The sequence below is a fragment of the Lonchura striata genome, chromosome 30 (genome assembly GCF_050655825.1).
Source record: "Lonchura striata isolate lonStrDom1 chromosome 30, ASM5065582v1, whole genome shotgun sequence".
Lineage (NCBI taxonomy): Eukaryota > Metazoa > Chordata > Aves > Passeriformes > Estrildidae > Lonchura > Lonchura striata.
This window is the reverse complement of record NC_140732.1, coordinates 6,916,555-7,160,039: the sequence shown is the minus strand read 5'-3', so window position 1 is coordinate 7,160,039 and position 243,485 is coordinate 6,916,555. Positions and strand designations below refer to the sequence as shown.

The 243,485-nt window shown below is 62.1% G+C and overlaps 12 protein-coding genes, 1 long non-coding RNA gene and 2 pseudogenes across 49 annotated transcripts; 5 read left to right on the top strand and 10 right to left on the bottom strand.

Moving 5' to 3' along the window:
• Positions 1-2,256: 2,256 nt before the first annotated feature.
• TECR (trans-2,3-enoyl-CoA reductase) lies at positions 2,257-17,160 on the top strand. Of its 5 annotated transcripts, none has more exons than XM_085563283.1 (13): positions 2,257-2,321; positions 3,558-3,608; positions 4,695-4,746; positions 5,421-5,465; positions 6,378-6,481; positions 7,743-7,810; positions 9,407-9,512; positions 10,152-10,224; positions 11,008-11,051; positions 12,685-12,742; positions 13,970-14,058; positions 15,173-15,218; positions 17,021-17,160. In XM_085563283.1, exons 1-13 carry the CDS (start codon positions 2,307-2,309, stop codon positions 17,146-17,148), a joined length of 879 nt encoding a protein of 292 aa, XP_085419409.1. In that variant the 5' UTR covers positions 2,257-2,306; the 3' UTR covers positions 17,149-17,160. The 5 variants fall into 5 exon arrangements, with proteins under 5 accessions (XP_085419409.1, XP_085419407.1, XP_085419406.1 ...); XM_085563281.1 differs by having other exon boundaries at positions 7,743-7,858; XM_085563280.1 differs by having other exon boundaries at positions 5,367-5,465.
• A 1,062-nt stretch (positions 17,161-18,222) lies between these two features.
• NDUFB7 (NADH:ubiquinone oxidoreductase subunit B7) lies at positions 18,223-22,221 on the bottom strand. 4 transcript variants are annotated; one of them, XR_014950464.1, is made up of 4 exons: positions 22,104-22,221; positions 20,434-20,602; positions 19,405-19,586; positions 18,223-19,360 (listed from the first exon to the last, which is right to left on the bottom strand). XR_014950464.1 is itself a non-coding variant. In XM_085563298.1 (3 exons), the coding sequence occupies exons 1-3, from the start codon at positions 22,213-22,215 to the stop codon at positions 19,487-19,489; spliced, it is 381 nt and encodes a 126-aa protein (XP_085419424.1). In that variant the 5' UTR covers positions 22,216-22,221; the 3' UTR covers positions 18,223-19,486. The 4 variants fall into 4 exon arrangements, 2 of the variants coding, with proteins under 2 accessions (XP_085419424.1, XP_085419423.1); XR_014950465.1 differs by having other exon boundaries at positions 18,223-19,201; XM_085563298.1 differs by having other exon boundaries at positions 18,223-19,586.
• Positions 22,222-23,834: 1,613 nt separating this feature from the next.
• On the bottom strand, positions 23,835-28,188 carry TRAPPC5 (trafficking protein particle complex subunit 5). Of its 2 annotated transcripts, XM_085563296.1 has the most exons (3): positions 28,106-28,188; positions 25,228-25,785; positions 23,835-25,164 (listed from the first exon to the last, which is right to left on the bottom strand). In XM_085563296.1, exons 2-3 carry the CDS (start codon positions 25,777-25,779, stop codon positions 25,150-25,152), a joined length of 567 nt encoding a protein of 188 aa, XP_085419422.1. In that variant the 5' UTR covers positions 25,780-25,785; positions 28,106-28,188; the 3' UTR covers positions 23,835-25,149. The 2 variants fall into 2 exon arrangements, with proteins under 2 accessions (XP_085419422.1, XP_085419421.1); XM_085563295.1 differs by having other exon boundaries at positions 23,835-25,785; positions 28,106-28,187.
• A 10,992-nt stretch (positions 28,189-39,180) lies between these two features.
• Positions 39,181-42,687, bottom strand: PET100 (PET100 cytochrome c oxidase chaperone). 3 transcript variants are annotated; one of them, XM_085563167.1, is made up of 5 exons: positions 42,543-42,687; positions 41,410-41,496; positions 41,052-41,084; positions 40,353-40,456; positions 39,181-40,295 (listed from the first exon to the last, which is right to left on the bottom strand). In XM_085563167.1, exons 1-4 carry the CDS (start codon positions 42,654-42,656, stop codon positions 40,397-40,399), a joined length of 294 nt encoding a protein of 97 aa, XP_085419293.1. In that variant the 5' UTR covers positions 42,657-42,687; the 3' UTR covers positions 39,181-40,295; positions 40,353-40,396. The 3 variants fall into 3 exon arrangements, with proteins under 3 accessions (XP_085419293.1, XP_085419294.1, XP_085419292.1); XM_085563168.1 differs by having other exon boundaries at positions 39,181-40,290; positions 40,386-40,456; XM_085563166.1 differs by having other exon boundaries at positions 39,181-40,456.
• Positions 42,688-42,749: 62 nt separating this feature from the next.
• On the top strand, positions 42,750-70,523 carry XAB2 (XPA binding protein 2). Of its 4 annotated transcripts, none has more exons than XM_085563153.1 (19): positions 42,752-43,002; positions 44,157-44,305; positions 45,503-45,626; positions 46,873-47,070; positions 49,048-49,182; positions 50,202-50,747; positions 52,020-52,164; positions 53,967-54,118; positions 56,094-56,213; positions 58,172-58,303; positions 59,041-59,172; positions 60,296-60,409; positions 61,377-61,539; positions 63,288-63,478; positions 65,261-65,383; positions 66,686-66,857; positions 68,188-68,314; positions 70,019-70,110; positions 70,410-70,523. In XM_085563153.1, exons 1-19 carry the CDS (start codon positions 42,793-42,795, stop codon positions 70,469-70,471), a joined length of 3,087 nt encoding a protein of 1,028 aa, XP_085419279.1. In that variant the 5' UTR covers positions 42,752-42,792; the 3' UTR covers positions 70,472-70,523. The 4 variants fall into 4 exon arrangements, with proteins under 4 accessions (XP_085419281.1, XP_085419282.1, XP_085419279.1 ...); XM_085563154.1 differs by having other exon boundaries at positions 42,754-43,002; positions 50,583-50,747; XM_085563155.1 differs by lacking the exons at positions 66,686-66,857; positions 68,188-68,314; positions 70,019-70,110; positions 70,410-70,523 and adding an exon at positions 66,405-66,489 and having other exon boundaries at positions 42,750-43,002.
• Positions 70,524-70,532: 9 nt separating this feature from the next.
• LOC116184785 (interferon regulatory factor 9-like) lies at positions 70,533-78,670 on the bottom strand. The gene is made up of 7 exons (XM_085563165.1): positions 76,709-78,670; positions 75,693-75,867; positions 74,307-74,429; positions 74,157-74,228; positions 72,797-73,204; positions 71,928-72,025; positions 70,533-70,760 (listed from the first exon to the last, which is right to left on the bottom strand). The coding sequence occupies exons 1-7, from the start codon at positions 76,877-76,879 to the stop codon at positions 70,641-70,643; spliced, it is 1,167 nt and encodes a 388-aa protein (XP_085419291.1). The 5' UTR covers positions 76,880-78,670; the 3' UTR covers positions 70,533-70,640.
• Positions 78,671-78,826: 156 nt separating this feature from the next.
• Positions 78,827-87,912, bottom strand: EMC10 (ER membrane protein complex subunit 10). 5 transcript variants are annotated; one of them, XM_085563160.1, is made up of 7 exons: positions 87,768-87,912; positions 85,965-86,022; positions 84,510-84,622; positions 83,859-83,963; positions 81,913-82,094; positions 80,540-80,660; positions 78,827-79,012 (listed from the first exon to the last, which is right to left on the bottom strand). In XM_085563160.1, the coding sequence occupies exons 1-7, from the start codon at positions 87,876-87,878 to the stop codon at positions 78,902-78,904; spliced, it is 801 nt and encodes a 266-aa protein (XP_085419286.1). In that variant the 5' UTR covers positions 87,879-87,912; the 3' UTR covers positions 78,827-78,901. The 5 variants fall into 5 exon arrangements, with proteins under 5 accessions (XP_085419286.1, XP_085419287.1, XP_085419284.1 ...); XM_085563161.1 differs by having other exon boundaries at positions 80,540-80,633; XM_085563158.1 differs by lacking the exon at positions 78,827-79,012 and adding an exon at positions 79,019-79,891 and having other exon boundaries at positions 79,975-80,660.
• Positions 87,913-89,235: 1,323 nt separating this feature from the next.
• LOC110484685 (uncharacterized) lies at positions 89,236-115,664 on the bottom strand. Of its 14 annotated transcripts, none has more exons than XM_085563148.1 (23): positions 115,354-115,437; positions 114,454-114,521; positions 113,717-113,744; positions 112,132-112,173; positions 111,954-112,003; positions 110,825-110,963; positions 108,344-108,455; positions 108,163-108,251; positions 107,000-107,090; positions 105,688-106,554; positions 103,264-103,310; positions 102,554-102,591; positions 102,028-102,414; positions 101,848-101,918; positions 100,937-101,109; positions 99,857-99,975; positions 98,305-98,427; positions 96,794-96,967; positions 96,532-96,708; positions 94,520-94,657; positions 92,766-92,853; positions 91,148-91,368; positions 89,236-89,423 (listed from the first exon to the last, which is right to left on the bottom strand). In XM_085563148.1, exons 1-23 carry the CDS (start codon positions 115,382-115,384, stop codon positions 89,364-89,366), a joined length of 3,333 nt encoding a protein of 1,110 aa, XP_085419274.1. In that variant the 5' UTR covers positions 115,385-115,437; the 3' UTR covers positions 89,236-89,363. The 14 variants fall into 14 exon arrangements, with proteins under 14 accessions (XP_085419274.1, XP_085419278.1, XP_085419270.1 ...); XM_085563152.1 differs by having other exon boundaries at positions 100,937-101,037; XM_085563144.1 differs by lacking the exon at positions 113,717-113,744 and having other exon boundaries at positions 115,354-115,664.
• UBL5 (ubiquitin like 5) lies at positions 115,639-121,370 on the bottom strand. 5 transcript variants are annotated; one of them, XR_014950456.1, is made up of 7 exons: positions 121,265-121,369; positions 119,743-119,800; positions 117,882-117,965; positions 116,683-116,720; positions 116,223-116,277; positions 116,070-116,152; positions 115,639-115,833 (listed from the first exon to the last, which is right to left on the bottom strand). XR_014950456.1 is itself a non-coding variant. In XM_085563171.1 (6 exons), exons 2-5 carry the CDS (start codon positions 119,796-119,798, stop codon positions 116,234-116,236), a joined length of 222 nt encoding a protein of 73 aa, XP_085419297.1. In that variant the 5' UTR covers positions 119,799-119,800; positions 121,265-121,370; the 3' UTR covers positions 115,639-116,170; positions 116,231-116,233. The 5 variants fall into 5 exon arrangements, 3 of the variants coding, with proteins under 3 accessions (XP_085419297.1, XP_085419295.1, XP_085419296.1); XR_014950455.1 differs by having other exon boundaries at positions 115,639-116,122; positions 116,153-116,277; positions 121,265-121,366; XM_085563171.1 differs by having other exon boundaries at positions 115,639-116,170; positions 116,231-116,277; positions 121,265-121,370.
• Positions 121,371-124,277: 2,907 nt separating this feature from the next.
• On the bottom strand, positions 124,278-194,122 carry ADGRL1 (adhesion G protein-coupled receptor L1). Of its 2 annotated transcripts, XR_014950454.1 has the most exons (24): positions 194,043-194,122; positions 191,879-192,072; positions 185,911-186,124; positions 184,107-184,216; positions 162,655-163,455; positions 160,485-160,925; positions 158,942-159,045; positions 157,305-157,490; positions 155,041-155,079; positions 152,678-152,861; positions 150,420-150,542; positions 148,133-148,338; positions 144,864-145,034; positions 143,477-143,686; positions 142,325-142,545; positions 140,454-140,520; positions 139,314-139,405; positions 137,495-137,663; positions 135,750-135,878; positions 132,180-132,276; positions 131,278-131,397; positions 129,512-129,529; positions 124,403-128,628; positions 124,278-124,364 (listed from the first exon to the last, which is right to left on the bottom strand). XR_014950454.1 is itself a non-coding variant. In XM_085563137.1 (23 exons), exons 2-23 carry the CDS (start codon positions 192,021-192,023, stop codon positions 128,087-128,089), a joined length of 4,389 nt encoding a protein of 1,462 aa, XP_085419263.1. In that variant the 5' UTR covers positions 192,024-192,072; positions 194,043-194,122; the 3' UTR covers positions 124,278-128,086. The 2 variants fall into 2 exon arrangements, 1 of the variants encoding a protein (XP_085419263.1); XM_085563137.1 differs by having other exon boundaries at positions 124,278-128,628.
• LOC146764975 (uncharacterized) lies at positions 163,847-164,984 on the bottom strand (annotated as a pseudogene).
• On the bottom strand, positions 173,311-183,857 carry LOC146764974 (uncharacterized; annotated as a pseudogene).
• A 5,127-nt stretch (positions 194,123-199,249) lies between the features above and the next one.
• SAMD1 (sterile alpha motif domain containing 1) lies at positions 199,250-204,726 on the top strand. The gene is made up of 5 exons (XM_085563164.1): positions 199,250-199,805; positions 201,622-201,904; positions 202,237-202,330; positions 203,331-203,442; positions 203,722-204,726. The coding sequence occupies exons 1-5, from the start codon at positions 199,275-199,277 to the stop codon at positions 203,884-203,886; spliced, it is 1,185 nt and encodes a 394-aa protein (XP_085419290.1). The 5' UTR covers positions 199,250-199,274; the 3' UTR covers positions 203,887-204,726.
• Positions 204,727-206,470: 1,744 nt separating this feature from the next.
• On the top strand, positions 206,471-226,571 carry MAP2K7 (mitogen-activated protein kinase kinase 7). 2 transcript variants are annotated; one of them, XM_085563162.1, is made up of 12 exons: positions 206,471-206,636; positions 209,291-209,338; positions 214,356-214,491; positions 215,620-215,686; positions 216,458-216,571; positions 216,688-216,807; positions 218,501-218,608; positions 219,294-219,473; positions 221,054-221,134; positions 222,412-222,554; positions 223,446-223,491; positions 224,282-226,571. In XM_085563162.1, the coding sequence occupies exons 1-12, from the start codon at positions 206,513-206,515 to the stop codon at positions 224,414-224,416; spliced, it is 1,302 nt and encodes a 433-aa protein (XP_085419288.1). In that variant the 5' UTR covers positions 206,471-206,512; the 3' UTR covers positions 224,417-226,571. The 2 variants fall into 2 exon arrangements, with proteins under 2 accessions (XP_085419288.1, XP_077643901.1); XM_077787775.2 differs by lacking the exon at positions 209,291-209,338 and having other exon boundaries at positions 206,472-206,636.
• An 8,429-nt stretch (positions 226,572-235,000) lies between these two features.
• LOC146764973 (uncharacterized) lies at positions 235,001-238,283 on the top strand. Its single transcript, XR_014950476.1, has 2 exons — positions 235,001-237,991; positions 238,183-238,283. It is a non-coding gene; the product is annotated as an uncharacterized LOC146764973 (long non-coding RNA).
• The last annotated feature ends 5,202 nt before the right edge of the window (positions 238,284-243,485 follow it).

Below are 243,485 nucleotides of genomic sequence, written 5' to 3'. Positions count from 1 at the left end.
GGGATGGAACGGGAGAGAGCTGGACAGGGGCTGGACCGGGGATAGAGCGGCGAGGAACCGTGATGGGAACGGGGATGGACGGAGATGGATCGGGGAGGGACCGGGAATGGACCGAGAGATGGAGGAGAACCGGGGATGGACCGAAGGATGGATCGGGAGAGAGCTGGACCGGGAATGGACCGAGGGATGGAGCGGGAGAGAGCTGGACCGGGGAGGGACCGGGAATGGACCGGGAATGGACCGGGAATGGAAGTGAACCGGAGGAGGGACCGGGGATGGGTCGAGGAGGGGCTGGACCGGAGACGGGACCGGGGAAGGAGCGGGGGGGACGAGGAGGGGTCGGGAAAGGGGCGGGAGACGGAGCGGGGAGAGATCGGCGGAGGAACCGGGAGAGGGACCGGGGGAGGTGCCGGGAGGGACCGGGACGGGAACGGGAACGGGGATGGGGATGGGAACGGGGATGGGAACGGGGATGGGAACGGGGAGGACATGGGGACATGGGGACATTGGGGACACTGGGGACAGGGACACGGGAACATTGGGGACACTGGGGACATTGGTAAATTGGGGACACTGGGGACACTGGGGACAGTGGGGACATTGGGACATGGGGACACTGGGGACACTGGGGACAGTGGGGACATTGGGACATGGGGACACTGGGGACACTGGGGACAGTGGGGACACTGGGGACACTGGGGACATTGGGGACACTGGGGACATTGGGGACAGTGGGGACACTGGGGACATTGGGGACAATGGGGACAGTGGGGACACTGGGGACATTGGGGGACACTGGGGACACTGGGGACATTGGGGACATTGTGGACAGTGGGGACATTGGGGACATTTGGGACACTGGGGACAGTGGGGACACTGGGGACATTGGTACATTGTGGACAGTGGGGACATTTGGGGACATTGGGGACACTGGGGACAGTGGGGACATTGGTAAATTGGGGACACTGGGGACACTGGGGGACATTGGGGACACTGGGGACATTGGTACATTGTGGACAGTGGGGACATTTGGGGACATTGGGGACACTGGGGACAGTGGGGACATTGGTAAATTGGGGACACTGGGGACATTGGGGACACTGGGGACATTGAGGACACTGGGGACACTGGGGACACTGGGGACACTGGGGACAGGGACACGGGCACACGGGGACACAGGGAGGGACAGGCCCCTCCACGCCATTGTCCCCGTGGCCCCGCGGTCACCGTGTCCCAGAGTGTCCCCGCGTGTCCCCACGGTGTCCCCACGGTGTCCCCACGGTGTCCCCGCGTGTCCTCGGGACCCCCCAGCCTGCCACGACCACCCCAGCTCCCCCAGCCCCCCTGTGACCCTTCGGACCCCTGGAACCCCCCAGACCCCTCAGACCCCCCAAAACCCGCAGCCCCCCAGTCTCTGAGACCCCCCCAGTCCTTGTGACCCCCCAGTTCCTGTGACCCCCCCAGACCCCCCCAAACCTCTCGGACCCCCCCAAGCCCCGCAGCCCCCCAGTCCCTGTGAACCCCCAGTCCCCGTGACCCCCCCAGAACCCCCATGGCCCCCCAGACCCTTCAGGCCTCCCAGCCCCCCCAAACCTCTCAGATCTCCCAGATCCCCCCAGTCCCTGTGACCCTTCCCCTCCCCATGGCCCCCCAGACCCCCCAAAATCTCTCGGACCCCGCCAAACCTCTCGGACCCCCCCAAACCCCGCAGCCCCCCAGTCCCTGAGACCCCCCCAGTCCCTGTGACCCCCCCAGCCCCTCTGACCCCTCCATTCCCCATGGCCACCCTGACCCCCCATGACCCCCCAGACCCCCCAAAACCTCTCGGACTCCCCAAACCCCCCAGACCCCCTCAGTCCCGTTGACCCCCCAGTCCCTGTGACCCCTCTCCTCCCCATGACCCCCCAGACCCCCCATGACCCCCCAGACCCCTCTAGACCCGCCCCCATGCCCTGCTTGCCCCTCCCACTCCCCGCCCCTCCCGCGAGCCCATTGGCCGAGCAGGCCATCACTCCACCCCTCAGCCCCGCCCCCTCCGCGATCCCATTGGCTGCCGCGGCCGTCACTCCACGCCCCGCCCTCGCCTCCCATTGGCGGAGTCCCCCTCGGGCGTTCGCGTCGCCCCGGCAACCGCCGAGGCGGGAAGGGGCGAGCGCGCGGGCGGAGCCGCTGCCTCCTGATTGGCCGCGCCGAGCCACGCGAACGCCGCCGATTGGCCGAGCCGCGGGCCCCGCCCCCGCCGCCGGCGTGAGGGGCGGGTCACGTGGGGGCGGCGGGGGCGGCGGGAGCGGCGGAGCGCAGCGGCCATGAAGCACTACGAGGTGAGGCGGCCGCGCCGCCCGCGGCCCGGCCCGGACACCGCCACCGGAGCGGCCCCCAGCGCCGCCGCCGCCGGCCCCGCACGGCGCCAACGCGGCGGCGCCGCGGAACCCGCGCGTTCCACCCCGGGGCGCCCGGGACGCGCTGCGCGCATGTGCCGGGGGGCGTCGCGCTGTGCGCATGCGCGGCGGGGAGGCGAGCTGGCTATGGGCGGGGCTATGAAGGGGGCGTGGCTGTTGTGGAAAGGGGGCGTGGTCACAAAGGGTCGTGTCTGTTGAGGGGGCGTGGTCATGGAGGGGGCGTGGCTTGCGCTCCCGCGACTCCCGGTGGTCCCGGAGGGTCCCGGTGGTCCCGGAGGGTCCCGGAAGGTTCTGGAAGGTCCCAGAGGGTCCCGGGCAGGTGCAGAGCCCGGAGGGGCCGCGGTGACCCCGGGACGGGTCCCGCTGTTCCCCCTCACCGAGCGCCACCGGCGCTGTCACCGTCACCGCTCCGGTGGCTCCTCCAGGGCTACCCCAGGGCCACCCCGGGACCACCTCATGGCCACCTCCAGGACCACCCTGGGGTCACCTGGGAGCCACCTCCAGGGCCACCTCCAGGGACACCTCGGGGCCACCTCCAGGGCTACCCCAGGGCCACCTCGGGACCACCACGGGGCCACCTCGTGGCCAGCCCGGGGCCACCTCCAGGGCCACCTCCAGGGCCACCTTGGGGCCATCTCCAGGGCCACCTTGGAGCTACCTTGGGGCCACCTCCAGGGCCACCTCGGGGCCACCTCCAGGGCCACCACAGGGTCACCTCGGGGCCAGCCCGGGGCCATTTCCAGGGCCACCTCAGAGCCAATTCCAGGGCCACCTCGGGACCACCTCGGGGCCACCTCCAGGGCCACCCTGGGGCCACCTCATGGCCACCTCCAGGGCCACCCCGGGGCCACCTCGGGGCCGGCCCGGGGCCATTTCCAGGGCCACCTCAGAGCCAATTCCAGAGCCACCTCGGGACCACCACAGGGCCACCACGGGGCCACCTCCAGGGCCACCTCGGAGCAAATTCCAGGGCCACCTCGTGGCCACCTCGGGCCACCTTGGGGCCACCAAGGGGGGGCGGGTTATATTTAGCGCTGGCGGGGCCGCTCGGGTTTCGGTGGCATGGAGGTGGCGGTGGCACCCGAGGGTGGCCCGGCGCTGTGGCCGGCAGTGGCCCCCGGCAAGCGGCCCAAGAAATCGGCCGTGCTCTTCTTCGAGGTGGAGATCCTGGACGCCCGCAGCCGGGAGAAGCTCTGCTTCCTCGACAAGGTGAGGGGACAGCGGGGACAGGGGGACATGGGGACATGGGGGGACAGAGGGACATGGGGGGATATTGGGGACATGGGGGGACACGGAGGGACAGGAGGACATGGGGACATGGGGGGATACTGGGGACATGGGGGGACATTGGGACATGAGGGGACACAGGAACATGGGGGAACATGGGGATATGGGGACACGAGGAGACATTGGGACAGGAGGGGACATGGGGGGACAGGGGGACACAGGGACATGGGGGGACACGGAGGGACAAGGGGACATGAGGGATTATGAGGGGACAGGGGGACATGGGGGGATATGGGGGGACAGGAGGACAGGGGGACATAGGGGGACACAGGGACAGGGGGACATGGAGGGACAGGGGGAAATGGGAGGATACGGAGGGACAGGAGGACATGGGGACATGAGGGGACATGGGGACATGAGCGGGTATGGGGGGACAGGGGGATGTGGGGGGACAGGGGGACATGGGGACACAGGGGGATGTGGGGACATGGGGACATGGAGGGACATGGGGGGACAGGAGGACATGGGGGGACATTGGGACATGAGGAGGTATAGGGGGACAGGAGGACAGGGGGACAGGAGGGGACATGGGGGAACATGAGGGGACATGGGACATGAGGGGACAGGGGGACATGGGGGGGCAGGAGGACATGGGGACATGAGGACAGCATGGGGGGACATGGGGACATGAGGAGATGTGGGGACAAGGGGGTGCAGAAGGACATGGGGACATGGGGGGACAGAGGGACATGGGGGGATGTGGAGAGGTTCGGGGACACGGGGGGACATGGGGACATGGGGTGACACGCAGCAACATTGGGACATGAGGGGACGGGGGGGATATGGGGGGACATGAGGACAGGGGGACATGGGGACACGGGGGGCAGGGGGACAGGGATATGGAAACAGGGGGACATGAGGGGACATGGGGACACGGGGACAGTGTGTGAGGGGACAGGGGTGGCCTGGGAGGGAACACGGGGACAGGGTGGCCTGGGAGGGGACACAGGGACAGGGGGGTGGCCTGGCGCTGTCCCCGTGTCCCCTGACCGCCCTCGCTGTCCCCAGGTGGAGCCTCAGGCCACGGTGGCCGACATCAAAAACCTGTTCAGCAAAAGCCGTGAGTGGGGACAGGGACATGGGGACATTTGGGGACATTGGGGACACTGGGGACACTGGGGACATTGGGGACATTGAGGACACTGGGGACATTGGGGACACTGGGGACACTGGGGACATTGGGGACATTGGGGACACTGGGGACATTGGGGACATTGGGGGGACACTGGGGACACTGGGGACATTGGGGACATGGGGACATTGAGGACATTGGGGACATTGGGGACATTGGGGACAGGGACAGAGAGGACAAGGGAGGGACAGGGGTGGGGACTCTCCATGGGGCCTAGGGGACCTTCATGTGGCTGGCACGTGTCACCAAGCCATGGGGACGTGTCCCCGCAGTGCCACCACCACCGTCCCCACAGTGTCACTGTCACTGTCCCCACAGTGCCACCACCACCGTCCCCACAATGCCACTGTCCCTGTCCCCTCAGTGCCACCGTCCCTGTCCTGGCAGTGCCACCACCGCTGTCCCCACAGTGCCACCGTCCCTGTCCCCACAGTGCCACTGTCCCTGTCCCCTCAGTGCCACCACCACCGTCCCCACAGTGTCACTGTCACTGTCCCCACAGTGCCACCACCACCGTCCCCACAATGCCACTGTCACTGTCCCCACAGTGCCACTACCTCTGTCCTGGCAGTGCCACCACCTCTGTCCCCTCTGTCCCACAGATCCCCAGTGGTACCCGGCGAGGCAGTCCCTGCGCCTGGACCCCAGTGAGTGCCACCGCTGTCCCCAATGTCCCCAAGGTGTCCCAGCTGTCCCCAGGTGTCCCCAGGTGTCCCCGGGGTGTCCCCAAGGTGTCCCCAGCTGTCCCCAGGTGTCCCCAGGTGTCCCCAGGGTGTCCCCAGCTGTCCCCAGGTGTCCCCAGGGTGTCCCCAGGTGTCCCCGGGGTGTCCCCAGGTGTCCCCGGGGTGTCCCCAAGGTGTCCCCAGGTGTCCCCAGGTGTCCCCGGGGTGTCCCCGGGGTGTCCCCAGGGTGTCCCCAGGTGTCCCCAACTGTCCCCAGGTGTCCCCGGGGTGTCCCCAACTGTCCCCAGGTGTCCCCAGGGTGTCCCCAGCTGTCCCCAGGTGTCCCCAGGTGTCCCCGGGGTGTCCCCAAGGTGTCCCCAGGGATGTCCCCAGGTACCCCCCAGCTGTGCCAGCTGTGTGCTGGCTGTGCCAGGTGTGTGTCAGGTGTGCCCAGATACCCCCCTAGGTGTGTGCCAGCTGTGTGCCAGCTGTGTGCCAGGTGTGTGTGAGCCGTGCCAGGTGTGTGTGAGCTGTGCCAGCTGTGTGCCAGCTGTGTGTGAGCCATGCCAGCTGTGTGTGAGCTGTGCCAGCTGTGTGCCAGGTGTGTGTGAGCTGTGCCAGCTGTGTGTGAGCTGTGCCAGCTGTGTGCCAGGTGTGTGTGAGCTGTGCCAGGTGTGTGTGAGCCGTGCCAGGTGTGTGTGAGCTGTGCCAGGTGTGTGTGAGCCGTGCCAGGTCTGTGCCAGGTGTGTGTGAGCTGTGCCAGGTGTGTGTGAGCCGTGCCAGGTGTGTGCCACATGATTCCAGGTATGCCCAGGTGTGTGCCAGGTGTGTGTGAGCATGTGCCAGGCGTGTGCCAGGCGTGTGCCAGGCGTGTGCCAGGCGTGCCGCTGCCCGCAGAGGGGCGCTCGCTGCGGGACGAGGACGCGCTGCAGGCGCTGCCCGTGGGCACCACGGCCACGCTCTACTTCCGGGACCTGGGGGCGCAGATCAGCTGGGTCACGGTGAGGGCACGCGTGTGTCATGCGTGTGTGTCACGCGTGTGTCACCTGTGTGTCACCTGTGTCATTCCTGTGCCACCTGTGTCACCTGTGTGTCATCTGTGTGTCACCTGTGTGTCACCTTTGTGTTATACGAATGTCATATGTGTGTCACCTGTGCCACCTGTGTCACCTGTGTGTCACCTGTGTCATTCCTGTGTCATCCATTATGTCACTGGTGTGTCATGTGTGTCACACGTGTGTCATTCCTGTGTCACCTGTCATACGTGTGTCCATATGTGTGTCATGTGTGTGTCACGTGTGTGTCACCTGTGTCATCCATTGTGTCATGCGTGTGTGTCACGCGTGTGTCACCTGTGTGTCACCTGTGTGTCACCTGTGCCACCTGTGTCACCTGTGTGTCATCTGTGTCATTCCTGTGTCACCTGTGTCAGGTGTCTCATACGTGTGTCATGTGTGTCATTCCTGTGTTACCTGTGTCACCTGTGTCAGGTGTGTCATGGGTGTGTCACGTGTGTGTCATCTGTGTCATTCCTGTGTCACACCTGTGTCACCTGTGTCACCTCTGTGTCACATGTGTGTCACCTGTGTCAGGTGTGTCATACGTGTGTCATACATGTGTCATGTGTGTCGTGTGTCACCGGTGTCAGGTGTGTCATATGTGTGTCACATGTGTGTCTCCTGTGTCATCTGTGTCACCTGTGTGTCATACACGTGTCATACATGTGCCACCTGTGTCACCTGTGTGTCACCTGTCCCTGCTGTGTCTCTCCCATGTCCCTGACGTGTCGCTGGCGTGTCCCTGTCCCGTGTCCCTGTCCCATGTCTCTCCCGTGTCCCTGACGTGTCCTTGGCGTGTTCCTGGCGTGTTGCAGGTGTTCCTGACGGAATACGCGGGGCCCTGCCTTGTCCCTGTCCCGTATCCCTGTCCCGTGTCCCTGTCCCATGTCTCTCCCATGTCCCTGACGTGTCGCTGGCGTGTCCCTGTCCCGTGTCTCTCCCGTGTCCCTCCCATGTCCCTGACGTGTTCTTGGCGTGTTCCTGGCGTGTTGCAGGTGTTCCTGACGGAGTACGCGGGGCCCTGCCATGTCCCTGCCATGTCCCTGCCGTGTCTCTCCCATGTCCCTGACATGTCGCTGGCGTGTCCCTGTCCCATGTCTCTCCCATGTCCCTGACGTGTCGCTGGCGTGTCCCTGTCCCGTGTCTCTCCCGTGTCCCTCCCATGTCCCTGACATGTCCCTGGCGTGTTCCTGGCGTGTTGCAGGTGTTCCTGACGGAGTACGCGGGGCCCCTGCTCATTTACCTGCTCTTCTACTTCCGGGTTCCCTTCCTGTACGGGCCCCGCTACGACTTCACGGCGAGCCGGCACCGCGTGGTGCAGTGAGAACACGGGACGGGGAACACGGGACACGGGACACGGGACATGGGAGAGGGGACACGGGATACGGGACACGGGACACGGGAGAGGGGACATGGGAGAGGGGAGAGGGACATGGGACATGGGATACGGGACAGGGACACGGGACACGGGAGAGGGACACGGGACATGGGACATGGGATATGGGAGAGGGACATGGGACACGGGAGAGGGACATGGGATATGGGACACGGGACATGGGATATGGGAGAGGGACACTGGACAAGGGAGAGGGACACGGGAGAGGGACACGGAACATGGGAGAGGGACACGGGACAGGGACACAGGACATGGGACATGGGAGAGGGGAGAGGGACATGGGACACGGGACAGGGACATGAGATATGGGAGAGGGGACATGGGAGAGGGACACAGGACATGGGACATGAGAGAGGGACATGGGACATGAGAGAAGGACACGGGACATGGGATATGGGAGAGGGGACACGGGACAGGGACATGGGAGAGGGACATGGAACATGGGACACAGACACGGGACAGGGACGCGGGACAGGGACACAGACACGGACACGGGACATGGGACATGGGAGAGGGACACGGGAGAGGGACACAGACACGGGACAGGGACACGGACGCGGGAGAGGGACACGGGAGAGGGGACACGGGACATGGGAGAGGGGAGAGGGACATGGGAGGGGGACATGGGACATGGGACAGGGACACGGAACATGGGACATGGGAGAGGGACATGGACACGGGACACCGGAGAGGGGACACGGACACGGGACACGGGACATGGGACACAGGAGAGGGGACATGGGACACGGGACACGGGACATGGGACATGGGAGAGGGACACGGAACACAGGACAGGGACATGGGACACGGACACGGGACATGGGACACTGGGGGACATTGGGGGGATTGGGGACATGGGGGACAACGGTGGGGGAGGTGTCCCCACCGCCGTCCCCGTGTCCCCATGTCCCCATGTCCCTCTCCCATGTCCCCGTGTCACCAATGATGTCCCCGTGTCCCCCCCGTGTCCCCGTGTCCCTCTCCCATGTCCCATGTCCCCAATGATGTCCCCATGTCCCCGTGTCCCCGTGTCCCCAATGATGTCCCCATGTCCCTGTGTCCCCGTGTCCGTCTCCCATGTCCCCGTGTCCCCATGTCCCCGTGTCCCCAATGATGTCCCCGTGTCCCCGTGTCCCCGTGTCCCTCTCCCATGTCCCCATGTCCCCGTGTCCCCAATGATGTCCCCGTGTCCCCGTGTCCCCAATGGTGTCCCCATGTCCCCGTGTCCCCGTGTCCCCGTGTCCCCGTGTCCCCAATGGTGTCCCCATGTCCTGTGTACCCATGTCCCCATGTCCCCGTGTCCCTCTCCCATGTCCCCGTGTCCCCATGTCCCCAATGATGTCCCCATGTCCCCGTGTCCCCAATGATGTCCCCATGTCCCCGTGTCCCCGTGTCCCTCTCCCATGTCCCCATGTCCCCGTGTCCCCAATGATGTCCCCATGTCCCCGTGTCCCGTGTCCCCGTGTCCCCAGCCTGGCGTGCTGCTGTCACTCGTTCCACTACGTCAAGCGCCTGCTGGAGACGCTCTTCGTGCACCGCTTCTCACATGGCACCATGCCCCTGCGCAACATCTTCAAGGTGACACTGCCACCTGTGCCACCACCCTGTCACCTGGGTGCCACCTGTGCCACCTGTGTCACCTGTGCCACCTCTGCACCGCCCCAGTGCTCCAGGCACCGCCCTGTCCCCTCCTGTCCCCTCCTGTCCCCTCCTGTCCCCTCCCCTTCTCGCACGGCACCGTGCCGCTGCGCAACATCTTCAAGGTGACACTGCCACCTGTGCCACCACCCTGTCACCTGGGTGCCACCTGTGCCACCTGAGTGTCACCTGTGTCACCTCTGCACCGCCCTGGCACCGGTGTCACTGCCCTGTCCCTCCCTGTCCCCTCCCTGTCCCCTCCCTGGCAGCGGCCGCACACCCGGCTGTCCCCAGGTGTCCCCTGCCGGCCACTGCTGCGTCCCCAACGCGTCCCCAGTGTCCCCAACTGTCCCCAAATGTCCCCAGTGTCCCCAATGTCCCCAGTGTCCCCAACTGTCCCCAATGTCCCCAGTGTCCCCAATGTCCCCAGTGTCCCCAATGTCCCCAACTGTCCCCAAATGTCCCCAGTGTCCCCAGTGTCGCAAATGTCCCCATGTCCCCAATGGCCCCAGTGTCCCCAAAGTGTCCCCAGTGTCCCCAGTGTCCCCAACTGTCCCCAACTGTCCCCAATGTCCCCAGAACTGCACCTACTACTGGGGCTTCGCTGCCTGGATGGCGTACTACATCAACCACCCGCTGTACACCCCACCAGGTGAGTGTCACCGTCACTGTCACTGTGTCACTGTCACTGTGTTACTGTCACTGTCTTTGTCACTGTGTCACTGTCACTGTGTCACTGTCACTGTGTCGCTGTCACTGTGTCGCTGTCACTGTGGCACTGTCACTGTGTCACTGTCACTGTGTCGCTGTCACTGTGTCGCTGTCACTGTGTCACTGTCACTGTCACTGTCACTGTGTCACTGTCACTGTGTCGCTGTCACTGTGTCGCTGTCACTGTGGCACTGTCACTGTGTCCCTGTCCCTGTGTCCCCCTGATGTCCCTGTCCCCATCCTTGTCCCCTCTGCTGGGGACACTGGGGCTGTCCCTGTCCCTGTCCCCATCCCTGTCCCCTCTGTCCCCCTGTCCCTCCTCCCTGTCCCCCTGTCCCTGTCCCCATGTCCCCTTGTCCCCAATGTCCCATCCCTGTCCCTGTCCCTGTCCCTGTCCCCATGTCCCCAATGTCCCCCCACTGTCCCCAGTGTCCCCAGTGTCCCCTCACTGTCCCCATGTCCCCAGTGTCCCCAGTGTCCCCAGTGTCCCCAGTGTCCCCAGTGTCCCCATGTCCCCAATGTCCCCAATGTCCCCAATGTCCCCAGTGTCCCCAGTGTCCCCAGTGTCCCCAATGTCCCCAATGTCCCCAGTGTCCCCAATGTCCCCCCAGTGTCCCCAATGTCCCCAATGTCCCCAGTGTCCCCAGTGTCCCCAGTGTCCCCATGTCCCCATGTCCCCATGTCCCTGTCCCTGTCCCCGTCCCTGACCCCAGTGTCCCCCCAGCCTACGGTGACGAGCAGGTGAAGCTGGCGCTGGCCGTGTTCCTGGTGGGTGCCCACGGGGGGGTTTGGGGGGTTTGGGGGGAGGGAATGGGGGAATTGGGGGGATTTGTGGGGTCCATGGGGGTTTGGGGGGCTGGGATGGGGGGTTTGGGGGGATTTGGGAGGGGTCTTGGGGGGGTTTGGGGGTGTCCCAGTGGGGGCTGGGGGTGTTTGGGGGGCTGGGATGGGGGGCTTGGGGGGTTTGGGGGGGTCTTGAGGGGGTTTGGGGGGGTTTGGGGGGCTGGGATGGGGGGTTTGGGGGGATTTGGGAGGGTCTAGGGGGTTTGGGGGGAGGGAATGGGGGAATTGGGGGGGTTTGGGGGGTTTGGGGGGAAGGAATGGGGGAATTGGGGGGGTTTGGGGGGATTTGGGGGGTTTGGGGGGAAGGAATGGGGGAATTGGGGGGGTTTGGGGGGATTTGGGGGGTTTGAGGGGGGGTCTTGAGGGGATCTTGGGGGGATTGGGGGGGTCCATGGGGGTTTGGGGGGCTGGGATGGGGTGACTGGGGGATTTGGGAGGGGTCTTGGGGGGGTTTGGGGGTGTCCCAGTGGGGGCTGGGGGTGTTTGGGGGGGCTGGGGGGATGGGGTTGGGGGCATCATCGGGGGGTTTGGGGGGGTCTTGGGGGTTTTGGGGGGGTGGGATGGGGGGATCGGGGGGGTTTGGGGGGGTCTTGAGGGGGTCTGGGGGGGTTTGGGGGGCTGGGATGGGGGTTTGGGGGGATTTGGGGGGTTTGGGGGGCCCGTGGGGGATATTGGGGGGATTGGGGGGGTCTTGAGGTGGTTTGGGGGGGGTCCCAGTGGGGGCTGGGGGGGTTTGAGGGGACTAGAATGGGGGGATCGGGGGGACTTGGGGGGCCATGGGGGGATTTGGGGGGGTCTTGGGAGGGTTTGGGGGGCTGGAATGGGGGGTTTGGGGGGATTTGAGAGGGTTTGGGGGGGTCTTGGGGGGGTCTTGGGGGGTTTGGGGGGGTCTTGGGGGGTTTGGGGGGATTTGGGGGGTTTGGGGGGGTCTTGAGGGGGGTTTGGGGGGGTGGGATGGGGGTTTGGGGGGATTTGGGAGGGTTTGGGGGGGTCTTGAAGGGGGTCTTGGGGGGTTTGGGGGGATTTGGGGAGTTTGGGGGGGTCTTGAGGGGGTCTTGGGGGGATTTGGGAGGTTTGGGGGGGTCTTGAAGGGGGTCTTGGGGGGTTTGGGAGGTTTGGGGGGGTCTTGAAGGGGGTCTTGGGGGGTTTGGGGGGATCCCAGTGGGGGTTTCGGGGGGGGGCTGGGGTGGGGAATTTGGGGGGGGTTGAGAAATTTTTGGGGGGTCTTTGGGGGAATTTGGGGGGTCCCAGTGGGGGCTGAGGGGGTTTGAGGAGGTTTGGGGGGCTGGGGGGGGCTGGGGAAATTTGGGGGGTCCCGGGGGGGGTCTGGGGGGTGTCCCTGTGGGGGCTTGGAGGGGTTTGGGGGAATTTGGGAGGTCCTGGGGGGGGTTTGGGGGAATTTGGGGGTCCCTGGTGGGGCTGGAGGGGTTGGAGGAGGTTTGGGGGGGTTTGGGGGAATTTGGGGGGTCCCGGGGGGGGTTTGAGGAGGTTTGGGGGGCTGGGGGAGGTTTGGGGGGTCCCTGGGGGTCCCTGTGACCCCTCCCCCCCTCCCCCCCAGTTCTGCCAGCTCGGGAACTTCTCCATCCACGTGGCCCTGAGGAACCTGCGGCCAGCGGGTGAGGGACAGGGGACAGAGATGGGGACAGCGGGGACACGGGGACATGGGGGACAGTGGGGGGATTGGGGGGACTGGGGACACTGGGGACACTGGGGACACTGGGGACATTGGGACAGTTGGGGACATTGGGGACACTGGGGACAGGAGGGTGGCACCTGTCCGGGGGGTGGCCTGGGGGGTGACGCGTGTCCTGAGGGTGTCACCGGTGTGTGAGCCGTGTCACCCGTGTGTCCCCATGTGTCCCCATGTCCTCCCATGTGTCCTGGTGTGTCCCCATGTGTCCCTGTGTGTCAGCGTGTCCTGCTGTGTCACTGTGTCACCGTGTGTGTCCCCGTGTGTCCCTCCATGTCACTGCGTGTGGTGTCCTGGTGTGTCCTGGTGTGTCCCCGTGTGTCAGCGTGTCCTGGTGTGTCACTGTGTGTGTCCCCGTGCGTCACCGTGTCCCCGTGTGTGTCCTGGTGTCCCCGTGTGTCCCCGTGTGTCCCCATGTCCCCGTGTCTCCCTGTGTGTCACTGTGTGTCCCCGCGTGTCTGTGGTGTGTCCCGTGTGTCCTGGTGTCCCTGTGTGTCAGCGCGTGCGGTGTCTCTTCTGTCCCCATGTCCTGTGTGTCACCGTGTCCCCACATGTCCCCGTGTGTCCCCACATGTCCCCGTGTGTCCCCGTGTGTCCCTGTGTGTCCCTGTGTGTCCTTGTGTGTTCCTGTGTGTGCTGGTGTGTCCTGGTGTCCCCGTGTGTCACCATGTGTCCCTGTGTCCCCATGTCCCCGTGTGTCACCATGTCACTGGGTGTCACCGTGTGTTCCTGTGTCCCCGTGTGTCCCTGTGTGTCCTTGTGTGTTCCTGTGTGTCCTGGTGTGTCCCTGTGTCCTGGTGTCCCTTTGTGTCCCCACGTCCTGTGTGTCCCCGTGTCCCCACATGTCCCCGTGTGTCCCTGTGTGTTCCTGTGTGTCCTTGTGTGTTCCTGTGTGTCCTGGTGTGTCCCCATGGGTCCTGGTGTCCCCGCGTGTCCCCGTGTGTCAGCGCATGCGGTGTCCCTGTGTGTCACCGTGTCCCCGCGTGTCCCTGTGTGTGTCCCTGTGTCCTGTGTCCCTGTATCCCGTGTCCTGGTGTCCCCGTGTGTCCCACGTGTCCCGGTGTCGTGCATGTCCCTGTGTCCCATGTCCCCGTGTGTCCCCGTGGTGTGTCACACGTGTCCCATGTCCCGGTGTCACGCGTGTTGCCCGCAGGCTCGAAGGCGCGCAAGATCCCGTACCCGACACGGAACCCGTTCACCTGGCTGTTCCTGCTGGTGTCCTGCCCCAACTACACCTACGAGGTCACCGGGACATGGGGACACCGGGGACACCGGGGACAGTGGGGACACTGGGGACATTGGGGACACTGGGGACATGGGGGACACTGGGGACACTGGGGACAGTGGGGACACTGGGGACACTGGGGACACTGGGGACACTGGGGACAGTGGGGACACTGGGGACACTTTGGGGACACTTTGGGGACATTGGGGACACTGGGGACACTGGGGACACTGGGGACACTGGGGACAGTGGGGACACTGGGGACACTGGGGACACTGGGGACACTGGGGACAGTGGGGACACTGGGGACACTTTGGGGACACTTTGGGGACACTGGGGACACTGGGGACACTGGGGACACTGGGGACACTGGGGACATTGGGGACATTGGGGACACTGGGGACACTGGGGACACTGGGGACACCGGGGACACTGGGGACATTGGGGACAGTGGGGACATTGGGGACATTGGGGACATTGGGGGGACATTGGGGACATTGGGGACATTGGGGACACTGGGGACATTGGGGGTGTTGGGGACATTGGGGACACTGGGGACATCATTGGGGACATTGGGGACACTGGGGACACTGGGGACACTGGGGACACTGGGGACATTGGGGGGACACCGGGGACATTGGGGACATTGGGGACACTGGGGACATTGGGGACACTGGGGACACTGGGGACATTGGGGACACTGGGGACACTGGGGACAGTGGGGACACTGGGGACACCCTGGGGACACCTGGGGACACTTTGGGGACACTTTGGGGACACTCTGGGGACAGTTGGGGACACTGAGGCCGTGCCAGCCCTGGGGACACCGGGAGGGGGGTGGGCACCTGTGGGGGGAGGGGACAGGAGGGGACATCTCCCAGCCGGGTGTCACCGCAGGGGAGGAGGGCGGCACCCATGGGTGACACCCCCAAAGTGACACCCCATGGTGACACCCTCATCGGTGTCACCCCAAATGTGACACCCCATTGTGACACCCTCATCGATGATCCCCCAAAAGTGACACCCCAAATGTGACACCCCCAAAGTGACACCTCCATGGCTGACACCCCCATGGTGACACCCCAGAAGTGGCACCCATGGGTGACACCCCTGTCCCCGTCTGCCCCCCAGGTCGGCTCCTGGATCGGTTTCACCATCATGACCCAGTGCCTGCCCGGTGAGGGGACACGGGGACATTGGGGACATTGGGGACACCGGATTTTGGGGGGATTTGGATGGATTTGGGGTGGATTTGGGATGGATTTTGGTTGGATTTTCTGGGGATTTGGGGTGGATTTTGGGGTGATTTGGGTGAATTTTGGGGGGATTTGGGTGGATTTTGGGTAGATTTGGGGTGGATTTTGGGATTTGGGTGGAATTTGGGGGGATTTCAGGTGGTTTAGGTGGATTTGGGGTGAATTTAGGAGTAATTTGGGTGGATTTTGGGAGGAGTTCACTTGGATTTGGGGTGGATTTTGGGGGGATTTGGGTGGATTTTGGGTGACTTGGGGGGATTTTAGGGGGATTTTGGGGAGATTTGGGGTGGACTTTGGGGGGATTTGGATGGATTTGGGGGGGATTTGGGGGGATTTGGGGTGGATTTTGGGGCTATTTTGGGGAGATTTGGGGTGGATTTCGGGGTGATTTGGGTGGATTTTGGGGGGATTTGGGTGGATTTTGGGTGGATTTTGGGGGGATTTCAAGTAGAGTTTTGGGGATTCAGGTGGATTTGGGGTGGATTTTAGGAGAAATTAGGGGTGATTTAGAATGGATTTTGGGGTCATTTGGGGTGGATTTGGGTGGATTCGGGGTCGTTTTGGGGGGATTTGGGGTGGATTTTGGGGGATTTCGGGTGGATTTGGGATGGATTTTGGAGTTGATTTTGGGGGGATTTGGGTGAATTTAGGGGTGATTTGGGGTGAATTTTAGGGGGATTTTTGGTCTCCCTGCCGTGTCCCTGCTGTCCCTGTTGTGTCCCCACTGTCCCCGCTGTCCCCTGAGTGCCACCGTGTCCCGCAGTGGCTCTGTCCCCATTTTGTCCCCGCTGTCCCCTGAGTGCCACCCTGTCCCGCAGTGGCACTGTCCCTGCCGTGTCCCCATTTTGTCCCCACTGTCCTGAGTGCCACCGTGTCCCGCAGTGGCACTGTCCCCATTTTGTCCCCGCTGTCCCCTGAGTGCCACCGTGTCCCACAGTGGCACTGTCCCCATTTTGTCCCTGCTGTCCCCTGAGTGCCACCCTGTCCCGCAGTGGCACTGTCCCCGCTGTGTCCCCGCTGTCCCCTGAGTGCCACCGTGTCCCGCAGTGGCACTGTCCCCATTTTGTCCCCGCTGTCCCCTGAGTGCCACCGTGTCCCACAGTGGCACTGTCCCCGCTGTGTCCCCGCTGTCCCCTGAGTGCCACCGTGTCCCGCAGTGGCTCTGTCCCCATTTTGTCCCCGCTGTCCCCTGAGTGCCACCGTGTCCCGCAGTGGCACTGTCCCCATTTTGTCCCCGCTGTCCCCTGAGTGCCACCGTGTCCCGCAGTGGCACTGTCCCCATTTTGTCCCCGCTGTCCCGAGTGCCACCGTGTCCCACAGTGGCACTGTCCCCGCTGTGTCCCCATTTTGTCCCCGTTGTCCCCTGAGTGCCACCCTGTCCCGCAGTGGCACTGTCCCCATTTTGTCCCCGCTGTCCCCTGAGTGCCACCGTGTCCCGCAGTGGCACTGTCCCCGTTTTGTCCCCGCTGTCCCCTGAGTGCCACCCTGTCCCGCAGTGGCACTGTCCCCATTTTGTCCCCGCTGTCCCGAGTGCCACCCTGTCCCGCAGTGGCACTGTCCCCGCTGTGTCCCCGCTGTCCCCTGAGTGCCACCGTGTCCCGCAGTGGCACTGTCCCCGCTGTGTCCCCGCTGTCCCCTGAGTGCCACCGTGTCCCGCAATGGCACTGTCCCCGCTGTCCCCGTCGTGTCCTCGCTGTCCCCTGAGTGCCACCGTGTCCCGCAGTGGCGCTCTTCTCGCTGGTGGGCTTCGTGCAGATGGCGATCTGGGCCCAGGGCAAGCACCGCAGTTACCTGCGCGAGTTCCGCGACTACCCGCCGCTGCGCTCGCCCATCGTGCCCTTCCTGCTGTGACACCCTGGGGACATCCCTGGGACACCCCCCAGTGTCCCCTTCCTGCTGGGACACCCTGGGGACATCCCTGGGACACCCCCCAGTGTCCCCTTCCTGCTGGGACACCCTGGGGACACCGTGGGGACATCCCTTGGTGTCCCCTTCCTGCTGGGACACCCTGGGGACATCCCTGGGACATCCCTGGGACATCCCCCGGTGTCCCCTTCCTGCTGCGACACCCTGGGGACACCCCTGGAACACCCCCCAGTGTCCCCTTCCTGCTGGGACACCCTGGGGACACCCCCCCGGTGTCACCTTCCTGCTGTGACACCGCGGGGACACCGTGGGGACATCCCCCAGTGTCCCCTTCCTGCTGTGACACCCTGGGGACATCCCTGGGACATCCCCTGGTGTCCCCTTCCTGCTGGGACACCCTGGGGACATCCCCCCGGTATCACCTTCCTGCTGTGACACCCTGGGGACACCCCTGGGACACCCCCCAGTGTCCCCTTCCTGCTGGGACACCCTGGGGACATCCCTGGGACATCCCGGGGACATCCCCTGGGACACCCCCCAGTGTCCCCTTCCTGCTGTGACACCCTGGGGACACCCCCCGGTGTCACCTTCCTGCTGGGACACCGCGGGGACATCCCTGGACACAGCCATCCCCGGTGTCCCCTCCCCGCTGGCAGTGTCCCCTCCCTGGTGGCAGTGTCACCTCCACGGTGGCAGTGTCACCTGCAGGGTGCCATCCCCGGTGTCCCCTCCACAACAGCAGTGTCACCTCCCCTGTGCCATCCCCGGTGTCCCCTCTGTGGTGGCAGTGTCACCTCCAGGGTGTCACCCCCGGTGGCAGTGTCACCTCCAGGTGCCATCCCCGGTGTCCCCTCCCCGCCGGCAGTGTCCCCAGCAGCGCTGTCACCGCGGTGCCACCCCTCGCCCTGTCCCCGCGGGTGACAATAAATGCCATCCCCACCCCGCGCGTGGCCTGTCCTTGTCCCCTCGCGGGGACACCGGGCGTCACTCACAGCCACCCCTGGGGACAATCCCGGTGGCATCGCGACGTCCCCAGGAGCAGTGACGGGCCAGCGCCGCTCGTGTCACTCGGGGCTTTATTGAGCGGGGGGCTCGTGTCACTGTCACCGCGGTGTCACTCGGGGGTCCTCGTGTCACCGTCGCCGCGGTGTCACCGGGTGTCACTCGGGGCTTTATTGAGCGGGGAGCTCGTGTCACCGTCACCACGGTGTCACTCGGGGGTCCTCGTGTCACCGTCGCTGCGGTGTCACCGGGTGTCACTCGGTGTCACCGGTGTCACTCGGGGCTTTATTGAGCAGGGGGGCTCGTGTCAGTGTCACCAGTGTCACTCGGGGGTCCTCGTGTCACCGTCACCATGGTGTCACCGGTGTCACTTGGGGCTTTATAGTGCGGGGGTCTTGTGTCACCATCACTGCGGTGTCACCTGTGTCACCAGGTGTCACCTGAGGACTTTATTGAGCGGGGGGCTCGTGTCACCGTCACCGCGGTGTCACTGGTGTCACTTGATGTCACTCTGTGTCACTGGTGTCACTTGGGGCTTTATTGTGCGGGGGTCCTTGTGTCACCGTCACTGCGGTGTCACCGGGTGTCACTTGATGTCACTCTGTCACTGGGTGTCACTCAGGAGCTTTACTGAGCGGGGGTCCTTGTGTCACCGTCACCGCGGTGTCACTCGGTGTCACCACAGTGTCCCCAGTGTCACTCGGGGTCACCAGGTGTCACTCGGGGGCTTAATTGTGCGGGGGTCCTCATGTCACCGTCACAGTGGTGTCACCAGGTGTCCTTGGTGTCACTCCGGTGTCACTCAGTGTCACCACGGTGTCCCCAGTGTCACTCAGTGTTCCTGGGTGTCACCGCGGTGTCCTCAGTGTCACTCAGGTGTCACCGTGGTGTTCTGGGTGTCACCCAGTGTCACCCAGTGTTGCTGGGTGTCACCCAGTGTCACTCGCTGTTCCTGCAGTGTCACTGGGTGTCACTGGGTGTCACCGGGTGTCACTTGCTGTCCCCGTCGCTGTCCCCATGGTGTCACCGGGTGTCCCTCGCTGTCACTCGCTGTCCCTGTCACCATCCCCGTGGTGCCACCGGGTGTCACTGGGTGTCACCGGGTGTCCCTTGCTGTCCCCGTCACTGTCCCCGTGGTGTCACCGGGTGTCACTCGCTGTCCCCGTCACCGTCCCCGTGGTGTCACCGGGTGTCCCTTGCTGTCCCCGTCACTGTCCCCATGGTGCCACCGGGTGTCACTCGCTGTCCCCGTCACTGTCCCCATGGTGTCACCGGGTGTCACTCGCTGTCCCCGTCACTGTCCCCATGGTGTCACCGGGTGTCACTCGCTGTCCCCGTCACCATCCCCGCGCCGTCTCAGCCGTTGCTGCCGCAGCCGCAGGCGCCGCTCACGCTCAAACTCCTTCATGCGCATCACGTAGCTGGGGACACACGGAACACGTGTGTCACCGTGTGTCACCACCATGGGACACCACGTCACCACTGTGTCCCTGTGTCACCGTGTAGCACCACCGTGTGTCACCGTGTGTCACCACCGTGTGACACTGTGGGACACCACTGTGTCCCTGTGCCACTCATTGTGTCACCGTGTGTCACCACGTCACCACTGTGTCCCTGTGTCACCGTGTGTCACCACCGTGTGACATCATGGGACACCACTGTGTCCCTGTGCCACTCATTGTGTCACCGTGTATCACCACCGTGTCCCTGTGTCACCGTGTGTCACCACAGTGCTCCTGTGCCACTCATTGTCACCACATCTCACCGTGTGTCACCACCGTGTCACCACGTGTCACTGTGTCACCCTGCCACGGTGTCGCTGTGTGTCACAATGTCACCGTGTCACCATGTCATTGTCACCGTGTGTCAACGTGTCATTGTCACCACAGCCACCAGGGTGTCACAGGCGGGTGGGGGTGGCACCGCGGTGGCCGTGGTGTCCCCGTCACCCCCCGGCACGTCCCCAGTGTCCCTGTGTCCCCCCCTGATGTCCCCACGATGTCCCCAGTGTCCCCAACACCCCAATATCCCCAATGCCCCCAATCTCCCCAGTGTCCCCAATGTCCCCAGTGTCCCCAGTGTCCCCAATCCCCCCAATGTCCCCAGTGTCCCCAATGTCCCCAATGTCCCCAGTGTCCCCAGTGTCCCCATCCCCCCCCAGTGTCCCCAATGTCCCCAGTGTCCCCAGTGTCCCCAGTGTCCCCATCCCCCCCCAGTGTCCCCAATCCCCCCAATCCCCCCAGTGTCCCCATGTCCCCGTGTCCTCACTCCTCGTGCTGGCAGCCGTCCCAGGCGTGGCGCAGCGCGTGGCACCGCCATGGCACGGGGAAGTTGTCGCGCTGGCAGCGCAGCAGCCGCAGCAGGTGGTGCCCACAGAAGTCGCGCTGCTCCAGCGGCACGCGGGCCTGTGCCAGCTGCGCCGCCGAGGCCACCATGGCTGTGACAGGGGACAAAAAGGGACAGAGGGGACACTCAGGGACACTAAGGGACAGAGGGGACACAGGCCTGCACCGGCTGTGCCGCCGAGGCCACCATGGCTGTGACAGGGGACAGAAAGGGACAGAGGGGACAGAGGGGACAGAGGTGACACGTGGGCCTGCGCCGGCTGCGCCGCCGAGGCCACCATGGCTGTGACAGGGGACAAAAAGGGACAGAGGGGACACTCAGGGACAGAGGGGACACCCAGGGACACTCAGGGACACTCGGGGACAGAGGGGACACGGGCCTGCACCAGCTGCGCCGCCGAGGCCACCATGGCTGTCACCAAAAGGGACAAAAAGGGACAGAGGGGACAATCAGGGACACTCAGGGACAGAGGGGACAAAGGGACAGTGAAGGACAGAGGGGACACTTGAGAGAAGGGACAGAGAGGACACAGACATTTGGGGACACTCAGGGACACGCGGCCCTGCACCAGCTGCGCCGCCGAGGCCACCATGGCTGTCACCAAAAGGGACAAAAAGGGACAGAGGGGACAGTCAGGGACACTCAGGGACAGAGGGGACACAGGCCTGCGCCAGCTGCGCCGCCGAGGCCACCATGGCTGTGACAGGGGACAAAAAGGGACAGAGGGGACACCCAGGGACACCCAGAGACACTCAGGGACAGAGGGGACACAGGCCTGCGCCAGCTGCGCCGCCGAGGCCACCATGGCTGTCACCAAAAGGGACAAAAAGGGACAGAGGGGACAGTCAGGATCAAAAAGGGACACTCAGGGACAGAGGAGACACTCAAGGACACTTGGGGACTCCCAGGGACACTCGGGGACAGAGGGGACACTTGGGGACCCCCAGGGACACTCGGGGACACTCGGGGACACTTGGGGACACTCAAGGACACTTGGGGACACTCGGGGTGGCAAGTGCAGGGCCAGCGACACACGGGTGGCACCTGGGGACACGCGGCGGGGGAGGGGACACGGGGAGGGGACACGGGGGTGGCACCGGCGGGGGGGGGAGGGGCGCTGCGGGAGGTCACCGGGGTCACGCGAGGGCGGGGACGCCCCAAAGGCACCGCGCCACCATCCCCGTGTCCCCTCCGGTGTCCCCTCCCCGTGTCCCCGTGTCCCTCCCGTGTCCCCTCCAGGTGTCCCCGTGTCCCCTTCCATGTCCCCGTGTCCCTCCCGTGTCCCCGTGTCCCTCCCGTGTCCCCGTGTCCCCTCCCGTGTCCCTCCCGGTGTCCCGGTGTCCCTCCCGTGTCCCCTCCCGTGTCCTCGTGTCCCCTCCCGTGTCCCCTCCAGGTGTCCCCGTGTCCCTCCCGTGTCCCCGTGTCCCCTCCCGTGTCCCGGTGTCCCCGTGTCCCCGTGTCCCCTCCGGTGTCCCGGTGTCCCCCGCGCTGTCCCGGTGTCCCGGTGTCCCCCGCGCTGTCCCGGTGTCCCGTGTCCCCTCCCGTGTCCCCGTGTCCCCTCGCGGTGTCCCCGGCGCTGTCCCCGCACTGACCGCGCGGCCGGCGGCGCGGCAGGCCGAGCCGGGCGGGGAAGGACGGCATGCGCAGCGGGTCGGGCTCGGCCTCGGCGTCCCACAGGTAACGGCGGCTCAGGTGAGCGCCCATGGCGGCGGCGGGACGGGGGCGCCGGAAGCGGAAGTGGCGGAGCGCCGGAAGCGGAAGTGGCTGAGGAGCTGCGGAGGGTGGGGGGGGCTGTCACAGCGCCCCCTGGCGGAGGGGAGGAGCAGAAAGGAGCGCCACGAAAACGCAAAAAATGGAAAAAAAAGAAAATAAAAATAAAAGCAGCCAAAAACTCCTCAAACAAACAAAGACAAACAAAATACCAAATTTAAAAAATTAAATTAAAAAAAAAAAACACAAAAAAACCCGCCATCAAAAAACCCTAAAAAAGTCCCCAAAAACAACAAACATCTCAAGCAACCAAAACTCATCCAAAAATACCCCAGAAAACCCTAAAAAAAGCCCCAAAAACAACAAAGAAACATCAGAATCAATAAAAACTCATCCAAAAATACCCCAAAAAACCCTAAAAAAAGCCCCAAAAACAACAAAGAAACATCAGAATCAACAAAAACTCATCCAAAAATACCCCAGAAAACCCTAAAAAAAGCCCCAAAAACAACAAAGAAAGATCAGAATCAACAAAAACTCATCCAAAAATACCCCAAAAAACCCTAAAAAAAGCCCCGAAAACAACAAAGAAACATCTCAAGCAACCAAAACTCATCCAAAAATACCCCAGAAAACCCTAAAAAAAGCCCCGAAAACAACAATAAAAACCACCCCAAGCCAATCAACCAAAATACACCCAAAAATATCCCAAAAAACCCCCAAAAAAGCCTAAAAAAGCCCCAAAAATAACAATAAAAACCACCTCAATCAACCAAAACTCATCCAAAATTACCCCAAAAAACTCCCCAAAAACCCTAAAAAAAGCCCCAAAAATAATAAAAACCACCTCAAACAATCAACCAAAACTCATCCAAAATTACCCAAAAAACCCGAAAAATATCCCAAAAAAAGCCCCAAAAACAACAACAAAAAAAACCACCCCAAACCAATCAACCAAAACATATTCAAAAATACCCCAAAAAAGCCTAAAAAAGCCCCAAAACCCAACCAACCAACCAAAAACATCAAAAAAACCCTAAAAAACCCCAAAACAAAATAGCCCCCCAAAAAACCCAAATAAAACCCAAAAAACCCCAAAAAAGCACAAAAATCCCACAAAAAAACCTAAACAACGAAATAAAACCCAAAAAACAAACAAAAAGAAAACTAAAAAAGAACAAAAAACCACCAAAACCCCCTAAAAAAACAAATAAAAACCAGAAAAAAACAAAAAAGAGAATCTGTAAAAAAGGACAAAAAACCCACCAAAAAAACCTCACAAAAACCAAATAAAAAAACCTAAAAAAGAAGAAAAAACCCTTAAAAAAACCCCCAAAAAACCAAATCAAACCCAAAAAACACCCATAAAAAGAACAAAAAAACCCTAAAAACCCCAATAAAACCCCAAAAATCCCCAAAAAAAAACCAAAAAAAGAACAAAAAACACACAAAACCCCAAAAAAAACCCCGAAAAACAAACAACCATAAAAAGAACAAAAAGCCCACCAAGAAAAACCAAAAAAACCCAAACAAAACCCAAAAAAAACCCGAAGGCCAGCCCGATGTCCCCAAGGCCACCCCAAAATGTCCCCAAGGCGAAGAAGAGCCGAGGCCACGGGAGGGACAAAGACGTTTATGGTGACACCGATGTCCCCAAGGCCACCATGGGACAGTGAGGGACACGGGGCTGGGATGTCCCCAAGGCCACCATGGGACGTGAGGGACACGGGGCTGGGATGTCCCCAAGGCCACCATGGGACAGTGAGGGACACGGGGCTGGGATGTCCCCAAGGCCACCATGGGACAGTGAGGGACACGGGGCTGGGATGTCCCCAAGTTCAGTGAGGGACACGGATCTGTGATGTCCCCAAGGCCACCCTGGGGACAGTGAGGGACACGGGGCTGGGATGTCCCCAAGGCCACCCTGGGGACAGTGAGGGACACGGGGCTGGGATGTCCCCAAGGCCACCCTGGGGACAGTGAGGGACACGGGGCTGGGATGTCCCCAAGGCCACCCTGTCACATGTGGCGACACCGGACGTGGCCCTGAGGGAGGTGACAATGTCCTCTGGTGGCCTCGTCACACACGGTGACACCGAGCAGGGACAGGGAGGACATCCCACGAGGGATGGTGAGTGACACACGGCCAGGCTGTCCCCATCCCTGTCCCTGTCCCCATGTCCCCATGTCCCTGTCCCCATGTCCCCATCCCTGTCCCTGTCCCTGTCCCCGTGTCCCTATCCCTGTCCCATGTCCCTGTCCCTGTCCCCATGTCCCCGTGTCCCTGTCCCATGTCCCTGTCCCCATGTCCCCATCCCTGTCCCTGTCCCGTGTCCCTGTCCCATGTCCCTGTCCCATGTCCCCGTGTGACACGGCCAAGCTGTCCCTGTCCCTGTCCAGGCTGTCCCCAACCCCTGTCCCCATGTCCCCACGTCTCATCACCCCTCCAGGCTCTTGTCCCCATGTCCCCACCCTTTTCCAGCCTGTCCCCACCCCGTGTCCCCATGTCCCCACGTCTCATCACCCCTCCAGGCTCTTGTCCCCATGTCCCCACCCTTTTCCAGCCTGTCCCCATGTCCCCGTGTCCCTCCAGCCTGTCCCCACCCTTTTCCAGGCTGTCCCCAGCCTGTGACCCCATGTCCCCACCAGTTTCCAGGCTTCGTCTCAATGCCCCTCCAGGCTCTTGTCCCTGTGTCCCCGTGTCCCCACCCCGTGTCCCCATGTCCCCCCGCGCCTCATCGCCCCTCCAGGCTCTTGTCCCCGTGTCCCCACCCTCTTCCAGTCTGTCCCCACCCCGTGTCCCCATGTCCCCACGTCTCATCATTCCTCCAGGCTCTTGTCCCCGTGTCCCCATGTCCCCACGCCCTGTCCCCGTGTCCCCACCCTTTTCCAGCCCGTCCCCACCCCGTGTCCCCTTCTCCCAGCGCCTCATCGCCCCTCCAGGCTCTTGTCCCCGTGTCCCCATGTCCCCACCCCATGTCCCCCCGCGCCTCATCGCCCCTCCAGGCTCTTGTCGCGGGCGATGACGGCCTCGTCGAACTTGATCATGAGGGTGGTGCCCTTGTGCCAGTGGGCGCTGACGCGGGCGGGGAAGCCGGCGGCGCCCAGCACGGCCTCCAGCAGGCCGGCGGCGAAGGCGGCGCAGTTCAGGGAGCTGTTCTCGCGCGGCACCGACACGAAGGTGTTCACCAGCGGCTCCCGCTCGATCACGTAGAACGTGCGCTCGTCGTCGTTGGCCTGCTCCAGCTTGTCGGCCTCGCGCCCGAACAGCGCCCGCCACAGCGGCCCCTTGACGAACAGCAGCACCCCCAGCACCTTGGTCTCGCGCCTCCCGGGCCTCTCGCGGGCCACCAGAGCGTCCAGGGCCCGCAGCCCCACGTGCTGGCCCAGCTGGGCCAGCCGGGCCTGCAGCTCGGCCACCGAGGCCACGCGGCGCTGGCAGTACTGCACCAGCTCCGAGAAGAGCAGCGCGAAGGCGGCCAGGGAGAGCTCGGAGCGCGGCCGGCCCAGCGCCCGCTCCAGCACCGGCGACTTGCCGCGGGTGAAACGGGAGTCCATGGCGGCCTGGGGGGACATGGGGGGACACGGGGGTCAGGGGGACACAGGGGACATGGATTGGACACGGGGGATTTTGGGGATTTTGGGGATTTTGGGCAGGGAGAGCTCGGAGCGCGGCCGGCCCAGCGCCCGCTCCAGCACCGGCGACTTGCCGCGGGTGAAACGGGAGTCCATGGTGGCCTGGGGGGGACAGGAGGGGACACGGGGGTCAGGGGGACACAGGGGACACGGGGGGACATTGGGGGACATCAAGGATTTTGGGCCGGCCCAGCGCCCGCTCCAGCACCGGCGACTTGCCGCGGGTGAAACGGGAGTCCATGGCGGCCTGGGGGGACATGGGGGGAGGTTTGAGGGGGATTGAAGGAGCTGAGGGGGTTTTGGGAGGGTCTGAGGGGGTTTTGAGAGGGTCTGAGGGGGTTTGAGAGAGTTTAGAGAGGGTTTTGGGAGGGTCTGAGGGGGTTTAGGGAGGGTCTGAGGGGTTTGAGAGAGTTTAGAGAGGGTTTTGGGAGGATCTGAGGGGGTTTAGGAAGGGTCTGAGGATGTTTAAGGAGGGTCTGGGGGAATCTGGGGGGGTTTTGGGAGGGTCTGAGGGGGTTTTGGGAGGGTCCGAGAGGGATTTGAGGGGGTTTTGAGAGGGTCTCAAGGGTTTAAGGCATGTCTGCAGGGATCTGAGGGAATTTTGGGGAGGCGTGTGGGGGTTTAGGAAGGGTCTCAGGGGGTTTAAGGAGGGTTTTGGGGGGTCTGGGGGAGTTCTGGTGAGGCCTGAGGGGTTTAGGAAAGGTCTGAGACAGCTTAAGGAGGGTCTGGGGGTTTAGGCAGGGTCTGGGGGGGATTTGGGGAGGGTCTGAGGGGGTTTTGCGAGGGTCTGAGGGGGTTTGGGGAAGGTCTGGGGGGGTCCCTGAGGTGTCCCGGGTATTTGGGGGGGGTCTCTGAGGGGTCCCGGGTATTTGGGGGGGGTCTCTGAGGGGTCCCGGGTATTTGGGGGGGGGTCTCTGAGGGGTCCCGGGTATTTGGGGGGGTCTCTGAGGGGTCCCGGGTATTTGGGGGGGGTCTCTGAGGGGTCCCGGTATTTGTGGGGATCTCTGAGGGGTCCCGGGTATTTGGGGGGGGTCTCTGAGTGGTCCCGGGTATTGGGGGGGTCCCGGGGGGTCTCTGAGGGGTCCCGGGTATTTGGGGGGGTCTCTGAGGGGTCCCGGGTATTTGGGGGGGGTCTCTGAGGGGTCCCGGGTATTTGGGGGGGGTCTCTGAGGGGTCCCGGGTATTTGGGGGGGTCTCTGAGGGGTCCCGGGTATTTGGGGGGGGTCTCTGAGGGGTCCCGGGTATTTGGGGGGGGTCTCTGAGGGGTCCCGGGTATTTGGGGGGGTCTCTGAGGGGTCCCGGGTATTTGGGGGGGGTCTCTGAGGGGTCCCGGGTATTTGGGGGGGTCTCTGAGGGGTCCCGGGTATTTGGGGGGGGTCTCTGAGGGGTCCCGGGGGGTCTCTGAGGGGTCCCGGTATTTGGGGGGGGTCTCTGAGGGGTCCCGGGTATTTGGGGGGGTCTCTGAGGGGTCCCGGTATTTGGGGGGGGTCTCTGAGGGGTCCCGGGTATTTGGGGGGGTCTCTGAGGAGTCCCGGGGGGTCTCTGAGGGGTCCCGGGTATTTGGGGGGGTCTCTGAGGGGTCCCGGGGGGTCTCTGAGGGGTCCCGGTATTTGGGGGGGTCTCTGAGGGGTCCCGGGTATTTGGGGGGGTCTCTGAGGAGTCCCGGGGGGTCTCTGAGGGGTCCCGGGTATTTGGGGGGGTCTCTGAGGGGTCCCGGGGGGTCTCTGAGGGGTCCCGGTATTTGGGGGGGGTCTCTGAGGGGTCCCGGGGGGTCTCTGAGGGGTCCCGGGTATTTGGGGGGGTCTCTGAGGAGTCCCGGGGGGTCTCTGAGGGGTCCCGGGTATTTGGGGGGGTCTCTGAGGGGTCCCGGGTATTTGGGGGGGTCTCTGAGGAGTCCCGGGGGGTCTCTGAGGGGTCCCGGGTATTTGGGGGGGTCTCTGAGGGGTCCCGGGGGGTCTCTGAGGGGTCCCGGTATTTGGGGGGGGTCTCTGAGGGGTCCCGGGTATTTGGGGGGGTCCCGGGGGGTCCCTGAGGGGTCCCGGGTATTTGGGGGGGTCCCGGGGGGTCTCTGAGGGGTCCCGGCCCCTCCGCAGCGCTGGGGCCGCGCGGGCCCGCGGCAGCGCCCTGAGGAGCAGCGGGAGGCGGCGGGACGGGCCCGGGAGCACAGAGGGAGGGACGGGAGACCCCAAGAGACCCCAAAACCCCCCCGGGATCCCCCCCGGGACCCCCCGGGACCCCCGGGACCGACCTGGCAGCCACCGGCCCGCTCTGCCGTAAAGCGCCGCCGGACGCCGCAAAGCGCCGCGAGGCGGCCGCAAAGCGCGGGGGGGGGGGCGGGGCCTGGGTGGCTGGGGGCGGGGCTGGGGTAGGGCCACGCCCCTTCCATGGCAGGCCACGCCCATCTCGTCTAGGCCACGCCCCCCGCGAGCTTCTAGATGGGGATACGCCCCCGGGACACGGGGGGGACATTGGGGGGGACACGGGGGGATATTTGGGGACATTGGGGACACTGGGACATTGGGGACACTGGGGACATTGGGGACACTGGGGACATTGGGGACATTGGGGACACTGGGGACACTGGGGACACTGGGGACACTGGGGACTTTGGGGACAGTGGGGACACTGGGGACATTGGGGACATTGGGGGATTGGGGACACTGGGGACACTGGGGACACTGGAGACAGTGGGGACACTGGGGACATTGGGGGACATTGGGGACACTGGGACATTGGGGACATTGGGGACACTGGGGACATTGGGGACATTGGGGACACTGGGGACATTGGGGACACTGGGGACACTGGGGACAGGGACAGGGTGGGACATTGGGGACACTGGGGACATTGGGGACATTGGGGACATGGGGACACTGGGGACATGGGGACACTGGGGACAGTGAGGGGACATCGGGGACACTGGGGACATTGGGGACATTGGGGGATTGGGGACACTGGGGACATTGGGGACATAGGGGACACTGGGGACATTGGGGACATTGGGGACATTGGGGACACTGGGGACACTGGGGACATTGGGGACACTGGGGACATTGGGGACATTGGGGACATTGGGGACATTGGGGGACACTGGGGACATCGGGGACATTGGGGACACTGGGGACATTGGGGGACATTGGGGACATTTGGGGACATTTGGGGACACGGGGGGACATTTGGGGACATCTGGTGGCACCAGGGCCCCCCGCCCCTCCCCCCCCCGGGGCCAGCTGGGCTGGGGGAGGGGCGCGCGCCAGCGGTGACGTCACGGTCGTCGCTGACGTCACTGCCGTGCCACCCCCCCCCCTTCCCAGGGGGACACCCGGGACAAGGGGGGGGGACAGAGGGACAGAGCCACCCGTGATGTCCCCCAGTGTCCCCCCAGTGTCCCCAATGTCCCTCAGTGTCCCCCAGTGTCCCCCCAGTGTCCCCAATGTCCCCAATGTCCCTCAGTGTCCCCCAGTGTCCCCCAGTGCCACCCCAGTGTCCCCCAATGTCCCACCATTGTCCCCAACTGCCCAGTGTCCCCAGTGTCCCCAGTGTCCCCTCAGTGTCCCTCAGTGTCCCCCAGTGCCACCCCAGTGTCCCCAGTGCCACCCCAGTACCACCGAGTGTCCCTCCAATGTCCCCAACTGTCCCCCCAGTGCCACCCCAATGTCCCCCAGTGTCCCCTCAGTGTCACCCAGTGCCACCCAGTGCCACCCCAATGTCCCCCAGTGTCCCCTCAGTGTCACCCAGTGCCACCCCAGTGTCCCCCAGTGTCCCTCCAATGTCCCCAGAGTCCCCCAGTGTCACCCAATGCCACCGCAGTGCCACCCCAATGTCCCCCAGTGTCCCCCCAGTGTCACCCAGTGTCACCCAATGCCACCGCAGTGCCACCCCAATGTCCCCCAGTGTCCCCCCAGTGTCACCCAGTGTCACCCAATGCCACCGCAGTGCCACCCCAATGTCCCTCAGTGTCCCCCAGTGTCACCCAGTGCCACCCCAGTGTCCCCAGTGTCCCCTCAGTGTCCCCTCAGTGTCACCCAGTGCCACCCCAGTGTCCCCAGTGTCCCCTCAGTGTCCCAAGTGTCCCCTCAGTGTCCCCCAGTGCCACCCCAGTGTCCCCAGTGCCACCCCAGTACCACCCAGTGTCCCTCCAATGTCCCCAACTGTCCCCCCAGTGCCACCCCAGTGTCCCCCAGTGTCCCCTCAGTGCCACCCCAGTGCCACCCCAGTGTCCCCAATGTCCCCCAGTGTCCCCCAGTGTCACCCAGTGCCACCCCAATGTCCCCCAGTGCCACCCCAGTGCCACCCCAATGTCCCCCAGTGTCCCCCCAGTGTCCCCTCAGTGTCACCCAGTGCCACCCCAAAGTCCCCCAGTGTCACCCAGTGTCACCCAGTGCCACCCCAGTGTCCTTCTCAATTTCCCCCCGATGTCCCCAATGTCCCCGCGGGGCGGGGGGGGGTTGATGGGTGTAATTAATTAAGAGCCATGGTGGATGGGTGCAATTAATTAACGGCCGCGGTGGATGGGTGTAATTAATTAAGAGCTACCGTTGATGGGTGCAATTCGTTAATGGGCACCGCTGACGCGTGTAATTCATTAAGCGCCATTTCGTTAATTGCGCGCGGCTGCCAGGGGGGATTGGGGACACGGGGGGGGGACACGGGGGGGACACGGGGGGACACGGGGGGACACGGGGGGACACTGGGGACACGGGGGGACACTGGGGACACGGGGGGACACGGGTGGGGACATTGGGGACACGGGGGGGGGACACGGCGATCCCACAGCACCCACGGGAACCTCGTGGAGACCCTACAGCACCCACGGGAACCCCACAGCACCCACGGGAACCCCACAGCACCCACAGCACCCACGGGAACCTCATAGCACCCACGGGGACCCCACAGCACCCACGGGAACCCCATAGCACCCACAGCACCCACGGGAACCTCATAGCACCCATGGTGACCCCACAGCACCCACGGGAACCCCATAGCACCCACAGCACCCACGGGAACCTCATAGCACCCATGGTGACCCCACAGCACCCACGGGAACCCCATAGCACCCACGGGGTCCCTATAGCACCCACAGCACCCACGGGAACCTCATAGCACCCACGGGGACCCCACAGCACCCACGGGGTCCCTATAGCACCCACAGCACCCACGGGAACCTCATAGCACCCACGGGAACCCCATAGCACCCACGGGGTCCCTATAGCACCCACAGCACCCACGGGAACCTCATAGCACCCACGGGGACCCCACAGCACCCACGGGAACCCCATAGCACCCACGGCGACCCCACAGCACCCATGGTGACCCTACAGCACCCACGGGAACCTCGTGGAGACCCTACAGAACCCACAGCACCCACGGAACCCCACAGCACCCACCGTGTCCCTATAGCACCCACAGCACCCACGGGAACCTCATAGCACCTACGGAGACCCCACAGCACCCACAGGAACCCTACAGCACCCACGAGAACACCACAGCACCCACGGGAACCCTACAGCACCCACAGCAACCATGGTGACCCCACAGCACCCATGGGAACCCCATGGAGACCCCAAGCACCCACGGGGACCCCACAGCACCCACGGAACCTCACAGCACCCACGGAACCCCACAGCACCCATGGTGATCCCACAGCACCCACGGGAACCTTGTGGAGACCCCACAGCACCCACGGGAACCCCATAGCACCCATGGTGACCCCACAGCACCCACGGGAACCTCACAGAACCCACAGCACCCACGGAACCCCACAGCACCCACGGGAACCGTACAGCACCCACAGCACCCATGGAGACCTCACAGCACCCACGGGAAGCTCACAGCCCCTGTGGAGACCCCACAGCACCCACGGGGTCCCTACAGCACCCACAGCACCCACGGGAACCTCATAGCACCCATGGTGACCCCACAGCACCCACGGGAACCCCATAGCACCCATGGTGACCCCACAGCACCCACGGGGTCCCTATAGCACCCACAGCACCCACGGGGACCCCACAGCACCCACGGAACCCCACAGCACCCCCCCCAGCACTCAGCACCCACGGGAACCTCACAGAACCCACAGCACCCACGGAACCCCACAGCATCCATGGTGACCCCACAGCACCCACGGGAGCCCCACAGCACCCACGGGGACCCCACAGCACCCATGGTGACCCCACAGCACCCACGGGAACCTCATAGCACCCACGGGGACCCCACAGCACCCACGGGAACCCCATAGCACCCACGGGGACCCCACAGCACCCACGGGAACCCCACAGCACCCACGGGGACCCCACAGCACCCACGGGGTCCCCATGGTGACCCCACAGCACCCACGGGAACCTCACAGAACCCACAGCACCCACGGAACCCCACAGCACCCACGGGAACCCCATAGCACCCACGGGGACCCCACAGCACCCATGGTGACCCCACAGCACCCACGGGAACCCCACAGCACCCACAGCCCCCATGGTGACCCCACAGCACCCATGGTGACCCCACAGCACCCACGGGAACCCCACAGCATCCACAGCCCCTATGGAGACCCCACAGCACCCACGGGGACCCTAGAGCACCCACAGCACCCGCCGAACCCCACAGCACCCACGGGAACACCACGGGCACCCCACAGCACCCACAGCCCCCATGGTGACCCCACAGCACCCACGGGGACCCCACAGCACCCACGGGAGCCTCATGGACACCACACAGCACCCACGGAACCCCCCCCCTCCCCGGCCGCTGTTGCACACACGCAGCACCCATGGGTGCCCTCCCCGCGCTCCCATCGTCCCTCGTGTCCCCACCCGTGTCCCCTCCCCAAAATCCCCCGGCCCCGTGTCCCCCCCGTGTCACCGAATGTCCATTTCGTGTCCCCCCGTGTCCCCGTGTCCATCCCCACTGTCCCCACCCGTGTCCCCCCGTGTCACCGAATGTCCATTTCGTGTCCCCCCTGTCCCCGTGTCCATCCCCACTGTCCCCACCCGTGTCCCCCCGTGTCCCCCCGTGTCACCGAATGTCCATTTCGTGTCCCCCCGTGTCCCCGTGTCCATCCCCACTGTCCCCACCCGTGTCCCCTCGTGTCCCTCACGTGTCCCTCCCGTGTCCCCCCCGCCCACCCGTGTCCCCCCCGTGTCCATGTCCCCTCCCGTGTCCCCCACCGTGTCTCTCCCGTGTCCCCCCCGTGTCCCCCCGCCCACCCGTGTCCCACCCCGTGTCCCCTCCCCAAAACCCCCCCGTGTCCCCGTGTCCATGTCCCCTCCCGTGTCCCCCCCCGTGTCTCCCCGTGTCCCCCCCCGTGTCCCCCTGTGTCCCCCCCGCCCACCCGTGTCCTCCCCCGCTGTCCCCTCCCCAAAACCCCCCCGTGTCCCCCCCGTGTCCATGTCCCCCCCCGTGTCCCTCCGTGTCTCTCCCGTGTCCCCCCCCGTGTCCCCGTGTCCCCCCCCGTCCACCCGTGTCCCCCTCCGTGTCCCCCTGTGTCCCCCCACCCACCCGTGTCCCCCCCGTGTCCCCCGTGTCCCCCCCGTGTCACCGTGTCCCTCCGTGCCCCCCCGCCCACCCGTGTCCATCCCCGTGTCCCCTCCCCGTGTCCCCCTCCAACATCCCCCGTGACCCCTCCTCCAAACTCCCGTCCCCGTGTCCCCCGTGTCCCCTCCCGTGTCCCCCGTGTCCCCCGTGTCCCCTCCCGTGTCCCCCGTGTCCCCCGTGTCCCCCCCGTGTCCCCGTGTCCTCCCCCGCTGTCCCCTCCCCAAACCCCCCCGTGTCCCCGTGTCCCCCCGTGTCCATGTCCCCCCCCGTGTCTCTCCCGTGCCCCCCCGTGTCCCCGTGTCCCCCCGCCCACCCGTGTCCTCCCCCGCTGTCCCCTCCCCAAACCCCCCCGTGTCCCCGTGTCCCCCCGTGTCCGTGTCCCCGCCGGGATAAGAAGCCCCGCGTGGCCGCTGCCCCCACCCGCCATGGCGGCCCCGGGGGGCACCGAGCCCGAGCGCGCCGCGGTGAGGGGGGACACGGGTGGGGCGCGGGGGCACCCACGGGTGGGGCACGGGGACCACGGGGGGACCCCGGGGTGGGGTTTGGGGGGTCTGGGGGACCCACGGGTGGGGCACGGGGAACACAGGGGGAGCCCCGGGTGGGGTTTGGGGGGTCTGGGGGACCCACGGGTGGGGTTTGCGGGGTCTGGGGGACCCACGGGTGGGGTTTGGGGGGTCCGGGGGGCACAGGGGGACCCACGGGTGGGGTTTGGGGGGGCACAGGGGGGCACAGGGGGACCCACGGGTGGGGTTTGGGAGTTCGGGGGGGACCCCTGGGTGGGGTTTGGGGGTTCCGGGGGGACCCACGGGTGGGGTTTGGGGGGTCTGGGGGACCCACGGGTGGGGTTTGGGTGATCCGGGGGGACCCCTGGGTGGGGTTTGGGGGGTCCGGGGGGACCCCGGGTGGGGATTTGGGAGTTCGGGGGCACCCCTGGGTGGGGTTTGGGGTCTGGGGTACCCGTGGGGGCGTTTTGGGGGTCCGGAGGGGGGGAACAGGGGGACCCACGGGTGGGGTTTGGGGGGCACAGGGTGACTCACGGGTGGGGTTTAGGGGGGCTGGGGGACCCACGGGTGGGGTTTGGGGGGTCCGGGGATACAGGGGGACCCACGGGTGGGATTTGGGGGGTCCGGGGGGACCCCGGGTGGGGATTTGGGAGTTCGGGGGGGACCCCTGGGTGGGGATTTGGGGTCTGGGGTACCCGTGGGGGCGTTTTGGGGGTCCGGGGGGGGGCACAGGGGGACCCCTGGGTGGGGTTTGGGGGGCACAGGGGGACCCACGGGTGGAGTCTAGGGGATCCGGGGGGCACAGGGGGGTCCGAGGGCACCCCCGGGTGGGGTTTGGGAGTTCGGGGGCACCCCTGGGTGGGGTTTGGGGTTTGAAGTACCCGTGGGGGCGTTTTGGGGGTTCGGGGGGGGGCACAGGGGGGACCCCGGGTGGGGTTTGGGGGGTCTGGGGGTACCCCTGGGGGGGTTTGGGGGGCTCGGGGGGACCCACGGGGGCTTTTTGGGGTATCCCGGGGGGGTTTTGGGGGTCCTGGAGAGGTTTTGGGGTACCCTGGAGAGGTTTTGGTGTCGGGGGGGTTTTGGGGGTTCGGGGGTATCCCGGGGGGCTTTTGGAGTATCTCGGGGGATTTTGGGGGTGCAGGGGTATCCCGGGGGGATTTTTGGGGTATCCCCGCGGGGTTTTCGGGGTGCACGGGGGGTCCTTGGTGGGGGGGTCCCCCGAACAGGAGGGGTTCCCCGTTTTTGGGGGGGATTCTCAGTTTTGGAGTTCCCTGTTTTGGGGTTCCCCGTTTTGGGGTTCCCCGTTTTTGGGGGGTTCTCAGTTTCGGGGGTTTCTCAGTTTCGGGGGTTTCTCTGTTTCGGGGTTCCCCGTTTTTGGGGTCCCTGACCCCGTGTCCCGCAGGGGTGGTCCCCAGAGGGGGGGTCCCCCGAACAGGAGGGGTTCCCCGTTTTTGGGGTTCCCCGTTTTGGGGGGTTCTCAGTTTTGGGGTCCCCGTTTTTGGGGTCCCTGTTTTTGGGGGTCCCTGACCCCGTGTCCCGCAGGGGGGGTCCCCTGAAGGGGGGTCCCCAGAGGGGGGGTCCCCCGAACAGGAAGGGTTCCCCGTTTTGGGGTTCCCCGTTTTTGGGGTGTCCCTGACCCTGTGTCCCGCAGGGGCGGTCCCTCGAACAGGAGGGGTTCTCAGTTTTGGGGTTCCCCGTTTTTGGGGGGGTTCCCCGTTTTGGGGTTCCCCGTTTTTGGAGTTCCCCGTTTTGGGGGGTTTCTCAGTTTCGGGGGTTTCTCAGTTTCGGGGTTCCCCGTTTTTGGGGTCCCTGTTTTTGGGGGGTCCCTGACCCCGTGTCCCGCAGGGGGGGTCCCCAGAGGGGGGGTCCCCACAGGGGGGGTCCCCCGAACAGGGGGGGTCCCCCGAACAGGAGGGGTTCTTCTCGCTGCTGAGCTCCGTGCAGGGCACGCGCATGGACGAGCAGCGCTGCAGCCTCGGCGGGGGCGGCGGTGAGCGGCACCGGGACCCCGGGACACCGGGACACCGGGACACCGGGACACCGGGACAGCGGGAAACCGGGGGACAGCGGGACACCGGGACACCGGGACAGCGGGGGGACACCGGGACACCGGGACACCGGGGGGACACCGAGGGGACACCGGGACAGCGGGGGGACACCGGGGGACACCGGGACCCCGGGACAGCGGGGGGACACCGGGACACCGGGACCCCGGGACACCGGGGGGACACCGGGGGACAGCGGGACACCGGGACAGCGGGGGGACACCGGGACACCGGGGGGACAGCGGGACAGGGGGACAGGGGGACAGCGGGACACCGGGACACCAGGACACCGGGGGGACACCGAGGGGACACCGGGACAGCGGGGGGACACGGGGGGACACCGGGACAGCGGGACAGCGGGACAGCGGGACACCGGGGGGACACCGGGACACCGGGGGGACAGCGGGACACCGGGGGGACACCGGGGGGACAGCGGGACACGGGGGGACAGCGGGACACCGGGGGGACACGGGGGGACAGCGGGACACCGGGACAGCGGGGGGACACCGGGGGGACACGGGGGAGACAGCGGGACACCGGGAGACAGGGGGACAGCGGGGGGGACACCGGGGGGACACCGGGACACTGGGACACCGGGACACCGGGACAGCGGGGGGACACCGGGACACGGGGGGACATGGGGACACCGGGGGGACACCGGGGGACATGAGTGGGACACCGGGACAGCGGGGACACACCGGGGCACGGGGGGGACAGCCGGACACCGGGGGGCGGCACGGGTGAGGGACACGGGGGGGACACGAGGCACGGGTGGCACGGGTGGCACGGGTGGCACGGGTGACACGAGTCTGGGGACACGAGGGGGGCGGGGCAGGGGCTGGGTGGGTGCTGGGGACGCCCCCGGTGACCCTCGGTGCTCCCGGTACCCCCGGCGCCCATGGGTGCCCCCGGCACCCTGGTGCCCCCCGGCACCCCAATGCCCCTGTCACCTCCGTCAGCCCCGGTGCCCCCGGCGCCCATGGGTGCCCCCAGTGCCCCGGTATCCCCTGTCACCCCCGGTTACCCCGGAGCCCATGGGTGCCCCTGTCACCCCCGATGCCCCTGTCACCCCTGGCACCCCCGGTGCCCCCAGCGCCCGTCACCCCCGGTACCCCCGGTGCCCATGGGTGCTCCCAGTGCCCCTGTCACCCCGGTGCCCCCGTCACCCCCGTCACCCCCGGTGCCCCCGGGTGCCCCGTCACCCCCGGTGCCCCCGGTGCCCATGGGTGCCCCGTCACCCCCGGTGCCCCCGGTGACGGCGGTGCCCGCAGGCGCGGGGGGCACGGTGCCACCCCCCGAGCTGGCCTCGCTGCTGGACATGGTGGCCAGCTCGCAGGGCCGCAGGATGGACGAGCAGCGGCTGCCGGTGCCCCGCCTGCCCGGCTTCGGCTCGGGGGGCACGCAGGTGGGCACCGGGCACCGGGGGGTACCGGGGGTACTGGGGGGTACCGGGCACCGGGGGGGTACCGGGCACCGGGGGCACCGGGGTATCGGGGGGGTACTGGGCACCGGGGGCACCGGGGGTACCGGGGGGTACAGGAAAACTGGGGGGCTTCGGCTCGGGGGGCACGCAGGTGGGCACGGGGGGCACCGGGGGCACCGGGGGTACTGGGGGGTACCGGGCACCGGGGGCACCGGGGGTACCGGGGCGTACCGGGGGGTACCGGGGGTACCAGAGGGGCTTCAGCTCGGGGGAAACGCAGGTGGGCACCGGGCACCGGGGGTACAGGGACACCGGGGGGGTACCGGGCACCGGGGGCACCGGGGGTACTGGGGGGTACCGGGGGATACAGGGGGCACCAGGGGGCTTCGGCTCAGGGGCGCGCAGGTGGGCACCGGGCACCGGGGGTACCGGGGGTACCAGGGGGGTACTGGGCACCGGGGGTACCGGGGTACCGGGGGGGTACCGGGCACCGGGGGTACCGGGGGGCTTCAGCTCGGGGGGCACGCAGGTGGGCACGGGGCACCAGGGTACTGGGGGGGCTTCGGCTTCGGGATTGGGCAGGTGGGCACCGGGGGTACCGGGCGGTACAAGGGGTACCCAGGGGGCTTTGGCTCGGGGGCACGCAGGTGGGCACCGGGAAGGTACCGGGGGTTACTGGGGGGCACCGGGCGGGTACCGGGGGGGTTTTGGGTCGGGGGGCACCGGGCACTGGGGGGCACCGGGAGGGCACTGGGGGCGTTTTGACTTGGGGGTTGTGCAGGTGGGCAACGGGAGGGCACGGGGCTGGGCACGGGGATGGGCACCGGGTGCTCTGTGAGACACCCAGGAATTTGGGGAGGGGGCTCAGGGGGGCACCCAGGGTGGGCACCGGGGGCACCCCCAGGGCTGGGGGCACCCCGCGAGTGCCCCTCCCCGCTCTGCCCGCAGGACTGAAAGCCCCGGGACCACCCTGGACCCCCTGGCACACCCCCAGGACTCCTGGCACTCCCCAGGACCCCTGGCACCCCCCGGGACCCCCTGGCACCCCCAAATACATCCCAGACCCCCTGGCACACTCCCGGGACCCCCAAATACCCCCCGGACCCCCTGGCACCCCCCGGGACCCCCTGGCACCCCCAAATACCCCCCGGACCCCCTGGCACCCTCCCGGACCCCCCTGGCACCCCGTGCCCACCCCTCGCCCGCTGTGTCCCCAATAAACCCCGAGCAATGGGCCTGGCACAGCGCGGGGACACGGGGGGGCACCAGGGGGGACCTTGGGGACACGGAGGTGGCACTGAGGGTGGCACCGGGCAGGGGAGGTGGCACCGGCACCTCTGGGGGTGGCACCAAGGGTGGCACTGGGCAGGGGAGGTGGCACTGACACCTCTGGGGTGGCACTGAGGGTGGCACCAGGCAGGAGGTGGCACCGGGGGTGGCACCAACACCTCTGGGGGTGGCATTAGGGGGCACCTCTGGGGACCCTGGGGACACGGGGGTGGCACTGGGCAGGGGGTGACACTGGGGATGGCACCAGGGTGACACTGACACCTCTGGGGGTGGCACCTCTGGGGACCCTGGGGACACGGGGGTGGCACTGGGTGACACTGGGGATGGCACCAGGGTGACACTGACACCTCTGGGGGTGGCACTGAGGGTGGCACCGGGCAGGGGGGGTGGCACCGACACCTCTGGGGGTGGCATTAGGGGGCATTGGGGACATGGGGGTGGCACTGAGGGTGGCACTGGGCAGGGGAGGTGACACCGACACCTCCGGGGGTGGCACTGAGGGTGGCACCGAGAGACGCTGGCAGCACTCAGGTGACATTAAGGGACACTGGACGCCCGTGGGGGTGGCACCAGGGGACACCGAGGGACACAAGGGTGGCACTGAGGGGTGGCAGTGCCACCCTGGGGACACCCCGGGAACACTTTGGGGACACCTTGGGGACACCCCGTGGGCGGTGCCAGCGCTGTTTATTGGGGTGGGGACAGCCGGGAGTGCCACGTGTCCCCTGGCACGTCACACACGTGTCACACACGTGTCACCGACGGTCACAGCGGTGACACCAGGACTGTCACTGTCACCAAAGTCACAGCGGTGACACCGGTGCTGTCACCGTCACCAACAATCACAGCGGTGACACTGGGGCTGCACTGTCACCAACAATCACAGCGGTGACACCGGGGCTGTCACTGTCACCAACAATCACAGCGGTGACACCAGGGCTGTCCCTGTCACCAAAGTCACAGCAGTGACACCAGGGCTGTCACCGTCACCGAGGTCACAGCGGTGACACCAGGGCTGTCACTGCCACCAACAATCACAGCGGTGACACCGGGGCTGCACTGTCACCAACAATCACAGCAGAGACACCAGGGCTGCACTGTCACCAACAATCACAGCGGTGACACCGGGGCTGCACTGTCACCAACAATCACAGCGGTGACACCGGGGCTGTCCCTGTCCCCTCTGTCACCAGCGCGTGCCTGGCACCGGTGTCACCGTGTGCCCACGGTGACAGGGCAGTGCCAGGCGTGTCCCGTGTCACCGCCACGGCGCCGGTGTCACAGCAATGCCACGTCCCTGCTGTCACCGCCGTGTCCTTGCTGCCACCGCCATGTCCTCAGTGTCACCGCTGTGTCCTTGGTGTCACCGCCGTGTCCCTGTTGTCACCGCTGTGTCCTCGTTGTCACCATGTCCCCGCTGCCACCACCGTGTCCTTGTTGTCACTGCCATGTCCTCACTGTCACCACCGTGTCCTTGCTGTCACCGTGTCCCTGTTGCCACCGCCGTGTCCTCGCTGCCACCGTGTCCTCGCTGTCACTGCTGCATCCTGCAGGTGGCCGTGTGTCCTGCAGGTGGCCGTGTGTCCCCGCTGTCACCGTGTCCCCGTTGTCACCGCCGTGTCCCGCGGGTGGCCGTGTGTCCTGGAGGTGGCCATGTGTCCCGCGGGTGGCCGTGTGTCCCACGGGTAGCCGTGTGTCCTGGAGGTGGCCGTGTGTCCCGTGGGTGGCCGTGTGTCCCCTCTGTCCCCTCACGCCTGTGTCCCCCTCCTCTCCTGCAGCCGCTGCTTCAGCTCAGCCATGGCCTGGCGCTGAGGGGACAGGGACAGGGAGGGGACACTGAGGGGACGGGGACGGGGACAGTGAGGGGACAGGGACACTGAGGGGACAGGGACAGGGAGGGGACAGGGAGGGGACAGGGACACTGAGGGGACAGGGACAGGGAGGGGACAGGGAGGGGACAGGGACACTGAGGGGACAGGGACAGGGAGGGGACAGGGACAGGGACACTGAGGGGACAGGGACAGGGAGGGGACAGGGAGGGGACAGGGACAGGGAGGGGACAGGGACACTGAGGGGACAGGGACACTGAGGGGACAGGGACAGGAACAGGGAGGGGACAGGGACAGGGAGGGGACAGGGACAGTGAGGGGAAAGGGACAGTGAGGGGAAAGGGACAGGGAGGGGACAGGGACAGGGAGGGGACAGGGACAGGGAGGGGACAGGGAGGGGAAAGGGACAGTGTGGGACAGGGAGAGTGAGGGAACGGGGACAGGGAGGGGACACTGAGGGGACAGAGACACTGAGGGAACAGGGACAGTGAGGGACAGGGACAGGGACACTGAGTGGGACATTGGGGACACTGACAGGGACATTTGGGGACATTTGGGGACGCTGTGCTCTCACCCGTTCCGGCGTGTCCGGCGGGAAAATCTCCCTCTGCAAAGACAGCGGCTCAGGGGAGGGGACAGCGAGGACAGCGGGGACAGGTGTGCCCAGGTGTGTCCCCAGCTGTCCTCAGGTGTGTCCCCAGGTGTCCCCAGCTGTCCCCAGGTGACCCAGGTGTGTCCCAGCTGTCCCCAGGTGTGTCCCAGCTGTCCCCAGGTGACCCAGGTGTGTCCCAGTTGTACCCAGGTGTGTCCCCAGCTGTCCCCAGGTGTGTCCCAGCTGTCCCCAGGTGTGTCCCAGCTGTCCCCAGCTGTCCCCAGGTGTGTCCCAGTTGTACCCAGGTGTGTCCCAGGTGTCCCCAGGGGTCCGTGCCCACCTTCCTGTCGATCACGTGCCGCTGGAAGAGCTCGGCCTGGTTGGAGACCCAGAACACGGCGACGGGGAAGGACAGGTACACGCACATCTGGGGGAGCACAGCTGGGTCACCCGAGTGTCACCTGTGTCACCTGTGTCACCTGTTCCTATTCCCATATTCCTGTTCCCATTCCCATCCCCATCCCCATCCCCATTCCCATTTTCCCATTCCCATCCCCATTTTCCCATCCCCACCCCCATCCCCATTCCCATTTTCCCATCCCCATTCCCATTTTCCCATCCCCATTCCCATTCCCATTTTCCCATTCCCATCCCCATCCCCATTCCCATTTTCCCATCCCCATTCCCATTTTCCCATTCCCATTCCCATTTTCCCATCCCCACCCCCATTCCCATTCCCATTTTCCCATCCCCATCCCCATTCCCATTTTCCCATCCCCATTCCCATTCCCATTTTCCCATTCCCATTCCCATTTTCCCATTCCCATTCCCATTTTCCCATCCCCACCCCCATCCCCATTCCCATTTTCCCATCCCCATTCCCATTTTCCCATCCCCATCCCCATTCCCATCCCCATTTTCCCATCCCCATCCCCATTTTCCCATCCCCATCCCCATTTTCCCATTCCCATCCCCATTCCCATCCCCATCCCCATCCCCCATCCCCATTTTCCCATCCCCATTTTCCCATCCCCATCCCCATTTTCCCATTCCCATTTTCCCATCCCCATCCCCATTTTCCCATCCCCATCCCCATCCCCATCCCCATTTTCCCATCCCCATCCCCATTTTCCCATCCCCATCCCCATCCCCCATCCCCATTTTCCCATCCCCATCCCCATTTTCCCATCCCCATCCCCATCCCCATCCCCCATCCCCATTTTCCCATCCCCCATCCCCATTTTCCCATCCCCATTTTCCCATCCCCATCCCCATTTTCCCATTCCCCATCCCCATTTTCCCATCCCCATCCCCATTTTCCCATCCCCATCCCCATCCCCCATCCCCATTTTCCCATCCCCATCCCCATCCCCCATCCCCATTTTCCCATCCCCATCCCCATTTTCCCATTCCCATCCCCATTTTCCCATCCCCATTCCCGTTTCCCATCCCCATTTTCCCCTCCCCCCTCACCCTCAGGATCTCCAGCTTCACCCCCATGACTCCTCCAGGCCCCCCGCGCTTCCGGCTCCGCCAACCCCGCAACACCGCTGACACCCATTGGCCACACCTCCAGCACCGCCGCATTCTATTGGCTGACAGCGCCGCTGCGAGGGGCGGACCCAAAGCGAGTCGCACCAATCAGAAGGGAGGGCGGGAAGGAGTGCGGCAGAGCCGCCGGAAGTGAGGGCGGCGCGCCGGAAGTGAGGCAGCGCGCGGGAAGATGGCGGCGGCTGAGGCGGAGATGGCGGCGCGGGAGGAGCCGCCGGGAGAGGCGGCGGGAGAGACACCGGGAGAGAGACCGGGAGCGGGGCCCGGCCCGGAGCAGCCGCCGGCAGCGCTGGAGGAAGCGGCAGCGCTGGAAGAAGCGGGGCCCGCAGCGATGGCGGATCCCGGAGCGGGGCCGGGCCCGGCGCGGCCCGAGTTGTGCTTCGTGAGTGCGGGGCTGTCCCCTGGTGTCCCCTGGTGTCGCCTGGTGTCCCCTGGTGTCCCCTGGTGTCCCCTGCTGTCCCCTGCTGTCCCCTGGTGTCACCTGCTGTCCCCTGCTGTCCCCTCCTGTCCCCCTCTGTCTTTTTCTGTCCCTTTCTGTCGCCGCGTGTCCCCTCCAGTTCCCATCCCTGTCCCCTCCTGTCCCCTCCTGTCCCTTGCTGTCCCTTGCTGTCCCTTTTTGTCCCCTCCTGTCCCTTTCTGTCCCCGCGTGTCCCCTCCACTTCCCATCCCTGTCCCGAACTCTGTCCCTGTGTCCCCTCAGGAGGAGCCGGAGCTGTCCTCTGTCCCCTGAGAGTCCCCTCAGTGTCCCCAGTGTCCCCTCAGGAGGAAGAGGAGGAGAAGGAACTCCTCAGGAACCCGTTCTGGGTGTCCCCAATGTCCCCTCAGGAGGAAGAGGAGGAGGAGGAGCTCCTCAGGAACCCGTTCTGGGTGTCCCCAATGTCCCCAATGTCCTCTCAGGAGGAAGAGGAGGTCCAGCACGAGGAGGAACTCCTCAGGAACCCGTTCTGGGTGTCCCCAATGTCCCCAATGTCCCCTCAGGAGGAAGAGGAGGTCCAGCACGAGGAGGAACTCCTCAGGAACCCGTTCTGGGTGTCCCCAATGTCCCCTCAGGAGGAAGAGGAGGAGGAGGAACTCCTCAGGAACCCGTCCTGGGTGTCCCCAATGTCCCCAATGTCCCCTCAGGAGGAAGAGGAGGAGGAGGAGCTCCTCAGGAACCCGTTCTGGGTGTCCCCAATGTCCCCTCAGGAGGAAGAGGAGGAGGAGGAACTCCTCAGGAACCCGTCCTGGGTGTCCCCAATGTCCCCAATGTCCCCTCAGGAGGAAGAGGAGGAGGAGGAACTCCTCAGGAACCCGTTCTGGGTGTCCCCAATGTCCCCAATGTCCCCTCAGGAGGAAGAGGAGGTCCAGCACGAGGAGGAGCTCCTCAGGAAGCCGTTCTGGGTGTCCCCAGTGTCCTCTCAGGAGGAAGAGGAGGAGGAGGAACTCCTCAGGAACCCGTTCTGGGTGTCCCCAATGTCCCCTCAGGAGGAAGAGGAGGAGGAGGAACTCCTCAGGAACCCGTCCTGGGTGTCCCCAATGTCCCCAATGTCCCCTCAGGAGGAAGAGGAGGTCCAGCACGAGGAGGAGCTCCTCAGGAACCCGTTCTCCGTGCGGGGCTGGCTCCGCTATGCCCAGGCCCGGCAGCGCGGGCCCCGCGCCCGCCTCAACCAGATCTACGAGAGAGCCCTGAGGGAGCTGCCCGGCAGGTATGGGCACCTGGGGGGCACCTGAGGGGAGCTGGGGGGCACCTGAGGGCACCTGAGGGGAGCTGGGGGCACCTGAGGGGAGCTGGGGGCACCTGAGGGCACCTGAGGGGAGCTGGGGGCACCTGAGGGCACCTGAGGGGAGCTGGGGGCACCTGAGGGCACCTGAGGGGAGCTGGGGGCACCTGAGGGCACCTGAGGGGAGCTGGGGGCACCTGGGGGCACCTGGGGGGAGCTGGGGGGCACCTGAGGGGAGCTGGGGGGCACCTGTGGGACACCTGAAGCACCTGGGGGAAGCCAGGGGCACCTGGGGGACACCTGAGGGCACCTGGAGGGCACCTGGGTGGGGCTGGGGGTACCAGGGATACACCTGAGGGCACCTGGGGTACACCTGGGGGCATCTGGGGGGAGCTGGGGGCACCTGGGGGGCACCTGAGGGGAGCTGGGGGCACCTGAGGGCATCTGGGGTGCTTGGGGGTGGGGCTAGGTGGCTCAGGTGGCAGGAGCAACATGGGTGGCACAGGTGCCAGCTGTGCCAGCTGTGCCAGCTGTGCCCTCTCCCCAGCTACAAGCTGTGGTACCAGTACCTGTGCCAGGTGTCACAGGTGTGTCAGGGGTGTCAGGTGACACAGGTGCCAGCTGTGCCAGCTGTGCCCTCTCCCCAGCTACAAGCTGTGGTACCAGTACCTGTGCCAGGTTTCACAGGTGTGTCAGGGGTGTCAGGTGACCCAGGTGCCAGGTGTGCCAGGTGTGTTAGGAGTGTCGGGGGTGGCAGCTGTGCCAGCTGTGCCAGCTGTGCCAGCTGTGCCCTCTCCCCAGCTACAAGCTGTGGTACCAGTACCTGTGCCAGGTGTCACAGGGGTGCCAGGTGACCCTGGTGCCAGGTGTGCCAGGTGTGTTAGGAGTGTCGGGGGTGCCAGCTGTGCCAGCTGTGCCAGCTGTGCCCTCTCCCCAGCTACAAGCTGTGGTACCAGTACCTGTGCCAGGTGTCACAGGGGTGCCGGGTGACCCAGGTGCCAGGTGTGCCAGGTGTGTTAGGAGTGCCAGCTGTGCCAGCTGTGCCAGCTGTGCCAGCTGTGCCAGCTGTGCCCTCTCCCCAGCTACAAGCTGTGGTACCAGTACCTGCGGCAGGTGTCACAGGTGTGTCAGGGGTGTCAGGTGACACAGGTGCCAGCTGTGCCAGCTGTGCCCTCTCCCCAGCTACAAGCTGTGGTACCAGTACCTGCGGCAGCGGCGGGCACAGGTCAAAGGTCGCTGCCCCTCGGACCCGGCCTTCGAGGAGGCCAACGCCGTCCACGAGAGGGCGCTGGTGTTCATGCACAAGGTGAGAGGGGACACCTGGGGACATTGGGGACACCTGGGGACATTGGGGACATTGGGGACACCTGGGGACACCTGGGGACATTGGGGACAGCTGGGACATTGGGGACAGCTGGGACATTGGGGACATGGGGACAGATGGGGACACCTGGGGACACCTGGGGACACCTGGGGACATTGGGGACACCTGGGGACATGGGGGACATGGGGACACCTGGGACATTGGGGACACCTGGGGACATTGGGGACAGCTGGGGACACCTGGGGACATTGGGGACAGCTGGGGACACCTGGGGACACCTGGGGACATGGGGGACATGGGGACACCTGGGGACATGGGGACAGATGGGGACACCTGGGGACATTGGGGACACCTGGGGGACACCTGGGGACATGGGGACAGATGGGGACACCGGGGACAGCTGGGGACAGTTGGGACAGATGGGGAAACACCTGGGGACACCTGGGACATGGGGACACCTGGGGACACAGCTGGGGACATGGGTCCCCAATCTGCCCAATGTCCCCAATGTCCCCAATGTCCCCATTGTCCCCCATGTCCTCAGCTGTCCCTCCATGTCCCCATGTCCCCCATGTCCCCAATGTCCCCAATGTCCTCACTGTCCCCAGTGTCCCCAATCACCCCAGTGTCCCCAGTGTCCCCAGTGTCCCCAGTGTCCCCAATGTCCCAGTGTCCCCAGTGTCCCCAGTGTCCCCAGTGTCCCCAGTGTCCCCAATCCCCCCGATGTCCCCGATGTCCCCTCACTGTCCCCACGTCCCCTGTGCAGATGCCGCGGATCTGGCTGGATTACTGCCACTTCCTGTCCCCAATGTCCCCAGTGTCCCCAGTGTCCCCAGTGTCCCCAATGTCCCCAATGTCCCCAGTGTCCCCAGTGTCCCCAATGTCCCCCATGTCCCCAATGTCCCCAATCCCCCCGATGTCCCCTCACTGTCCCCACGTCCCCTGTCCAGATGCCGCGGATCTGGCTGGATTACTGCCACTTCCTGTCCCCAATGATGTCCCCACTGTCCCAAATGTCCCCAATGTCCCCAATCCCCCCAGTGTCCCCAATCCCCCAATGTCCCCAATGTCCCCCAATGTCCCCAACGTCCCCAGTGTCCCCATGTCCCCAATCCCCCCAATGTCCCCAATCCCCCCAATCCCCCCAATCTCCCCGATGTCCCCCCACTGTCCCCAATGTCCCCAATCCCCCCGGTGTCCCCTCACTGTCCCCACGTCCCCTGTGCAGATGCCGCGGATCTGGCTGGATTACTGCCACTTCCTGGCCGAGCAGGGCCGGGTGACGCGGACGCGCCGCGCCTTCGACCGGGCGCTGCGGGCGCTGCCCGTGACGCAGCACCGGCGCCTCTGGCCGCCCTACCTGAGCTTCGTGCGGCGGCACCCGCTGCCCGAGACCGCCGTGCGCGTCTTCCGCCGCTTCCTCAAGGTACCCGGGCACACCTGGGCACAGCTGGGCACACCTGGGCACGGCTGGGGGCACCTGGGTACAGCTGAGGGCACTTGGGGGCACGTGGGATACACCTGGGCACAAACACACACACACACAGCCGCTGCCCGAGACCGCCGTGCGCGTCTTCCACCGCTTCCTCAAGGTACCCGGGCACACCTGGGCACACCTGGGCACAGCTGGGCACACCTGGGCACACCTGGGATACACCTGGGTACTCACACACACACACACAGCCGCTGCCCGAGACCGCCGTGCGCGTCTTCCGCCGCTTCCTCAAGGTATGGCGCACACCTGGGCATGGCTGGGCACACCTGGGCACAGCTGGGCACACCTGGGGACACCTGGGCACACCTGGGTACTCACACGCACACACACAGACACACACACACACACAGCCGCTGCCCGAGACCGCCGTGTGTGTCTTCCACCGCTTCCTCAAGGTACCTGGGCACACCTGAGCACACCTGGGCACAGCTGGGCGCACCTGGGGGCAGAAGGGCACACCTGGGATACACCTGGGTACTCACACGCACACACACAGACACACACACACACACACAGCCGCTGCCCGAGACCGCCATGCGCGTCTTCTGCCGCTTCCTCAAGGTATGGCACACACCTGGGCACGGCTGGGCACACCTGGGCACAGCTGGGCACACCTGGGTACAGCTGAGGGCACTTGGGGGCACGTGGGATACACCTGGGCACAAACACACACACACAGCCGCTGCCCGAGACCGCCGTGCGCGTCTTCCGCCGCTTCCTCAAGGTACCCGGGCACACCTGGGCACAGCTGGGCACAGCTGGGGGCACCTGGGCTCACCTGGGGGCACCTGGGCACGCCTGGGCACGGCTGGGCACACCTGGGATACACCTGGGCACACCTGGGACACAGCTCTTACACACCTAGCACACACCTGGGCACTTCTGGGCACAGCTGGGCACTCCTGGGGCACACCTGGCACTGAAGTGACACAGGTGACGCTGAGATGACAGAGGTGACACAGGTGACATGCACGTGACTCACGCGTGTGCAGCTGTGTCCCGAGGAGGCCGAGCAGCGTGGGGGGGGTTCAGTGACACATGTAACACACATGACACACGCGTGTGCAGCTGTGTCCCGAGGAGGCCGAGCAGCGTGGGGGGGTTCAGTGACACACGTAACACACATGACACACGCGTGTGCAGCTGTGTCCCGAGGAGGCCGAGCGGTGCGGGGGGGTTCCAATGACACATGTAACACACGTGACACACGCGTGTGCAGCTGTGTCCCGAGGAGGCCGAGCAGCGCGGGGGGGTTCAATGACACACGTAACACACGTGACACACGCGTGTGCAGCTGTGTCCCGAGGAGGCCGAGCAGCGCGGGGGGGTTCAATGACACATGTAACACGCGTGACGCACGCGTGTGCAGCTGTGTCCCGAGGAGGCCGAGCAGCGCGGGGCGGGGTTCTGTGACACATGTAACACACATGACACACGCGTGTGCAGCTGTGTCCCGAGGAGGCCGAGCAGCGCGGGGGGGTTCAGTGACACACATGTAACACACATGATACACGCGTGTGCAGCTGTGTCCCGAGGAGGCCGAGCAGCGCAGGGGGGGGTTCAGTGACACACATGTAACACACATGACACACGCGTGTGCAGCTGTGTCCCGAGGAGGCCGAGCAGCATGGGGGGGGTTCTGTGACACACATGTAACACACGTGACGCACGCGTGTGCAGCTGTGTCCCGAGGAGGCCGAGCAGCGCGGGGGGGTTCAGTGACACATGTAACACGCGTGACACACGCGTGTGCAGCTGTGTCCCGAGGAGGCCGAGCGGTGCGGGGGGGCTCAGGTGACACATACGTGTTATACATGACACACGCGTGTGCAGCTGTGTCCCGAGGAGGCCGAGCAGCGCGGGGGGGTTCAATGACACATGTAACACGCGTGACACACGCGTGTGCAGCTGTGTCCCGAGGAGGCCGAGCAGTTCGTGGCGTACCTGCGCTCCGTCGGCCGCCTGGACGAGGCCGCCCAGCTCCTCGCCCGCCTGGTCAACGACGAGCGCTTCGTGTCCCGCCACGGCAAGTCCAACTACCAGGTGAGGGCACCTGGGACAGGTGAGGGCACCTGGGGACAGGGGAGGGCACATGGGGACAGGTGAGAGCACCTGGGGACAGGTGAGGGCACCTGGGGACAGGTGAGAGCACCTGGGGCACCTGGAGGGTACCTGGGCACAGGTGAGGGCACCTGGGGATAGGTAGGGGCACCTGGGGACAGGTGAGGGCACCTGGGGACAGGTGAGAGCACCTGGGGCACCTGGAGGGTACCTGGGCACAGGTGAGGGCACCTGGGGATAGGTAGGGGCACCTGGGGACAGGTGAGGGCACCTGGGGACAGGTGAGAGCACCTGGGGCACCTGGAGGGTACCTGGGGACAGGTGAGGGCACCTGGGGCACCCGGGGGCACCTGGGGGCACCTGGAGGGTACCTGGGGGCACCTGAGGACAGGTGAGGGCATCTGGGCACAGGTGAGGGCACCTGGGGGCACCTGGAGGGTACCTGGGGGCACCTGAGGACAGGTGAGGGCATCTGGGCACAGGTGACGGCACCTGGGGGCACCTGGGGGTACCTGGGGACAGGTGAGAGCACCTGGGGGCAGGTGAGAGCACCTGGGGGCACCTGGGGGTACCTGGGGACAGGTGAGGGCACCTGGGGGCAGGTGAGGGCACCTGGGGCACCTGGGAACCACCTGGAGGGTACCTGGGGATAGGTGAGGGCACCTGGAGGGTACCTGGGTACAGGTGAGAGCACCTGGGGACAGGTGAGGGCACCTGGAGGCACCTGAAGGTGGCCCAGGGCACCTGGGGACACCTGAGAAGGGCAGAGGGCACCTGGGGACAGGGGAGGGCACCTGGGACACCTGAGGAGGCACCTGGGCACAGGTGAGGGCACCTGGGAACCACCTGAGCGCACCTGAGGGGGGCACAGGGCACCCACGGACAGGTGAGGGCACCCTGGGGTGATTCGGGATGGATTTTGGGTGGATTTGGGGTGGATTTTGGGTGGATTTTGGGTGGATTTTGGGCGGTTTTGGGGTCTCTCACCCCGTTTTTCCCAGCTCTGGCAGGAGCTGTGCGAGCTGCTGTCCCAGCACCCCGGGGTGATTCGGGATGGATTTTGGGTGGATTTTGGGCAGTTTTGGGGTCTCTCACACCCATTTTTCCCAGCTCTGGCAGGAGCTGTGCGAGCTGCTGTCCCAGCACCCCGGGGTGATTCGGGATGGATTTTGGGTGGATTTTGGGTGGATTTTGGGTGGATTTTGGGCAGTTTTGGGGTCTCTAACCCCATTTTTTGGCAGCTCTGGCAGGAGCTGTGCGAGCTGCTGTCCCAGCACCCCGGGGTGATTCGGGATGGATTTTGGGTGGATTTTGGGTGGATTTTGGGTGGATTTTGGGTGGATTTTGGCCGGTTTTGGGGTCTCTCACCCCGTTTTTCCCAGCTCTGGCAGGAGCTGTGCGAGCTGCTGTCCCAGCACCCCGAGCGCGTGCGCTCGCTGGACGCCGGCGGGATCATCCGCGGGGGCCTGACGCGCTTCACGGACCAGCGGGGCCGGCTCTGGGGCGCCCTGGCCGACTGCTACGTGCGCTGCGGGCACCTGGAGAAGGTGACACACCTGGGCACGGCCGGGACTGACTGACACACCTGGGATTGACTGACACACCTGGGACAGACTGACTGACACACCTGGGCACGGCTGGGGGCACGGCTGGGACTGACTGACACACCTGAGCACAGCTGGGGGCACCTGGGCACACCTGGGACAGACAGACTGACACACCTGGGCACGGCTGGGACAGACTGACTGACACACCTGGACTGACTGATACAGCTGGGACGGACTGACTGACACACCTGGACTGACTGACACACCTGGGAGGGATTGACACCTGGGACAGACAGACTGACACACCTGGTCTGACTGACACACCTGGGCACACCTGGACTGAGTGACTGACACACCTGGGAGGGATTGACACCTGGGACAGACTGACTGACACACCTGGGACAGACTGACTGACACACCTGGGACTGACTGACACACCTGGACTGATTGACACACCTGGGACTGACTGACACACCTGGACTGACTGACACACCTGGGACAGACTGACTGACACACCTGGGCACTGCTGGGGGCACGGCTGGGACTGACTGACACACCTGGGCACAGCTGGGACTGACTGACACACCTGGGGACTGACTGATACAGCTGGGCACAGCTGGGGCACCTGGGACAGACTGACTGACACACCTGGACACACCTGGGACAGACTGACACACCTGGGACAGACTGACACACCTGGGACTGACTGACACACCTGGGCACAGCTGGGTGCACCTGGGGAGGGACTGACTGACACACCTGGACACACCTGGGACAGACTGACACACCTGGGACAGACTGACTGACAAACCTGGGCACACCTGGGAGGGACTGACACAGCTGGGACAGACTGACTGACACACCTGGGGACTGACTGACACACCTGGGACACAGCTGGGGGCACCTGGGACAGATTGACACACCTGGGCACACCTGGAACACAGCTCGGCACAGCTGGGACTGACTGACACACCTGGACTGACTGACACACCTGGACTGGGTTTATCCTGTTCCAGGCCCGGGATGTGTATGAAGAAGCCGTGCAGACGGTGCTGACCGTGCTGGTTAACCCGGTTAACCCGGTTTATCCCGTTCCAGGCCCGGGATGTGTATGAAGAAGCCGTGCAGACCGTGCTGACCGTGCTGGTTAACCCGGTTAAATTAACCCGGTTTATCCCGTTCCAGGCCCGGGATGTGTACGAGGAGGCCGTGCAGACCGTGCTGACCGTGCTGGTTAACCCGGTTAAATTAACCCGGTTTATCCCGTTCCAGGCCCGGGATGTGTATGAAGAAGCCGTGCAGACCGTGATGACCGTGCGGGATTTCACGCAGGTCTTCGACAGCTACGCGCGCTTCGAGGAGAGCGTCATCGCCGCGCTGCTCGACACGCAGGCCCAGCTCGGCCGCGGCCACGACGGTCAGGGGACCCCGAAATCGGGCAGGGGGACCCCGAAATCGGGCAGGGGGACCCCGAAAATGGGCAGGGGGACCCCGAAAATGGGGAGGGGACCCCGAAAATGGGCAGGGGACCCCAAAAATGGGCAGGGGGACCCTGAAAATGGGCAGGGGGACCCCGAAAATGGGCAGGGGACCCCGAAAATGGGGAGGGGACCCCGAAAATGGGCAGGGGGACCCCGAAAATGGGCAGGGGGACCCCGAAATCGGGCAGGGGACCCTGAAAATGGGCAGGGGACCCCAGAAATGGGCAGGGGGACCCTGAAAATGGGCAGGGGGACCCCGAAAATGGGCAGGGGGACCCCGAAAATGGGCAGGGGGACCCTGAAAATGGGCAGGGGACCCCAAAAATGGGCAGGGGGACCCCGAAATCGGGCAGGGGGATCCCGAAAATGGGCAGGGGGACCCCGAAAATGGGCAGGGGGACCCCGAAATCGGGCAGGGGGACCCCGAAATCGGGCAGGGGGACCCCGAAAATGGGCAGGGGGACCCCGAAATCAGGCAGGGGGACCCCGAAATGGGGAGGGGGACCCTGAAAATGGGCAGGGGGACCCCAAAAATGGGCAGGGGGACCCCGAAAATGGGCAGGGGGACCCCGAAATGGGGAGGGGACCCTGAAAATGGGGAGGGGGACCCTGAAAATGGGCAGGGGGACCCCAGAAATGGGCAGGGGGACCCCGAAAATGGGCAGGGGGACCCCGAAAATGGGCAGGGGGACCCCGAAATGGGGAGGGGGACCCTGAAAATGGGCAGGGGGACCCCGAAAATGGGCAGGGGACCCCGAAAATGGGCAGGGGGACCCTGAAAATGGGCAGGGGACCCCGAAATCGGGCAGGGGGACCCTGAAAATGGGCAGGGGGACCCCAGAAATGGGCAGGGGACCCCAGAAATGGGCAGGGCACCCCCGAAATGGGGAGGGGACCCCGAAAATGGGCAGGGGGACCCCGAAATCGGGCAGGGGGACCCCGAAAATGGGCAGAGGACCCCGAAAATGTGGAGGGGGATGCCAAAAATGGGGAGGGGACTCCGAAAATGGGGAGGGGGACCCCGAAAATTGGGAGAGATCCCAAAAATGGGCAGGGGACCCCGAAAATGGAGGGGGAACCCAAAAATGGGCAGGGGACCCCGAAAATGGGGAGAGATCCCAAAAATGGGCAGGGCACTGTCACCCCGTGTCACGCTGTGTCACCCCGTGTCACCCCGTGTCACCCTGTGACCCTGAGTGTCCCCTGTGTCACCCATGTCACCCTATGTCATCCTGTGTGTCCTGTGTCACTCGTGTCACCCTGTGTCACCCTGTTTGATCCCTGTGTCACCCTTGTCACCCTGTGTCACCCTGCGTCACCCGTGTCAGCCCTGGGTCACCCTGTGTGTCCTGTGTCACTCTTGTCACTCTTGTCACCGCGTCAGCCTGCGTCACCCTGTGTGACCCTGTGTGTCCCCTGTGTCGCCCTTGGCTCACCCGTGTGTTTTGTGTCACTTGTGTCACCCTGTGTGTCCTGTGTCACCCCGTGTGTCACCTGTGTCACCCGTGTGTCACCCGTGTCACTGTGTCACCCGTGTCCGTGTGTCCCCGCAGGGGAGGTGGAGCTGGAGCTGCGCCTGGCGCGCTTCGAGCGGCTGATGGCGCTGTGCCCGCGGTGTCACCCGTGTCACTGTGTGTCACCGTGTCCCTGTGTCACTGTGTGTCACCCCATGTGTCACCCGTGTCACCCCGTGTGTCACCCGTGTCACCGTGTCACCCGTGTCCGTGTGTCCCCGCAGGGGAGGTGGAGCTGGAGCTGCGCCTGGCGCGTTTCGAGCGGCTGATGGCGCGGCGGCCGCTGCTGCTCAACAGCGTCCTGCTGCGCCAGAACCCCCACAACGTGCACGAGTGGCACAAGCGCGTGGCCCTGCACCAGGGACAGCCCGACAAGGTCCGGGGACAGTGGGGACAGTGGGACAGTGGGGACAGTGGGGACAGTGGGGACACTGGGGACACGGGGGACACTGGGGACATTGGGGACACTGGGGACACTGGGGACACTGGGGACATTGGGGACATTGGGGACACTGGGAGCATTGGGGACACTGGGGACACTGGGGATACTGGGGACACTGGGGACATTGGGGACACTGGGGACATGGGGGACATTGGGGGACACTGGGGACACTGGGGACACGGGGGACATTGGGGACATTGGGGACATTGGGGACACTGGGGACACTGGGGACATTGGGGGACACTGGGGACAGGGACACTGGGGACACTGGGGACACTGGGGACATTGGGGACACTGGGGACACTGGGGACACTGGGACATTGGGGACACTGGGGACACTGGGGGGATTGGGGACACTGGGGGGATTGGGGACAGTGGGGACACTGGGGACACTGGGGACATTGGGGACATTGGGGACACTGGGGGACACTGGGGACATTGGGGACATTGGGGACACTGGGGACACTGGGGACATTGGGGACATTGGGGACACTGGGGGACACTGGGGACATTGGGGACATTGGGGACACTGGGGACATGGGGGACATTGGGGACACTGGGGACATTGGGGGACACTGGGGACATTGGGGACATTGGGGACACTGGGGACATTGGGGGACACTGGGGACACTGGGGACACTGGGGACATTGGGGACACTGGGGACATTGGGGACATTGGGGACATTGGGGACACTGGGGACACTGGGGACATTGGGGACACTGGGGACACTGGGGACAGTGGGGACGTGGCTGTTGGTGCCGGGTGCGCCCGGGGGTTGTGGCTGGGATGGTTTGGGGGGTTGGGTGGCGGCTGTGCTGTCCCCGTGTCCCTGTGTCCCCATGTCCCCAATGTCCTCCTGTGTCCCTGCTGTCCCTCTGTGCCGTGTCCCCTCTGTCCCCATGTCCCCCATGTCCCCAACGTCCCCAACATCCTCCACGTCTCCCCGATGTCCCCTCTGTCCCCTGTGTCCCCAATGTCCCCTCTGTCCCTCTGTCCCAATGTCCCTGATGTCCCCTTGTCCCTCTGTGCTGTGTCCCCTGTCCCCAGTGTTCCCTCTGTCCCCCTGTCCCTCTGTCCCATGTCCCCAGCGTCCCGTCTGTCCCCGTGTCCCCAACATCCCTATGTCCCCAGTGTCCCCAATGTCCCCTGATGTCCCCATGTCCCTCTGTGCCATGTCCCTCTGTCCCAGTGTCCCTGTGTCCCCTCTGTCCCTCTGTCCCGTGTCCTTGTGTCCCCATGTCCCTCTGTGCCATGTCCCCAACATTCCCCGATGTCCCCCGATGTCCCCTGATGTCCCCCGATGTCCCCCGATGTCCCCGATGTCCCCGTGTCCCCTGATGTCCCCTGATGTCCCCGAATTCCCCCGATGTCCCCGATGTCCCCGATGTCCCCGTGTCCCCTGATGTCCCCGTGTCCCCCGATGTCCCCTGATGTCCCCGAATTCCCCCGATGTCCCCGATGTCCCTGATGTCCCCGTGTCCCCGATGTCCCCCGATGTCCCCCGATGTCCCCTGATGTCCCCCGATGTCCCCTGATGTCCCCTGATGTCCCCAACATCCCCCGATGTCCCCGTGTCCCCTGATGTCCCCTGATGTCCCCGATGTCCCCCGATGTCCCCCGATGTCCCCGTGTCCCCCGATGTCCCCGTGTCCCCTGATGTCCCCTGATGTCCCCGAATTCCCCCGATGTCCCTGATGTCCCCAACATCCCCCGATGTCCCCGATGTCCCTGATGTCCCCGTGTCCCCGATGTCCCCGTGTCCCCCAATGTCCCCCGATGTCCCCATGTCCCCCAATGTCCCCCGATGTCCCTGATGTCCCCGTGTCCCCGATGTCCCCGTGTCCCCTGATGTCCCTGATGTCCCCCAATGTCCCCGATGTCCCTGATGTCCCCGTGTCCCCGTCCCAGATCATCCAGACCTTCACGGAGGCCGTGCGCACGGTGGATCCCCAGCGCGCCACCGGCCGCCCCCACGAGCTCTGGGTGGCCTTCGCCCGCTTCTACGAGGACAACGGGCAGCTGGACGACGTGAGGGGCACCCCGAAACTGGGCACCCCGAAACTGGGCACCCTGAAACTGGGGCACCCCGAAACCCTGGGGGGCACCCCGAAACTGGGACACCCCGAAACTGGGGCACCCCGAAACCTGGGGTGCACCCCGAAACTGGGGCACCCCGAAACTGGGCACCCTGAAACTGGGGCACCCCGAAACTGGGACACCCCGAAACTGGGCACCCCGAAACTGGGCACCCCGAAACTGGGACACCCCGAAACCCTGAGGGACGCCCCAAAACCGGGGCACCCCGAAACTGGGACACCCTGAAACCCTGGGGGGCACCTGAAACCCTGAGGGGCACTCCGAAACTGGGACACCCCGAAACTGGGGCACCCCAAAACCCTGAGGGGCACCTGAAACCCTGAGGGGCACCCCGAAACCCGCGGGACACCCCGAAACCCTGCGGGGCACCCCGAAACCCGGGGGGACACCCTGAAACCCTGAGGGACACCCCGAAACTGGGACACCCCGAAACCCGGGACACCCCGAAACTGGGACACCCCGAAACCCGGGGGGCACCCCGAAACTGGGGCACCCCGAAACTGGGGCACCCCGAAACCCTGGGGAGCACCCCGAAACCCGGGCAACCCGAAACTGGGGCACCCCGAAACCTGGGCACCCCGAAACCCTGAGGGACACCCTGAAACCGGGGCACCCCGAAACTGGGGCACCCCGAAAACCTGAGGGGCACCCCGAAACCTGGGGGACACCCCGAAACCCTGAGGGGCACCTCGAAACTGGGGCACCCCGAAACTGGGGCACCCCAAAACCCTGAGGGGCACCTGAAACCCTGAGGGGCACCCCAAAACCCGGGGGGGCACCCTGAAACCCGGGCACCCCGAAACAGGGCCACCCCGAAACCCTGAGGGGCACCCCGAAACCTGGGGGACACCCCGAAACCCTGCGGGGCACCCCGAAACCCTGGGGGCACCCTGAAACCCGGGGGGCACCCCGAAACCCGGGGGGCACCCCGAAACAGGGACACCCCAAAACTGGGGCACCCCGAAACCCTGGGGGACACCCTGAAACCCTGAGGGGCGCTCCGAAACCCTGGGGGGCACCCCGAAACCCGGGACACCCCAAAACTGGGGCACCCCGAAACCCAGGGGGCACCCCAAAACCCTGAGGGGCACCCCGAAACTGGGGCACCCTGAAACCCTGAGGGACACCCCATAACCATGAGGGACACCCCGAAACTGGGGCACCCCGAAACCGGGACACCCCAAAACCTGCAGGCACTGCAAACCTGCCTGGGATACCGAAACCTGTCTGGGCCCCCAAAACCTGTCCCAGTGTCCCCGGTGTCACCAACTGTCCCCAACATCCCCAATGTCCCCTCAGTGTCCCCAGTGTCCCCAGTGTCCCCAATGTCCCCAATGTCACCAACTGTCCCCAACTGTCCCCAATGTCCCCTCAGTGTCCCCAGTGTCCCCCAATGTCCCCAGTGTCCCCAGTGTCCCCAGTGTCCCGTGTCCCCAATGCTCCCAGTGTCCCCAATGTCACCAACTGTCCCCAACTGTCCCCAGTGTCCCCAATCCCCCCAATGTCCCCAGTGTCCCCAATGTCCCCCCAGTGTCCCCAATGTCCCCAGTGTCCCCAATGTCCCCGATGTCCCCAATGTCCCCAATGTCCCCAGTGTCCCAGTGTCCCCAGTGTCCCAATCCCTGCAGTGTCCCAATGTCCCCAGTGTCCCCAGTGTCCCCAGTGTCCCCGATGTCCCCAGTGTCCCCAGTGTCCCCAGTGTCCCCAGTGTCCCCAGTGTCCCCGATGTCCCCAGTGTCCCAGTGTCCCCACTGTCCCCAGTGTCCCCAATGTCCCCAATGTCCCCAGTGTCCCAATCCCCCCAATGTCCCCGATGTCCCCGATGTCCCCAATGTCCCCAGTGTCCCCAGTGTCCCCAGTGTCCCCAGTGATGTCCCCTGTGTCCCCAGGCCCGCTCCATCCTGTCCCGTGCCACGCGGGTTCGGTTCCGCCGCGTGGAGGATCTGGCGGCGATCTGGTGCGAGTTCGGGGAGCTGGAGCTGCGCCACCAGCGGCACCAGGAGGCGCTGAGCGTGCTGCGGGTGAGGGGGCACCCCAAAAACGGGACCCCAAAAACGGGACCCCAAAATGGGACCCCAAAAATGGGCACCACAAAATGGGGCCCCGAAATGGGACCCCAAAAATGGGACCGCAAAAATGGGCACCCCAAAAACGGGATCCCAGATGGGACCCCAAAAACGGGACACCGAAACGGGACCCCAAAAATGGGCACCACAAAATGGGGCCCCGAAATGGGACCCCAAAAATGGGACCCCGAAACGGGACCCCAAAAACGGGACCCCAAAAACGGGACCCCGAAACGGGACACCCCAAAAACGGGATCCCAAAAACGGGACCCTGAAATGGGACCCCAAAATGGGCATCACAAAATGGGGCCCCGAAATGGTACCCCAAAAACAGGACCCTGAAACGGGACCCCAAAAACGGGGCCCCAAAAATGGGACCCCAGACGGGACCCCAAAAACGGGACCCTGAAACGGGACACCCCAAAAACGGGACCCCAAAATGGGCACCACAAAATGGGACCCCAAAAATGGAACCCTGATATGGGAACCCAAAAATGGGACCCCGTCCCCACTCCTGTTTTCCCCCGTTTTCCCCATTCCCACTCCCATTTTTCCCCGTTTTCCCCGTTCCCACTCCCGTTTTTTCCCGTTTTCCCCGTTCCCACTCCCGTTTTTCCCCGTTTTTTCCCGTTTTCCCCATTCCCACTCCCGTTTTTCCCCGTTTTTCCCGTTTTCCCGCGGTTTCTCCCCAGAGAGCCACGGCGCTGCCGGCGCGCCGGGCCGAGTTCTTCGACAGCTCGGAGCCGGTGCAGAACCGGCTCTACAAATCCCTGCGCGTCTGGGCCATGCTGGCCGACCTGGAGGAGAGCCTGGGCACCTTCCAGGTGGGCACTGGGCACACCTGGGCACACCTGGGCACACCTGGGGCACACCTGGGTGGCATGGACACCTTCCTGGTGGGCACTGGGCACATCTGGGCACACCTGGGCACACCTGGGGGGCACGGACACCTTCCTGGTGGGCACCGGGCACATCTGGGCACACCTGGGCACACCTGGGGGGCACGGACACCTTCCTGGTGGGCACTGGGCACACCTGGGTACACCTGGGCACACCTGGGTACACCTGGGCACACCTGGGGGACATGGACACCTTCCTGGTGGGCACCAGGCCCACCGGGGTACACCTGGGGCACACCTGGGGGGCATGGGCACACCTGGGCACAGCTGGGGACAGCGCTGTGTCCCTGTGCCCGGGGTGTGCTGGACCTGCCTGTGACCCTGCTGTCCCCCTGTCCCTGTGTCCCCTGTCCGTGTCCCCATGTGCTCATCCTTGTGTCCCTGTCCCCTTGTCCCTGTCCCCCATGTCCCTGTCCCTCTCCCTGTCCCCATCCCATGTCCCCGTGTCCCCTGTCCCGTGTCCCCATGTCCCCATCCCGTGTCCCCATCCCCATGTCCCTGTCCCCCATCCCATGTCCCCATCCCGTGTCCCCGTCCCGTGTCCCCATGTCCCCTTGTTCCCCATCCCCCTGTCCCCATCCCTGTCCCATGTCCCCATCCATGTCCCCTGTCCCCGTGTCCCCATCCTGTGTCCCCATCTCGTGTCCCATGTCCCTATCCCGTATCCCATGTCCCCGTGTTCCTGTGTCCCATGTCCCCATCCCATGTCCCCTGTCCCCTGTCCCCATCCCGTGTCCCCATCCCATGTCCCCATGTCCCCATGCCCTGTCCCCATCCCCGTGTCCCATGTCCCCATCCATGTCCCCATCCCGTGTCCCTTGTCCCCATGTTCCCATCCCATGTCTCCATGTCCCCATGGCCTGTCCCCCTGTCCCCTGTCCCCATGCCCTGTCCCCATGCCCTGTCCCCATCCTGTGTCCCATGTCCCGTGTCCCGTGTCCCCATCCTGTGTCCCGTGTCCCGTGTCCCGTGTCCCCATCCCGTGTCCGTGTCCGTGTCCGTGTCCCGTGTCTGTGTCCGTGTCCGTGTCCGTGTCGGTGTCCCGCAGTCGACGCGGGCGGTGTACGAGCGCATCCTGGACCTGCGCATCGCCACGCCCCAGATCGTCATCAACTACGCGCTGCTGCTGGAGGAGCACGGCCGCTTCGAGGACAGCTTCAAGGTGACACGGGATGGGGACAGGGGACACTGGGGACAGCTTCAAGGTGACACGGGATGGGGACAGGGGACACTGGGGACAGCTTCAAGGTGACACGGGACAGGGGACAGGGGACACTGGGGACAGCTTCAAGGTGACACGGGATGGGGACAGGGGGACACTGGGGACAGCTTCAAGGTGACACGGGGCCTGGGGACAGGGACACTGGAGACAGATGGGGACACAGGGGGACAGTTGGGGACAGCTGGGACACTGTGGGGACAGTGCAGCACAGGGCTGGGGTCACCCAGAGAGGTTGGGGACATCCAGAGGGGTGTTGGGGACACCCAGACGGGTTGGGGACATCCAGAGAGGGGTTGGGGACAGCCAGAGGGGTTGGGGACACCCCAGGAGGGTGTTGGGGACACCCCAGTCACCCTGTGGCTCACATGGGTGTCCCCGTGGGTGCACATGAGCGGTGTCCTGCTGTCCCGGTGGTGGCACTGTGTCCCCATGCCAATGTCCCCAGTGTCCCCAGTGTCCCCAGTCCCCCCACTGTCCCCCAATCCCCCCAGTGTCCCCAGTGTCCCCAACACCCCAGTGTCCCCACTGTCCCCAATGTCCCCAGTGTCCCCAATATCCCCAAATGTCCCCAGTGTCCCCAGTCCCCCCAATGTCCTCAATCCCTGCAATGTCCCCACTGTCCCCAGTGTCCCCAAAGTGTCCCCAATGTCCCCAATGTCCCCAGTGTCCCCAGTCCCCCCAATGTCCCCAGTGTCCCCAATGTCCCCAATGTCCCCAATGTCCCCACTGTCCCCACTGTCCCCAGTGTCCCCAATGTCCCCAGTGTCCCCAATCCCCCCAGTGTCCCCAATGTCCCCAATCCCCCCAGTGTCCCCAGTCCCCCCAATGTCCCCAGTGTCCCCAGTGTCCCCAATCCCCCCAGTATCCCCAGTGTCCCCAGTGTCCCCAATGTCCCCGTGTCCCGCAGGCCTACGAGCGTGGCATCGCGCTGTTCCGCTGGCCGCACGTCGGGGACCTGTGGCTCACGTACCTCTCCAAGTTCGTGGCTCGTTACGGCGGCCGGAAGCTGGAGCGGGCCCGGGACCTCTTCGAGCAGGCGCTGGACGGGTGTCCCCCACAGCACGCCAAGAGTAGGGACAGGGACATGGGGACATGGGGACATGGGGACACTGGGGACATTGGAGACACGGGGGATATTGGGACATTGGGGACACTGGGGATTTTGCGGGGACACTGGGGACATTGGGGACATTGGGGACACTGGGGACATTGGGGACATTGGGGACAGTGGGGACATTGGGGACATGGGGGACATTGGGGGGGCATTTGGGACATTGGGGACATTGGGGACATGGGGACACTGGGGATTTTGGGGGGACATTGGGGACACGGGATGGGGGGACACTGGGGACATTGGGGGCACTGGGGGGATTGGGGACATTGGGGACACTGGGGACAATGGGGACATTGGGGACATTGGGGGGATTGGGGACACTGGGGACAGTGGGGACACTGGGGACATTGGGGACATTGGGGACATTGGGGGGATTGGGGACACTGGGGACATTGGGGACACTGGGGACATTGGGGACACTGGGGGGACACTGGGGACATTGGGGACACTGGGGACATTGGGGGATTGGGGACATTGGTGGCATTGGGGACATGGCAGGTAGAGGGGAGCGGGGGGTGCCAGGACAGGTGTCCCTGTCTCTGTCCCCTCACTGTCCCCATGTGTCCCCTCCCTGTCCCTCCATGTCCCCGTGTCTCCTTGTCTCCCCCCCATGTCCCCATGTGTCTCCCCATGTCCCCGTGTGTCTCCCCTGTGTCCCCTGCATGTCCCCTTGTCCCCTCACTGTCCCTGTCCATGTCCCCTCCGTGTCCCCTTGTGTCCTCTCCTTGTCCTTGTGTGTCCCCCCATGTTCCTGTGTGTCCCCCCCGTGTCCCCACATGTCCCCATATCTGTCGTCATGTCTCCCCTGTGTCCCCATGTCCCCTGTCCCCATGTCCATGTCCCCGTGTCCCCCACATGTCCCCTCATGTCCCCATGTCCTCCCATGTCCCTGTGTCCCCCCGTGTCCCTCACCTCTCTGTGTCTTCACATGTCCCCGTGTCCCCCCATGTCCTCCCATGTCCCTGTGTCCCCTCCATGTCCCCACATGTCCCCATGTCCCTCACGTGCCGTGTCCTCCCGTGTCCCCGTGTCCCCCCGCGTATCCCCGTGTCCCTCACATCCCCATGTCCCCGTGTCCCTCACATGCCATGTCCTCCCGCATGTCCCCGTGTCCCTCACGTCCCCATGTCCTCCTGTGTGTCCCCGTGTCCCTCACGTGCCGTGTCCCCCCGTGTCCCGTGTCCCCCCCCGTGTCCTGTGTCCTCCCGTGTCCCCGTGTCCCCGTGTCCCTCACGTCCCCATGTCCTCCTGTGTGTCCCCGTGTCCCTCACGTGCCGTGTCCCCCCGTGTCCCGTGTCCCCCCCCGTGTCCTGTGTCCTCCCGTGTCCCCGTGTCCCCGTGTCCCTCACATCCCCATGTCTCCGTGTCCCTCACGTCTCTGTGTCCCCCCGTGTCCCCGTGTCCCCCCATGTGTCCCCGTGTGCCCCCGCGTGTCCCCGTGTCCCTCACGTGCCGTGTCCCCCCGTGTCCCGTGTCCCCCCGCATGTCCCCGTGTCCCCCCGTGTCCCGTGTCCCCCCCCGTGTCCCGTGTCCCCCCGTGTCCCGTGTCCCGTGTCCTCCTGTGTCCCCGTGTCCCCGTGTCCCTCACATCCCCATGTCTCCGTGTCCCTCACGTGCTGTGTCCCCCCGTGTCCCCGTGTGTCCCCCCGTGTCCCGTGTCCCCCCGTGTCCCGTGTCCCGTGTCCCGTGTCCCCGTGCCCGCAGCCATCTTCCTGCTGTACGCGCGGCTGGAGGAGCGCTTCGGGCTGGCGCGCCGGGCCATGGCGGTGTACGAGCGCGGCACGCGGGCGGTGCCGCCAGCGCAGCAGGCCGACATGTTCCACATCTACATCCGCCGCGCCGCCGAGCTCTTCGGCGTCACCCACACGCGCCCCATCTACCAGAGAGCCATCGAGGTGGGCACCTGGGCACACCTGGGGCACCTGGGGCACCTGGGCACACCTGGCACACCTGGGGGCACCTGGCACACCTGGGCACACCTGGGGGCACCTGGGCACACCTGGGGCCATGGGGGTACCTGGGGACTGGGCACACCTGGGGGCCTGGGGGCACTGAGGGGTCACCCACATGCGCCCCATCTACCAGAGAGCCATCGAGGTGGGCACCTGGGCACACCTGGGGGCACCTGGCACACCTGGGCGCACCTGGGCACACCTGGCACACCTGGGGGGCCTGGAACACCTGGGGGCTGGGCACACCTCGGGCACTGAGGGGTCACCCACATGCGCCCCATCTACCAGAGAGCCATCGAGGTGGGCACACCTGGCACACCTGGGGGCACCTGGGGCACCTGGGGCACCTGGGCACACCTGGGGGCTGGGCACCCTGGGGCTATGGGGCACTGAGGGGTACCCAGAGCTCTTCGGCGTCGCCCACACGCACCCCATCTACCAGAGAGCCATCGAGGTGGGCACCTGGGGGCACCTGGCACACCTGGGCGCACCTGGGCACACCTGGGGGCCTGGGGGCACTGAGGGGTCACCCACATGCGCCCCATCTACCAGAGAACCATCGAGGTGGGCACCTGGGCACACCTGGCACACCTGGGCACACCTGGCACACCTGGCACACCTGGGCACACCTGGGACACATCTGGACCACCTGGGGGCACTCTGGGGCTGGGCACAGCTGCCCACACCTGGGGGGCTGGGGACACTGAGATGGGGACAGGTGGGCACTGGGAGACACGGGTGGCACAGGTGGGCACAGGTGGCAGAGGTGGCACAGGTGGGCATAGCTGGGCACAGGTGCCCCAGGTGTCACTGGTGGGTACAGGTGTCCCGGGTGTTCCAGGTGGGCACAGGTGGCACAGGCGTCTCAGGTGGGCACAGGTGTCCTGGGTGGGCACAGGTGGCACAGGTGTCCCTGGTGGGCCCAGGTGGGTACAGGTGTCCCAGGTGTCCTGGGTGGGCACAGGTGGGCCCAGGTGTTACAGGTGGGCCCAGGTGACACAGGCGTCTCAGGTGGGCACAGGCATCCTGGGTGGGCACAGGTGGGCACAGGTGGGCCCAGGTGGCACAGGTGTCCTGGGTGGGCACAGGTGTCCCAGGTGTTACAGGTGGGCCCAGGTGACACAGGCATCTCAGGTGGGCCCAGGTGGCACAGGTGTCCTGGGTGGGCACAGCTGGGCTCAGGTGGGCCCAGGTGGCACAGGTGTCCTGGGTGGGCACAGCTGGGCACAGCGGGGCCCAGGTGGCACAGGTGTCCTGGGTGGGCACAGGCGTCCTGGGTGTTCCAGGTGGGCACAGGTGACACAGGCGTCTCAGGTGGGCACAGGCATCCTGGGTGGGCACAGGTGGGCACAGGTGGGCCCAGGTGGCACAGGTGTCCCGGGTGGGCACAGCTGGGCACAGCGGGGCCCAGGTGGCACAGGTGTCCTGGGTGGGCACAGGTGGGCCCAGGTGGCACAGGTGTCCTGGGTGGGCACAGGTGGGCACAGGTGTCCCAGCTGTCCCGGGTGGGCACAGGTGTCCCGCATGGGCACAGGTGTCCCGGGTGGGCACAGGTGGGCCCAGGTGGCACAGGCATCCCGGGTGGGCACAGATGTCCCAGGTGGGCACAGCTGGGCACAGGTGGGCCCAGGTGGCACAGGCGTCCCGGGTGGGCCCAGCTGTGCCCAGGTGTGCCAGCTGTGCCAGGTGTGGCAGGCGTGGCAGCGTCCCGGCCGCCCGCGGCAGGTGCTGGGCGACGAGGCGGCGCGGGAGCTGTGCCTGCGCTTCGCCGACATGGAGTGCAAGCTGGGCGAGGTGGATCGGGCACGCGCCATCTACACCTACTGCTCCCAGATCTGCGACCCGCGGGTGAGCGGGCACGGGGCTGGGGGACTGGGGGGACTGGGGAGACTGGGAGGGACTGGGGGGGACTGGGGGGACTGGGAGGGACTGGGATGGAACTGGGGGGGACTGGGAGGGACTGGGAGGGACTGGGATGGGACTGGGGGGACTGGGGGGGATTGGGAGGGATTGGGAGGGACTGGGGGGACTGGGGGGAACTGGGAGGGACTGGGAGGGGAGTGGGAGGGAACTGGGAGGGACTGGGGGGGATTGGGAGGGATTGGGAGGGACTGGGGGGACTGGTGGGACTGGGGGGAACTGGGAGGGACTGGGAGGGGATTGGGATGGGATTGGGGGGACTGGGATGGGATTGGGGGGACTGGGATGGGATTGGGAGGGGACTGGGAGGGAACTGGGGGGACTGGGGGGGACTTGGGGGGACTGGGATGGGATTGGGAGGGACTGGGATGGGATTGGGGGGGATTGGGAGGGACTGGGAGGGACTGGGATGGACTGGGAGGGACTGGGGGGCACTGGGGGGACTGGGAGGGACTGGGAGGGACTGGGGGGGACTGGGATGGGATTGGGAGGGACTGGGAGGGGACTGGGAGGGAACTGGGGGGGACTGGGATGGACTGGGATGGACTGGGGGACACTGGCGGCACCCTCTGCTCCCAGATCTGCGACCCACGGGTGAGGTGGCACCCGGCCAGGAGTGTCCCCAGGCTGTCCCTGACAGTGTCCCTGCATTGTCCCCATGTCCCTGATGATGTCCCCATGTCCATGTCCCAGATCACAGGCAGCTTCTGGCAGACGTGGAAGGAGTTTGAGATGTGACAGTGTCCCCATGTCCCTCATGATGTCCCCATGTCCCTGTTCCCATATCACGGGCAGCTTCTGGCAGACATGGAAGGAGTTTGAGATATGACAGTGTCCCCGTGTCCCCGTGTCCCCGTGTTCCCAGATCACAGGCAGCTTCTGGCAGACGTGGAAGGAGTTTGAGATGTGACCCTGTCCCCATGTCCCTCATGATGTCCCCATGTCCCAGATCACGGGCAGCTTCTGGCAGACGTGGAAGGAGTTTGAGATGTGACCCTGTCCCCATGTCCCCATGTCCCTGATGATGTCCCCATGTCCATGTCCCAGATCACGGTCAGCTTCTGGCAGACGTGGAAGGAGTTTGAGATGTGACCTTGTCCCCGTGTCCCTGTGTCCCTCATGATGTCCCCATGTCCATGTCCCAGATCACGGGCAGCTTCTGGCAGACGTGGAAGGAGTTTGAGATGTGACCCTGTCCCCGTGTCCCTCATGATGTCCCCATGTCCCCAGATCACAGGCAGCTTCTGGCAGACGTGGAAGGAGTTTGAGATCCGCCACGGCAACGAGGACACCATCCGGGAGATGCTGCGCATCAAGCGCAGCGTCCAGGCCACCTACAACACCCAGGTGAACTTCATGGCCTCGCAGATGCTCAAAGTGTCCGGCAGCGCCACCGGAACGGGTACGGCACCGGGACCCGGGCACGGGGGGCACGGGGGGTACGGGCGTGGCACCGGGGGCACGGGTACGGCACCGGGCATGGGGGCACGGGGAGCGTGGGGGGGTCCCGGATGTCCCGGGGGGTCCTGGGGGGTCCCTGGAGGTGTCCCAGGGGGTCCATGGGGGGTCCTGGATGTCCCGGGGGGTCCTGGGGGATCCCTGGAGGTGTCCCAGGGGGCCCATGGGGGGTCCTGGATGTCCTGGGGGTCCTGGGGGGTCCCGGGGCATCCATGGGGGGGTCCTGGGGGGTCCCTGGGGGATACCCAGGGGGTCCATGGGGGGGATCCATGGGGGTCCATGGTGGTCCATGGGGGGGTCCTGGGGGATCCCTGGAGGGTCCATGGGGGTCCTGGGGGTCCCAGGGGATCCCCAGGGGATCCATGGGGTGTCCATGGGGGCTTCATGGGGGGGTCCCTGGGACCCCAGGGGTTCCATGGGGGGGTCCATGGGGGTCACAGAGTGCCATGGGGAGACCCAAGCTACCATGCGGGATCCTGGGGGATCCCTGGGGGGGTCCATGGGGGTGCTCCAGGGGGTCCCTGGGGGTGCCCCGGGGGTCCTGGTGCCCACACTGACGGTGCTGTGGGCAGTGTCGGACCTGGAACTGGGGGGTCCATGGGGGTTCCCTGGGGGTGGCCTGGGGGGGGTCCCGGGGGGTCCCAGGGGTGCCCGGGGGTCCCGGTGCCCACGCTGACCCCGGGGGGTCCCTGGGGTGGGTCCCGGTGCCCACGCTGATCCTGGGGGGTCCCGGGGGGTCCCTGGGGTGGGTCCCGGTGCCCACGCTGACCCTGGGGGGTCCCTGGGGTGCCTGGGGGTGCCCGGGGGTCCTGGTGCCCACGCTGACCCTGGGGGGTCCCTGGGGTGCCGGGGGTCCCGGCGCCCACGCTGACGGTGCTGTGGGCAGTGTCGGACCTGGCGCTGGGGGGTCCCGGGGGGTCCCGGGGGTCCCTGGGGTGCCGGGGGTCCCGGCGCCCACGCTGACGGGGCTGTGGGCAGTGTCGGACCTGGCACCGGGGGGTCCCGGGGGGTCCCGGGGGGTCCCGGGGGGTCCCTGGGGTGCCCGGGGTGCCGGTGCCCACGCTGACGGTGCTGTGGGCAGTGTCAGACCTGGCGCCGGGGGGTCCCGGGGGGTCCCGGGGGTCCCGGGGTGCCCGGGGTGCCGGCGCCCATGCTGACGGTGCTGTGGGCAGTGTCAGACCTGGCGCCGGGGGGTCCCGGGGGGTCCCGGGGGTCCCGGGGTGCCCGGGGGGTCCCTGGGGTGCCGGCGCCCACGCTGACGGGGCTGTGGGCAGTGTCGGACCTGGCGCCGGGGCAGAGCGGGCTGGACGAGATGAAGCTGCTGGAGCAGCGCGCCGAGGCGCTGGCGGCCGAGGCCCAGCGGGACGCGCCGCGCCCGCCCCAGCGCCTGCTCTTCGTCAGGTGAGCCCGCGGCGCCGGCCCTGGCACGCACACCCAACCCTGGCACGGCCCTGGCACGCCCCTGACACGCACACCCAACCCTGGCACACCCCTGGCACGCCCACCCAACCCTGGCACGGCCCTGGCACACCCAATGAACCCTGACACGCCCCTGACACACCCCTGACACACCCACGGAACCCTGACACGCCCACCCAACCCTGACACGCCCCTGGCACGCCCAATGAACCCTGGCACGCCCCTGACACACCCACAGAACCCTGACACGCCCACAGAACCCTGGCACGCCCCTGACACACCCACAGAACCCTGACACGCCCACGGAACCCTGACACGCCCCTGACACGCCCACGGAACCCTGACACGCCCCTGACACGCCCACCCAACCCTGACACGCCCCTGACACGCCCAATGAACCCTGACACGCCCCTGGCACGCCCACGGAACCCTGACACACCCACCCAACTGTGCCACTCCCACCTGTGCCACACCCACCTGACTCTGCCACGCCCACCTGGCACTGCCACACCCACCTGTGCCACGCCCACCCACCTGTGTTACACCCACCTAACCGTGCCACGGCCACCTGACACTGCCACGCCCATTCACCTGTGCCATGCCCACCTAAAACATGCCACGCCCACCCGTCACTCCCACCTAACAGTGCCACGCCCACCTAAACCTGCCACGCCCACCCACCTGTGCCACGCCCACCTGACCCTGTCACACCCACCTGGCACTGCCACGCCCACCCAAATGTGCCACGCCCACCTAAACCTGCCACACCCACCTAAGTGCCACACCCACCTGACCCTGCCACGCCCACCCAAACATGCCACGCCCACCCAACTGTGCCACACCCACCCGATGCTGCCACGCCCACTGCCACACCCACGGCCTCCCCCAGCTCCCCTGTGGGTGCAGAGTTTGGGCTCTCGGTGCCATTTTGGGTCTCTGGGTGCCGTTTTTGGGGTCCCCCTGGGTTCCAATGGGTTTTGGGGTCCCAATCCTGATTTTGGGGTCTCCCCTGCCAACAGGTTTTGGGGATACCTGGTGCCAACTCGGGGTCCCCAGGTGCCGATTTTGGGGTGCCCCGGGGTCGTGATGGATTCTGGGGGCTCTGGGTGTCAATTCTGGGGTGCCCCTGGGTAAAAACGGGTTTTGGGGTCCTGATGTCAATTTTGGGGTCCCGGTGCCGATTTTGGGGTGTCCCGAGGTCGCGATGGACTTTGGGAGCTCTGGGTGCTGATTTTGGGGTCCCCCCGGGTTCTGATGGATTTTGGGGTCCTGATGCCGATTTTGGGGTTCTAGTGCTGATTTTGGGGTGCCCCGGGGTCGTGATGCATTTTGGGGTGCCCCGGGGTCGTGATGGATTTTGGGGTGCCGGTGCCGGTTTTGGGGTTCTAGTGCCGGTTTTGGGGTGCCCCGGGGGGTCGCGATGGATTTTGGGGTGCCGGTGCCGATTTTGGGGTGCCCCGGGGGGGTCGCGATGGATTTTGGGGTGCCGGTGCCGGTTTTGGGGTGCCCCGGGGGGTCGCGATGGGTTTTGGGGTGCCGGTGCCGGTTTTGGGGCGCCCCGGGGGATCGCGATGGATTTTGGGGTGCCGGTGCCGGTTTTGGGGCGCCCCGGGGGGTCCGCGATGGATTTTGGGGTGCCGGTGCCGGTTTTGGGGCGCCCCCGGTGCTGACGTGGGGTCGGGGCAGGGCCGAGGCCCCCCCGGGGGCTGAGCCCCCCCTGTCCCTGCAGGGGAACCCCGAGGAGATCGAGCTGGACGAGGAGGGGGAGGAGCCCGACGGTACCGGGGGAGGGGCTGGGGAGGGGGAGGGGCTGGGGAGAGGGGGTGGGGAGAAGGGGGAGGGGTGGGGGAAGGGGGAGGGGCTAGGGGGAGGGGCTGGGGGAGGGGCACAGAGGGAGGGGGAGGGGCCCGATTGTATCGGGGGAGGGGCTGGGGGGAGGGGCCTGACAATACCGTGGGGGGGAGGGACAGTGAGATTTTTTTGGGGGGGAGGGGTCCTGGGCGCGGCCCTGGTGGGGGATGGGTGAGCGCCCCTCCCCCACCCTGACCCTCCCCTCCCCTCCCCTCCCCTCCCCCAGAGGTGCAGCTGGAGCAGCGCCAGGTCCCGGCCTCGGTTTTTGGGGGGCTCAAGGACGACTGAGACCCCCGGGGGCGCCCCTCCCCCCCCAAATAAAAACCCCCTTTGGACACGGCCCGGCTGCTCTCGTTTTGGGGGTCCCCCTCCGGTTTTGGGGTCCCCTCCCCCTCCCCGAGTGACAGAGACCCCTGAGGGTGGGGGAGGGGCAGGGCTGCCCCCCCCACTTCAGCTTTTATTGCCCCGGGGAGGTTTTGGGGGGCCCGGGGGGGTTTTGGGGGTCCCCGGGGGGGGTTTGGGGGTCCCCGGGGGTCCCGAGGCTGTCCAGGAGCCGCTGGGCGAAGGCCTGCTCCATCTGGGGGGAGGGGAAAGGGGGGAGACCCCTGAGAGACCCCCCCAAAATCCCCTCCCTCCACTGAGGGACCCCAGACCCAAAACCCCAGAGCCTGGGGGACCCCACAAAATCCCCCAGGGCCCCCCAAAACCCCTCAGGGACCCCCCCCAACATCCCCAGGATCCCCCCAGAGCCCCCCAAGACGTCCTCAGGGACCCCCAACACCCCCCAGGAGCCCCCAAAACACCCAAGGACCCCCCAAGATCCCTTAAGTACCCCCCAAAACCCCCCAGGGACCACCCAAGGACCCCTCAGGGACCCCCAAAACCCCCCAGGACCCCTTAGGGATCCCCCAGCACTCTCAGGGACCCCCCCAGGACACCCAAAAGCCCACCCAGGACTCCCCCAGAACCCCTCAGGAGCCCTCCAAGGGCTCCCCCAAAATCTCCCAGCACCCCTAAAACCCCTCAGGAGCCCCCTAAGGGCTCCCCGGAACCCCCAACCCCTCATGACCTTCCCAGGACCCCCCCAAACCCCTCAGGGACCCCCCAGCATCCCCAGGGACCCCCCCCAGGACCCCCAAAACCCCCCAGGACTCCTTAGGGACCCCCAACATCCCCAGGGACCCCCCCAGGATGTCCCAAACCCTACAGGGACTCCACCTACGACCCCCAAAACCCCCCAGGATCCTTTAGGGACCCCTTAGGGACCCCCCAACATTCCCAGGGACCCCCCCAGGACCCCCAAAACCACCCAGGACCCTTTAGGGACCCCTTTGGGACCCCCAAAACCCCCCAGGGACCACCCCCAGGACCCATTAAGGACCCCCAACATCCCCAGGGACCCCCCCAGGATGTCCCAAACCCTCCAGGGACTCCCCCCAGGACCCCCAAAACCCCCCGGGACCCCTTAGGGACCCCCAGCATCCCCAGGGACCCCCCCCAGGACACCCCAACATCCCCCAGGACCCCTTAGGGACCCCCAACATCCCCCAGGACCCCCCCCCAGGACCCCTTAGGGGCCCCCAACATCCCCAGGGACCCCCCCAGGACCCCCAAAACCTCCCAGGACCCCTTAGGGACCCCCAACATCCCCAGGACCCCCCCAGGACCCCCAAAACCCCTTAGGGACCCCCCAACATCCCCAGGGACCCCCCGGACCCCTTCGGGACCCCCGGCCCTCGCCCACCTCCAGCCGCAGCCCCTCCCCGCCGGGGCCGCCGCGCAGCTCCAGCGTCACCCGGTGCGGGGGGCGGGGCCCGAGCCCGGCCCGGTGCCGCGCCAGCTCTGGGGGGGGAGGGGGATGGGGGCGGGGCCGGGCGGGCCCCTCCCCCACCCCGCGCCTCGGGCCCCCTCCCCATCCCGGAAGTGCCCATCTTCGCATCCCGGAAGTGCCCTTACCCATCCCGGAAGTGCCCTTACCCATCCCGGAAGTCCTCTTATCCATCCCGGAAGTCCTCTTATCCATCCCGGAAATGCCCTTACCCATCCCGGAAGTGCCCATCTTCGCATCCCGGAAGTGCCCCTCCCCATCCCGGAAGTGCCCTTACCCATCCCGGAAGTGTCCATCTTCGCATCCCGGAAGTGCCCATACCCATCCCGGAAGTGCCCTTACCCATCCCGGAAGTCCTCTTATCCATCCCGGAAATGCCCTTACCCATCCCGGAAGTGCCCTTATCCATCCCGGAAATGCCCTTACCCATCCCGGAAGTGCCCCTCCCCATCCTGGAAAGTGCCCTTACCCATCCCGGAAGTCCTCTTTTCCATCCCGGAAGCGCCCCTCCCACATCCCGGAAGTTCCCCATCCCAATCCCGGAAGTCCCCTTATCCATCCCGGAAGTCCCCTCCTCAATCCCGGAAGTCCCCTTATCCATCCCGGAAGTCCCCTCCTCCATGCCGGAAGTCCCCTTCCCAATCCCGGAAGTTCCCTCCCCAATCCCGGAAGCGCCCCTCCCCCCCCGGAAGCGCCCCTCCCCCCCCCGGAACTCCCCTCCCCCCACCGGAAGCGCCCCTCCCCCCCCCGGAAGCGCCCCTCCCCCCAGCGGAAGCGCCCCTCACCCTCCCGGAAGCGGCGCGCGTCGAAGGGCTGCAGCAGCTCCCCCGGGGGGAGGGGCCCGTGGGGGGCGTGGGGGGCGCGGAGGGCGCCGGGGCCGGGCCCGGGGCCGGGCCGGAGGCGCAGGAAGAGCCCGCGGGGGGCGCTGCTGAGCAGCAGCTCCGGGCCCGTCCCCCCCGGCAGCCGCAGGCGTGGCAGCGGCGGAGGAAGCGCCCCCTGGCGGCCGGGAGGACTCAGCAGGTATTCCCCCGCGGGCAGCGCCCCCTGGCGGCCCGGAGGACTCAGCAGGTATTCCCCCGCGGGCAGCGCCCCCTGGCGGCCGGGAGGACTCAGCAGGTATTCCCCCGCGGGCAGCGCCCCCTGCCAGGCCACGGCCCGGCCCCGGCGCAGCCGCAGCAGCAGCGCCGCGTCCCCTGCGGGGGAGGGTCAATGGGGGCGGGGCCCAAGGAAGGGGGAGGAGCCACGATTGGGCGGGGTCAGGGTTGGGGGCGTGGCTCAGTTTGGGGGAGGAGCCACGATTGTGTGGGGTTAGGGTTGGGGGCGTGGCTCAGTTTGGGGGAGGAGCCATGATTGTGTGGGGTTAGGGTTGGGGGCGTGGCTCAGTTTGGGGGAGGAGCCAGGATTGGGTGGGGTCAGTGTTGGGGGCGTGGCTCAGTTTGGGGGAGGAGCCAGGACGGGGTGGGGTCAGTGTTGGGGGCGTGGTTCAGTTTTGGGGAAGGAGCCATGATTGGGCGGGTTTAGGTTTGGGGGCGTGGCTCAGTTTGGGGGAGGAGCCACGATTGGGCAGGATAAGGGTTGGGGGCGTTTCTCATTTTGGGGGAGGAGCCAGGACGGGGTGGGGTCAATGGGGGTGTGACTCCGTTTTTGGGTAGAGCCACGACTGGGTGGGGTCAATTCTGGGGGCATCACTCAGTTTTTGGATGGAGCCAGGACTGGGTGGGGTCAACGCTGGGGGCGGGGCTGTTTTTGGGTGGGGCCAGGACTGGGTGGGGTCAGTGTTGGGGGCGGGGCTCAGATTTGGGGAGGAGCCACGATTGGGTGGGGCCAATTTTGGGGACAGGGCTCAGTTTTGGGGGAGGAGCCAGGGCAGGGCGGGGTCAGCTCTGTGGGCGGGGCCAAAAACTGGGGGCGGGACGGTGATTGGGCGGGGTCAGCGCTGGGGGCGTGGCTCAGTTTTGGGGGAGGAGCCACGATTGGGCGGGGTCAGCGCTGGGGGCGTGGCTCAGTTTTGGGGGAGGAGCCACGATTGGGCGGGGTCAGTGTGGGGGCGTGGCTCAGTTTGGGGGAGGAGCCAGCACAGGGCGGGGGTGTTGCCGCGCTGTGATTGGCCAGGCTTGGCTCCTCCCCCTTGTGGGCGTGGCTTACCGGTCGCCGGGGGGAGGGGCTCGGCGCTCTCCACCTCGATCCGCAGCGGCGCTTCCGGGGGCGGGGCCTCGGCTGAAGGGGCGGGGTCAGGCGGCGGCCACGCCCCCCGCCCCACCCCCATGTCCACCCCAGCCCCTCCCCCGTTCTCACCGGGCTTCTCGTCGTCCTCCGGGGCTCCGTCCCGGCTCTCGGGGGGCGGCGTCGGGGGGAGGGGCTCGGTGGGGCTCAGCCCCGCCTCCCCCCGGCCCTGCCGCCCCTTGGGGGCTTTGGGCTCTGGGTGGGGGGGGGCACCGGGTCGGTCAATCCGGCCCCGGCCCCGTTCGGCTCCTCCCTTTGGCCTCCCCCGCCTCAGGACCCTCCCCCACCCACCCCCCTCCTGATTTGGGGGTTCCCCACCCTGCCCCGGGCCCACCCCGGTGCCGGTGTGTCCCCCCCAAGTTCCATCCCCGGTGTCCCCCCCAGATTCCATCCCCTCACCCCATTTCCAGTGTGTCCCCCCCAAATTCCATCCTCTTTCCCCTTTTCCGGTGTGTCCCCTGTGTTTAGTTCCTATTCCCTATGTGACCCCCCCCCCATACTCTGCACCCATTTCCCGTGTGCACCCCCATATTCCGTCCCCCCACCCCCCATTTCCCGTGTCCCCCCAATCTCCCTCTCCGCCTCGCTGTGCGTCCCATTCCTGCTGCCCCGGCTCGGTTCCCGGTTCCCGGTCCCTGTTCCCGGTTCCCCGTTCCCAGTTCCTGTTCCCCATTCCCGGTTCCTGGTTCCTGTTCCCTGTTCCCAGTGCCCCGGCTTGGTTCCCAGTTCCTCGTTCCCGGTTCCTGGTTCCCCGTTCCCATTCCCTGTTCCTGTTCCCATTCTTGGTTCCCGTTCCCATTCCCATTCCCGTCCCCGTTTCCATTTCCCCATTCCCAGTTCCCCATTTCCTATTCCCATTCCTGGTGCCCAGTTCCCATTCCCGTTCCCGTCCCCGTCCCCGTTTCCCATTCCCGTTTCCCTGTTCCCGTCCCAGTTCCTAGTTCCCAGTTCCCATTCCCATTCCCATTCCCATTCCCCGTTCCCATTGCCCATTCCCGTTCCCATTCCCATTCCCATTCCCATTCCCATTCCCATTCCCCTTCCCATTCCCCGTTCCCCGTCCCCGTCTCACCGCGGGCGGGCAGCAGCCGGTACACGCGGTAGGGCCGGGCTCCGTTTCCCATTCCCGTTCCCATTCCCATTCCCATTCCCGTCCCCATTCCCATTCCCGTTCCGTTTCCCGGTGCCCGTCTCACCGCGGGCGGGCAGCAGCCGGTACACGCGGTAGGGCCGGGCTCCGTTTCCCATTCCCATTCCTGTCCCCATTCCCGTTCCCATTCCCATTCCCATTCCCATTCCCATTCCCCATTCCCATTCCCATTCCCGTTCCATTCCCCATCCCCGTCTCACCGCGGGCGGGCAGCAGCCGGTACACGCGGTAGGGCCGGGCTCCGTTTCCCATTCCCATTCCCCATTCCCCATTCCCATTCCCATTCCCGTTCCCCGTTCCCGTCTCACCGCGGGCGGGCAGCAGCCGGTACACGCGGTAGGGCCGGGCTCCGTCGGCGTGGCCGCGCCCGGGCAGCGCCTGGAACTCGGGGCTGCGGTTCAGGGCGCAGCGCAGCCGCGTCTTCCAGCCCGCAGGGTCCGGGGGGTCCCCGGGCCGCAGCCGCCCCTTGAACTCTGCCCACGCCTGCCGACACGCCCACCTCATTAGCATAGCGCGGACACGCCCACCTCATTAGCATAGCGCGGACATGCCCACCTCATTAGCATAGCCCCGCCCATACGACCCCGCTCGGCCCCGCCCCCTGCTCGGAGCCCCACCCGCAGTTTCCTGGCCACGCCCCTCTTGGCCCCGCCCCCTCACAAAGCCCCGCCCCCTATTGGCTCCTCCCCAAGAGGGGGCGTGGCCCAAACAGCTCCTCCTCCCCTATGGCTCCGCCCCCTCTTTGGCCCCTCCCACTTTCTCGGCCCCGCCTCTCAAGCAGGCCCCGCCCATTGGCGCGCAGAGTCCCGCCCCTCCCATAGCCCTGCCCTCGGTGCAGCCAATCACCTTTCAGAGCCGCCCCAGGCCCCGCCCCTCATCTGGCCGGATCCCCTTGGCCCCGCCCCTCACCCTGCAGGCCCCGCCCCTTTCTCAGCCCCTCACCCTTCAGACCCCGCCCCTCACCCTTCAGGCCCCGCCCCTGTCTCAGACCCCGCCCCTCACCCTTCAGACCCCGCCCCTCACCCTTCAGGCCCCGCCCCTGTCTCAGACCCCGCCCCTCACCCTGCAGGCCCCGCCCCTGACCCCGCAGGCCCCGCCCCTTTCTCAGCCCCCGCCCCTTTCTCAGGCCCCTCACCCTTCAGGCCCCGCCCCTCCCCAGCCCCCTCAGCCCCTCACCCTGCAGACCCCGCCCCTCTCTCAGCCCCTCACCCTTCAGGCCCCGCCCCTCTCTCAGCCCCTCACCCTGCAGGCCCCGCCCCTCCCCAGCCCCCTCAGCCCCTCACCCTTCAGACCCCGCCCCTCCCCAGCCCCCTCAGCCCCTCACCCTGCAGAGCGCCGCCCCCGGCCCGTCGCGGGCCCCGCTGCGGCCGCCGTGGGCCCAGGGGATCCTGAGCGCCGTGCGGGCCGCGTCGTCCCACTGCAGCCCCGGGAAGCGGCCGCTCTGCAGCTGCGCCAGCAGCCACGGCCGCAGCCGCCGCGGGCCGCCCTCCGCCATGCCCGGGGCCGCCCGGGGGCTCCGCGGGTCCCGCGGGGCGATCCCGGGCTCGCGGCGACGCTTCCGGGAACCCACGTCACCGCGGCGGCCACGTGATCTCCGCCGCCAATCAGCGGGCGGCCGCGCGGCGCCGCCGCACGTGCGTGAAGGGGCGTGTCAAGGCTGCGCGGGTATTTGCATAAAGGGGCGGGGTTAGAGCGCACAGCACATCCCGTTATTTGCATAAAGGGGCGGGGTCACGGCTTACGGTACCGACTGTATTTGCATAAAGGGGCGGGGTCGCGGCTTACGGTACCGACTGTATTTGCATAAAGGGGCGGGGTTAGAGCGCACAGCACATCCCGTTATTTGCATAAGGGGCGGGGTTGCGGCTTACGGTACCGACTTTATTTGCATAAAGGGGCGGGCTCACGGCTTACGGTACCGACTGTATTTGCATAAAGGGGCGGGGTCAGGGCCTACGCTACCGACTCTGTATTTGCATAAAGGGGCGGGGTTATGTCTTACGGCACCGACTCTATTTGCATAAAGGGGCGGGGTCACGGCTTACGGCACCGACTCTATTTGCATAAAGGGGCGGGGTCTGGGCGTACGCTACCGACTCTGTATTTGCATAAAGGGGCGGGGTTACGGCTTACGGCACCGACTCTATTTGCATAAAGGGGCGGGGTTACTGCTTACGGTACCGACTCTATTTGCATAAAGGGGCGGGGTCACGGCTTACGGTGTTGACTCTATTTGCATAAAGAGGCGGGGTTACGGCTTACGGTACCGACTCTATTTGCATAAAGGGGCGGGGTTACAGAGCACAGCACTTCCCAGTTATTTGCATAAAGGGGCGTGGTTAGCACACACAGCACGTCGTTATTTGCATAAAATGGGTATTGGTCGCGGTGTCCACTCTATTTGCATAAAGGGGCGTGGTCGCAGCTCACAGCACCGCCCTGTATTTGCATAAAGGGGCGTGGTCGTACCACGCGGCACCGTTCTGGTATTTGCATAAAGCAGTGTTATCTCCTATTTGCATAAATGGGCGTGGCCTTTCCTACAAGCCCCGCCCCCCATTCCCTGCCCCCCCCGGGCAGAGCCGAGGTTTTGGGGTCACCCTGGAGCCCCAGGAGGTCCCCCCAGACTGGGCCTGCTCCCCGCCTGGGGTCTCACCCACATTTGGGGTCACACCCACATTTGGGGTCTCACCCGGATTTGGGGTCACAGAAATTTGGGGTCTTACAGCTTTGGGGTCTCACCGACATTTGGGGTTCTCACCCGGATTTGGGGTCTCAACCGGATTTGGGGTCTCACCCACATTTGGGGTCTCACTGGGATTTGGGGTCTCACACAGATTTGTGGTCACAGAAGTTTGGGGTCTCACCCAGATTTGGGGTCTCACCCAGATTTGGGGTCTCACCTGGATTTGGGGTCTCACTGGGATTTGGGGTCACAGAAATTTGGGGTCTCACAGCTTTGGGGTCTCACCTGGATTTGGGGTCTCACCCGGATTTGGGGTCTCACAGCTTTGGGGTCTCACCGACATTTGGGGTCACACCTGGATTTGGGGTCTCACCCAGATTTGGGGTCACAGAAATTCGTGGTCTCACAGTTTTGGGGTCTCACCTGGATTTGGGGTCTCACCGGGATTTGGGGTCTCACCCAGATTTGGGGTCACAGAAATTTGGGGTCTCACAGTTTTGGGGTCTCACCTGGATTTGGGGTCTCACCTGGATTTGGGGTCACACCCACATTTGGGGTCACAGCCGGATTTGAGGTCACACCTGGATTTGGGGTCTCACCCACATTTGGGGTCTCACACAGATTTGGGGTCACAGAAGTTTGGGGTCACACCCGGATTTGGGGTCACAGAAATTCGTGGTCTCACAGCTTTGGGGTCTCACCCACATTTGGGGTCTCACCCGGATTTGGGGTCACAGAAGTTTGGGGTCTCACAGCTTTGGGGTCTCACCCAGCTTTATTGCCCACCCCTCATGTGGGGCTCAGGGGGTCGGGGGGTGATTTTGGGGGGTCTCACCTGACCCCCGCCCCTCCCCCGCCCCCCGTGCCCCCCCCCTGCGCCCCCCCGGCGTCGGGGGCTCCGGACATCATGAGGAAGAGCACGATGGGGATGATGTACATCCACTGCGGGGAGAGGAGGGGTCACCCCAAAATCCACCCCAAAATCCAGCCCAAATCACCCCAAAATCCAATCCAAATCCACCCCAAATCCACCCCAAAATCCATCTCAAAATCACCCCAAAATCCATCTCAAAATCACCCCAAAATCCGGCCCAAAATCACCCCCAAATCCACACCAAAATCCATTCCAAATCACAAAATCACCCCCAAATCACTACAAAATCCACCCAAAATCACCCCCAAATCCACCCCAAAATCACCCCAAAATGCACCCCAAAATGCACCCCAAAATCCATCAAAAATCACCCCAAAATCCATCTCAAAATCACCCCAAAATCCGGCCCAAAATCACCCCCAAATCCACACCAAAATCCATTCCAAATCACAAAATCACCCCCAAATCACTACAAAATCCACCCAAAATCACCCCCAAATCCACCCCAAAATCACCCCAAAATGCACCCCAAAATCCATCAAAAATCACCCCAAAATCCATCTCAAAATCACCCCAAAATCCATCCCAAATCACCCCCAAATCCACCCCAAAATCCATCTCAAAATCACCCCAAAATCCATCCAAAATCACCCCAAACCACCCCAAAATCAGCCCCAAATCCCCCCAAAATCCATCCCAAATGGGAAATGGGGGTGGGTCACCCCAAAATCCCAATCCTGGGAGGTGCAGGGAGCCTTTGGGTGCTCAGGAGGGGTTTGGGGGGGGGTCACAGGATTTTGGGTGTCACAGGTAGTTTTTGGGGTGTCCCAGGTGGTTTTGGGGTGTCCCAGATGATTTTTGAGGTGTTCTGAATTATTTTTGGCGTGTCCCAGTTAATTTTTGGGGTGTCCTGGATGATTTTTGGGTTGTCCAAGTTAATTTTTGGGGTGTCCCAGTTAATTTTGAGATGTCCGCGTTAATTTTTGGGGTGTCCCAGTTGATTTTTGGGGTGTCCCAGTTAATTTTTGAGGTGTCCCAGTTAATTTTTGGGGTGTCCCAGTTAATTTTTGGGATGTCCCAGGGGGTTTTGGGCTGTCCCAGGTGATTTTTCGAGTGTCCTGGATGATTTTTGGGGTATCCCAGTTAATTTTTGGGCTGTGCCAGATGATTTTTGGGGTGTCCCAGTTAATTTTTGGGCTGTCCCATATAATTTTTGGGATGTCCCAGTTAATTTTTGGGGTATCCCAGATGATTTTTGGGGTGTCCCAGCAGGTTTTGGGATGTCCCAGATTATTTTTGGGGTGTCTCAGCAGTTTTTGGGGTGTCCTGGATGATTTTGGGGGGGTCCTGAGAGGTTTTGGGGGGTCCCGAGAGGTTTTGGGGTGTCCCAGATGATTTTGGGGTGTCCCAGTTAATTTTTGAGGTGTCCCAGCTGTTTTTGGGGTGTCCCGGGTGATTTTTGGCGTGTCCCGGTTAATTTTTGAGGTGTCGCAGTTAATTTTTGGGGTGTCCCAGTTAATTTTTGGGGGGTCCTGGGGGATTTTGGGGGGTCCCGGATTATTTTGGGGGTCCCGGGGTTTTTGGGGGTCCCTCACGTATTTGGCAAAGAAGGATTTCTGCTCTTGCGGGTTCCGGGCGCGCTGGGCCTGCTCCTGCTCCAGGTGCCGGATGAAGGCGGCGGTCTCAGGGCTGGGGACAGTGGGGACAGTGGGGACACTGGGGACACTGGGGACAGTGGGACATTGGGGACACTGGGGACACTGGGGACACTGGGGGGATTGGGGACACTGGGGACACTGGGGACACTGGGGACAGTGGGACATTGGGGACACTGGGGACAGTGGGGACATTGGGGACATTGGGGACATTTGGGGACAGTGGGGACATTGGGGACACTGGGGACAATGGGGACATCCAGGGGACAGTGGGGACACTGGGGACACTGGGCCATTGGGGACAGTGGGGACAGTGGGGACATCGGGGACATCGGGGACATCGGGGACACTGGGGACATTGGGGACATTGGGGACACTGGGGACATTGGGGACACGGGGGGGGTCACGGCCTCCCCAAAACTTCCCCTTCTGCCCCCACAGGTAACCCCCAAAACTGAACCAGCCCCTAAATCCCACCAGTGTCCCCAGTGTCCCCAGTGTCCCCAGTGTCCCCAGTGTCCCCAATGTCCCCAGTGTCCCCATTCCCCATATCCCCTGGTCCCAATGTCCCCATGTCCCCCCCATCCCCATGTCCCCATATCCAATGTCCCCTGTTCCTGTCCCCATGTCCCCCCCACGTCCCCATGTCCCTGCTGTGTCCCCATGTCCCCACACCCCTCTCCATGTCCCCATGTCTCATTGTCCCTGTCCCTGTCCCCATGTCCCCAGTGTCCCTCACGTGGCAGCAGGCAGTGGCTGTCTCAGTGTCCCTGTCCCTGTCCCTGTCCCCGTGTCCCTGTCCCTGTCCCCGTGTCCCTGTCTCCATGTCCCAGTGCCCGTGTCCCTGTCCCCGTGTCCCTCTCCCTGTCCCCATGTCCCCATGTCCCCATGTCCCTGTCCCTGTCCCTGTCCCCATGTCCCCAGTGTCCCTCATGTGGCAGCGGGCAGTGGCTGTCTCAGTGTCCCTGTCCCTGTCCCCGTGTCCCCAGTGTCCCTCATGTGGCAGCGGGCAGTGGCTGTCTCAGTGTCCCTGTCCCTGTCCCCGTGTCCCCAGTGTCCCTCACGTGGCAGCGGGCAGTGGCTGTCTCAGTGTCCCTGTCCCTGTCCCTGTCCCCATGTCCCTGTCCCTGTCCCTGTCCCTGTCCCAGTCCCCGTGTCCCCAGTGTCCCTCACGTGGCAGCGGGCAGTGGCTGTCTCAGTGTCCCTGTCCCTGTTCCCGTGTCCCCCCATGTCCCCAGTGTCCCTCACGTGGCAGCGGGCAGTGGCTGTCTCAGTGTCCCTGTCCCTGTCCCCGTGTCCCCAGTGTCCCTCACGTGGCAGCGGGCAGTGGCTGTCTCAGTGCCACCGAGGTGTTGAAGAGCTCCAGGTGCCCGTCGGGCACGGCGCTGCCCCGGCAGGTGCCCGGCGCTGCCACCACCCCCAGGGCCACCACGTGCCCGGCCACGTCCAGGTGCAGGGACAGCTGGTCCGACAGGTGAGACTCCAGCAGGGCACACTGCGGGGACACAGGGACAGGGGACACGTCAGGGGACACGTCAGGGGACACGGGGACACGTCAGGGGACATGGGGACACGTCAGGGGACAGCTGGTCCAACAGGTGAGACTCCAGGAGGGCACACTGTGGGGACACGGACACGTCAGGGGACACGGGGACACGTCAGGGGACACGTCAGGGGACATGGGGACACGTCAGGGGACAACTGATCCGACAGGTGAGACTCCAGCAGGGCACACTGCGGGGACACAGGGACAGGGGACACGTCAGGGGACATGGGGACACGTCAGGGGACAGCTGGTCCGACAGGTGAGACTCCAGCAGGGCACACTGCGGGGACATGGACACGTCAGGGGACACGGGGACACGTCAGGGGACAGCTGGTCCGACAGGTGAGACTCCAGCAGGGCACACTGCGGGGACATGGACACGTCAGGGGACACGGGGACACGTCAGGGGACACGTCAGGGGACATGGGGACACGTCAGGGGACAGCTGGTCCGACAGGTGAGACTCCAGCAGGGCACACTGCGGGGACACAGGGACAGAGGACACGTCAGGGGACACAGGGACACGTCAGGGGACACGTCAGGGGACATGGGGACACGTCAGGGGACAGCTGGTCCGACAGGTGAGACTCCAGCAGGGCACACTGCGGGGACACAGGGACAGGGGACACGTCAGGGGACACGGGGACACGTCAGGGGACATGGGGACACGTCAGGAGACAGCTGGTCTGACAGGTGAGACTCCAGCAGGGCACACTGTGGGGACATGGACACGTCAGGGGACACGGGGACACGTCAGGGGACACGTCAGGGGACATGGGGACACGTCAGGGGACAGCTGATCCGACAGGTGAGACTCCAGCAGGGCACACTGCGGGGACACGTCAGGGGACACGTCAGGGGACACGGGGACACGTCAGGGGACATGGGGACATGTGAGGGGACAGGGACATGGGGACAAGAGATGGGACATGAGGGGACATGTGAGATGACATGAGGGGACATGAGCGGAGAGGGACACAGGGACATGTGAGGGGACATGTAAGGGGACAGGGACACGGGGACATGGGGACGCATGAGGGGACAAGGACACAGGACATGGGGTGTCCCAAGACGTCCCAGGATGTCCCCAAGTGTCCCAGGGGTGCCCCCAGGATGTCCCAGGGGTGTCACAGAGGTGTCCCAGGATGTCCCCAGAGTGTCCCAGGGTGTCCCAGAGGGTCCCAGGGGTGTCCCAGGGCTGTCCCCAGGTGTCCCAGAGGTGTCCCCAGGGGTGTCCCACAGTGTCCCAGGGTGTCCCAGAGTGTCCCAGAGGGTCCCAGGGGTGTCCCAGGGGTGTCACAGAGGTGTCCCAGGATGTCCCCAAGTGTCCCAGGGATGTCCCAGGATGTCCCAGGGGTGTCACAGAGATGTCCCAGGATGTCCCCAGAGTGTCCCAGGGGTGTCCCCAGGTGTCCCAGGGGTGTCCCCAGAGTGTTCCAGGATGTCACAGGGTGTCACAGGGGTGTCACAGAGGTGTCCCAAATGTCCCCAGGGGTGTCCCCAGGGTGTTCCAGGATGTCCCAGGGGTGTCCCCAGGGTGTCCCAGGGGTGTCCCCAGAGTGTTCCAGGATGTCCCCGGGGTGTCCTGAGTGTCCCCAGGTGTCCCAGGGGTGTCCCCAGGATCTCCTGGGGTGTCCCCAGGGTGTCCCCAGGATGTCCCCAGGATGTCCCCAGGTGTCCCCGGGGTGTCCCTGGGGTGTCCCTGTCACTCACCGCCCTCACGAAGGAGGTGACGAACTCAGAGCCGCCCTCCTCGCCCGGGCCCAGGGGCCTGCGGGGGACCCGCACCCGGTACAGCCCGTCCCGCGCTGCCACCTCCTGTGGGGACACCCGTGTCACCCAGTGTCACCCAGTGTCACCCTGACCTGCACCCGGTACAGCCCGTCCCGCGCTGCCACCTCCTGTGGGGACACCCGTGTCACCCAGTGTCACCCAGTGTCACCCTGACCCGCACCCGGTACAGCCCGTCCCGCGCTGCCACCTCCTGTGGGGACACCCGTGTCACCCAGTGTCACCTCAATGTCACCCAGTGTCACCTCACTGTCACACCTCAATGCCACCCAGGGTCACCTCAGTCACCTGGTGCCATCCAGTGTCACCTGGTATCATGTCAGAGTCACCCAGTGTCACCCAGTGACATCTCAGTGTCACCCCATTGTCACCCAGTGTCACCTCAGTCACCCGGTGTCACCCCAGTGTCCCCCCAATGCCACCCTGCTGTCCCTCAGTGCCCCCCATGTCCCCGTGTCCTCCCCGTGTCCCCATGTCCCTTCCATGTCCCGCTGTCCCCCAATGTCCCCGCTGTCCCCCCCGTGTCCCCGGTGTCCCCCGTGTCCCTGCTGTCCCCCGGTGTCCCCGGCTGACCCGGAGCCGGGCCCGTTCCTCGTCCCCCAGCGGTTTCTGGGCCAGCGCCAGCGCGGGCTCGGGGCCCCAGCTCAGCGACAGCGTCCCCCGGCGGCGGAACCGCGGCGCCCCGTCTGCGGGACGGGGACAGGGACAGGGACACGGGGACACGGGGACAGGGAGAGGGATGGGACAGGGACAGGGACACGGGGACAGGGACAGGGATGAGACAGGGATGGGGACAGGGACAGGGACATGGGGACATGGGGACAGGGACAGGGACGGGGATGGGACAGGGACGGGGACATGGGGACAGAGGGACAGAGGGGACAGGGACAGGGACACGGGGACACGGGGACACAGGGAGACGGATGGGGACAGGGACACAGGGACATGGGGACAGGGATAGGGACAGAAACAGGTGGACATGGGGACACGGGGACAGGGACAGGGACATGGGGACACGGGGACAGGGACATGGGGACAGAGGGACAGAGGGGACAGGGACAGGGACGGGGACAGGGACACGGATGGGGACAGGGACACAGGGACATGGGGACAGGGATAGGGACAGGGACACGGGGACATGGGGACACGGGGACAATGGGACAATGAGACATGGGGACAGGGGACATGAGGAAATGGGCACATGGGGACACAGTGCTGGCACTGGGGACAGCCTGGTCCCCGTGCCCCCAGTGCCACCCCATGCCCCCAGTGCCACCTCCAGCCCCGTGTCCCCAGTGCCACCCTTGTGTCCCCAGTGCCACCCCCACCTGACATCCCCAGTGCCACCTCCAGCCCCGTGTCCCCAGTGCCACCCCCACCTGACATCCCCAGTGCCACCCCTGTCCCCATGTCTCAGTGCCACCCCATCTGTGTCCCCAGTGCCACCCCTGTCCCCTGTGCCACCCTTGTGTCCCCAGTGCCACCCCCACCCGACATCCCCAGTGCCACCCCTGTCCTCGTGTCCCCAGTGCCACTCCATCTCTGTGTCCCCAGTGCCACCCCTGTCCCCTGTGCCACCCTTGTGTCCCCAGTGCCACCCCATCCCTATCCCCAATGCCACCCCCACCTGGTGTCCCCAGTGCCACCCGTCCCCCTGTCCCCAGTGCCACCTCCATGTACCCATCCCGTCACCCAGCTCAGCATCCCCATGTCCCATGTCCCCAAATGTCCCCAGTGTCCCCAGTGTCCCCCTATCCCAGTGCCCCCACTGCCCCCAGTGTCCCCAATGTCCCCAATGTCCACATTGTCCCCAGTGTCCCCAATGTCCCCAGTGTCCCCAGTGTCCCCAGTGTCCCTGATGTCCCCAATGTCCCCAGTGTCCCCAATCCCCCCAGTGTCCCCAGTGTCCCCAATGTCCCCAATCCCCCCAGTGTCCCTGATGTCCCCAATGTCCCCAGTGTCCCCAATGTCCCCGATGTCCCCAGTGTCCCCAGTGTCCCCAGTGTCCCCAGTGCCCCTGTCCCTCACCCAGCTCGAAGGAGTGCTCCAGGCTCAGGCTCACCCGGCAGCTCTCGGTGTCACCGGCCTGGGGGGACACAGGGGGACATCAGGGTGACACGGGGGTGACAGCATTGTGACACTGGGGTGGCACCAGGACAGGGACACCAGGAGGTGACACCAGGGGGACACAGGGGTGACACAGGGGTGACACTGGGGTGACACCAGGGGGACACAGGGGTGACACAGGGGTGACACTGGGGTGACACCAGGGGGACACAGGGGTGACACAGGCGACACAGGGGTGACACAGGGGTGGCACCAGGACAGGGACACCAGGAGGTGACACCTGGGGGACACAGGGGTGACACGGGCGACACAGGGGTGGCACCAGGACAGGGACACCAGGAGGTGACACCAGGGGGACACAGGGGTGACACGGGGGTGACACGGGCGACACAGGGGTGACACAGGGGTGACACGGGGGTGGCACCAGGACAGGGACACCAGGAGGTGACACCTGGCTGGGGCCACCCCCAGAGGGGTGGGGGCACCCCGCCGGCCTCATGAATATTAATGACCAGCCCCACACCCTCATTCATGCTAATGAGGTTCTGCAGCCTCAACTCCCTCATGAATATTAATCACCTGGAGGGAGCCAGACCCACCCGTCATTAGCATTAATGAGGTGGAGCAGGCGCATTACTTTCAACCACATTAATTAATATTAATGAGGGCAGCGAAAGGCCACGCCCCTCATACCTACAGGCAGTTTATAAACCCTTAATTAATATTAATGAAGGCAGCACACGGTATCGGTTGGTACATCCCTAATTAATATTAATGAGTGCAGCCCGCAGCCCTACCCCTCGCAGCAACTGCCTCTATTAGTTTATACACCCCTAATTAATATTAATGAGGGCAGCACACGGTATCGGTTGGTACACCCCTAATTAATATTAATGAGACAGTCACAAGGTCCCGCCCCTTGGGCTCCTGACAATTTACGCTCCCCCTAATTAATATTAATGAGGGCGGTGCGCGGGGTCCCTGGGCTCTATGGTCAGACAGCCACGCCCCCTCATTAATATTAATGAGCCCCCATCCTGCACGGGGCCTCCCGAACACCGGGAACCGAATACTGAGAACCGAACACCGGTACCGGGAACCCCATGCCGGTACCGGAGCCTCTCCCATCCCGGTACCGGGAGCCCCATCCCGGTTCCCGGTTCTCCCCCATCCCGGTTCTCCCGCTCTCTCCCGTCCCGGTTCCCGGTTCTCCCGCTCTCTCCCATCCCGGTTCCCGGTTCTCTCCCGTCCCGGTTCCCGGTTCTCCCGCTCTCCCCCATCCCGGTTCTCCCGCTCTCCCCCATCCCGGTTCCCGGTTCTCCCGCTCTCTCCCGTCCCGGTTCCCGGTTCTCTCCCGTCCCGGTTCCCGGTTCTCCCGCTCTCTCCCGTCCCGGTACCGGGGCTCTCTCCCATCCCGGTTCTCTCCCGCTCTCTCCCGTCCCGGTTCCCGGTTCTCTCCCATGCCGGTTCCCGGTTCTCCCGCTCTCTCCCATCCCGGTTCCCGGTTCTCTCCCATCCCGGTTCCCGGTTCTCTCCCGTCCCGGTTCCCGGTTCTCCCGCTCTCTCCCATCCCGGTTCCCGGTTTCCGGTTCTCTCCCATCCCGGTTCCCGGTTCTCCCGCTCTCTCCCGTGCCGGTTTCCGGTTCTCTCCCGTCCCGGTTTCCGGTTCTCTCCCATCCCGGTTCCCGGTTCTCTCCCGTCCCGGTTCCCGGTTCTCTCGCTCTCTCCCGTGCCGGTTCCCGGTTCCCCGCCCCTCGGGCTCACCCGGGGCCCGGTGCCGGTGCCGGAGCCCCCCCGGCAGAGCGCCCCGGCCCGGCCCAGCGCCGCCCCCGCCGCCAGCAGCGCCAGCAGCGGCAGCGGCCACGGCGCCGCCATCTTGGAGCGCGGGGCACGGCGGGAACGGGGCGGGGCCAGGCCGAGGGGGCGGGGCCAGGGCGGAGGGGGCGTGGCCAATCGGGAACGAGGCGGGGAACGGCGGGAACGAGGCGGGGGCAGGGCGGAGGGGGCGTGGCCAATCGGGAACGAGGCGGGGCCAAGGCGGGAACGGGACGGGGCCAGACCGAGGGGGCGGGGCCAAGGCGGAGGGGGCGGGGCCAAGGCGGGAACGAGGCGGGGCCAAGGCCGGAACGGGGCGGGGCCAGGCCGAGGGGGCGTGGCCAATCGGGAACGAGGCGGGGGCAGGGCGGCATGGGCGGGGCCAGGCGGGATGGGCGGAGCGTAAGCGGAGGGGGCGTGGCCATGGCGAGAAAGGGGCGTGGTCAAGAGGGGCGGGCCATGGCGGAGGGGGCGTGGCCAATCGGGAACGAGGCGGGACCAGGCGGGATGGGCGGAGCTTAAGCGGAGGGGGCGTGGTCATGGCGGGAAAGGGGCGTGGTCAAGAGGGCGGGGCCTCGCGAGGGGGCGGGGCCAACAACGCTCCCCATTGGGTGTCCCCCCTCCCCCACCCGAAATCCAGCTCGGGAACCCCCGGATGGACAGAGGGACCCCCCAGTGACCCCCCAGTGACCCCCGGGACCCCCCAGTGACCCCCGGGACCCCCCCAGTAATCCCTGGGACCCCCCCAGTGACCCCTGGGACCCCCCAGTGACCCCCCAGTGACCCCTGGGACCCCCGGGACCCCCCCAGTGACCCCTGGGACCCCCCAGTAATCCCTGGGACCCCCCCAGTGACCCCAGGGACCCCCCAGTGACCCCCGGGACCCCCCAGTGACCCCCCAGTGACCCCTGGGACCCCCCAGTGACCCCAGGGACCCCCCAGTGACCCCCGGGACCCCCCAGTGACCCCTGGGACCCCCCCCAGTGACCCCCGGGACCCCCCAGTGACCCCTGGGACCCTCCCAGTGACCCCTGGGACCCCCCAGTGAGCCCTGGGACCCCCCAGTGAGCCCCGGGACCCTCCAGTGACCCCTGGGATCCCCCAGTGACCCCTGGGACCCCCCAGTAACCCCTGGGACCCCCCAGTGACCCCCGGGACCCCCCCAGTGACCCCCGGGACCCCCCAGTGACCCCCCAGTAACACCCGGGACCCCCCAGTGACCCCTGGGACCCCCCCAGTGACCCCCGGGACCCCCCAGTGACCCCCGGGACCCCCCAGTGACCCCTGGGACCCCCCCCAGTGACCCCTGAGTGCTCCCAGTAATCCCCAGGACTTTTCTTTTTTAAAAAGAAAAATTTTTTATTTGTACAAAAATACATTTTTCCATTTTTAAACGGGGGTAGGTTCTCAGCAGAGAATTTATTTTTTTATTTTTATTTTTATTTTTATTTTTATTAAAATGCATTTTTTTTTCTTTGCAGGCTCTCAGCAGGGAATGTTTTAATTTTAATTTTAATTTTATTTTTTTCCAAATCCAGGGTTCTCTCAGGGTCCCTTTTTCAGGCTCTCCAGGAAGAGCCGCTCGCCCGCCAGGAAATCGTGGTCCTGGGGAGGGGGATGGGCTGAGCCCCTTCCAGAAGCTTCCGAGGCCCGGCCCAGCCCAGCTCCCAGAAAATCCCAAACCCATCCCAGAAAATCCCAAACCCATCCCAGAAAATCCCAAACCCATCCCAGAGAATCCCAAACCCATCCCAGAGATCCCAAACCCATCCCAGAGAATCCCAAACCCATCCCAGAAAATCCCAAACCCATCCAGAAAATCCCAAACCCATCCCAGAAAATCCCAAACCCTTCCAGAAAATCCCAAACCCATCCCAGAAAATCCCAAACCCTTCCAGAGAATCCCAAACCCTTCCAGAGAATCCCAAACCCATCCCAGAGATCCCAAACCCTTCCAGAAAATCCCAAACCCTTCCCAGAGAATCCCAAACCCATCCCAGAGAATCCCAAACCCTTCCCAGAGAATCCCAAACCCATCCCAGAGAATCCCAAACCCATCCCAGAAAATCCCAAACCCATCCCAGAGAATCCCAAACCCTCCCAGAGATCCCAAACCCTTTCCCACAATCCCAAACCCATCCCAGAGATCCCAAACCCATCCAGAGAATCCCAAACCCATCCCAGAGAATCCCAAACCCATCCCAGAGATCCCAAACCCTTCCAGACAATCCCAAACCCATCCCAGAGAATCCCAAACCCATCCCAGAGATCCCAAACCCTTTCCCACAATCCCAAACCCTTTCCCAGCCCAGTGTCCACTTTCCATTCCCAAGCCCATTTCCATTCCCACCATTCCCAAACCCATCCCAGTTCCCAGTTCCCATTTCCATTCCCAGTTTCCCCATTCCCAGTTCCCAATTCCCCCCAATCCATTCCCAGTTCCCCCAGCCCATTCCCAGTTCCCCCAGTCCATTCCCATCCCGTTCCCAGTTCCCCCCAGTCAATTCCCAGTCCCCCCAGTCCATTCCCAGCCCATTCCCAGTTCCCCCAGTCCATTCCCGTCCTGCTCCCAGTCCCCCCAGTCCATTCCCATCCCGCTCCCAGTTCCCCCAATTCCCCCAGTCCATTCCCAGCCCGCTCCCAGTCCCCCCAGTCCATTCCCAGCCCGCTCCCAGTCCCCCCAGTCCATTCCCGTCCTGCTCCCAGTCCCCCAGTCCATTCCCAGCCCGCTCCCAGTTCCCCCAGTCCATTTCCATCCCGTTCCCAGTCCCCCCAGTCCATTCCCATCCCACTCCCAGTTCCCCCAGTCCATTCCCATCCCGTTCCCAGTTCCCCCAGTTCCCCCAGTCCATTCCCATCCCGCTCCCAGTCCCCCAGTCCATTCCCATACCGCTCCCAGTCCCCCAGTCCATTCCCATCCCGTTCCCAGTTCCCCCAGTCTATTCCCATCCCGCTCCCAGTTCCCCCAGTCCATTCCCATCCCGCTCCCAGTCCCCCAGTCCATTCCCATCCCATTCCCAGTTCCCCTCAGTCAATTCCCAGTTCCCCCAGCCCATTCCCAGTCCCCCCAGTCCATTCCCATCCCGCTCCCAGTTCCCCAGTCCATTCCCATCCCGTTCCCAGTTCCCCAGTCCATTCCCATCCCGTTCCCAGTTCCCCTCAGTCAATTCCCAGTTCCCCCATCCCACTCCCAGTCCCCCCAGTCCATTCCCATCCCGTTCCCAGTCCCCCCAGTCCATTCCCAGTTCCCCCAGTTCCCCCAGTCCATTCCCATCCCGCTCCCAGTTCCCCCAGTCCATTCCCAGTTCTCCCAGTTCCCCCAGTCCCACCCTGCGTGCGCGCTCCTTCAGCAGCAGGACGTGTCCGTAGAGTGCGGCCGCGCCCGCCCGGGCCCTGCTGTCCCCGAGGAGCGCCGCCAGCCCCGGCAGCAGCCCCGGGGCCACCGGGGACACCGGGGACACCGGGGCCACCGGAGCTGCTGGGGACACCGGGGACACTGGGGACACCGGGGACACTGGAGCCGCTGGGGACACCAGGGACACCGGAGGGGCTGCAGGAGGGAACACCGGAGTGTCCCTGTCACCGCTGCCAGCGCCCCCCACCCTAAAACACCCACCCACCCCAGCCAGGCCAGGAGCGCTGGGATCCCAAAAACGGGAAACTAAAAACGGGATCCGAGAACGGGATCGGAGAATGGGATCCGAAAAAGGGAAACTAAAAACGGGATCAAAAAATGGGATCCAAAAACGGGACCCAAAAACAGGATCTGAGAATGGGATCCGAAAAAGGGAAACTAAAAACGGGATCCAAAAACGGGATCCAAAAACGGGATCCAAAAACAGGATCCAAAAACGGGACCCTAAAAACGGGATCCAAAAACAGGATTCAAAAACGGGACCCTAAAAACGATATCCAAAAACGGGATCTGAGAATGGGATCCAAAATGGGATCCAAAAATGGGATCCTAAAAACAGGATCCAAAAACAGGATCCAAAAAAGGGAAACTAAAAACGGGATCCAACAACGGGATCTGAAAACGGGATCCAAAAACGGGATCCAAAAACGGGATCCAAAAACAGGATCCAAAAACGGGACCCTAAAAACGGGATCCAAAAACAGGATTCAAAAACGGGACCCTAAAAACGATATCCAAAAACGGGATCTGAGAATGGGATCCAAAATGGGATCCAAAAATGGGATCCTAAAAACAGGATCCAAAAACAGGATCCAAAAAAGGGAAACTAAAAACGGGATCCAACAACGGGATCTGAAAACGGGATCCTAAAAACGGGATCCAAAAACGGGATCCAAAAATGGGATCCAAAAACAGGATCCTAAAAACGGGATCCTAAAAACGGGATCCTAAAAACGGGATCCGAAAACGGGATCCGAAAACGGGATCCAAAAACGGGATCCTAAAAATGGGATTCTAAAAACGGGATCCAAAAACAGGGGATCCCAAAAATGGGGGATCCCAAAACCAGGATCCTAACCAGTGTCCCTGTCCCCTCCCTGTCCCTGTCCCTGTCCCCAGTAGTGTCCCCTCAGTGTCCCCATACCCGGCTGTGTCCCCTCAGTGTCCCCTCAATGTCCCCTCAGTGTCCCTCACTGTCCCCTCATTGTCCCTCACTGTCCCTCAGTGTCCCTTCAGTGTCCCTCACTGTCCCGTCAGTGTCCCCTCAGTGTCCCTCCCTGTCCCTCCCTGTCCCTCGGTGTCCCCTCCCTGTCCCTCTGTGTCCCCTCAGTGTCCCTCCCTGTCCCTCCCTGTCCCTCGGTGTCCCTCACCCGGCCGTGTCCCTGTCCCTCCCTGTCCCCTCGGTGTCCCCTCCCTGTCCCTCTGTGTCCCCTCGGTGTCCCTCGGTGTCCCTCACCCGGCCGTGTCCCTGTCCCCTCCCTGTCCCCTCCCTGTCCCCTCATTGTCCCTCCCTGTCCCCTCGGTGTCCTCACCCGGCCGTGTCCCCGTCCCCAGGCCGGGGCCCGGCTCCTGCCGCCGCTCCCGGAGCTGCTCCCGCTGCCGCTCCAGGCTCCGCCGCTCCTGCGGGAACGGCACATCCCGCCAGAAATTCCCATCAATAACTACATTCATGTTCATAATTCAGCATTAATAACAGGTCTGTTAATAACAATCACTAAGGATTCATTATTCATATTATTATAATTACAGTTTTATCATATTAGAATTGTTATAATCACTATCATTCTATTATCAATGTAATTATATTATAAATATCATTCTATTAAAAACGATATTATTAATTATTAATTATTAATTATTAATTATTAATTATTAAGTATTAAGTATTAATTATTAAGTATTAAGTATTAAGTATTAATAAATATTACTAAGATGGTGAAGGGTTTATAATGGAAGGGTGTGTATGGAGCAAGATGAGAAATAGGTAAAAGTAAAAAGAAAATTAAGAAAAAGCAAAATACGCCTTGTGGAAAGCGTCCTTTCAATTAGGAACTTAAATAATATTATACAATAATAAATATTAATATTATAATATTGTACATGTTACATATTATAGTTTTTGATGTAATAAGTAATTATATGTATGTAATATATAATTATATATATGTAATATATAATTACATATATATATGTAATATATAATTATGTATAATATGTAACAATAATATAAAGTATTATGCAATCTAATATAAATATATATAGCATATAATTATAATATATATAATATATAAGTTAAAATATTACACCTATCATAATCTATATTATATATACATATATAGATTATAATACATAACATATGTAAGATAAATATATATATAAAAAACACTATATAATATATAAGCTATATATCATATATATTATACATAATATATGATAAAATAACTATGCATAATGAATATAATGCAAATATAGTAAACATACAATAAATATATAATATATAACATACATCTAAAGTATCTGTTATATATTTAATATCTATTGAAACATATTTTTATATATAAATAATATATATTTATCTTATATATATATAAAATAAAATAATATATAGAAAAACTTATAATTAGATATTATTAGATATTAGATATTACTATTAGATATTATTATTTGATTTTCCGGGGGGATTTTTTGGGGGTTTTTCCGGGGGATTTCCCGGGGGGATTTTCTGGGGGATTTTCTGGGGGATTTTCCGGGAGGATTTTTTGGGAGGATTTTCCGGGGGGATTTTCTTGGGGATTTTCCGGGGCATTTTCCGGGGGATTTTCTGTGGGGATTTCCCGGGGGGATTTTCCGGGGGATTTTCCGGGGCATTTTCCGGGGGGATTTTCCGGGGGATTTTCCGGGGCATTTTCCGGGGGATTTTCCGGGGCATTTTCCGGGGGATTTCCCGGGGGATTTCCCGGGGGATTTTCCGGGGGATTTCCCGAGGGGATTTTCCAGGGCATTTTCCGGGGGATTTTCCAGGGGTTTTCCAGGGGTTTTCCGGGGCATTTTCCGGGGGATTTTCCAGGGGTTTTCCAGGGGTTTTCCGGGGCATTTTCCGGGGGATTTCCCGGGGATTTTCCAGGGGTTTTCCAGGGGTTTTCCGGGGGATTTCCCGGGGATTTTCCGGGGGATTTTCCAGGGGTTTTCCAGGGGATTTTCCGTGGGATTTTCCGGGGGGATTTTTTGGGGGTTTTCTGGGGGATTTCCCGGTGGTTTTCCCGGGTGGTTTTCCCGGGGGATTTACCCGCTGCAGGCGCTGCTCCTGCAGCCGCAGCCGCTCCCGCTGCTCCTGCAGCCGCTGCAGCCGCCGCCGCTGCTCCTCCTGCGCCCGGCGCGCCTCCCGCAGCGCCCGCTGGCCGGCCTGCTGCTGCTGCGCCGCGCGCTGCGGGAACGGAACGGGAACGGAACGGGGATGGGAATGGGGATGGGGATGGGAACGGGAACGGGGATGGGAATGGGATGGGAATGGAACGGGAATGGGAACGGGAACGGGAATGGAACGGGAATGGAACGGGAACGGGGATGGGGATGGGAACGGGGATGGGAACGGGAACGGGAACGGGAATGGGACGGAGATGGGGATGGGAACGGGAACGGGAACGGGGATGGGAATGGGGATGGGGATGGGGATGGGAACGAGAACGGGGATGGAATGGGAACGGGAACGGGGATGGAATGGGAACGGGGATGGGGACGGGAATGGGGATGGGGATGGAATGGGGATGGAATGGGGATGGGAATGGGAATGGGGATGGGGATGGGAATGGAACGGGGATGGGGATGGGAACGGGGATGGGAATGGGAATGGGGATGGGAATGGGGAATGGGAAATGGGAATGGGAATGGGAATGGGGACGGGGATGGGAATGGGGAATGGGGATGGGAATGGGGAATGGGGATGGGAATGGGGATGGAATGGGGATGGAATGGGGATGGAATGGGAATGAGGACAGGAATGGGGAATGGGGATGGGAACGGGAATGGGGATGGGAATGGGGATGGAATGGGGACGGGAATGGGGAATGGGGAATGGGGATGGGAATGGGGAATGGGGATGGGAACGGGAATGGGAACGGGAATGGGAACGGGAATGGGAATGGGGATGGAATGGGGATGGGAATGGGGAATGGGAAATGGGAATGGGAATGGGAATGGGAATGGGGATGGGAATGGGGATGGGAATGGGAATGGGGATGGGGAGTGGGGACGGGGACAGGAATGGGAACAGGAATGGGGAATGGGAATTGGGTTGGGATTGGGATTGGGATTGGGAATGGGGATGGGGAATGGGAACGGGAATGGGATTGATGTGGGGGGGATGATATCAGGGAATGCCAATGGGACTGGGAATGGCATTGGGACAGGGGAATGGGACTGGGACAGGGAATGGTACCGGGATGGGGAATGGGATCGGGATGAGGAATGGGACTGGGACTGAAACGGGGAACGGCACCGGGATGGGGAAAGGAACTGGGACAGGGAACGGTGCTGGGACTGGGAAGGCGACCAGGACTGGGAGAGGGATTGGGGAACAGCACTGGGGCTGGGACTGGGAACAGCACCAGGATGCGGGAACGGCACCGGGACTGGAATGACACCGGGCATGGCTCTGGGGGACGGGGAGCCCCAGCTCGGGGGAATGTGGAGCCCCAGCTCAGGGGGATGAGGAGCCCTAGCTCGGGGGGATGTGGAGCCCCAAGGGAATGTGGAGCCCCAGCTCAGGGGGATGTGGAGCCCCAGCTCAGGGGGATGAGGAGCCCCAGCTCGGGGGGATGAGGAGCCCCAGCTCTGAGGGATGAGGAGCCCCAGCTCTGAGGGATGTGGAGCCCCAGCTCAGGGGGATGTGGAGCCCCAAGGGAATGTGGAGCCCCAGCTCAGGGGGATGAGGAGCCCCAGCTCAGGGGGATGAGGAGCCCCAGCTCAGGGGGATGAGGAGCCCCAAGGGAATGTGGAGCCCCAGCTCAGGGGGATGAGGAGCCCCAGCTCAGGGGGATGAGGAGCCCCAGCTCAGGGGGATGAGGAGCCCCAGCTCAGGGGGATGTGGAGCCCCAGCTCAGGGGGATGAGGAGCCCCAGCTCTGAGGGATGTGGAGCCCCAGCTCGGGGGGATGTGGAGCCCCAGCTCAGGGGGATGTGGAGCCCCAGCTCTGAGGGATGTGGAGCCCCAGCTCAGGGGGATGTGGAGCCCCAGCTCTGAGGGATGTGGAGCCCCAGCCTTGCTCCCGGCTGAGAATTCCCGCCTGGATGCTCCGTTTACCTCGGCCAGGTCACGAATCTCCTCCTCCCGCTCCTGCAGGCGCTGCTCGGCACGGAGAACCTTCTCCTTCTCCAGCCTCAGCTCCCGCCAGGCCTCGTCCAGCTCCTCCCTGTCTCTGACCAGCTGCTCCTCCTTGGATCTCAGCTCCCGGCTCCGGAACTTCAGCTCTGCCTGATCCTGGCCCGGGCACAGCGAGCGTCACCTGCCCGGTCCTTTGGAGCAGGGGGAGGTGGTTTGGGAGCCCGGGCAGCGCATCGGGGACCTTGGCCAGGCTCCTCAGCGCCGACTCCACGCCCAGGGCGCGCTCCTTGTCCTGCTCCTCCCGCTCCCGGCTCAGGCGCTCCCGGCTGCGGAACTCGGCCCAGGCGGCCGCCAGCCGCCGCCGCTCCTCGGAGCGATCCCGCAGCTCCGCCCGCTGCTCCTCCAGCCACGCGTCCTGCGGGGCCCGGGGACAGCTCCGGGCGCCGCTTCCCGCAGGATTGGCCTCCTTCAGCCCGGCCCTGCCGCTTCCAGAGGCAACTTCCAGAGGCTGATGCCAGCCGGGGAGCTCCGGCTCCGTGTGGGCACCCAGCGGGCTCCTGAGCCCCTCCAGCCCCGAGCCCTGCTCCCATCCTGGCTGGTCCTGAGCCCCCTCCAGCCCCGAGCCCTGCTCCCATCCTGGCTGGTCCTGAGCCCCCTCCAGCCCCGAGCCCTGCTCCCATCCTGGATGATCCTGAGCTCCTTCCAGCCCCGAGCCCTGCTCCCATCCTGGCTGGTCCTGAGCCCCCTCCAGCCCCGAGCCCTGCTCCCATCCTGGCTGGTCCTGAGCCCCCTCCAGCCCCGAGCCCTGCTCCCATCCTGGATGATCCTGAGCTCCTTCCAGCCCCGAGCCCTGCTCCCATCCTGGATGATCCTGAGCCCCCTCCAGCCCCGAGCCCTGCTCCCATCCTGGATGATCCTGAGCTCCTTCCAGCCCCGAGCCCTGCTCCCATCCTGGCTGGTCCTGAGCCCCCTCCAGCCCCGAGCCCGGCTCCCATCCTGGATGATCCTGAGCCCCCTCCAGCCCCGAGCCCTGCTCCCATCCTGGATGATCCTGAGCCCCCTCCAGCCCCGAGCCCTGCTCCCATCCTGGATGATCCTGAGCCCCCTCCAGCCCCGAGCCCGGCTCCCATCCTGGATGATCCTGAGCCCCCTCCAGCCCCGAGCCCTGCTCCCATCCTGGATGATCCTGAGCCCCCTCCAGCCCCGAGCCCTGCTCCCATCCTGGATGATCCTGAGCTCCTTCCAGCCCCGAGCCCTGCTCCCATCCTGGCTGGTCCTGAGCCCCTTCCAGCCCCAAGCCCGGCTCCCATCCTGGATGATCCTGAGCCCCTTCCAGCCCCGAGCCCGGCTCCCATCCTGGATGATCCTGAGCCCCTTCCAGCCCCGAGCCCTGCTCCCATCCTGGATGATCCTGAGCTCCTTCCAGCCCCGAGCCCTGCTCCCATCCTGGCTGGTTCCTCACCCATTTCCCATTCCCACTCCCACCCTGGCTGGTTCCCAGCCCTTTCCCAGTCCCACTCCCACTCTGGCTTGTTCCCAGCCCCTTTCCCATTCCCACTCCCACCCTGGCTGGTTCCCAGCCCCGTTCCCATCCCAGTTCCCAAGCCCAGCCAGCTCCCAGCCCCATCCCAGTCACTCCCAGAGCGGCTCCAGGCCCTGCTCCGGCATTCCCCAGCGGATCCCCGGGGAAGCCGCAGCCCCTCCCTGCTCCGGGCTCACCTGGGGCTCACCTGGGGCCGCGTCCCCGCTCACCTTGGCCTCGTCCAGCGCCGCCCTGTCCATGGCCCGCAGCTGGGCCGAGAGCCGCCGCTGCTCCTCCAGCGCCTCCCGCAGCGAATCCGCCCGGCCGCGCTCGGCGGCGGCGCGGCGGCGCTCCTGCAGCGGCAGCGGGATCGGGAGCGGCCGGCACGGACCGGGCATGGACAGGGATGGGGATGGAGACCGAGACAGGGATGGGGATGGGGACAGGGATGGGGATGGGGACAGGGATGGGGACAGGGATGGGGACAGGGATGGGGATGGGGATGGAGACCGAGACAGGGATGGGGATGGGGACAGGGATGGGGATGGGGACAGGGATGGGGACAGGGATGGGGACAGGGATGGGGATGGGGACAGGGATGGGGACAGGGATGGGGATGGGGACAGGGTGGGGACAGGGATGGGGATGGGGACAGGGATGGGGACAGGGATGGGGACAGGGATGGGGACAGGGACAGGGATGGGGATGGAGACCGAGACAGGGATGGGGATGGGGACAGGGATGGGGATGGGGACAGGGATGGGGACAGGGATGGGGACAGGGATGGGGATGGGGACAGGGACAGGGATGGGGACAGGGACAGGGACAGGGATGGGGACAGGGACAGGGACAGGGACAGGGACAGGGATGGGGATGGGGACAGGGACAGGGACAGGGACAGGGACAGGGACAGGGACAGGGATGGGGACAGGGACAGGGACAGGGATGGGGACAGGGACAGGGACAGGGACAGGGACAGGGATGGGGATGGGGACAGGGACAGGGACAGGGACAGGGACAGGGACAGGGATGGGGATGGGGACAGGGACAGGGACAGGGATGGGGATGGGGACAGGGACAGGGATGGGGACAGGGACAGGGACAGGGATGGGGACAGGGATAGGGATGGGGATGGGGACAGGGATGGGGACAGGGATGGGGATGGGGACAAGGACATGGACAGGGACAGGGTGGGAACACGGACAGGGATGGGGATGGGGACATGGACAGGGATGGGGACGGGGATGGGGACAGGGACACGGACAGGGATGGGGACAGGGACAGGGACATGGATGGGGACATGGACAGGGATGGGGATGGGGATGGTGACAGGGTGGGGACAGGGATGGGGATGGGGACATGGACAGGGACATGGACAGGGATGGGGACAGGGGATAAGGGACACGGACAAGGACAGGGGACGGGGACACCGGACAGGTACACAGGACATGGGACATAGACAGGGACAGAGGGACAAGGACAGAGGGATAGGCAGATAGGGACAGAGACAAGGACAGGGGACAGGAAAAAGGGGACAAGGACACGGGACACAGGGACAGGGATGAGGACAGAGACAGAGGGACATGGCACGGGGACATGGACACAGCTCCAGGAGGGGTCCCAGCAGGAAGCTCCTCCAGCCAGGCACAGACAGGGACACGGACACAGGACACGGGACACGGACACAGGACACGGGCAGGGACACAGGACACGGGACACGGACACAGGACACGGGCAGGGACGCAGCTTCAGGACAGCCACAGCTCTAGGATGGGGCCTCACCTGCTCCAGGAGCTGCTCCTGCTCTCCCAGCCTGGTCTCCAAGTCGGCCACGGCATCCTGGAGCCGGCTCTGCTCCCGCTCCGCGTCCTGCTGCTGCTGGCACAGCCTGGCCTGGAGCGCTGCGAGGGGCACGGGGCAGCCCGGTGGGATGCAGGAGGTGGGATCCACCCCCCATCCACAGGGAGATCCCACATGGAAATCCCCAAGCTCATGCTCCATCTCCCATCCCATCCCATCCCATCCCATCCCATCCCATCCCATCCCATCCCATCCCATCCCATCCCAGGGAGATCCCACAGCGGGATCTGCCCACGGGGGGCAGGACTCTGCCAACCTCAGCTCCTGGGGTCTGGCTCGCCAGGGACAACTTGAATTATGTGAATTTAGTTAATTCTCTGAATTCCGTGAATTCTGAGAATTATGTAAATTCTGTGAATTTGGAGAATTCTGTGAATCCTGTGAGTTTGGAGAATTCTGTGAATGTCCCGAATTCCATGAATTCTGAGAATTCTGCAAATTCGGTGAATTTTATTAATTCGGGGAATTCTAATGAATTTCATTAATTCCGCAAATTCTGAGAAATCCGTGAATTTCGCAAATTCCGTTAATTTGGAGAATTCTGTGAATATCCTGAATTCCATGAATTCTGAGAATTCTGCAAATTCTGCGAATTCTATGAATTTGGAGAATTCCGCGAATTCCGTGAATTCCACGGATTCTGTGAATTCCCTCAATTCCATGAGTTCTGCGAACCCTGTGAACTTCTGCAAATCCTGTGAATCCGGAAAATTCAGTGGATTCCACGAATTCTGTGAGTTCCGTGAATTCCGTGAACTCCTCCCATTTCCCGAGGATCCGGTGGGATCCCGGACGGAGCAGCCCCTGTTCGAGCGCCGCTGGAGCAGCAGAGCCTCTGGCCAGGAATCCCCAGGAGGGCTGGGACAGGGATCTCCAGGCCCAGGGATCCCCCCAGGACTCCAGGACTTGTCCCGGGACCGCCTGGATTCTGTGGGATCGGCTCCGAGCCGTTGGGATGGAGCAGAGGGTCCCACTGGAACGATGCACTTGGAGGGAATTTACCTGCGAGCTGCTCGTGCTGCTCCTGGGATCCGGGGTGATCCAGGGATCTGGGGTGATCATAGGATGTGGGGTGATCCCGGGATCCAGGGTGATCCAGGGATCTGGGGTGATCATAGGATGTGGGGTGATCCCGGGATCCAGGGTGATCCAGGGATCTGGGGTGATCCTGGGGTCTGAGGTTATCATAGGATCTGGGGTGATCCCGGGATCCGGGGTGATCCAGGGATTTGGGGTGATCCAGGGGTCTGGGGTGGTCCAGGGGTCTGGGGTGGTCCTGGGATCTGGGATGATCATGGGATGTGGGGTGATCCTGTGCCCCAGGGTGATCCCAGGATCTGGGGTGATCCCGTGCCCCAGGGTGATCCCGTGCCCCAGGGTGATCCCGGGATCTGGGGTGATCCCGGGTGATCCCGCGGCCCAGGATGATCCCAGGATCTGGGGTGATCCCGGGTGATCCCACGCCCCAGGGTGATCCCGTGCCCCAGGGTGATCCCGGGATCTGGGGTGATCCCGGGTGATCCCGTGCCCCAGAGTGATCCCACGCCCCAGGGTGATCCTGTGCCCCAGGATGATCCCAGGATCTGGGGTGATCCCATGCCCCAGGGTGATCCCACGCCCCAGGGTGATCCCAGGATCTGGGGTGATCCCGGGTGATCCCGTGCCCCAGGGTGATCCTGGGATGTGGGGTGATCCCAGGATCTGGGGTGATCCCATGCCCCAGGGTGATCCCAGGATCTGGGGTGATCCCAGGATCTGGGGTGATCCCATGCCCCAGGGTGATCCCAGGATCTGGGGTGATCCCATGCCCCAGGGTGATCCCAGGATGTGGGCTGATCCCGGGTGATCCCGCGCCCCAGGGTGATCCCGGGGCCCGGAGCAGGGATCGGGGAGCCCAGGTGAGTCCCCGTTACCTGCAGCCGCTCTCCGGGAGGCGCCGCAGGACCGGGCCCCGCCCGTCCCGCTCCGGCTCCGGCGTCCGCACCTGCGGGAGCGGCACGGGCTCCAGGTGCCACCCTGCCGTGGCCCTGCCCCCGGGTGACCCCCCAGGTGACCCCCCAGGTGACCCCCCAGGTGACCCCCTCAGCCCCCACCTGCTTTTCCAGCTCCTCCAGCCGGGCCTGGAGGCTGCGCAGGGCAATCCCACAGCCGGGATGCTCCCGGCACGGGTGGGATTGGAGAGTTTGGGAATCCTGGTGGGACGGGAGAGCTCCCAAATCCTCCTGGTGGGGCTGGGATGGGAGAGGTCCCAAATCCTCCTGGTGGGGCTGGGATGGGAGAGGTCCCAAATCCTCCTGGTGGGGCTGGGATGGGAGAGCTCCTGGAGCCTCCTGGCGCCTCCGGGCCGGGAGAGCCGCGGGATGCTCCGGGAGAGCCGCGGGATGCTCCGGGAGAGCCGCGGGATGCTCTGGGCAGAGCCAGGACGGGAGAGCTCGGGGGTTCTCCGGGCGGGGTGGGGCTGGAGGAGCTGCTGGATCCTCCTGTGGGGACACAGGGATGCTCCAGGAGAGGCCTGGGAAGGGCAGCTCTGCTCTCCTGGGAATGCCGATCCATGGCCAGCCCCCCCCAGATCCCAGGGGATCCCCAGGGATCCTTTCCCGCTCCTGCCCCAGCACCCACCTGAGTGGGCGTGGCAGGACCCGGCACCTCCTGCACGGCTGGGGTGGAAAATGGGACAAATCCATCACTGGGACACATGGAAGGGAGGGAACCGTCCCCCATCCCATGGATCCCATAGATCCCATCCCATCCCATCCCATCCCATCCCATCCCATTGATCCCATGGATTCCCTTGATCCCATGGATCCCATCCCATCCCATTCTGTGGATCCCATCCCATGGATCCCATTATCCCATCCCATCCCATGGATCCCATGATCCCATCCCAGAGATCCCATCCCATCCCATCCCATCGATCCCATGGATTCCCTTGATCCCATGGATCCCATCCCATCCCAATCCCATCCCATTCTGTGGATCCCATCCCATGGATCCCATTATCCCATCCCATGGATCCCTTCCAATCCCATTGATCCCACCCCATCCGATGGATCCAATCCCACCCCATTATCCCATCCCATGGATCCTATCCCATCCAGCCCCATCCTGTTATCCCATTATCCCGTTATCCCACTATCCCGTTATCCCGATATCCCGTTATCCCGTTATCCCACTATCCCGTTATCCCGATATCCTGTTATCCCGTTATCCCACTATCCCGTTATCCCGATATCCCACACCCCGTTCCCCCCGTCCCCCCCCCCCGCCCCGGCTCCCCCAGGTGTGCCAGGCCAGGCCAGGTGAGCTCGGGGACACCTGGGGGGCCTCACCTGCCGCCCGCTGCCCGCGGGGCCAGGTCCCGCCGGGAGCCGCCGGCCTGGAGCGGGAACAGATCCCAGTGGGAATGAGCGGGAATGAGCGGGAACAGATCCCAGCGGGAATGAGCGGGAACAGATCCCAGCGGGAATGAGCGGGAATGAGCGGGAACAGATCCCAGCGGGAATGAGCGGGAACAGATCCCAGCGGGAATGAGCGGGAACAGATCCCAGCGGGAATGAGCGGGAACAGATCCCAGCGGGAATGAGCGGGAACAGATCCCAGCGGGAATGAGCGGGAATGAGCGGGAACAGATCCCAGCGGGAATGAGTGGGAACAGATCCCAGCGGGAATGAGCGGGAATGAGCGGGAACAGATCCCAGCGGGAATGAGCGGGAATGAGCAGGAATGAGCGGGAACAGATCCCAGCGGGAATGAGCGGGAATGAGCGGGAATGAGCGGGAACAGATCCCAGCGGGAATGAGCGGGAATGAGCGGGAACAGATCCCAGCGGGAATGAGCGGGAACAGATCCCAGCGGGAATGAGCGGGAACAGATCCCAGCGGGAATGAGCGGGAACAGATCCCAGCGGGAATGAGCGGGAATGAGCGGGAACAGATCCCAGCGGGAATGAGCGGGAACAGATCCCAGCGGGAATGAGCGGGAATGAGCGGGAACAGATCCCAGCGGGAATGAGCGGGAACAGATCCCAGCGGGAATGAGTGGGAACAGATCCCAGTGGGAATGAGCGGGAACAGATCCCAGCGGGAATGAGCGGGAATGAGCGGGAATGAGCGGGAACAGATCCCAGCGGGAATGAGCAGGAACAGATCCCAGCCGGAATGAGCGGGAACAGATCCCAGCGGGAATGAGCGGGAATGAGCGGGAACAGATCCCAGCCGGAATGAGCGGGAATGAGTGGGAATGAGCGGGAACAGATCCCAGCGGGAATGAGCGGGAACAGATCCCAGCGGGAATGAGCGGGAGAGGGGCAGGGCCCACCCCGCCCGGGCCACCTGCGCCTCGGTGCCGCCTCACCTGTGCCACCTGAGCCACCTGTGCCACCTGTGTCACCTCACCTGTGCTACCTGTGCCACCTGGGCCACCTGTGCCTTGTCACCTGGGCCACCTGTGTCACCTGTGCTACCTGTGTCACCTGAGCCACCTCACCTGTGCCACCTGTGCCTTGTCACCTGTGTCACCTGAGCTACCTGTGCCATGGTGCCACCTCACCTGAGCCACCTGTGCTACCTGAGTCACCTGAGCCACCTGTGCCATGTCACCTGTGTCACCTGAGTCACCTGTGCCACCTGAGTCACCTGCGCCTCGGTGTCGCCTCACCTGTGCTACCTGTGCCACCTGAGTCACCTGCGTCACCTGTGCCACCTGAGTCACCTGTGCCATTTTTGCCACCTGAGTCACCTGTGTCACCTGAGCCACCTGACCTGTGCCACTTGTGTCACCTGTGCCTTGTCACCTGTGACATCTGTGCCATGTCACCTGTGTCACCTGAGTCACCTGTGCCATGTCACCTGTGCTACCTGTGCCACCTGTGCCACAGTACCACGTCACCTGTGTCACCTGTGCCATTTTTGCCACCTGAGTCACCTGTGCCATGTCACCTCTGCCACCTGTGCCCCCTCTGTCACCTGTGCCACCTGGGTAATCTCTGTCACCTGTGCCACCTGTGCCATCTCCCCTGTGTCACCTGTGCCATATCACCTGTATTGTGTCACCTGTGCCACCTCTTATCACCTGTGTCACCCGTGCCACCTGTCACCTGTGCCCTCCCAGGTGTGACACCTGAGTCCCAGGTGACACCTGAGCCCTCCCAGGTGACACCTGTGTCCTCCCAGGTGACACTGAGCCCGCCCAGGTGACACCTGTGTCCTCCCAGGTGACACCTGTGTCCCAGGTGAGCTGAGCCAGGGGAGCCTCGGCCGGGAGGGGGGAGGAGCTCAGGTGGGGGAATTCCAGGATAGGGACATTCCCGGGGACACCTGGAGGACACCTGGGACAGGGACAGCCCCTGGGACAGGGACATCCCCTGGGACACCTGGAGGACACCTGGGACAGGGACAGCCCCTGGGACAGGGACATCACCTGGGAGAGGGACATCACCTGGCACACCTGGGACAGGGACATCACCTGGGACAGGGACATCACCTGGGACAGGGACATCACCTGGCACACCTGGAGGACACCTGGGACAGGGACATCACCTGGGACAGGGACATCACCTGGGACACCTGGGACAGGGACATCCCCTGGCACACCTGGGACAGGGACATCACCTGGCACACCTGGAGGACACCTGGGACAGGGACATCCCCTGGCACACCTGGGCACAGCTGGGCCATCCCTGGGCACACCTGGGCTGGGATCCCGGGCCCGGGAATCTCCTGGATGCCGGGGCAGTTCCCGGGAGCTGCCGTTACCTGCCGGGCTCGGGGAGCTCCGGAGGCTCCGCCGGGCTCCGCTTCGGGACCGGGGCAGCCCCGTCCTTCCGGGGATCCGAGGATCCCGGGAAACCCTCGTTCTTCCATCCCGATCCCGGGAAACCCTCGTTCTTCCATCCCGATCCCGGGGGATCCTCGTTCTTCCATCCCGATCCCGGGGGATCCTTGTTCTTCCATCCCGATCCCGGGAAATCCTCGTTCTTCCATCCCGATCCCGGGAAATCCTCGTTCTTCCATCCCGATCCCGGGAAATCCTCGTTCTTCGATCCTGATCCTGGGAATCCCTCGTTCTTCCATCCCAATCCCGGGGGATCCTCGTTCTTCCATCCCAATCCCGGGGGATCCTTGTTCTTTGATCCCGATCCCGGAAAATCCTCGTTCTTCCATCCCAATCCTGGGAAATCCTTGTTCTTTGATCCCGATCCCGGGGGATCCTTGTTCTTTGATCCCGATCCCGGGGGATCCTTGTTCTTTGATCCCGATCCTGGGGGATCCTCATGCTCCGATTCCAATCCTGGGAAATCCTTGTTCTTCGATCCCAGCCCTGGAGGATCTTTGCTCTTCAATCCCAGAAAATCCTTGTCCTTCTGTCCCAATCCCGGGAAATCCTTGTCCTTCTGTCCCAATCCCGGGAAATCCGTGTCCTTTGATCCCAAACCCGGGAAATCCGTGTCCTTTGATCCCAATCCCGGGAAATCCGTGTCCTTTGATCCCAATCCCGGGAAACCCTCATTCTTCGATCCCAATCCCGGGAAATCCTCGTCCCCTAATTCCAGGAAATCCTCATCCTTCAGCCCCAGCCAGGTGGCCCCGGAGGGACGTCGGGAGCTGCTCCCAGCCGGACACCTGGGGGGGAGAGGGACACTGGGGGGACACTGAGGGGATTGGGGACATTGGGGACACTGGGGACACTGGGGACACTGGGGACACTGGGGACATTGGGGACATTGGGGACATTGGGGACACTAGGGACATTGGGGACATTGGGGACATTGGGGACACTGGGGACACTAGGGACATTGGGGACATTGGGGACATTGGGGGACATTGGGGACATTGGGGACATTTGGGGACATTTGGGGACAGTGGGGACATTGGGGGGACTTTGGGGACACTTTGGGGACATTTGGGGACAGTGGGGACATTGGGGACACTTTGGGGACACTGGGGACACTGGGGACATTGGGGGACTTGGGGGACACTGGGGACACTTTGGGGACACTTTGGGGACATTTGGACACTTTGGGGACATTTGGGGACACGTCTGGCTGGGGATGTCCCCCCCCGGTACCTCCGTTCCCGTCTCCGCGCTGTCCCTGAGGCCACCGAGGGCTCGTAGGATCCAAAGGGAAAACCCGGCTGGATCCGGGCCCCGCCCGGCCCTGCGGACACGGAATTCCCGGAATTCCCAAAATTCCCGACGGGATTGGCCTTGGAAAACCCCTGTGCTGCTCCTCCCGGAATTCCCAATGGGATTGGGCTTGGAAAACCCCTGTGCTGCTCCTCCCGGAATTCCCAGTGGGATTAAACCTCTGGAAAACCCCTGTGCTGCTCCTCCCTGGAATTCCCAATGGGAATTTTGTCCCTCTGGAAAACCCCTGTGCTGCTCCTCCCGGAATTCCCAGTGGGAATTTTGTCCCTCTGGAAAACCCCTGTGCTGCTCCTCCCGGAATTCCCAACGGGATGAAACCTCTGGAAAACCCCTGTGCTGCTCCTCCCGGAATTCCCAATGGGAATTTTGACCCTCTGGAAAACCCCTGTGCTGCCCCATCCCAGAATTCCCAGTGGGATTAAACCTCTGGAAAACCCCTGTGCTGCCCCATCCCGGAATTCCCAGTGGGAATTTTGTCCCTCTGGAAAACCCCTGTGCTGCCCCATCCCGGAATTCCCAATGGGATTGGGTTTGGAAAACCGCTGTGCTGCTCCTCCCGGAATTCCCAGTGGGATTAAACCTCTGGAAAACCCCTGTGCTGCTCCTCCCGGAATTCCCAATGGGATTTTGTCCCTCTGGAAAACCCCTGTGCTGCCCCATCCCAGAATTCCCAACAGGATTAAACCTCTGGAAAACCCCTGTGCTGCTCCTCCCGGAATTCCCAATGGGATTGACCCTCTGGAAAACCCCTGTGCTGCTCCTCCCGGAATTCCCAATGGGATTGGGCATGGAAAACCCCTGTGCTGCCCCTTCCCGGAATTCCCAATGGGAATTTTGACCCTCTGGAAAACCCCTGTGCTGCTCCTCCCGGAATTCCCAACGGGATTGGGTTTGGAAAACCCCTGTGCTGCTCCTCCTGGAATTCCCAGTGGGATTGGGCTTGGAAAACCCCTGTGCTGCTCCTTCCCGGAATTCCCAGTGGGATTAAACCTCTGGAAAACCCCTGTGCTGCTCCTCCCGGAATTCCCAGTGGGAATTTTGTCCCTCCGGAGCCCCTTCCCACGGCTCCCGGCCCGGCTCACCTGGCCGCTCCTGCCCCTTGGGCTCCGGCCGGAATTCCGCCTTTCCCGGCTGCTCCCGGATCCCGGCGCGGCCCTTCCGGAGCCCCTGGCTGGGCACAGGCCGGGTGGCACCGGGGTGGCACCGGGGTGGCACCGGGGTGGCACCGGGACCGTCCCCGTGCCCGTCCCGTTGTCCCCTCACCCTCCCGGCGTTCCCGGCGCGCTCCCGGCTCCGTCGGCGCCGCTGCCGAGTCCCGGGGAATCCATCACGGCGTCGGCGTCGTCCCCAGAGGTGACACCGGGACGGGGCGGCGCTGGGGGGTGGCACCGATGGCACCGGGGACGTCTCAGGGACATCCCTGGTGCCACCAGCGCTGGGACATCCCTGGGTGTCACCAGTGCGGGGACATCTCAGGGACAGCCCTGGTGCCACCAGCGCTGGGACATCTCCAGTGTGACCAACGCTGGGACATCCCTGGGCGTCACCAGCTCTGGGACATCTCAGGGACATCCCTGGTGCCACCAGCACCGGGACATCTCAGGGACATCCCTGGTGCCACCAGCGCTGGGACATCTCAGGGACATCCCTGGTGCCACCAGCGCTGGGACATCCCTGGTGCCACCAGCGCTGGGACATCTCAGGGACATCCCCGGTGCCACCAGCACTGGGACATCCCTGGGTGTCACCAGTGCGGGGACATCTCAGGGACATCCCTGGTGCCACCACCACTGGGACAGCCCTGGTGCCATCACCACTGGGACATCTCAGGGACATCCCTGGTGCCACCAGCGCTGGGACATCTCCAGTGTGACCAATGCAGGGACAGCCCTGGTGCCACCACCACTGGGACATCTCAGGGACATCCCCGGTGCCACCAGCGCTGGGACAGCCCGGGTGCCACCGGCGCGGGGACATCTCGGGGACATCCCTGGTGCCACCAGCACTGGGACATTCCTGGGTGTCACCAGCACTGGGACATCTCCAGTGTCACCAGCACCGGGACATCCCTGGGTGTCTCCAGCTCTGGGTGTTCCCATGTCCCCTCCCTGTCCCCCCGTGTCCGTGTGTTCCTGTCCCACAGCATTGGGATCCCATGGATGGGGTTTGATCCATGGATGGGGTTTGATCCATGGATGGGGTTTGATCCATGGATGGGGTTTGATCCATTGGGATGGGGTTTGATCCATTGGGATGGGGTTTGATCCATGGATGGGGTTTGATCCATGGATGGGGTTTGATCCATTGGGATGGGGTTTGATCCATTGGGATGGGGTTTGATCCATGGATGGGGTTTGATCCATTGGGATGGGGTTTGATCCATGGATGGGGTTTGATCCATGGATGGGGTTTGATCCATGGATGGGGTTTGATCCATTGGGATGGGGTTTGATCCATGGATGGGGTTTGATCCATTGGGATGGGGTTTGATCCAGGGATGGGGTTTGATCCATGGATGGGGTTTGATCCATGGATGGGGTTTGATCCATTGGAATGGGATTTGATCCAATGGGATGGGGTTTGATCCATTGGAATGGGATTTGATCCATTGGGATGGGGTTTGATCCATTGGGATGAGGTTTGATCCATGGATGGGGTTTGATCCATTGGGATGGGGTTTGATCCATGGATGGGGTTTGATCCATGGATTGGGTTTGATCCATTGGGATGGGGTTTGATCCATTGGGATGAGGTTTGATCCATGGATGGGGTTTGATCCATGGATGGGGTTTGATCCATGGATGGGGTTTGATCCATGGATGGGGTTTGATCCATTGGGATGGGGTTTGATCCATGGATGGGGTTTGATCCATTGGGATGAGGTTTGATCCATTGGGATGGGGTTTGATCCATTGGGATGGAGTTTGATCCAGGGATGGGGTTTGATCCATTGGGATGGGGTTTGATCCATGGATGGGGTTTGATCCATGGATTGGGTTTGATCCATTGGGATGGGGTTTGATCCATTGGGATGGGGTTTGATCCATTGGGATGAGGTTTGATCCATGGATGGGGTTTGATCCATGGATTGGGTTTGATCCATTGGGATGGGGTTTGATCCATTGGGATGGGGTTTGATCCATTGGGATGGGGTTTGATCCATGGATGGGGTTTGATCCATTGGGATGGGGTTTGATCCATTGGGATGGGGTTTGATCCATGGATGGGGTTTGATCCATGGATGGGGTTTGATCCATTGGGATGAGGTTTGATCCATGGATGGGGTTTGATCCATGGATGGGGTTTGATCCATTGGGATGGGGTTTGATCCATTGGGATGAGGTTTGATCCATGGATGGGGTTTGCTCCATGGATGGGGTTTGATCCATGGATGGGGTTTGATCCATTGGGATGGGGTTTGATCCATGGATGGGGTTTGATCCATGGATGGGGTTTGATCCATGGATGGGGTTTGATCCATGGATGGGGTTTGATCCATTGGGATGGGGTTTGATCCATTGGGATGGGGTTTGATCCATGGATGGGGTTTTATCCATGGATGGGGTTTGATCCATGGATGGGGTTTGATCCATGGATGGGGTTTGATCCATGGATGGGGTTTGATCCATTGGGATGAGGTTTGATCCATTGGGATGGGATTTGATCCCTTGGGAACGGGGTCGATCCCACAGGGATGGAGTCGATCCCACAGGGATGGAGTTGATCCCACGGAATTCCCGGTACCTGTTTCGGGATCCGGCCCCTTCCCGCGTTTCCCCGGCCTGGACCCGGCTCCGACCATTCCCAGGATTTCTGCATCCAGCGCGTCCAGCTCATCCAGGTGATCCACGGGATCCCGGTGATCCCGGTGATCCGGCTCCTGCTGGGATCCCAAATCCTTTGGGAATTCTGCCCCGCCCACCTTCGCCCCTTCCACCTTCCCACTGGGAATTTCCCCTTCTTTGAGAATTTTCAGTTTTTCGGGAATTTCCCATTCCCCGCTGGGAATTCTCCCTTCTTTGAGAATTTTCAGTTTTTCGGGAATTTTTCATTCCCCACTGGGAATTTCCCCTTCTTTGAGAATTTTCATTTTTTTGGGAATTTCCCATTCCCCGCTGGGAATTTCCCGTTCTTTGAGAATTTTCAGTTTTTCGGGAATTTCCCATTCCCCGCTGGGAATTTCCCGTTCTTTGAGAATTTTCGGTTTTTTGGGAATTTTTCATTCCCCGCTGGGAATTTCCTGTTCTTTGAGAATTTTCAGTTTTTCGGGAATTTCCCATTCTCCGCTGGGAATTTCCCGTTCTTTGAGAATTTTCGGTTTTTCGGGAATTTTTCATTCCCCGCTGGGAATTTCCCCTTCTTTGAGAATTTTCAGTTTTTCGGGAATTTCCCATTCCCCGCTGGGAATTTCCCGTTCTTTGAGAATTTTCATTTTTTTGGGAATTTCCCGTTCTTTGAGAATTTTCATTTTTTTGGGAATTTCCCATTCCCTGTTCTTCGGGAATTTCCTGTTCCCCATTGGGAATTTCCCATTTTTTGGGATTTTCCCTCCACAATCCCAATCCCAGCCCCCTCCAGGCACAGCCCAGGTGAGGGGGGGCGGGGCCCCAGGTGCTCCCAGGTGGGCCCAGCAGGGAGGGGCTCACCTGGAGCTCACCTGGACCCACCTGGGCTCACCTGGACCCACCTGGGCTTACCTGGAGCTCACCTGGAGCTCACCTGGACCCACCTGGGCTTACCTGGAGCTCACCTGGACCCACCTGGAACTCACCTGAGCCCACCTGAGCTCACCTGGACCCACCTGAGCTCACCTGGAGCTCACCTGGACCCACCTGGAACTCACCTGAGCCCACCTGAGCTCACCTGGGCTCACCTGTGGGAAGGCGGCGCGGGAACCTCGGCAGGGCGGAGCCGGGACGTCCTCTGGGAACAAGGGAGGGGTCAGGGATGGAGCCGGAGCCAGGTGGGAACGGGGAGGGCGGGGCAGCCCCAGGTGAGCCCAGGGGTTCCCAGGTGAGCCCAGGTGAGCCCGCCGGGAGCTCTCCCTTTACCATCGGATCCCAGGAGCTCCCCGAGCACGTCCTCGACAGGATCTGGAACAGGACAGAGCCCAGGTGAGCCCAGGTGAGCCCAGGTGAGCCCAGGTGGGTCCAGGTGGGTCCAGGTGAGCTCAGGTGAGCCCAGGTGGGCCCAGGTGGGTCCAGGTGGGTCCAGGTGAGCTCAGGTGAGCCCAGGTGGGCCCAGGTGGGTCCAGGTGAGCTCAGGTGGGCCCAGGTGGGTTCCCTGTACCAAGCAGATGGGAAAAGCTCCTGGAACATCTCACCTGTCCCATCCCACCTGTCCATCCCACCTGTCCATATCCCACCTGTCCATCTCACCTGTCCCATCCCACCTGTCCCATCTCACCTGTCCATATCTCACCTGTCCCATCCCACCTGTCCATATCTCACCTGTCCATATCTCACCTGTCTATATCCCACCTGTCCATATCCCACCTGTCCCATCTCACCTGTCCCATCTCACCTGTCCATCCCACCTGTCCATCCCACCTGTCCATCTCACCTGTCCCATCTCACCTGTCCCATCTCACCTGTCCATATCCCACCTGTCCCATCACCTGTCCCATCTCACCTGTCCATATCCCACCTGTCCCATCACCTGTCCCATCTCACCTGTCCCATCCCACCTGTCCCATCCTATCTGTCCATATCTCACCTCTCCATGTCCCACCTGTCCCATCTCACCTGTCCATGTCCCACCTGTCCCATCTCACCTGTCCCCTGGGACATTCCCACCCCTCTCCATCCCAGCATTCCCAGGAACCCAAATCCCCTGGAGAGCAGGTGAGGACAGGTGAGGACAGGTGGGACAGGTGAGGAGGACAAGGACAGGTGAGGTGAATGAGAACAGGTGAGGACAGGTGAGGACAGGTGAGGGGGACAAGGACAGGTGAGGTGAATGAGAACAGGTGAGGACAGGTGGGACAGGTGAGGAGGACAAGGACAGGTGAGGTGAATGAGAACAGGTGAGGACAGGTGAGAGCAGATGAGGGGAACAAGGACAGGTGGGACAGGTGGGACAGGTGAGGACAGGTGAGGACAGGTGGGACAGGTGAGGAGAACAAGGACAGGTGGGACAGGTGAGGACAGGTGAGGACAGGTGGGACAGGTGGGACAGGTGGGACAGGTGAGGACAGGTGAGGACAGGTGAGGAGAACAAGGACAGGTGAGGACAGGTGGGACAGGTGAGGACAGGTGGGACAGGTGAGGACAGGTGAGGACAGGTGGGACAGGTGAGGAGAACAAGGACAGGTGGGACAGGTGAGGACAGGTGAGGACAGGTGGGACAGGTGGGACAGGTGAGGACAGGTGAGGACAGGTGAGGAGAACAAGGACAGGTGAGGACAGGTGGGACAGGTGAGGACAGGTGGGACAGGTGAGGACAGGTGGGACAGGTGAGGAGAACAAGGACAGGTGGGACAGGTGAGGACAGGTGGGACAGGTGAGGACAGGTGAGGACAGGTGGGACAGGTGAGGAGAACAAGGACAGGTGAGGACAGGTGGGACAGGTGAGGACAGGTGGGACAGGTGAGGAGAACAAGGACAGGTGGGACAGGTGGGACAGGTGAGCGCTCACCTGGTGACCTGCTCCGGGCCCCGGCAGCCTGAGGAGAGACAAAATCCCCTTGGGAGAGACGGAAGAGCCGGAACGGCCCCAAAGGTGAGGCAGGAGGGGATCACAGCTGGATTCCAGCTGGATCCCACAGCTGGATCCCACAGCTGGATCCCACAGCTGGATCCCACAGCTGGATCACACCTGGATCCCACAGCTGGATCCCACAGCTGGATCCCAGCTGGATCACACCTGGATCCCCCACCTGGATCCCAGCTGGATCACACCTGGATCCCACAGCTGGATCCCAGCTGGATCCCCCACCTGGATCACATCTGGATCACACCTGGATCCCACACCTGGATCCCAGCTGGATCCCACAGCTGGATCCCACACCTGGATCACAGCTGGATCCCTCACCTGGATCCCCCACCTGGATTACACCTGGATCCCCCACCTGGATCCCAGCTGGATCCTACAGCTGGATCCCACAGCTGGATCCCAGCTGGATCCCACAGCTGGATCACAGCTGGATCCCACAGCTGGACTGCACACCTGGATCCCACAGCTGGATTCCACAGCTGGACTGCACACCTGGATCCCACAGCTGGATTCCACAGCTGGACTGCACAGCTGGATCCCCCAGCTGGATCCCCCCCGGGTCCCTCACCTGGATCCCACACCTGGATCCCACACCTGGATCCCACCTGGATCCCTCACCTGGATCCCCCCGGATCCCGGCCCCGTCTCCCGTCACTCACCCGGGCCCGTTCCGGTCTCTCCGCCATTCCCGGCCGATCCCGGCTCCACCCGCCCGGCCCCGGCGGCCCTGAGGGGACGGGAGGCGGCTCGGGGCCGTTCCTGTTTTCCCGTTCCCGTTTTCCCGTTCCCGTTTCCATTCCTGTTTTCCCGTTCCTTTCCCGTTCCCTATTCCCGCTCCCATTCCCCATTCCCGTTTTCCCGTTCCCATTCCCATTTTCCCGTTCCTTTCCCGTTCCCTATTCCCACTCCCATTTCCCATTCCCATTTTCCCGTTCCTTTCCCGTTCCCCATTCCCGTTCCTATTCCCGTTTTCCCGTTCCCCATTCCTGTTCCCCATTCCCGCTCCCGTTCCTATTCCCGTTTTCCCGTTCCTATTCCCGCTCCTATTCCCATTTTCCCATTCCCCATTCCCCTTTTCCTGTTCCCGTTCCCCATTCCCGTTCCTATTCCCGTTTTCCCGTTCCCCATTCCCGCTCCAGTTCCTATTCCTGTTCCCCATTCCCGGTCCAGTTCCCGTTCGCTTTCCTGGTTCCCCTTCCCGGTTCCTGTTCCGGTTCCCGCTCCTGCTCCCCGTCCCCATTCCATCCCCATTCCATTCCCATTCCTCATTCCCAGTCCCGTTCCCGTTAACACTCCAGGTTCCCTTTCCCGGTTCCCATCCCCATTCCATTCCCATCCCCATTCCATTCCCATCCCCATTCCATTCCCATCCCCATTCCCATCCCCATTCCCATCCCCATTTCCCATTCCCCATTCCCATTCCATCCCCATCTCCATCCCCATCTCCATTCCCATCCCCATTCCCATCCCCATCCCTATTCCCATTCCCATTCCCATTTCCCATTCCCGTTTCCCGTTTCCCGTTTCCCGTTTCCCGTTTCCCGTTCCCGTTCCCTCACCCGCTCCCGCGCTCTCCCTGGGCGCCGCCATTTCGCGCGCCGCGTCCCCGCCAGGCCCCCGCTGCCATGGCGACGGGGCTGCCCCGCGCCGCGCCTGATTGGAACCCGCGCTGAGCGCGGCGCGCCGGCCCCGGGAAGGCCCCCCCGTTACCGTGGCGACGGGGCTGCCCCGCGCCGCGCCTGACCCCGGCCCCCGTCGCGGGTTTCTCCCGGTCGGGACATGGAATATCGCGACATGGCGACACGAGCCCCGGGGCGCCGCCGTGAAACCACAAAGATCGCCCGGAGGCCTCAAAGTCGCGTTTATTCATCAACAAACGGGGCGGAAATGGGGGAAAACGGGGCAGGGGCGCTGGGATGGACTGGGAGCGCTGGGATGGCTGAACTGGGAGCACTGGGATGGCTGAACTGGGAGCACTGGGATGGACTGGGAGCACTGGGATGGACTGGGAGCGCTGGGATGAACTGGGCTGGCTGAAACTGGGAGCACTGGGATGGTTCAACTGGGATGTACTGGGAGCACTGGGATGGTTGAACTGGGCTGGACTGGGAGCACTGGAATGGCTGAACTGGGAGCACTGGGATGGCTGAACTGGGCTGAACTGGGATGGCTGAACTGGGATGTACTGGGATGGCTGAACTGGGAACACTGGGATGGCTGAACTGGGAGCACTGGGATGGCTGAACTGGGCTGAACTGGGAGCACTGGGATGAACTGGGCTGGCTGAACTGGGGTGGCTGTACTGGTCAGTACTGGTCCATACTGGTCCGTACTGGTCAGTACCGGTCCATACTGGTCAGTACTGGTCCGTACTGGTCCGTACTGGTCAGTACCGGTCCATACTGGTCAGTACTGGTCCGTACTGGTCCGTACTGGGCTCTATTGGTAGTACAGCTCCAGGTTCATCCCGTCGTGGATCTCATCTGAGCCGGAGTCAAGGAAAACAAATCTGGGGTTTGGGGGTTGGGGTGTTTGGGGAGGGTCTCTGGGGGTTTTTGGGGTGTTGGGGTCGGGTTTTTGGGGTTTTTTGGGGTTCTGGGGTGCTGGGGTCAGGTTTTTGGGGTTCCGGGGAGGGTCTCTGGGGGTTTTTGGGGTTCCAGGGTGTTTGGGTCGGGTTTTTGGGGGTTTTTAGGGTTCTGGGGTGTTGGGGTCGGATTTTTGGGGTTCTGGGGTGTTGGGGGTCAGATTTTTGGGGTGTTTGGGTTGGGTTTTTGGGGTGTTTGGGTTGGGTTTTTGGGGTTCCGGGGAGGGTCTCTGGGGGTTTTTGGGGTTCCAGGGTGTTTGGGTCAGGTTTTTGGGGTGTTGGGGTCAGTTTTTTGGGTGGATACAGTCCCCGAGCGTGACGTGGTCCTTGAAGATGGTGTACCTGGGGGGAGGGGAGGGGGCGAGGGCGTCACCCCCTCCCCAAAACCCCAGGGGAGGAGGCGCCGCCCCCAGGGGCCCCCAAAACCCCGGGGCTCCCTCCTGACACCCAAAAACACCCCAAAACCCCGGGGCTCCCTCCTGACACCCCAAAACCCATCCAAAACACCCCAAAAACCCCCGAGGCTCCCTCCTGACACCCCAAAAACCCCCGGGGCTCCCTCCTGACACCCCAAAACCCCCCAAAAACACCCCAAAAACCCCGGGGCTCCCTCCTGACACCCCAAAACCCATCCAAAACCTCGGGGCTTCCTCCTGACCCCTACCCCAAACCCCCCTGGGCCACCTCAGACCCTCCCCAAACCCCCTCAGGTGCCCCAAAAACCCCTCAGGTGCCCCCAAACCCCTCCCCAGCCCCCCCAAATCTCCCCAGGGGCCCCCCAAACCCCTCCCCAGCCCCCCCAAACCCCTCCCCAGCCCCCCAAACCCCTCCCCAGCCCCCCAAACCCCTCCCCAGCCCCCCAAACCCCTCCCCAGCTCCCCCAAACCCCCCCAGGGGCCCCCCAAACCCCTCCAGATGCCCCCAAACCCCTCCCCAGCCCCCCCAAAACCCCTCCCCAGCCCCCCAAACCCTTCCCCAGCCCCCCCAAACACCTCCCCAGCACCCCCAAACCCCCCCTGACCCCCCAAACCCCTCCCCAGCCTCCCCAAACCCCCCCAGCCCCCCCAGCCCCCTCCCCAGCCTCCCCAAACCCCACCAGGTGCCCCCCAAACCCCTCCCCAGCCCCCCCAGCCCCCTCCCCAGCCCCCCAAACCCCTCCCCATCCCCCCAAACCCCTCCCCAGCCCCCCCAAACCCCTCCCCAGCTCCCCCAGACCCCTCCCCAGCCTCCCCAAACCCCCCCAGGTGCCCCCGAAACCTGTCCCCAGCCCCCCAAACCCCTCCCCTGACCCCCCAAACCCCGCCAGGTCCCCCCAAACCCCTCCCCAGCCCCCCATGCCCCCTCCCCAGCCCCCCCAAACCCTTCCCCAGCCCCCCCAAACCCCTCCCCAGTCCCCCAGCCCCCTCCCCAGCCCCCCCAAACCCCTCCCCAGCCCCCCCAAACCCCCCCAGGTCCCCCCAAACCCCTCCCCAGCCCCCCAAACCCCTCCCCAGCCCCCCAGACCATTTTTTGAGGACGATCTTGTCCCAGCGGGTGCCGGTCTGGGCCGCGATCAGCTTCTTCAGGTCGCGGATCGAGTCCTCGGGGCTGCCCCGCCGTCAAGGAAACGGGGCCACGGGCACCCAGACACCCCAAAACCGCCCCCAAAACTGCTCCAAAGACACCCCAAAATTGCCCCAAAACCACCCCAAACACACCCCAACCCCGCCCCGGAAACTGCTCCAAACACACCCAAAGAAACCCCCAAACCGCCCCAGAAACACCCCAAACACAGCCCAAAACTGCCCCAAAGCAACCCTGGAAATACCCAAAAACTGCCCCAAAACTGTTCCAAATACACCCCAAAACCGCCCTGGAAACAGCCCAAACACACCCAAAAACTGCCCCAAACACACCCCAAAACCACCCCGGAAACACCCAAAAACTGCCCCAAACACACCCCAAATACCCTCCAAAACTGCCCCAAAAACTGCCCCAAAAGCACCCCAAAAACGCCCCAAATACACCCAAAAACCACACCAAAACCGCCCCAAAAACTGCCCCAAACTCATCCCAAAACTGCCCCAAAACTACCCCAAAACACTTCCCAAAACTGCCCCAAACACACCCCAAAAAACTGCCCCAGAAACATCCCAAAACCACCCCGGAAACACCCAAAAACTGCCCCAAATACACCTCAAATACACCCCAAAACCACCCCGGAAACACCTCAAATATATCCTAAAACTGCCCCAATACCTGCCTTAAAAACACCCCAAAACCACCCCAGAAACACCCAAAAACTGCTCCAAACACACCCCAAATACACCCCAAAACCACCCCAAAAACTGCCCCAAAACTACCCCAAAACACTTCCCAAAACTACCCCAAATACACCCCAAAAACACCCTAAATACTCCCCAAAACCTGCCCCAAACACACCCCAAAACTGCCCCCAAAACCTGCCCCAAATACACCCCAAAACCGCCCCAAACCACCCCAAAACTGCCCCCAAACCACCCCCAAAACTGCCCCAAAACCACCCCAAAAACCGCCCCAAAAACTGCCCCAAAAACAACCAAAAACACCCCGAAACTGCCTCAAAACTGCCCCAAAAACACCCCCAAAACCTGCCCCAAACCCACAAAAAACTGCCCCAGAAACACCCCAAAACCACTCCAAAACTGCCCCAAATACACCCCAAAAACAATCTTAAAAACACCCCAAAACCGCCCAAACACACCCCAAAACCTGCCCCAAATACACCCAAAAACCTGCCCCAAAAACACCCCAAATACACCCAAAACTGCCCCAAAAACACCCCAAAACTGCCCCAAAAACACCCCAAATATACCCAAAAACCTGCCCCCAAAACACCCCAAATACACCCAAAAACCTGCCCCAAACACACCCCAAATACACCCAAAAACCTGCCCCCAAAACACCCCAAATACACCCAAAACTGCCCCAAAAACACCCCAAAACTGCCCCAAAAACACCCCAAATACACCCAAAAACCTGCCCCCAAAACACCCCAAAACTGCCCCAAAAACACCCCAAAACTGCCCCACAAAAACACCCAAAACCTGTCCCAAATACATCCAAAAACCTGCCCCAAAAAAAACCCGAAACTGCCCCAAAACCACCCCAAAACTCCCCCAAAAATACCCCAAAACCGCCCCAAAAAATCAGTTCCAAATACCCCAAACCTCACCAAAACAACCCCAAAAACCCCCAAAACTGCCCCAAAACGCCCCAAAACACCCTGAAATATCCCCCAAATCCCCCAGACACACCCCAAAACCTGCCAAATTCCCCCCAAAAATCCCCAAAACCCCCAAAATTCCCCAAAATCCCCCAAAATTCCCCAAACCAGGAAGGATATTTGCATTTCACCCGGACCTTCTTCCCCAGGCGGTCGTTGCAGACGACCTCGATCATGGCTGGGAACAGAAAATGGGCAAAAAAGGGGGAAAATGGGAAAAATGGAGAAAAAAGGAAAAAGGGAAATGGGGGGAAAATGGGGAAAATGGGGAAAAATGGGGGGGAAGTGGGAAAAGGGGGAAATGGGGAAAAAATGGGAAAATGGGGGAAAATGGGGGGGAAATGGGGAAAAAAAGGCAAATGGGAAAAAAGGGGGAAAATGGGGAAAAAAGGGGGAAAATGGGAAAAATGGGGGGGAAATGGAAAAAGGGGGAAAAGGGGAAAAAAGGGAAATGGGAATGGGGAAAAAAGTGGAAAATTAGGAAAGGGGAAATGAGAAATAGGGGAAAAGGGAAAAAAGGAAAAAAGGAAAGGAGGGAAAGGGGAAAAGAGAGGGAAAAAAAGGGGGGAAATGGGAAAATGTCAGAAAAAGGGAAAAAAGGGAGAAGGGAAATGAGAAAGGGGAAAATGGGAAAAGGAAAAAAGGGGGAGAGGGGAAAAAATGGGAGGGAAAGGGAGAGGGGGAAGGGAAATGAGAAAAGGGAAAAAAGGGAAAGGGGGAAAGGAGGAGAAAGAGAAAAAGAGGAAAAAAGGGGGAAAAGGATTGGAAAAAAGGAAAAGGAGGGAAAAGGAGAAAAAACAGAAAAAGGAGAAAAAAGAGAATAAAGGGGGAAAAGGAAAAGGAGAAAAAACAGAAAAAGGAGAAAAAAGGGAATAAAGGGGGAAAAGGAAAAGAGGGAAAAGAGAAAAGGAGGGAAAAAGGGAAAAGGAGGGGAAGAAAGGAAAAGGAGGGAAAAGGAGAAAAAACAGAAAAAGGAGGAAAAAGGGAATAAAGGGGGAAAAGGAGAAAAAGGAGAAAAGAAGAAGAAAGAGAATAAAGGGGGGAAAGGAAAAGGAGGAAAAAGAGAAAAAACAGAAAAAGGAGAAAAAAGGGAATAAAGGGGGAAATGGGGGAAAGGAGGGAAAAGGAGAAAAAACAGAAAAAGGAGAAAAAAGGGAATAAAGGGGAAAAGGGGGGAAAGGAGGAAAAAGAGAAAAAACAGAAAAAGGAAAAAAAAGAGAATAAAGGGGGAAAAGGAGAAAAAACAGAAAAGGAGAAAAAAAAGGGAAAAGGAGAAAAAAAAAAGGAGGGGGAAGGGAAAAAAAAGGAAAAAGGAGAAAAACCAGAAAATAAGAGGAAAAAGGGGAAGGAGAAAGAGGAAAAGGGAGGGAAAAGGAGGGAGGGCAGAGGGGGAGGAGGGGAGCGGGGGAGGGGCAGAGGCGCCGGTACCGGAGCGAGCGGACGGAGAGTTCCCGGCCCAGCGGCGGCTCCAGCGGCGGGGCCGCCCCGGAACCGCCCCCGCGCCCCTCCGGGACCCCAAATCCGCCCCGGGAGCCCCAAAATCCGCCCCGGGACCCCAAAATCCGCCCCGGAGCCCCAAAATCCGCCCGGGAGCCCCAAAATCCGCCCGGGAGCCCCAAATCCGCCCCGGTTCCCCCGGTACCTCCGGGCCTGCCGCGCCAGACCCGGCGGTGACGTCACAGGGAGGCGCCGGAAGTGGCGCCTGGGGGGGCCAAGATGGCGGCGGGGCCGGAAGTGGCGCGGGCGGGAAATGGGGGGGGGGAATGGAAACGGAAATCCAATGAAAGGGCGGGAGGGGCCGGGGCGCGGGAAGAAATGGGGAAAATAAAAATAAATGGGGAAATAAGGGAGAAATCAAAAAGAAATGGGGAAAAGTGAAGGGGAGTGAAAAGGAAATGGGGAAAATAAGGGAGAAATAAAAATGAATGGGGGAATTAAAAATAAATGGGGGAATGAAAAAGAAATGGGGAAAAGTGAAGGGGAATAAAAAGGAAATGGGGGAAATAAGGGAGAAATCAAAAATAAACGGGGGAAAGTGAAGGGGAGTGAAAAGGAAATGGGGGAAATAAGGGAGAAATAAAAATGAATGGGGGAATTAAAAATAAATGGGGAAATTAAAAAAAATGGGGAAATTAAAAAGAAATGGGGAAATTAAAAAGAAATGGGGAAAATGGGGGGGAAATAAAAATAAATGGGGAAAGTAAGGGAGAAATAAAAATGAATGGGGGAATTAAAAAGAAATGGGGAAATTAAAAAGAAATGGGGAAAATGGGGGGGGAAATAAAAATAAATGGGGAAAGTAAGGGAGAAATAAAAATGAATGGGGGAATTAAAAAGAAATGGGGGAATTAAAAAGAAATGGGGAAATTAAAAAGAAATGGGGAAATTAAAAAGAAATGGGGAAAATGGGGGAGGGAAATAAAAATAAATGGGGAAAGTAAGGGAGAAATAAAAATGAATGGGGGAATTAAAAAGAAATGGGGAAATTAAAAAGAAATGGGGAAAATGGGGGAGGGAAATAAAAATAAATGGGGAAAGTAAGGGAGAAATAAAAATGAATGGGGGAATTAAAAAGAAATGGGGAAATTAAAAAGAAATGGGGAAAATGGGGGGGAAATAAAAATAAATGGGGAAAGCAAGGGAGAAATAAAAATGAATGGGGGAATTAAAAATGAATGGGGGAATTAAAAATAAATGGGGAAAAGTGAAGGGGATTAGAAGGGAAATGGGGAAAATTAAAAGAAAAATGGAGGGAAATAAAATAAATGGGTCAATTAAAAATAATGGGAATTTTAAAGAAATGGGGAAATCGAAAATAAATGGGGAGAATAAAAATAAATGGGGAAAAGTGAAGGGGATTAGAAGGGAAATGGGGAGAATTAAAAGAAAAATGGAGGGAAATAAAATAAATGGGTCAATTAAAAATAATGGGAATTTTAAAGAAATGGGGAAATCGAAAATAAATGGGGGGAATAAAAATAAATGGGGAAAAGTGAAGGGGATTAAAGGGGAAATAGGGAAAATTAAAAGACAAATGGGGGAGCGGGGCAAAATTATAAAATAAATGGGGAAAATAAGGGGCAATAAAAATAAATGGTATTAAAACAAATGGGGAAAAGTGACGGGGATTAAAAGGGAAATGGGGAAAATTAAATTCCCTCCGAATTTCCCCCCAAATTCCCCGGAAATCCCCCCCGATCCCCGCGGCTGCTCCAGGTGACCCACGCAGGGAATGGGGAGCCCGGGGTGCCCCCCAAGTGTCCCTTTGTCCCCCCCACAAGTATCCCTGTCCCCCCAATGTCCCTGTCCCCCCCAATGTCCCTGTGCCCCCCAATGTCCCTGTGCCCCCCCAAGTGTCTCTGTCCCCCCCCCAGTGTCCCTGTGCTCCCAATGACCCTGTGCCCCCCAATGTCCCTGTGCTCCCAATGACCCTGTGCCCCCCAAATGTCCCTGTGCTCCCAATGACCCTGTGCCCCCCAATGTCCCTGTGCCCCCCCCAATGTCCCTGACCCCCCCATGTCCCTGTGCCCCCCAAGTGTCCCTGTGCCCCCCAGTGTCCTCCCTGTGCCCCCACAATATCCCTGTGCCCCCCCACTGTCCTCCCTGTCCCCCCCCAAGTGTCCCTCTGCCCCCCAATGTCCCTGTGCCCCCCAATATCCCTGTGCCCCCCCAGTGTTCCTGTCCCCCCCAATGTCCCTGTCCCCTCCCAATGTCCCTGACCCCCCAAGTGTCCCTGTGCCCCCCAATGTCCCTGTGCCCCCCAATGTCCCTGTGCCCCCCCAAGTGTCCCTGTGCCCCCCAATGTCTCTGTGCCCCCCAAAGTCCTCCCTGTCCCCCCCCAAGTGTCCCTGTGACCCCCAATGTCCCTCTGCCCCCCACTATCCCTGTGCCCCCCCCAGTGTTCCTGTCCCCCCCAATGTCCCTGTGCCCCCCAATGTCCCTGTGCCCCCCAATGTCCCTGTGCCCCCCAAGTGTCCCTGTGACCCCCCCAATGTCCCTGTACCCCCCCCAATGTCCCTGTGCCCCCCAAAGTCCTCCCTGTCCCCCCCCAATGTCCCTGTGCCCCCCAATGTCCCTGTGCCCCCCCCAATGTCCCTGACCCCCCCAATGTCCCTGTGCCCCCCAAGTGTCCCTGTGCCCCCCAATATCCCTGTGCCCCCCCAGTGTCCCTGTGCCCCCCCCAATGTCCCTGTGCCCCCCAAAGTCCTCCCTGTCCCCCCCCAATGTCCCTGTGCCCCCCAATATCCCTGTGCCCCCCAATGTCCCTGTGCCCCCCAGTGTCCTCCCTGTGCCCCCCCAAGTGTCCCTGTGCCCCCCAATGTCCTCCCTGTCCCCCCCCAGTGTCCCTGTGCCCCCCAATGTCCCTGTGCCCCCCAATGTCCCTGTGCCCCCCAGTGTCCTCCCTGTGTCCCCCAATGTCCCTGTGCCCCCCAATGTCCCTGTGCCCCCCACAAGTGTCGCTGTCCCCCTGCTGTCCCTGTCCTCCCCTGCTGTCCCCATGCCCCCAGTGTCCCTGTGCCCCCCCGTCCCTGTCCCTCCTGATGTCCCTGTGCCCCCCAAGTGTCTCCGAGTCCCTCGAGTGTCCCTGTCCCCCCCCCCAATGTCCCCGTGTCCCCTCCCCGTGTCCCCGTGCATCCCCACACACAGGCGGTGGCTCCAAGAACTGGTGTCACCTTTATTGGTTCCTGTCCATGACTGTTCCCATGGCGGCCCTGACCAACCCCGTGGTGGCCCTGACCAACCTCATGGTGGCCCTGACCCTGTGGTGGCCCCGACCAACCCCGTGGTGGCCCTGACCGTCCCCATGGCGACCCTGGCCACCCCCTCTGTGGCCCTGGCTCTCATCTCCTGGTCCCTTTGGTGGCCCTAGTCACCTCTGTGGTGGCCACGGTGGCCTCAGAAGTGGCCACCATGGCTGTCCCCTGGCTCTTCCTGTGGTGGCCCAGTCCATCCCAGTGGTGGCCCTGGCTGTCCCCCACGTGTGGCGGTGGTGGCCATCCCCTGACTCCCTGTGGTGGCCCTTGGTGCCCCTTTGGTGGCCCCGGCCACCTCCTGGCCCTTCCTGTGCTGGCCCCAGTGGCCCTGCGGTGGCCTCGTGGTGGCCCTCTGGCCACGGTGGCCCTCGTGGCCCTTGGTGACCCTTGATGGCCCTGGCCGTCCCCTTGGTGGCCACATTGACCCTGTGGTGGCCTTGGGTGGCCCCAGTAGCCCGTGGTGGCCCTTGGTGGCCCGTGGTGGCCCGTGGTGGCCCCGCGTCCCCTCCGGCTCCGGTTTCGTTGGTTTGACGCACTCGACCCAAAGTTGGTTTGGCAGAATTTGGGGGGGGGTGGGGGGTGGGTGGGGAGGGGAGGGACCCCCCCAAACCCGAGAGGGGGGGGTGGGGAGGGGGACCCCAAGATCTGGGGGTGGGAGGGGAGGGGGTTTCCCCACCGCACCCCCAAATTTGGGTCCCCGAGGAAGTTTTGGGGCCCCCCCATGCTAAGGGAGGTGGGGAGGGGAACCCCAAAACTTGGGGAGGGGCTGGACTCCCCCCCCCCCCCGCGGGGGGTCCCCAAAACGCAGGAGGGGTCCCTGATACTGCGAGGGTCCCCAAAACACAGGGGACCCCCAAAGTAAGGGGACTCCAAATACTGGGGAGGGTGGGATCCCCAAATTTGGGGAGTCCCCGGACCCCAGGAGGGGGTGCCCGAGCTCTGGGGGGGGGGTCTCCAAAGTATGGGGGACCCTCACTCCCGGGGGGTCCCCAAGTTCACTGGGGATCCCCAGAATTTGGGGTGAGGGGGGGTCCCTAAAACGTGGGGGGAGGGTCTCAACACCCCAGGAAGGATTCCCAAGCCCTGGGGGTGTCCCCAAATCTTGGGGTCCTGTCAATTTGGGGTGGGGCTCCCAGAACTGTTAATGGGTCCCCATTGCCCCCCCCCCATATTTTGGGGGCCGCCCCCATCCCTATGTACAGCGTGGCGAGGCCCCCCCCCGGCGGGGGGTGTGGTTGTGCTTCCGGGGGGGCCCCGCTGGGGTTGGGGGGACCCCCGGAGAGGGGGGGCGGTTTTGAGGGGACCCCCCTCCGTGCCTCAGTTTCCCGGGCGGGGAAGGGGGGGAGGGCTGGTCCATTTACATCTATATTACAAGGAAAATGTGTCTCTTTGTGGGGGGGTCCCCGTTTCAGGGGGTCCCTGTGGTGGGGGGACCCCTCAGTTTGGGGGGGGGAGGGATGTCGGTGCCCCCCCCGGCTCGGTGCTGCCGAGGCCGCGGGGGCCCCCCCGGGATGGCTTTTGGGGGGGCCCCCGGAACGTGGCTGAGGGATCCCCCCAAAATGGCCCCGGGGTGGGGCGGGGGCACGAGGGGGGCGCCCCTTGCGAGGTCCGGGTGCAAAGTCTTGGTGCGAGGTCCTGGTGAGGGGGGGGTCCCCAAAAGAGGTCCCCAAGTGTGGCGCCGGTCGGATCCTCGGGTTGGGTCCCCACATGTGGCGCCAGATGGATCTGATGGACCCTTGGGTGCTGGATGGATCCTCGGGTTGGGTCCCCATGTGTGGTGCCAGATGGATCTGATGGACCCTCGGGTGCTGGATGGATCCTCGGGTTGGGTCCCCACATGTGGTGCCAGATGGATCTGATGGACCCTTGGGTGCTGGACAGATCCTTGGGTCAGATCCCCACATGTGGTGTCAGATGGATCTGATGGACCCTTGGGTGCCGGATGGATCCTCGGGTCAGATCCCCACGTGTGGTGTCAGATGGATCTGATGGACCCTTGGGTGCCGGATGGATCCTCGGGTCAGGTCCCCACGTGTGGCGCCGGTCGGATCCTCGGGTTGGGTCCCCACATGTGGCGCCAGATGGATCTGATGGACCCTTGGGTTCCAGTCGGATCTCGGGTCAGGTCCCCACATGTGGCGCCGGTCGGATCCTCGGTTCAGATCCCCACGTGTGGCCCTGGGTGGATCCGATGGACCCTTGGGTTCCGGTCGGATCTCGGGTCAGGTCCTCACGTGTGGCGTCGGTCGGATCCGCGAGTCAGGGCCCCACATGTGGCCCTGGATGGATCAGATGGACCCTTGGGTTCCGGTCGGATCTCAGGTCAGGTCCTCACGTGTGGCACCGGCCGAATCCTTGGGTCGGGTCCCCACATGTGGTGCCAGATGGATCCGATGGATCCTCGGGTGCCAGATGGATCCTCGGGTCAGGTCCTCACGTGTGGCGCCAGATCGATCTGATGGATCCTTGGGTTCCAGTCGGATCTCGGGTCAGGTCCCCACGTGTGGCGTCAGTCGGATCCACGAGTCAGGGCCCCACATGTGGCCCTGGATGGATTGGATGGATCCTTGGGTTCCAGTCGGATCTCGGGTCAGGTCCTCACGTGTGGCGCCGGTCGGATCCTCGGTTCAGATCCCCATGTGTGGCCCTGGATGGATCCTCAGGTGAGGTCCCCACGTGTGGCGCCGGATGGATCCTCGAGTCAGATCCCCACGTGTGGCCCTGGGTGGATCCGATGGATCCTTGGGTTCCGGTCGGATCTCCAGTCAGGTCCTCACGTGTGGCGCCGGTCGGATCCTCGGTTCGGGTCCCCATGTGTGGCCCTGGATGGATCCTCAGGTGAGGTCCCCACGTGTGGCGCCAGATGGATCCGATGGACCCTTGGGTGCCGGTCGGATCCTCGGGTTGGGTCCCCACGTGTGGCGCCAGATGGAACTTCGGGCACAGGATGGATCCTCGAGCACCCGATGGATCCACAGGCACCAGATGGATCCTTGAGCACCTGACAGATCCTCGGGCACCGGATGGATCCTCGGGCTCTGGATGGATCCTTGAGCACCCAACAGATCCTCGAGCACCCGACAGATCCTCGAGCACCCAATGGATCCTCGAGCATCCGATGGATCCTCAAGCACCCGATGGATCCTCGGGTGACGCTGGTTGGATCCTTGTGCAAGGCCCTCATGCAAAACCAGGTCCTCGTGTGACACCGCGCCCGGGCACACCCGCGGCTCCCGGTGTGACACCATGACCGGGCACACCCGCGGCTCCCGGTGTGACACCCCGGTGTGGCACACCCGCAGCTCCTGGTGTGACACCGCGGCCTGGCACACCGCACACCTGCGGCTCCCGGTGTGACACCGCGCCCAGGCACACCCGCGGCTCCCGGTGTGACACCGCGGCCTGGCACACTGCACACCTGCGGCTCCCGGTGTGACACTGTGCCCGGGCACACCTGCGGCTCCCGGTGTGACACCGCACACCCGCGGCTCCCGGTGTGACAGCACAGCCCGGCACCGCGCTGTCCCCTCTGGCCACAGCCGAGTCCTCGTGCCCGGTTCCTCGAGCGCCACCGGACCCTCGCGCGATGCCACCCCCGCGTGGGGCCGGACCCCCACGCACCCCTGGATCCTCGAGCGAGGACCTGGTGCCCCCCAAGTACCCCCGGCATGAGGAGGGGGTCCCGCGTGCCCCCCCCGGGCCCGGGGGTCTCACAGGCTGGTCACCAGCTGCATCTGCCCGTCGGGCTCGGCGCCCCCCGCGCCCCCCTCGGGCCCCCCGAAGGTCTCGGGGCTGTGCCGGCGGTTGGGGGGGGGCGCGCGAGGCGGGCCCCCCAAATAGGGGGGCGCGGGGGGTCCCTCGGGGCTGCTGTCGGGGTAGTCCCGGGGCGGGTGGGGATGCCGGGGGTCCCGGGGGGGGTCGGGCGGGGGTCCCAGCCCGCCCGCCCCCCCCCGCGCCAGCTCCTGGTAGAGCAGCCCCAGCTCGGGGGCGCCGGGGGGGGGCTCAGCGGGCGGGGGGGGCGGCGGCGGCGGCGGCGGCGGGGGCGCCGAGCCCCCTCCCCGCAGGTTGTTGTGCACCAGCTCCGAGATGATCATCTTCTCCAGCGCCGCCGCGTCCGGGGGGGGTCCCCCCGCGCAGCCCCCCCGGGCCGGGGCCGCCCCCCCGGGCCCCCCCTCGGCGCCCCCCCGCAGGCTGTAGCTGTTGTTGAAGTTGCCGTTGAGGGGCAGCGGCTCCGGGGGCTCCCGGGGGGGCTCTGCGGGCACGGGGAGGGGGGGTCAGTGTGGGGAGGGGGGGTCTGGGGGGTCTGGGGGGTCTGGGGGGTCTGGGGGGGTCAGTGGTTGTGTGTGGGAGGTCACTGGTGGGCTTGGGGGGGTCAGTGTGGGTGTCTCGGGGGGGTCATTGGGGGGCTTGGGTGAGTCTGGGGGGCATCGGGGGGGTCCTTGGTGACCTTGGGAGGGGGTTTGGGGGGTCTAGGGGGAGCTTGGGGGTGTCTGGGGGGTCAGTGGGGGCTTGGGGGGGTCAGTGGGGGTGTCTGGGGGGGTCAGTGGGGGTCTTGGCGTGGTCTGGGGGACATCGGAGGGGTCCTTGGTGACCTTGGGAGGGGGTTTGGGGGGTCTAGGGGGGGCTTGGGGGTGTCTGGGGGGTCAGTGGGGGGTCTGTGGGGGTCAGTGGGGGGCTTGGGTGAGTCTGGGGGGCATCGGAGGGGTCGTGGGTGACCTTGGGAGGGGGTTTGGGGGGGTCTGGGGGGTTTGGGGGGGTCAATGGGGGCTTGGGGGGTCAGTGGTTGTGTCTCAGGGGGTCAGTGGGGGACTTGGGTGAGTCTGGGGGGTCACTGGGGGCTTTGGGGGGGTCAGTGGGGGTGTGGGTGGGTCAGTGGGGGGTCATTGGTTGTGTCTGGGGGGTCAGTGGGGGGATTGGAGGGTCAGTGGGGGGGTCTGGGGGGTCATTGGGGGGTCAGTGGGGGCTTGTGGGGGTCCAGGGGTTCACTCCGTAGGGCTCGGGAGATACAGGTGGAGTCGGGGGTGCTGTGAAAAATTTGGGGGGTCATTGGGGGGGGCTCTGGGGGATTGGGGTGGGTTTGGGGGGCTCAGACGGAGGGGCTGGGGGGGCGCGGGGGGTGATGGGGCAGCACTCACTGGCGTCACGGAAGCTCCCTGGGGACAGAGGCGGCACTTAGGCGGGCTCCTGACCACCCCGGACCCCCCAAATCTCCCCCCGGACCCCCCAAATCTCCCCCGGACCCCCCAAATCTCCTCCGGACCCCCCAAATCTCCCCCCGGACCCCCCAATTCCCCCCTGAACCCCTCAGTTCCCCCCCGGACCCCCCAATTTCCCCCTCGGAACCCCCAGTTCTCCCCCAGACCCCCCAAATCTCCCCCCGGACCCCCCAAATCTCCCCCGGACCCCCCAGTTCCCCCCTGACCCCCCAGTTCCCCCCTGACCCCCCAAATCGCCCCCCGGACCCCCCAATTCCCCCCTGAACCCCCAGTTCCCCAGCAGCCAGGACATCTGGGGGAAATTTGGGGGTCCCGGGGGGGCAGGACCCCCCCGTCACCCCCCCATGGGGTTGTGGGGGAGTTTTTGGGGGGATCCGGGGGGCGTGGGGGGATTTTTGGGGGATTTTGGGGGGGATTTTTGAGGAGATCCAGGGTGGGAGTGGGGGGATTTTTGGGGGATTGTGGGGGGATTTTTGGGGGATTTTGGGGGGATTTTTGGGGGGATTTTTGAGGAGATCCAGGGTGGGATTTGGGGGATTTTTGGGGGATTGTGGGGGGATTTTTGGGGGGCTTCAGGGGGGCTTGGGGGGAGTTTTGGGGGGATTTTTGGGGGGATTTTTGGGGGGATTTTTGAGGAGATCCAGGGTGGGAGTGGGGGGATTTTTGGGGGATTGTGGGGGGATTTTTGGGGGGCTCCAGGGGCCGTGGGGGGATTTTTGGGGGATTTTTGGGGGGATTTTTGGGGGGATTTTTGAGGAGATCCAGGGTGGGAGTTGGGGGATTTTTGGGGGATTGTGGGGGGATTTTTGGGGGAATCCAGAAAACGTGTTGGGATTTTGGGGGATCATGGGGGGGGATCCAGGGGGGATTTTTGGGGGGATTTTTGAAGAGATCCAGGGTGGGAGTGGGGGGATTTTTGGGGGGATTTTTGGGGGGATTTTTGGGGGGATTTTTGGGGGGATTTTTGGGGGGATTTTTGAGGAGATCCAGGGTGGGAGTGGGGGGATTTTTGGGGGGATTGTGGGGGGATTTTTGAGGAGATCCAGGGTGGGAGTGGGGGGATTTTTATGGGGATTTTTGAGGAGATCCAGGGTGGGAGTGGGGGGATTTTTGGGGGGATTTTTGGGGGGATTTTTGAAGAGATCCAGGGTGGGAGTGGGGGGATTTTTGGGGGGATTTTTGGGGGGATTTTTGAGGAGATCCAGGGTGGGAGTGGGGGGATTTTTGGGGGGATTGTGGGGGGGATTTTTGGGGGGATTTTTGGGGGGATCCAGGGTGGGAGTGGGGGGATTTTTGGGGGGATTGTGGGGGGATTTTTGGGGGGATTTTTGAGGAGATCCAGGGTGGGAGTGGGGGGATTTTTGGGGGGATTTTTGGGGGGATTTTTGAAGAGATCCAGGGTGGGAGTGGGGGGAATTTTTGGGGGGGGGATCCATAAAATTGGGATGTTGGGGGATCATGGGGGGGGATCCAGGGGGGTCGTGGGGGGATTTCATGGGACCACCTCCCCCCCGTGGGGGCTGAACCGGGGTGTTCAGGGTGGGAGCACCCAGGACCCCCCCCCAAAACCCCCCTGAACCCACCCGGGGGTCGCTGAGGAAGGATTTGGGTGGGGGGGGGAGGTCCCAGGTGGTCCTAAGGGTTTGGGGGAAGTTTTGGGGGGCTCGTGGCCCCCCTGTACCCACCTGGGGTGGTGAAGGCGGGGGGGGAGGCGGGGGTGAAGCCCCCCCCCTCGGCCAGGAGGGTGTTGTAGGGGCTGGACCCCCCCCGCGGCGGCAGCACCGGGTTGGGCAGGAGATGTGACCCTGCCGAAATTTGGGGAGGGGGGCAGCGTCACACGCGGGGGTCCCAGAGGAATCCCCGAGGGGTTTCGGGGGTCTCGGGGGGGGGTCCCGGGGAGACTCAGGGGTCTGAGGTGGATCTGAGGCATCTCGGGGGGGTCTGGAAAAGGGGGGGGGTCGCTGGGGGTCTGAGGGGCCCAGAGGGATCTGGGGGGGGTCTCGTGGGGTTTTTGGGAGGGGTCTCGGGGGTCTCTTGGGGTCTCTGGGGTTTTTTTGGGAGGGGTCTCACTCCGTTCAGGGTAGAGGATGGTCCCAGGGGTCTCTGGGGGTCTCGGGGGTCTCTTGGGGTCTCTGGGGTTTTTTTGGGAGGGGTCTCACTCTGTTCAGGGTGGAGGATGGTCTCAGGGGTCTCTGGGTGTCTCTGGGGGTCTCTGGGGGTTTTTGGGGAGGGGTCTCACTCCATTCAGGGTAGAGGATGGTCTCTGGGTGTCTCTGGGTGTCTTGGGGGTCTCTGGGGTTTTTGGGGAGGGGTCTCACTCCGTTCAGAGCAGGGGGGTGTTTTCGGGGTTTTTGGGGAGGGGTCTCACTCTGTTCAGGGTGGAGGATGGTCCCAGGGGTCTCTGGGTGTCTCTGGGGGTTTTTGGGGAAGGGTCTCACTCCATTCAGGGTAGAGGATGGTCTCAGGGATCTCTGGGGGTCTCGGGGGTCTCTGGGGGTTTTTGGGGAGGGGTCTCACTCTGTTCAGGGCAGGGGGGTGGTCTCAGGGATTTTGGGGAGGGGTCTCCGTTCAGAGCAGGGGGTCTCACCTCGGTTCAAGGTCGGGGTGCTGTTCAGGTCCCCTCCCATAAAACTGGACTCCGTCTGTTTCCGGACCGTGTCATTCCACATCCTCCGGATCCGGCTCTGGGGGCACAGCGGTGGGGCTGGGACCCCAAAACCCCCCAAACCCCCCCGACCCCCCAAAACCCCCCAAAACCCCCCCAAAGCCCCCCAAAACCCCCCAAAACCCCACAGAGCACACCCGAGGTGTCCCCACACCCAGCACCCCCAGCCTGGGCGATTGACAGGCAGGATCAACCCCTCTGGGTGATTGACAGGTCAGATCAACCCCGCAGGGTGATTGACAGGCAGGAATAAAGTGATTGACAGGTCAGATCAGCCCCTCAGGGTGATTGACAGGTCAGATCAGCCCGTCAGGATGATTGACAGGTCAGATCAGTCCCTCAGGATGATTGACAGGTCAGATCAGCCCCTCATGGTGATTGACAGGTCAGATCAACCCCTCAGGATGATTGACAGGTCAGATCAACAACTCAGGATGACTGACAGGTCAGATCAGCCCCTCAGGATGATTGACAGGTCAGATCACCCCCTCAGGATGATTGACAGGTCAGATCAACAACTCAGGATGACTGACAGGTCAGATCAGCCCCTCAGGATGATTGACAGGTCAGATCAACCCCTCAGGGTGATTGACAGGTCAGATCAGCCCCTCAGGGTGATTGACAGGCAGGAATAAAGTGATTGACAGGTCAGATAAACCCCTCAGGGTGATTGACAGGTCATATCAGCCCCTCAGGGTGATTGACAGGTCAGATCAGGCCCTCAGGGTGATTGACAGGTCAGATCAACCCCTCAGGGTGATTGACAGGTCAGATCAGCCCCTCAGGGTGATTGACAGGTCAGATCAGCCCCTCAGGATGATTGACAGGTCAGATCAGCCCATCAGGATGATTGACAGGCAGGAATAAAGTGATTGACAGGTCAGATCAACCCCTCAGGATGATTGACAGGCAGGATCAACCCCTCAGGATGATTGACAGGTCAGATCAGCCCCGCAGGGTGATTGACAGGTCAGATCAGCCCGTCAGGGTGATTGACAGGTCAGATCAACCCCTCAGGATGATTGACAGGTCAGATCAGCCCCTCAGGGTGATTGACAGGTCAGATCAACCCCTCAGGGTGATTGACAGGTCAGATCAGCCCCTCAGGGTGATTGACAGGTCAGATCAGCCCCTCAGGATGATTGACAGGTCAGATCAGCCCATCAGGATGATTGACAGGTCAGATCAACCCCTCAGGATGATTGACAGGTCAGATCAGCCCCGCAGGGTGATTGACAGGTCAGATCAGCCCCTCGGGATGATTGACAGGATGATGAGGGGGGTGTGGCAGCCCCAAAATTTAAGTTGAGGGGGGAAAAGGGGCGGGGAAAATTGGTGGGAAAAGTGTTTAAAACCTGAGGGGAAAAGCGGGGGGGAAAGTGGGGGGAAAAATGGGGGGAAAATGGGAAAACTGAGGGAAAAATGGTGGGAAATGTGAGGGAAAAACAGTGAGAAATGTGAGGAGGAAAGGGTGGGAAATGTGAGGGGAAAAGGGAAATGTGAGGGGAAAAGGGTGAGAAATGTGAGGGGAAAAGGGAAATGTGAGGGGAAAAGGGAAATGTGAGGGGAAAAGGGTGAGAAATGTGAGGGGAAAAGGGAAATGTGAGGGGAAAAGGGCGGGAAATGGGAATAAGAGAAGGAAACGTGAGGGGGAAAATGGGAAACCTGAGGGGAAAAGGGTGGGAAATGTGAGGGGAAAAGGGAAATATGAGGGGAAAAGGGTGGGAAATGTGAGGGGAAAAGGGAAATATGAGGGGAAAAGGGTGGGAAATGTGAGGGGAAAAGTGAAATATGAGGGGAAAATGGTGGGAAATGTGAGGGGGAAAATGGGAAATATGTGGGGGAAAGGGTGGGAAATGTGAGGGGAAACGGGAAATATGAGGGGAAAAGGGTGGGAAATGTGAGGGGAAAAGGGAAATGTGAGGGGAAAAGGGAAATATGAGGGGAAAAGGGTGGGAAATGTGAGGGGAAAAATGGGAAATATGAGGGGAAAAGGGTGGGAAAAGTGATGGGGAAAAATGGGAAATATGAGGGGAAAAGGGTGAGAAATGTGAGGGGAAAAATGGGTGAGAAATGTGAGGGGGGAAATGGGAAATATGAGGGGGAAAGGGTGGGAAATGTGAGGGGAGAAAAGGGCGGGAAATGGGAATAAGAGAAGGAAACGTGAGGGAGAAAATACCGGGAAACATGAGGGGGAAAGTGAGAAATGTGAGGGGAAAAGGGCTGAAAACCTGAGGGGGAAAAAAGGTGGGAAAGGTAAAAGTGGCAGGAAATGTAAGGGGAGAAAAAGGTGGGAAAAGTGAGTGGAAAAAAAGGTGGAAAATGTGAGGGGGAAATGGCGGGAAATGTGAGGGGAAATAGGGTGGGAAAAGTGATGGGGAAAAGGGGCGGAAATGTGAAGGGTTTAGGGGAGGTTTTTGGGTGTTTTGGGGTGTACCTGAGGTGGTTTGGGATGGTTTTTGGGTGTTTTGGGGTGTTCCTGGGGTGGTTTTGGGGTGTTTTGTGGTTTTTTTGGGGTGTTTCGGGGTCCCCACCTGCGTGCCGCTGAAGTACCGGGGTGGGGTTTAGGGGGAGGTTTTTGGGTGTTTCTGGGATGGTTTTTGGGGTGTTTTTGGAGTGTTTCAGGGTGTTTCGGGGTCCCCACCTGCGTGCCGCTGTAGTACCGGGGTGGGGTTTAGGGGGAGATTTTTGGGTGTTTCTGGGATGGTTTTTGGGGTGTTTTTGGGGTGTTTTGGGGTGTTTCTGGTATTTTTTGGGAGTGTTTTTGGGGTTGTTTGGGGTGTTTCAGGGTGTTTCGGGGTCCCCACCTGCGTGCCGCTGTAGTACCATGGGTGGGGTTTAGGGGAAGGTTTTTGGATGTTTCTGGGATGGTTTCTGGGTGTTCCTGGGATGGTTTTTGGGGTGTTTCAGGGTGTTTTGGGGTCCCCACCTGCGTGCCGCTGTAGTACAGGGGGTGGGGTTTAGGAAAAGGTTTTTGGGTGTTTCTGGGATGTTTTTTGGGTGTTTCTGGGATGGTTTTTGGGTTGTTTCTGGGGTGTTTCGGGGTGTTTTGGGGTCCCCGCCTGCGTGCTGCTGTAGTACCATGGGTGGGGTTTAGGGGAAGGTTTTTGGGTGTTTCTGGGATGGTTTTTGGGGTGTTTTTGGGGTGTTTTGGGGTGTTTCTGGTATTTTTTAGGAGTGTTTTTGGGGTTGTTTGGGGTGTTTCAGGGTGTTTCGGGGTCCCCACCTGCGTGCCGCTGTAGTACCGGGGGTGGGGTTTAGGGGAAGGTTTTTGGGGTGTTTTTGGGGTGTTTTTGGGGTGTTTTTGGGTGTTTCTGGTACTTTTTGGGAGTGTTTTTGGGGTTGTTTTGGGTGTTTCCAGGATGGTTTTTGGGGTGTTTCCGGGATGGTTTTTGGGGTGTTTCTGGGGTGTTTTCGGGGTGTTTTTGGGTGTTTCCTGGATGTTTTTTGGGGTGTTTCTGGGGTGTTTTCGGGGTGTTTCGGGGTGCCCACCTGCGTGCCGCTGTAGTACCGGGGGTGGGCGCGGGCGGCCGAGGGTTTGAGGGCGCCCAGGGAGGTGCCGGGGGGGCCCCTGAGGCAGCAGCCGGAGTGCCGCAGGCACTTGCTGAGCTCCCGGTGCACCTGCCGAGCACAGCCGAGACGGCGGGGACACCGGTGACACCGGTGACACCCGGTGACACACTGGGGACACACCGGTGACACACCGGAGACACACCGGGGACACCCAGTGACACCCGGTGACACACCGGTGACACCTGGTGACACCCGGTGACACACCGGGGACACACCGGGGACACCCGGTGACACCCAGTAACACACCAGTAACACACGGGTGACACCGGTGACACCCGGTGACACCCGGTGACAGACCGGTGACACCCAGTGACACTCAGAGACACCGGGGACACACTGGTGACAGACCAGTGACACACCAGTAACACACCAGTAACACACCAGTAACACTCAGTGACACCAGTGACACCGGTGACACCCGGTGACACCTGGTGACACACCAGTAACACACAGGTGACTCCGGTGACAGACCGGTGACAGACCGGTGACACCCAGTGACACACTAGTAACACACGGGTGACACCGGTGACACCCGGTGACACCCGGTGACACACCAGTGACACCCAGTAACACACCAGTAACACACGGGTGACACCGGTGACAGACCGGTGACAGACCGGTGACACCCAGTAACACTCAGTGACACCGGTGACACACAGGTGACAGACCGGTGACACACCAGTAACACACCAGTAACACTCAGTGACACCGGTGACACACCGGTGACAGACCGGTGACACACCGGTAACAGACTGGTGACACTCAGTGACACCAGTGACACACCAGTGACACACCAGTAACGCACCAGTCACACCAGTAATGCACCACTGACACGCCACTGACACCAGTGACACCCAGTAACACACCAGTTCACCCCAGTAACACCCCAACGACCCCCAGAAACCTCCCAGCCCCTCCCAGTGCTCCCAGTCCATCCCAGTTCCCTCCCAGTCCATCCCAGTCCCTCCCAGTCCCTCCCAATCCCATCCCAGTCCCTCCCAGTTCCCTCCCAGTCCCTCCCAGTGCTCCCAGTCCCCTCCCAGTCCCATCCCAGTCCCCCCCAATCCCATCCCAGTTCCCTCCCAGTCCCTCCCAGTCCCTCCCAGTGCTCCCAGTCCATCCCAGTTCCATCCCAGTCCATCCCAGTCCATCCCAGTTCCCTCCCAGTCCATCCCAGTCCTCCCAGTCCCTCCCAGTCCCTCCCAGTGCTCCCAGTCCCTCCCAGTCCCATCCCAGTCCCCCCCAGTCCCTCCCAGTCCATCCCAGTCCCTCCCAGTCCATCCCAATCCCATCCCAGTCCCATCCCAGTCCCATCCCAGTCCCTCCCAGCCCTTCCCAGTGCTCCCAGTGTCTCCCAATCCCATCCCAGTCCCCCCCAGTCCCTCCCAGTCCATCCCAGTCCCTCCCAGTCCATCCCAATCCCATCCCAGTCCCATCCCAGTCCCATCCCAGTCCCTCCCAGCCCTTCCCAGTGCTCCCAGTGTCTCCCAATCCCATCCCAGTCCCTCCCAGTCCCTCCCAGTCCATCCCAGTCCCTCCCAATGCTCCCAGTCCATCCCAGTCCCCCCCAGTCCCATCCCAGTCCCTCCCAGTGTCTCCCAATCCCATCCCAGTCCCTCCCAGTCCCTCCCAGTCCCTCCCAGTGCCCCCAGTGCCCCCAGCACCTTCTTCTGGAGGGCGCAGTGGAAGAGGAAGATGAAGGTGCCCTGCAGGGCGTTGCAGGCCGTGAAGAGCGACGCCGTCAGCACGGACTCGCGGGTGACGAAGAGGAGGCCGAAGGCCCAGGTCAGCCCCAGCAGCAGCAGCAGCGCGATGGCCCCCAGCGCCCAGGACCTGCGGCGGCCGTGAGCGGGGCACTGGGACGGACTGGGAGGGACTGGGAGGGACTGGGAGGGGCTGGGAGGGACTGGGATGGACTGGGATGGGACTGCGATGGACTGGGATGGACTCGGTTGGACTGGGATGGACTGGGAGGGAACTGGGAGGGACTGGGAGGGAACTGGGAGGGGACTGGGATGAACTGGGATGGACTGGGAGGGACTGGGAGGGAACTGGGGGGGACTGGGAGGGACTGGGAGGGACTGGGAGGGACTGGGATGGACTCAGATGGGACTTGGTTGGACTGGGACAGACTGGGAGGAACTAGGAGGGACTGGGATGGACTGGGAGGGAACTGGGAGGGGAGTGGGAGGGTCTGGGACGGACTGGGAGGGGACTGGGAGGGACTGGGGGGGACTGGGAGGGACTGGGAGGGACTGGGAGGGGAGTGGGGCGGACTGGGATGGGATTGGGAGGGAACTGGGATGGACTGGGAGGGACTGGGAGGGACTGGGGGGGACTGGGGGGGACTGGGGGGGACTGGGGGGGACTGGGAGGGACTGGGAGGGAACTGGGGGGGACTGGGAGGGACTGGGGGGGGACTGGGAGGGACTGGGAGGGACTGGTATGGACTGGGAGGGAACTGGGAGGGAACTGGGAGGGACTGGGATGGACTGGGAGCACTGGGAGGGACTGGGATCCCCAGCACCCAGGAGCAGGAGTTCCACAGGGGCCGGGCCCCATTTTGGGGTCCCTCCCTGCCCTGTTTGGGGTCCCCATTGGGGGTCAGTCTGGGGTCAGTCTGGGGTCAGTTTGGGGTCCCCATTGGGGGTCAGTCTGGGGTCAGTCTGGGGTCAGTCTGGGGTCAGTCTGGGGTCAGTTTGGGGTCAGTCTGGGGTCAGTCTGGGGTCAGTTTGGGGTCAGTCTGGGGTCCCCATTTAGGGTCAGTTTGGGGTCAGTTTAGGGTCAGTTTGGGGTCAGTTTGGGGTCAGTCTGGGGTCAGTTTAGGGTCAGTTTGGGGTCAGTCTGGGGTCAGTCTGGGGTCAGTTTGGGGTCAGTTTGGGGTCAGTTTGGGGTCAGTCTGGGGTCAGTCTGGGGTCAGTTTGGGGTCAGTCTGGGGTCAGTTTCGGGTCAGTTTGGGGTCAGTTTGGGGTCAGTCTGGGGTCAGTTTGGGGTCCCCATTTGGGGTCAGTCTGGGGTCAGTCTGGGGTCAGTTTGGGGTCAGTTTGGGGTCAGTCTGGGTCAGTCTGGGTCAGTCTGGGGTCAGTCTGGGGTCAGTCTGGGGTCAGTCTGGGTCAGTCTGGGGTCAGTCTGGGGTCAGTCTGGGGTCAGTCTGGGTCAGTCTGGGGTCAGTTTGGGGTCAGTCTGGGGTCAGTTTGGGGTCAGTCTGGGGTCCCCATTTAGGGTCAGTCTGGGGTCAGTCTGGGGTCAGTCTGGGGTCAGTCTGGGTCAGTCTGGGGTCAGTTTGGGGTCAGTCTGGGGTCAGTTTGGGGTCAGTCTGGGGTCCCCATTTAGGGTCAGTCTGGGGTCAGTTTGGGGTCAGTCTGGGGTCAGTCTGGGGTCAGTTTGGGGTCAGTTTGGGGTCAGTCTGGGGTCAGTCTGGGGTCAGTCTGGGGTCAGTTTGGGGTCAGTTTTGGTCAGTCTGGGGTCAGTCTGGGGTCCCACCTGATGCTGTCCAGGCGGCTGGAGTCGGGTTTGAGGGCGGCCGAGCTGCGCAGCATCTTGTGCAGGGTGACCAGCAGGAACACCAGCGTCACCTCAGGTGAGACACGGGCACAGGTGAGACACGGGCACAGGTGAGACATGGAGGGGACAGGTGAGACACGGGCACAGGTGAGACACGGGCACAGGTGAGACACGGGGACAGGTGAGACATGGAGGGGACAGGTGAGACACGGGCACAGGTGAGACACGGGCACAGGTGAGACATGGGCACTGGTGAGACATGGAGGGGACAGGTGAGACACGGGCACAGGTGAGACACGGGGACAGGTGAGACATGGAGGGGACAGGTGAGACACGGGCACAGGTGAGACACGGGCACAGGTGAGACATGGGCACTGGTGAGACATGGAGGGGACAGGTGAGACACGGGCACAGGTGAGACACGGGCACAGGTGAGACATGGGCACAGGTGAGACATGGGCACAGGTGAGACACAGGGACAGGTGAGACACGGGCACAGGTGAGACACAGGAGGACCCCAGACCCACTGCGGGACCCCACAGCTGCCCCATGGCACGATCCCCACAGCCCTGGGGCTGCCCCAGCCCACAGATGAGGATGAGGAGGAGGATGAGGAGGAGGATGAGGATGAGGATGAGGATGAGGACGAGGACGAGGACGAGGACGAGGATGAGGACGAGGACAAGGACGAGGTCGAGGACGAGGAGGAGGACAAGGACGAGGACGAGGATGAGGACGAGGACAAGGACGAGGTCGAGGACGAGGATGAGGACAAGGACGAGGACGAGGATGAGGACGAGGACAAGGACGAGGTCGAGGACGAGGATGAGGACGAGGATGAGGACGAGGACAAGGAGGAGGACGAGGTCAAGGACGAGGAGGAGGACGAGGATGAGGACGAGGACGAGGACAAGGACGAAGACGAGGACGAGGACGAGGATGAGGACGAGGATGAGGATGAGGAGGAGGACGAGGACGAGGACGAGGACGAGGACAAGGACGAAGACGAGGACGAGGACGAGGATGAGGACGAGGACGAGGACGAGGATGAGGATGAGGACGAGGATGAGGATGAGGAGGGTCCATCCCCAGCCCCCCAGCCCCCCAGCCCGGCCGTACGAGGATGACGAAGGCCACGGGCCCGATGAAGCTCCAGATGAAATAATTGTCCACCCGCAGCCAGCACCTGCCGGGGGTGGGCCGGCGTCAGGACACGCCCACTCGGGGCGAGGCCACGCCCACGCGGGGCGAGGCCACGCCCACTCGGGGCGAGGACACGCCCACTCGGGGCGAGGCCACGCCCACTGGGGGGGCGAGGCCACGCCCACTCGGGGGGGCGAGGCCACGCCCACTCGGGGTGAGACCACGCCCACTCGGGGTGAGACCACGCCCACTCGGGATGAGACCACGCCCACTCGGGGTGAGACCACGCCCACTCGGGGCGAGGCCACGCCCACTCGGGGCGAGGCCACGCCCCCACGGATCGGACTCCGCCCCCCGAGCCTCCGTCCACACCTGGTGAGCCCCAAACAGCACCTGTGGCCCCACCCCCTTCAGGCCACGCCCCCGACTCAGGCCACGCCCTCAGCCCTTCCTTTCACACCTGGGCACTGCCAGGTTGGGAGGCTGCAGTGCCAGCCACGGCCCGGACACACCCCGGTCATGGGCTGGACACACCCCGGCCATGGGCTGGACACACCCTGGTCATGGGCTGGACACACCCCGGCCACACCCCGGTCATGGGCTGGACACACCCTGGTCATGGGCTGGACACACCCCGGTCATGGGCTGGCACACCCTGGCCACACCCCGGTCATGGGCTGGACACATCCTGGCCACACCCTGGTCATGGGCTGGACACACCCCGGTCATGGGCTGGACACACCCTGGTCATGGGCTGGACACACGCTGGTCATGGGCTGGACACACCCTGGTCATGGGCTGGACACACCCTGGCCACACCCCGGCCACATCCTGGCCACACCCTGGTCATACACTGGTCACACCCTGGTCACACCCTGGTCATACACTGGTCATACCCAGGTCACACCCCAGCCACGCCCTGGTCACACCCTGTTCATGTGCTGGTCGCACCCCAGCCACACCCTGGTCACACCCTGGTCACACCCTGGTCATGCCCTGGTCATACACTGGTCATACACTGGTCACACCCTGAGTGCACCCTGGCCACACCCTGGTCATACACTGGTCACACCCTGGTCACACCGTGGTCATACACTGGTCATGCACTGGTCATACACTGGTCACACCCCGGCCAAACCCTGGTCATACACTGGTAACATCCTGACCACACCCTGGTCATACACTGGTCATACACTGGTCATGGGCTGGCCACACCCTGGCCACATCCTGGTCACACCCCGGTCACACCCTGGTCATACACTGGTCACATCCTGGTCACAGCCTGGCCACACCCCAGCCACACCCTGGTCACACTCTGACTGCACTCTGGTCATACACTGGTCACATCCTGACCACACCCTGGTCATACACTGGTCATGGGCTGGCCACACCCTGGTCATACACTGGTCACATCCTGGTCATACACTGGCCACACCCTGGCCACACCCTGGTCACATACTGGTCATACACTGGCCACACCCTGGTCATACACTGGTCATGGGCTGGCCACACCCTGGTCATACAGTGGTCATGGGCTGGCCACACCCTGGTCATACACTGGTCATACGCTGGCCACACCCTGGCCACACCCTGGTCACATACTGGTCATACACTGGCCACACCCTGGTCATACACTGGTCATGGGCTGGCCACACCCCAGCCACACCCTGGTCCCACCCTGGTCATACACTGGTCACACCCCGGCCACACCCCGGCCCCACCCAGCCCCACCCATCCCGGTCCCGGCCCCACCCATCCCCACCCATCCCCACCCATCCCCACCCATCCCGGTCCCATCCCGGTCCCATCCCGGTCCGGCCCGGTCCGGCCCCGGTCGCGCGGCTCACGCCTGGTCGGTGCCGTAGCTGCGGTGGTCAACGGCGGCGGCCACGGCCACGACGACGGCGGGGAAGCAGTAGCCGCCCGCGTAGTAGTACTTGCGGCGCGCGGGGTCACTGTCGAACACCTCGAGCAGCAGCAGGTACAGGTGAACCCCCTCCAGGCACAGCCACGAGAACGACGCCAGGAAGAAATAGTGCAGCAGCCCCGCGAAGATGGGACAGGCCACCTGCGGGACAGCGTGGGGACAGCGTGGGGACAGGGTGGGGACAGCCCAAAGGTGGGACAGGCCAAAGGTGGGACAGGTCACCTGCGGGACAGCGTGGGGACAGCGTGGGGACAGCCCAAAGGTGGGACAGGCCACCTGCGGGACAGCGTGGGGACAGCGTGGGGACAGCGTGGGGACAGTGTGGGGACAGCGTGGGGACAGGGTGGGGACAGCCCAAAGGTGGGACAGGTCACCTGTGGGGACAGCGCGGGATGGCGTGGGGACAGTGTGGGGACAGGGACTGTGCAAAGGTGGGACAGGGACACGGACAGGGACAGGGACAGGGACAGGGACAGGGACAGCAAGATGGGTGGTCCCATGGGGGTCCCAGGTGTCCCAGGTGTGCCAGGGGCAGCCCCAGGTGTGCTGTGGGGTGTCTCAGGTGTGCCAAGGACAGTCCCAGGTGTGCCAGGGACAGCCCAGGTGTGCCAGGGACAGCCCCAGGTGTGCCAGGGACAGCCCCAGGTGTGGCAAGGACAGTCCCAGGTGTGCAAAGGACAGCCCCAGGTGTGCCAGGGGCAGCCCCAGGTGTGGCAAGGACAGTAACAGGTGTGCAAAGGACAGCCCCAGGTGTGCCATGGACAGCCCCAGGTGTGCTGTGGTGTGTCTCAGGTGTGCCATGGACAGTCCCAGGTGTGCCAGGGCAGCCCCAGGTGTGCCAGGGGCAGCCCCAGGTGTGCCAAGGACAGTCCCAGGTGTGCTGTGGGGTGTCCCAGGTGTGCCAGGACAGCCCCAGGTGTGCCAGGGCAGCCCCAGGTGTGCCAGGACAGCCCCAGGTGTGCCAAGGACAGCCCAGGTGTGCCAGGGCAGCCCCAGGTGTGCCAGTGGCAGCCCCAGGTGTGCCAGGGCAGCCCCAGGTGTGCCAGGGCAGCCCCAGGTGTGCCCGCCCCACCTGGTACTGCGTCTTGTCGATGCCGACGAGGAAGAGGAGCTCGGCGAGGAAGAGGCTGATGCAGAGGTTCTTGTGGATGGTGGTGCGCTCCGAGGGCAGCCCCCGCAGGCAGCAGAAGGCCGAGATGGACAGGCCCAGGCACAGCAGGGCCACCAGGATCCCCGCCCAGGTGATCACCGAGAGCAGCACCTCGTTAAACCGCCCCGGGAACTGGGAAAAATGGGAAAAATGGGAAAAAATGGGAAAAATGGGAATTTGGGGTCATGGGATCCAATGGTGGTCATGGGCAGGGACAGGGCCACCAGGAGGGGACAGGGGCCACCAGGAGGGGACAGGGGCCACCAGGATCACCGAGAGCAGCACCTCGTTAAACCGTCCTGGGAACTGAGAAAAATGGGAAAAATGGGAAAAATGGGAAAAATGGGAAAAATGGGAAAAATGGGAATTTGGGGTCGTGGGATCCAATGGTGGCCATGGGCAGGGACAGGGGCCACCAGGATCCCCGCCCAGGTGATCACCGAGAGCAGCACCTCGTTAAACCGCCCCGGGAACTGGGAAAAATGGGAAAAAATGGGAAAAAATGGGAAAAAATGGGAATTTGGGGTCGTGGGATCCAATGGTGGCCATGGGCAGGGACAGGGGCCACCAGGAGGGGACAGGGGCCACCAGGATCCCCACCCAGGTGTGCCCAGGTGTGCCCGGGTGTGTTCCTAGCTGTGCCCAGGTGTGCCCAGGTGTGCCCAGGTGTGCCCGGGTGTGCCACTCATGCTCTGGCTGCGTGCCATCAGCAGGGCGAAGTTGGTGAGGTGGCTGCAGGCGCAGGAGCTGTGCGTGTGGGTGTGCCCAGGTGTGCCCAGGTGTGTTCCTAGCCGTGCCCAGGTGTGCCCAGGTGTGCCCAGGTGTGCCCGGGTGTGTTCCTATCCGTGCCCAGGTGTGCCCAGGTGTGCCCAGGTGTGTTCCTAGCCGTGCCCAGGTGTGCCCAGGTGTGCCCAGGTGTGTTCCTAGCCGTGCCCAGGTGTGCCCAGGTGTGCCCAGGTGTGCCCAGGTGTGCCCGGGTGTGTTCCTAGCCGTGCCCAGGTGTGCCCAGGTGTGCCCGGGTGTACCCAGGTGTGCCCAGGTGTGCCCGGGTGTGTTCCTAGCCGTGCCCAGGTGTGCCCAGGTGTGCCCAGGTGTGCCCAGGTGTGCCCGGGTGTGCCACTCACGCTCTGGCTGCGTGCCATCAGCAGGGCGAAGTTGGTGAGGTGGCTGCAGGCGCAGGAGCTGTGCGTGTGGGTGTGCCCAGGTGTGCCCAGGTGTGCCCAGGTGTGCCCAGGTGTGCCCGGGTGTGTTCCTAGCCGTGCCCAGGTGTGCCCAGGTGTGCCCAGGTGTGCCCAGGTGTGCCACTCACGCTCTGGCTGCGTGCCATCAGCAGGGCGAAGTTGGTGAGGTGGCTGCAGGCGCACGAGCTGTGCGTGCCGTTGGAGCGCAGCAGGCGGCAGCCCTGGCTCGACCAGTGCCCGGCCATGGAGCGCTCCGAGTAGTTCCAGAAGGAGCAGTTGGCACCAAAGTGGTTCTTGGGCTGCGGAACAGCGGCGGGAGAAAATAAGGGGAATAATCGGGGAAAAGAAGGGGAAAAATCGGGGAAAATAAGGGGAAAAATCGGGGAAAATAAGGGGAATAATCGGGGAAAATCCGGGGAATCATCGGGGAAAATCTGGGGGATTATTGGGGAAAATCCGGGGAATCATCGGGGAAAATAAGGGGAATTATCGGGGAAAATCCGGGGAATCATCGGGAAAATCCAGCGAATAATTGGGGAAAATAAGGGGAATAATCGGGGAAAATCCGGGGAAATTGGGGAAAATCTGGGGAATCATCGGGGAATAGCAGGGAAATGATCGGGGAAAATCTGGGGAATCATCAGGGAAAATAAGGGGAATAATTGGGGAAAATAAGGGGAATAATTGGGGAAAATAAGGGGAATAATTGGGGAAAATAAGGGGAAATAATTGGGGAAAATAAGGGGAATAATCGGGGAAAATAAGGGGAAATAATTGAGGAAAATAAGGGGAATAATTGGGGAAAATAAGGGAAATAATGGGGGAAAATCCGGGGAAATTATTGGGGAAAATAAGGGGAAATTATTGGGGAAAATAAGCAGAAATAATTGGGGAAAATCAGGGAAATTATCGGGGAAAGTCCGGGGAATCATCGGGGAAAATAAGGGGAATAATTAGGGAATAGCGGGGAAGTTATCAGGGAAAATCCAGGGAATCATCAGGGAAAATCCGGGAAATAATTGGGGAAAATAAGGGGAAATAATCGGGGAAAATAAGGGGAATAATTGGGGAAAATCAGGGAAATTATCGGGGAAAGTCCGGGGAATTTTCGGGGAAAATCCGGGGAATAATCAGGGAAAATAAGGGGAAATAATGGGGGAAAATCTGGGGAATAATCAGGGAAAATAAGGGGAAATAATCGGGGAATAGTGGGGAAGTTATCAGGGAAAATCCAGGGAATCATCGGGGAAAATCCGGGAAATAATTGGGGAAAATAAGGGGAATCATCGGGGAAAATAAGGGGAATAATTGGGGAAAATAAGGGGAATAATTGGGGAAAATAAGGGGAATAATTGGGGAAAATAAGGGGAATAATCGGAGAAAATCCGGGGAATAATCGGGGAAAATAAGGGGAATAATTGGGGAAAATCTGGGGAAATAATTGGGGAAATCGGGGGAATAATCGGAAAAATCCGGGGAAATTATCAGGGAAAATAAAGGGAAATAATTGGGGAAATCCGGGGAAATTATCAGGGAAAATAAGGGGAAATAATTGAGGAAAATCCGGGAAATAATCAGGGAAAATAATCAGGGAAAATAAGAGAAAATTGGGGAAAATAATCGGGGAAAATCAGGGAAATAATCAGGGAAATGGGGGAAAATCAGGGAAAATAATCAAGGAAAATCCGGGGAATCATCAGGGAAAATCTGGGAAATAATCGGGGAAAATAAGGGGAATAATTGGGGAAAATCCAGGGAATAATCTGGGAAAATCCAGGGAATAATCAGGGAAAATAAGGGGAAATTGGGGAAAATAATTAGGGAAAATCAGGGAAATTATCGGGGAAAATCCGGGAAATAATTGGGGAAAATCCGGGAAAATAATTGGGGAAAATAAAGGGAAATAATCAGGGAAAATGGGGGAAAATCAGGGAAAATAATCGGGGAAAATGGGGGAAAAGAATCAGGGAAAATGGGGGAAAATCGGGGAAAATAAACGGGGAAAATCCGGGAAATAATCGGGGAAAATGGGGGAAAATAATCAGGGAAAAACAGGGAAAATAATCAGGGAAAATAATGGAAAATCAGGGAAAATAATTGGGGAAAATGGGGGAAAATTGGGGGAAATAATGGGGGATTTTGGGGGGTCCTGGGGGTGTCCTGAGGGGTCTGGGGGGGATTTTGGGGTCCTGGGTGGGTTTTTTGGGGTTCCGGGTGGATTTTGGGTTCCAGATGGGTTTTTGGGGGTTCCAGGTGGATTTTTGGGGTTCTGGGTGGATTTTGGGGGTTCCGGGTGGGTTTTTGGGGATCTGGTTGGGGTTTTCAGGGTCCTGGGTGGGTTTTTGGGGTTCAGGGTGGGTTTTGGGGGTTTTTGGGGTTTTTGGGGTTCAGGGTGGGGTTTTTTGGGTTCAGGGTGGGGTTTTTTGGGATTCATGGTGGGTTTTTGGGGTTCTGGCTGGGTTTTCAGGGTTCCGGGTGGATTTTTGGGTTCTGAGTGGGTTTTTGGGGATCTGGGTGGGGTTTTTTGGGGTTCTGGGTGGGTTTTTGGGGTCCTGGGTGGGGTTTTTGGGGTTCCGGGTGGATTTTGGGGGTTCCGGGTGGATTTTTGGTTCCGGGTGGGTTTTTGGGGTTCATGGTGGGTTTTTGGGGATCAGGGTGGGGTTTTCAGGGTCCTGGGTGGGGTTTTTGTGGTCCTGGGTGGGGTTTTGGGGGTTCCGGGTGGATTTTTGGGTTCTGGGTGGGTTTTTGGGGTTCAGGGTGGATTTTGGGGGTTCCGGGTGGGTTTTTGGGGATCCGGGTGGGTTTTTGGGGTTCAGGGTGGATTTTGGGGGTTCCGGGTGGGTTTTTGGGGATCCGGGTGGGTTTTTGGGGTTCAGGGTGGATTTTTGGGTTCTGGGTGGGTTTTTGGGTTCCGAGTGGGTTTTTGGGGTTCCGGGTGGATTTTGGGGGTTCCGGGTGGATTTTTGGGTTCAGGGTGGGTTTTTGGGGTCCTGGGTGGGGTTTTCAGGGTCCTGGGTGGGGTTTTTGGGGTTCCGGGTGGATTTTGGGGTTCCGGGTGGGTTTTTGGGGTTCAGGGTGGGGTTCTGGGGATCAGGGTGGGGTTTTCAGGGTCCTGGGTGGGTTTTTGGGGTTCCGGGTGGATTTTGGGGTTCCGGGTGGGTTTTTGGGGTTCAGGGTGGATTTTTGGGGTTCAGGGTGGGGTTTTTGGGGTTCCGGGTGGATTTTGGGTTACGGGTGGGTTTTTGGGGTTCCGGGTGGGTTTTTGGGGTTCAGGGTGGGGTTCTGGGGATCTGGGTGGGGTTTTCAGGGTCCTGGGTGGGGTTTTTGGGGTTCCGGGTGGATTTTGGGGTTCCGGGTGGGTTTTTGGGGTTCAGGGTGGGGTTCTGGGGGCTCGCACCTCCAGGTGGGGCAGCGTGAAGACCACGGGGTCCCGCAGGAAGACCCTGCTGGACTCTTTGTTGATGGAGGCGGCGATGACCTGGGAGTTGACCACGAGCTGGGGGGCGCGGGGCCCCCCGTCCCCCCCGAGGCGCACGGTGGCGTTCTCGGTGGGCAGGAACAGCCCCAGGTTGTTGTAGAGGATGAAGACGACCTTCACCACCCCTGGGGAGAGAGAGAACGGCTGTGAAAACACCCCAAAAAACCCCCAGACCCACCTTCACCACCCCTGGGGAGATGGAGGGTGAGAAACACCCAAAAAAACACCAAAAACACCCCCAAAACACCCCAAAAAACCCCCAGACCCACCTTCACCACCCCTGGGGAGATGGAGGCTGAGAAACACCCCAAAAAACACCAAAAACACCCCCAAAACACCCCAAAAAACCACCAAAAACACCCCCAAAACATCCCAAAAAACCCCCAGACCCACCTTCACCAGCCCTGGGGAGATGGAGGCTGAGAAACACCCCAAAAACCACCAAAAACACCCCCAAAACACCCCAAAAAAACCCAGAACCACCTTCACCAGCCCTGGGGAGATGGAGGATGACAGACACCCAAAAAAACACCCAAAAACCAGCCAAAACCACCCCCCCAAACCACCCAGAAACACCCCAAAAACACCCCAAAAAAGAACCCTTAAAACACCCCCAAAAACACCCCAAGACACCCCAAAACCACCTCGACTTCCCCTTCACCACCCCTGGGGAGACAGCGGGTCAGAGACACCCCAAAAAAACCCCAAAAACACCCCAAAACCAGCCCCAAAATACCCCAAAACCACCCCAAAACCACCCCAAAGACATCCCAAAAAACCCCCAAAACACCCTCAAAACACCCCAAAAACAGCCCCAAAAACACCCCAAAAACACCCCAAAAACACCCCAAAAACACCCCAAAAACACCCCAAAGACACCCCAAAACCACTGCAAAAACACCCCAAAGACATCCCCAAAACACCCCAAAGACACCCCAAAAACACCCCATAACACCCATAACACCCCCAAAACACCCCAAAACACCCTAAAGACACCCCAAAACACCCTAAAGACACCCCAAAACCACCCCAAAAAACCCCAAAAACACCCCAAAACACCCCAAAAACACCCCAAAACACCCCAAAGACACCCCAAAACACCCCAAAAACACCCCAAAAACACCCCAAAACACCCCAAAGACACCCCAAAACATCCCAAAGACACCCCCAAAACACCCCAAAACCACTGCAAAAACACCCCAAGGACACCCCAAAACACCCCAAAACCACCCCAAAAAACCCCAAAAAACCCCAAAAACACCCCCAAAACACTCCCAAAACACCCCAAAACACCCCAAAACACCCCAAAGACACCCCAAAAACACCCCAAAAACACCCCAAAACACCCTAAAGACACCCCAAAAACACCCCAAAACACCCCAAAACACCCCAACACCACCCGGAGCCCCCTCAGCACCCCGGGGGCGCCGTGGGTCAGAGACCCCCCCCCGCTCCTGCTGCTCTGAGGGGCCCCCCCAGGACCCCCAAAACCTCAAACCCCCGAAACTTCCCCAGACCCCCCAGCGTGCCCCCCATTCCTGCCCCAAACCCCCCAAAACCCACACCCCAACAATCCCCCCAGACCCCCAGACCCCCCAGACCCCCAAATGTCCCCCCAGACCCCCAGATCTCGACCCCCAAATGTCCCCCCACCGTTCCTGCTGTTCTGTTTGGGGGTGCTCTGGGTGCCCCAATCCCCCCAAATCCCCCAAATCCCCCCAGGACCCCCCCAGACCCCCAAATGTCCCCCCCAGACCCCCAAATGTCCCCCCAGACCCCCAAATGTCGCCCCCAGACCCCCAAATGTCGCCCCCAGACCCCCAGATGTCCCCTCACCGTTCCTGCTGTTCAGTTTGGGGGTGCTCTGGGTGCCCCAATCCCCCCAAATCCCCCCAAACCCCCCAAATCCCCCAGACCCCCCAAATCCCCCAGACCCCCCGGGGCCCCCAAACCCCCCCAGACCCCCCGGGACCCCCCAGACCCCCAAATGTCGCCCCCAGACCCCCAAATGTCCCCCCCAGACCCCCAAATGTCCCCTCACCGTTCCTGCTGTTCTATTTGGGGGTGCTCTGGGTGCCCCAATCCCCCCAAATCCCCCAAATCCCCCCAAATCCCCCCAAACCCCCCAAATCCCCCAGACCCCCCGGGACCCCCAAACGCCCCCAGACCCCCCGGGACCCCCCGAGACCCCCAGATGTCCCCTCACCGTTCCTGCTGTTCTGTTTGAGGGTGCTGGCCGAGAGCTGGATGGAGCCGTCCCCCCCCAGCTCCTGCGGGAACACGAGCTCCTGGAGCGGCCCCTCGGTGTTGAGCACCGACACCTCCAGCACTGAGGGAAAATGGGAAAAATGGGAAAAATGGGAAAAAAACCCGTGGGAAATATGGGAGAAACACGGGAAATATGGGGGGAAAACCACATGGGAAATATGGGAAAAAACCCCGTGGGAAATATGGGAGAAATGTGGGAAATGTGGGAAAAACCCCCATGGGAAATATGGGAAAAAACCCCGTGGGAAATATGGGAAAAACGTGGGAAATATGGGGGGAAAACCGTGTGGGATATATGGGGAAAACATGGGAAATATGGGGAAAAAAACCCATGGGAAATATGGGAGAAATGTGGGAAATGTGGGGAAAAAACTGTATGGGAAATATGGGAGAAATGTGGGAAATGTGGGGAAAAAACTGTATGGGAAATATGGGAGAAATGTGGGAAATATGGGGAAAAACCTGTATGGGAAATATGGGAAAAACCCCCATGGGAAATATGGGAAAAAAACCCCATGGGAAATATGGGGAAAAACCCTGTGGGAAATATGGGAGAAATGTAGGAAATATGGGAAAAAACGTGTGGGAAATATGGGAGAAACATGGGAAATATGGGAAAAACCGTGTGGGATATATGGGAAAAACGTGGGAAATATGGGGAAAAAAAACCCATGGGAAATATGGGAGAAATGTGGGAAATATGGGAAAAACCCCATGGGAAATATGGGAAAAAAACTGTATGGGAAATATGGGAAAAACATGGGAAATATGGGGAAAAAACCGTGTGGGATATATGGGGAAAACATGGGAAATATGGGGAAAAAACCGTGTGGGATATATGGGGAAAACATGGGAAATATGGGAAAAACCCCATGAGAAATATGGGAGAAATGTGGGAAATGTGGGGAAAAAACTGTATGGGAAATATGGGGAAAACCCCATGAGAAATATGGGAAAAAAACCCGTGGGAAATATGGGAAAAACATGGGAAATATGGAAAAACATGGGAAATATGGGAAAAAACCCCATGGGAAATATGGGAGAAACATGGGAAATATGTGGGGAAAACCACATGGGAAATATGGGAAAACATGGGAAATATGGGGAAAAAAACTGTATGGGAAATATGGGGAAAACATGGGAAATATGGGAAAAAACCCCGTGGGAAATATGGGAAAAACATGGGAAATATGGGAAAACATGGGAAATATGGGGAAAAAAACCCATGGGAAATATGGGAAAACATGGGAAATATGGGAGAAACCCCCATGGGAAATATGGGGAAAAATGGAAAATATGGGAGAAAACCGCATGGGAAACGTGGGGGGAAATGGGAAATATGGGAAAAACATGGGAAATATGGGAAAAACCTCATGGGAAATATGGGGAAAACATGGGAAATATGGGAAAAACCCCATGGGAAATATGGGAAAAACCCCCATGGGAAACCATGGAAAACCGTGGGAGGGGTCGGGGGAGACCCTCAGTGTCCCGGGGATGATTTGGGATTTGGGATTTCGGAATTTGGGATTGGAGATTTAGGATTGGGAATTTGGGATGTTGGATAGGGAATTGGGATTGGGTTGGGATTGGGACATTGGGACATGGGACATCGGGAAACTGGGATATTGGGATATTGGACATTGGGACATCGGGATATTGGGGTATTGGGACATTGGGACATTGGGACGCTGGGACACTGGGACATTGGGACATTGGGATATTGGGACATTGGGACGTTGGGATATTGGGACATTGGGACATTGGGACGTTGGGACATTGGGACGTTGGGACGTTGGGATATTGTGACGTTGGGATATTGGGACATTGGGACATTGGGACATTGGGACGTTGGGATATTGGGACGTTGGGACGTTGGGACATTGGGACATTGGGATATTGGGATATTGGGATATTGGGATATTGGGATATTGGGACATTGGGACATTGGGATATTGTGACGTTGGGACATTGGGATATTGTGACGTTGGGATATTGGGATATTGGGATATTGGGATATTGGGACGTTGGAACATCGGGATATTCGGCTATTTGTTCACCAGGGTCCCTTGCCGGCTGCAGGGCCTGCAAGGCGGGGGCAGGACAGGGTGGGCCGCGGGGCCCCGTGGGGACCCCAGGACGGGCTCGGGGCTGGGCGGGGCCGCCGGGGCCGGGGCGGGGGTCCCGGGGGCTGACCCAGGTTCTGCCGGGCGGCCAGGAAGCGCGCGGGCTCCTTGACGTTGTCGGCCAGCAGGAAGGCGCCCTCCTCCAGCACGTCCAGCAGCATGGTGGCCGTGTGCGCCTGCTCCGAGCCGTTCATGTCCCGCCACGACTCCAGCGCCTCCGGGCGCAGCAGGTTGTCCACGGCCTCCACCACGGCCTGCGGGACGGGCGGGGAGCGTGGGGCACGGACGGGACCGGGGACACGGCTGGGACACGGCTGGGACACGGCTGGGACACGGCTGGGACACGTTTGGGACATGGCTGGGACACGGCTGGGACACGGCTGGGGCACGGACGGGACCAGGGACACGGCTGGGACACGGCTGGGGATACACCTGGGGAAACAGCTGGGACACGGCTGTGACAGGGCTGGGACACGGCTGGGACACGGCTGGGGATACACCTGGGGAATCAGCTGGGACACGGCTGTGACACGGCTGGGACATGGCAGGGACACAGCTGGGACACGGCTGGGGACACGGCTGGGACACAGCTGTGACAGGGCTGGGACACGTTTGGGACATGGCTGGGACACGGCTGGGACACGGCTGGGACACGGCTGGGACCAGGCTGGGACACGGCTGGGGATACACCTGGGGAAACAGCTGGGACACGGCTGGGACACGGCTGGGACACGGCTGGGACACGGCTGTGACAGGGCTGGGACACAGCTGTGACACGGCTGTGACAGGGCTGGGACACGTTTGGGACATGGCTGGGACACGGCTGGGACACGGCTGGGACACGGCTGGGGATACACCTGGGGAAACAGCTGGGACACGGCTGGGACACGGCTGGGACAGGGCTGGGACACGTTTGGGACATGGCTGGGACACGGCTGGGACACGGCTGGGACACGGCTGGGGATACACCTGGGGAAACAGCTGGGACACGGCTGGGACACGGCTGGGACAGGGCTGGGACACGGCTGGGACACGGCTGGGACACGGCTGTGACAGGGCTGGGACATGGCTGGGACACGGCTGGGACACGGCTGGGACACGGCTGGGACATGGCTGGGACACGACTGGGACATGGCTGGGACAGGGCTGGGACACGGCTGGGACACGGCTGGGACACGGCTGGGACATGGCTGGGGACACACCCCGGGGACACACGCAAACGACACGCCCAAACAGACGTGCCCAGAGGGACACGCCCAAATGCCACGTCCAGCCAGGACGGGCCCCACCCACTGACCTCCAACCCCCAGGTCCCCTGCACCCCTGGGTGCAGCCATGTCCAACCCAGGGACACGCCCACGCACCCAAATCACACCCATGGGACACGCCCACCCACCCAAATCACACCCATGGGACACGCCCACCCAAATCACACCCATGGGACACACCCACCCACCCAAATCACACCCATGGGACACGCCCACCCAAATCACACCCATGGGACACGCTCACCCACCCAAATCACACCCATGGGACACGCCCACCCACCCAAATCACACCCATGGGACACACCCACCCGTCAGGCCACACCCATGGGACACGCCCACCCAGACCACTCCCATGGGACACGCCCACCCATGGGACACACCCACCCATGGGACACGCCAATGGGACACGCCCACCCGGAACACACCCATGGGACACGCCCACCCAATCCACACCCATGGGACACGCCCACCCGAATCTCACCCATTGGACACGCCCACCCAAATCACACCCGTGGGACACGCCCACCCAACCCACACCCATTGGACACGCCCACCCAAATCACACCCATGGGACACGCCCACCCAAATCTCACCCATGGGACACACCCACCCACCCATCCCACACCCATGGGACACGCCCACCCAAATCTCACCCATGGGACACGCCCACCCAAATCACACCCATGGGACACGCCCACCCAATCCACACCCATGGGACACGCCCACCCACCCAAATCACACCCATGGGACACGCCCACCCAAATCACATCCATGGGACACGCCCACCCACCCAAATCACACCCATGGGACACACCCACCCGTCAGGCCACACCCGTGGGACACGCCCACCCACCCAGACCACACCCATGGGACACGCCCACCCACCCACCCCACACCCATGGGACACGCCCACCCACCCAAATCACACCCATGGGACACGCCCACCCACCCCACACCCATGGGACACGCCCACCCAAACCACACCCATGGGACACGCCCACCCAAATCACACCCATGGGACACGCCCACCCACCCAAATCACACCCATTGGACACGCCCACCCCACACCCATGGGACACGCCCACCCACTCTAGCCCCACCCTGGCCACACCCACTCCAGCCCCTCCCACTGTCGCGGCCACGCCCCGCTGGCCCCGCCCCTCACCTTGATGTAATCCTTGCAGGTTCGCTCCCGCTTGTGCATCTGGGGGCGATGAAAGAGAGAGGGCAGGTGAGGGGTGGGACCCCAAAACCCACCACGGGGTCCCCCCAAAATCCGGGGAATCGCCCCAATGTCTGGGAGAGAACAAACCCAAAGTCTGGGGCAGAACAACCCAAAATCTGGGGAAGAACAACCGAAAATCTGGGACAGAACAAACCCAAAATCTGGGGAATAAAAACCGAAAATCTGGGACAGAACAAACCCAAAATCTGGGGCAGAACAACACAAAATCTGGGGAAGAACAACCGAAAATCTGGGACAGAACAAACCCAAAATCTGGGGCAGAACAACACAAAATCTGGGGAAGAACAACCGAAAATCTGGGACAGAACAAACCCAAAATCTGGGGAATAAAAACCGAAAATCTGGGACAGAACAAACCCAAAATCTGGGGAAGAACAGCCGCAAAATCTGGGAAATTGACCCAAAATCTGGGACAGAACAAACCCAAAATCTGGGACAGAACAACCCCAAAATCTGGGACAGAACAACCCCAAAATCTGGGACAGAACAACCCCAAAATCTGGGACAGAACAAACCCAAAATCTGGGGCAGAACTGCCCCAAAATCTGGGGAAGAACAACCCAAAAAAAGATCCCAAACTTCTTTTTTTTATTAAAAAATAGCTACAATATTAACAAAAAAACCCCAACTCTCCCTAAATAAACTAAAAATTAAAAAACTACGCTAAAAATTATAAGCTAACTAAAATTTTAAGTTCTGTTTTTTCCAGTATCAGTAAAAAAAATAGTCAAAAATATTTGAAAATTTTTATTCTAATTCTTATTACTCTTTTTTTTAATTACTCTTAATAAAATTTTCCTTATACCTTTTTAAAGTTTTAAATATACTTTACCACATTCCTCATCCTACCTCACAACAAAGAAATCAACGCTAATAATTATTAATAGTAGTAAATTATTAGTAGTATTAGCACATTAATATAGATTAGTATGTTAGTATATTAGTAACTAGTATATTAGTATATTAATATATTAGTTCAAGTATATTACTATATTAATAGTAGTATTATTTGTATAATAAAAATTTCTGTACTAGAAATCTTAATTATAATTATATAATAATAATACGATAATGATAATGATAATGATAATGATAATGATAAAGATAAAGATAATAATGATGATAATAATAATAACAACAGCAACACAATAATAATAATAATAATAATAATAATAATAATAATAATAATAATAATAATAATAATAATAATAATAATAATAAAACTATTTCATGGATTATATATGGGGTTTTGGGGTCACACCTGTCCCTCCTGTCCCCCCAACATCCTGCGCCCCAAATTTGGAGTTTTGGGGTCACACCTGTTCCTCCTGTCCCCCTAAGGTTCCTGCGCCCCAAATTTGGAGTTTTGGGGTCCCACCTGAGGTTCCTGCGCCCCAAATTTGGAGTTTTGGGGTCCCACCTGAGGTTCCTGCACCCCAAATTTGGAGTTTTGGGGTCACACCTGTTCCTCCTGTCCCCCTAAGGTTCCTGCACCCCAAATTTGGAGTTTTGGGGTCACACCTGTTCCTTCTGCCCCCCCCAACATCCTGCACCCCAAATTTGGGATTTTGGTGTCCTACCTGTCCCTCCCGTCCCCCCCAACATCCCGCACCCCAAATTTGGAGTTTTGGGGTCACACCTGAGGTTCCTGCACCCCAAATTTGGAGTTTTGGGGTCACACCTGAGGTTCCTGCACCCCAAATTTGGAGTTTTGCGGTCCCACCTGAGGTTCCTGCACCCCAAATTTGGAGTTTTGGGGTCACACCTGTTCCTCCTGTCCCCCTAAGGTTCCTGCACCCCAAATTTCGGGTTTGGGGTCACACCTGAGGTTCCTGCACCCCAAATTTGGACTTTTGGGGTCCCACCTGAGGTTCTTGCACCCCAAATTTGGAGTTTTGGGGTCCCACCTGTTCCTTCTGCCCTCCCCAACATCCTGCACCCCAAATTTGGAGTTTTGGTGTCCCGCCTGTCCCTCCCGTCCCCCCCAACATCCCGCACCCAAAATTTGGAGTTTTGGGGTCACACCTGTCCCTCCTGTCCCCCTAAGGTTCCTGCACCCCAAATTTGGGATTTTGGTGTCCCACCTGAGGTTCCTGCACCCCAAATTTGGGATTTTGGTGTCCCACCTGTCCCTCCCGTCCCCCCCCCATCCCGCACCCCAATTTTGGGGTTTGGGGGCGCACCTTGTTGTAGTTCTTGCCCGCGGACTCCCTCTCGAGCGGGCGCAGCGCCTGCAGCTGCGCGTCCAGGATGTCCAGGAGCTGCTCCAGCAGCCGCACGGCCGAGCTGACGTCGCCGGCGAACACCGGGCCCCGCGTGTGGCGCGCCAGCTCCGCCGCGATGGCCGCCGCGTTCTCCCCGCTCTTGATCTGGGGGGGCCCCGACATCCCCGGGGGGTCACAGGGGGTCGGGGGGCTCCCCAAAATCCATCAAGGGGTCACAGAGGGTCTGGTGGGCTCCCCGAGATCCCCCAGGGGGTCACAGTGGGTCTGGGGGCTCCCCAAAATCCATCAAGGGGTCACAGAGGGTCCCAGAGATGCCCAGGGGGTCACAGGGGGTCCCCAAAATCCCCAGGGGGTCACAGGGGGTCCCCGACATCCCCGGGGGGTCACAGGGGGTCGGGGGGCTCCCCAAAATCCATCAAGGGGTCACAGGGGGTCTGGGGGCTCCCCAAAATCCATCAAGGGGTCACAGAGGGTCTGGGGTCCTGAGATCCCCCAGGGGGTCTGGGGGCTCCCCAAAATCCATCAAGGGGTCACAGAGGGTCTGGGGGCTCCCCGATGTCCCCCAGGGGGTCTGGGGGTCACCGAAATCCCTGGGGGGTCACAGGGGGTCACAGGGGGTCCCCGAGATCCCCCAGGGGGTCACAGGTGGTCTGGGGGCTCCCCAAAATCCATCAAGGGGTCACAGGGGGTCTGGGGGGGCCCCGAGATCCCCAGGGTGGGTTTGGGGGATTTCTGTTTAGGGGTGTCCCCATTTCTGGGTGTCCCAACTTTGGGGGATTTCTGTTTCAGGTGTCCCAATTTTGGGGGATTTCTCTTTCAGGCTGCCCCAATTTTGGGGGATTTCTGTTTCGGGTGTCCCCATTTCTGGGTGTCCCAATTTTGGGGGATTTCTGTTTCAGGTGTCCCTATTTCTGGGGGTTCCAATTTTGGGGGATTTCTGTTTTGGGGTGCCCCAATTTTGGGGGATTTCTGTTTTGGGGTGCCCCAATTTTGGTGGATTTCTGTTTCGGGTGCCCCCATTTCTGGGGGTCCCAATTTTGGGGGATTTCTGTTTCGGGGTGTCCCAATTTTGGGGGATTTCTGTTTCGGGTGTCCCCATTTCTGGTGGATTTCTGTTTTGGGTGCCCCATTTCTGGGGGTCCCAATTTTGGGGGATTTCTGTTTAGGGGTGTCCCCATTTCTGGGGGTCCCAATTTTGGGGGATTTCTGTTCAGGGTGCCCCATTTCTGGTGGATTTCTGTTTTGGGTGTCCCCATTTCTGGGGGTTCCCCAATTTTAGGGGATTTCTGTTTAGGGTGTCCCAATTTTGGTGGATTTCTGTTCAGGGTGTCCCAATTTTGGTGGATTTCTGTTTCGGGTGTCCCCATTTCTGGTGGATTTCTGTTTCGGGTGTCCCCATTTCTGGGTGCCCCATTTCTGGTGAATTTCTGTTTCGGGTGTCCCAATTTTGGGGGATTTCTGTTTTGGGTGCCCCATTTCTGGTGGATTTCTGTTTCGGGTGTCCCAATTTTGGGATATTTCTGTTTCGGGTGCCCCGTTCCGGGGTTTGCTCTCTGGGGTCCCCCCCGGCCCGGTTTCGGGGTGCCCCCGGGTACCTTCTGGGCCACCTGGTTGACCCAGGGGCTGGTGCAGTTGCTCAGGTCGGGCCCGCGGGGGTTCCACACGCCCAGCCCCAGCAGGCACTGGAAGGAGGCGATGCCTGGGGGGCACGGGGGGCTCAGGGGGACCCCGAATCTCCCCGGCCCCCCCAGCGCCCCCTCCCCGCCCCACAGCATCCCCACCGCCACCCCAGCAGGCACGGGCAGGAGGTGATGGCTGGGGGAGGGGACAGCACCCCCAAAACCCCCCAAAATCCCCCGTAGACCCCAGGACCCCCCCAAAATCCCTCCAAATTCCCCATAGCTCCCAGAACCCCCCAGAATCCCCCGTAGCCCCCCAAATTTCCCCAAAATCCTACAGAGCCCCCAGAACCATTCCAAAAATCCTCCAGTCCCCCCATTCCCCCCACTCCCTCAGCCCCCCATTTGCCCCCAGTCCCCCCAGTTCCCCCATTCCCAATCCTCCCAGTCCCTCCAGTACCCCCAGTTCCCCCATTCCAATTCCCATCCCCATCCCCATTCCCATTTCCATTCCCATTCCCGTTCCCATTCCCATCCCCATCCCCAATTCCAAATCCCATCCCCATCCCAATCCCATCCCCAATTCCCATTCCCATCCCAATCCCAATCCCAATCCCATTCCAATCCCATCCCGTTCCATTCCCATTCCCATCCCCGTTCCCATCCCCAATTCCTATCCCCAACCCCAATCCCAATCCCATTCCAATCCCATTCCCATCCCCATCCCCAATTCCCATCCCCAATTCCCATTCCCATCCCAATCCCAATCCCAATCCCAATCCCATCCCAATCCCATTCCCATCCCAATCCAATCCCAATCCCAATCCCATTCCCATCCCAATCCCAATCCCAATCCCAATCCCAATCCCATTCCAATCCCATCCCGTTCCATTCCCATTCCCATCCCCGTTCCCATCCTCAATTCCCATCCCCAATCCCATCCCCAATCCCAATCCCATTCCCATTCCCAATCCCATTCCAAACCCAATTCCAAACCCAATCCCAATCCCAATCCCATTCCCATTCCCATCCCAATCCCATTCCCAATCCCATCTCCAATTCCCATCCCCGTTCCCATCCCCAATTCCCAATCCCAATCCCAATCCCAATCCCAATCCCATCCCAATCCCAATCCCAATCCCATCCCAATCCCAATCCCATTCCCATTCCCATTCCCATTCCCATCCCAATCCCAATTCCCAATCCCAATCCCAATCCCAATCCCATCCCCAATCCCAATCCCAATCCCAATCCCCAATCCCAATCCCACTCCAATCCCATCCCGTCCCATTCCCATCTCCAATTCCCATCCCCGTTCCCATCCCAATCCCATCCCAATCCCACTCCCATTCCCATCCCAATCCCAATCCCAATCCCAATCCCATCCCAATCCCATCCCAATCCCAATCCCAATCCCAATCCCAATCCCAATCCCATCCCAATCCCATCCCAATCCCAATCCCAATCCCATCCCAATCCCACTCCAATCCCATCCCGTCCCATTCCCATTCCCGCTCACCTCGGGTCCCCTTGGGGCAGGGTCTCTCCACCAGCGCCCCCTGCTGGGCCGCGGGCCATTGCACCCTGCGCACCTCCCGCGCCTCGCACAGGCGCCCCCCGGGACCCCCCCCGGGACCCCCGGGACCCCCCCCGGGACCCCCCCCGGGCCCCCCCGGCCCCGCCGCCCCCCCGGGACCCCCCCCGGGCCCCGCCGGGGGTCGGCGGGAGGCGGGGGGGGGCGGCGGCGGCGCCCCCGGGCCGCCGTTGGGGGGTCCCGGGGACCCCCCCGGGGTGGCGGCGCTGTGCGCGGGGCCCGGGGGGGGTCCCGGGGGTCCCGGGGGGTCCCGGGGGTTGAGGGGACCCCGGCGGGCCGTGGGCGTGGGGAACGGGGGCGCGGCGGAGCTGGGCGGGGCCGTGGGGTGCGGGGGGGCCGCGCTCGGCGCTTCCGTCGTCACCGGACCTGGGGGGGGCACAAAAATCGGGGGGGGGGGGGGTTCAGGGTCTGGGGGACCCCCCTGAACCCCCCAGGGGTCCCCTCCAGCCGATGGGGGGAGGGGATGATAGACCCCCCCCCCCAAGTGAGCCCGGACCCCTCCATGGGGCTGGGGCACAGCGAGACCCCCAAAAATCAACCCGGAGGTGCCCCCGAGCACTTGGGGGTCCCCAAAATGTGACCCCAGTGTGGCCCCCCCCAAAATGAACTGGGGCACCCCCAGAGTGAACTGGAACCCCCCCCCCCAAAACCCCGAAATCCCAAACCCAGCCCCTCAGGCTCCCCCACGCTGGCCGGGGCTGCACCCCAAAATCCACCCGGGCACCCCAAAGTCCACCCGGGCACCCCAAAGTTCACCCGGGCACCCTAAAGTCAACTGGGGCACCCCCAAATTAAACCCCGACCCCCAGGGCTGCCCCCCGCTGGGTGGGGACGACGCCTCAAAAAGCAAACGGGAACCCCCAGTGTCCCCCAAAACTTCCAGAGGGACCCCCCAAAATGAAGCAGAGCTCAAAACACCCACACCCCAAACCCTAAACCCCGCACCCCAAACCCCGCACCCTAAACCCCAAACCCTGCACCCCAAACCCAGCACCCCAAACCCCGCACCCCAAACCCCAAACCCCGCACCCCAAACCCAGCACCCTAAACCCCAAACCCCGCACCCCAAACCCCGCACCCCAAACCCCGCACCCCAAACCCCAAACCCAGCACCCCAAACCCCGCATCCCAAACCCCAAACCCCGCACCCCAAACCCAGCACCCCAAACCCCAAACCCCAAACCCCAAACCCAGCACCCCAAACCCCGCACCCTAAACCCTTCACCCAAACCCCGCACCCCAAACCCCGCACCCCAAACCCCAAACTCCGCACCCCAAACCCCGCACCCCAAACTCCACACCCCAAACTCTGCACCCCAAACCCCGCACCCCGCACCCCAAACTCCACACCCCAAACCCTTCACCCAAACCCCGCACCCCAAACCCCGCATCCCAAACCCCAAACTCCGCATCCCAAAGCCCGCACCCCAAACCCCAAATTCCACACCCCAAACCCCAAACCCCTCACTCCGCACCCAAAGCCCCCACCCCAAACCCTTCACTCAAACCCCGCACCCAAACCCCGCACCCCAAACTCCACACCCCAAACCCCGCACCCCAAACTCCGCACCCCAAACCCTTCACCCAAATCCCGCACCCCGCACCCCAAACTCCGCACCCCAAACCCCGCACCCCAAACCCTTCACCCAAATCCCGCACCCAAACCCCGCACCCCGCACCCCAAACTCCACACCCCAAACCCCGCACCCCGCACCCCAAACTCCACACCCCAAACCCCTCACCCCACACCCCTCACCCCTCACCCCTCACCCCACACCCCAAATCCCAAGCCCCCCACCCCAAACCCTTCACCCAAACCCCGCACCCCTCACCCCGAGCCCCCCACCCCAAACTCCACACCCCAAACCCCGCACCCCGCACCCCAAAGTCCACACCCCAAACCCCGCACCCCACACCCCTCACCCCGCACCCCTCACCCCACACCCCAAATCCCAAGCCCCCCACCCCAAACCCTTCACCCGCACCCCTCACCCCTCACCCCCCACCCCAAACCCCGCACCCCACACCCGCACCCCTCACCCCCCACCCCAAACCCCGCACCCCACGCCCCCCGCAGCCGCCCCGCCGCGCTGACCGTCACCGTCCGGGGCTGCCGCGAAGTCGAGCCCGTAGCGCAGCAGGAAGTGGTTGTTCCACACGTACAGCTGGTTGTCGCGGGGGTTGTAACCCACCGAGGCCACGAACTGGTAAGGGTTGGGGAAGGGCAGCGCCAGCGGCGAGCCGCGCCCGCGCCGCGTGTCGAAGGCGTACACCAGCGCGTTGCCCAGGTGCTCCGTGTCGTCGTCCAGGTAAACGCTGCGCACCACGTAGAGCACCCCGCAGGCCATGAAGGCGTCCGAGGCCGCCCGCTTGGCGTAGCCCGTCTCCCAGGTGCCCTCCAGGCGCAGCGTGTAGGGGTTCAGCTGGCTCACCACCAGCCGCCCGCCGTTGCCCTCGGTGGCGTAGATGACCCAGAGCCCGTCCTCGTCCACCGCCAGGTCGATGTCGGTCTTGCCGCCCCAGCGGTAGGGCGACGTGTCGTGGTAGTTGGCGGCGCCCACGGCGGTCTCGCCGCTCTTGATGCGGGTGCGCAGGTCGTACTTGACGATGCTGCGGGTGCGCTCCTTGTTGTAGAACACGGCGCCGTCGTACACCACGAAGCCGGTGCCGTCGGCGCGGTGCGGGAGGCGGTGCGTGGCCGCGGGCCGGGCGCCCACCAGGTCGGCCCACGAGGCGTACTCGGTGAGCGTGTCGGTGCGGTAGGGCACCCAGGGCAGCACGTAGAGCCGGTCCCCCGACTGCAGCGGGTCCCGGCACCAGCCGCCCGCCTGGTGCGGCGACTCGTGCGTGGAGAGCGCCGGCCCCACGCGCTGCGGCACGCCCGGGCAGACGAAAACTGCGGGGGGACACGGGCGGGGAGGGTGGGACAGACAGGGGGACACGGGGGGGGACAGACGGAGGGACACGGGGGGGGACAGACGGAGGGACACGGGGGGGGACAGACGGAGGGACACGGGGGGGGACAGACAGAGGGACACGGGGAGGGTGGGACAGACGGGGGGACACGGGGACGGACATGGGGGCGCGGGGAGGGTGGGACAGACAGAGGGACACGGGGGGGGACAGACGGAGGGACACGGGGAGGGACAGACGGAGGGACACGGGGGGGGTGGGACAGACAGAGGGACACGGGGGGGGTGGGACAGACACGGGGACACGGGGAGGGACAGACGGAGGGACACGGGGGGGGACAGACGGGGGGACACGGGGGGGGACAGACGGGGGGACACGGGGGGGGACAGACGGAGGGACACGGGGGGGGACAGACGGGGGGACACGGGGGGGGACAGACGGAGGGACACGGGGAGGGACAGACGGAGGGACACGGGGAGGGTGGGACAGACGGAGGGACACGGGGACGGACATGGGGGCGCGGGGAGGGTGGGACAGACAGAGGGACACGGGGGGGGACAGACGGAGGGACACGGGGGGGGACAGACAGGGGGACACGGGAAAGGTGTGACAGACAGGGGGACACGGGGGGGGACAGACACGGGGACACGGGGAGGGTGGGACAGACAGAGGGACACGGGAGGGGACAGACACGGGGACACGGGGAGGGTGAGAAAGACGGGGGGACACGGGGAGGGACAGACAGGGGGACACGGGGAGGGACAAAGGGACACGGGGAGGGTGGGACAGGCACAGGGAGGGACAGACAGAGGGACACGGCGGGGGGACAGACAGGGGGACACGGGGACGGACATGGGGGCGCGGGGAGGGTGGGACAGACAGAGGGACACGGGGAGGGACAAAGGGTGGGACAGACACGGGGACACGGGGAGGGACAAAGGGACACAGGGACAGACAGGGGGACACGGGGAGGGACAGACGGAGGGACACGGGGACGGACATGGGGACACGGGAAAGGTGGGACAGACAGAGGGACACGGGGAGGGACAGGGGAACACGGGGAGGGACAGACGGGGGGACACGTGGAAGGTTGGACAGACACGGGGACACAGGGACGGACATGGGGACACGGGGAGGGACGGACAGAGGGACACGGGGACACGGGGAGGTTGGGGACAGACAGAGGGACACGCGTGGTTTGTGGGACAGGCGGACATGGATGGGGATGGGGGACAGGGAATGGATGAGAGAGGGACACGGGGACAGACAGACGGACACGGGGGTGGAGCAGGGACAGGGGAGCGGGTTAGGGGACAGACAGACGGACACAGGGATGCCGCAGGGACAGGGGAGCGGGTTTGGGGACAGACAGACGGACACGGGGGTGGAGCAGGGACAGGGGAGCGGGTTTGGGGACAGACAGACGGACACGGGGGTGGAGCAGGGACAGGGGAGCGGGTTTGGGGACAGACAGACGGACACGGACAGACGGGGGACACGGGTGGATGGCGGTCACGGGGACAGACACGGGGGGGACACGGGACAGGGACAGAAGGATGGACGTGGGGACAGACGGACACGGCGACACGCGTGGGGACACAGCGGTGGAGGTGGGGACAGATGGGGGGGTGGGGACACGGGGGACACGGGTGGGGACACGGGGGGACACGGGGGGGACATTGGGGGACACGGGGGGGTCACGGGGGGACATTGGGGGACACGGAGGGAGACACGGGGGGACATTGGGGGACACGGTGGGGACACGGGGGGTCACGGGGGGACACGGGGGGACATTGGGGGACACGGGGGGGTCACGGGTGGGGACACGGGGGGTCACGGGTGGGGACACGGTGGACACGGGGGGACATTGGGGGACACGGGGGGACACGGGGGGGACACGGGGGGGACACGGGGGGACACGGGGGGGACACGGGGGGACACGGGTGGGGACACGGGGGACAGCGAGAAGAGGAGAGAAAAGAGAAGCGTTTCATCAGCGACTGAGGGGTCCCACGGGGGGGGCTGGGGGGGACCCCCCAACCCCAGGGGGATTTTGGGGACCCGGGGGAGGGAGGGGGACACGGAGGGGGGGGGAGGGGGGTCCCTTAACGGGGGAGGGGACAGAGGGGAGGGGACAGGAGGGGGGGGTGGGAGGGGACACCCCCACTGTCCCCCGGCAGTGAACCCCCTTTTAATTTGGGGGGGGGGAGAACCCTGAGGGGGGAGGGGCAGCTCTCCTTGGGGGAAGCCCTAAAACGAGGGGGGGGGTCTCAAATCGGGGGGGGCCCTAAATTGGGGGGGGTCTAAATTTGGGGGGCTCTTCCCCTCCCCCCCCCACCCCCCCCGGGCCCACAGCCAGGGACGATCGAGCGCGACGGAGACACGGGTGGGGGGGGGGGGGCGTGGGGAGGGGGCGCGGGGGGGTTTGGGGGGGACCCCCTCGTGTTTTGGGGTGCGGGGTGGGGTTTGGGGGGGGGTCGCGCGTGGTCCCAGTGTCCGGCGGCGGCTGCAGAGAGGCTGGGGGAGAGAAACGGGGGGTTAGAGCTGTGGGAGAGAAGGGGGACACGGGGACACGGGGACACGGGGGGACACGGGGGGACCCCCGGGGCAGAGACCCCCCCCAAAAGCCAAGCCCCGCCCCCCACGGGGGTCTCTGCGCCGGGGGGGGTGGGGCGCAAAGGGGGCGGGGCCAGGCTGCGACCCCCGGGACACCGCGGGAAACCCCGCCCCGCGGGGCCACGCCCACTCGGGCTGGCCACGCCCACTCGGGCTGGCCGCGCCCACTCGGGCTGGCCACGCCCCTCGGGGCTGGCCACGCCCACTCGTGGCTGGCCACGCCCCCTCGGGATGGCCACGCCCCCTCGGGCTGGACACGGCCCCTCGGGCTGGACACGCCCCCCGGGGCGCGGCAGGAGGGGGCGGGGCCGGGACACGCGTGTGCGGGGCCACAGGTGTGCACAGGTGTGAACAGGTGTGAGCACATGTGTGAGCACAGGTGTGAGCACAGGTGTGAGCACAGGTGTGCACAGGTGTGAGCACAGGTGAGCACAGGTGTGCACTAGTGTGAGCACAGGTGTGAGCACAGGTGTGAGCACAGGTGTGAGCACAGGTGTGCACAGGTGTGAGCACAGGTGAGCACAGGTGTGCACTAGTGTGAGCACAGGTGTGCACTAGTGTGAGCACAGGTGTGAGCACAGGTGAGCACAGGTGTGACCACAGGTGAGCACAGGTGTGCACAGGTGTGAGCACAGGTGTGAGCAAAGGTGAGCACAAGTGAGCACAGGTGAGCACAGGTGTGCACAGGTGAGAAGAGTTGTGACCACAGGTGTGCACAGGTGAGTGCACAGGTGTGCAGAGGTGTGCACAGGTGTGAGCACAGTGTGCACAGGTGAGCACAGGTGTGAGCACAGGTGTGCACAGGTGTGAGCACAGGTGTTCACAGGTGTGTGCACAGGTGAGCACAGGTGTGCACAGGTGTGAGCACAGTGTTCACAGGTGAGCACAGGTGTGTGTACAGGTGTGAGCACAGGTGTGCACAGGTGTGTGCACAGGTGTGTACAGGTGTGCACAGGTGTGAGCACAGGTGTTCACAGGTGTGTGCACAGGTGAGCACAGGTGTGCACAGGTGTGAGCACAGTGTGCACAGGTGTGATCACAGGTGTGTGTACAGGTGTGAGCACAGGTGTGCACAGGTGTGTGCACAGGTGTGTACAGGTGTGCACAGGTGTGAGCACAAGTGTGTTCACAGGTGTGCACTAGTGTGAGCACAGGTGTGACCACAGGTGTGCACAGGTGAGCACAGGTGTGAGCACAGGTGAGCACAGGTGTGCACAGGTGAGCACAGGTGTGCACAGGTGTGAGCACAGTGTGCACAGGTGTGATCACAGGTGTGTGCACAGGTGTGAGCACAGTGTACACAGGTGTGCACAGGTGTGAGCACAGGTGTGAGCAAAGGTGAGCACAAGTGAGCACAGGTGTGCACAGGTGTGAGCACAGTGTGCACAGGTGTGCACAGGTGTGAGCACAGCTGTTCACAGGTGTGTGCACAGGTGAGCACAGGTGTGCACAGGTGTGAGCACAGGTGTGTGTACAGGTGTGTGCACAGGTGTGAGCACAGGTGTGTGCACAGGTGTGTGTACAGGTGTGTGCACAGGTGTGAGCACAGGTGTGTGCACAGGTGTGTGTACAGGTGTGTGCACAGGTGTGAGCACAGGTGTCTGCACAGGTGTGAGCACAGGTGTGAGCACAGTTTGCACAGGTGTGTGCACAGGTGTGTGTACAGGTGTGTGCACAGGTATGTGTACAGGCATGAGCGCAGCTGTGCGCACAGGTGTGAGCGCAGGTGTGTGCACAGGAGTGTGCACAGGTACATGTACAGGTGTGAGCACAGGTGTGCATACAGGTGTGTGCACAGGTGTGAGCGCAGGTGTGAGAGCGGGTGTGTGCACAGGAGTGTGCACAGGTACATGTACAGGTGTGAGCACAGGTGTGCATACAGGTGTGTGCACAGGTGTGAGCGCAGGTGTGAGAGCGGGTGTGTGCACAGGAGTGTGCACAGGTACATGTACAGGTGTGAGCACAGGTGTGCATACAGGTGTGTGCACAGGTGTGAGCACAGGTGTGCATACAGGTGTGTGCACAGGTGTGTGCACAGGTACGTTCTGGCAGCAATACATTTGCACGCTCAGGTGTGGCTGCACAGGTGTACAAGCGCTGCCACACCCGTGTCACTGTGCTGACACCTCTGGCTGTTACCTGTGCATGCTCACAGGTGTGTCACTGTCACACCTGGCCAGGTGTGTGTCACTGTCACACCTACCCAGGTGTGTCACTGTCACACCTGGCCAGGTGTGTCCCTGTCACACACAGAGTGTTTGTGCTTGCACAGGTTTGTCCCTGTCACACCTGCCCAGGTGTGCGTCCCTGTCACACCCGCCCAGGTGTGTCCCTGTCACACACAGAGTGTGTGCTCGCCCAGGTGTGTCACTGTCACACCCGCCCAGGTGTGTCACTGTCACACACAGAGTGTGTGCTCGCCCAGGTGTGTCACTGTCACACCTGCCCAGGTGTGTCCCTGTCACACACAGAGTGTTTGTGCTCGTCCAGGTGTGTCCCTGTCACACCCGCCCAGGTGTGTGTCCCTGTCACACCCACCCAGGTGTGTCACTGTCACACACACAGTGTTTGTGCTCCCAGATGTCTCTGTCACACCTGGCCACACGCTGCCCCACGTGTGCCCCATCGCACACGCGTGTTCAGGGGGCGCAGGGGCTGCGTGTGCAGGGGGCACACCTGGACGTGCCGCTGGATCCAGGTGTGCACGAGCACCTGGGAGCGCACAGCCCCAGGTGTGCAGGGCTCAGGTGTGCCCAAGGATCCAGGTGTGCACAAGGCAGAGGTGTGCACAGGTGTGCAGGGCTCAGGTATGCACAAAGTTCCAGGTGTGCCCAGGTGAGCCCATCCAGGTGTGCACAAGGATCCAGGTGTGCCCATCCAGGTGAGACCATCCAGGTGTGCACAGCCAGGTGAGCCCATCCAGGTGTGCACAAGGATCCAAGTGAGCCCATCCAGGTGTGCACAGCCAGGTGACCTCATCCAGGTGTGCTCATGCAGGTGAGCCCATCCAGGTGTGCACAAGGATCCAGGTGAGCCCATCCAGGTGAGCCCATCCAGGTGTGCCCATCCAGGTGTGCACAAGGATCCAGGTGTGCACAAGGATCCAGGTGCGCCCGTCCAGGTGCGCCTGTCCAGGTGCGCCTGTCCAGGTGCGCCCGTCCAGGTGGGCCCAGGTGTGCCCATACAGGTGTGCACAGCCAGGTGAGCCCATCCAGGTGAGCCCATCCAGGTGTGCACACGGATCCAGGTGTGCACACGGATCTAGGTGTGCACAAGGATCCAGGTGAGCCCATCCAGGTGAGCTCATCCAGTTGTGCACAAGGATCCAGGTGAGCTCATCCAAGGTGAGCCTATCCAGGTGAGCCCATCCAGGTGTGCACAAGGATCCAGGTGCACCCATCCAGGTGTGCCCATCCAGGTGAGCCCATCCAGGTGAGCCCATCCAGGTGTGCACAAGGATCCAGGTGTGCCCGTCCAGGTGCACCCATCCAGGTGCACCCATCCAGGTGCGCCCGTCCAGGTGTGCCCGTGCAGGCGGCCGGCCCGGCCGTGCCGCAGCCCCCGCGCTGCCCCAGGGGGGGTCGGGGGGGGGTCGGGGGTCCCCGGGGTGGGGGGGTGGGGGAGGGGAGACTCACAGGCTCGGGGGGGCCCCGCGGTCCGGGGGGGCTGGGCCGGGCCCTGCGGGAGGAGGAGGAGGAGAGAGACGCGTTAGCCCCGCCCCCGCTCCGGCACCTGTGGGAAGAAGCCGCGGCCCCGCCCCGGCCCCGCCCCCACGCAGGCCACGCCCACGGACACGCCCCCGGCCACGCCCACCCGCACAGCGCCCCGCCCCCCCGCCCCGCCCCCCCCCCGTGGATGGATGGACGGACACGGGGGCGACGCCCTGGCTGTGACCCCGGAGTGAGCCCGGAGTGACCCTGAACTGACCCTGACTGACCCCTGAGTGACCTCTGGGTGACCCTGAGTGACCCTGAACTGACCCTGAACTGACCCTGAGTGACCCTGAACTGACCCAGAACTGACCCTGAACTGACCCCTGAGTGACCTCTGGGTGACCTCTGAGTGACCCTGAGTGACCCTGAACTGACCCTGACTGACCCCTGAGTGACCTCTGGGTGACCTCTGAGTGACCCTGAGTGACCCTGAACTGACCCTGAACTGACCCTGAGTGACCCCTGAGTGACCTGAGTGACCCTGAATTGACCCTAAATTGACCTCTGAGTGACCCTGAACTGACCCCTGAGTGATCCCGAGTGACCCTGAATTGACCCTGAATTGACCTCTGAGTGACCCTGAACTGACCCTGAGTGACCCCTGAGTGACCCAGAGTGACCCTGAGCTGACCCCTGAGTGATCCTGAGTGACCCTGTATTGACCCTGAATTGACCTCTGAGTGACCCTGAACTGACCTCTGAGTGACCCCTGAGTGACCTCTGAGTGACCCTGAACTGACCTCTGAGTGACCCCAGAGTGACCCTGAGTGACCCTGAACTGACCCAGAACTGACCCCTGAGTGACCCCTGAGTGACCTGAGTGACCCTGAATTGACCCTAAATTGACCTCTGAGTGACCCTGAACTGACCCCTGAGTGATCCCGAGTGACCCTGAATTGACCCTGAATTGACCTCTGAGTGACCCTGAACTGACCTCTGAGTGACCCCAAACTGACCCTGAGTGACCCCTGAGTGACCCTGAGTGACCCTGAATGACCCTGAACCGACCCTGAGTGACCCCTGAGTGACCCTGAGCGACCCTGAACTGACCCTGAGTGACCCTGAGTGACCCTGAACCGACCCTGAGTGACCCCTGAGTGACCCCTGAGTGACCCTGAGTGACCCTGAGTGATGCTGAACTGACTTCTGAGTGACCCATGAGTGACCCATGAGTGACCCTGAATGACCCCGGAGTGACCCTGAACTGACCTCTGAGTGACCCTGAACTGACCCGTGAGTGACCCTGAGGGACCCTGAACTGACCCCTGAGTGACCCCTGAGTGACCCAGAGTGACCCCAGAGTGACCCTGAACTGACCTCGGAGTGACCCTGAACTGACCCTGAGTGACCCCTGAGTGACCTCTGAGTGACCCTGAAATGACCCTGAGTGACCCTGAACCGACCCTGAGTGACCCCTGAGTGACCCTGAGTGACCTCTGAGTGACCACTGAGTGACCCTGAACTGACCCCTGAGTGACCCCTGAGTGACCCTGAACTGACCTCTGAGTGACCCCGAGTGACCCCAAGTGACCCTGAACTGACCTCTGAGTGACCTCTGAGGTACCCCTGAACTGACCCTGAGTGACCCTGAACTGACCCCTGAGTGACCCTTGAGTGACCCTGAACTGACCTCTGAGTGACCTCTGAGGTACCCCTGAACTGACCCCTGAGTGACCCTGAAGTGACCTGAGTGACCCTTGAGTGACCCTGAAATGACCCCTGAGTGACCCTGAACTGACCCCTGAGTGACCCTGAAGTGACCTGAGTGACCCTTGAGTGACCCTGAAATGACCCCTGCCTGAGTGACCCTGAGTGACCCTGAACTGACCTCTGAGTGACCCTGTATTGACCCTGAGTGACCCCTGAGTGACCTCTATGTGACCCGAGTGACCCTGAACTGACCCTGAGTGACCCTTAACTGACCCCTGAGTGACCCTGACTGACCCCAAACTGACCCTGAGTGACCCCGACTGACCCCGACTGACCCCAAACTGACCCTGAGTGACCCTGACTGACCCTGAACTGACCCCGACTGACCCCAAACTGACCCTGACTGACCCCTGAGTGACCCCGACTGACCCCTGAGTGACCCTGACTGACCCCTGAGTGACCCCAACTGACCCCAAACTGACCCTGAGTGACCCCAACTGACCCCGACTGACCCCAAACTGACCCTGAGTGACCCTGAGTGACCCCGACTGACCCCAAACTGACCCTGAGTGACCCTGAGTGACCCCAGCACTGCCCCGGCCCCCCCGAGCTGCCCCTGGGGCTGTTTTGGGGGTTGTTTTTGGGGGGTTGTTTTTGGGTTGTTTTTGGGTTGTTTTTGGGTTGTTTTTGGGTTGTTTTCGGGTTGTTTTTGGGGTTGTTTTTGGGGGGCTGTTTTTGGGGGGCTGTTTTTGGGGGGCTGTTTTTGGGGGTGTCGCTTTTGGAGGATAAATTTTGGGGGTCTCCTTGATTTGGGGGGGGGGCGGAGGGACCGGGGGGGGGTCCCAGGGCTGCCCCTCCCCCCCCAAACTCTGGGGGTCCCCGGGGGGGGTGGGGACACCTCGGGGGGGTCCCCAAAGGTTTGGGGGTCCCCGGGGGGGAGCCCCGGGGGGGTTTGGGGGGTCCTGGGGGGGCTCAGGGCACCGTGGGGGGGTCCTGGGGACCCCCGAGGGGACACGGGGGGTCGGGGGGTCCCCCAAATTTAATGAGAGCTAATTAAGGGGGGAGGGGAAACGAGGGGGGGCTGGGGGGAGGGGAAAGGGGGGAGGGGCAGGATTTGGGGTGCAGGGTCGGAGGGGGAGGGGTCCGGGTCTGGGGTCACTCCGGAGGATTTTGGGGTGCGGGGTTTGGCGGGGGGGGGTCGGGATTTGGGGGGATTTTGGGGTGCGGGGACGTGGGGGTGGGGGGGGTGGGGAGTCTGAGGGGGTTGGGGGGTTCAGGGGTGGGGGGGTCGGGGGGGGTTTTGGGGTGTTTGGGGGGGTTTGGGGGGTTTTGGGGGGTGGGGAGGGTTTTGGGGTGTCGGGAGGGATTTGGGGTCAGGGGGTCGGGGGGGTTGGGAGGGTTTTGGGGTTTTGGGGTTTTTGGGGGGTTTTGGGGGGTCGGGAGGGGTTTGGGGTCGGGGGGGTCGGGAGGGTTTTGGGGTTTTGGGGTTTTTGGGGGGTTTTGGGGGGTCGGGAGGGGTTTGGGGTCGGGGGGGTCGGGAGGGTTTTGGGGGATTTTGGGGTGTTTGGGGGGTTTTGGGGGTCGGGAGGGTTTGGGGATTTTTGGGGGGTTTTTGGGGGGGTTTTGGGGGGTCGGGAGGGTTTTGGGGTCGGGGGGTCGGGGGGGTCGGGAGGGTTTTGGGGTGTTTGGGGGGTTTTGGAGGTCGGGAGGGTTTTGGGGTCGGGGGGCCGGAGCGGGGGGGTCCGTGTTACCTTTTTGTTCCACTTCTATTTTTAGCACCGGAAGAAAAGGCGGGAGAGAGCGGGGGAGGGGCGGGGGGAGGGGCGGGGGAGGGGCGGGGGGAGGGGCGGGGGGCGGGGTCACACGGGCGGGGGAGGGGGGGAGGGGAGGGAGGGGGAGGGGCGAGAGAGGAGACAAAGAGAAAAGAGATTAAACGGCTCCGGCCCCCCCGGCCCGGGGGGACCCCAAACCCCCCGGGAGCCCCGACCCTGCGGGGGCGGCCGCACGGACACACGGACACGGACACGGACACGGGACGGACACACGGACACACGGACACGGACACGGACACGGACACACGGACACAGGGACACGGACACACGGACACGGGACGGACACACGGACACAGGATGGACACACGGACACATGGACAGAGGGACACATGGACACGGGACGGACACACGGACACGGGATGGACACACAGACACGGACACACAGACACGGGATGGACACACGGACACACGGACACGGGACGGACACACAGACATGGGATGGACACGGACACGGGACGGACACACGGACACACGGACACGGACACACGGACACAGGGACACGGACACACGGACACACGGACACGGACACACGGACACACAGACAGAGGGACACAGGGACACACGGACACGGGACGGACACACGGACACACGGACACGGACACACGGACGCGGGATGGACACACGGACACACGGACACACGGACACATGGACACACGGACACACAGACAGAGGGACACAGGGACACACGGACACGGGACGGACACACGGACACACGGACACGGGATGGACACACAGACACGGACACACGGACATGGGATGGACACACGGACATGGGATGGACACACGGACATGGGACAGAGGGACACATGGACATACGGACACACGGACACGGACACAGGGACACGGGACGGACACACAGACAGAGGGACACACGGACACAGGACGGACACACGGACACACGGACATACGGACATGGGGTGGACACACGGACACAGGGACATGGGATGGACACACGGGCATGGGATGGACACACGGACACAGGGACATGGGACAGACACACGGACACGGACACATGGACATGGACATGGGACGGACACACGGACACGGGATGGACACATGGACATGGGATGGACACACGGACACACGGACACAGGACGGACACACAGACACGGGATGGACACAGGGACAAGGGACGGACACAAGGACACATGGACACAGGGACACACAGACAGAGGGTCACAGGACAGACACACGGACACATGGACAGAGGGACACAGGATGGGCACACGGACACGGGATAGACACACGGACACAGGGACATGGGATGGACACACGGACGTACGGACAGAGGGACACATGGACAGAGGGACACGGGATGGACACATGGACACGGGACGGACACATGGACAGACGGACACACGGACACAGGATGGACACATGGACACAGGACGGACACATGGACAGATGGACACATGGACACAGGATGGACACATGGACACACAGAGGGACACACGGACACACGGACAAAGGGACACATGGACACATGGACATGGGATGGACACAGGGATGGAGACAGAGACACAGGATGGACACACGGACACACGGACAGAGGGACGGACACACGGACAGAGGGATGGACACATGGGTACGCAGACACGGGATGGACACACAGACACACGGACAGAGGGACGGACACATGGGTACACAGACACGGGATAGACACACGGACGCACGGACAGAGGGACGGACACATGGGTACACAGACACGGGATGGACACACAGACGCGGGATGGACACGGGATGGACACGGGATGGACAGACGGACAGAGGGAGGGGACGGAAAGGACGGACACACAGCAGGAGGGACTGACGGACGGAGGAGTGGACGGACAGAGGGACGGGGGGACGGATGGACAGACGGATGGACACGGGAAGGGGCGGGGGGAACGGCCTGGATGGGGATGATGGATGGACAGACGGACAGAGGGACACACGGACACAGGGACAGACGGACACAGGGACACATGGACACAGGGACAGACGGACACAGGGACAGACGGACACAGGAAAACATGGACACAGGGACAGGTGGACACAGGGACACACGGACACATGGAGAGACAGACACAGGGACAGACGGACACCGGGACAGACGGACACAGGGACAGATGGACAGAGGGACAGACGGACACAGGAACAGACGGACACAGGGACAGACGGACACCGGGACAGACGGACACCGGGACAGATGGACAGAGGGACAGATGGACACAGGGACAGACGGACACACGGACCCAGGGACGGACGGACGGACGGAGGGGCTCAGGGCTCCCCTCCCCCGCACTCCTGAGCCCGCCCCTCCCCCAGGCCTGGAGGGAGAGAGAGAAACGGCGGGGGGGGAGGGGCGGGGGAGGGTCGGTGGGGGAGGGGCGGGGGAGGGGCGGCCCCGCCCCCCGCGGCGGCGGCGGAACCTGCAAAGGAACGAGGCGGCCCCGCCCCTCCCCCCGCCCCGCCCCCACCCGCGGCGACCCAACAGCGACCCCGAAACGGCACGGCGGGAGCTGAGTGTGCGCTGAGTGTGAGCTGAGTGTGAGCTCAGTGTGCGCTGAGTGTGAGCTGAGTGTGAACTGAGTGTGCGCTGAGTGTGAGCTGAGTGTGCGCTGAGTGTGAGCTGAGTGTGCGCTGAGTGTGAGATGAGTGTGAGCTGAGTGTGCCCTGAGTGTGAGCTGAGTGTGAGCTGAGTGTGTGCTGAGTGTGAGCTGAGAGTGAGCTGAGTGTGCGCTGAGAGTGAGCTGAGTGTGAGCTGAGAGTGAGCTGAGTGTAAGCTGAGAGTGAGCTGAGTGTGAGCTCAGTGTGAGCTCAATGTGAGCTGAGTGTGAGCTGAGTGTGAGCTGAGTGTGCGCTGAGTGTGAGCTGAGTGTGAGCTGAGTGTGCGCTGAGTGTAAGCTGAGAGTGAGCTGAGTGTGCCCTGAGTGTGCCCTGAGTGTGCGCTGAGTGTGCGCTGAGTGTGCCCTGAGTGTGAGCTGAGTGTGCGCTGAGTGTGAGCTGAGTGTGCGCTGAGTGTGCGCTGAGTGTGCCCTGAGTGTGCGCTGAGTGTGCGCTGAGTGTGCCCTGAGTGTGAGCTGAGTGTGAGCTGAGTGTGAGCTGAGTGTGAGCTGAGTGTGCCCTGAGTGTGAGCTGAGTGTGCGCTGAGTGTGCCCTGAGTGTGAGCTGAGTGTGAGCTGAGTGTGAGCTGAGTGTGCGCTGAGTGTGCCCTGAGTGTGAGCTGAGTGTGAGCTGAGTGTGAGCTGAGTGTGCACTGAGTGTGCGCTGAGTGTGCGCTGAGTGTGAGCTGAGTGTGAGCTGAGTGTGAGCTGAGTGTGCGCTGAGTGTGCCCTGAGTGTGAGCTGAGTGTGCCCTGAGTGTGCACTGAGTGTGCCCTGAGTGTGAGCTGAGTGTGAGCTGAGTGTGCGCTGAGTGTGCGCTGAGTGTGCGCTGAGTGTGAGCTGAGTGTGCGCTGAGTGTGCGCTGAGTGTCAGCTGAGTGTGAGCTGAGTGTGCGCTGAGTGTCAGCTGAGTGTGAGATGAGTGAGCCCTGAGTGTGCGCTGAGTGTGAGCTGAGTGTGAGCTGAGTGTGAGCTGAGTGTGCGCTGAGTGTGCCCTGAGTGTGCGCTGAGTATGCCCTGAGTGTGAGCTGAGTGTGAGCTGAGAGTGCCCTGAGTGTGAGCTGAGTGTGCGCTGAGTGTGCGCTGAGTGTGCCCTGAGTGTGCCCTGAGTGTGAGCTGAGTGTGAGCTGAGTGTGCGCTGAGTGTGAGCTGAGTGTGAGCTGAGTGTGCGCTGAGTGTGAGCTGAGTGTGCCCTGAGTGTGCGCTGAGTATGCCCTGAGTGTGAGCTGAGTGTGAGCTGAGAGTGCCCTGAGTGTGAGCTGAGTGTGCGCTGACTGTGCCCTGAGTGTGAGCTGAGTGTGAGCTGAGTGTGCGCTGAGTGTGCGCTGAGTGTGAGCTGAGTGTGAGATGAGTGTGAGCTGAGTGTGAGCTGAGTGTGCGCTGAGTGTGCGCTGAGTGTGCGCTGAGTGTGAGCTGAGTGTGCGCTGAGTGTGAGCTGAGTGTGAGCTGAGTGTGAGCTGAGTGTGCGCTGAGTGTGAGCTGATTGTGCGCTGAGTGTGCGCTGAGTGTGCGCTGAGTGTGAGCTGAGTGTGCGCTGAGTGTGAGCTGAGTGTGAGCTGAGTGTGAGCTGAGTGTGCCCTGAGTGTGAGCTGAGTGTGCCCTGAGTGTGCGCTGAGTGTGAGTTGAGTGTGAGCTGAGTGTGCCCTGAGTGCGAGCTGAGTGTGAGCTGAGTGTCAGCTGAGTGTGAGCTGAGTGTGAGCTGAGTGTGCGCTGAGTGTGAGTTGAGTGTGAGCTGAGTGTGCACTGAGTGTGAGCTGAGTGTGAGCTGAGTGTGCCCTGTGTGCGAGCTGAGTGTGAGCTGAGTGTGAGCTGAGTGTGAGTTGAGTGTGTTTGATGCGTGCTCAATGTGTAATTAGCATGTGTCTAATCAATCAGTAATTATCGTGTGTTTAATCTGTAATTAGCGTGTGTTTAGTCAGTAATTAGCGTGTGTTTGATCTGTCATTAGCGTGTGTTTACTCTGTCATTAGCGTGGGTTTAATCAATCAGTAATTAGCATGTGTTTACTCTGTCATTAGCGTGTGTTTAATCTGTAATTAGCGTGTGTTTAGTCAGTAATTAGCGTGTGTTTGATCTGTCATTAGCGTGTGTTTAATGTGTCTTTAGCATGTGTTTATGTGTCATTAGCATGTGTTTACTCTGTCATTAGCGCATGTTTACTCTGTCATTAGCGTGTGTTTACTCTGTCATTAGCGTGTGTTTAATGTGTCATTAGCGTGTGTTTACTCTGTCATTAGCGTGTGTTTACTCTGTCATTAGCGTGTGTTTATGTGTCATTAGCGTGTGTTTAATGTGTAATTAACGTGTGTCTAATCAATCAGTAATTAGCGTGTGTTTACTCTGTCATTAGCGTGTGTTCATGTGTCATTAGCGTGTGTTCATGTGTCATTAGCGTGTGTTTAATGTGTCATTTGCGTGTGTTTAATGTGTCATTAGTGTGTGTTTAATGTGTCTTTATCGTGTGTTTATGTGTCATTAGTGTGTGTTTAATGTGTCATTAGCGTGTGTTTACTCTGTCATTAGCGTGTGGTTCCGTGGCCCCGGTGTCTCAGGTGTGCTCAGAGCTCTCTCACGTGTTCGTTGTGTGTTCGACGTGCACAGGTGAGCTCCAGGTGTGGGTCGTGTCCTTGGCTCACCCTCAGCATGTCCAGGTGTGTTTCACCCCCGCCAGGTGTGTTCCCTGTCCAGGTGTGTTCCCTGTCCAGGTGTGTTCCATGTCCAGGTGTGTTCCCTGTCCAGGTGTGTTCCCTGTCCAGGTGTGTTCCATGTCCAGGTGTTTCCTGTCCAGGTGTGTTCCCTGTCCAGGTGTTTTCCTGTCCAGGTGTGTTCCCTGTCCAGGTGTGTTCCCTGTCCAGGTGTTTCCCTGTCCAGGTGTTTCCCTGTCCAGGTGTGTTCCCTGTCCAGGTGTGTTCCATGTCCAGGTGTTTCCTGTCCAGGTGTTTCCTGTCCAGGTGTTTCCCTGTCCAGGTGTGTTCCCTGTCCAGGTGTGTTCCATGTCCAGGTGTTTCCTGTCCAGGTGTTTCCCTGTCCAGGTGTGTTCCCTGTCCAGGTGTGTTCCCTGTCCAGGTGTTTCCCTATCCAGGTGTGTTCCCTGTCCAGGTGTGTTCCCTGTCCAGGTGTTTCCATGTCCAGGTGTTTCCCTGTCCAGGTGTTTTAGGCATGGTTTTGCTGTGTTTTTTGTGTGTTTTAGGCATGACTTTGGTGTGTTATTCGTGTGTTTTTGGACATGGTTTTGCTGTGTTTTTTGTGTGTTTTAGGCATGACTTTGGTGTGTTATTCGTGTGTTTTTGGACATGGTTTTGCTGTGTTTTTTGTGTGTTTTAGGCATGATTTTGGTGTGTTACTTGTGTGGTTTTGGACATGGTTTTGCTGTGTTTTTTGTGTGTTTTAGGCATGGTTTTGCCGTGTTCTTGCCGTGGTTTTTGTGCATTCCTGCCGTGTTTTTTGCATGTTTCTGCCATGTTTTTTGCATGATTTTGCCGTGTCCCTGCCGTGTTCCTGCCCTGTTTTTGCCATGGTTTTTAACATGTTTCTGCCATGTTTTTGGTGTGTCTTTGCATGTTTTTGTCCGTGTTTTTCCTGTGTTCCTGCCCTGTTCCTGCCCTGGTTTTGCCTTGTTTTTGCATGTTTTTGTCCATGTTTTTGCTGTGTTCCTGCCATGTTCCTGCCGTGTTTTTCCCCTGTTTTTGGTGTGGTTTTGCCATGTTCCTGCAGTGTTTTTGTCCATGTTTTTGCCGTGTTCCTGCCCTGTTTTCGCCATGTATTTTGTGTATTTTTGGTGTGTTCCTGCCGTGGTTTTTTGCATGTTTTTATCCATGTTCTTGCCATGTTCCTGCCATGTTTTTGCTGCTGTTTTGGTGTGTTTTTGTCCTGGTCCTGCTGCGTTTTTGCCGTATTTTTGTCCATGTTTTTGCCGTGTTCCTGCCCTGTTTTTGTCCATGTTTGTGCCATGTCCCTGCCGTGGTTTTGCTGTGGTTTAGGTGTTTTTGCCATGTTCCTGCTGTGGTTTTGCCATGGTTTTGGTGTGTTTTTTGTGTGTTCCTGCCCTGTTTTGTCCATGTTTGTGCCATGTCCCTGCCGTGTCCCTGCCATGTTTTTGCCGTGTTCCTGCCGTGTTCCTGCCCTGTTTGTGTCCGTGTTTTTGCCATGTCCCTGCCGTGTTTGTGCCGTGTCCCTGCTGTGTTTTTGCCGTGTCCCTGCCATGTTTTTGCCGTGTTCCTGCCGTGTTCCTGCCCTGTTTGTGTCCGTGTTTTTGCCGTGTCCCTGCTGTGTATTTGCCATGTCCCTGCCGTGTTTGTGCCGTGTCCCTGCCGTGTTCCTGCTCTGGTTTTGTCCATGTTTGTGCCGTGTCCCTGCCATGTTTTTGCCGTGTTCCTGCCCTGTTTGTGTCTGTGTTTGTGCCGTGTCCCTGCCGTGTCTGTGCCGTGTCCCTGCCATGTTTTTGCCATGTCCCTGCCGTGTCTGTGCCGTGTCCCTGCCGTGTTTTTGCCGTGTCCCTGCCATGTTTTTGCTGTGTTCCTGCCGTGTTCCTGCCCTGTTTGTGTCTGTGTTTTTGCTGTGTCCCTGCCGTGTTTGTGCCATGTCCCTGCTGTGTTCCTGCCGTGTTCCTGACGTGTTCCTGCCCTGGTTTTGTCCATGTTTTTGCCGTGTCCCTGCTGTGTTCCTGCCGTGTTCCTTCCCTGTTTGTGCCGTGTTTTTGCCGTGTCCCTGCCGTGTTTGTGCCGTGTTCCTTCCCTGTTTGTGCCGTGTTTTTGCCATGTCCCTGCCATGTTTGTGCCGTGTCCCTGCCGTGTTTGTGCCGTGTTCCTTCCCTGTTTGTGCCGTGTTTTTGCCATGTCCCTGCTGTGTTCCTGCCATGTCCTTCCCTGTTTGTGTCCGTGTCTGTGCCGTGTCCCTGCCGTGTCTGTGCCGTGTCCCTGCCGTGTTCCCGTGCCGTGTCCCGGTGCCGGTGCCGTGCCCGGCCGTTCCCTCGGGCGGCTCCGCCGGCGGCTGCAAAGCAAAGCTGGGGGAGGGGCCGGGGGGTTCCGGGGGTCCCGCGACGGCGCCTGGGGAGAGACGGGGTCACCCCAACCCCCCCGGGACCCCCGGGGCAGCCCGGGGCTCACGGCGCCGGGACGGACGGACGGACGGACGGACGGGGGGACAAACGCGACCCGGGGGGACCCCGGGGGGGCACGACCCCCCCCACACCTCCCTGAGACCCCCCCCAATCCCACCCCACCCCACCCAAAGGTGCCCTGGGGGGCTGCGGGTCCCTCGGGCGCGATGGGCCGGGACGTGGGGGCACCGCGGGGTCCCCGTGGGGTCCCTCGGGCGCTGCGGGGCGGGGGGCCCCAGGTGCACCTCGGGGTGCTGGGGGGCTGGGGGGCTGGGGGCACTGGGGGGCAGAGCTGTGGGGCTGGGGGGGTTGGGGGGCACTGTCAGAGCTGTGGGGTTGGGGGGCACTGTCAGAGCCGTGGGGCAGAGCCGTGGGGCAGAGCCGTGGGGCAGAGCCACAGGGCAGAGCCACAGGGCTGAGCTGTGGGGCTGAGCTGTGGGGCAGAGCCGTGGGGCAGAGCTGTGGGGCAGAGCCATAGGGCAGAGCTGTGGGGCAGAGCTGTGGGGCTGAGCCATAAGGCAGAGCTGTGGGGCAGAGCCATAGGGCAGAGCTGTGGGGCAGAGCCGTGGGGCAGAGCTGTGGGGCAGAGCCGTGGGGCAGAGCCGTGGGGCAGAGCTGTGGGGCTGAGCTGTGGGACAGAGCCATGGGGCAGAGCAGTGGGGCTGAGCTGTGGGGCAGAGCCGTGGGGCAGAGCCGTGGGGCAGAGCCATAAGGCAGAGCTGTGGGGCAGAGCCATGGGGCAGAGCTGTGGGGCAGAGCCGTGGGGCTGGGGGACACTGTGGGGCTGAGCCATAGGGCTGAGCTGTGGGGCAGAGCCGTGGGGCAGAGCTGTGGGGCAGAGCTGTGGGGCAGAGCCGTGGGGCAGAGCTGTGGGGCAGAGCTGTGGGGCTGAGCCATAGGGCAGACCTGTGGGGCTGAGCCATGGGGCAGAGCCGTGGGGCAGAGCTGTGGGGCAGAGCTGTGGGGCAGGATCTATGGGGCTGGATCCGTGGGTCAGGATCCATGGGTCAGGGGATCCGTGGGTCAGGATCTATGGGGCAGGGGGATCTATGGGGCAGGGGGATCTATGGGGCAGGGGGATCCGTGGGGCAGGATCCGTGGGGCAGGATCCGTGGGGCACTCACTGTAGGGCACGCAGTCGTACTGCACCTCCAGGTATTTGTAGGTGCCCAGGCAGGCTCTGTGGGTCAGGATGGGATCTATGGGGCAGGATGGGATCTATGGGGCAGGGTCTATGGGGCAGGGTCTATGGGTCAGGATCTATGGGGCAGGAGCCATGGGTCAGGGGATCCGTGGGTCAGGATCTGTGGGTCAGGATCCGTGGGGCACTCACTGTAGGGCACACAGTCGTACTGCACCTCCGGGTATTTGTAGGTGCCTGGGCAGGATCTATGGGGCAGGATGGGATCTATGGGTCAGGATCTATGGGTCAGGATCCGTGGGGCAGGATCTATGGGTCAGGATCTATGGGTCAGGATCTATGGGTCAGGGTCTATGGGTCAGGATCCATAGGTCAGGATCCATGGGTCAGGATCCATGGGGCACTCACTGTAGGGCACGCAGTCGTACTGCACCTCCAGGTACTTGTAGGTGCCTGGGCAGGCTCTGTGGGTCAGGATGGGATCTATGGGGCAGGATGGGATCTATGGGGCAGGGTCTATGGGTCAGGATCTATGGGTCAGGATCTATGGGGCAGGAGCCATGGGTCAGGGGATCCGTGGGTCAGGATCCGTGGGTCAGGATCCATGGGTCAGGATCCGTGGGGCACTCACAGTAGGGCACGCAGTTGTACTGCACCTCCGGGTATTTGTAGGTGCCCGGGCAGGATCTATGGGGCAGGATGGGATCTATGGGTCAGGATCTATGGGTCAGGATCTATGGGTCAGGATCCGTGGGGCAGGGGATCTATGGGGCAGGATCCATGGGTCAGGATCTATGGGGCAGGATCTGTGGGGCAGTCACTGTAGGGCACGCAGTCGTACTGCACCTCCAGGTATTTGTAGGTGCCCGGGCAGGATCTATGGGTCAGGATGGGATCTATGGGGCAGGGGGATCCATGGAGCAGGGGGACCCATGGGTCAGGATCCGTGGGGCAGGGGATCCATGGGGCAAGCTCTCTGGGTCAGGATCTATGGGGCAGGATCCGTGGGGCAGTCACTGTAGGGCACGCAGTCGTACTGCACCTCTGGGTATTTGTAGGTGCCTGGGCAGGATCTATGGGGCAGGATGGGATCTATGGGTCAGGCTCTGTGGGTCAGGATCTATGGGGCATGATCTATGGGGCAGGATCCGTGGGGCAGGATCTATGGGTCAGGGTCTATGGGTCAGGATCCATGGGTCAGGATCTATGGGGCAGGATCTATGGGTCAGGATCCATGGGGCAGGGGATCCATGGGGCACTCACTGTAGGGCACACAGTCGTACTGCACCTCCAGGTACTTGTAGGTGCCCAGGCAGGATCTATGGGGCAGGATGGGATCTATGGGGCAGGGGGATCCATGGGGCAAGCTCTGTGGGTCAGGATCTATGGGGCAGGCTCTGTGGGTCAGGATCTATGGGGCAGGGTCTATGGGTCAGGATCCATGGGTCAGGATCTATGGGGCAGGATCTATGGGTCAGGATCTATGGGTCAGGATCCATGGGTCAGGATCTATGGGTCACGATCTATGGGGCAGGGTCTATGGGTCAGGATCCATGGGTCAGGATCTATGGGGCAGGATCTATGGGTCAGGATCTATGGGTCAGGATCCATGGGTCAGGATCTATGGGGCAGGATCTATGGGTCAGGATCCATGGATCAGGATCTGTGGGGCAGGATCTATGGGTCAGGATCCATGGGTCAGGATCTATGGGGCAGGCTCTGTGGGTCAGGATCCATGGGTCAGGATCCATGGGTCAGGATCTGTGGGGCAGGCTCTGTGGGTCAGGATCCATGGGTCAGGATCTATGGGGCAGGATCTATGGGTCAGGATCTGTGGGTCAGGATCTATGGGGCAGGCTCTGTGGGTCAGGATCTATGGGTCAGGATCTATGGGGCAGTCTCTGTGGGTCAGGATCTATGGGTCAGGATCTATGGGGCAGGCTCTGTGGGTCAGGATCTATGGGTCAGGATCTATGGGGCAGGATCCGTGGGGCACTCACTGTAGGGCACGCAGTCGTACTGCACCTCCAGGTACTTGTAGGTGCCCGGGCAGGGGTCGGGGAAGGCGTCGGAGCCGGCGACCACAACGCACTGAGTGCGGTTATTGCACCTGGGGACACGCGGGGACACGTCAGCGACACGCGGACACACGGCAGCAACACATCAGGGACACGGCAGCGACACGTCAGGGACACGCGGACACGTCAGCGACACACGGGGACACGCGGGGACACGTCAGGGACAGGGGGACATGACATGGACAGCACAGGGACACACAGGGACATGCGGGGACACGGCAGGGACACGCGGGGACACGTCAGGGACACGTGGGGACACGCCAGGGACACGCCGGGACACGTCAGGGACACGTGGGGACAAGTCAGGGACAGGGGGACACAGCAGGGACACCGCAGGGACACCGCAGGGACACACAGCGATATGTCAGGGACAGCACGGGGACACATGGGGACACATCAGGGACACCGTGGGGACACATGGGGATACATCAAGGACACGGGGACATGTCAAGGACACCGCGGGGACACGCGGGGACATGTCATGGACTCTGCGGGGACACGGCAGGGACACGTCAGAGACAACATGCAGACACGGCAGGGACAGGGGGACATGGGGACGCGGCAGGGACACCACGGGGACACGGGGGACACATCAGGGACAGGGCAGGGACACTGTGGGGACACGTCAGGGACACGTCAGGGACACGTCAGGGACATAGGGACACCGAGGGACATGGGACAGGAGGGGACACAGATCCAGGGGGATGTGAGGGGACCTGAAGGACATGGGACACCACGGGGGGGACACCGGGGGACACTGGGGACAGTGGGGACACAGGGGGACACAGGGTGACACAGGAGACAGGGGACACGGGGACATGGGGACAGCGAGGGGACACAGAGGACGTGGAGCGGGGACACAGGGACAGCAGCAACACGAGGACATGGGGACATGGAGGCACAGGGGACAGCAGGACCGTGGGGACAGCAGGACACGGGGCCAGGGTCACAGGGGACAGGAGTGACACAAGGACGGTGGGGACACAGGGCAGGGCACACGGGTGGCCCTGGCGCTTGGGGACACGAGGCTCAGGTGCCACCTGTGCCACCCCCGTGTTGTCCCCATGCTGCACCCACCCGGGGCCACCCACCGCACGTGTCCCACACCCTTGGTGGCCCCGTGTCCCCCTTGTGCCACCCCCACACCTCCAGCTGTCCCCAGGTGTCCCCACATCACCACGGGGCCGTGTCCCCACGTGTCCCCAAGCCCCAGCATGTCCCTGCTCCCCCGTGACCCACCCGCCTGTGTGCCTGTCCCTGTGTCCCCAGCCTGTCCCCAGGGTGTCCCCAGCCTGTCCCCAGGCTGTCCCCAAGGTGTCCCCAGGCTGTCCCCAAGGTGTCCCCAAGGTGTCCCCAGGATGTCCCAAGCCTTCCACATGTCCTCGTGTCTCCTGCATGTCCCCATGTCCCCCTGTGTCCCCATGTCCAGCCTGTGCCATCACATGCAGGGCCAGGGCCAGGTTCCCAATGTCCCCAGTGTCCCCATGTCCCTAATGTCCCCAAATGTCCCCAGTGTCCCCAGTGTCCCCAATGTCCCCAATGTCCCCAATGTCCCCAAATGTCCCCAGTGTCCCCAGTGTCCCCAATGTCCCCAATGTCCCCAATGTCCCCAGTGTCCCCAATGTCCCCAATGTCCCCAATGTCCCCAGTGTCCCCAGTGTCCCCACTGTCCCCAATCCCCCCAGTGTCCCCAATCCCCCCAGTGTCCCCAGTGTCCCCGTGTCACCTCTGGGCCATGATGGGCTGGGCCTGGGGCAGGTAGCACTGCACGTTGGCCATCTGCCCGGGGTCGGCGTCGCAGATTTTGTCGTCGGTGCGGCCGTAGTTGGCGTCGGCCACCAGGACGACGTCGCTGCCGGGGCAGCGCAGCTCCAGCGGGTACCCCTCGCACGCCAGCTCCCGGCGCGCCAGCCCGAAGGGCAGCGCCCCCCGGATCAGCCCTGGGCACGGAACCAAAAATGGGGTCAGGAACCCCAAATGGGGTCAGGGAACCCCAAAACACTCAGGCACCCCGATCCCACCCATGGGTGCCCCTCGCACGCCAGCTCCCGGCGCGCCAGCCCGAAGGGCAGCGCCCCCCGGATCAGCCCTGGGCAATGAACCAAAAATGGGGTCAGGAACCCCAAATGGGGTCAGGGAACCCCAAATGGGATCAGGAACCCCAAATGGGATCAGGAACCCGAGATGGGGTCAGGGAACCCGAGATGGGGTCAGGGAACCCCAAAACACTCAGGCACCCCGATCCCTCCCCACCCATGGGTGCCAGCCCGAAGGGCAGCGCCCCCCGGATCAGCCCTGGGCACAGAACCAAAAATGGGATCGGGAACCCCAAATGGGATTAGGGAACCCCAAAGCCCGAACAGCTGGACCCCAAATCCCGAACAGCTGGATCCCAAATCCCCAACAGCTGGACCCCAAATCCGGAACAGCTGGACCCCAAATCCGGAACAGCTGGACCCCAAATCTGGAACAGCTGGATCCCAAATCTGGAACAGCTGGACCCCAAATCCCCAACAGCTGGACCCCAAATCCGGAACAACTGGACCCCAAATCTGGAACAGCTGGACCCCAAATCCGGAACAGCTGGACCCCAAATCCGGAACAGCTGGACCTCAAATCCTGAACAGCTGGACCCCAAATCCGGAACAGCTGGACCCCAAATCCCCAACAGCTGGACCCCAAATCCGGAACAGCTGGACCCCAAATCCCCAACAGCTGGACCCCAAATCTGGAACAACTGGACCCCAAATCCGGAACAGCTGGACCCCAAATCCTGAACAGCTGGACCCCAAATCCGGAACAGCTGGACCCCAAATCCCCAACAGCTGGACCCCAAATCCAGAACAGCTGGACCCCAAATCCCCAACAGCTGGACCCCAAATCCCGAACAGCTGGACCCCAAATCCCCAACAGCTGGACCCCAAATCTGGAACAACTGGACCCCAAATCCGGAACAGCTGGACCCCAAATCCCCAACAGCTGGACCCCAAATCCGGAACAGCTGGACCCCAAATCCCCAACAGCTGGACCCCAAATCCGGAACAGCTGGACCCCAAATCCCCAACAGCTGGACCCCAAATCCGGAACAGCTGGACCCCAAATCCCCAACAGCTGGACCCCAAATCCCCAACAGCTGGACCCCAAATCCGGAACAGCTGGACCCCAAATCCCCAACAGCTGGACCCCAAATCCGGAACAGCTGGACCCCAAATCCCCAACAGCTGGACCCCAAATCTGGAACAACTGGACCCCAAATCCGGAACAGCTGGACCCCAAATCCCCAACAGCTGGACCCCAAATCCGGAACAGCTGGACCCCAAATCCCCAACAGCTGGACCCCAAATCCGGAACAGCTGGACCCCAAATCTCAAACAGCTGGACTCCAAATCCGGAACAGCTGGACCCCAAACATCTGGATCCCCCGATCCCCAACATCTGGATCCCCAATTCCCAGGGCATCCCGAATTTCCAGGTCCCCAAATCCCGAATTTCCCAATCCCGGATTCCGGGACACCCCAAGAGCCAGGCCCAGGTGGGGCTGCAGGGCCGGCCTTGCACACCCGCTGCACACCCGTTACACACTCATTACACACCCGCTACACACCCGTTACACACTCATTACACACCCACTGAACACCCTTTACACACCCACTGCACACCTGTTACACACTCATTACACACCCGCTGCACACCTGTTACACACTCATTTCACACTCACTGAACACCCTTTACACACCCACTGCACACCTGTTACACACTCATTACACACCCGCTGCACACCCGCTACACACTCATTACACACCCGCTACACACCCGTTACACACTCATTTCACACTCACTGAACACCCTTTACACACCCGCTGCACACCTGTTACACACTCATTACACACCCGCTGCACACCCGTTACACACCCGCTGCACACCCGTTACACACTCATTTCACACCCGCTGCACACCTGTTACACACCCGCTGCACACCCGTTACACACTCATTTCACACCTGCTGCACACCCGTTACACACCTGCTGCACACCCGTTACACACTCATTACACACCCGCTGCACACCTGCTGCACACCCATTACACACTCATTACACACCCACTGCACACCTGCTACACGCCTGTTACACACTCATTTCACACCCACTGCACACGCATTACACAGCCCTTACACAACCCTTACACACTCACTGCACACTCATTACACACCCACTGCACACCCGTTACACACCTGCTGCACACCTGTTACACACTCATTACACACCCACTGCACACCCATTACACACCCTTTACACACCCACTGCAAACCCATTACACAGCCCTTACACAACCCTTACACACTCACTGCACACTCATTACACACCCACTGCAGACCCGTTACACACCCACTGCACACTTGTTACACAGCCCTTGCACACCTCTGACACACCTCTTACACACTCGTTACACAGCCCTTACACAACCCTTACACAACCCAACTTCTGCACACCCATTACACAGCTATTACACACCCACTGCACACCTGTTACACATACACACTCACTACACATTCACTGCACACCCGTTACACAGCCCTTACACACACCTTGCACACCCACTGCACAGTTGTTACACGCCCACTACACACCCATTACACACCCACTGCACAGTTGTTACACACTTGTTACATGCCCACTACACACTCATTACACAACCCTTGTACAGCCCTTACACACATTTTACACACCCGCTGCACACTCCTTACACACAGACTGCACTTGTTACACACCCCTTACACACCTGCTACATACCCACTGCACACTCCCTACACAGCCCTTACACACCCACTGCACACTCCTTACACACCCCTTACAAAGCCCTTACACACCCCTTACACACCTGTAACACACCCCTTGCACAGTCACTGCACACCCCTTACACCTCTGGGGTGTTGCACAGCCCTTACACACCTGTTACACAGCCCTTACACACTCCTTACACCTCTGGGGTGTTGTACAGCCCTTACACACTTACGCACTTCCTACACACCCTTCACACACTTCTTACACAGACCCTACATACCCTTTACACAACCCTTACACACCCCTTGTACACCTGGGACGTTGTACATCCCTTACACAGCCCTTACACACCCGTTACACAGCCCTTACACACCTGGGGTCTTGTACAACCCTCATACACCCCTTGCACACCCCTTACACACCTGGGGTGTTGTACAGCCCTTACACACCTGTTACACACCCGCTACACACCCCTTACAAACCTGGGGTGTTGTACAGCCCTTACACACCCATTACACACCCGTTACACAGCCCTTACACACCTGGGGTCTTGTACAACCCTCATACACCCCTTGCACACCCCTTACACACCTGGGGTGTTGTACAGCCCTTACACACCCATTACACACCCGTTACACAGCCCTTACACACCCAGGCTGTTGCAAAGACCTTGCACACACCTTGCACACCCCTTACACAATTAGTGATACACCCGTTACACAGCCCTTACACACCTGGGGTGTTGTACAGCCCTGACACACCCGTTACACACCCGTTACACACCCCTTACACCTCTGGGATGTTGTACAGCCCTTACACACCCCTTGCAGAGCCCTTGCACACCCATTACACCTCTGGGGTGTTGTACAGCCCTGACACACCCCTTGCACACCCCTTACACACCTGAGGTGTTGTACATCACTTACACACCCCTTGCACAGCCCTTACACACCTGAGGTGTTGTACAGCCCTTACACACACCCTGCACACCCCTTACACAATTCATTATACACTAGTTACACACCCCTTGCATACCTGGGGTGTTGTACAACCCTTACACACCCCTTGCACACCCCTTACATACCCCTTACACCTCTGGGGTGTTGTACAGCCCTGACACACCCGTTACACACCCCTTACACCTCTGGGGTGTTGTACATCCCTGACACACCCCTTACACACCCCTTACACCTCTGGGGTGTTGTACAGCCCTGACACACCCCTTGCACAGCCCTTACACACCTGAGGTGTTGTACAGCCCTTACACACCCCTTACACACCCCTTACATCTCTGGGGTGTTGTACATCCCTGACACACCCCTTGCACACCCCTTACACACCTGAGGTGTTGTACAGCCCTTACACACACCCTGCACACCCCTTACACAATTCATTATACACTAGTTACACACCCCTTGCATACCTGGGGTGTTGTACAACCCTTACACACCCCTTGCACACCCCTTACATACCCATTACACCTCTGGGGTGTTGTACAGCCCTGACACACCCGTTACACACCCCTTACACCTCTGGGGTGTTGTACATCCCTGACACACCCCTTGCACAGCCCTTACACACCTGAGGTTTTGTACATTCCTTACACACCCCTTGCACACCCCTTGCACGCCCCTTACACCTCTGGGGTGTCACCCACCCCTCTCACGCCTCCCCCATGTCCCCCCCGTCCCCTCCCCCCGTGTCCCGTGTCCCGTGTCCCTGTCCCTCACCGTGTCCCGGTCCCGTGTCCCATGTCCTCTCCATGTCCCAGTCCTGGTCCCGGTCCCGTGTCCCCCCCGTGTCCCGTGTCCCGGTCCCGTGTCCCCCCCTGTACCCCCATGTCTCGGTCCCAGTCCCAGTCCTGGTCCCAGTCCCGTGTCCCCCCCGTGTCCCGTGTCCCGGTCCCGTGTCCCCCCCTGTACCCCCGGTCCTGGTCCCGGTCCCGGTCCTGGCCCCGGTCTCGTGTCCCCCCTGTGTCCTGGTCCCGTGTCCCATGTCCCGGTCCCGTGTCCCCCCCTGTACCCCCATGTCTCGGTCCCAGTCCCAGTCCTGGTCCCAGTCCCGTGTCCCCCCCGTGTCCCGTGTCCTGGTCCCGTGTCCCCCCCTGTACCCCTGGTCCTGGTCCCAGTCCCAGTCCCGGTCCTGGTCCCGTGTCCCCCCAATGTCTGAGTCCTGGCCCCGGTCTCGTGTCCCCCCCGTGTCCTGGTCCCATGTCCCGGTCCCAGTCCCGTGTCCCCCCATGTCATATGTCCCCCCCGTGTCCCGTGTCCTGGTCCTGTGTCTTTCCCATGTCCCAGTCCTGGTCCCACTCCCGTCCCCGTGTCCCAGTCCCGTTCCTGTTCCCATCCCTATGACTCAGTCCCGTTCCTGTCCCCGTGTCCCATTCCCGGTCCCGTTCCCGGTCCCGTCCCCATTCCAATTCCTGGTCCCATCCCCATTCCCGTTCCCGCCCTCATGTCCCGGTCCCGTTCTTGTTCCCGGTCCTGTCCCCATTCCCGTCCCCATTCCCGTTCCCCCGTCCCCGTTCCTGTTCCCGTTCCCATCCCATCCCCATTCCCGTTCCCGTCCCCGTGTCCCAGTCCCGTTCCTGTCCCCGTTCCCGTTCCCGTCCCCATCCCCATTCCCGGCCCCATCACCATTCCCATTCCCGTTCCCGTTCCCGTCCCCGTTCCCGTTCCCGCTCCTGTCCCCATTCCCGTCCCCATTCCCGTTCCCCCGTCCCCGTTCCTGTTCCCGTTCCCATCTCATCCCCATTCCCGTTCCCGTCCCCGTGTCCCATTCCCATTCCCGTCCCCATCCCCATTCCCGTCCCCATTCCCGTTCCCGTTCCCATTCCCGTTCCCGTCCCCATCACCATTCCCATTCCCGTTCCCATTCCCGTTCCCGTCCCCGTTCCCGTTCCCGGTCCCTCACCGTGGCCGCCCGGGGCGGTGCCGAGCAGGAGCAGCAGCAGCAGCGGGAGCGGGGCCGGGACCGGGACCGGGACCGGGCCCGGGAGCAGAACCGGGACCGGGAGCGGCACCGGGAGCGGGCCGGGGGCGGGGGAGGGGCGCGGCATGGCGGGGGAGGGGCGCGGGGACCCCCCGGGCTCAGCGGGGGGCTCCGAGCTGCGGAGACAAACGGGGAGGGTAATTAATGAGGGGCGTTAATGAGGGGGGTTAATGAGGGGGGTTAATGGGAGGGGTTAATGGGGGGGGGAATTAATGGGGGGGATTAATGGGGGGGGGAATTAATGGGGGGGATTAATGAGGGGGGTATTAATGGGGGGGTTAATGAGGGGGGGTAATGGGGGGGGTTAATGGGGGGAAAATTAATGGGGGGGATTAATGAGGGGGTTAATGAGGGGGGTTAATGGGGGGGGAATTAATGGGGGGGGAATTAATGGGGGGGTTAATGGGGGGGATTAATGAGGGGGGTTAATGGGGGGGGTTAATGGGGGGGTTAATGAGGGAGGGAATTAATGGGGGGAATTAATGAGGGGGGTTAATGAGGGGGATTAATGAGGGGGGTATTAATGGGGGAATTAGTGGGGGAATTAATAAGGGTGGTTAATTAATAAGGGGGAAATTAATAATGGGGGAATCAATGAGGGGGGAATCAATTGGGGGGATGATTGGGAGAATTAATAAGGGGGGTTAATTATCGAGAGGGAAATTAATGATGGGGTATTAATGAGGGGGTAATTAATTAATGGGGGACTGAATGGGGGAATTAATAAGGAGGGTTAATTAATGAAGGGGAAATTAATGAGGGGGTAATTAATTAATGGGGGAATAAATGGGGGAATTAATGGGGGGGAAATAATGAGGGGAGATCAATGAGGGGGTAATTAATGAATGGGGGAATTAATGGGGGGAATTAATGAGGGGAAATCAGTGAGGGAGGAATTAATGACTGGGGGAATTATTGAGGAGGGGGAATTAAAGAGGGGGTTGAAATAAATGAGGGGGTGAATTAATTAGGGGGGTTAAATTAATGGGGGGGTAATTAATGAGGAAGTAAACGAATGGGGGGGAGTTAAATTAATGAAGGGGTGAATTAATGAGGGAGGGTTAAATTAACGGGGGGGGTGAATGAATGGGGCGTTATGACACAGGGGTCCAATTAACGAGGGGCTGAATTAATGAGGGGGACCCCCCGCATTCCGTGCCCCCCCCAGATCCCGCCGGGATGGGACCCCCCCCCAAAATCCGCGGCTCGGCAGCCCCGGGGGGGTCAAATCCAATTATCGATCCCGGTCCCCGCCCCCGGGACCCCCGGGACCCCCGGGACCCCCGGCCCCCCCTCACCCCGCGCAGGGGCCGATGCGGCCGCGGTGCATTGTGGGAAGCTCAGCCCCGGGTTGCCAGGGGCGACGGCGCCGCGGTGCATTGTGGGAGAATCCCCCCATCACCCACCGCCCCCCCGGAATGATGGGGGGGGGCGCAGCTCCATCCCAGAATGCTCCGCGCGCCGACATCGCCCCCCCTCCCCCCCTCCAACCCCCTCCCCAATTCCACCCCCCCCCCCCTTGGGGAAACTGAGGCGGAGGCGGACCCCCCTCAGCCCCCCCCCCCCCAAAAAACACCTGCGGGGTCCCCACCCCCGCCTCAGTTTCCCCGGGGGGAGGGGGGAACAAAACGCCCCCCAAATGGGGGTGGGGGGGGGTCGGGAGGGGCCGCACCCCTCTTTTCACGCGCCCCCCCCCCCAATTCCCGACCCCCGCCATGCCCCCCCCCCCGGGGACATCGCTCGCCCCCCCTTTGCGCCCCCCCCCTTTTTTCCAGCCCCCCTTTTCTTCACGGCCCCTCCCCCGCACCTCGGGACCCCCCAATTCCCGCGCCCCCCCCCCAATTCACACAGCCCCCCCCCCCCTTCAGGACCCACCCCAGATTTACACCCCCCCCCCCCCTTTAAATCCCCCCATCCCCCCCGGTTTAACGGCGCCCCCCCCCAATTCCCAGCGCCCCCCCAGCCCCTCCGCACCTGCGGGGGCGGCTCCCCCCGGCCCCCCCGTGCCCCCCATCCCCCGGGGGTCTCTCCCCCGGCCCCGGGACCCCCCGGGACCCCCCGGGACCCCCCCGGCCCCCCCCGGTACCTGCGGGTTCAGCTCCATGCGGCGATCGCGGCGCGACCCCCCCGCACCGCCCCGCGCCCGCGGGCTCCCCCCGCCGGCGGCCGCCGGAACTGCGGGACCCCCGCCCGCCCCTCCCCGCCTCCGCAGCGCCGCCCGCGGCCGCCGCCGGCACTGCAGCGACCCCTCCCCGCCTCCGCAGCGCCGCCCGCGGCCGCCGCTGGAACTGCAGCGACCCCTCCCCGCCTCCGCAGCGCCGCCCGCGGCCGCCGCCGGCACTGCAGCGACCCCTCCCCGCCTCCGCAGCGCCGCCCGCGGCCGCCGCTGGAACTGCAGCGACCCCTCCCCGCCTCCGCAGCGCCGCCCGCGGCCGCCGCTGGAACTGCAGCGCTGGCGCTCAGCGGGGCGTTAATGAGGGGAGTTAATGAGGGGAGTTAATGAGGCAGCGTTAATGCTGGGTGCTAATGAGGGGTGTTAATGAAGGGTGCTAGAGACCTTAATGAGGGGGCGTTAATGAGGAGCATTAGTGAGGGGCATTAATGACGGGCGTTAATGAGGGGCCTTATTGAAGGGCGTTAACGAGGGGGCGTTAATGAGGGGGTCTTAATGAAGAGCATTAGTGAGGGGCATTAATTAGGGGCGTTAATGAGGAGCGTTAATAAAGGGTCGTTAATGAAGGATGTTAATAATGGGCGTTAATGAGGGGAGTTAATGAAGGGCGTTAATGAGGGGGCGTTAATGAGGGGTCTTAATGAGGAGCATTAGTGAGGGGCATTAATGACGGGCGTTAATGAGGAGCGTTAATAAGGGGTCGTTAATAAGGGGTGTTAATGAGGAGCATTAGTGAGGGGCATTAATGACGGGCGTTAATGAGGAGCGTTAATAAGGGGTCGTTAATGAGGGACGTTAATGAGGAGTGTTAATGATGGGCGTTAATGAGGGGCGTTAATGAGGGGGCGTTAATAAGGGGTCGTTAATGAGAAGGAGTTAATGAGGAGCGTTAATATGGGCGTTAATGAGGCAGCGTTAATGAGGGGCGTTAATTACGGGTGTTAAGGAGAAGGCCTTAATGAGGGGCTTAAATGAGGGATGTTAGAGGCGTTAAGAGGAGTGTTAATGAGAAGCATTAATGAGGGGTGTTAATGAGGGGCGTTAATGAGCTGTGTAAATGAGGGCTGTTAAGGAGAGGGCGTTAATTAAAGATATTAATGAGAGGCATTAATGACGAGGTGTTAATGAGGGGTGTTAATGATGGGCCTTCATGAGGGGGCATTAAAGAGAGGCGTTAATGGGGGGGCATTAATGATGGGTGTTAATGAGGGAGGGTGCTAATGAAGGGTGTTAATGAAGGTAGGTGAACTTTAGAGAGGAGTCTTAATAAGGGGGAGCACTAATGGAAATGTTAATGAAGAAGCATTAATGAGAAATGTTAATGAGCTGGGGCTTATGATGTGAGGCTCCTTAAGCCAATTAACAGGCAGGTCCATCCCAGCTAATGACTAATTAAGAGCAGCAGGAGCCCTGCTAATCACTGTCATCAGCCATATATTTACATATGCTAATGAGCTGCGGTAATTAAACAGGAGCTTGTTAACTGTGCAGGGATAGGAAGGAAGAGTGGATTAATTGACAGACACAGAGCAGAGATCAGGGTTTATTGGGGGCCCCATTAATTTAATTAAGGGGGTTCATTAATGAGCCCTTGTGCAAGGCACGAGGCTGGGAGTGCAAGCCACGCCCCTCCCCTGTCAATCACGGGTGTCCCGCCCCTTCCGCACAAACCCCGCCCACCGACTGTCAATCACGTTAGACCACGCCCCCTTCCCCGAGGCCCCGCCCCTCGGCGCGTTCGAGTTTAAGGGGCGGGGCGATCTCTGGACAGAGCGCGGCCCTGACCAATGGGGAGCGGCGGTGGGTGGGTCTCGGGGCGGTGCCGGCCAATGGGACGGCTGTGGGTCGGGCGGCGTAGCCAATGAGCGGCGGGAGCAGGGGGTGGGCGGGGCCCGCGGGAACTCCGGGCCCGTGATGGGAAAGGCGGCGGGAGCAGGAGGGAGAGGTGAGGGGGGATCGGGGCACCGAAGGGCAGGCAGCGGGGCTGGAGACGGCGAGCGGGACACCGGGGGACCCGCAGAGCGGGGGTCCGCAGGAAATACGAGGGGCGGGGGGAGGCCGGGTGCCGGGGGAGGGACCGAGGGGATGGTGGGTCCCGGAGCGAACCGGGCCCGGGGGGCGCCGGGACCGCGGGGGGAAGGGGGGGGGGGGGGGGCAGGGTCGGGGGTCCGCTCCCCCCCGGGGTGTCACCCCCTCCCCAGGGGGCGGGGCCATGGCGCAGTGACGGGGCGGGGCTTGCGGGGGGCGTGGCCTGAGGGTGTAATATGAATAAGGGGCGTGGCCTCGGGAGGGGCGCGGCGCCGGCGTTGCCATAGCGACAGAAGGCGCGCGGGGTTGGCGCGGGGCCGGGCAGGGCCCGGGGAGGGGGCGTGGTCAGTTTCCATGGTGACGTGGGCGTGGCTAACGAAAGGGGCGGAGCCAACGGGCCGTTGCCATGGCGATGGGGGCGTGGTCTGCCGAGGGGGCGTGGTCCCGGTAGGGCGCGGTCCCGGCCGAGGGACGGGGGGGCGCTCCCGGTGCCCCCGGGATGGATCTGGGGGGGCCCGGGGGGTGCGGCCGGGTCAGGTCCGACCATCCCGCATTCCCCGGGGCTTCGGGAACAAGGCCGCGAGGGCTCGAGCGGTACCGGGACACCGGGGGGACAGCGGGGGAGATGTCCCCCGGCGGTCCCGGCTGGGGCTGGGACCTCCCGTTCCAGCTGTGGCTGCAGGCGCTGCTCTGGGCGCTGCTTTTGGGGCGCCTCCTCCGCTACGGGGGGGGCCTGGGCCGGGGGGAGCCCCCCCGGGAGCAGCCCGGGACGGGGGCACCCCAAAACCGGGGAGGGAACCCCCAGAGTGAGCCCTGACTGGGGGGGCAGAGGGCCACCCCCAAAGGTCCCTCCTTGTCCCCCCGAGTCGTTTGGGCGGGTCCCTAAGTGGGGAAGGGGTGGGAGGGTGTTGCTCCTGCCTCAGTTTCCCCAGTCGTGGGGGGGCTCGTTCCCCCCCCAGGGGGTCACTGGTCCGACTGGGCCGTACTGGGAGGCCCTGGGCACAAAGGCTGAGCTCCCGGGGACAGCGGCCAGCGACACCCCGGACACGGTGAGGGGGGGCCGGGACATGTGCGGTGGCCTTGGTCCCTTTTGGGGTCCCCCCTGTCCCCTCCCATTCCTCGGAGTCCCTTTGGTGGTCCCCTGTCCCCTGTCCCTTTGGGGGTGTCCTCTGTCCCTTTGGGGTGTCCCAGGGGAGTCTTGGGGGCTTCTTGGGGACTTCTGGGGGATCTCGGGGGGATCTCTGGGGGATTTGGGGTCCCTGGGGGGTTCTGGGAGTGCCTGGTGGGGTTTTGGGGTCCCCTGGGGGGGATCTGGGGAGGTTTTGGGAAATTTTGAGGATTTTTCTGCCCCCCCAGATCCGGCTGAGCTTTGAGGACCTGCCAGGACCTGAGCCCAGAGCGCCTGGAGGCACCCGAAAGGCACAGCTGCACCCCAAAACTGCACAGCTGCACCCCAAAATGCAGACCTAGACCCCCAAAATGCACAGCTGGACCCCAAAATCGTATAAAGCTCCCCATAAACCCTGAACCCCCAAACCTGGAGATACCTGAAGTACACCTGAACCCCAGGGCGTTTGGGGGGCCCCAGGGCTGTGACCCTGGTTTTCAGGTTTTGGGGTGTCCCAGGGCTGTGACTCCCCTGTTTTAATCTCCCCATGTGAAATCCCCCCCACTTTGTCCCCAATTGGAGGTCCCCAAAACCAGGGGGGGCCCCCAAAACCCCCTGGGGGGGGAGCCAGCCCCCCCAAGGCTTCGTTGCAAACGGGTTTGAGAAGAATCAATAAAGTTTGGGATAAAAATCGGGTTTGGAAATTTTGGGGTCCTCCCGAAGTGGGGGGACCCCAGTGGGCTTGGGGGTGTCCATGACTTTGGGGGGCCCTGGAATTGGGGTGACCTATGGGTTTGGGGGGGCCCTGGTGGGTTTGGGGTGACCCCAGTGGGTCAGGGGGGCTCATGGTGGGGAGACTCCATGAGGTTGGTGGGATCCCTTGGAATTGGAGGGAATCCATGATTTTGGGGGTCACCCCATGGATTTGGGGTGGCTTCATGGGTTTGGGGTGTCCCTGCTTCAGGGGGGTCTTTGGTTTGGGGGGTCCTGGAATCAGGGGCATCCCATGGGGTCAGGGGGGCTCCATGGGTTTGGGGTGACCCCATGGGTTTGGGGTGACCCCAATGAGTTTAGGGGGGGCTCCATGGGTTTGGGGTGACCTATGGTTTTAGGGGGGTCTCCATGGGTTTGGGGTGACCCCATGGGTTTGGGGTGACCCCATGGCTTTAGGGGGGGCTCCATACGTTTGGGGTGACCCCAATGGGTTTGGGGGGTCTCCATGGTTTCGGGGTGACCCCATGGCTTTGGGGTGACCCCAATGGATTTGGGGGGTCTCCATGGTTTCGGGGTGACCCCATGGCTTTAGGGTGACCCCAATGGATTTGGGGTCTCCATGGTTTTGGGGTGACCCCATGGCTTTGGGGTGACCCCAATGGATTTGGGGGGTCTCCATGGTTTCTAGGTGACCCCCATGGATTTGGGGGTCTCCATGGTTTCGGGGTGACCCCATGGCTTTAGGGTGACCCCAATGGATTTCGGGGGGCTCCATGGTTTCGGGGTGACCCCAATGGATTTGGGGGGGCTCCATGGGCTCAGGGGGTCCATGCTATTGGGGGGCTCCCCATTTTGGGGGGCAGGGGACCCGGCGGTGGGCGTGGCCTCTAGAGAAGGCGTGGTCTCCCGAGGGGGCGTGGCCTTTGTTCGTAGGCGTGGTTTCGATCGATGGGCGTGTCTTAATCGCAGAGGGGGCGGGGCCGACGGGCGCGACTCCCAGAGCCAGGGGCGTGGCTTCGCTGGGTGGGCGTGGCTTATCGGCGCGGTGGGCGTGGCTTATCGGCGCGGTGGGCGTGGCTTTATCGCCTCGACGGGCGTGGCTTATCGGCGCGGTGGGCGTGGCTTTCCGGTGGGCGCGCCCGCGCGGGGCGGCTCCTTCCTGGGGCGCGCGCGCGCGGCGGCCGCGGCTCCTCCTCCGAGCGGGCGCGCGCGGGCGGGGCGGGGGCGGAGGAGGAGGAGGAGGAGGAGGAAGGGGCGCGGGAGGGGGGGGCCGGCGGTGCCGCGGGGGGGGGGCCATGGCGGTGCCGCCGCCGCCGCCGCCGGGCCCCGAGCAGGCCCCGCGGTACCAGGAGTGGATCCTGGACACCATCGACTCGCTGCGTTCGCGCAAGGCGCGGCCGGACCTGGAGCGCATCTGCCGCATGGTGCGGCGGCGGCACGGCCCCGAGCCCGAGCGCACCCGCGCCGAGCTGGAGAAGCTGATCCAGCAGCGCGCCGTGCTCCGCGTCTCCTACAAGGGCAGCATCTCGTACCGCAACGCCGCCCGCGTGCAGCCGCCGCGCCGCCCGCCGCCGCCCGCCCGCCGCCCGCCGCCCGTCAGCCTCCGCGACACCGCGCGGCTGCTCGGCGGCGACGGCCGCCTCACCCGCGGCCGCCTCCAGGGCTCGGCCGCGCCCGGCGGCGGCGGGGCGGCGGCCGGGGCGGCCCCCGGGGCGGGCGGCGGCGGCGGAGCGGGCGGCGGGGCCCGGCCCGAGCGCACCCGGCTGGGCGCCATCGCCACGGCCCGCGGGGAGCGCGGGAGAGCGGCCGCGGGGAGGGCGCGGAAGGTGAGGAGGGGCTGAGGGGAGCCGTGAGGCGGTGAGGGGAATGGTGAGGGGAATGGTGAGGGGCTGAGGGGAATGGTGAGGGGCTGAGGGGAGCCGTGAGGCGGTGAGGAGAATGGTGAGGGGAATGGTGAGGGGCTGAGGGGAATGGTGAGGGGAATGGTGAGGCGGTGAGGGGAATGGTGAGGGGAATGGTGAAGGGCTGAGGGGAATGGTGAGGGGAATGGTGAGGGGCTGAGGGGAAGGTGAGGGGAATGGTGAGGGGCTGAAGGCAATGGTGAGGGGCTGAGGGGAATGGTGAGGGGCTGAGGGGAGCGGTGAGGGGCTGAGGGGAATGGTGAGGCGGTGAGGGGAATGGTGAGGCGGTGAGGGGAATGGTGAGGGGAATGGTGAAGGGCTGAGGGGAAGGTGAGGGGAATGGTGAAGGGCTGAGGGGAATGGTGAGGGGAGAGGTGACGGGCTGAGGGGAATGGTGAGGGGCTGAGGGGAATGGTGAGGGGTGAGGGGAAGGTGAGGGGCTGAGGAGAATGGTGAGGGGCTGAAGGCAATGGTGAGGGGCTGAGGGGAATGGTGAGGGGCTGAGGAGAGCAGTGAGGGGAGCAGTGAGGGGCTGAGGGGAATGGTGAGGGGCTGAGGGGAATGGTGAGGGGTGAGGGGAATGGTGAGGGGTGAGGGGAAGGTGAGGGGCTGAGGAGAATGGTGAGGGGCTGAAGGCAATGGTGAGGGGCTGAGGGGAATGGTGAGGGGCTGAGGGGCTGAGGGGAATGGTGAGGGGCTGAAGGCAATGGTGAGGGGCTGAGGGCAATGGTGAGGGGCTGAGGGGAAGGTGAGGGGAGCAGTGAAGGGCTGAGAGGACCCCGAGGGCACAGAGAGGACTGGGGGGCTCTGGGAGGGTGACCCTGAGGGGCCCCAGGGTGAGGTGGTGGGAATTTGGGGGTGTGCGAGGGTCCTGAGGGGCTCTGGGGGGACCAGGGACAGGGGTGGTGAGGGGACACTGGAGTCCTGAGGGGACCCCTGAAGGGTTGGTGGGGACAGAGGGGGAGCACAAAGTGGGTGGAACCGGGTAGGAAGGGGACACAGGACACAGAGAAAGGGTCTGGGGGGCTGAAGGGATTTGGGGAGGGATCCTGAGATGATTTAGGGGGTCCCTGAGACAATTTAGGGGTCCCGTGAGGGAATTGGGACACTGAGGGGACCTGGGGAGGTCTCCTGAGGGGACTTGGGGGGCAGAGGGGTTGGTTTGGGGACACCTCTGAGGGGACAGCAGAGATCTCAAGGGGATGTTGGGGGGCCCAAGAGGACTTGAGTGGCCTGGAGATGGGGGCGCAGGGACTGGGGGATTTAGGGGACCTGAGGTGAAAGTGGGGACCTGCGGGGGTTTTGGGGTCACCAAGAGCCAGGACTGGATGGGGGTGGGGGGCTGGGAGGTTGGGGGAACCCCAGGATGTTGTGGTGGGGACAATGACAATGCTGGGGTGACAGCTCTGGGGGAAGCGCAGAATTGGGGCATCCTGGGTTTGGGGGACCCTGCAGGACTTGGGGGGGGTAATTTTTTGGGGCTGTCCTGGATTTGGGGGGGTAGCTTTCAGGACTGAGGGTGTTCTGAATTTTTTTGGGGGGGGGTTGGTGTCACACTGCAGGGTGGTCAAGGTGCAGCTGTGGAGGCCCTGCTTTGGTGGGGGCTGTCGATTTTGGTGCCAGGGCTATACATTTTTGTGGCCACAGACTTTTGGGGGTCTGTAGGTTGTTGGGGGGGGGGTCCCAGCTCTTGGGGGTCTCTGTGGGGTGGCGTTCACGCTGTGCTTTTGGGGACCCCCAGCCCCCCTGCAGCAGCAGCGAGGCCTCGGCACGGGAGGAGGAGGAGGAGGACGAGGATGAGGATGACGAAGACGAGGACGGGACGGGCTCGGAGGCCTCTGAGGACGCAGGGCCCCCCCGGCAGCTGAACGGGGAGGGCCGGGGGGGGCCCCCCCTGCGCCCCCCGGGGCAGCCGCCCCCCGAGCGGCCCCCCCAGCCCAAGGCCTGCGCCCCGGGGGAGGGGGGCTGCCAGCACATGGCCCCCCTCAAAAAGGAGGGGGCCTTCGGGCAGCCCGACAGAGCAGGTACTGACTGAGGGGGGAGGTTGGGTTCGGGGGGCAGGGGGCTTTGGGGGTTGCGGGGTTTAAGTTTGGGGGTGCTGGGGGTAGTTTGGAGGGTGATGGGGGCAGTTTGAGGGTAGGGGGTTTAAATTTGGGAGTGACGGGGGCAGTTTGGGGGGTGGTGGGGGTAGGGGTGTGTAAGTTTGGGGGGTGATGGGGGCAGTTTGGGGGTAGGGGTGTATAAGTTTGGGGGTGCTGAGGGCAGTTCAGGGGTGGGGGTCAGTCGGTGCTGGGGGTCACTCTGGGTGTGTGGACGCTCGGGGCTGTCCCGGTGTGACCCGTTGGTGTCCCCGCAGTGTCCCCGGCGCTGGCGGGGGCTGAGCCCTCGGTGCCGCTGTCCCCAGGCCGGCCGGGCCCCCAGGCCGCCGAGGGGGCCCCGTTCAGCTGCACGTGAGTCAGGGGCCAGTGTCCCCTGTCCCTTTGTGGCACCCAGCGTCCCCTCGTGTCCCTCTGTGTCCCTTTGTGGCACCCAGCGTCCCCTCGTGTCCCTGTGAGTCACCTGTGTCCCACCCAGCGTCCCTCTGTGTCTCTCTGTGTCACCCATGTCCCAGCCAGTGACCATCTGTGTCCCCCCATGTGTCCCCATGACCTTGCGTCCATGTCCCCTGTGAACATGTCCCTGTGTCACCTCCTTGTTGCTGTGACAACCTGTCCCTACAGTGTCCCCATGCCAGTGACCGGGTCCTGGTGTCCCCCTGGCCCTCCTGGTGTCCCAGTGACCGTGTCCCCGCGGTGTCTCCATTGTGGTGACCGTGTCTGTGTGTCCCCACACTGTCCCCGTGTCCCAGTGACCGTGTCCCCGCGGTGTCCCCATTGTGGTGACCGTGTCCGTGTGTCCCCACACTGTCCCCGTGTCCCAGTGACCGTGTCCCCGCGGTGTCCCCGTGTCCCAGTGATGGTGTCCCCGCAGTGTCCCCATTGTGGTGACTGTGTCTGTTTGTCCCCACACTGTCCCCGTGTCCCCACGGTGTCTCCATTGTGGTGACCGTGTCCGTGTGTCCCCACACTGTCCCCATGTCCCAGTGACCGTGTCCCCACGGTGTCCCCATTGTGGTGACCGTGTCCGTGTGTCCCCACACTGTCCCCGTGTCCCAGTGACCGTGTCCCCACGGTGTCCCCATTGTGGTGACTGTGTCCGTGTGTCCCCACACTGTCCCCATGTCCCAGTGACCGTGTCCCCACGGTGTCCCCATTGTGGTGACCGTGTCCGTGTGTCCCCACACTGTCCCCATGTCCCAGTGACCGTGTCCCCACGGTGTCCCCGTGTCCCAGTGATGGTGTCCCCGCAGTGTCCCCATTGTGGTGACCGTGTCCGTGTGTCCCCACACTGTCCCCGTGTCCCAGTGACCGTGTCCCCGCGTGTCCCCGCGACGCTGTCCCCTGTCCCCAGGGCCGGGCGCAAGGACAAGGCCGTGGACCCGGTGGAGTGGTCAGTGCGGGACGTGGTCGAGTACTTCACCGAGGCCGGCTTCCCCGAGCAGGCCGGGGCCTTCCAGGAGCAGGTGGGGCCACCCTGTCCCCTCTGTCCCCTGCTGTCCCCTGTCCCTGTGGCTGTCCCTCCCTGTCCCCTGTCCCTGTGGCTGTCCCCGGTGTCCCTCGCTGTCCCCAATGTCCCTCGCTGTCCCCAGGAGATCGACGGCAAGTCGCTGCTGCCGATGCAGAGGGCCGATGTGCTCACGGGGCTCTCTGTCCCTGCATCCCCCCGGGTGTCCCCTGTCCCTGTGGCTGTCCCCGGTGTCCCTCGCTGTCCCCAATGTCCCTCGCTGTCCCCGTGTCCCCAGGAGATCGACGGCAAGTCGCTGCTGCTGATGCAGAGGGCCGATGTGCTCACGGGGCTCTCCATCCGCCTGGGCCCCGCGCTCAAGATCTACGAGTACCATGTGAAGCTGCTGCAGCGCAGCCACTTCCAGGACGAGGAGCCCCCCCCGGAGCCCTTCCCGGCCTGAGAGACCCCCCCAGAGCCGCGGGGACACCCCCAGACCCACGGGGACACCCCCAAACCCGTGGGGACACCTCGGTATCCGGGAGGGCTCCTCCCTCCCCCCGCTGCTGCACACAGAGACTTTGGGGGGTGGGCGGGGGTCACGGGGTTCCCACCTCACTTTGGGGGTCCCACCTCTCTTTGGGGGAGTCCCATCCCTATTTTGGGGGGGGTCTTGCCTCTCTTTAGGGTCCCACCTCTCATTTGAGGGGTCCCGCCTTGCTTTGAGGGGGTCTCATCTCTCTTTTGGGGGAGAATCCCATCTTTCTTTGGGGGTCCCACCCCTCTTTGAGAGGTCTCTCTTTTGGGGGGGCACTGCTCTAGGGGGACACCCCTCTTTGGAGGCACTGCCTCTCTTTTGGGGGGGGGTCTCACCCTGTTTTTGGGGGCGCTTCTCTTTGGGGGGTCATTTCTCTGGGGGGATCCCACCCCTCTTTTGGGGGGACTTCTCCTTGGGGACCCTTCTTTTGTGGGGGCACTTCTCTTTAGAGGGGTCCTCCCCTCTCTTTTGGGGGGGATCCCACACCTTGAGGGGGTCACCCCTCTTCTGGGGGGTATCATCCCTCTTTTGGGGGGTCGCCCCTCTTGTGGGGTGCCTTCTCTCTGGGGCGCATTGGGGGTGGGACACCCCGCTCCTTCTGGGGTCACTCCTCTTTTGGGGGGGCCCCTCTTGGGGTGGGGTCACCCCTCCTTGAGGGAGCCCCCTTTTTAGGGGATCCCCCTTTTCTTGGGGGGGATTTTTACCACGGGGGGGAGGGGGTTGGGGGGGCTCTGCCCGGAGATGTTTTAACCTTCCCCAGCCCGTGCCCCCCACCCAAATTAGGGTGCGGCCCCCCCATCCCTTGGCCACGAGGAGGGGGGAGCCCCCCTAACCGTCCCCCCCCCCCCCCCACAGTCTGTGCCCCCCCTTTCCCCGGGCCTGGCTCGTTTTGGGTTTTTTTAAATAAAAACGAAAAAATTAAAGAAATATAAAATCTCGGGGTTTTGGGGGGGGGTCCTCCCGTCTCAGAGTCCCCCAGAAGGGGCTGGGGTGGAATGGGGGGGGCCAAGGGGGGGGTGCTGCGCATGCGCGGGTCCTCCCGCCCGGCAGGGGGCGCCAGGCCCCGCGGGAGCCGCGCCTTCCGCTCCGCGCATGCGCTGTAGAGAACCATCATCTGCGCATGCCTCCTCCTGATGGAGACCGGCGCCAATCGCGGCCCCTACGGCGGCCGGCCGGGCCCAAAAGCCGCGCCCCGTAAAGCAGCTTCAAAAACAGCCTCCGACCCCCCCAAACTACCCCAGAACAGCCTCAGCACCCCTGAACTGTCCTCAAACTACCCCAGAACAGCCTCAGACCCCCTAAAATGTCCTCAAACATCCCCAAACTGCCCCAGAACAGCCTCAGCACCCCAAAACTACCCCAGAACAGCCTCAGCACCCCTGAACTGTCCTCAAACTACCCCAGAACAGCCTCAGCACCCCCAAACTACCCCAGAACAGCCTCAGCACCCCCAAACTACCCCAGAACAGCCTCAGCACCCCTAAACTGTCCTCAAACTACCCCAGAACAGCCTCAGCACCCCTAAAATGTCCTCAAACATCCCCAAACTGCCCCAGAACAGCCTCAGCACCCCAAACTATCCCAGAACAGCCTCAGCACCCCTGAACTGTCCTCAAACTACCCCAGAACAGCCTCAGCACCCCTAAAATGTCCTCAAACATCCCCAAACTACCCCAGAACAGCCTCAGCACCCCAAAACTGCCCCAAACATCCCCAGAACAGCCTCAGCACCCCCAAACTACCCCAGAACAGCCTCAGCACCCCTAAAATGTCCTCAAACATCCCCAAACTGCCCCAGAACAGCCTCAGCACCCCCAAACTGCCCCAAACATCCCCAGAACAGCCTCAGGCTTCCCTAAAGAATCAATAACTGCCCCCAAACCACCGTAAAGTGCCCGAGAAAGAGCCTCAAACTCCGCTAAAGCCACAAATGCCCCAACGCTCCCGATGCGCTTCGAGCTGCTGTGAAGCATCCTCTGCACACCCCCCCTCCGCCAGTGCTCTCCCGGGCCCCAGGAGCCCTAAAGGAGCCCCCGCTGCCCCCACAGGGCCCGATGGGATCGACCCCCCCTCCATGGCTCCCTACGGCGGCCGGACAGGCCCAAAAGCCGCTCCCTTCCTTCTTCCCCGCCCTACGGCGGCCGGCGGGGCCGAATAAACGCCGCGTCCCTCTTCCCTACGGCGGCCCAAAGGCCACCTGTTCTGCGCATGCGCAGCAGCCTTTTCCTGGTGAAGATGGCGGCGTCCGTATTCCCCCTTTCCGTACGGCGGCCAGGGGGCCAAAAAGCCGCCGTGCCCTCTCCACCCTCTCATCCCGCCTTCCTACAGCGGCCAAAGGAACCCAAACCCCCCTTGTCCGCCCCTCAGCTCTCCCCAATCCACAGCAGCGGCTGAGGCGCTGAACGGCCCCTGTCACCCCGCGCATGCGCAATGGTGGAATCGGGGCGAAGATGGCGGCGCCCTCTGCTCCCTCCCTCCGTACGGCGGCCGGCGGGGGCTCCAAGCCCCGCCCCGCGCGGGCCCCGCGCATGCGCCACGCGGGGGGGGGAAGATGGCGGCGTCCTCGCTGGAGCAGAAGCTGTCGCGGCTGGAGGCGAAGCTGAAGCAGGAGAACCGCGAGGCGCGGCGGAGAATCGACCTCAACCTCGACATCGGCCCCGCCCGCGCCCGCCCCAGTGAGCGGGGCCGGGGGGCGGTGGGAACGGCCCGGGGAGCGGGGCGGGGCGGCCGAGGGGAGGCCGCGCTGGGGGGGGGAGGGAAGAGGGGCCGGGAGGGGAGAGCGGGACAGGGAGGGGAGAGCGGGGCTGGGGGAGAGCGGGGCCGGGAGGGAAGAGGGGCCGTGAGGGGAGAGCGGGGCCGGGGGAGAGAGCGGGGCCGGGGGAGAGCGGGGCTGGGAGAGAGCGGGGCCGGGGGAGAGCGGGGCTGGGGGAGAGCGGGGCTGGAGGGGAGAGCGGGGCTGGGGGAGAGCGGGGCTGGAGGGGAGAGCGGGGCCGGGAGAGAGCGGGGCTGGAGGGGAGAGCGGGGCCGGGGGAGAGCGGGGCTGGAGGGGAGAGCGGGGCCGGGGGAGAGCGGGGCCGGGGGAGAGCGGGGCCGGGGGAGAGCGGGGCCGGGGGAGAGAGCGGGGCCGGGGGAGAGAGCGGGGCCGGGAGAGAGCGGGGCTGGAGGGGAGAGCGGGGCCGGGGGAGAGCGGGGCTGGAGGGGAGAGCGGGGCCGGGAGAGAGCGGGGCTGGAGGGGAGAGCGGGGCCGGGAGGGGAGAGCGGGGCCGGGGGAGAGCGGGGCCGGGGGAGAGCGGGGCTGGGGGAGAGCGGGGCTGGGGGAGAGCGGGGCCGGGAGGAGCATTTTGGGGTGGTTGGGGCGGGTTTGGGGTGTTCGGGGCAGTTTTGGGGTGGTTGGGGCAGTTTTGGGGTGGTTGGGGCGGGTTTGGGGTGTTCGGGGCAGTTTTGGGGTGGTTGGGGCGGGTTTGGGGTGGTTGGGGCAGTTTTGAGGTGGTTGGGGCAGCTTTGGGGTGTTCGGGGCAGCTTTGGGGTGGTTCGGGACTGTTTTGGTGTGGTTGGGAACGTTTAGGGATATTTTGGGGTGTTCGGGACAGGTTTGGGGTGATTGGGACCGTTTAGGGACATTTTGGGGTATTTGGGGCACTTGAGGGGCACTTTTGGGTTGTTTGGGGCAGGTTTGGGGTGGTTGGGGCAGGTTTGGGGTGTTTGGGGCAGCTTAGGGACACTTTTGGGTTGTTTGGGGCAGTTTTGGGGTGGTTGGGGGCCTTTAGGAACATTTTAGGACAGTATTTGGGACAGGTTCGGGGTGTTTGGGGAGTTCAGGGACATTTTGGGGTGTTTGGGGCATTTTAGGGACATTTTGGGGTATTTGGGGCAGGTTTGGGGTATTTGGGGCAGTTTAGGGACATTTTGGGGCAGTTTAGTGACACTTTGAGGCTCTTTAGGGACATTTTGGGGCAGTTTAGGGACATTTTTGGGCTCTTAGGGACATTTTGGGGCATTTTAGGAGAATTTGGGGCAGTCCTGCCTGGTTTAGGGGGGTTTTGGGGGATCCTGGGGGGTTGGGAAGGGATTTTGGAGGGATTTGGGGGGTTCTGGGGGGGGTTGGAAATTGGATTTTTTTTGGGGTCTCCCTCATTTATCACCTCGAGGATCCCCCCCAGGGACAATCCCAAAAGATTTTGGGAATTTTTTGGGGGAATTTTGGGGGTTTTTTGGGGATTTTCCAAGCCGGGGGGAGCAGCCCCCTCCCCCTTTCCCCTTTCCCCTTCCCCCCTTTCAAATTTAAACTCATTTTTATCCCCCTAAATTTAAATTCATCCCCTCAAATTTAAATTTTATCCCCACAAATTTTCATTTTATCCCCCCAAAGTTTTAATTTTCTCCCCTCCCCAAATTCATTCCTGTCCCCCCCAATTTAATGTGATTTCTCCCCCAATTTAAATTAATTTTTGTGCCCCCAAATTTTCTTTTTTTTTCTCTGAATTTCACCCCTGTCCCCCCCAATTTCATCTCTGTCCCCTCCCCCAATTTAACTTCAGTTAAGTTTGATTTAAATTTTTGGTTAAATTTCTGTCCCCCCCAATTTAAACTCATTTTTGTCTCCCACATTTCATTGCTGTTCCTGCAGCTCAATTTCCTTTTCCTCCCAATTTAAATTCATTTCTGCCCCACCCTAATTAAAGCTCATCTCCCCAACTTAATTAGTTCCCCCTTAATTTAAATCCATTTTGGTTCATCTGAATTTAAATTAATTTTCTTAAATTTAATCAATTTTTGCCCCCCAATTTAATTAATCCTCTCCCAATTTAAATTCATTTTTGCCCCCAATTTAATTAATTTTCTCCCAATTTAATTCCATTTTATCCTCCAATTTAAATTCATTTCCCCTAATTTAAATTAATTCCCCCAATTTAATTAATGCCCTCTCATTTAAGTTCTGCCCCAAGTTTATTCCCCCCCAATTTAAAATAGTTTTTGCCTCTCAATGTAATTAATTCTCTTAATTTAAAGTAATTTCTACCCCCAATTTAAATTAATGTCTGTCCACCAATTTAATTAATTTTTTCACTTTAAATTAATTTCTGCCTCTCAATTCAATTAATTCCCTCAATTTAAATTAATTCCTGCCCCCAAATTAAGTTTATTCCCCAAATTCAAATTAATTTTTGTCCCCCACTTTAATTAACTCAACCCCCTCGGTCCGTCCCTTTGTAATTTTTCTCTTTTCTTTCTGTTTTTATTTTTTATTTTTTATTTTTTATTTTTTATTTTTTATTTTTTGTTTTTTATTTTCTCCCCGGTCCCCCCCGTGCCCCTCCCCCATCTCCAGTCATCGTCATCACCCTTAGCCCCGCCCCCGCTCCGTCCCAGCGAGCAGGTACCGCCCCTTAGCCCCGCCCCCGTGCCTCAGTTTCCCTTTGGCGCACCTTGACCCCTCCCCTTTTAACCCCGCCCCCGTGCCTCAGTTTCTCTTTGGTGCAACTCGATCCCTCCCCTTTAAGCCCCTCCCCTGTGCCTCAGTTTCCCCTTTGGCGCAGCTTGACCCCTCCCCCTTTATCCCCGCCCCCGTGCCTCAGTTTCCCTTTGGCGCAGCTTGACCCCTCCTCATTTAATCCCTCCCTCTCCGTGCCTCAGTTTCCCCTTTGGCGCAGCTCGACCCCTCCCCCTTTAGCCCCTCCCCCGTGCCTTAGTTTCCCCGTTGGCTCAGCTTGACCCCTCCCCTTTTAACCCCTCCTCCCCCGTGCCTCAGTTTCCCCCGTGGCAGCTCGACCCCTCCTCATTTAACCTGCCCCTCTCCGTGCCTCAGTTTCCCTTTGGCGCAGCTCGACCCCTCCCCTTTTAACCCCTCCCTCTCCATGCCTCAGTTTCCCCTTTGGCACAGCTTGACCCCTCCCCTTTTAACCCCTCCCCCGCCGTGCCTCAGTTTCCCCCGTGGCAGCTCGACCCCTCCTCATTTAATCCCTCCCTCTCCGTGCCTCAGTCTCCCCTTTGATGCAGCTTGACCCCTCCCCTTTTAACCCCTCCTCTTGTGCCTCAGTTTCCCTTTGGCGCAGCTTGACCCCTCCCCTTTTAACCCCCGTGCCTCAGTTTCCCCTTTGATGCAGCTTGACCCCTCCCCTTTTAACCCCTCCCCCTCCGTGCCTCAGTTTCCCCCGTGGCAGCTCGACCCCTCCTCATTTAACCTGCCCCATTCCGTGCCTCAGTTTCCCTTTGGCACAGCTTGACCCCTCCCCCTTTAGCCCCTCCCCCGTGCCTCAGTTTCCCCTTTGGCACAGCTTGACCCCTCCCCTTTTAACCCCTCCTCCCCCGTGCCTCAGTTTCCCTTTGATGCAGCTTGACCCCTCCCCTTTTAACCCCTCCCCCTCCGTGCCTCAGTTTCCCCCATGGCAGCTTGACCCCTCCTCATTTAACCCCTTCCCCTCCGTGCCTCAGTTTCCCCTTTGGCGCAGCTTGACCCCTCCTCATTTAACCCCTTCCCCTCCGTGCCTCAGTTTCCCCCGTGGCAGCTCGACCCCTCCTCATTTAACTCATTTAACCCCTCCCCCGCCGTGCCTCAGTTTCCCCTTCACGGCAACTTTACCCCTCCCCCCCCAATTTGGGGACCCCCTCCCCCACTTTAACCCCCCCGAGCAGCTCCCCGGCCCCTCCCCCACCCCGGAATGTCCCTCCCCCCCCCGTCCCCTCCCCCCGTCCCCCCCCCTGGCTGTGGCATGGAGTGACCCCCCCCCCCGGCCCCGTGGAGCATGCGGCCGCTCGGGACGGGAACGAGAAATGGGGAAAAAAATGGGAAATGGGGAAAAACGGGGAATGGGGAAAAACAGGAAATGGGGGAAAATGGGAAATGGGGGAAAATGGGAAATGGGGAAAAAATGGGAAATGGGGAAAAATGGGAAATGGAGAAAAACAGGAAATGGGGAAAAATGGAAAATGGGGGAAATGGGGAAAAATGGGGGGAAATGGGGGGAAATGGGGAAAAATGGGAAATGGAGAAAAATGGGAAATGGGGAAAAATGGGGGAAATGGGGAAAAATGGGAAATGGGGAAAAATGGGGGGAAATGGGGAAAAATGGGGGGAAATGGGGAAAAATGGGAAATGGGGAAAAATGGGGGGAAATGGGGAAAAATGGGGGGAAATGGGGAAAAATGGGAAATGAGGGGAAATGGGGAAAAATGGGGGGAAATGGGGAAAAATGGAGGGAAATGGGGAAAAATGGGGGAAATGGGGAAAAATGGGAAATGGGGAAAAATGGGAAATGGAGAAAAATGGGAAATGGGGAAAAATGGGGGAAATGGGGAAAAATGGGAAATGGGGAAAAATGGGGGGAAATGGGGAAAAATGGGGGGAAATGGGGGAAAATGGGAAATGGGGAAAAATGGGGGAAATAAGGAAAAATGGGGGGAAATAAGGAAAAATGGGGGAAATGGGGAAAGAGGGGAAATGGGGAAAAATGGAGGGAAATGGGGAAAAATGGGGGAAATGGGGAAAAATAGGGGAAAAATGGGGAAAATTGGGGGAAAATGGGAAAAATGGGGGGAAATGGGAAAAATGGGGGGAATGGGGTAAATGGGGGGGAAAATGGGGGAAATGGGGGGAAATTGGGGAAGAAATGGAGGGGAAATGGGAAATTGGGGAAAAATTGAGGGGAAATGGGGAAATTGGGGAAAAATAATATAAGAAAGTTAGGGAAAAAGGGGGGTGAAATTGGAAAATTAGGAAAAAATGTGGGGGAAATGGGGAAAAATGGGGGGGATGGGGAAAAAATGGGAAATGGGGAAAATGAGAAAATTGGGGAAGAAAATGGGGAAAAATCAGGAGGAATGGGGGAAAATGGGGGGGAAATGGGGAAAAACTGGGGGGAAATTGGGGAAAAATTGAGGGGAAATGGGGAAATTGGGGAAAAAATGGGGTAATATAAGAAAGTTAGGAAAAAGGGGTGAAATTAGAAAATTAGGAGAAAATGTGGGGGAAATGGGGAAAAAATGGGGGGGATGGGGAAAAAACGGGAAATGGGGAAAATGAGAAAATTGGGGAAAAATCAGGAGGAATGGGGGAAAATGGGGGGGAAATGGGGGAAAAATTGGGGGGATGGGGAAAGTGGAGGGGAAATGGGGGAAATGGGGAAATTGGGGAAAAAAGGAGAAAATTCGGTGGAAAAGGGAAAAAATGGGGGGAAATTATGAGAATGGGTAAAAATCATTTTAACTGGGGAAAACTGAGAATGGGGAGGAAATGGAGGGGAAAAAATGGGAGGAATTGGGAAAAATGGGGTGGGAGGAGGGGCTGGGAATGGGGAAATTGGGGATGGGAAGGGGAAAAATGGGTCAGGAATGGGGGAAATTGGGGAAATAGGAAATGGGAAAAAAAGGAAAGGGGAAAATGAGGAAAGTGGGGCAGGAATGGGGGAAAATGGAGGGGGTGGAGAAATGAGGAAAAATGAGGGGAATTGCAGGAAAATGGGGCAGGAAACAGCAAAAAGAGGAGAAAAAGGGGGAAAATGGGGCTGGAGTCCCTGCGGGAAGGGGGAGGTTGTGGGGGGCTCCCTGTGCCCCCCCAATTTATGGGCTGCTGACTTTCCCCACCCCAATTTTGGGGTTCCTGATGGGTTTTTTTGTCCCCCCACCCCAATTTTCGGGTTCCTGTCGGGTTTCTCTCTCTCCCCCCACATGGATTTTGGGGTCCCTGCTGTGTCTCCCTCCAATTTTTGAGGCTCTCCCCTAATTTTTGGGGTTCTCTTCCCCTTTTTGGGGCCTCTGATCCTTCCCTCCCTGTTTTTGTGGTTCTCTCCCCAGTTTTGGGGTTCTCTCCCAAATTTTAGGTGCTGTCCCTATTTTGGGGGTCTCTCCTGCATTTTTGGCGTTCTCTGTCATTTTTGGAGTTTGCTACCCGAATTTTGGGGTTCTGAGTCTCCCCATTTTTGCTGTTCTCATTTTTAGGTTTCTCTCTCCTCTTTTTGAGTTTTCCATTTTTGGTGCTCCCTCCTCATTTTTAACGTTTTTGTCCATATTTGGGCTTCTCTCTCCTTTTTTGGGTTCTCCATTTACGGTGTTCTCTCCCCATTTTTGGTATTTTCTTCCCTTTTGTTTGGATTCTCCCGTTTTGGGGTTCGCTCCCCATTTTTGGGGTTTTCTCCCAATTTTTGGCATTATTTCTTTGGGTTTTCCCTTTTTTCCCCTTATTATTTTGGGTTTTCCATTTTTGGGGTTCCCTCCCCATTTTTAGGTTTCTCTCCCCTTTTTTTGTGTTCTCAGTTTTTTGGGGTTGTCTCCCTGGTTTTGGGGTTGTCTCTATCCCCATTTTTTGGTTTCTCTCTCCATTTTTAGGTTTCTCTCTCCCTTTTTCGTGTTATCCATTTTTGGGGTTGTTTCCCTGTTTTTGGGGTTCTGTCTCCCCATTTTTTGGTTTCTCTCCCCATTTTTTGGTTTCTCTCCCCATTTTTGGGTTTCTCTCCCCCTTTTTCGTGCTCTCCGTTTCAGGGGCTGTCTCCCTGTTTCTGGGGTTCTCTCGCTCCCCGTTTTTGGGGTTCTCTCCCCATTTTTGGGTTTCTCTCCCCATTTTTAGGTTTCTCTCTCCCTTTTTCGTGTTATCCATTTTTGGGGTTGTTTCCCTGTTTTTGGGGTTCTGTCTCTCCCCATTTTTGGGGTTCTCTCCCCATTTTTTGGTTTCTCTCCCCATTTTTGGGTTTCTCTCCCCCTTTTTCGTGCTCTCAATTTCTGGGGCTGTCTCCCTGTTTCTGGGGTTCTCTCGCTCCCCGTTTTTTGGTTTTTCTCCCCATTTTTGGGTTTCTCTCTCCCATTTTTTGGTTTCCCTCCCCATTTTTTGATTTCCCCCTTTTTCGTGCTCTCCATTTCTGGGGCTGTCTCCCTGGTTTTGGGGTTTCCTCCCCATTTTTTGGTTTCTCTCCCCATTTTTAGGTTTCTCTCTCCCTTTTTTGGGGTTCCGTTTTTGGGGTTGTTTCCCTGTTTTTGGGATTCTGTCTCTCCCCATTTTTGGGGTTCCCTCCCCGTTTTTGGGGTTCTCTCCCCATTTTTGGGGTTCCCTCCCCATTTTTGGGTTTCTCTCCCCCTTTTTCGTGCTCCCCGTTTCTGGGGCTGTCTCCCTGGTTTTGGGGTTTCCTCCCCATTTTTGGGTTTCTCTCCCCATTTTTTGGTTTCCCTCTCCCATTTTTAGGTTTCTCTCTCCCTTTTTTGGGGTTCCGTTTTTGGGGTTGTTTCCCTGTTTTTGGGATTCTGTCCCTCCCCATTTTTGGGGTTCCCTCCCCATTTTTGGGTTTCTCTCCCCCTTTTTCGTGCTCTCCGTTTCTGGGGCTGTCTCCCCGTTTCTGGGGTTCTCTCGCTCCCCGTTTTGGGTTTTTTTCCCCCGTTTTCGGGGTCCCTGACTCTGCTCTCCCCCCCAGCCCTGCAGCTGCCCCTGGTGAGCGAGGGGGGCCGGGGGGGCGCCCCCGAGAGCCCCCAGCCTGCGCCGCCCCCCCGGCCCCGCCAGATGCTGGGGCTGCCCCCGCCCCCCTACCTGGTGCCGCGCAGCCTGGAGAGGTGAGGACAGCCCTGATTGGCTGATGGGAGCGGGCCTGCGTGCTGATTGGCTGATTGGGGGAGAGCTAGGAGCCGATTGGCCAACTGGGGAGAGCCTACGGTGCTGATTGGCTGATTGGGGAGAGCTTGGGTGGATTAGCCAGAGGACTGGGGCATCTTGTGCTCTGATTGGTCAGAGGTTTGGGGAGATTCTGTGCTCTGATTGGCCAGAAGTCCATGAGAATCAAAGCTTGATTGGCTGGAAGTCCAGGGTAATCCTGTGCCCTGATTGGACAGAGGCCTGGAGGGATCCCAGGCTCGCATTGGGCAGAGGAGGGTGGGTCATGCATCCTGATTGGCTAGAGGTTTGTGGAGATCCTCTTCTCTGATTGGCCAGAGTTCTGGAGAGCTCTTGTGCTGATTGGCCAAAGAGCCAAGGGGACCACGTGTTCTGATTGGCTGGACAGGAGGCTTTACGCAGCGGTTGGTCGGATGTACAGGAGCCTGTGGCTGCTGATTGGCTGCTGCTCTGAGGGCTCGCAGGCCCTGATTGGCCAGAGCTCTGGCGAGTGGTGCGTTCTCAGTGGCCATAGTTTTGGGGCCATCTTGAGCACTGATTGGCTGGAGCAGAGGTTGCAGCTGCTGATTGGTTGATGATTCAGAGGATCCCCATTGGTGATTGGCCGGCTGGGCAGGAGAGCTGCGTGTGCTCATTGGCCAGGAGTGCAAGCAACCCCTGGGTGCTGATTGGCCAGCCGACCAGGAGCTCCGTGGTGCTGATTGGCCAGGCAGGCGGGATTTCCTGTCCTGCGATTGGCTGGAGCTGATTCCCTGTGTGCTGATTGGTCAGGATCTCCCCATGCTAAGCGCTGATTGGCTGATCTCTCCTGTTGCCCTGAGCTGATTAGCTGGGCTCTTCTGTTGCCTGAGCTGATTGGCTGAGCTCTCCTGTTGCCCTGAGCTGATTGGCTGAGCTCTTCTGTTGCCCTGAGCTGATTGGCTGGGCTCTCCTGTTGCCTGAGCTGATTGGCTGGGCTCTCCTGTTGCCCTGAGCTGATTGGCTGGGCTCTCCTGTTGCCCTGAGCTGATTGGCTGAGCTATCCTGTTGCCCTGAGCTGATTGGCTGAGCTCACCCATTATTCCCCTCAGCATCGAGATTGACCAGAAGCTGCAGGAGATCATGAAACAGACGGGGTACCTGACTGTGGGGGGACAGGTGAGTCTGGGGTACCTGAACATGGGGGGACAGGTGAGTCTGGGGTACCTGGGGGGGGGACAGGTGAGTCTGGGGTACCTGAACATGGGGGGACAGGTGAGTGGGGGGACAGGTGAGTCTGGGGTACCTGAACATGGGGGGACAGGTGAGTGGGGGGACAGGTGAGTCTGGGGTACCTGAACATGGGGGGACAGGTGAGTCTGGGGTACCTGAACATGGGGGGACAGGTGAGTGTGGGGTACCTGACCGTGGGGGGACAGGTGAGTCTGGGGTACCTGACCGTGGGGGGACAGGTGAGTCTGGGGTACCTGACTGTGGGGGGACAGGTGAGTGTGGGGTACCTTACTGTGGGAGGACAGGTGAGTCTGGGGTACCTGACTGTGGGGGGACAGGTGAGTCTGGGGTACCTGACTGTGGGGGGACAGGTGAGTCTGGGGAGGGGTTACCTGGCCGTGGGTGAGGATGGGGAAGGGTTACCTGGCCGTGGGCGCACAGGTGAGGATGGGGAGGGGTTACCTGTTCATGGGCGCACAGGTGAGGATGGGGAGGGCTTACCTGGCCGTGGGCGCACAGGTGAGGATGGGGAGGGGTTACCTGGCCGTGGGCACACAGGTGAGGATGGGGAGGGGTTACCTGGCCGTGGGTGAGGATGGGGAGGGCTTACCTAGCCGTGGGCACACAGGTTAGGATGGGGAGGGGTTACCTGGCCGTGGGCGCACAGGTGAGCCCGGGGCTGTCCCGGGTGGTCCCTGAGCCCCCTCTCCCCCACAGCGGTACCAGGCAGAGATCAACGACCTGGAGAACCTGGGCGAGATCGGCAGCGGCACCTGCGGGCAGGTGTGGAAGATGCGCTTCCGCAAGACCGGCCACGTCATCGCCGTCAAGGTGGGGCCCGTCCCGGGGACCCCCGTGACACCTGTGACCCACCCGTGACACCTGTGACCCACCCGTGACACCTGTGACCCACCCGTGACCCCCCCGTGACCCCTGTGCCCCCCCAGCAAATGCGGCGCTCGGGGAACCGCGAGGAGAACAAGCGGATCCTGATGGACCTGGACGTGGTGCTCAAGAGCCACGACTGCCCCTACATCGTGCAGTGCTTCGGCACCTTCATCACCAACGTGAGCACCTGGGGCACCCGGGGGCACCTGGGGGGGGCTGGGGCACCTGGGGGCACCTGGGGCACCTGGGGGCACCTGGGGGCACCCGGGGGCACCTGGGGGCACCTGGGGGCACCCGGGAGCACCTGGGGCACCTGGGGCACCTGGGGGCACCTGGGGCTGCGGGTGCCCCGACATCGTGCAGTGCTTTGGCACCTTCATCACCAGCGTGGGCACCTGGGGGCACCTGGGGCACCTGGGGGCACCTGGGGGCACCTGGAGCACCTGGGGGCACCTGGAGTGTTGGGGGTGTCAGGATCCATCCATGGGCCCCCCTAGTGCTGCTCCCAGTGCTCCCAGTACGTCCCAGTGCCCTCCCAGTACATCCCAGCGCTTCGACTACATCCCAGTGCCCTCCCAGTGCTCCCAGTACACCCAGTACCCTGCCAGTACATCCCGGTGCTTCAAGTATATCCAGTGCCCTCCCAGTGCCCTGCCAGTGCTCCCAGTGCCCTCCCAGCGCTCCCAGTACATCCCAGTGCCCTCCCAGTATACCCAGTACACTCTCTGCCCTCCCAGTACACCCCAGTGCCCTCCCAGCACATCCCAGTGCTCCCAGTGCCCTCCCAGTGCATCCCAGTGCTCCCAGTGCCCTCCCAGTGCATCCCAGTGCCCTCCCAGTACATCCCAGTGCTCCCAGTGCCCTCCCAGTGCCCTCCCAGCACACCCCAGCACACCCCAGTGCCCTCCCAGCACATCCCAGTGCCCTCCCAGCACACCCCAGTGCTCCCAGTGCCCTCCCAGCACATCCCAGTGCCCTCCCAGCACATCCCAGTGCTCCCAGTGCCCTCCCAGCACACCGCAGTGCCCTCCCAGCACATCCCAGTGCTCCCAGTGCTCTCCCAGCACACCGCAGTGCCCTCCCAGCACATCCCAGTGCTCCCAGTGCCCTCCCTGTGCCCTCCCAGTGCCCTCCCAGCACATCCCAGTGCTCCCAGTGCCCTCCCAGCACACCCCAGTGCCCTCCCAGCACATCCTAGTGCCCTCCCAGTATTCCCAGTGCCCTCCCAGCACATCCCAGTGCCCTCCCAGCACATCCCAGCACACCCCAGTGCCCTCCCAGCACACCCCAGTGCCCTCCCAGCACATCCTAGTGCCCTCCCAGTACTCCCAGTGCCCTCCCAGCACATCCCAGTGCCCTCCCAGCACACCCCAGTACACCCCAGTGCCCTCCCAGCACACTGCAGTGCCCTCCCAGCACACCCCAGTGCCCTCCCAGCACAGCCCAGTGCCCTCCCAGCACACCCCAGTACACCCCAGTGCCCTCCCAGCACACCCCAGTGCCCTCCCAGTACTCCCAGTGCCCTCCCAGCACACCCCAGTGCCCTCCCAGCACAGCCCAGTGCCCTCCCAGCACACCCCAGTGCCCTCCCAGCACAGCCCAGTGCCCTCCCAGCACACCCCAGTACACCCCAGTGCCCTCCCAGCACACCCCAGTGCCCTCCCAGTACTCCCAGTGCCCTCCCAGCACACCCCAGTGCCCTCCCAGCACACCCCAGTACACCCCAGTGCCCTCCCAGCACACCCCAGTGCCCTCCCAGCACACCCCAGTACACCCCAGTGCCCTCCCAGCACAGCCCAGTGCCCTCCCAGTACACCCCAGTGCCCTCCCAGCACAGCCCAGTGCCCCAGCGCAGCCGCCTTGCGCCCCCAGACCGACGTGTTCATCGCCATGGAGCTCATGGGCACCTGCGCCGAGAAGCTGAAGAAGCGAATCCAGGGCCCCATCCCCGAGCGCATCCTGGGCAAGATGACGGTGGCAGTGAGTGACATTGGGGACAGCGGGGACAGTGGGGACAGTGGGGGCATCCAGGGGACTGGGGACATTGGGGACACTGGGGACACTGGGGACACTGGGGACACTGGGGACATTGGGACACTGGGGACATTGGGGACACTGGGGACATTGGGGACACTGGGGACAGTGGGGACATTGGGACACTGGGGACAGTGGGGACACTGGGGACACTGGGGACACTGGGGACACCTGGAGCCTTGGGGATGCTGGGGCAATGGGGACACTGGGGACATTGGGGATGGGGGGACATCTGGGGACACTTGGGGACACTGGGAGCATCGGGGACATGCAGGGTGGCTCTGGGATTCTGGGTGAGGTGACAGTGGCAGTGAGTGGCACTGGGGACAGTTGGGACACTGGGGACAGACAGGGGGTCCCCAGGATCCAGCGCCCCATTCCCGAGCGGGTCCTGGGCTGGGTGACAGTGACAGTGACAGTGAGCAGGGTGGTGGTGGCACAGAGGTGACACTGGGGACAATCCCTCTCGCACAGCCCGTGAAGGTGCTGCTGTACCTGGAGGAGAAGCGGTGTCCCCCACAGGGGACACTGGGGACACTCAGGGTGCCTCTGGTTCTGGGCAGGGGAATGGTGGCACAGAGGTGGCACGGAGGTGGCACGGCTGTGACACGGGACAATCCCTGGCCCGCAGATCGTGAAGGCGCTGCTGTACCTGAAGGAGAAGCACGGGGTGATCCACAGGGATGTCAAACCCTCCAACATCCTGCTGGACGAGCGGGGCCAGGTCAAGCTCTGCGACTTCGGCATCAGCGGCCGCCTGGTGGACTCCAAGGCCAAGACCCGGAGTGCCGGCTGCGCGGCCTACATGGCGGTGAGGGGACACTGGGGACACTGGGGGGACACTGGGGACACTGGGGGGGACACTGGGACAGCCCCCAGGGCATGGGCTGCACGGCCTACATGGCGGTGAGGGGACACTGGGGACACTGGGGAGACACGGGGGGGACACTGGGGACACTGGGGGGACACTGGGACAGCCCCCAGGACATGGGCTGTGCAGCCTGCATGGAGGTGAGGGGACACTGGGGACACTGGGGGGACACTGGGGACACTGGGGGGACACTGAGGGGACATTTGGGACACTGGGGACACTGGGACAGCCCCCAGGGCATGGCCTGCACGGCCTACATGGCAGTGAGGGGACACTGGGGACACTGGGGGGACATTTGGGACACTGGGGGGACACTGAGGGGACATTGGGGACACGGGGGGACACTGGGGACATCCCCTAGGGCATGGGTTGTGCAGCCTACATGGAAGTGAGGGGACACTGAGGACACTGGGGGGACATTGGGGACACTGGGGACACTGGGGGACATTGGGGACACTGGGGGGGACACTGGGACACTGGGGGGACATTTGGGACACTGGGGACACTGGGGACACAGGGGGGACACTGGGACATCCCCCAGGGCATGGGCTGTGAGGTCTACATGGCAGTGAGGGGACACTGGGGGACACTGCGGACACGGGGGGGACACTGGGGACATTTGGGACACGCGCCAGCCCTGGAGCAGGACTTTGGGGGGATCAGGGGGTGTTGGGGTCCCCAGGGCTGGGGCGAGGGGCTGCACCCCGGATTTGGGGCTGGGGCTGTCGGGGGGTCCCCCCCTGCTCTGGGGTTTTGGGGATCCCCTCGGGTTTGGGGTCTGGGGGATGCCTCCAGCTCTGGGGCTTTGGGTGCCGGGGGTTCCCGGGTTTGGGGGTTCCCAGGTTTGGGGTTCTGGGGGTTCGGGGGTTTTCCCGGGTTTGGGGTTTTGAGTGTTTGGGGGTTCCCGGGTTTGGGGTTCTCGGGGTTCCCGGGTTTGGGGTTCTCGGGGTTCCCGGGTTTGGGGGTTTGAGTGTTTGGGGGTTCCCAGGTTTGGGGTTCTGGGGGTTCCCGGGTTTGGGGTTCTGGGGGTTCGGGGGTTCCCAGGTTTGGGGTTCTGGAGGTTCCTGGGTTTGGGGTTTTGTGTGTTTGGGGGTTCCCAGGTTTGGGTCTCTGGGGGTTCCCGGGTTTGGGGTTTTGAGTGTTCGGGGGTTCCCAGGTTTGGGGTTTTGTGTGTTTGGGGGTTCCCGGGTTTGGGGTTCTGGGGGTTCCCGGGTTTGGGGTTCTCGGGTTTGGGGTTCTGGGGGTTCCCGGGTTTTGGGGGTTTGTGTTTGGGGGTTCCTGGGTTTGGGGTTCTCGGGTTTGGGGTTCTCAGGGTTCTCGGGTTTGGGGTTTTGAGTGTTCGGGGGTTCCCGGGTTTGGGGTTCTGGGTCTTTGGTAGTTCCCAGGTTTGGGTCTCTGGGGGTTCCCGGGTTTGGGGTTCTGGGGGTTCCTGGGTTTTGGGGGTTTGTGTTTGGGGGTTCCCGGGTTTGGGGTTCTGGGGCCCCGCCCCCCCAGTGCCCCCAAGCCTGCCCCTCCCCCAGCCCGAGCGCATCGACCCCCCCGACCCCACCAAGCCCGACTACGACATCCGCGCCGACGTCTGGAGCCTCGGCATCTCCCTGGTGAGCCCCGCCGCCCCCAGATGTCACCCGGGGTCCCCAAATACCACCCGGGGTCCCCAAATGTCACCCGGGGTCCCCAAATGTCACCCGGGGTCCTCAGATGTCACCCAGTGTCTCCAACGCCACCCAGGGTCCCCAAATGTCACCCAGGATCCCCAAACGCCACCCGGGGTCCCGCAATGTCACCCGGGGTCCCCAAATGTCACCCGGAGTCCCCCAATGTCACCCAGTGTCCCCAGACATCACCCGGGGTCCCCAGATGTCACTCAGAGTCCCCAGATGCCACCCAGGGTCCCCAAATGTCACCCAGGATCCCCAAATGCCACCCGGGGTCCTCAGATGTCACCCAGTGTCTCCAACACCACCCAGGGTCCCCAGATGTCACCTGGGGTCCCCCAATGTCAACCAGGGTCCCCAAATGCCATCCAGGGTCCCCAGATGTCACCTGGGGTCCCCCAATGTCAACCAGGGTCCCCAGATGCCACCCGGGGTCCCCAAACACCACCCAGGGTCCTCAGTCACCACCCAGGGTCCCCAAATGTCACCCAGAGTCCCCAGATATCACCTGGGGTCCTCAGACATCACCCAGGGTCCCTAGACGTCACCCAGGGTCCCCCAATGTCACCCGGGGTCCCCAGACATCACCCAGGGTCCCCAGATGTCACCCACAGTCTCAAATGTCACCCAGAGTCCTCAAACATTACCCAGAGTCCCCAAACGCCACCCAGGGTCCCCAGACGTCAAGCAAATACCCCACGTCCCCAGATGTCACCTCAGTGTCCCCAAACCTCACCTCAGTGTCCCCAGTCCCCAAACATCACCCAGGGTCCCCAAATGTCACCCCAGGGTCCCTAGATGTCACTGAGGGTCCCCAAAGTGTTCCCAGGGTCCCCAAACATCACCCAGCTGTCCCCAGGGTGTCCCTGACCCTCCCAGTGTCCCCAGGGTGCCACCCAGCTGTCCCCAGGGTGTCCCTGACCCTCCCAGTGTCCCCAGGGTGCCACCCAGCTGTCCCCAGGGTGTCCCTGACCCTCCCAGTGTCCCAGACTGGCCTCCACCAGCTCCGGGTCCCCAGGGTGTCCCCAGGGTGCCGCGTCAGCCCTGCAGCGCCACATGTCCCTGTCACAGCTGTGTCACAGCTGTGTGTCACACCTGTGTGTCACATGTGTGTGTCACAGCTGTGTGTGTAACTCCTGTGTGTCACACCTGTGTGTGTGTCACAGCTGTGTGTCACATCTGTGTGTCACACCTGTGTCCCACCTGTCCCACCTGTGCAGGTGGAGCTGGCCACGGGGCAGTTCCCGTACCAGAACTGCAAGACGGATTTCGAGGTGCTGACCAAGGTGCTGCAGGAGGACCCGCCCCTGCTGCCCCCCGCCATGGGCTTCTCCGGGGACTTCCAGGCCTTCGTCCGAGACTGGTGGGGACACGGGGGGACAGGGGAACACGGGGGGACACGGGGCATGGGGGAACACGGGGGGACATGGGGACACGGGGGGACAGGGGAACATGGGGGGACACGGGGGGACATGGGGACACGGGGGGACAGGGGAACATGGGGGGACACGGGGCATGGGGGGACACGGGGGGACAGGGGAACATGGGGGGACACGGGGCATGGGGGGACACGGGGGGACATGGGGGGACACGGGGGGACATGGGGACATGGGGGGACATGGGACACGGGGGACACGGGGGGACATGGGGACATGGGATGACACAGGGACACCAGGGGATGTGGGGGACACAGGGACATAGGGACACCGGGGGACATGAGGACATACAGGGACACACAGGGACATGGGGGCACACGGGGAATGTGGGAGACACAGGGACAGGGGGACACCAGGGGACATGAGGTCATACAGGGACATGAGGACATACAGGGGTACACAGGGACATGGGGACACGGGGGGACATGGGGCACACAGTTGACATGGGGACACACAGGAATGTGAGGACATGGGGTGACACCGAGACACCAGGGGATGTGGGGGACACAGGGACATGGGGACACAGGGGACTCAGGGACACGGGGGGACATGGGGACACACAGGGATGTCGGGACACACAGGGGACACAGGGACATACAGGGGACATGGGGGGACATGGGGCACACAGGGACATGGGGACACACAGGGGACATGCGGAGGACACAGCCCCAGGGGTCCCCAGGGTGCTCCTGCTCCTCTGGGGAGCTCCAGGCCTTCGTCTGGGACAGCTGGGGGACGGGGGGGACACTGGGGACAGGGGGGACATGGGGACGTGGCCCGAGGGTCCCAAAGGCGCTCACCCCCCGTCCCCTCCCCAGCCTCACCAAGGACCACAGGAAGAGACCAAAGTACAACAAGTTACTGGTGAGTGGCACTGGCACTGTCACCTGGCACACGTGTCAGTGTCACGCCTGTCATTGGCACTGTCACACCTGTCACCTGTCCCGTTACACGTCTCTTTTCCTGTCCCCCGTCACACCCGTCACACTTGTCACTGTCACACCTGTACTATCACACACGCCATCTGTCATTGTCACACCTGTCCCTGTGCGTCCCTGGGGCCACCTACCCATCACAGCTGCCACCAGACCCACGGCCACCCCCTCCTGTCCCCTGTGTCCCCAAGGGCCACGTATGTCACCTGCAGGGGCACGTGCACCATGCCACCATCCCTGGGGTCCTCGAGTCCCTGTCACCTCCCCTGTGTGTCTGCAGCTGTGTCCCCGTGTCCCTGTGTCTGTCCCCGTGTCCCCAAGGCCACACCTGTGTCCCGTGTCCCCAAACCCTCACCCCCAATGCTCCGTCCCCATGTCCCCAGGCTTTGTCCTCCACCTCCACTGTGGTCCCCTTGTCCCTGTGGCATGTCCCCATGTCCCTGCTGTCCCCATGTGCCCAATGTCCTCTGTGTCCCCACATCCCTGATGTCCCCATGTCCCCCGATGTCCTCTGTGTCCCCAATGTCCCTGTTGTCCCCAATGTCCCTGCTGTCCCCAATGTCCCTGCTGTCCCCAGTGTCCCCAGCTGTCCCCCATGTCCTCTGTGTCCCCACGTCCCCGATGTCCCCGTGTCCCCCAATGTCCTCTGTGTCCCCACGTCCCCGATGTCCCAGTGTCCCTGCTGTCCCCCATGTCCCCATTGTCCCCTGTCCCCACAGGAGCACACCTTCATCAAGCGCTACGAGACGCTCGAGGTGGACGTGGCCACCTGGTTCAAGGACGTGATGGCCCGGACAGAGTCCCCGCGCCCGGGGGGTGGCCTGGGCCACCACCTGCCCTTCTTCACCAGGTAGCGCCCGCCCGGCGCCGCCACGCCCGGCAGGGGACAGCGGGGACAGCCGGGACACCTCCGGGGACAGGGACAGCGGGGACAGCCCCGGGACACTGCCTGGTGCCACCGCGCCCGGCAGGGACAGCGGGGACATCTGCTGTGACACCGGGGACAGCCGGGACAGCCCCGGGACAGCGCCCGGCACAGGGACAGCCGGGCCACCTCTGGGGACAGGGACACTCCGGACAGCTGGGACAGCCCTAGGACACCCACTGGGGGAGGTGACACCTGTGCCACCCCCTTCTTGTCACCCCCCTGTGCCACCCAGCGTGACGGTGACACTACCACGGCCACCACAGCCCTGGCCTGGCCTGGAGTGTCCCCAGCGTGTCCCAGTGTGTTCCTGCCATGGTAGCTGTCCCCTCCTGCTGTCCCCACCTTCCTGAGGCCAGGGGACACCCCCGTCCCCTCTGTGTCCCCCTGGCTGTGCCTCAGTTTCCCACAAGGTCCTCTGTGGGGACAGGACAGGGAGGTGGCACCGAGGGCGTGACGCTCTGGGATGTGGCCCAGGGACACAGACGCAGCCGGGGGATGTGACACGGGTGTGACGCCGGGGCCTGGGGATGTGGCACTTGGCCCTGAGGGGACACTGAGAGGACACAGAGGTGACACCAGGACATGGGGACGTGGCACGGAGATGGCACTCGGGGACACGGAGATGGCGCAGTAACGTGGCGTGGGGAACGCGTGGAGAACCAGCACGGGGATGTGACAGCAAGGGACAGCATGAGGACACGGAAGGATGGCACGGGGATGGCACCGGGACGTGACACGGGGACACAGGACGGAGATGGCACCAGGAAGTGACACAGGACACAGAGATGGCACCGGGATGGCACAGAACGGAGGTGGCACCGGGAAGTGACACAGGACAGAGATGGCACCGGGATGTGGCACGGATGGCGCTGGGAAGTGACGCAGGGACACAGAACAGAGGTGGCGCCGGGATGGCACCAGGAAGTGGCACAGGACAGAGATGTCCCCAGGCTGTGACAATGGGGACACGGCGCTGGAGGGCATGGAGTGGTGGCCTGGGGACACGGACACGTCACGGATGTGACATCGCAGGGCTCAGTCCCGGGGATGTGACACCGGGATGTGACACCAGGATGTGACACTGGTGACATGGCCTGGGGATGTGACACCAATGATGTGACACCAAGGATGTGGCACCAAGGATGTGACAACAAGGATGTGACACTGGGATGTGACATCAAGGATGTGGCACCAGGATGTGACACCAATGATATGACACCGGGATGTGACACTGGGATGTGACACCAAGGATGTGGCACCAAGGATGTGACACCGGGATGTGACACTGGGATGTGACACCAGGATGTGGCACCGGGATGTGACACCAGGGATGTGGCACCAAGGATGTGACACCAAGGATGTGGCACCAAGGATGTGACACCAGGGATGTGGCACCAGGGATGTGGCACCAAGGATGTGACACCAAGGATGTGACACCGGGATGTGACACCAAGGATGTGACACCAAGGATGTGACACCAGGGATGTGACACTGGCATGTGGCACCAAGGATGTGACACCAGGATGTGACACCAGGGATGTGACACTGGGATGTGACACCAGGATGTGACACCAAGGATGTGGCACCAAGGATGTGACACCGGGATGTGACACCAGAATGTGACACCGGGATGTGACACTGGTGACATGGCCTGGGGATGTGACACCAATGATGTGACACCAAGGATGTGGCACCAAGGATGTGACACCGGGATGTGACACTGGGATGTGACACCGGGATGTGACACCGGGATGTGACAATGGGATGTGACACCAAGGATGTGACACCAGAATGTGACACCAGGATGTGACACTGGGGACACGGCCTGGGGCCGTGACACCAATGGTGTGGCACCAGGATGTGACAGCGGGGACACGGCCCAGGGTGGCCCCGGGTGGCACGGTGACAATCAGGGCCAGGCCGTGTCCCTGCCGTGTCCCCACTGTCCCCAAGGCCAGCAGGTGCAGTTTTAGTGCATTGGGGGCGCGGGCGGCGCCGCCCCCCGTCCCCCTCATTAATTATTATTATTATTAATTATTATTAATTATTATTATTATTATAAATGCGCATGTGGAACCCGAGGGGCTGCGTTGGCGTCAGGCTCTGGGGACACGGGGGGACATTGGGGACATCAGGGTGGACACAGGACAGTGGGGACACGGGGAAATGTGGGGGGACATTGAGATGGGGACATTGGGGACACGGGGAGATGGACATGGGGACACTGGGATGGGAAAGCGGAGGGTGGGGACACGAGAGGTGTGACATTGGGGACACGAGGTGGGACGTTGGGGACACGAGAGGACGCTGGGGACACGAGTGGTAGGACATGGGGGATGGGGGTGGCACAGATGGACCTTGGGGACATCGGGATGGGGACAGGGACAGGAGGGTGGAGACATCAGGGACGTCAGGATGGGGACACTGGGGACACGGGAAGGGATGGCACAGGGAGGGACACGGGCACAGGAGGGTGGCAGAGGCCACGGGGTGGGGGTTGGGGACATGGAGGGACAGCTGGAGGATCCAGGTGACACCGGGCAGGGCTGGGGACATCAGGGACACGCGGGGGCCACCCCCGTGACGTCCCCGTGGCCCAAGGGTGTCACCGGGGCAACGGGGGGCGGGGGGGACACGGTAACACGGGGACATCCCCGCGGCGTGGGTGGGGACAGCGGGGACACCCTGGGGACAGCGGGGACACCCTGGGGACAGCGGGGACACCCTGGGGACAGCGGGGACAGGATGGCAGCGCCACCAACCCCCCTCCGGCCCATCCTCATCCTCATCCTCCTCCTGCCCGGAGGGGGACCCGCAGGTGGGGGGGACAGGGGGGACAGGAGGGACAGAGGGGACAGGGGGACAGAGGGGACAGGAAGGACAGGGGGACAGGGGGGACAGGGGGACAGAGGGGGCAGGGGGACAGAGGGGACAGGGGGGGACAGGGGGACAGGAAGGACAGGAAGGACAGGGGGACAGGGGGGACAGGGGGACAGAGGGGACAGGAAGGACAGGGGGACGGGGGGGACAGGGGGACAGAGGGGACAGGAAGGACAGAGGGGACAGGGGGACAGAGTGGACAGGAAGGACAGGAGGGACAGAGGGGACGGGGGGGACAGAGGGGACAGGAAGGACAGAGGGGACAGGGGGACAGAGTGGACAGGAAGGACAGGAGGGACAGAGGGGACGGGGGGGACAGGAGGGTCCTGGGTGGGGGGACACTGGCAGGGACCCAGGGCAGGGGGGGGGTCCTGGATGTCGGGGGTGGTGGGGGAGGGACCCGGGTGGCCTCGAGGGGACACCCAGAGGTGTCACCGTCCCCAGGGCCCCCCCCGGGCTGGCCGTGGGGTGACCCCACCCCGGGACCCCCAGTGTCCCCCCCGGGAGCCCCGAGGCCGCGCTGCAGCGGGGACCGGCCCGGGGTGAGTGCGGCACTGGGAGCACTGGGGGTGACTGGGAGCACTGGGGGGGCACTGGGGGGGACTGGGGGGGACTGGGAGGGAACTGGGCGCACTGGGAGGGTCACAGGGGAGCACTGGGGGTGACTGCGTTGAATGTGGGAGCACTGGGAGGGGTCGAGGAGCACTGGAAGCACTGGGAGGGGACACTGGGGCTGCTGGGAGGTCACTGGGAGCACTGGGAGGTCACTGGTGGCACTGGGAGGTCACTGGGGGGGTCACTGGGACATTACTGGTGGCACTGGGGGGTCACTGGGGGTCACTGGTGGTCACTGGTGGCACTGGGGGGTCACTGGGGGTCACTGGTGGCACTGGGGGGGGCACTGGTGGCACTGGTGGCACTGGGGGGTCACTGGGGGGGGTCACTGGTGGCCACTGGTGGCACTGGGGGGGTCACTGAGGGTCACTGGGGGGGTCACTGGGGGTCACTGGGGGGTCACTGGGGGTCACTGGGGGCACTGGGGGGGGCATTGGTGGCACTGGTGGCACTGGGGGGTCACTGGGGGGGTCACTGGTGGTCACTGGTGGCACTGGTGGCACTGGGGGGTCACTGGGGGTCACTGGTGGCACTGGGGGGGTCACTGGTGGCACTGGTGGCACCGGTGGCACTGGAGCGGGCCCGCGCTGACGCCGCCGCCGCAGCCCCGGTGCCCGCCCCGCCCCCCCCGGCTCCGCCTGGACGTCGCCCCCTCCCCCGAGTTCGGGCCGGCACCGGGACCGAGAGCCGTGCCCGCGGGGGGACGCGTGTTCCTGCAGGTGAGGACGGGGACGGGGACACGGGGGGACACGGGAGACACGGGGGGACACGGGGGGACACGGGGGACACGGGGGGACACGGGGGACACGGGGGGACACGGGGGGACACGGGAGACACGGGGGACACGGGGGGACACGGGGGGACCGTGTTCCTGCAGGTGAGGACGGGGACGGGGACACGGGGGGACACGGGAGACACGGGGGGACACGGGGGACATGGGGGGACACGGGGGACACGGGGGGACACGGGGGAACACGGGGGACACGGGGGGACACGGGGGACATGGGGGGACACGGGGGACATGGGGGACACGGGGGACATGGGGGGACACGTGTTCCTGCAGGTGAGGATGGGGACGGGGACACGGGGGACACGGGAGACACGAGGGACACGGGGGGACACGGGAGACACGGGGGACACGGGGGGATACGGGAGACACGGGGGACACGGGGGGACACGGGGGGACACGGGGGGACACGGGGGACACGGGGGGACACGGGGGGACACGGGGGGACACGGGGGGACACGGGGGACACGGGAGACACGGGGGATACGGGGGGACATGGGGGGACCGTGTTCCTGCAGGTGAGGACGGGGACAGGGGACACGGGAGACACGGGGGACATGGGGGACACGGGGGACATGGGGGACACGGGGGGACACGGGGGACACGGGGGGACCGTGTTCGTGCAGGTGAGGAACAGGGACAGGGGACACGGGGGGTGCGTGTTCGTGCAGGTGAGGGGGGAGCGGGGGGGTCCCGATCCCCATTCCCCCGTGTCCCCTCTGTGACCCCCCCATCCCCCGTCCCTGTCCCTGCCAGGTGTCGCTGTCACTGTTCCTGTCCCTCTCCAGGTGTCATTGTCCCTGTCCCTGTGTTCCTGTTCCTGTCCCTGCCAGGTGTCGCTGTCACTGTCGCTGTCCCTGTCCCCTCTGTGACACCGCCTGTCCCTGTGTCCCTATCCCTGTCCAGGTGTCATTGTCCCTGTCCCTGTGTCCCTGTCCCGGTGTTGCTGTCCCCTCTGTGATGCCCCTGTCCTTGTGTCCCTGTCCCTGTGTCCCTGTCCAGGTGTCGTTGTCCCCTCTGTGACTCCCCTGTCCCTGTCCCCTCTGTGACCCCCTGTCCGTGTCCGTGTCCCCACATGTGTCTCTGTCCCCTCTGTGACACCGTGTCCGTGTCCGTGTCCCCACATGTGTCTCTGTCCCCTCTGTGACACCGTGTCCGTGTCCCTGTCAATGTCCGTGTCCGTGTCCCGCAGGTGTCTCTGTCCCCTCTGTGACCCCGTGTCCGTGTCCGTGTCCATGTCCCCGCAGGTGTCCCTGTCCCCTCTGTGACCCCGTGTCCGTGTCCCGCAGGTGTCTCTGTCCCCTCTGTGACCCCGTGTCCGTGTCCGTGTCCGTGTCCCCGCAGGTGTCCCTGTCCCCTCTGTGACCCCGTGTCCGTGTCCGTGTCCCGCAGGTGTCCCTGTCCCCTCTGTGACCCCGTGTCCGTGTCCGTGTCCGTGTCCCCGCAGGTGTCCCTGTCCCCTCTGTGACCCCGTGTCCGTGTCCGTGTCCCGCAGGTGTCCCTGTCCCCTCTGTGACCCCCTGTCCCCGTGTCCGTGTCCCCGCAGGTGTCCCTGTCCCCTCTGTGACCCCGTGTCCGTGTCCGTGTCCCGCAGGTGTCCCTGTCCCGCGCTCCCCCCGGGCTCGGTTTCTCCCTCCGCCGCTGTTTCGTGTCCCCGCGCTCGTCGCCGGGCCCCGCCCGGGGTCCCGCCCCGGTGCCGCGGCCGCTCGTGGTGCTGCGCGGGGGCTGCGGCGCGGCGGGGCCGCGGCGGCGGCTCCGGAGCTCGTTCGTGCTCCCGGCGCGGTTCCCGGAGCCGCTGCAGTTCCTGCACTGCCGCCTGCGCCTCTGCCGCCAGCGCGGCGGCCCCGGCACCGGCCCCGGCACCGGCACCGGCACCGGCACCCCGCCGGGGCTGCCCGCGGTACCGGCCCGGCTGCGGCGCGGCGGGACGGGGGATGACCATGGGAAAGCGGAAAAGCGGGAAAGCGGGATGCTGGGATAACGGGATAACGGGCTGGGGTAACGGGATAATGGGCTGGGATAATGGGCTGGGATAATGGGATAATGGGCTGGGATAACGGGATAACGGGCTGGGATAACGATGGGATAACGGGATAACGGGCTGGGATAACGATGGGATAACGGGATAACAGGCTGGGATAACGGGATAATGGGATAACGGGCTGGGATAATGGGATAACGGGCTGGGATAACGGGATAATGGGATAATGGGCTGGGATAACGGGATAATGGGATAATGGGCTGGGATAATGGGATAACGGGCTGGGATAACGGGATAATGGGATAATGGGCTGGTATAATGGGATAACGGGCTGGGATAACGGGATAATGGGATAATGGGCTGGGATAACGGGATAACGGGCTGGGATAATGGGCTGGGATGCTGGGATAACGGGATAACGGGATAACGGGCTGGGGTAACGGGATAACGGGATAACGGGCTGGGGTAACGGGATAACGGGCTGGGATAATGGGCTGGGATAACGGGATAATGGGATAACGGGCTGGGATAACGGGATAACGGGATAACGGGCTGGGGTAATGGGATAATGGGCTGGGATAATGATGGGATAACGGGATAACGGGCTGGGATAATGGGCTGGGATAACGGGATAACGGGCTGGGATAACGGGATAATGGGAAAATGGGCTGGGATAATGGGATAACGGGATAATGGGCTGGGATAATGGGATAACGGGCTGGGATAACGGGATAACGGGCTGGGATAACGGGATAACGGGCTGGGATAATGATGGGATAACGGGATAACGGGCTGGGATAATGGGCTGGGATAACGGGATAACGGGCTGGGATAATGATGGGATAACGGGATAACGGGCTGGGATAATGGGATAACGGGATAATGGGATAATGGGCTGGTATAATGGGATAACGGGCTGGGATAACGGGATAATGGGATAATGGGATAACGGGATAACGGGCTGGGATAACAGGATATCGGGATAACGGGATAACGGGCTGGGATAACAGGCTGGGATAACGATGTGATAATAGTATAACGGGCTGGGATAACGGGCTGGGATAATGATGGGATAACGAGATAACGGGGATAGTGCTGGGATAACAGGATAGCAATGGGATAACGGGATAACAGGGCTGGGATAACGATGGGATAACGGGATAGCAGTGGGATAATAGCAGTGGGATAATGGGATAGCAATGGGATAACAGCGGGGTGGTGGTGGGACAGGGGGATAACGGGGGTGGATAATGAGGTAGTGATGGGATAACGGGGATAAGGGGGTGGGATAGTGATGGGATAATGGGATAACAGGACAGCAATGGGATAACAGTGGCACGGCAGCAAGACCGTGGTGGGACAGGGGGATAGTGGGGATGGGATAACGGGATAATGATGGGATAACGGGAGTGGGATAACGGGATAATGGGATAGCGACGGGATAATGGGATAACGGGATAGCGATGGGATAACAGGATAATGGGATAGCAATGGGATAACGAGAGTGGGATAACGGGATAATGAGATAGCTATGGGATAACAGGAATGGGGATAATGGGAATGGGAATACAGTGGGGCAACAAGGGGATAATGGGAATGGGGATACAATGGGATAACAACAGGAACAACAGGAATGGGGATACAGAGGAAATGGGGGACACTGGGAATGGGGACAGCAAGAGCAGGGGCAGCCCTGAACCGGGAGTGGGACACGTTGGGGACACGCACCGGGAACAGGGGACAGCGGGAACGGGGCCGTGACAGCACCGGGACAGGGGGGACACGGGGGTGGCACCGGGGACACCGGTACGGGGGGACACTGGGACAGGGGGACACTGGGACAGGGGGACACGGGGGTGGCACCGGGGACACCAGGACAGGGGGGGACACCGGGACAGGGGGGACACCGGGACGGGGGGACACAGGGACAGGGGGACACAGGGACAAGGGGGGGACACGGGGGTGGCAGCGGGGACACCGGGGACAGGGGGACACCGGGACGGGGGGGGACACCAGGACAGGGGGACACCGGGACAGGGGGGAACACGGGGGACAGGGGGGACACCGGGACAGGGGGACACGGGGGTGGCAGCGGGGACACCGGGACAGGGGGGACACCGGGGACAGGGGGGACACCGGGACAGGGGGACACGGGGGTGGCAGCGGGGACACCGGGACAGGGGGACACCGGGACAGGGGGGACACCGGGACAGGGGGACACGGGGGTGACACTGAGGACACCGGGACAGGGGGGACACAGGGACAGGGGGTCACGGGGTGGCACCGGGGACACCGGGGGGTTCTGGGGGTGTCGCCCCCCGGTCCCCCCCCCGGTAACCCCGCCCCTCGCCCAGTGCCGGGCCGAGCCCTGTCCCCGCAGAGGGGGCGGAGCCTCCGGCGCTGGCCCCGCCCCCCGGCCCCGCCCCCGCGCTGGCCCCGCCCCCGCGCTGCGCACCGTGACCCGGCCGATCGTGGTGACGCTGGGGACCCCCGCGACCCCCGCGCCCGGTACGGGACCCCCGGCGGGGACACCCCCGGCACCTCCCCTCTGGAGCCACGCCCCCCGAGACCCCCGCGAGGGAACCCACCCCCCAAACCTGCCGGGACCCCCGACAGAGACCCCCCTGGGACCCCCCGTAACCCGGGACCCCCGACAGACACCCGGGACCCCCCCTACAACAGAGACCCCCCCCCAACCAAGACCCCCCTGGGACCCCCCGTAACCCGGGACCCCCGTCAGACACCCCCCCCACCCTTCCGCCCCGGGACCCCCCCTACAACAGAGACCCCCCCAAAACCGAGACCCCCCCACAACCGGGACCCCCAGTTCCCCCCCCGCAGAAAGAAGGGGCTCCCCCTCCCGATGCCCCCCAATAACCGCCCCTCCCCCCAGGTGCCCCCCCGGGGCTCCCCCCGCCGCCGTTCCCGCCGCCCCCGCCCCTCCTGCGCCCCCCGCCCCCCCCCCGGGAGCGGCCCCGGGCCCCCCCTGCGGGTGAGTGACGGGAATGGGGGGGGGGGGCACCGGGACCCCCGGGACTGGGGAATTTGGGGGGTCCCAGAGCCCTGGGTCCTTCCTGGGGGGGGGTTGGAGGGCTGGGGAGGAGACCCCCGGCTCATTTGTGGGGGGGGGGGTCCCGAACTCCTGGGTCCCTTTTGGGGGAGGGGGGGATTTTGGAGGTTCGCGGACCCGTTGGGGGGGATTGGGGGGCTGCGTGGGGGGTCCCGAAGTGCTCAGTCCCTTCGGACGGGGCGGGGGGGCTCCCGGATCCCTGGGGCGGTTTTGGGGGGCTGGGGGGCTCTTGAGGGTCTGGTTTCTCTTTTGGGGTGGGGGGGTCCCGGACCCTGGGATTCCTTTGCAGGGGTTTAGGGGGGAATTTGGGCTGTCTCGGCCCCCAAATTTGGGGGGGATTTTGGGGGGCTGACGCTGCCCCTCAGCCCCTCCCGTGCCCCCCGGGACCGTGGCCGCTGTTTCCTTCGGTGCCTTCGTGGTGGGGGTGGCGCTGGCGGGGGGGCTCTGGCTCGTGCACGGCCGGACAGGTGAGGGACCCCCCCCCAGAATCATCCCTGTCCCCCCAAAATAATCCCCTCAACATAATCCCCCTCCCCAAATCATCCCCAACCCCCAAAAGACCCCCCCCAACCGTCCCCCATCCCAAATAATTTCCCTCCCCAAAATATCCCCCTCCCTAAAATAATCCAATCCCCCCAAATACCCCCCAAATTAATCCCCATCCCAAATTAATCCCCATCCTAAAAGAACACCCCCGAAATAGTCCCCACCCCCACAAAGAGTGCCCCTCCCCAAAATAACCCCCCAAAAATGACCCCCTCCCCAGAACAACCCCCACCCCCAAAATCTCCCCCCGAACCCCATCCCTGGGCCCTGCCCCTCCCCCAGACCCCCCCAGGGCTGGGAACCCCCCAAAACTCCCCCTTTACCCCCTCCAAATTTCCCAGGACCCCCAAACCCCCCTTAACCCCCCTAAATTCACCCCCCCCAATTCCCATTTAATTGAGACCCCCCCCCCAAATCTTCCGAGCCCCTCCCCGACCCCCTCAATTTGGGGTGGGACCTCCCCTGATCTCTGCCCCTCACCCCACAGCCCCCCGGCCCCCCTCGGCCCCAGCGCTGCCCCCCAGCCCGGGGGGGGGCCAGGTACTGGGGGGACTGGAAAGGGATACTGGGAGCACTGGGGGGGCACTGGGAGGGACATGGGGGATACTGGGAGGGCAGGGGGCAACTGGGAGCACTGGGGGGGAACTGGGAGGGACATGGGGGATACTGGGAGCACTGGGGGGGAACTGGGAGCACTGGGGGGGAACTGGAAGGGACATGGGGGATACTGGGAGCACTGGGGGGATACTGGGAGCACTGGGGGGATAGAGGCCCCCAGGAGTGACAGGGACCTGGGGGTGCTGGGGGACCTGGTTGTGCCAGTCTGGGGTGAGGGGAGGGGTGTAGGCTGGGTGTCTCCCTGTTGTCACTGTCACTGTCATTGTCACTGTCACTGTGTCATTGTCACTGTCGCTGTCACTGTCATTGTCACTGTGTCACTGTCGCTGTCACTGTTGCTGTCACTGTCGCTGTTGCTGTCATTGTCACTGTCATTGTCATTGTCACTGTCACTGTCACTGTGTCACTGTCACTGTCATTTTCACTGTCATTGTCACTGTCACTGTGTCATTTCACTGTAATTGTCACTGTCGCTGTCACTGTCATTGTCACTGTGTCATTGTCACTGTCAATGTCACTGTCACTGTCACTGCGTCATTGTCACTGTGTTACTGTCACTGTCCCTGTCACTGTCCCTGTCACTTTCACTGTCACTGTCATTGTCACTGTCACTGTCATTGTCGCTGTCATTGTCACTGTCACTGTCACTGTGTCACTGTCACTGTCATTTTCACTGTCATTGTCACTGTGTCATTTTACTGTCATTGTCACTGTGTTACTGTCACTGTCCCTGTCACTGTCCCTGTCACTTTCACTGTCACTGTCACTGTCACTGTCGCTGTCATTATCATTGTCACTGTCACTGTGTCACTGTCACTGTCATTTTCACTGTCATTGTCACTGTGTCATTGTCACTGTCACTGTCATTGTCACTGTCGCTGTCACTGTCATTGTCACTGTGTCATTGTCACTGTCTCTGTCACTGTCATTGTCACTGTGTCACTGTCACTGTCCCTGTCACTTTCACTGTCACTGTCATTGTCACTGTCGCTGTCATTGTCACTGTCATTGTCACTGTCATTGTCACTGTGTCACTGTCATTGTCACTGTCACTGTCACTGTTGGGTGACAGGCGATGATTGACAGCTCAGAGCGCTGAGAAATTCCTGAGGGAAAAGGAAATTCCGGCAGTGGGAGATGGCGGCCAGAGCTGATCCAGCCCCTCGTCCTCGCTCCCCTGCTCGGGACCCATCCCAGCAGCGCTTTCCAGGCAGGGAAATCTCCTGGGGTAATTCCCATGGGAGGGGGCAGACAGAACCAGCAAACTGGGATATTAATTAATCCAAAGTTCTGCCGTCTGTAACCACTGAGTGCTGACGCTTTTGCTCGTTAAAACGTCCCAATCGTGCAAAGCTTCGCTGATGGGGGAGCGGGGAGTGGTCTTTGGGGACCCCCCGGCCTTTGGGGACACCCTGGCTCCTGCTGTGTGCTGAGAACAAAATCTGAACCGCCTCTCCTCAAGGTGTGACTTGGCTTCATCGCCCACGGCTGTGCTCTGGCTGGGCTCAGGGTGCTCTCCAGGCTGGGAACAGCCAAAGCAGCCCCAGGATTTGGGGTTTGGCCAGAGGAGCACGTTGGGGGCTGCAGGGGGTCCCATGGGAGGTTCAAGGTGTCCTGTGATGGAAGGCTGGAGGTTCCAGAGGGTCCCTGCGGAGAAGACAAGGGGGGTTCAGGGTGTGCAGGAGGCTCCCAGTGCCAGCGGTCCCCATGCCTGGGAATGGGCGGGTCTGGGGGTCCCGGTTCCGGATAAGGGGGTGCAGGGGGGTCCCGGGAATGGGCGGGTCTGGGGGTCCCGGTTCCGGATAAGGGGGTGCAGGGGGGTCCCGGGAATGGGCGGGTCTGGGGGTCCCGGTTCAGGATAAGGGGGTGCAGGGGGGTCCCGGTTCAGGATAAGGGGGTGCAGGGGGGTCCCGGGAATGGGCGGGTCTGGGGGTCCCGGTTCAGGATAAGGGGGTGCAGGGGGGTCCCGGGAATGGGCGGGTCTGGGGGTCCCGGTTCAGGATAAGGGGGTGCAGGGGGGTCCAGGTTCAGGATAAGGGGGTGCAGGGGGGTCCCGGTGGCAGAGAGGGGAGTGCAGAGGGTCTCCGTGCCCAGGAATGGATGTCCAGGAGGGTCCCCGTGTCCGGGAATGGGATCTCTGGGGATCCCTCCGTCCCCTCGTTGCCCCCAGGAGCCGCCGGAGCGCCCCCAGCCCCCGCGCTGGAGCCCCGCCCCCGCTCGCGATTGGTGCCGCCGCCGCGCAGCAGCCAATGGCAGCCGGCGGCGTTCGTGACGTCACCGGTTGCTGGGTCGATTCCGGAGGCGCCGTTCGGGAGGCGCGAAAGCGACGGAGGGACGCGGCGGGGGCGGGAGTGGGAATCCTTGGGAATTCTCCCGGGACCCCTCGGGATCGCCCCTGGATAGCCCGAGTTCCGGTCCATCCCGGTCCCGGGATCCCTCGTTCCCGGAATCACTCATTCCCGGGGCCTCCCAGTTCCAACCAGTGCTCCCAGTAGGACTCCATGCTCCCCCTCCCTGCTCCCAGTTCACTCCCAGTGCTCCCAGTCCACTCCCGGTGTTCCCAGGGTCACCCCCTGCCTCTCCCCACATCTTTTCAATGTCTCTGGAATCTTGGGCTCACCACAAACTCACTCCGGCTCTTTTGGATTCATCAAGGGCAGAGCAAAAGGGAATTTCTGTGGAAGCTGCAGAACCCCTGTCAGCACCAGAATTCCCAATGTTTCACCCACTGTCCCAAGGCAACACCTAAACCCAGCTTTTCCCACCTAAACCTGGTTCTTCCCACCTAAACCCAGCTTTTCCCACCTAAACCTGGTTTTTCCACCTACACCCAGCTTTTCCCATCAATGACTCCAGGAAATCGCACGTGCCAAGGACCTGTAGTCCAGGACATGGCACGGAAATGGAGACACAGAACTTCCTGCAGATCCCAAGCCCCAAATCCTGCAGCTGCTTTGGCCGTTCCCAACCTGGAGAACACCCTGAGATCACCTGGAGCACAGAGGTGGGGGATAAGGACACCCCGAGCCCCACGGAGCCCCTGGGTGGAGGTGGGGGCTGAGGACACTAAGGCCCCCAGGAGATGCTGCAAGGACCCCCTACCTCACTGGGATCCCCTCGAGTCCAAACCCCCACATGACTCCCCTGAATTTTCTTGACCAGTGGATATTGACTGCATTTTTCCTTTGTTTCCAGGAAAGGTTCCTGTCCGTTTTTGGATGTAGCCCCTAGGGGGGCTTCATCCGCCCGAGATGTACCTGAAAGCACTTCAATAAATACAACTGCTTTTTATTCCCTTAATGTTGTCTGGCCTAGTGCAGAGACCAGAGAGGGGAAACTAGTGGGGAGCTTTTTTGGGATGATTTCAGGTCTTGGAAGGCTTAGTGGTGATATTTCTGAGGGTTTTTCCATGTAAATTTTTGTGATCTGGAGTTTTTTTGGGCTGAATCTTGGTGATCTGGAGATTTTTGTGAATGCAATATGTCTGGTGACTTCTAGAGATTGCTTGGGGCAGGAGGAGTCCCCAACAAAACGCTCTCATACCTTGTTTGTCTTTCAGAAATAGGATTTCTCATTTCCAAATCTCAACCCTGTCTGTGGGCCCTGTCTTGGGAACACTCGCTGGTGTCACCTCAATCCAGTGTCCCCGCTGCTCGTTGTCAACCTCTGATCCGTGTCCCCAGTGTCCCTGTGTCACCCCTGTGCTGATGTCCCCCTTGCCTGGCATCACCCCCAGATCCGTGTCCATCTTGTCTTCAGTTGCAATGCGAGATGGAAGCAGAAGTATTTATTCTATCACCATCTGTTGAAACCAGGTGGAGCAGTGTTCTTTATCTCTTCCATGACCCATCCCTCATAACTCCAGGGGGAGATATCCTCTGTTAATGGGCCAGCCATTAAAACCAGGTGGGGCAGTTTCCTTTTTCTCTTCCACACCCATCCCCTGTTCAAGGAAATATCTTCATTTAATGGGCCATTGAGCCTCACTGCCTGACTGCTGAAATGACATGATCCCATTGTGAGATGCTGTGAGAATATCACGCTCCAGCATGGTGTGGGTGGATGGAGGCAGAGATCTCTGAGGTTTGCTCTTGTGGAGAGAGGTTTATTGGTGGGTGCAGAAGGTTCTGCCTCGTGCTCCCAGGCGCAGCATGTGGCCGGGCTTAAGAGGACGGGGGAGGGGAGAGACAAAAGGAGGGTTTGGGATAGGGGAAGCTCCAAGAGAGGGGAAGTTCTAGGAGAGGGGAAGAGGTTCCAAGAGAGGGGAGGAAGTTCCAAGAGAGCGCGTGGCCCCTCAAAGCCCCCTTATCAGGAGAGCTTCGAGGCGGGTTGGGATGAGGCATATCCAATGGGGTTGCATGCACTAATGTTTTAGGGGAGGGTACAGAGGTGTGGGATGAACAATATATCTTTTGGGGGGTGGGATGGAACAGTCCATTTCACTCCAGGACTCACCCAAAGGCAGGGGCGTCATCTGGCTAGCTGGGAGAACTGTTCTCATCCTAGCTGTATTATTTATGAACAATCATATTTATCTATCATCTGCAACAATTGCCCTTTTTTGTTAAACTATTTAAAAGGTAAATATTGACTTAATTACTATTTTTTGCACAACCTGAGGTATATAGGATATTGCTACTGAAACTACACTTATTACTCTTAAAACAATCAAGCTTACTTTACAGAGTTCCTTCAGCCAAGGTGCAGAGCTCAAACCTTCAGATAAACTGTTTAGCTAGATTACTGATTATGGTAGAGGTGGCATTTATTTCTTTACTGATTGAGCATATTAACCTTTTGACTGCTTTAGTGTAATGGAAGAATTTAACTGAGGTAGTGTTATCAAAACCTTCTGGGGAAGGTTCTCTAATTATCCAGGTTGAAGAAATCTATTAGGGCTTTGTATCAGGCAGAGATATGGTACCAGAGCTTGCAGTCTTGGCTAGAGCAACCCAGGCATTTGTCTTTGGTTAACTTACAGGTGAAACTTCAATACAAAAATTGAAACAAGAGAACAACTGTAACAACAAGGGTACAAAAGCAACATGCATGTGTAAACAAATGTCCATAGTCTCAAGTTGTTTCTGGTAGGTAGTTTTCTTCTCGGCTTTGCCCAGTTCAGGTCTGAGTACCTGCTTCTTGGCTTGCACCTGCAGAGGCACTGCTTTGTATGGGGATGTCAGTAAGCCTCACATTCTTTGCTGAGACCCATTTGGATCCTTTACCTGTGAAAACACAAGCAAACCCTCTCCCCCATGTTACAAGGTTGCATGGACTTTCTATTTGTCCTGTGTCTAAGGTTTTGATTAAGACTGATGGGTGCCCTTTTATTTTTGCTTTTTTGTTGTACAGAAAGTGTCTATAAATCAGGGGGTGAGGCTCTCCTATAGAGCAATTTGAAAAATTGTGAACATACAGATCCTTACTCAACCTCTTTTGGGGTGCAGCCTTATAGATTCCCCTTTTCTGCTTTAACAAGTTGCGTTTTGGGGTTTCAGATGTTTTTTCTATGGTACTTTTCAACAGTTGTTTACCATAGAAAGAAGGGATACCACTATCATTTGCTGCTTTTAGGAATTTTCTCTCATCCTGAGATGGGACAGCTGTCCATTCTCTGGGACTACCAGCTTTCTGGCTGAATGCCACAGGCATGGACTGGGGATTCAGACTGTCCTCCTTGTGACTATCATGTCTGAATGCATGCCAGTGTATCAGTTGGCAATTATCAACATTTTTCTGGGAATTTTGGGAAACCGGGGCAGCAGGGGTGGTATTGGTAGGGGTAGTATAGTTCTTTGTGGATCCTGTATTCGTCAAAGCAGCTGCTAGGTGCTGTTCCTCTTTCCCTTGCTGCATGCTAAGCTGTAAGTCAGATGCAGCAGCTGCTGGTAGCTGGGGTAGTGGAGCAGGAGTGGAGACTGTCAGCAAAGACTCACAGGAAAAACTGGAGGGCGCAGAGGGATCTCTCCGGGCTGAGGCTGCAGAATCATCATCTCCTGCCGGCAGACTGGCTGGGGAGTTTGTGGGGTTTGTAGGCTGTGGTTTCAGAGAAGCTGCTGGTGGCCCTAGAGCAGAGGCGTCCAGGGACGGCGGGGGCGGCGGTGTGAGGGGAACTATTTGTGGCGCGGATGGAAGGAGTTCCGGGCGGGTATCCGGTGCGGAGGGATTTAGCGGCGAACCCGGAAGAGAGTCGGCAGTCCCCGGCCGCGGCAGCGGCGGTGGAACTCCACCCGCGAGCTCTGGGGGTCCCGCTGCCGCCACCGCTGGGCTCGGGGCTTCTGGTTGATTGCAGACCGCGGCACGGGGCGCGGGGGGAGCGGCGGGCTGCATCGGAGGCGCGGCAGGGGCGGCGGGGAGCGGCCGGGCCAGGGGCACCGCAAACTCCGCATGCGTGGGATGCGCCACATGGTCTGCCAGGCGAGGCATCTGGCGGCCGCGTCTACCACACCACCGGGGGGCTGGGGCACATTCACGGGTGCGGGGGGTGGCGGGGTTGCGGTGCGGGACCCTGGGGTGTCCCCCCGCGGCCGGGACTCGGGCTGGGGGGGTGTGCGGGGCTTCCCGCTGGTCTCTGCCGTGGGGCAGGGACTGGGGGCGTGGCCACGCGCTCTTTTGGCGCGGGCGGCGGCGGCAAGGCGGAGGCGGAAAGCGTCGGTTCAAGTGTTTGTAGAAACGTGGCAATGTTGCTTTGTAACAGGCCAGCGAAAGTAGCCGCTACCAGACGCGTTTCGGAGGGGGCAGGGGCGGGCACGAGCCCCGCGGCTTGCCCGGGGCGCGGCCAGCGCCGAGTGGCGCGAGGCGGGAGGGGCGGGGGCGAAGGGGATCGCGGCGGGGACGGGGTCGTGAGCAACCGTACGGGCCAGCCACGTGGCCGGGACTGGCTTTCACGGAATTAACAGTTCGGCCACAGCTCTAAAAGCTGGGAGCAAATCGCAAGCATTGGGGTCTCTTCTATAAATGTCAATAAAAAGCCTATCTCCTACTGAGTCCCAGAATTCTCTGGTGAAGGCGGCTGACCGCTCAGCATGAGGGAAGTGGAGCAAGGTCCACTCCAGGAGGTTTTTTAACTCTTTCTTAGACAGAGTACTGTTATGACTACATAAGAGACGGTTAAGTTGCTCATAGAGATCTCTATCAAGGGCAGAGTGGGATTGTCCCATATTTTAGACCTGTGTAGCTCACCTCGAGTTTGCAAAAGCAGAGACCTCTGACGAGTTCCTATGTACCTCCTGTTGGCGCTCAGGGTTCTGCACGGGTCCTCTGATAGCTCGGGCGCCTCTCCGGGGAGGGTTCTTCATGCTTGGGACCTTCAGACCTCCCCCTTGGGGCTTCCAGCGCAGGCAGTGCTAGGCAGTGCTCAGTGCGCTCTCTTAACGTGGCCACGTGCCACCAGCTCACAGCTCGGATTTGCTGCAGCTCCGGAGCGATTCCTTGCTCGGGGCAGTCCCAAGAGCTCCAAAAGCTCGCTACTCACGGGCTATGGTGCTCGAGGGTAGATTGCCTCGGCAAATCCTTAATGAGCTCGGCTTTTACATTGCCTAGCAACGACAGGTAGTGCTCACAGCAGCGAAGAGGAGGCTACCACAGGCAATTACCGTGCATGGAGAGATGTCCCACGGGTAGATGTGGATTCCTTATCCTCGCTGGGCGCCAGTTGTGGAAAATAGCACTCTCCAGCACGGTGTAGATGAATGGAGGCAGAGATCTCGGAAGTTTGCTCTTGGGGAAAGAGGTTTATTGGTGGGTGCAGGAAGGTCCTGTTTTGTGGTTCCAGGTGTAGCACGAGGCTGGGCCTGAGAGGGCGGGGGAGGGGAGAGACAAAAGGAGGGTTTAGGAGAGGGGAATCCCCAGGAGGGGAGGAAGTTCCAAGAGAGGGGAAGAGGTTTCAAGATAGCGCGTGGCCCCTCGAAGCCCTCTTATTAGGGGCTCCTAGGTGGGTTGGGACAAGGCATGGGCCAATGGGGTTACAGACTCTGATGTTTTAGGGGCAGGTACAGAGGTGCGGGATGAGCCACAATCTTTTGGGGGGTGGGATGGAACAGTCCATTTCACCCCAGGACTCATCCAAAGGCAGGGGTGTCATCCGGCTAGCTGGGAGAACTGTTCTCATCCTAGCTGTATTATTTATGAACAATCATATTTATCTATCATGTGCAACAAAGGTTAGGAAAGTAAAATGTGTACATTAAGTTAAAAAGTTTAAAAGCTTGTAGTGTGCAAGGAATGGACAAGTGAGTTTGTGGTGGAGCTGTTGCCCTCACTCTGCTGTCGAATAAACCAAATAGCCGCTCTCTAGGCCCTACACCATGGAGTGCTGTTTTCTTGCCTTCTTTTTGGGTGTCATAATCACAGCATGTTTCTCATTTTCTTCTTAGAACCTTCTAAGCATAAAGCGAGTAAGACAGCAAGTTGTGTATTGACAAGGTGGAAACAGGGTAAGTCAGGACAGAAGAAACATTTCCAAGTCCCCTGCTGGGACAGGAAAAGTTGGGAAACAG

Coding starts and splice junctions, on each gene's coding strand:
- EMC10 (XM_085563157.1), bottom strand. CDS start 87,878: ATGGCGGCGCCGTGGCCGCTGCCGCTGCTGGCGCTGCTGGCGGCGGGG. Junction 83,964..84,509: donor AGGAACGGGCCCGGCTCCGG/GTCAGCCGGGGA, acceptor GTGTCCCCACAG/GAGGTGGCAGCGCGGGACGG. Junction 82,095..83,858: donor TCACCTCCTTCGTGAGGGCG/GTGAGTGACAGG, acceptor GTGTCCCCGCAG/TGTGCCCTGCTGGAGTCTCA.
- TRAPPC5 (XM_085563296.1), bottom strand. CDS start 25,779: ATGGACTCCCGTTTCACCCGCGGCAAGTCGCCGGTGCTGGAGCGGGCG.
- ADGRL1 (XM_085563137.1), bottom strand. CDS start 192,023: ATGCCGCGCCCCTCCCCCGCCCCCGGCCCGCTCCCGGTGCCGCTCCCG. Junction 132,277..135,749: donor GGTACTACAGCGGCACGCAG/GTGGGCACCCCG, acceptor CTGTGCCCCCAG/AGCCGGATCCGGAGGATGTG. Junction 131,398..132,179: donor CACCCCGACCTTGAACCGAG/GTGAGACCCCCT, acceptor AAATTTCGGCAG/GGTCACATCTCCTGCCCAAC.
- PET100 (XM_085563166.1), bottom strand. CDS start 42,656: ATGCGGCGGTGCTGGAGGTGTGGCCAATGGGTGTCAGCGGTGTTGCGG. Junction 41,085..41,409: donor GGCACGTGATCGACAGGAAG/GTGGGCACGGAC, acceptor CTGTCTTTGCAG/AGGGAGATTTTCCCGCCGGA. Junction 40,457..41,051: donor CGCCGGACACGCCGGAACGG/GTGAGAGCACAG, acceptor CTGTCCCCTCAG/CGCCAGGCCATGGCTGAGCT.
- LOC110484685 (XM_085563138.1), bottom strand. CDS start 115,034: ATGGGGACGGGGAGCAGGAGCGGGAACCGGAACAGGAACCGGGAAGGG. Junction 108,456..110,824: donor GGGGCCGGATCCCGAAACAG/GTACCGGGAATT, acceptor GCCACCCCCCAG/CGCCGCCCCGTCCCGGTGTC. Junction 91,369..92,765: donor GGGGACGGGGACACGGCCGG/GTGAGGACACCG, acceptor TCCCTCCTGCAG/CCCCTCCGGTGTCCCTGGTG.
- XAB2 (XM_085563153.1), top strand. CDS start 42,793: ATGGCGGCGGCTGAGGCGGAGATGGCGGCGCGGGAGGAGCCGCCGGGA. Junction 43,003..44,156: donor CGCGGCCCGAGTTGTGCTTC/GTGAGTGCGGGG, acceptor ATGTCCCCTCAG/GAGGAAGAGGAGGTCCAGCA. Junction 52,165..53,966: donor GCTCGGCCGCGGCCACGACG/GTCAGGGGACCC, acceptor GTGTCCCCGCAG/GGGAGGTGGAGCTGGAGCTG.
- SAMD1 (XM_085563164.1), top strand. CDS start 199,275: ATGGCGGTGCCGCCGCCGCCGCCGCCGGGCCCCGAGCAGGCCCCGCGG. Junction 199,806..201,621: donor CCGCGGGGAGGGCGCGGAAG/GTGAGGAGGGGC, acceptor GGGGACCCCCAG/CCCCCCTGCAGCAGCAGCGA. Junction 201,905..202,236: donor CGGGCAGCCCGACAGAGCAG/GTACTGACTGAG, acceptor GTGTCCCCGCAG/TGTCCCCGGCGCTGGCGGGG.
- LOC116184785 (XM_085563165.1), bottom strand. CDS start 76,879: ATGGCGGAGGGCGGCCCGCGGCGGCTGCGGCCGTGGCTGCTGGCGCAG. Junction 73,205..74,156: donor GCCCCTCCCCCCGGCGACCG/GTAAGCCACGCC, acceptor CCTCCCCCGCAG/GGGACGCGGCGCTGCTGCTG. Junction 72,026..72,796: donor CGCGCGCCGCTTCCGGGAGG/GTGAGGGGCGCT, acceptor CTCCCCCCCCAG/AGCTGGCGCGGCACCGGGCC.
- UBL5 (XM_085563171.1), bottom strand. CDS start 119,798: ATGATCGAGGTCGTCTGCAACGACCGCCTGGGGAAGAAGGTCCGGGTG. Junction 117,966..119,742: donor AAGGTCCGGGTGAAATGCAA/ATATCCTTCCTG, acceptor ACGGCGGGGCAG/CCCCGAGGACTCGATCCGCG. Junction 116,721..117,881: donor AAGATCGTCCTCAAAAAATG/GTCTGGGGGGCT, acceptor CCCTCCCCCCAG/GTACACCATCTTCAAGGACC.
- TECR (XM_085563279.1), top strand. Junction 14,059..15,172: donor GCCCCAACTACACCTACGAG/GTCACCGGGACA, acceptor TCTGCCCCCCAG/GTCGGCTCCTGGATCGGTTT. Junction 15,219..17,020: donor CATGACCCAGTGCCTGCCCG/GTGAGGGGACAC, acceptor CGTGTCCCGCAG/TGGCGCTCTTCTCGCTGGTG.
- NDUFB7 (XM_085563297.1), bottom strand. CDS start 22,215: ATGGGCGCTCACCTGAGCCGCCGTTACCTGTGGGACGCCGAGGCCGAG. Junction 21,319..22,103: donor GCCGCGCCGCCGGCCGCGCG/GTCAGTGCGGGG, acceptor TTTTGGTGACAG/CCATGGTGGCCTCGGCGGCG.
- MAP2K7 (XM_085563162.1), top strand. CDS start 206,513: ATGGCGGCGTCCTCGCTGGAGCAGAAGCTGTCGCGGCTGGAGGCGAAG. Junction 222,555..223,445: donor CAGGCCTTCGTCCGAGACTG/GTGGGGACACGG, acceptor TCCCCTCCCCAG/CCTCACCAAGGACCACAGGA. Junction 223,492..224,281: donor CAAAGTACAACAAGTTACTG/GTGAGTGGCACT, acceptor CTGTCCCCACAG/GAGCACACCTTCATCAAGCG.